The 278,980-nt window shown below is 45.8% G+C and overlaps 5 protein-coding genes and 3 non-coding genes across 19 annotated transcripts; 4 read left to right on the top strand and 4 right to left on the bottom strand.

Moving 5' to 3' along the window:
- Positions 1-1,750: 1,750 nt before the first annotated feature.
- Tuft1 (tuftelin 1) lies at positions 1,751-44,748 on the bottom strand. 2 transcript variants are annotated; one of them, XM_052731487.1, is made up of 13 exons: positions 44,594-44,699; positions 30,166-30,202; positions 25,833-25,934; positions 21,736-21,822; positions 20,977-21,066; positions 19,026-19,091; positions 14,265-14,378; positions 10,011-10,139; positions 9,396-9,490; positions 5,733-5,838; positions 4,940-5,023; positions 3,794-3,894; positions 1,751-3,239 (listed from the first exon to the last, which is right to left on the bottom strand). In XM_052731487.1, exons 3-13 carry the CDS (start codon positions 25,911-25,913, stop codon positions 3,176-3,178), a joined length of 1,017 nt encoding a protein of 338 aa, XP_052587447.1. In that variant the 5' UTR covers positions 25,914-25,934; positions 30,166-30,202; positions 44,594-44,699; the 3' UTR covers positions 1,751-3,175. The 2 variants fall into 2 exon arrangements, with proteins under 2 accessions (XP_052587447.1, XP_052587446.1); XM_052731486.1 differs by lacking the exon at positions 30,166-30,202 and having other exon boundaries at positions 44,594-44,748.
- Positions 44,749-46,383: 1,635 nt separating this feature from the next.
- Positions 46,384-75,179, bottom strand: Cgn (cingulin). 3 transcript variants are annotated; one of them, XM_052731451.1, is made up of 21 exons: positions 75,076-75,179; positions 67,229-68,109; positions 66,469-66,569; positions 66,272-66,341; positions 66,075-66,170; positions 62,272-62,399; positions 60,443-60,575; positions 59,784-59,996; positions 59,236-59,384; positions 58,613-58,745; positions 56,090-56,299; positions 55,564-55,770; positions 54,584-54,841; positions 52,904-53,074; positions 51,668-51,829; positions 50,689-50,778; positions 49,407-49,490; positions 49,203-49,321; positions 48,833-48,941; positions 48,043-48,206; positions 46,384-47,845 (listed from the first exon to the last, which is right to left on the bottom strand). In XM_052731451.1, exons 2-21 carry the CDS (start codon positions 68,078-68,080, stop codon positions 47,704-47,706), a joined length of 3,591 nt encoding a protein of 1,196 aa, XP_052587411.1. In that variant the 5' UTR covers positions 68,081-68,109; positions 75,076-75,179; the 3' UTR covers positions 46,384-47,703. The 3 variants fall into 3 exon arrangements, with proteins under 3 accessions (XP_052587411.1, XP_052587410.1, XP_052587409.1); XM_052731450.1 differs by lacking the exon at positions 75,076-75,179 and adding an exon at positions 74,890-75,008; XM_052731449.1 differs by lacking the exon at positions 75,076-75,179 and adding an exon at positions 73,833-73,950.
- A 31,036-nt stretch (positions 75,180-106,215) lies between these two features.
- LOC128106873 (U6 spliceosomal RNA) lies at positions 106,216-106,322 on the top strand. The gene has a single exon (XR_008216904.1). It is a non-coding gene; the product is annotated as a U6 spliceosomal RNA (small nuclear RNA).
- Positions 106,323-123,107: 16,785 nt separating this feature from the next.
- Positions 123,108-123,214, bottom strand: LOC128106868 (U6 spliceosomal RNA). Its single transcript, XR_008216900.1, has one exon. It is a non-coding gene; the product is annotated as a U6 spliceosomal RNA (small nuclear RNA).
- Positions 123,215-128,710: 5,496 nt separating this feature from the next.
- Trnaa-ggc (transfer RNA alanine (anticodon GGC)) lies at positions 128,711-128,783 on the top strand. The gene has a single exon. It is a non-coding gene; the product is annotated as a tRNA-Ala (tRNA).
- Positions 128,784-132,200: 3,417 nt separating this feature from the next.
- On the top strand, positions 132,201-199,440 carry Pogz (pogo transposable element derived with ZNF domain). 9 transcript variants are annotated; one of them, XM_052729945.1, is made up of 19 exons: positions 132,201-132,310; positions 166,948-167,072; positions 168,996-169,154; positions 175,589-175,764; positions 177,441-177,549; positions 179,280-179,570; positions 179,648-179,857; positions 185,229-185,335; positions 186,077-186,414; positions 187,178-187,332; positions 190,213-190,313; positions 190,753-190,899; positions 193,799-193,933; positions 194,048-194,220; positions 194,381-194,521; positions 194,923-194,979; positions 195,160-195,272; positions 195,549-195,573; positions 195,697-199,440. In XM_052729945.1, the coding sequence occupies exons 2-19, from the start codon at positions 166,949-166,951 to the stop codon at positions 197,366-197,368; spliced, it is 4,233 nt and encodes a 1,410-aa protein (XP_052585905.1). In that variant the 5' UTR covers positions 132,201-132,310; position 166,948; the 3' UTR covers positions 197,369-199,440. The 9 variants fall into 9 exon arrangements, with proteins under 9 accessions (XP_052585905.1, XP_052585908.1, XP_052585910.1 ...); XM_052729946.1 differs by lacking the exon at positions 132,201-132,310 and adding an exon at positions 148,651-148,828 and having other exon boundaries at positions 179,675-179,857; XM_052729943.1 differs by lacking the exon at positions 132,201-132,310 and adding an exon at positions 148,653-148,828.
- Positions 199,441-201,204: 1,764 nt separating this feature from the next.
- Positions 201,205-204,078, bottom strand: Psmb4 (proteasome 20S subunit beta 4). The gene is made up of 7 exons (XM_052729952.1): positions 203,904-204,078; positions 203,575-203,781; positions 203,249-203,395; positions 202,552-202,633; positions 201,864-201,980; positions 201,501-201,589; positions 201,205-201,318 (listed from the first exon to the last, which is right to left on the bottom strand). The coding sequence occupies exons 1-7, from the start codon at positions 204,041-204,043 to the stop codon at positions 201,306-201,308; spliced, it is 795 nt and encodes a 264-aa protein (XP_052585912.1). The 5' UTR covers positions 204,044-204,078; the 3' UTR covers positions 201,205-201,305.
- Positions 204,079-257,567: 53,489 nt separating this feature from the next.
- On the top strand, positions 257,568-267,837 carry Selenbp1 (selenium binding protein 1). Its single transcript, XM_052730970.1, has 12 exons — positions 257,568-257,689; positions 261,149-261,205; positions 261,342-261,454; positions 261,658-261,843; positions 262,462-262,582; positions 263,758-263,940; positions 264,170-264,348; positions 265,865-265,943; positions 266,029-266,150; positions 266,950-267,042; positions 267,186-267,304; positions 267,521-267,837. The coding sequence occupies exons 1-12, from the start codon at positions 257,686-257,688 to the stop codon at positions 267,681-267,683; spliced, it is 1,419 nt and encodes a 472-aa protein (XP_052586930.1). The 5' UTR covers positions 257,568-257,685; the 3' UTR covers positions 267,684-267,837.
- The last annotated feature ends 11,143 nt before the right edge of the window (positions 267,838-278,980 follow it).

Consider the following 278,980-nt stretch of genomic DNA (forward strand, 5'->3'; position numbering starts at 1 on the left):
TGACTTTGAGGCTAGCCTGGGCTACACAATGAGATCCAAAGAGACATACAGACATGCCCAGAACATGAACAAATCACCTTTGAACCTGAGCAACCTGTCTGGCCTTAAACCACAGAAATCAACCTGCCTCTGCCTTCCAAGTGCTGGCGTTAAGGGTGCATACCACTAAGCTCTGGGTTTTCTTTTTTCTTTATTTTGGTAAGCTTTTATTTTGAGACAGGGTCTTACCAAGTTGACTAGGCTGCCCTTTTCAGTCCTCCTGCACCATCACCAAAGTTGCTGAGGTTAACCTGCTCCACCTGGCTGGAACAACTTTCCTGCTCGGCGCAAGGAAAACTGCAGACCCGGAACATGGGCAGCTAGCTGTGAGGGCAGGAAGCAAGCGCTCTTGTGAGCTCCTTTTCCCACACCAGATCTGTAGCCCACGTTTATAGGAGGCTGGCAATGATGGCTGCATGTCTGGACAGCTCTTAACGCCCTCATGGCTAAGATCCCAGAGAGGCAGAACTCAAGCCTCCCTCCGGCAGCACACACACAGGAGTTGGCTTAAAACACCACAGAACACGGGCAATAAAAACGGCCGAAGCCAGGAGCTTGCCATCTCCTCAGACCCACTGACATCTCTAGGTGGAAACTGTCAAGATGAGGAGTGGTTGCCCAGCACTCTCCTGCATCCTCCTTGGCCTTGCCCCTTTCAGCAGCGGCACACAGTGGCATACAAAGCAGACGCCAAAGATGCCCCCCCCACCTTTTTTTTTTTGTCTAAAGAATCTCTTAGAGTCTTGCTTTTGGTCTCCAGAATGTCTCCTGCCCACCTCCTATCTGCACCCCACATCTCTGCCCCTCCCATGTCGCCCAGCAGGCCCTGCAGGAGAGCCTCCCTTTTCCTGCAGGGTAGCACATTCATTCCTGCATCCTCCAGCCAGGCCAGTCTTCTTGGCACCCTTGCCAACCCCACCCTGCTTCCACCCTGTTAATATTCTGAGACAAGCAGTCTGGCTATACCTGTGCCAAGCAAGACTGCCAGGGCAAGAGAAACCCAGGAGTCAGGAGGCAAACCCAGATCTGGCGTGGAACATTTCCAGTGCATTTTGATGCCCGTGTTGTGAGTCAGCCGAGGAAGCAGGGGAAGAGAGTTACATTCTCAACTGAAAGAGAAAGGGGAACCAGAGGGGCCAAGCAACAGGAGGCTGCTGTTTCCCGTTTCCTTGGCCCAGAAGAGTGTGCACATTCAGATATGTCTTGTTTGACCCTGCAGCCAATTAGCTTCCTGGAAGAAAGGGGGGGGGGGGGGGAAATCACTGTACTAACCCAGTGATACCCAGAGATTGCCAGAAACTACTAAAGTAGTTTAAACTACTTGAAGAGTTGCAGTCAGCATTTCCAGGAAGCTGTTCACTTCTGTGAAGGCTGCGAGCTGCCCAAGTACCTCGGCTGTGACTGCCGTCCCTCTGTGCAGTCTCAGGACCTGTAACTCTGGGTAGTGCTGTTCCAAATTAGGCCACAGAATGGCCAAGTTCAGGGACCCCACAAGGTCACTGCCCCAAACAGGGTCAAAGCTAGGGTTAGAGATCCTGGGGCCTGGTGGCTTGTAACTTTTCTAAATACCACAACATCCATACATCATAGTCCGAGGGTTGTAACACACCTTTCGGATGCTGACAGCAGGATGCCACCTTCAAGAGACAGTGTATCATGTCCTTTCATCCTCTCCAAGAAGTAAAAGGAGACCAGGCCCATGGGGCCAAGAGACATAATAGCATAATTTATTAAAGTTACTATACAACAACTGTGTCACAGACAGGAATAGAATGTGAAGGGGCACAGGGATCATGTTCAACGCCCTCATTCTGTAGAGACTGAAGTCTCAGGATACTGTACAGACAAAGCCAGGCCCTGGGCCTAGTCCTGACACACAGAAACACAAAGACTTGAGGCTTCTGGTTGTGAGCTAAGTAGATTTAAGACTAAAGCTGTTCCTGGGGTCCCACATTCAGGTGCTTGAATACTCTTGAGGCTGCTAGAGCACACTGTAGGAGACACTTGGAGCTGCAGGGTCATCCGGGGCTGGTAGAGATTGTTATGGGGTGGAAGGGTTCTCGGAGGTTAGTAAAACCCACCCCTGCCCCAAAACAATCCTGACTGCCCTTTTCCCCAGACAGCACACACTTGGGGACAGACGCTAGCCTCCTGAGTTATAGACTGACTCGGGAGGAAGAGATAAAAAGCAGTAGCTAGAGGGAAGGCCTGGGGAGCCAACCAGAATACTCCCCTACATCCAGGTAAGCCTGAACACCTCAGCAGAAGACTGCAGGACACCGGTACTAAATCACCTATGAGATATAAGCAAAACCAGCAATAACTTAGCAAAATAAATACAGTGATGGTTTTGCTGGGACTGATGAGGAAACAGTTCTTAGCTCTGGGTCAGGAAGACTGAGGTGTGCCTTCCAGGACACCACAGGGGAAAACCCGAAGACAGGGAGCTTCCACAGCGCCAGAGAAGTTCCATGAACTATTCACGGCCCTAGAGAATCTTCCTGCTTAAAAACTGCTTCCTGCTAAAACCTGCTCCCTGAATGTACATTCCTTTGTCTCCAGAAAGGCAAGGCTATCTAGTTTAGGTTCCCTGGTGAAGACCAGGCCTGGCCAGCAAGCCCCCACTGACTGTCTGTGGGAGGCCCTGGACAGCATGGCACAAGGGTGGAGCCAAGCAGAAAAACAAACAGTTTGTTGCTAAGAACTGAGCTGTGTTTGCAGAAGGAACTCCATTCCCTCAGGACGCGCTCCAATCACTGTCCTTCCAGCTTTTGGGGGCCGAGACAAATTTTGTCACTTCTCTGGACTTGATGAGGGCCTGGCTTTGAGGCAGCTAGACTCCAGTGGACACAGCAGGAAAGCTCTTGTTACACAGAAAAACAGTAACTGGGAAGAAGGATATCGTCCTGTTCCTGCTGGCAGGAGAATGTCTTCCCTAGGCCTGTAGTGTCCCGAGGAGACAGACGCTTCTGCTCCATCTGCCAGCAAGCAGAGGATAAGAGCCTGGGGCATGAGCCCAAGACCTGGGGCCACCAGGGTGCGGCGGGAAGTCAGAGTCAGTATCAAGAGCCTACAGGGGTGGTGGGCTTCTCTGCAGGTCTGAACGACAGCAACGGCACCATCCATCTACTGCAGCTCAGGTTTCCACCACTCGGATGAGAGGCATGGGCTTCGGGCTGGGGGGCTTGGATATCCTGACACTGGAGAAAAAGGAGTAAACGCTGAGGGCTGCGCTACTGCATCCACTCCACAGAGCCTCCCTGCCACAGTGCCTCTGGAACACTACACTTCAGGGCTGACTCATCTCCTGAGTTCTATTGAAACAGTGGTTTCCAGGCCCATGGAGGGGAAGCTGCGGCGTGATATAGTTATCTGGTGGCAAGGGTGAAGATGGGGTGGTTAAACAACTGAGAAGTGGATACAGCCGAGATGCCCGATTTTCCTCCCGGATTTGGGGCCTTTTTGTGAATCTCTTAGAAACAAAAAAGCTTCCTCTAGAAATATGCAAATATATGCACAAATTTGCAACATGCAAATACTATAAATACATTTTACATGCAATTTCAGGGGTTCATATACTTCCAGAAGCCATGCATGGTCCTCCTAGGCTAGCAAGTAGCCTATTGAAGGAACTCAGATTGGAGACTGAGGCAGAAAGCTGGGTTTCAGTCTTCCTGGCCTCAGCACTGGAGGCTTTACAAAGTTCCTGCGCTCTCTCCTGTCCTGCCTGGGCCCCCTCTCTGCACGTACTCACCTGCCCAGGTTCTCTGTCTTGGCTCGGGTCTGCGTGCTGAAGTTTCCATGACTGACCTGCTTCTCTATCAGATGCTCCATGCGGTCATGCATCTCCAGGTTCTGAAAGGCCAGCACAGGGTTACAGTGGGTCTCTCTGGCTTGCCACATGCCCCATTCGACTCGCATTGATGCTCCTGTTCACTCCCTCTTCACCAGCACACCACCAGCCAGGGGTGTCCTCTCCCTTCGTCTTCATCGCAACATACCACTCTCTGCCTCTGGTACTTGCTCCTCAGTAACTCGGCAACACTAGTCACTTCTAGCTCCTCCTCTGTTTCCTGTATAGCTTCGGTCTTCAGTTGAAAGAGTCATATGCCTCTATCAACAGGCTGGTTTTTAAAGCATTTGGAGTTTCTCTGTTGTTTCCACTTCTGCTTTTTATTTCTATGTATGTCTGTGTGAGCGTAGGCCACATGCACACAAGTAGGTGCCTTCCAAGTCTAGAAGAAAGTGCCAGATGCCCAGGAGCTGGACATACAGGTGGTTGTGGGCGGCCAGATGTGGGTGCTGGGAACTGAACTCAAGTCCTCTGGAAGAGCAGCAAGCTCTTAACCGCTGAGCCATCTCTCCAGTCCATACAATTTTGTTTTTGTTTTGTTTTTCCCCAACATATTTTATCTTAACTCTAGACCATACTTTCTCTAAATATCCTGTCTCCCATCTGTCTCCCCTATTACAGGGATCTTAACACAGTGGATTGCAAAGTGATCTGAAGGTGGTCAACAGACAGGAAGGGCTCTGCAGCAAAGTAGAAAGTAGACTAGGAAGTCACCTTGATAGCTGATTGAACCCATCAGCAGAGCTGTGAGGAATGCCAACTACAGAATGTGCCCTCTTCCTTCAAAGCCTGGCTCCACTGTCAGCAAAGCCACATGCCCAAGATATACCATGGTAGGTGGCTTGCATCATGATGCTCTGCCCTCTCTGGCAGGGACAGGTCTTACCATTGTCAGCTGCTCCTTGGAAACTCTCAATTCAACTGACCATGGAGCAACACCCCCAGACACCCAGTTCTAAGCAGCTGCTGGACAGGACCAAGCCCCCTCCCTGTGCCCAGGCTTCTCAAGAACCCAGTTCCCTGTTGGGGGCTGTCCCATACACAAACCTCAGCCTCCAGATAGGCAATTTTCTCCTTGAGCTCTTGAATGGTGGCATCCTTGGACTGGATCACAGCTTTTGAATTCTGGAGCTGCGAAGACGTAAGAAACATGGAGTCCATCTTGCAAAGACTCAGTCCACACTCACCAAACCCCTCCCTGACTGCAGGAAAGCCAGCAGAGTCGAAAAGAGAGCTTGCTCTTCTCACATGTTCATTGATGTTTCTATAAAACCTTTCTTTTCATCACTAATGAAGCCAGCAGCAGGGATGGCAGAGTAAGAGGAAGCGCCATCCTTAACTCCAAAGTGCACAGGAGACCATGCAAAACCTAGTCCTTTGGGTTCTGCAAAGTGTAAATTATTTATTCATTCGTCTAGGAAACACTGAGTGCTTACCATACCATAGCTACTGTTCTAGACAATGAGAAATGGCAGTTAACAAAACGCATGCAAAGGGAGCTGGCCCGAAGACAGGAAATGATCCCTCTGGGTTCGGGGAGGACCTTAGGGTCTCAAAACAGTTTTGCAGCTGGGCCTATCCCAAACACACTACCCTGAAGCTCAGGCGGAAGAATTAGGCAGGAGATCTGCGGGAGATAACTGGGTTTATTGTGACTCCATTACTCATTTACCAAAAAGACTTAAGAGTGAAGTGAGACCAGCCTCTTCTCTTTTCCAATGGGAAAACAATGTCAGGGAAGGACAGAGGAAGAGCAACACCTGAACTCCATGTGTGGAATAAGTAACAAAAGCACAGGCTTGGGGTGAACACAGGGCAGGTAAAACAGGACCCCCTTTACCTGCTCTATCATCTGCCGAACTTTCCGCTGCTGGCTCTTCAGCATGTCATCCAAGTGGTGGATCTTCTCCCGAAACCCAGCCACTTCCTTTTCCAGAGCAGCAGCCCTGGGAACAAAGACCAGGAGGCTGAGGGGAAGTCACACTTGCCACCAAGTGTGAGTCCCTCCCCTAGAGAACAAGTGTAGAGATGTAGAGCTGTCTAGTCCAAATGACGAGGGGCAGCGAAAGTCATTCGCATGCCACTAGGGGGCAGGGTGTTTCGTTTCGGCTTCTGTGGGGGAGGACCACAATCACACTAAGCAGCCTAAAACCTACCAGGCTAGCTCTGAACTCACAGGTATTGTCTTGCCTCAGCCTCCCAAGTTGCTAGGATCGCAGGCACGCCCCATCATGCCTTGCCAGGGGCAGGCTGTTTGTTTGTTTGTTTTTTAACTTTATTATTAAACCTTTTCAATATTAAAGCCAGGAGAAAGTTGGCTGCCTTGCATGTTGTAAGTTTCTGATTATGCCAAAGATTTAAGTAGGAACTTGGATTATTCTAAGCAAACAAAGCCAAGATCCTCAATAAGAAATATTTTTTCTGTTTTTAATTCTTTTATTTTAAATTATTTTAATGATTTATTTTTTTATTCTATGTGCATTAGTGTTTTACCTGCATGTATGTCTGTTGGACCCCCTGGAACTGGACTTACAGACAGGTGTGAGTCAGTGGGAATGGAACTCATGTTCTCTGGAAGAGCAGCCAGTGCTCTTAACCCCTGAGCCATCTCTCCAGCTCCTCTGTCATTAATTCTTTTTTTTTTTTTTTTTTTTTTTGGTTTTTCAAGACAAGGAACTCGCTCTGTAGACCAGGCTGGCCTTGAACTCACAGAGATCTACCTGCCTCTGCCTCCTGAGTGCTGGGATTAAAGATGTGCACCACCTCCGCCAGTTCCTCAAACCCTTATAAATGTCCAATCACAGGAGTGATGGGGACATGTTTTCTTATATAGTATTTGGTCTTGTGTTTCCAGCTCCTGACAAGATGTTTAGAATCTCCAAAAATGCTAAAAGTGTCTTAAGTACACTTAGAAAGTGAATATTGGCTGGGTTTGTAGATAGTTGCAGGATGGAGCTAGTTAAAACTTCAGCCCCTCTCCAACCTCTGGGGGGAGAGACCGACCATGCCTGCACACTGGACAAGTGTTTAAAGACCTCTGGGTCCAGAAATGCACAGGCTTGTTAAGAGGACAGCATACACCAACTTCCTGGGGACAGCAGCGCTGCACTCTGGACCTCTCCCCATATGCCACTTCATCTGCTGTTCACCTGAATCCTTTAAGAACCTAATAACATTGTTTCATCAGTCCCCTGAGTCACTACAACAAATTCCTGACCTGAGGAAGCAAGAATCCCACCCCCATGCATGCATTTTGTAGGTAAATGGAAAGGTATATGGGTAGCCTTGAGCATACTAATTTTGACTGTCAGCTAAATGGGGGTGGAACTGAACCCTTGACACATGGGGCCTGCATTAACTCTGGGTACTCTCAGACTTGAATTAATTGTGGGACCCAGAATCAATGTCAAGAGAGAAGTAGAAAGTTGCTTGATGTCACAACGCTGTGAGCAGAGTTTTCCTTGGTCAGTCACTTCTGAGAATGCCCAGAGGATCCTGAAGTGCCAGGATACTGGTTACCCCCAGTTCTGCCTAAAGACAAGTGCATGCTGCTAGAAAGTGGGTAGTACTCAAGGTGAGGTGGCCACAGTGAGCCTGCGCCCCACATCCTTCCTGAACTTCAAACATTCTAAATCCCACTCTCAGTTCTCCACACGAGGGTATGCAGCTGTCAAACACCATTCCAGAGCATTAATTTGGGTTTTTCTCACCCTTTGTTTTTCTTGTTCTTCTCTTAGTCTGCCCGTGTATGTCCCACACAGAGGAAGAAGAGGTTCTGAACACAGCTATCTCTCAACACCCAAGGGGGAATGATTTACAGAAACCCCACCCCATGTGCTTCCGGCCCTCCTCAGTATTTGCGTGTGTCCTCGGCATGTACATCTTCCCTTACACTTCCTAGGTTATTTAGGACACCTAATACACAAATGCCACAAAATAACTGTTCATTGTTTGGGGGGCCAATGGCAACCATGTAGCATATTATGCCATGTTTGGTTGATGTCCTAGGAGGCTTGCTCTTTTCTGACGGGAGATAGAGCAGGAGTTGGATGTGGAGGAAAGGAGAAGTGGGGAGAGAGACAGGGGGTGGGTGGTTGGCAGTCAGGATGTAATATATGTGAGAATAATTTAAAAAAAAAAAGAAAAAAAAGATTTCTGATAGAAAAAAGACTGACGTAGAATATAGCAAAAAAAGAGACTGTAGAGATTCAGTAAAGAGACAATTTCCCTTTTTTTTTTTTTTCTTTGAGACAGGGTCACACTATGTAGCTAGCCCTTGGTGGCCTAGATCTTGCTATGTAGACCAGGTTGGCCTCAAACTCATAGCAATCCACCTGCATCTACCTCCTGGGTACCAGGATGAAAGGCATGAGCCCCTACTGCCAGCTTCAACTGTTCTTCTAAAGTTACTCTGCGCAAAGTCAAACCAGAAACGGCGTCAACAAAAAGATGCCCGCACTTCCCGTGCCAGGAAGGGGCTTCAACAAAAAGATGCCCGCACTTCCCGTGCCAGGAAGGTCAAGCCTGGGTTGTTTGAAGTAGAGAAAACACCCGTTTTCAGCCAGAGGGGCTGTGACTGCTGATCTTGGCCCTTCAGGTACTGTCTACTGAATTTGACTTATACAATGGTGATCAGACTGACTACGGCCTACAGAGATTTAACTGTTTGTTTGTTTGTTATTCATTTATTTTTTGAGCCAAATCTTGTTACATTGCCCAGGCTGGCCTGGATCTCATGGTCCTTCTGTCTGTGGCTCCTGCGTACCTGGGATAATAGGCACAGACTATCACTACTGCACCCAGAGAGCGCTTAGTTATTTAGAGACAGAATTTCATCCTGTAGCACAAGCTGGCCTTGAACTCAAAGCAATCCTCCTGCCTCAGACTTCCAAGTGCTTAGGATTATAGGCATGTGCCACCATGCCCTGCCAACATCTTATTCGGTCCTGAAGACTCAGGAGGCAGTCTTTGCTCTGTGGGTCCCACTGATCTGGGACCTCTGATCCCCTCTCCTCAGAGAAAGTTTTTCACATTTTCTTGGAGGCAGAAGACTCAGTAATCCCCCCACAGGCCTCCGAGGGCAGCAGCAGGTGGTCCTCGGTTTCTATCTGAACTGCTTAGAGCAACAGGAAGTGTTCATGAAGCTATCGTCCTGTCCCGTCACATGACCTTCAGGAACTTGCAGTGTTTCTGCAGTGGCATGCCCACCGAAAGCTCCTGTGGTGAGAGCCGTAACAGCCAGAGCTTCTTCGGCTCTGCCTGACCTTAGCTCCGAAACCGTAAAATCCTTTCCTTTAGGCTACTGCCCCCATGTTAAGTGAGCTCCTGAAGAAGATGGCCTTCCGAAGAGCATCTGCCTGGGTGGGGCTCCACCCTGTGTGAGCACACTGAGTTGGAACTGGAAGATCTGACCTCAGCGCCAGCTTCCTTCCAGTCCTGGCAGCAGGCCTCACCTCCCGCCCTCTTTCTTACACCCAACTTTACAGGGAACAAGGGCCCTTACTTTTCTCTTTGTGCTTGGCAGTCAGCGTTCTTGATCCGAAGCTCCTCTAGGGCCATCTCCCCTTCCCTGACTTTCAACTGTAAGGCTTGATGCTCCTGGGTGAGACAAAAAACAAAAAAAAAGGCATGTAGCAGGAACAGACGTCAACAGAGTCTGTGCTTGGGGTGAAATGGGTACCTGAACAGGGACTTGGCTGCTACTGGGTCTGGGACTGTTGCCAAAGAGGAGCAGGCCAGGCTGGTTTGATGGGCGCCCTCCCCTGTCAGGGACAGCCTTTCCCACTTTCAGCACACAGAAACTTCCCAGCCTCACCCAGCTGCTGGCAGGAGAACCAGGCCCTATGTTGTGCAAACCCACCTGCCAGCCCTGGTCAACCAGGTAGATGACTGGCTGCTAAGAGTCTTCCGAAACCCAAAAGGGGCATCTGCACAAGAACAGGTCTGAGGTGGGAATAGTTCCGCCTGTAGTGGAAGGAGGTGGAGGCCAGATGTCCGACCTCCATTCCTAAAGTGCTGGAAGGTATCAGAAGGGATGTGCATGGCTCCCGGGAGGGAAAGGAGCCTCGGTCCCTTCCTGCCCCAGGGCTGGACACTGAAGCCAGAATAGCACCATTACCGTCTCCATCCCCAGCAAGCGCCTCTGTAGCTCCCCGACTTCTGCCGACTTCTGCTCCACTCTGTCCTCCTCTCTCTGAAGGGCCACATTACTCTGTTCTGCTTCTCGTTGATACTGGTTGAGTGTAACCTATGACGTGTGTTCAACGGTGGAAGGAAAAAAGGCAAACATAGATAAGCCTTAGAAAGAGAACCTGGGATGGCTTCAGAGCCATGATGGGACAAAGGTGGGGACTAACTGGCCCCTCACAGACTAACTCCATCTCCAAGGTTAACTGGCACAACAGTTCATCAAGATCCCCTGGCCAACATCTTCAACACCTCCATGACCCTCCAGTGCTGACCAAGCTTAACCCAGTGTTGTGGCTTTCCTGCTAATCAGAAGTAAATGGCCCAGGAGACGCACTCCCAGCCTGCCATTTCCCCACCAAGGCCAACACAGGCCTGCACCAGGTGCTGCAGCACACAGGTTCTGTCCTTCGGCAGATGAGAAAGCACTTCGGAAGGAACAACAGAATTCTCGAATGTTAGAATGAGAAAATAAAGAACTGGCCTTGTTTCCTCTTCCTACATCTCACCAACTCCTGCTTGATATCCCTCTGAACATCCTTCTAGCCTGAGCAGGTTCTTTTCAGGTTCTGTGTGCCCCTGAGCACAGTGCAAGTTCCTGCCACACAGGCCTGGGGTCCTTCCACACTTCCAAAGAGCCGCAGGCTTCCTCGCGTGCAGTAACTGCTTGACAGGTTGGGGTGGAGCTGCTGTTCATTTAGTCCAATACTCTCCCTGTCACAAATCAAGCTAGTGGCAGGGCCCATGCTACCACCAAGAACCTCACCATCCATTTCTCTGCTTCCCACTCACCCCAGACACCACATCATTTGGTAAAAGAGAATCCAGATAAGCTCTGGAAGGCCTGGGTGAATCAGGGAAGAGAAAGCCCAATGCAGAGAGTATGTGATAGGACCTGTCTACATAACACACCTGCCCTAGCCAAGCAAATTCACTGCAAATCCCTCCTGACAGCAGGCAGCCATTAGAACAGGAATCCATGCTTTTTTTTTTTTCTTTTTAAAGATTTATTTATTTACTATGTATATAGTGTTCTGCCTGCACACCAGGAGAGGGCACCAGATCTCATTATACATGATTGTGAGCCACCATGTGGGTGGTGGGAATTGAACTCAGGACCTATTAAGAACAGCCAGTGCTCTTAACCTCTGAGCCATCTCTCCAGGCCCAGGAGTCAATGCTTAATGACAGGTAATACTTATGATAATTATCAATCTTGCCCTCTATACCTCCAGGTTCAGAAAAGCAGACTAGACAAATCTTAAGGTTAAGAAACACCCTCAATCATGTGTATTAGCCTAAAACAGGCCAGCTTCTTGGGCAGGAGCTTAGAAAAGGGGTTCTTATCTCAGTACATAAACACCATGCTCAGGCTGACGTGTGCCCGAGCACAGAGTTAACAGAGCCATGATCCTAATCTCCAATGTCTATCACAGAATCACAAAGATGCACAAAAACAAACCTACAAAAACCAACAGGCCTAAATAAAAATAAAAAAAAATTAAAAAAAAACCCAGACTCGTTTTCTGAATCTGTCCCAGCAGCTCAGCCCGCCCTGTCACATAGGAAGGAACCAGACCTAAGAGGCACCTGGTGCAGATGGGTAAAGAACAGCCCCACTATCCCAACTGCCTTGTGCCTGCAGCTTAAGTTCAGGTTCCTTAGGAGCAGCAGGCCCCACCACAGGCAGTCAGAAATGACAAGCATGTTTGGAATGCCACAACTTCTCAAGGCCTTCCAAGACCTAAAACTGCTCAGGGCTACGGCTTCAGACCCCTCTCCTTGTATTTCTTCCAGAGAATAGAGGAAATAGATGGTCATCAAACGTATACAAATAACCAGACTGTCTAAACTATGTCACAGGAAAGAGACTGGGAACTCCATTAACCAAATGGCTGCTTTGCTCACAAACTGGTCTAAAAATTGTCCCAAGTCAAACTATGCATAACAGGGAAGTCTGCTAAGAAACCCAGCACTGCAAAAAACAAAGTCTGTATCCTCTTCTAAACCCACCCAAAGCAAGTGCTCACACACAGCCTCACACGGGCATTCGTGAATCCTTCCAACAGAACCTGAAATCAGCTCTAAGAAAGGCTTCATCGTGGCTCAGTTCCCTTAACCCCGAAGCAGTCTGTCATTCTCAGTGTTCTTCCTCTTCATTCTCAATCCTCCTCTCAAAAATCTCCGTGTTTAGGGTCAGTGGATGGCTCACAGGTAAAGGTGCTTGCCAGCAAGCCTGGAGACCGGAGTTTGATGCAGGGAGCCATATAGTGGGAGGAAAGGACCAACTCCAGCAAAGAGAAACCCAACCTCCACACATGCACCGTGACAACCTCCCACCCACAACGGGAAAAACAAAACAAAACTCTTTTCTAGTTCCATGAAAAAGTTCAGGCTGGCCCTCTTCCTTCCACAAGCTCCCAGTGTGCCTGTGACGAATATAATCCTATCATATTTTATTTGTGTGTGAACAATAACAAGTAACAGAAGGCTAACTACACAGTATAGACAGGAAACTGCCCAGTGCACATCATTTTATACCCAAAGAGTTTTTCCACAGTGAACCGAAGACCTTGAACACTCTTAATAGAAAGGAGCTTTTCCTGTTTATAGATTTTGTGTTTTATTCATTTATTTTAAAAGATTTATTTACTTTGTATACAGTGTTCTGTCTGCATGTATGCCTGCAGGCCAGAAGAGGGCGCCAGATCTCATTACAGATGGTTGTGAGCCACCATGTGGTTGCTGGGAATTGAACTCAGGACCTCTGGAAGAGCAGTCAGTGCTCTTAACCTCTGAGCCGTCTCCCCAGCCCCTTGTTTTTTATTTTTTAACCCTCTAAAACAATATAGACTATTGGGGGTGGGAGTGGGCTGGTGAGATGGCTCAGCAGGGTAAATGTAGTTCAATCTCCAGGACCCACAAGGTGGCAAGAGAGAACTGACTCCTGTAAGCTGTTCTCTGACCTCCATGGCAGTCAAGTGTCCTCTACCCACTGCACAAATGACTGACTGACTGACTGAATGAATGAATGAATGAATGGATGGATGAATAAATAAATAAATAGGCATAATTTTTTTCAAAATCAACTAAAGAGCCAGAAATGTAGTTCACTGATAGTGTGCCTGCCTAGTGTGCGTTCAATCTCCAGGACCACAGTAGATGGATGGATGGATGGATGGATGGATGGATGGATGGATGGATGGATAGAGGGAGAGAGAGAGAGAGAGAGAGAGAGAGAGAGAGAGAGAGAGAGAGAGAGAGAGAGAGAGAGAACAATCCAGCATTTGGGAAGGTAGAGAATCAGAAATTTTTCAAAGCCAACTTTGGCTACTTGAGACCTTGTCTCAAAAACAACAGGGGTTGGAGACAGCTCAGTGGATTAGAGGGCTTGTGGCCCTTCCGGAGGACCCAGGCATTTGATTCCCATCACCCACCTGGCAGCTCACAACCATCTAGAACTCCAGTTCTGGGGATCTAATGCTCTCGCTTCTGACCTCCTTAGGCACCAAGCATGCATGTGATACACATACATGTAGACAAAACAGCCATACACATAAAATAAATAAAATCTAAGAAAAAAATCAACCGTAACAATAACAAAGGTGACAAAGCACTGTATGTCCACCAGCATAGTTAGTTGACAACACAGATTTATTCACTCACTCTGTCTACATTTATGAACGACCTACCTTATGCCATGTATTATACCAGGCACTTGGGTTATGTGAACGTGATAGCAACAGTCCCTGCCTACAAGGAGCCTCGGTCTCTGTGATTCTTAATAGGGTACACACAGCAAAGACTTATGAATTATCTGTGGTCCCAGACCAGGACTACTACTCAACTTCAGTAGAGCAGAAAATCAACATCCAACCTTCAGGGGCTAGCCATGTAGCCTAGAGGTAGAGCAATGCCTAACACGCACAAGGGAGACTCAGTCCTCAGCACTGCAGGGAAGGAAAAGACAAGACCTGACCTTGGAACTGCAGCCAGAACTGGACAGCAAACACTTTAACATCAGGGAAAGCGGAGGCAGACAGGAGGTGTGCAAGGCTTCAAAGCATTGCATTTCTTGTTGGCTACCATCCACCCAGACAACACGAAGTCCATGCTGAGAAAGTCACTGGCACTTCACCCAGGAGCCAATCCTTAGGGCCCCTTCTCTCCAGATCCCAGATCTTACCTCAAAAGCCACACGGTCTGACTGGTGTCGCCGCTCAGCCTCCTGTAGCTTGGCAAGCAATTCCTGCACCATCTTCTTCAAGCTCTCAACATCTTCACTCATGTAGCTGTCAGCCTAGAAGAGGAGCAGAGAACGGAAAGGAATATTGCCACATCTGTGACCTGGTAAGAGAAGGCTGCCTCCCTGCCCAACGCTGCGATTTGCACAGCCTGTGCGGACCACCCTCACAAAAGAATTAGCATCACAGCAGGGTACACAAAAACATTCTCCCTTAATCCCTAAGGGACTTGGCCAGTCTCAAATCACTCAACGATTTAGGACACAGTAACTTTGAAACACACCAAGGGAATGGTTTCTTTTAAAAGACTTAAATTTTTTACATTTATTTTGTGTGTTGGGGTGGTGTTGTTGTGCCACTTCACACATATGGAGGTCGGAAGACCACCCGTTGGAGGTGGTTCCCTCCTTCCATTCTGTGGGTCTCAGAGACTTCAGGACAAACCCAAACTTGGCCACAGTTAGTGTTACCTGATCATCTCGCTGGCTCAGTAGAAAGACTTCTGGGGGTGGGGGGCCGCAGTGTGTGCTGTCTTTATGGACATGCTCTGCCTTCCTCCAGATAAGAATGCTTTATTGTTGTTGTTCTGACAAGGTCTCATTCTGTAGCCCAGGTTGATCTGGAACTCACTATATATAGTTCCAGTCTGACCTCAAATTTGTAGCAATCCGGCCTTGGCCTTCCTCGGCTAGGATTAAAGGTATGAACTACCAGTCCCAGGTTCAGAGGAGAGCTCTCCGAGAACAATGACCTTGCTCCCTTTTGGACTAGGCTCCCATCACATGGAGGGCGGGCAGCCCCGAAGCCCAAAGGCACATCTTTCGCTGTTTTCACGACTCACACCAAGATCAGCAACGAAAAGGGCTGTTGGCTGGATAGACAGGTTTAGAGCAAAAGCAGGAGGCACATGGATCTGATGTGAGGAAGAAAAGGGCGTCTCACTAGGTGAATGCTAGCTGTCCCTCCCAGACACACCCAACCGTGGGCTGGTGGTAAGGCTGAGCGGGCGGGCGTGCAGGGTCTCGCTCTCACTTCAGCTGCAAAGGCATGCACACTGCGTAACTCCGAGCGTCTGACGCATGCTCCCAGTCTTGCACAGTGGGAAGCAGCAAACCCTTCACCCAGCACAGAACTCGACATTCCCAGCCTTTGCATTCCTCCTAGCTCCCGTGGGCTCCATTTCTAAATTCGTGAAATGGGGAAGACTCCTCACCACGCCTTGCCTCGCAGGCTGTCTCCAAAGTTGGGAAGGCAATTGTCTGGTGGGGCTCGGAGCTTATAAGAATATAGTCAGACACTGCCAGGTGTTACTATAATTTATTACCAATAACTTATTTGCCAAACACGGTGCTCCGTGGAAAAGGAACAATCCAAGCTGCACCATGTAGATGGAATCACACTTGAAATTTTGACATTAATGGAGTCACTCTGTCAGTTCCTCTCTAGCCTCACTCAAGCACCCAGGCCAAGTGCAAACACTACAGCAGGCTCCTGGAATGTATCCCCGACACACTTATTTCAACTGTCTTCTCATAAGACCCTTCTAATGACATGGAGATTTTTTTTTAATTAATTAAAATGTCAGAGGTTCAGCTCTGTAGCAGACTGCTTGCTTAACATGTGCTTAGAGTTTAATTCCCAGCACTAGAGAGATTTTATCATGTAATGCAATATAAAACAACAATAAAAGGCAGTTATAAAACTACTTGTGAGAGGGACAAATAACAAATGAGGCTTCAAGCTGACATCGATCCTCCTGCCTCAGTCCTGAGATCCTCCTGCCCATGTCCTGAGATTGCAGGCATGTGCCATCATTCATGGCTTAACAGACCAGACTTTCATTCAGTAACACAAATAGACTCTAAAAATGTTATTTTGAGCAAAATGACTTAAAAGATTTAAGTTCATATAAACTGAAATCACTTTACAGTGATTTTATTTAAAGTCATATATTAAGTATTTTATTAAGTTAGTGGGAAAAGAAGAAAAAACAGTACAATCAGTGATAGGCCTTGCTGGACCCATGATATGCTGTGACTCAACTCTATACATGAAGGCCAAAAAACCCAACCCAAAGAACTGTCCTTGGGGCTGGGTGTGCACTTTAGTGGTAGAGGCTGTAACTGTTGAAGAGACCCAGGTCCAGTCCTCAGCACCAAACAGACAGAAGCCCTTAAAAACAAAACAAACAAAAGGCACCCACCAAAGAAACTGGAGGCAAACAAAGAAATGTAGTGTGGGGTGCAATCTCAAAACTGTGACTAAGTATCTGCACGGATGAAAAGGCAGAGGAAACATCACCCAAGTGTAACTCTTGTCCCTCTGGAGATGAGACGGGACAGAGAGACAGGAAAAGTGAGGGGTTATGGGGAAAGAAAGAAACCTGCATTCTGGAACCTGGTTGGGAGACAAAACTAAAGAGCACCCATACAGCCAAGACACACTGCTCAGTTTCCTAAGAGAGAGTTAAACAAGGGAACTAAAAATAACAAATGAGCTAAGCTTATTTTGGACCAAAATGTTGTAAACATTACCATAGTATCACTCCTCTCTCATCCCAAACACCCAGACAATATACCTCATAAATCGCCTTACAGGGTGATGAGATACAGGCTCAGTGGATAAAGGGGAGGCTACCAAGTCTCACGACCGGAGCTTGATTCCTGGAACCCACGTGGTGGAAGGAGAGAACCATCTCCCTCAAGCTGTCTTCTGACCTTCACACACATTTGGGGGCATTCACATGTACATGTACACACACACTCAAGTGCACACACACAATAAATAAATAGATGTGAAAAACTATGTTTTAAACCACCTGACAATTTCATTTACAAAAAGAAATTCTTTTAAGACTAGAAATCAGCTCATTTTTTTACTCAATTTTTAAACTTAAAACTTAAGTTTTGCTTAGTCTTCAAATCGTGTTGTAAATGATGTCCTCTGGGCAACGTAATCTAGAAAGCCACAATATCACAAACCGCCACTGTAAAGACAGCCTCTCTGGCGAAGCCCGGGTGCCGTCATTTTCCTAAGCCTCCAGCTCAACCTCTCTGGTGCCCCACACTGACATCTGGAACATGTACTGTCCCTTATCTTTACTAACAAACTGCCAGCTCTGCTTCACTCTGACTCATCCTGGAATTATCTGCAGTGTAGTCAAGAATCTGACTCTTCCTCCTCAGTTTCAATCCCTAAGGGAAGGTGAAATCCTCAGGATGCTTACAAGCTACTGCTGCCACTGATGCAGAGATTAAAACTGTTTAAATTTTTCTTTTACTTTTGTTTCTGAATTTCTAAGATTTTCTACAGTTAGTATATTTTATGGTGGTAGTTTGAATGTAATTGACCCCCATAAGCTCTTAGGGAGTGGCACTATTAGGAAGTGTGGCTTTGTTGGAGTGGGTGTGGCCTTGTTGGAGGAAGTGTATTATTTGGGGGCGGGCTTTGAGGTCTCATATATGCCCAAGCCACGCCCAGTACCTCAGTCCACTGTCCACTCCCTGCTGCCTTCTGATCAGGATGTAGCCAGCACCATGTCTGCCTGAACGCCATGATGATAATGGGCTGAACCTCTGAAACTGTAAGCAAGTCACCTCAATTAACTGTTTTCCTTGTAACAGTTGCTGTGGTCACGGTGTCTCTTCACAGCAATAGAGACCCTAACTAAGACATTTATTCTTTAATCACACAAGGTAACAAGCATCTTTTTGTTTTTCAAAGCACAGCAACTGAGGAAAATGAAGCCTTATGGACTAACATGGAAAGACTTAAATGAAGCCGGGCAGTGGTGGCGCACGCCTTTAATCCCATCACACTTAGGAGGCAGAGGCAGGAGGATCTCTGTGAGTTCAAGGCCAGCCTGGTCTCCAGAGCGAGTTTCAGGACAGCCAGGGATACACAGAGAAACCCTGTCTCAAAAAACAAAAAACACAAACAACAACAACAACAAAAAAAACTTAACTAAAAATCAGAGGCTGGGAAAGTGCCTCAGGAGTAAGAGCACTTGCACAGCATGCCAGAGGGAAAGCGTGCAAGGAATAATGTGCTTAACATGATCCTGGATTTGAGAAATAGACGGACATATGTTTACTTAACGTATGTACATATTGTGCATGTATTTAAATGAGTGTCTGTGCATAGAAATAATGGTACTCAACTTTAAATAAATATTAGACTCACTTAAGCAGAGCTTTAAAAAACTACGGTGCTGGCAATACAGAGATGGCCCAGGGGTTAAGATATCTTCCTGCTCTTGCAGAGGATCCAAGTTCAGTTCCCAGCACTCACGTGATGGCTCAAAACGGTAACATTAGGTTCAGGGGACCCAACAGCCGCTTCTGCCCTCCGTAGGTAGGGACCAGGCACACACGTGGTACACATACACACGTCCTGGCAAAACACTCATGAACATTTAAGAACAGTTACTCTACATGTCTGAGGATGGGACCCAGGCACCACATCCTTTAAAGCTCGCCAGTAAGGCTCGTCCAAGGGGCAGCCAAGCAGAGACCTCCTTGAGGAGGACCCACCCACTTCAGTCGGCCCACAGGGGCTACTTTGTGAGCTTGGGGAATTTCCACTTTTTCTGTCTCTGTTGTTGGATTTTTATACCAAGTAAGTATGAGATGGGATGGCCAGGGAGCGGGGATGCTGCCTGCCGGTTTAGCTCGGCTGACCATGGTCTCTCCCCTGTCACCTACCTCAGGTGGGCTGCTGTAGAAGGTCATGGGGCCCTGACTAAAGCCATTCGGGTTTTCTAGCACCGCCTGTGTAAAGAAAAATAAAGTCAGGGTTTAAAAACAATTTAACCAACCAAGCAAACAATTCTGATGCAGTGCCAAACCCGACAGAGCAGTGAGATGGTTCGGAGGCACTTGCCACCAAACCCGACAACCTGAGTTCAATCCCCAGAACCCGCTTGGCAGAGGAGAGAACTGACTCCAGCAAGCTGTCCCCTGACAGCCACATGTGTGTCATGGCATGAGTGCATGAATGCACACACTTAACACGGGTGCGTGCTCACATGCAAAATAAATGTAAAACCATTTTTTTAAATCTTTTATGGAAAGAGATAAGGAAAAGGGAGGAAGAAAAGAAGTCGGAAAAGGCAGAGAAGAAAGGAACAAGAGAGGAGAGATTTCCAGAGCTCCATGAGAAAGCAGAAAGCAGAGGGTAGCAAGATGGCCTTGAAAGGGAACTACAACCCGTGGGGTGGAGGAAACAGACCTCAGGCTAACGCCTGCAGCGGACTGGAAAACCTGTGAGGCACATCCCTCCCAGGAATACAAGCCACTGCTCGCCATAAATACTGCGCTTTCCTTTTGGTGGGGATCCTGACAGGTTTTGACAACGCAATGAAGAGAGGAAAAAGCTTTTGCTACAATTCTGTCTGACCCAAAGCCAGACCGTTCATCGTGTGACTGCTCATTTGTGCCAACAAGGGGCCTGGGCTTTGTGGCCTGACTCTGACGACGCACTTGACAAGGTGCCTCCCACCAGCCGGGTGTGACATCAGACCTCGGTAGTGCTTTCAGGCAAAGGGAAGTAAACTTGGAAACATCTAGCACACGAAACCCAGTCAAGACAAGGAGGAACTCTTCTGGTACCAGCTGCTAGGCCATTATTCCCTTCAGAACAGGGAGGGGGCTGCTGGAGAAAGACCATCTGACTCAAACCAAAAGGCAAACCAAGGAGACAGAATTCAGGTCTCAGGAGCCTGAATGAGAAGTCAAGAAGAGCTTGCTCTGCTTCTGAGGACATTCCTGCCCTGGAACTTTGAAAAGGCTGGGCAGCAGAATCCCATACTACCTCCCAAAGAAGATTTATATAGTGTCTGCTCCTACACTGCTGATGCCTCTGCATCCTACATCTAGGTCAGGCTAAGGACACAGGGACAGGATGATGAACCTCTAACCTCATGGAGTTTCCCAGCCCAGGGCTGAGATAACTGCATACACAGATAATGGACTGGACCGACGGCAGCAATTACAGAGGGCTTGGCCGTGATTCCCAGGACCCACATGGCAGCTCAGAACTACCTATAACTTCAGTTCAAAGGATCTGATTCCCTTGGCCTCCTAGGACACTGGGCACATTGCATGGTACATATACGCACAGACAGGCAAACACCCATACACATAAAATAAAATAATAAATCTAAGCTGGGTGTGGCAGCACACATCTTTAATCCCAGCACTTGGGAGGCAGAGGCAGGTAGATCTCTGAGAGTTCCAGGCCATCCAGGTCTACAGAGTGAATTCTAGGATAGCTAGGGCTACATAAAGACCTTGTCTCAAAAAAAAAAAAATAATAATAATAATAAAATAAATAAACACACAAACAATAAATCTTTATTTAAAAAAAAAGACTTCTGGGGTTGGGTATTTAGCTCAGTGGTAGAGCGCTTGCCTAGCAAGCACAAGACCCTGGGTTTGGTCCCCAGCTCCGGGAAAAAAAAAAAAAAAAAGACTTCCATTTCTACTTAGGCTCACCCAAGTTCGGCAAGATCAACTTACGAGAAGTTTGGATGCACAGGTGATCGTCCAAGGCTACGTGTATTGGGAACCCTATTTCTGTGAGTTCTCAGGAAGACAGATCCCCTCTGTGCTCTCCCGTGGCCATGGCTTGAGAGTCAGCACCATTCCAAAGTACCTGTATCTCCTGCCGCTGCAGAGGATCTCCTGGATTCCTGTCGAGCTTGCTACTTATATCCTCCCGGAGCTTCTGCAGGCAGTTCCTGGCCTGGTAAAAAGAGGGCCAAGACACTTCAGACTCAGGGCAGGGAAAGCAGACCTTTGGGTCATCCCCAATGCATACTACTTTCAGTCTGACATTGTGCTACACAGTGGCTGCAGATGGAGGAATCGTACTTGGGTGGGGTGACAGCCCCAGTCTCTCCTGGACAAGCAACAAGATAAATTAATCCCCTCCCTTGGCAGCGCTGACATGCTAGCTGAAAAAGACACGTGGCACAAAAGACAAATAAGATGTGTGGTACGGACTCGGTGGTAGGTGCTAAGGAGAAGCAGAAGCCAGGCAGGGGCTGGGAAACACTGGGGGAGGTGGTGGACCACACAGACCAAACAGCCCATAGAGCTGGCCAGGTGCAGGATACCTGATCATCTGTGGATTAGTGGATTAGATCCAAAAGGTCAAAAATGCTATTTGGAAACAGAGGCAGGAATTGGTCTGCGTAAAGAGTCCCAGGACAACCAGGGCTCCAAAGAGAGATCCTGTTGCAAAAAACAAGTAACAAATAAAAATAAATAAATACTACTTGACACATAGGAGGCCATGGGGTGCTTCAGTGACATAAATGGGGCAGAAGAAAAAACTACCAGAACCCGTAAAAGGAGCCCCAGAAACGTGAGGTTCGGAATCGAGGAGTTCCCTCCAAGGAAGGGTCCACACCTCCTGGATGTACTGGACCTCACTCTTCAGCTGGTTGATGCTCTTCTCATGGATCCTCTTGTCTCCAGACCTCCCTTTCAAGTACACCTGCAATAAGGACGGCACTGTTAAGAAACACACAGCCCCATACCCAGGAGGAAGGAATATACTGTTACCACCAGTTTACTCGGGGACAGTGTGTTGATTCAGCTCAGCAGACTTAAAAATGGATTCCTACCACTCAGTGTAGGCAGTGCTGGGGACCAAATTCAGGTCTTCATGCATGCTAGACACGTACTGTCAACTGAGCTACAGCCCAGCCCCCAAACGCCTATTTAGTCTACTCCTCCTAGAAATGTATCCTAACAACAAATTCAGCTGTGGTGATACTGTGTTCCCAATATACTGTGCACCCTAAACTCATCTGGGGTCAGAGGACAGAACAGCCACTAGACATAGAGGCCCGAAAATGGTGGCACACACGCCTTTAATCCTAGCATTCTGAAGGCAGAGATCCATCTGGATCTCTCTCTGTGAGTTCAAAGCTACATTGGAAACAGCCAGGCATGGTGACTCACGCCTTTAATCCCAGGAAGTAATGGCAGGAAGCAGAAAGGTATATAAGGCGTGAGGACCAGGAACTAGGGCCTGATTAAGCTTTTAGGCTTTTGAGCAGCACAGTTCAGTTGAGATTCATTCTGGATGAGGACACAGAGGCTTCCAGTTTGAGAAAACGAGATCAGCAGAGGAATTGGTGAGGCGAGGTTAGCTGTGGCTGGTTCTGTTTCTCTAATCTCAGCCTTCACCCCAATACCTGGCTCTGGGTTTGTTTTTATTAATAGGACCTTTCAAGATTCGTGCTACATTCAGCTAAACAATACACAGCCATACTGGCACACTCAACCACAGCATGTAAGTTGATGGAAAAGTGGCCGGAAGGATGCACTCTGAGCCAGTCATGGAGTTCCCACGGGAAGAGGTCTGGAGGAGCCTTTTCCAGCCGAGGAACCGGCTCTGACTGGTGGAATACATACACTTCAGGGACGCCTATGTTCAGTCAAGTGTTAGACATGGTTGCAAAAGAATGAAAATAGACCAAAAATCCAACGATGGATAATTAATTCAATAAATTATAGTGTTTAGTGGAATATTATGCAGCTAGTAAAATGCCAGATACTTAGAGACACGGAAGATGTTACAGGAAGATGTTACAATGTGTCATTCAGTGTTGGCGGAGGAGATGAAACAGAGCGTACTAACACAATTCCATTTGCTCTTTTTAAAAAGTACATATGTCTGTATGTCTAGGAGGATATACAGTAAGGTGCTTACAATGGTTACCCTGCTAGATTATGGGGTAGCTTTGCCTCCTTCAAGAGGCATGCAATTATTCTGAGTAAGGAAAATAGAGTAATTAAAGGCATCCAGTTTGGAAAGAAGAAGTAAAACAATGCCTATTTGCAGATGACAAGATGACATATCCTTGCACAGAGAATGGCCTAAGAAACCCCGCAGAACGACAGATGGAGAGTGACAAGGCTGAAGGATGTCACTCCATGTACAAACTGGTTGTCTTCCTACAGCCTAGCAATTAGCAATCCAAAGATGAAACCTCATTGACAGGAGCTGGGGAGACGATGGCTCAATGATTAAAACACTTCTCTGCAATCAGGGCCTAGAGTTTAGATTCTAGCACCAAAGTAACAAGCTGGCTTCCCCACAAGTGCCTGTGACCCCAGCTTCAAGTGTGGCAGAGATGGGAAGATCTCCCGGGATTGGGGGCTTCCAGTCCAGCTGAGAAAGGACAGGCCTTAGGTTTAGGGAGAGATCTCTGCCTCAACAGAAAAGGCAGACAGTGAGAGAAGACACCCAAAGGCATCTTCTGGCCTTTACACATGTGCCCAGTACACAGGCACTCGTACCCGCCCCCGCCCCCCACATGTACACACAAATAAATAAATAAAAGAATAAACAAAATTCCATTTGCAGCTGGCTGTGGTAACACACTTGTAATCCTAGCACTTGAGAAGCTGAGGCAGGAGTTCCAGGCTAGTCTGAACTACAAAGTGAAATCCCATCTTAAAAATAATAACAGAGGTCCTGCAGCCACCAGGCAGCAGGAAGCCACCCAAGCGAGGCACGCTGATGTGAGTGGCATGTGTAACCACCAGAGATCATGTTGAGGCTTGAAGTCCCTGCAGTCGCTGAGGGCCATGAGTGGGTCAGTGGTCCTGAGAAGGCCAAGGGTCGTGTTTACCACTGATACTCATGTGATGCCTGTGGTCTGGGCTGCCTCGGGAAGCCATGTTAATGTCTGTGGGTGAGGGAGGGCCGGCCCCAACCCTTGCTGGCCCACCGACTGCCATGCAGGTGGTCGTGTGGACATGGTCACCACTATGGACACTGTTCTGGGCACTGCTCAGCTCTCCTCAGCTCATGGCTTCTGGCGCAAATGTAGGCGGAGAAAGACTCATCCTCCCTTGGATGCTAGGACTTTGACTATGCTCCAGTGAATATACAGACAACAAAAATGGACTTGTTTTTGTTTTGTTTTATTTTAGGGGGGTCACGGGGGAAGGGGAGGTGGACATGGGAAGACTAGGAGGTGAGCACAATCGGGGAGCATGATATGAGATTCCCAAATAATCAATAAAAAAATAAAATAAATGAAGTGCTGTTACTTTAAGGAAATAATAATAATAATAATAATAATAATAATAATAATAATAATAGATTCCAAGCCAGGCATACTAGTGCACACCTTTAATCCCAGCACTCGGGAAGCAAAGGCAATAAAATAAAGAATTGAGATCAACCTGGGTTACAACCAAGTTCCAAGCTAGCCTGCCCCATAATGTAAGACCTTACTTATCTCAAAAAGTAGCAAAATAAGGGACTGGAGAGATGGATCAATAACTGATAATAGGCTTGATTCCCAGCATGGCAACTCAAAACCATCTGTAGCTCCAGTTCTAGGGGATCCCGGTGCTCTCTTCTGATCTACGTGGGCATCAGGTACCCACATGGTATACAGACATAAATGTGAGCAAAACACTCACGCACATAGAATAAAACAAATAAATTCAAAATAAGTATTTTTAAATAGCAAAATAAATTCAAGTTTTCTATTTTAAAATTTACAAACTAGTTACTGTAAAAAAAAATTAAAGAAAACCTTAAAAAATTAACTTCATGGTTAACCCTGTCTTTCTTTACAGGTAGACTCAGTCTGCAATCCTTCCAACAGATTCAACACATTCATACTGAAACTCTAGCTGGCTTCTTTGCAGAAACTGGTAAACTGAACCTAAAATTCATAAAGAAATGTAAGGAGGGGCTGGAGAGCTGGCTCAGTGGTTAAGAGCACTGGTTGTTCTTCCAGAGGACCAGGGTTCAATTCCCAGCACCCACGTGGCAGCTCACAATGGTCTTTAACTCCATTTCCAGAGAATTTGACACCTTCATACCAATGCACAAAAAAATAAAGTTTAAAAAAAAAAGCCAATAAAGGGGGGGAAAAAAGAGAGAGAGACAGGAAGTAGAAGGGAGTGGCTTAGAAAGATTCACGGGCCCTTTTGGATCAGGGAAGGAGAGAGAGAGAGGAGGTTACTAGTTGCTTCTCCGCTGCTTTGCTACCAATCAGTATTTTATCCTGATATTTAACTCCCAAGTTTTTATTAATAATAGAATATAAGTAAACACGTCAGGAGACTGTGCACATGAGTGCAGTTGACTGGGGAGGCCAGAAGAGGGCATCAGATTCCCTGGTGCTGGAGTTACAGGCAGTTTTGTGCTACTTGACACGGGTGCTGGGAACCCAAGTCAGGTCCTCTAAAGAGCAGTAAGCACTCTTAACCACAGAGTCAACTCCCCAGCTCTTCTAAAGTTATTTTTTAAAAAGAAAGAAAACTGTTCATGCCCATGCCTGGGGCCAGGCTCTGCCAAAGTTGCTCACTGCAGGCTGGACTCCGGGTGTTAGAACCCCTGTAGGAGATGACCAGGAGCTAGCATCTTCCTAATGGCTCCAGTCGGTGTATGAGCTGTCAATCAGCAGCTCCCTTCATGCACCTGCAGGGTGGGGAAAGCAGAAAGAAAAAGGGAGAGTGGACTAAGCTCACCTTAATGATCTCTTCGTGCCCATCATGGGACTCCACCAGTTCTGAAGCCAGAGAATGACCAGAGGAGCGATCAGACACCATGGCATAAGTCTTCCTGCCAGCCTGCCAGAGAGACAGAGAGAAGTGACTCAGAAACCACACCGCAACCAGGACCTCCTGCCCTCGACCCACACAGAGACTGACTCTGATTTCTTTGCCCCCCAAGAGCAGCCAGACAGCAACAAGGACACAGGGCAGGGAATGTTAGTAGAAAACTTGGGTTAGCTTTCATTTTAGTGGGAGTCTCCCACTTCCCAAAGCATGAAGCTGAGCTAGCTGGGTGTGTCGGAAGGGAGATGCTCTCAGGCTTGCAGCAACAGACGTGGCTCCAAGCAACACTAGGGTGAAGGGTCAGTAGCAAGAAAGAACTGGCTGAGAGAAGACCTTGCCCCGGCAGACACCGTTGATACCTTCTGGGCTATGTGCTCAAGCTCATCTCCTGTCAGCTCACTCTGGAGGGTCAGCCTGAGAATGTCCACGCTGCCCTAATAATGACAACAACAGTGACAGTGACCCCTTACCTTTCAAGCCTACAAACACAACCAGCTAAGGTGTACTCTCTGGCAGGCCTTGTTCATCACCAATTCAGGATAGCCTCGAACTGCTGATTTTCCTGTCCCCACTTCCCCTGTGCTGAGATTACAGGTGTACACCAATGCACTCAGCTCTTGAAGCCAGACTCTCTACCTCTGACAACCAGCCAGGAAGGTTTTGAAGCCTAGGATATCCTTCTGGAGCCAAACAATAAGTAAGACCCTGAATCCCAAGTTGGGAATGGACACACACACACACACACACACACACACACACACACACACACACACACCTTAGGCAAGGTCTCACTATGTGTAGCCTTGGCTGTCCTCAAATTCACTATTTAGAGCAGACTGTCCTTGAACTCACAGAGGTCTACCTAATTCCACCTTATTTCATGAGACAAAGTTAACTCACTGAACCTGGAGCTCACCAATATGGCTAGGTTGGAAAGTCAGCAAAACACCCCCAAATCCTCCTGTCTCCATCCTCTAGCTCTGAGATTACAGTCTGGTTGTTTAAAAAGGATTTATTTCTTTTTATTTTATGTGTATAAGATATACACATGTGCCAAAGCTACACAGAGAAACCCTGTCTCGAAAAAAAAAAAAAAAAGATATACACATGTGCATCATGTGGGTGCAATGCCCTTGGAGGCCAGAAGAGGGCATCAGCTCCCCTGGAACCGGAGATACAGACAGTTGTGAGTCACCATGTGGTTGCTGGGAACCAAACCCAGGTCCTATGCAAGAGCAACCAGTGCTCTTAAATTCTGAGCATCTCTCCAGCCTTCCTGCTCGTTCTCACCACAAAAATGATAATTGTGTGAGGCAATGCATTTGCTGATTAGCTAGATTGCATCATTCCACCCTATACACATACTTCAAATATAAATACAATTTTATCTGTCCTTTAAAAAAAAAGGTATGTCAGGTGTAGCCTAGAACTTGTTTTGCAGACCAAGCTGGCCTTGAACTCACAGAGATATGCCTGTCTTTGTGCTGGGCTTAGAGGCATGAACCACCAATCTTAGTCAAGAAAATTAAGCAACTATTAGGTATACATTAATCTTAGCAGTTAGTAAGGAGGAAAGCAGATTGTAAACTGTGATGGCTGGTTGTAATTGTCAACTTGACACAATCTAGAATCACTTGGGAAAGGAGACTCAATGAGAAATTGTCTAGATTAAGCCAGGCGTGGTGGGGCACGCCTTTAGTTCCAGCACTGGGGAGGCAGAGGCAGGCGGATCTCTGAGTTTGAGGCCAGCCTGGTCTACAAAATGAGTTCTAGGACAGTCAGTGCTCTACAGAGAAACCTTGTCTCAAAAAAAGCCCAAAACAACCACAGCAACGTGGTATTTATGTGCTGGAGATGTAGCTCGCTTGGTAGAATGCTTGACTAGGACGGAAGAAGTCCCAGGTCAGTTTTCAACACTGCATAAAACCTGGCAGTGTGTAGCATGCCTGCAATCCCAGCACCTGAGAAGCAGACACAAGAGGATCACAAGTTCAAGCCTGGGTGACACAGTAAAAGCTTGTTTCAAAAGACCCCCTACCAAAAGATAATGAAACATATTTCTAAAATCCCTGTAGCTATCAAAAGACTAAAGTAATACTGTTTGATCCTTTAGAGTTAAATGACCAATTCCTAAAGAAGAGAAAAGGAACATCTATCACTCCAAGTCACTCAGTCCAGAATGAATAATGTGAGTCTACAGCTCATAAGGAAGTCAGGTTTATAATAATAACTAAATAATAATAATAATGTGTATACATACACACACACACACACACACACACACACACACACACACAAAATCAGGTTTATATAATCTGGAACTCTCAAAGCAGAACTCTCCAGGCCTCAGTGGCTCCACTGACTCAGTTCATGGACTGGAGAAGTAGTACCAGGTTCTATACAATCTCACCCAGAGAACAGAAGACAGTTCACTTGATGGCGCTAGTATAAGCCAGTACCAAAGTCAATAGATGTGTGTGCATGCAGTGGGAGGGGGAGACACATAACACGGGACGAACATGAAGGACACAGGAATACTGACCAGTGTCTTTCACAAATAGAATCTATTCCCTAATATTTTGTTATAGCCTAGACAGAAACATGAAGAGGCATTTTACTAATGAAGGGATACAGACGGCAAATAAGCACACATAAATATATTCATTATTAATATTAAGCACATGTAAATTAAAATCACACTGAATACCACTACATATCTATCAGAATCACTGAAATAGTGCTCATTTTGACAGTACATATACTAAAACTGGAACAGGGCCAGTGAGATAGCCCAGGGGCAAAGCTGCTTGCTGAAGGCCTGAGTTCAATCCCCAGGACTCACATGGTAGAGACAAATAAACCACTCTGGCAAGCTGCTCTCTGTACGGACATGCACTGTGGCATGTAAGTGCACAGAATCACACAAAATCTCAAGTTCAAGGCCACCCTGGGCTACAATGAGACTGTCTCAAAATAACAAGGAAAAAAAATCCTTAAGAGTTATGTATGGTTCAGAAGTGAAGAGCTTGTCTGTCATGCACAAGGCCCTGTGTCCAATCTCCAGCATCCCCCCACTTCCCAAAAGCCTCCCTTCAATAGGCAAATCATTTAACTTGGTAGGATTTTTTATTTATTAAAAAAAATTTATGTTATGTGTATGGGTGTTCTGCCTGCCCCTACATCTGCGTACCACGTGCATGCCCGGTGACCAAGGAGGCCAGAAGAGGTTGCTGGATGCCCTAGAACTGGAGTTATAGGTGATTGTGAGCCACCATGTGGGTGTTGGGAATCAAACCCAGGTCCTCTGGAAGAACAGTCTAACTGCTGAGCTGTCTCTCCAGCTCTGGGAACTGTTAAATTTGTAAGTCCATTATTTTAGAACATAACTCAGCAACAAAAGGAGGCAAATACTGATACGTGTACTAGCCATCTCCAGAGAATTATGTGTAGGAACACAAACAATAAAATAGGTAGACGCCAGGGGTCGGGGATTTAGCTCAGTGGTAGTAGCGCTTGCCTAGCAAGCACAAGGCCCTGGGTTCGGTCCTCAGCTCCGACAAATAAATAAATAAATAAATAGATAGATAGATAGATAGATAGATAGATAGATAAAATTAAAAATTAAATAAACTCATTTAATTATAATTTTTAAAAAATAGGTAGATGCTATACAACCCCATTTATGTAATATTCTTGAATGAACAAGTAAAGAAACGGAGACACCCTCTTCCTGTAAGCAGCTGGGGTGACCTATGAAAATGGCTCGCTACTCTTTTGACCTAGAAAACACTACACAATTATGCAGTTCAAGAGATTTACATTTTTGTGCTCACTTCAAGAACACCCATGACACCGCCCAGGCCATCCAGGGTTTGCCTATCCGAAAGCCATGGAATCCATGAAGCACTGAAAGGCGTCACTTTAAAGGAGCAAAGCATGCCATTCCGGCCGTATAAGGGTGGAGTCAGCAGATGTGCCCAGGTCGAACAGTGGGGCTGGACAGGGTTGGCGGCTAAAAACGTGCTTACAAATGGAGACAGTAATGCTCGACTTCAGGGTTTAGCTGTGGACTCTCCAGTCACGGATCACATCCACCCACTACCAGAACTCACGAGGCTACTAATCCATGTGTGAGCCCCTCCTGCCCACAGAGATGACTCTTCACTGAAAAGGAACAAGCTGTTTCTAAGAAGACGAGGCTGCACAAAAGAAAGACTTCCTAGAAGAAACAACAAAAACTTACAGCCTGGGGATAAATCCAGCACCAAACAAATGCAAAACTGAAAAAGAAAGAAAGAGAACAGATTAAGGACTGCTGGAGCTAATGGAAGGGTGGGGTAAAAGGGCAGCTGTGAGACTCTGGAGTAACAGCAACGGTGGTGGTGACCAGGAAAAGTCCAGTCAGCTGCTTTCCATGTCAGCAGCCTGGAATACAGCGTTCTGGAATTTGAAACTGACTAATAGGTATAGGGATTCCCATCATCTCTTTTTTATTTTATGTGCATTGGTGTTTTGCCTGCATGTCTGTCTGTGTGAGGGTATCAGATTCTTGGAGTTACAGACAGTTGCGAGCCACCATGTGGGTGCTGGGACTTGAACCTGGGTCCTCTGGAAGAGCAGCCAGTGCTCTTAATAGCCGAGCCATCTCTCCAGCCCCCCTATTATCTATTTTTTTAAGACAGGATCTCACATGGTGACCCATCTTGTCTTTGAACTTGTGATTCTGTTGCCTCAGCAAAAACTGCTTTTAATGCTCACTAATATTCTATTTAATGGATAAATTAATTTATTCAAACCAACCCCTATGTAAGTTGTCAGTTTATATTCATTCTCTCTCTGCTCTCTCTCTCTCTCTCTCTCTCTCTCACACACACACACACACACACACACACACACACACACACACACTTTAGAAAACATCTTTGGGGGTCACAGTGGGTAAAGGTGTAAGGAGAGAAAAAACAAACAACAAACTACAAAGCTGTCATCTGTCTCACACACACACAAACAAGAAAATAGGTTTTTTAAAATATTGGGGCTGAAGAGATGGCTCAATGGTTAAGAGCACTGGTTTGAGCCGGGCGGTGGTGGCACATGCCTTTAATCCCGGCACTCAGGAGGCAGAGCCAGGTGGATCTCTGTGAGTTCGAGTCCAGCCTGGTCTACAGAGCGAGATCCAGGGCAGGCACCAAAACTACACAGAGAAACCCTGTCTTAAAAAAAAGAACAAGCCGGGCGGTGGTGGTGCACGCCTTTAATCCCAGCACTTGGGAGGCAGAGCCAGGCGGATCTCTGTGAGTTCGAGGCCAGCCTGGTCTCCAAAGCGAGTTCCAGGAAAGGCGCAAAGCTACACAGAGAAACCCTGTCTCGAAAAACCAAAAAAAAAAAAAAAAAAAAAAAGAACAAAAAATAAAATAAAATATAAATTTAAAATAAAATAACCATGAAGAGGCAGCAGAATGTAAGCCCAGAGGACCGGGAGCAGCGCTGTGAGATGCTGTCTTCAGGACACGACAAGGCCTTTGCGCTCATGACCTCACTGCAGCTACGAGACCAGCCAGCGATCTGACCAGGATGTACTAATTAAGGCAGTACTAATTAAGCTCACTCAGTTGCAAGGTGGGGGCATGAAAGTGGGAGAAGAAGGGCTGGAGAGATGGCTCAGTGGTTAAGAGCACCACTGCTCTTCCAGAGGACACAGTTAAATCCCAGCACTCACATGGCAGCTCACAACTGTCTGTAATTCCAGTTTCAGGGGATCTGACACCTTCATACAGACATTCATGCAGATAAAACACCAATGAACATAAAATAAAAATAAAATAAAATAAAAAAAGTGGAGGAAGATCATGTTAGGTCATATACATATATGTATAATTTATATAACTTTTTTTATAACCTTTTATTCACTCCTCTCAAAGATCCTTGAACACAGGACAGTTTATTTAGCAGTGACAGGCATGGAGTAAGCTGCTCTGAAGAACATTGAATGAATTCAGATGATCCAGCCAGGGATCTTCCTGATTCCCTTTCTTTTGAGAAACACACACCTCCTCCCCACCTCACCCCACCCCCAACAGAGTTTCTCTGTGTAGCCCTGCCTGTCTTGAACTCACTCTATAGACCAAACTGGCCTCAAACTCAGAGAGTCACCTGCCTCCGCCTCCTGAGTGCTGGGTTCAAAGGTGTGCACCACCATCACCTGGCCAGACTCTTTAGAGGAAACAGTCAGGAACACTAGCCAAAGCCAACAGAGAATGGCTGAGGACTATCATGAGAAAGGTGAGCAACAGGCAAGAAAGGCAATTCTAAGAAGAAATACAAATGGCCCATAGACACATGAAGGATGCTCAGCTAGGATGGGCACACCTGCAGTCCAGAGCAGCAGGGGTCAGGGCCAGCCTGGCTACACAGTGAGTCTAAAAACAAGGGAGGGGCCTGCTGGAGAGATGGCTCAGAGCACTGGCTGCTCTTGCAGAGGATCTGGTTCAGTTCCCAGCACCCACATGGTGGCTCACCAATGTCTCTAACTCCACTTCTAGAGCATCAAATATCTTCCTCCGGCCTCCACGGGTACTGCAAGCATGTGCTACACAGTCTACATACACAGGCAAAACACCCATATACATAAAATAAAAATTTTAGAAAATGTTAAACCACAGAAAGGCCACAAAGCAGTTCACGTCTGTGATTCTGTGGTGGTCTGAATAAGTATGACCCCATAGACTCATGTGTTTGAATGCTTGGCCCATAGGGAATGGCACTATTAGGAGGTGTGGCCTTGTTGGAGTAGGTGTGGTCTTGGAGGAAGTGTGTTTCTGTAGGGGTGGGCTTTGAAGTCTCATATGCTCAAGCTACACTCAGTGTGGTTCTCCTTCTGCTGCCTGTAGATCAAGATATAGAACTCTCAGCTACCTCTCCAGCATCATGTCTGCCTGCAGGCCACCATGACAACTATGGACGAAACCTCCGAACTGTAAGCCACCCGTTACATGTTTTCCTTTGTAAGAGTTGCTGTGGTCATGATGTCTCTTCACAGCAATAAAACCCCAACTAAGACAGATCCCAACTCTTTAGAGACTAACAAGAATTTGAAGCCAGCCTGGGCTACACAGTGAGTTCATGGGAGCTTCAGCTTAAAAAAAAAAAAAATCAGAGACACTAATTCACAAAACAAGGCTTTTCATTTATTTAAGTACATGAACACACAGTAATTGCCAACTCCTACACACAGCAATTACTATGTGTGGGACCCTATTGGGCTGTATTCCAAGGACTTTGCATGTGCTAACTCATTTAATCCTAACAATATCTTCCAGTAGGCACCAATGTTCCAATTTTAAAAACAGGTTCAGAAGTTAAGAGTCTCATCATGCAACTAATCAGCCACAGAGCCAGGATTCAAACCTAAGACCTGTGGCTCCAGTCTGGGCTTCTAACCAAGATGTCACATGGCATTTGTTCTAAGTAAACACACAGGAAAAGCACTGAACACACACACACACACACACACAAACACACTCTGGCACGCACATGGGGGGGGATCAGAAGTTCAAGGTCATCCCGGCTACACACAAGTTTGAGGTTAGCCTGGACTATGAGACCCTGGAAAGGAAGGAAGAACAGGAAAGTGGAGCTGGGAAAGAAGGGACGTGGGGGAGGGATGGGAAGGGCCTTCTGTTCCGTCTATTTCCGTGATTTTGGGTTACTGTGTGCTCGTGCCCATCTGTGTATGGTCGTGTAGGTGAGCATGCCCATGGGTGTGCATACATAGGGACGCCAAAGGTCAACCTCAGGTGTCATTACTCAGCTGCCATCTATATTGTTCTTTCTAGACGGAGTCTCTCTTTGGCCTGGAGCTCACAGACTAGGCTAGGCTGCTGACCAGCGAAGTGTAAGGGACTCTCCTGTCTCCACCTCCCAGCACTGGGATTTCAAGGACCGTGCCACCATGCCTGGCTTTTATAGACATGTATTGTTGGGATAGAAGCCAGGTCCTCAGCTTGCCCAGCAAGTACTTTCCTGACTGAGCCGTCTCCCCAGCCCCTTCAGTGATATTCTAAACTTTCCTATGGAAATGCTGCCTAACACTACTGCAGTAAAAATGATAGCGAAGAGAAGGGAAGAAAGGTACTGAGGCTAGTCAGAAGCAGAGCATGTGAATCCCATCTGGCGTCCACTCATCCTGCAAGCGCTTGCTCTCTGGACCCTGTTTACAGTCTGGAGAAAATGCGGGTGATCACACCCACCCAGCTCAGTTTGGAGCACAGTAGGAGGTGTGTAAGGACAGTGTGTAAGGAAAGCACTCAGTGACCCATAATATCAAAACTATGGAGGCAGCACTGTACCCAAGCAGCTCAAGGGAGGAGGGCATCTAATAGACTGTCTAAACAGCCCTGGAGAGAAGTCCGGGGCTCTCTCAGGATGCTACAAAGCCACAGACCTCACCCCACAACTCCAAAACCTAGGGCTCCTCTCTGCTTGGTGAGAACAGCTGTCCTCTGGAACCACAGTAAGCTCAGGGCTGTGCTCAGGCAGAAAAGACCTTTAGGAACACCCAAAAGTGTCGGGCAGGATAGGCCCGACTGGGGCCTCTGTAAGGCTACAGGGGAAGTGGAGTCTTCTCTAGGGGAAAAAGAGCAGTACTAATCACAAGGTGAGCAGGCCTCTAACCTCATAAACACTCTCCAGAGAAGCCCAGCTACCTCCAATTACAACAGCCTCTGCGCCTTGTTCAAACAAACCAGGGGCATGACTCACTCCTCAAAGCAGGGAGGGGGTAAACACATAGCTAAGGGCTTAGCAGATCAAGAGGCTTAGAAAGAAGTGATAGGAGATAAACAGGGAGGCCCCAAGGAGATAAAGAGGGGGCCCCAGGGGTTCTCACACCACGGGCTTACGGAGTGGGAAAAGATCCATGGGAACAGCCGGTTTCCCTAGAACCCACTCTCCAGGCTTCTATGGAGCCACTAACACAGTGGGGGGAGGTCCAGGGTAAAATGCCTGGGTCAAAAAGAGAAGGGAAATAAATAGAAAGGGTCTCTGAGCTTAAAACCTCTAAGTCACCTTCACTTTGCACCCAACTCCTGCAACCGTATGTAGTCTCACAATCTTAGTCACTACCAACCCTGTCTGTGGCTTGTCCAGCTTATGCCCACCTGAACACTGAGAATGCCACCTTCTCATAAAACTGGCTCCTGAGAGGCCAACATGAGGGAAGCCCCGGGAAGTCATAGAAGAGGATGGGATGGAATGGGGTGGCTGGGTGCCCACTCTCTCTTAGGGAAGGCTCCCAGTTCATTGGGTGTGTAGGCTTGCTGTGCCTGGTCCTCCAGGAGACAAAGACTCCCTCCCTTTCCTCCTCCTCACAGGTAAACCAACAAAACAGGAGAGGAGTTTACCTTTCATCTGGCAGCCTACCCATAGCATGGGCTGGACAAGCACAACGGCACTCAGCCTGACTGGGGAAATAAAACGAGGAGACTTGGGGGAACACCCTAGATGGAGCACCCATTTCTTACAATCTGGAGCCCTACACGGGTGCCTGGCAGTGAGAGTGTGTACACTGAGGCAGGGGGGCTCCCAAACCCCAGCTCTGAAGGAGAGGTACCTGCTGCTGACCTAGTCTCCCTCCAGGACACCTGCCTCAAGCCCAGCCGGACTCACTGTCATGAAAAGCCATAGTTTGTTAAACATATTAAATGCCATATTGTGTAGTTCTTTGAAGTGTTTGAAGACCATCTATCTATCTACATACATCTGTGTCTAACCTTAAAAACATACCTAACAGCCGGGCAGTGGTGGCACATGCCTTTAATCCCAGCATTCGGGAGGCAGAGCCATGGGTTGAGGCTTCTCTGGTCTTGGATACCTTGCCTTGCAATCTGGTTTTCCTGTTCTCATACTCTTCTTTCATTTACCTTCTCCACCCTACTCTACCCACCCCATATTCTCTTCTCTTCCTGCCTCTGCTGCCCAGGCTTAAATCTGGGCCAACAGTCTTGCTGGCACACATCCATTCCCCCAACTAAGCCTGGCCACCCCTAAGAAACAGGTGTTTCACAAGACTGCACCATGACCCAAAGAGGCACATGCCATAATTACCAACAGGCGGGGAAGCTCGTCCCACCCGATCTGAGCACAGGTCCTGGAACCGAAACCATCCGGTGCACACCTCCCTCCACCCCAGAGAAATATGGACAATGCTAGTGCCACATGCCTAATGATTAGGTAACCTTCCTCTCTCTCACCTTCCTCTCTCACATCGTCCCCTCCCAAACCAGGCAAGAAAGCCAAGCTCTCCCGGAATTCCTATCAGGTTTGGAGACCTCACTGAAAAGTTAAAGCTGGCAATAAAAGGGGTAGGGGGGATGGTGTGAGGAGAAACTCACACTGGATGAGTCTGGGGCCGGGGCAGGGACTGGAAGAAATAGTCCCCAAACTTGAAAGATTCCTCCACCCAGGAGTTTCTTCCCCACCCAAGTGTCACGGAGACAGGACTTTCATCATTTTAGAATCCATCCCATTGGAGTAAGCACCAATGACCACAGAGCACTCTTCTTTTGTGTGTACCTTAGGCTGCCTTCAAATTCACTATGTAGCCAAAGATGAACTTCTAATCTGCCTGCTTCTACCTCCCAGTGCTGGGCCATCATGCCAGGTTTATGTGGTACCGGGAACTGAACCCAGGGACTTCAAGCATGCTTCTTGAGCACTCTAACAACAAAGCTAAGTCCCCTAGTCTCTCAATCCTCTTTGAAAATAAGATACTCAAACAGGTATTTTACTACCAAGTACAAAGGAAGTAAAGTCCACATAAACTTATAAAACTTCATAGCAACAATATTTACAACAGCCAAAGAGGAAAAACAACTCAAAGGTCCACCATTTATTTCTCGGTGAACACATCTATGACATCTTAAATATGGAGTATCAGTCAGTTCTAAAAATGAATGAAGAACTGCCATGTTATATGTGTAGGAGCCTTTAAAGCAGCATGCAACCTAAAAGACAGTCAGGAGGACCACAGACTGCATGGCTTCATTAACAGGAAATGTAAAAATGAATAGGTAAATTCACATGCAAGGTAGACTAGTAGCTGTCTGAGGCTGGAGAGACTTGGGGGAATGGGGGAGTGAGTGACTGCCAGTAGATGAAGATTTCTTTATGAAGTGAGCAGAAGGCTCTAGAACTGGTTCAGTGATGACCATGTAACTCTGAATACACTAAAAAACACAGAATTATATACCTTAAACTGGTGAATCACGTGGCATAATAGTTTTAATAAAGCTTATGAAAATGGTTAAAATTCATGGTAAGCTTATGGTAAATCACATCCCAATTTTTAAAATCTTTGTTTGTTTCATGTACAAGTATTTTACCTACATGTATATCTGGGTACCACATGAGTACCCACAGGAGCCAGAAGAGGGTGTCAGATTCCCTAGAACTAGAGTTATAGCTAGTCATGAGCTGCCATGTGGGTGCTGAGAATTGAACCCCGGTCCTCTGGAGGAACAGCCAGTGCTCTTAACTGCTGAGCCATCCCTTTAACTCCTTACAGCCTTTTTTTTGTTTGTTTGTTTTTTGGTTTTTCGAGATAGGGTTTCTTTGTGTAGTTTTGGTGCCTGTCCTGGATCTCACTCTGCAGACCAGGCTGGCCTCAAACGCACAGAGATCCGCCTGTCTCTGCCTCCTGAGTGCTGAGATTAAAGGCGTGCGCCACCACTGCCCAGCTAAACCCAATTTTTAAGTAAAGAAAAAGTAGGCCTCAGGCATTAAACTATTTCAGCTCCTGAAGTCTTATAGGAAGCATCTAATCCATAGTAAAGACAAAGGTTCATACTACAGCAGATAAAACAAATTCCTAATCTACCCAGTTTTGCCAAGACAAAAAAAAAAAAAAAAAAAAAGCCAGGTGTGGTAGTATATGCCTTTAATCCCAGCACTTAGGAGGTAGAGGCAGAAGATCTCCGTGAGTTCAAGGCTAACCTGGTCTACAAAGCAAATTCTAAGACAGCTAGGGCTACAGAGAAAGAGATCCTATCTCAAAACAAGAAAAAAGAATTAAAACAAGGAAAGAGGGAGGGAGAGAGGGAGAAAGGAAGGATTGGGGGAAAAGTACAATATATAAGAAAGGGTAACACAGAGATAAAAAAGAATAGCCCAGAGAGCCCAGAGTACACCAGCTCCCTTGGCCAGGAGAAACAGAAAGAAGTGGAAAAGGGTCCGTTAATCCTCAATATCGCTGTGAAAGCCCAGCCCTGTTGACTAGCACAAGTCACTCAGCTCTCCATCCTGGGTTTAACCACAGCCCCGTTACTCTTGCCACTCTATGCTGGCAGAGAGTCCTGGACTATCAAGGGAAGAGGAAAAGAACAAGTAAGAACAAGCAAATGTGGTGGCACACACCTTTAATCCCAGCACTCGGGAAGCAGAGGCAGGTGGATCTCTGAGTTCGAGGCCAGCCTGGGCTACAGAGTGAGTTCCAAGACAGCCAGGACTACACAGAAGAAACCCTGTCTCAAAAAACAAAAACAGGGCTGGAGAGAGGGCTCAGAAGTTAAGAGCGCTGACTGCTTTTCCAGAGGTCCTGAGTTCAATTCCCAGTAACCAAATGGTGGCTCACAACCATCTATAATGAGATCTGGTGCTCTCTTCTGGAGTGCAGGCATACCTGCAGGCAGAACACTGTATACATAATAAATAAAACCTTAAAAAAAATAACAAGATAAAAGGAAGAAGAAGAAGAAGCAAACGCAAATATGAAAAGGAGCAAAACTTGACCAAAGTCAGGCCAGGCATAGTGGCACATGCACTTTAGAGCCTGAGGCAGGAGGACCACAGCAAATCTGAGACCATCCTGGGCTACCTTAGTTCTAGGCCAGTCTGGGTACAGTATAAGACCCTGCCTCAAAAGAGGGGTGAGCTGGAGGAAATGGAGATGGTTCAGTGGGTCAAGTGCCTGCTACACAAGCATGATGATAACCAAAGTACAGCTCCCCAGAGACTGAGAAAGAAATCCTGATGTCAACATCTGGCCTCTATATACACGCACTCACATGCACAGAATCCTATTTCCTCCACCCCTAGGCTTGGGTGCCCAGATGCAGTTAAAACAATCCAGTCCACACCAGGAGCAAACAGAAAATATGAGCTAACATCTGAATGCTTACCATGTGCCAAGAGCTGTGTTTAACGTTTCATACATATTCTCTTAATCCTCATAATGATCTTAGGAGAAGGCATGGCCGTTGTCTCTTCTTACATAGGAGAAAACTCAGGATGAAGAAATTAATTACCAAAGTACTCTGGCAAAGCACTTAGTCAGACGCACAAACTTATGCTGCCTTTTTAAAAACTTAATTATTAATTATTTATTTACTTTGAGACAAGTTCTCACATATCCCAGGCTGGCCTTGAACTCCCTAGGTACCAAGGACGACCTTGTACTTCTGATCTTCCTGACTAATCTTCTGGGAGCTGGGATTATACGCAGGTGCCGCTACACTCAGTTTGAACAGTGCTGGTGATCCAATCCAGGGGCTTGGGCACCACAGGCAAGCAGTCTAGCAGCCTCAGAGTCATGCTCTTAACCACAACGCTATTAAGAGAAATCACAGGTTAACTAAAAATTGTGATTACACTGCAATCACAAGAAACAGGTGTCTAAAAAATTAGAATATTAACCTCCTTATAATTCCTATAAGTCAACAGATATTTAAAACTGATTTAAAAAAAAACAAACAAAACAGGAGGCACTGGTAGAGCACTTGCTTAGCATTCATGAGGCCCCATGTTCAATTCTCTGTATCTCCAGCGTTTTCCTGGTGGGTAATGGGGGTGAGCTGGGCTGGGGGTGTAGCTGAACTAGAAGCTTGCCTGGCATGCCCAAAGTCCTGGTCTTGACCCCCAGCACCACATAAATCATGCATGTTGTCGTCAAATGATTGTAACCTTGGCATTCAGGAGACGAAGGCAGGAAGGAAGATCCGGAGTTTAAGGACATCATCACTGGGTTTGAGGACAGACAAGAAACTCTGAGGAAAAGGGGAAGGGGGAAGAAGAGGAAAAGGAGCTGACTAAATGGCTTAGCAAAAAGGTCTGACGCCAAACCTGACATGTGGGTAGGAGAGAACGGACTTCCCTGACATGTTTCCTGACCTCCACACACGTACCATGGCATATTCCCACTCCTGCCACCAAACAAATAAATAAATGTAATTTTTAAGAGAGGAAAAAAAACATTACTAGAAGCATTTTATTTAGAAACAGAGGTTCACATCAGACAAAACAGATAAGAACTGAAAGTGGCCACTTCCATGTAGCAGAACTCAAAGTAGAGAACAATTACATTCTTTCAAAAACCATTGGATATTAGTTTTATTTTTTAAGTCATGCACAAGAGCAGGATGTGGTGGCACATGCTAAAATCCCAGCACTTGGGAGTTGGAGACAGGAGGACCAGGAGTTCAATGTTAGCTTAGGGGACATGAGAACTTGCCTCAAAATGCCGAAAAACAAAAATAAATTATGTACAGGTATTTTATTTACTTATTTATTTTATATGTATGCATGTTTTTCCTACATGTATGTATGTACACTGCACACGCCTGGTGCTCATGAAGGTTAGAAAAAGGCACCTGATCTCCTGGAACTGAAGTTGTGGATGGTTGTTAGCTGCTATATGGGTGTTGAGAATCAAATCAACTAAAGGTCGGAACTACCAGGCCATCTCTATCCCTCTAACACATATTCTTTCCATTTAAAAGGTCAAAGGCGGACTGGAGAGATGGCTCAGCTGTGAAAGGCTAGGCTCACAATTAAAAATATAAAAAGTCAAAGGGAGGGAAGGAATGGAGGGGCGGGGAGTCACCCATGCCAGAGTCTAAGGCACGAACATGTGTTCTTTCACGTACAGTCCCCATGGTCCTCCACTGGTGACAACATCTGGGTTTTGCTCTGGAGCACCCCATCCTTTAGTGGGCAATCTTGTAGACCTGCCAGTCAAGGATCCCTGTTCTATTCTAGTTCAAGAGAATGCCAGAGGACAATGGTACCTCTCCCTAGACTCTCAGAAGAATGTCAAAGGACCTAAGACAGCTGGAACCACCCAGAAGTAGAAAGCATCCATGTTCTTTCCCAGGACTCCCTGTGTTTGGATTTTTCAAGCTTTCCTTTAATTTATGTGCACTGTTCCTTTCCTTCTAATAAGTTCCTCTTAAGTAGCTAGGCCACTTTGTGCTGTTTATTACAAAGGAAGGTAATAGAAATGTCGAATGAGTTTGAGATTCATTTGTACTTTCTATGCCAATATAATTTACCAAAGTCACTTTCTCTTTTTTTTTTTTTTTTTTTTTTTTTTTTTTTAAAGATTTATTTATTATGTATACAGCATGTGTGCCTGCAGGCCAGAAGAGGGCACCAGATCTCGTTACAGATGGTTGTGAGCCACCATGTGGTTGCTGGGAATTGAACTCAGGACCTCTGGAAGAGCAGTCAGTGCTCTTAACCTCTGAGCCATCTCTCCAGCCCCCCAAAGTCACTTTCAAACAAACATTTTTGATATTAAAATACATTTAAACCAGACACGATGGTCTGCACCTTTGATCCCTTCAAACTCACATATAACTGGCACAATGTTTTTGTCCAAAAGACTATCCTTGGCAACACTCCAGGGATGTTAGCTCTTTTTTTTTTTTTTTTTTAAATGCTGGTTCTCCTCCACTATGTTTTTTTTTTCCGTTTTGAGACAAGGTCTTTCAGCTATGTAGTCAAGACTGGCCTGGCATTCACTATGAAGCAGGCTGGCCTCAAATTCCCAGAGCTCTGTCTGCTTCGGTCTTCCAAGTCCTAGGATCAAAGGCCTTCGCCATCATGCCCATCCTTCCCACTATGTTTTTGTTTATTTGTTTGCTTAGTAACAGGAAAGCGTAGTGGCATTTGCTCCACCCACGACCTTGGGCTATATGTCCCAAAGGAGGTGGTGGTTCCTGCCATTGTAAGTGACCTCATAAGGAGAGGGAGAAGGGCCACATGTTCCTTCTCCCTGCTCCTGCCTATGAGATGGATTTGTACCCCCACGCTGGGCACCACTGATTACAATCAAGCCACGTGGGTCTATTAAATGGGTAACAGAATTTATTAAGATACAGATTGAGGAAATACACTCACAATTACAGAATGGAGTAGACAGCAGAAGTCATCCTCTGACCTGACTGGGAGTGAATCTACCTCCCAGGCAGGAGCAGGGAGAAGGGGCATGTGACCCTTCTCCAACTCCTTTTAAGAGGTCACTGCAACTGCAGGAAGCACCTGCCTCCTTTGGGCCGTATAGCCCAAGGTCATGGGTGGAGCAAATACCATTACAGAATAGAGCCGGCTTACTAAGGAAGAGAAAGGCACTCCCCAAAAACAAAGGTAGGGTACAGTGAGGGGGAACTGAAGGAAACTCAAAGCCTCCTGCCCACTATGTTGATTTCAGACCCACTAGTGGCTACAGTCTGCAGTTTTGGAAGACGTCCAACAATAAAAGCACTACAGTGTATAGCTGTACTTCCATGTCACAGTGTGAAGCACTAAAAGACACATGGTCCCAGGAGTCTGACTCCAACTGTCTACACTCTCAAACTCTGGGGGAGGCATGAAGCCCCAGGTTCAATCCTCAGTACTTTCCTGGTGGGGGGGGGGCTGGGTTTTGTTGGAGACATAGCTCAATTTTCTGAATGCTTGCCTGGCATGCCCAAAGTCCTGGGTTCGACCCCCCAGCACCACATAAACCAGGCATCCGTTGATTCATTTATTTACTCACACCTTCTGCATCCTCACTGAGCAACGTTCAATGGTATGAGTACATGACGGGTTCCCAGGGACTGTCCAGAGCCATAAATTCTATCTGCAGATTGGCTCAGCAGAGAGGAATCCAGGACAAAGCCTGTCTCCTGACTGATTGATTGTTTACCATCTGTCCTTCCTCCTCAAGAACCCAGGAATGTCTCCAAGAGCAAACCCAGGCAAAGGTTATTTCATTCTCACCTTTAGAGCAAAGTAAGTCTGTCTCCTCTCTGATAGAAAGCTTTCTATTTAACTATAAACATACTTATACCCGAGAGCAAATTCCTTGCTGTTTCCCATCTCTGCTTTCTGTCCCACTGAAAAACCAATGAAAGTATCAAGGGACAGCAGCAGGTCCTTCTCTGTGCTGCTGGAGCTGTGGTTTTAGACGTCTTTCTCCTATATGACACCGTCTTTTTTCTACATCAAGCAAAAAGAAAGCCACGACCCCTCACTCATTCGTTCGTTCCACATTCTTTCCCTGACTGGACCATTTCAAAACAGCTAGAGCATGGAGAACTTGAAGCTGGTTGGCTATTGGTTTGGTTTTCTTTTTTCCATTTGGTCAGCATCTCTCACCTAAGGCGGGGGGAAAGGCTGGGGTTCGGGCGGTGTCGAGACTTGTAATGTGGCAGAAACATTCACACTTCTAGTCAGAAAAGTCAAGGGGACAGTGAACAGGCTTCAATGATTAGCTGTACTCTAAACTTCAATGAGTACCTATTCTACAACTATTCTTTGAAGAAGAGCCATAATCCAGCTGTGACTGGGTTAGCTTTGCCTCAGGGACATGCTGAGACAGGCAGAAGCAAAGGAATCAGATGTTGGGGGGAGGGGGGAGAAGGTCACAAACCCCCAACACCTCGGCTGGCTCTCATTTCACTCTCCCACAATAGCCTGGAAATAAATTAATTAGCACAGATCTAAGGTGTATTTGGATCCCCCAGCAACGCCTGGAAACATTCAGCATCAAATTACTGGCCTTTCCCTCTGGAGAGAGAAAAATCATGCGGTCAGCTGAGGGTGCTGGAGTGGGGAGGGCATGGGGGAACAGGGAAAACTGGCTTGCACTGGAGAACGCTCTCTCTCCCTAACCCTCTCCAGGTTGGTTCCCGTGTCCGTCCAGGTTCCAAGACATCCCCCTTCATCCCCTCCCGGGGCTTGGCAACTGGACACGGAAGCAAAACCCAGGAAGCTACTGGTTGGCCGAAAGAGGGAGGGGATCAGAAAAGCAAGACGAAAAAAGGAGAAATCCGAGAGAGGTGACCGTCGAGTGGAAAGCTCTATCCATCCTCTCCGACCAGTTCCGGAGTTGTCTAAAATCTACCACCCCTCCCACGCTCTCGCCTCTCGGTTCCCAGCCCTAGGATTCCACCCTCTGCCCCTTTTTCTAGTTAAAGGATCACCCGAAGCACCATAAAAGTCTTTGAAGGGCTTCTGAGGCCATCAGGACACGCGGAAAAGCCTAAAACGCGCCTGGACCGGCACAATGTCCGAAACGGCGCAGGGCTCCGGTCCCTTGAGGGTCTCCCACGACCCAATCTAGCTGCCCACGAGACGCCTGAGTGACGCGCCCTGTCCCCGGGCCGGGGCTGCAGTGTCCTCGCCAAGGACAGGTTACTACTCCCCAGCCCGGGAGCCGCCAGCTTTGGTCCCGCGCCTCCCACGCCACCGTCCGCCGCAAGGCAAAGGAAGAAAGCGCACGGGGCGACTAGGGGGCTGACCGCACCAAGCCGGGCGTCAGGTGATGTCGGTTAGCTCAACGTGAGGCACCGGAGCGGCGGAACTGGAAAGCCACGGGGCCGAGGCGGGAAGGCGGGGTGAGCGCGACGACCTACCGCGGTCTGGCCCTCCGGGTGCACGTCCACCAAGGTACACCAGTTCGGCGTCCCGTTCATCTTTCCGCGGAGGTCGCACGGGCGTCCTCAACTCCGAGGTGCGGCGGCTACTGGGCCGGCGCGCGCCGAACCGCCCCCTGGTATAGGCGCGTCGGGGGCGGGGCTGAAGGTGGGCCACGCCCAACGCGGTATTTGTCAATGGGTTGAGCGGAAGAGGGAGGTGGGCGGTGCCCAAGAGGCTTCAGGACTCGCCTACCAGCGCTATCGCAGATTTACTGTAAAGGTGGGGGCTTGGGAGTGAAGGTTGGGTGGCCCCTGAAGAGTTTTATTTAGGATACCACGTGGTAGTGTCTGTGGTGGTATCTCAGCATTCCTCATTAGTCTTGCCTTTCAGTTCTCCAGGATCGGTGCAGGGAAAGAATCTGTCTGGTCCTCTGTAAAAAGTCAGTTGGGGCCGGCACATGCTTCTATGGTCTCTCCTCTCCCTAAACGTAAACCAACCTGTAGGATTTTTAGAATTGAGTAAATCTTTCCTCTGTGGTAAAAAGGCAGGGACCAAGGGCCAGCTCGCTAAGACTAGTCTAAGCCAGTCTGGCAGGTGCTTTTCCCTGGCAAACCGCCCAGACCAAGTCAAAGCTAGCTAAGCTCTGGGTGGGGCTTGTTTTGCAGAAGCTACCCTTATATGGTGGGGAGAGGCGGGACACATTGCCTTAAAAGGAATTTGCGCCGTAGAGAAAAGATGACGCTCCACTGCACCAATGGCATTTGCTTCTTAAGCCTAGGCTGGGATCTTGGGGGCTGAACTCTGGTAGGTGGCTATCCCACTGACGGGACACCCACTGAACCACAGGCACGACAGGCAGCAGTGTTGTATGGGCTGACCAGCCTGAGTAGGCGGTACTACAGCAAGCAATTCGTTTTGGTGAGCGGCTAACTCCTTCAAGCCAGGGGGAATCGGACTCTGAGTCACTTGCCAGTTTAGAAATAGATGCAAAGCTCTATACCTGGAAGATAAAAGCTGGGGATATCAATAACCCAGGAGAGAAGAAAAGCCTAGTTCTAGCCTCTTCTATCCCTCAAGACGACACTTGTGGTGGTTTGGTGAGAAAGCCCCTCATCGGCTGCCATTTGAACACTTGGCTCCCAGTTGGAAGCAGTTTGGGAGTTTGTGTCTTGCTGGAGGATTTTATCAATGGGGCAGGCTTTGACAGTTTCAAAGATTCCCACCATTCCCAGCTTGCTCTCTGCTTTCATGCTTGTGGTGTGAGATGTGGGCTTTTAACTTTCTGCCTCCCTGCCAGCATGCCTCCCCACCATGATGGTAATAGACTCTTATCCTTCTGGAACTGTAAGTCCAAATAAACACTTCTTTTCTAGGTTGCCTTGGTCGTAGCGTTTCATCACAGCAACAGAAACGTAACTAATGCAGCATTCCTTGCTATTCCCAGAGGCTGTTAGGAAAGGATGGTTCTACTGTAAGTAGTCCGTGTTTCCTAGATCCTGGTCAATTAGGAGACCTCTAAAAATGAGCTAAAGCCTCACTTTATTTCATAATAAGGGCTGCTTAGCAGGTAAAGGTGACTGCTGCCAAGCCTGACAACTTGAGTTCAATCCCCAGGACCCACACTGTGGAAAGCAAGGACTCTCAAATTTGTTCTCTGACCTCCACAAGTGTAGCATTCATACACACACACACACACACACACACACACACACACATAAAATGTTAAAAAAAAAATTTAGAGTAGGCCCTCCAATTAGCTAGGAAAATAAAGACAGAAATTTCAATATAGATATGCCATTTTAATATTTAATTTAAAATAAACCAAAGCTGGATTGGATTAGGAAAAAATAACTGATTTGCAGAATATCTTTATTTTTAATTCATGAAATTACAAGTGATTGATGAGAACAGAACTTACTTTGGAAATAAGAGGTGAACCATCCCTATTACCTTCACCCACCAGAGCTTGGCACGCCCCAAAACTCAAAGGAGGAATACATTCTCCATTGCCCCTTCCCATCTCTACTGAGAGTCAGCTTCTAAACCCAGGCAAAGCTCTGAATCAGGGCCCACTTCCTGAGAAAGCAGGGATCTGTTGGTTCCCATCGAGGCTGGGCATATCGAGAAGCCACAAGGAGGCCACAGGGACTGGATGTTTGCTTTTAGAACCTGAATAAACAGTCCTCATGGTTCCCAGGTATAACCACCTCATGGCAGCATCCAGTCAGAGAGGGCGAGAAGGAAGACGGAAACCCTGAGCGGAACCAGTCCACCACCTTACCAAGGCCTGTTGAAGCCCTTCTTCCGGGGGCTGCTTGGCAGAGTAGCCTGTAGCTCTCCTGCCCAGTCACTGGGGAAGGAGGACAGGCTGAGGGCCCCCATGAGGACAGGCTGGTCTTTGGAGAGGTATGAATGTGCAGGTTTATGAAAGGCAAGAACAGCATCCTCATCTCACTCTGCTAAGGCACTGAGAGTAGAGCAGCAGCCAGGGATGGTCCAGATGGAAAGGCAGGAGGCCCCCTGGACCCCGTGACTGGGAGAAAACAAAAATATTGCAACTGAAGAGATGCTAGGGACTACTCATGGGCCCATGACTGTGCAAAAAGAAGAATCGGAAAAGTGGGTAGTGGGTAGAGCCACGCCTGCATGTCCATACCCATCATGTTCCCTCCCTTGCTCCAGAGTGGGAGGAAAAAAAGGGATCCAGGGAGCAGAACACTGGGTATTTCCCTGAGACATATGGTTAAATATTAAAGAAATAAAGCTTTATATACATGGCAATATCCACCCCTTCCTGTCCTTTGCAGTCCCACTCAGGTATAGGTTGACCATTGGTCCCACTGTAAGGGAGATGATGGAGGGGTCAGCACCGACAGGGAGGGCTCAGCAGGCCTACCCACTCTTCCAGTGACAAGGACAAGCCCACCCACCAGCTCATTGCTAATGCGTTTATCACCATCACTCTGACCCCTCCCAGTCTTCAGTCTGAATCCGGTCACCCATAGGAAAAAAAGACTCTCAGGCAGGCAGGACAGAGCAAAGCAGAGCAGGGCTGGTTGAGACAGGCTTCAAGCCTGTCTGTGGTCCTTAGCAGAGCATGCGCTAACTAACAGGAGCTGGTCTGCAGGTTGCTCTCCGTCAGCAGTGATGCAATGGATGAGGGGTCATAGACACTGTCAAATTCCTCGTCAGAGCTCAGCCCCTCTTGTTTGAGGGCTGCCTCGGCAGCTGAGCGGGAAGCTTTTCGCCTGAGTCGGAGAGAAAAGGAACAGACTGAGACCATCACCCCTCCACACTAAGGAAGTAATTCTTCTAAGACCTAAAGCTATTCACATGGTCCCCTACTAGTCAGGGATCTGGGGAAATAAAGTGAAGGATGGAAGCTAAGATACTAACAGCTAACCATGAGCATGGTACAGAGTGAGGGACAGAAAGGCGGCCATACCAAGCATCCTTTTCCAAGGATTTGATCCGAGCCTGGAGCTGTTCATTGACCTCATGCTGCTCCTCCAGCTCCCGCTGTGCCTTCTTCCTCAGGCTGTCCAGCCGCTCGATTTCCTCTTCTGCTTCATCCACCTGCCGCTTCAAAGCCTTCACCCTCAGGCTTAGCTAAGCAGGATAGGGTGTCCCCACATCAGAAAAGCAGTTACTCCCAAGGGCTGGGACCTCCCCTGCAATGACTCTGACAAGGGGCAATTGTCCCCCATGTCCCCCCATGCCAAAATGTTGTGACCTTGTATAAATCCTCCAGCCTCAGAGAATTGTTGAGAGGAGGTTGGGGAGCCAAGGAGATGATAGCTCAGCCAATAAAGTGCTTGCCATGCAATCTCCCTAGGGCACACTAGCAAGTGCCGGGCCAGTGAGAGACCTTGTCTCAAAAAAAAAAAAAAAAGGCTAGATGGTGCTGGATGAGTAACACCCAAAGCTGTCCTCCGGCCTCCACACACATAAGCACATTTGTGCACATGCATACACATATACAACCTACACACAAGCACAACACAAAGGTTACTGGGGATTCAATGAATTAATGTACATATAACATAGAGAAATTAGCATACTCAATACAGAGGCTATAACTAGTCTAGGCTAGACCTCTCAAGCTAATCTCTGTCCACACAAGCAAATTCTAAGTGTGGAAGACATGGGGGGTGGTGGCCTCCTCTGGCCTTCAAGAGAACACATAACATACACTTGTCCCACGGCTGCCTGTCCACAGGGTGCCATGTCCTCACCTGGTCTTTCTGGTCGTTGACATGCTGCCGCTCATCATCAATCTGGATAGAGAGCTCTTTAACTCTCCGTTCTAGTTTTCGATTGGTGGACTGTAGAACTGTCTTCTCTCTAAGAGCGAGCAGGAAAGGGAGGTCTTTTCTGTCATGACCCTCACCAGTAGATGGGGAGGATCCAGGGAAGTGCCAAAGAACCAGGGGCCCTTCCCATCCCAGAATTTCCACCACTCTGCTCTCTGTCAGAAGCCAGGGGGACTCCCTGAGGACGAGGCCAGGTTGGCCAGACACGAGGTAGAAGACCAAGGGTGACCCAGAGAAGAAAAGCCCAGAGGAAGAGAGGGAGGGGGAGGGGTGAGTGACAGGTTCCCATCACCTCTCTTCAGCTTGCAGCCGCTCTTGTAACAGTTGATTCTGGGACTCAAGCTGAGAGAAGCTGGCACTGGGTTTCTGGAAGCCTTCTGAGCTGGCCAACCGGGTCTTCAAGTCCTTGTTCTGAGAGAGGTGGGAAGAATCCACGGTTAGCACTCTAGGTGGTCCTCTGTCTGGCCCCGAGTCTATCCCCAAAACTCCTTTTCACCTGTCTCTCCAAGGAGATTTTGTCACACTCCAAGTCCTGCCGAGCAGACCTCTCCTGCATAAGCTCTGTCCTCAGCTGATCCATCTATTAGGGATGGGTGAGAAGAATTAGCCCTGTGGAAGACTACACTAAACCAGGAAAGCAAATCAACGGAAGCAGACCCCTGGAAGACATTCTCTGAACCACTAGTCCCCCAAATTCTCAGGCAACTAAGTACTCTCACCGTAGAATGACCAGCCTTCCACTCTCAATGGCCTAGCTAGATGTGAGAAAGCCATCACACGTTCCCACTGCCGTGAAGCTACCTGTCATCATCCCTTCCTCATTATGTTAGATTGGATCCCCGAAAATCAGTTTCCTGCAAGGGGCCCCAGAAGGCTACTACATAATCTGTGAAAGTGGAGCCTAAATTTCACTGGAGAACCTAAGATGTCTACAGTATTGGGAATGTGGGACATTTGCAGTGGGAAGATGCAGGCAGCAAGAGGAGCTGATGAGAGAGGAGAGAGGCTATGTGTGCACCAGGGAGCAAAGCTGAAGGGGAAGGACTGCCCAAGACCAACAGAGCCAGATGATGTCACCATGAGCCCTGGATGCTAGATGTCGGTGCGGAGCTTACAATTAAAAGACTGCTTTGAGTCTCAGAACAGATTTTGAACTTCTGAACAGTATCGGAACTGGAAGACTACAGGGACTTTTGAAATTGGACTGATAGCATTTTGCATTATGATACTGATAGGAGTTTTATGGGAGAGGAAACAGTGGAATACTACAGATTAAAGTGATGTTTGGAGGTGGGCATGCCTCCCAGCACTTGGGAGGCAGAGACAAGCAGATCTCTGTGAGTTTGAGGCCAGCCTGGTCTACACAGCATGTTCTAAGACCAGCCAGAACTACATAGAGAGACCCTGTCTCAAAAAACAAACAAAGAAACAAAAAAGTGATATGATTGGTTGTCAGGTTAAAAGAAGAAATTATAGCTATTCAAATGGGAGGAGCCATTTGAAAGAACACTCCCAAAATCTCACAACCAGCCCTTCTGAATTGAAAGAGTAAAGTCAGCACAGCTTGGGCTGCCAGGACTTTCTCCAGACTCCAATTCTTGGCTTCCTCCTTCCACCTAAGGAAATCTGTCTACCCTTTCCAAAGCAGGTGAGAACCTGAAGCAGACTGCCTTGCCAGAACCGTCCAGGTTTTGAAAGACAGGGGCGCAAAGCTGTCTTTGAGAGAGCTGGGGTGTTACAGTGGGGAGTAGGCCCAGTGAAGGCTCAGGGGGAGTCACCTGGTCCCGGCCACGGTTCACACGATCTGTTAACAGTTCCACCGTGTTCTTTTCTTCATCTAACTCTGCTTCCAGCCGTGAGACTTTCTCCTGAGGCAGAAGGACAAAACAAGGTCAATTCTGTCTCAAATTCTGGGCCCTCAAATGCCAAACTCCGATCAGGACCCCATCAAAACTTCAGCTCCACAGACTTTTTTCCCTGCATATTCCAGAAACCTTCTTGCTCCGGCATGCTCAAAGCCACCATGGAGTCAGCGCCCTCTGCTGACCAGGAAGGCAAACACTAGAATCCATTCCTTCTTGAAGTACGATTTCCCTAGTGGAAAAACTAAAAGTGAAACTCAAGTTCCCCAACAGAGGCCAGGATAGAAAAGCTCAGAAACAGCATTTCCAGAGTGTGGGGCAAATTTAAGCCACGCAGTACCATGCAGAAGTAAGAGCATGGATTCGGGCCAACCACCTAGGCCTGCACATCAGACCTACCATGTTCTCTGTACCTCAGTTCTCCTTATCTGTAAAATGGAGATGAGACCATCTACCTCACAGGGAGAATCCCAGGATAAGATGAGTCTTACATGTCACACCACAGTGCATTATATACTTGTTACTATTATTCTTACTTTTCAAGTACAGCAAATTGGAGACTACCATTCACTCTAAGGGAGGAAAGCCATGCTCAGCTCCAGCCAACTAGTGACATGCAGAACTCAGGTCTAAGAAGTTCAGTGCTAACAAAATGCAAAAGAAATCCAAATTTTTACATGACATTTATAAATTTCTCAACATCTGCCTTTAGTTCATAGCTTAAAAAAAACACAGTAACCCAGCAAAACCATCAGTTGTGGCTTCTCAAAATTTATTTTCTAGTACAGAAAAAGGCTTGGGATATATTGGGAGATCTATTTCCCTGCTCAAATCTCCCCTGCGCCAGCCGGCCCAAAACCCCGTCTCTCCCCAGCCTGCTTGTCCGTGCCTTTACCTCGAGGCTCTTCAGCAGTCGCGCCTTGTCATCCTGGGTGCGCTTCTTGTTCTCGGCCTCCTGTTCCAGCCCCTGCAGTCGCTGGGCCAGCAGCTCTTTGTCCAGTCGGGCTGTGTCCCGCTCAGCCTGGGATGCCTGCAGGGCCTGCCGCAGCCTTTGCAGCTGGGCCCAAAGACAACATACAACAGCTCATCCTAGCTGAAATGCAGGGGTGGAGGGCAGGAGCAGTCCACCCAAGGGAAGAACTGTTCCACCACTGACATTCTTCAGCGCCAGGCTGGGACCACAGCTTGGTGGCCGAGCACTTGCCTAGAAGTGCCAGCTCGTGGTGACAGGAGAACAGCTTTTAGTTCATTTTCTTTATCATCTTAAAAGTTTCTACACAAATAGGAATCACTTGAGAGTTTTACTGGGGAGCAGGCACCACTGTGCCTATTTAAAGAGGTTTTCAAACTACCAAACCTGTCAGACATGGTAGTGCATGCCTTAAATCCTTTAGCACTTAGGAGGAAGAGATAAACAGATCTCTGAAGTTAAGGCTAGCCATAGTGACACCCTATCTCAAAATAAAAGACAAAAACAAGCCGGGCGGTGGTGGCGCACGCCTTTAATCCCAGCACTCGGGAGGCAGAGCCAGGCGGATCTCTGTGAGTTCGAGGCCAGCCTGGGCTACCAAGTGAGTTCCAGGAAAAGGCGCAAAGCTACACAGAGAAACCCTGTCTCGAAAAACCAAAAAAAAAAAAAAAAAAAAAAAAAAAAAAAAAAAAAAAAAAAAAAAAGACAAAAACAAACAAAAAATATCTACCAATCCTAGGTCCCAAATTATGATCTACGTAATATGAAATGATGTTGAAGCATTAGGATTTTTAAAAATCTTGGCCAGGTAGTGGTGACGCACACCTTTAATCCCAGCACTCAGAAGACAGAGGCAATCAGATCTCTGTGAGTTCGAGGCCAGCCTGATCTACAGAGAGAGATCCAGGACAGGTACCAAAACTACATAAAGAAACCCTGTCTCAAAAAAAACACCAAACAACTCTTTCCAGGTGACTCTAATGTGCAGCAGAGTTTGAAAGCCCCTGCTGGACAGACGATACATCCCCTCTTTCCTGTCCCAGTGTGAACAGCACCCTCTTTTATACCTAAGTCTGGGCCCTAGCACTCCAGCGCACAGGTTCAGTAAGGAGGCAATGGCCTTCAAACCAAAGAACACTATCCTGTCATTTAGGCTCCTACCTCATCCTGAAGCCGGCTCAGGCCCCCTGAATTCTTTTCAGCCTCACTGGCCCAGTCCTTGGCCTGGCGCTGGGCATCCGCTACTTCCCTTCGGGCCTTTTCCTTGTAATCTTCCATCTGGGACTGCAGCTGCTGCAGAGCTAGCTTGGAGTCATCCCCAATCTGCTCCAGCTAAAATGCAGAGAAACACGTTTTTCCAGCACTGCACCTCCAAACCATGTTCTGTCCCTTCTCTAGCCCCAGCTCCCAGAAGTCTCCCAAGAGCCTCCTTTCTGGAAAGCAGCCCTCTCCGGCTTTCCCATCTAGATCCCTAGTATGGCTAGTAGTTATATTCAAATGTCTGCATGGACCATAGCTCTATCGCTTACTTATTACCACCTCTGGTCTCATTTTCCCATCTATAAGATGGGATAATAAAGCCGGGCGGTGGTGGTGCACACCTTTAATCCCAGCACTCGGGCGGCAGAGGCAGAGGGATCTCTGTGAGTTCAGGGCCAGCCTGGTCTACAAAGCGAGTTCCAGGAAAGGCACAAAGCTACACAGAGAAACCCTGTCTCGAAAAACCAAAAAAAAAAGATGGGATAATAATAGTACCTACATTGGTGAGTTGATATTGATTATGTTAATTATTTAAAGTACTTATAACAGTGGCTGGCACTAAGTAAACCTTCAATGACCGTACTTCTGCAAACTCGAGGTGACATGGTTATAAGATATAAAGAAAAATCTGCCAACTGAACTATGACAAACCCTCGATTACCATTTCAGAGAAAATAAAATATTTTATTTTCTAAGCTGACATTGCTAGTAGTTGGCCTTGTTTTGTAAAATAAGATCAGAGGAAGAACCTTACCAGCAGATGTAATTTAATTTCCTTATCTCCCATGTTTCTTCCTTTTCCCACAATTTAAACCTTTACTAATGATGATTCTTATGTCTAGGTCTTCTAGACTTCTAAAGCAAACTCCAAGAATGAAGACCCCAGGACAAAACTACCGCCATAAGCAGGATTTCACATTCGAGCTGGGCACGGTAGCATACACCTACAGAGGTCAATGCTAGTTTTAGCTACATGAGATTTGTCTCCCGAAAAAAAAAAAAAAAACCAGAAAGGAAGGGCTGGAGAAATGGCTCAGTGGTTAAAGTACATACTGCTCTTACAGAGGACCTGAGTTCAGTTTCTAGCACCCATACTGGGCAACCCAAAACTGCCTGTAACCCTAGCGCCAGGAGACCTGATGCCCTCTTCTGACCTCCTTGGGTACTGCACTCATATGCACACATATAACCCCCCCCAGACACAGATGTATGGACCTGATTTAAAAATAATAATAAGGGCCAAGCATGATGGCAAACACCCTTAATCCCTGCACTTGAGAGACAGAAGCAGATGGATCTCTGTGGGTTCAAGGCCAGCCTGGTCTACATAGTGACCTCTAGGACAACCAGGGTTACATAGAAAGACCCTGTCTCAACAACACAAAACAAGATAATGATAATAATAATAAGAAGAAGGAGGAGGAGGAAGCAGCAGAAGCAGCAGCCTTTTTTCAAAAAGGAAGATTTGGCCCAATCCTCTCTTGAGGAAAACGAATGTCGCACATCCTGACCCACTTCAGGGTTAGTTTCTGCAGGTCTCTCAGCTCTTCCTTAGGAAGAGTCTATACAACCTAGGTCTACCTCTTTGTTGAGCCGGTCCACAGTCTTGTTCAGCAACCGCTTCTGCTCCTCCAGCTCCGCCTTGCTCCTCCGCAGAGCCTCCCGCTGCCTGCCCTCCTCCTCTAGAGCCCGGTTCAGTGCCTGCTGTTCCTGCCCGAGGCGGGCCAGCCCCCGCTGGGCCTCATCCAGCCGGACCTCCAGAGCCCGCTTGGCTGCTGCCAGGCTCCCCTCCTCCTCCTGGGCGGCGTTCAGAGCTTCCTCTAGCTGCTGTTTCTCTACCTGGGAAGAGGCAGAGGGGGAAGGTCGGGATGAGAAAAGGCAAAACTTGCGCTGAAGGCATTGGCGGTAGGTAGATGCTGGAAAAGTGGGGGGCGTTATTAAAAGAGAAAAAAGGTAGTGCTGGGTGTGATGGCACACGCCTCCAACCCCAGAACTTGTGAGGAAAAAGCAGGCAGACCTCTGTGAGTTAGAGGCCAGCCTGGTCTACATAGGGAGTTCCAGGCCCAGTGGGGTTATATAGTGAGAGACCCTGCCTCAAAAAAACAACAAAGAGCCGGGCGGTGGTGGTGCACGCCTTTAATCCCAGCACTCGGGAGGCAGAGCCAGGCAGATCTCTGTGAGTTCGAGGCCAGCCTGGGCTACCAAGTGAGTTCCAGGAAAGGCGCAAAGCTACACAGAGAAACCCTGTCTCGAAAAAAACCAAAAAAAAAAAAACAACAAAGAGTAAGTAGGCAGCGCAAACAGGCTCAGAGGAACTAGCCAAAAATCAAAGCACAGAACAAGCAAAGGGTGGGAGGTAGGAGACAAAAATACCAAAGCAAACTTTGAAACAGATATGGTGAGGGCAAAGGAGCAGCGCACGCACGGAAGGCCGATTTGGGGGGGAGGGGGGACCGTGCATGCAGGCACACTAAAACAATGGCTGAGCACTGCGAGGGAGTGTCGCCAGGGTTGGAGGGCAGAAGGGCAGGGAGGCCCACCAGGCGGACAGGAGCACTTACCTCCAGCCGATGCACTTTGTCCCGAAGCCGAGCCTCCACCGCTTCCCCACCCTCCGCCAGGCCGCGGGCCTCCTTCAACTGCTGCTCCAGACCCAGGATGCGCCTTCGGAATTCGTCGTTTTCCTCCTGGGTTTCCCGAAGTGTGGTTTCCACTGTTGCCCGACGCTGCCCCAGCACCATGGCCTCTGCCTCTGATGCCAGCTTAGCCTGCGGACAGTTGGGAGAATCGGCTCAGACCATGAGGTTCAGATGGGTAAACATGGCATATCCAGGAAAATGGGCCACCCAAGTGCCCACCTGGCTCACAGGAGCCAGGCGTGGCCCCAGCCAAGGGGCTTCCGCCATAACCCTACCCCTGCATAGATGCAGCCGCCCCCTCCGCCAAAACCTGCTGTTCCACACACACATGAGCCTCCAGAACTGCTCAGTACATACCCATCATAGGTAACTTTGCAGGCTCTCTGGCTCCTCAGCCCTCCTGACCCCTCAGCCTCCACCTCCTGAACCCTGGGCCCACTCCCCTTGCCTTGGAAGCCTCTTCACAGTCCTGCCGCAGCTGCTGCAGGGTCTTTTGTAGCTGGAGGTTCTGCTGTTCCAGGTCTCGGCCTCGATCAGCCTCAGCCCTCAGCACCGCCAGCTGCTTCTCTAACTCCTGGTCCCTCTGTCGCCCAGCCACCTCCCGGCTCTGCCGCTCTGCCTGAAGCTCTCTCAGCTCCCCCTGGGTGCGTCGCAGCTCCTGGGAAGGGAAAAGGAGACAGTGGGGACGGCTATAACAAGGTTCCAGCATGCGGAGGAAGTTAAGACTCTCGCGCATCGTGGAAAGGAACCTAAATGATAAGGCCGCTTTAGAGAGCAATCGGGCAGATTCCCAAAAAGCTGAACGCAGACTAACCGCAGGACAGAGCAATCCTATTCTTAGTGACAGGCCCGTGAAAACCGACAGTTCTCACAAAAACTTGTTCATAAACGTGGATCTTGAAAACATTATACCAGATGAAAAAAGCCAGAAATCAAAAGGCACGTATTATAGAATTCCAATGATATGAAATGTTCGGCTTATGAAAATCTGGAGAGAAATCGTTGTCAGGGCATGGAGAGAATGGTCACTAAGGAGCATGGGATGCTTTTTTGGGGAGATTAAAATATTCTGTAACTAGATAATGGTGATGGCTTCGTAATACAATAAATATACTAAAAACCACTGAACTGTCTGTTCCAAAAGGAGAAATTTTGGGCCAAGTGTGGTGGTCCATTAATCCCAGCACGAAGAAAGGCAGATCTCTATGAGTTCAAGACCAGCCTGGTCTACATAGTGAGACCTGGTCTCAAAAAACTAAAAATAAATTAACAGAGGAATTTTATAGTCCATAAACTATAACACTATTAGAAACCATGTGGAGGACGAAGGGATGAACGCATGACTAAAACAAGGCTGACAGTCTAAAAAATAAAAAACTGCAAAACAATAAATACTAATGCATCTTAAATTTCTTTTTAAAGGGCAGATAAAATATTAAGTATGACTCTCCCTAGTTATTAGGCACCTTTGAAATTTAGAAATAGCTAATAAGGTTGAACATGCAGTGACTCTGTAATGTAGACACCAACAAAACTCGTTACAGAGAAAATGAAACAGAGGCACTGTCTGGTCTGTGTTGGACTTGGTTAGTCTGCTTCCCTAATCTTCTCTCATCTATATTTTGTTTAAATACTTGGTAAAATACACCTCCTATCTGAGGCATAGTAATAAACGATATTGTCTGGAGAATGCTCAAGTTGGCCAGGTCAGCTATACATCAATAGGTTTCAGACTCTCCTTGGTATTTGTAACTTCATAATACAACATAGTTTATGTCATCCAAAAATAAACAGCTGTTTTCTTTTTGTTTGTTTGTTTCTGTTTTGTTTTGGAGAGGGGGATTCTCTTTTGGGGGGAGATTTGAGGCAGTCATAGCCCTGGCTGTCCTGAAACTCATTACATAGACCAGGCCTACCTCTGCCTCCCAAGGGCTAAGATTAAAGGCATGCACCACCATACCCAGCCTATTAGCTACATTTTTTTTTGGGGGGGGGGTGTTCAAGACAGAATTTCTCTGTGTAGCCCTGGATGTGCTAAAATTCCCTTTGTGGACCAGGCTGGCCTCAAACTCAGAGATCCACCTGTCTTTGCCTCCCGAATGCTGGTATTAAAGGTGTGCGCCACCACCTGGCCTATTAGCCGCACTCTTTCTTATCCTTCATAAACTACAACGCCAAGAGTATGAAACTGTGTTTATTTCAATTTTTATGACTTTCTCATGACTCATTTATAAACTATCATCCATGCATAATGAGAAAAGGATTGACTTTTTTAAAAAAACGATCAAAGCGGGAATCTTGGAGTGTTATGTCGGCACCCTGCCAGCAAGATTGTGGCCTGGGATACTGGGGAGACGCACATCAAACACTGGGCCCCTTAAGCACCATGTCCAGACAAGACTGTGGCCTGGGATACTGGGGAGATGCACATCAAACACTGGGCCCCTTAAGCACCATGTCCAGACTCTGTGCTTTCCAAATAGCCTTCAGATTACAATTTGTTTTTGAAAGTAGGTCAGCCAGCCAAGCTGATACCAGCATTCCAGTGCAGGGATTATGTTTCTCAATGTAAATGAATAAACAGGCATTCTAACAAAACATTTGTTTCACCATGTAGTTAATGGACTTCTCCCTGAAAGAGCAGTTTTTCAGAACCAAATTAAGGTTCTGAGCCTGCAAAAATGACCCTGGGGTTTTACAAATCCATGTGTATTTAGCTGCCTATGATGTCGTCCAGGAGGCAGCCAGCAGCTTCTGCCTGTATCCCAACCTGGCTGCTGACAGCTTTTCATTAGGAAACTCAAGAACCAACAAGGAGACCTGTCCTGTAGAGCTGGAAAACCAAAACTGAGCTGCTAGGATGAAGCCTGAAAACCACACTCCTGGAGACAGCCCAACTAGCCCGGGCAGAGGTGCATCAGTGAGGCAGAAGTCATCCTGACCTGCAGTCCGCACCCCAGGTGCCAAGTACCTTTTTGAGCTCCTCAACCTGGTGAGTATCTCTTGCACCGGCTCGGGCCTGCTCTAAGTCCCTCTGTAAGACCTCCATCTTCTCCCCAAGTTCCTCTTCCATCTCCTCCTTCTCCATCCGCAGCTGCAGAAGTCTGAGCCCAGCAAAATTATAAACAAAGGATAAAAGATCAAGGTCAGATTTCCCACACAGGGGAGAGTCACAGGACAATGGGAACAGCCAGCCCTCTGCAGGCCACTGCCACAGACACTCACTCTCAAGGAGTGGATCTGGAGAACAGCAGCTTCGGAAAGAGCATGTGAGAGCACCGCACGAGAGCACCGCACGAGAGCACCACATGAGACATGAGAGCACCACATGAGACATGAGAGCACCACATGAGACATGAGAGCACCACATGAGAGCACCGCATGAGACATGAGAGCACCGCATGAGACATGAGAGCACCACATGAGACATGAGAGCACCACATGAGAGCACCACATGAGACATGAGAGCACCGCATGAGACATGAGAGCACCGCATGAGACATGAGAGCACCGCCTGAGAGCACTGCTCGAGGGAAAGGCAGTGGGGTACAAGAGTCAGGTTAAACACCCCTGCAAAAGGCAGGAGGGTCTTACTCCTGCTTGGTGGCTCTCAGCTCCTCCTTGTTTTTCTGGAACATGTTCTGCCAATGCCCTGTCTCCTCTGAGGTCTCCTCTAGCTCCCTTTGCAGCTCCCGGACCAGGGAAGACATCTTCTGCCTCTCAGCTTCCACTGCAGCATGGTCCTAAGGAAGGAGAAATTGAGCACCAGGAGGCCCAGAGGGCAAAGCTCACTTTAAGGCAGAAGAGGAAGGTGAAGCCCAGAGAGTACCATATCAGTGACACACTGACAGCCTGGTAGTATGATGCTAGGAAGCTACAGTCCTTCTCTCTGTAATCTGCAGGAAGCCCCCTCCGTGATTTCCCCCATGGACTTTGCCCACACATCCTTATGGTACTTCTAGCCTGTAACTCCTCCCTCTGCTCTGGTAGGTTTCCTAACCAAGGTTCTTTCTCACTACATCTCACATGTGACCTTTAGGGAAGGTTCCTGTTGCCACCATGAAAATTCCCAAAACACACTAATAAGGCAGCCCCGTTCCCTGGCAGGTCCTCTTCTCCCAGCCCCAGTTCTTGTCACGTGCCTGGGTCACATCCTGCATGCTCCGGCGAAGCTGCTCCGTGTCTCTCTGGTATTGCAGCCGGACATGCTCCACTTCCTGGTCATGGGAGGCCACCTCCTCTTTCAGGGCCCCCTTCAGGGCTGTCAGCTCCCGTTCCCTCAGCCTCAGCTGCTCCTCTACTCGCTGTTTTCCCTCTAAGACCTCTTCCAGAAGCTCCCGGGTCTCTAACAAGTCCTGGAGAAAGGGAAGGTGGAAGCTTGGGGGTGACCATATTAGGACTCATTCCGTCTATTAAAAAACTCATCCATTTAGCCAAAAATACTAATTGAGAGCTTGGCAGGGCGGCATATGCCTCTAACCCCGGTAATGAGAAGGCTAAGGCAGAAGAATCACACACTGGAGGCCAGAATGGACAACGCAGTGAAGTCCCACCTCCAAAAGAAAAATGTGTTGATGCTTTGTATTAGTATAGTATTAGGTGCTTTTTGCCCTCTAAACTGCCTATAAAGAGCTGTCATCCCAGTCTCTAGCCTCACACTACCTTTGAGTCTGCCTGAAAGCACACTGAAGAACACGGTGAACACCTACCTGCTTTCCATACTTCCCGAAAACAGTGGATGAGCAGACCTGAGGATGCTGCAGGGCCCTGAGGCTAGACTATAATACAGCCCTTTTCCTACCTTTAGGAGAATCTCCTTTGCAGGCTCAGGACTCTGGCCCTGTTTCAGCTTGATCTGTAGCTCCTTCACCTGGGTCTCCAGTCCATGCCGTAATCCTTCTTCCTGGCCCAGGAGGAGCTTCATGTTCTGAAGCCTAACAACAGATAGCATTACTGGATACTATGGTAGGCAGTTACAGGCTTGCCATACACAGATTCATTTAACCTTCCTTTAATTCTCTATTTTTTGCACATTGGTTTTTGCTGTGCTAGGGATAGAGGGGCCTTGCCAAATTGGGCATTTCACCAATAAACTACACCATGCTCCTACTTTCTTTTTCCTTTATCACACACACACACACACACACACACACACACACACACACACACACACACACACACGAAGGAGACATCTGTGTGGCAGTCAGAGGACAACTTGCAGGAGTTGAACTGGCCATCCCCTCTTGTAACAGGACTGACCATAACAGGGCCAGTTGTTTTTTTGTTTGTTTGTTTCCAGGGGCCAGTTTGCTAAGACCTCTGCCCCATATTACCAGACCATCCTATGTTGACTCATGTCTGGCTTCAATCAGACCCTCAGGAAGTACATCCAGTCTGGTAGCCAATCAGGGTCCTACCCAACCACAAGCAGGAATTGCTCTTGCTATTTTCAAACAGACCCCTGACACTACAACTACAGTTGCCGACCAGACACATGAGCCGATCATAAAATGACCCCTGTATCAATAAGGGTCTACACCCAATCACTTCAAAGTAAACTTAACCACAGCTGGAATTCCCCTGGCTGTGCTTAAAAGGAGCCTGCGAGCTTCTCTCAGAGTTGCCATTAGGCCACTTTGTCAGATGCTTTGACCCCTGTATGCTGGAATTTTTGCTCTTGAGAATTAAATGCTCTTCTTTATGGAACTTCTCATGAACCCTAATAGGAGTCATTTCTCTCTTTCTTTCCCACTTGTGTGTCCCAGGGATGAAATTCAGGTCCTCAGGTTCTGTGGTAAGCACACATTTACCAGGTGAGCCATCTCCAGACCCCTGTTCAAATCTCTCTCTCTCTCTCTTTTTTTTTTTTTTTTTGGTTTCTTTGTTGTTTTTCGAGACAGGAATTCTCTGCGTATCCCTGGCTGTCCTGGGACTCACTCTATAGACCAGGCTGGCCTTGAACTCAGAGATCTGACTGCCTCTGTCTCCCATGTGTTGGGATTAAAGGTGAGTGCCACAACTGCCCGGCTCCCCCATTCAAATCTTAAATGGACATTTATACCCAACTGCTTCAATTAAAACTGTGACCTGTTCCTCAATGAGCTAGCCCTCCCAGTCTGTTTCAGTCCGTGGTACTCACCACCTTCTCAAGTGAATTAACTCACATACTCTACTTGTTTACTCTCTGTTCCCTGTCTCTGGGAGCTAAGATTCTGGAGAGGAAGACCCCACCTGTATGGCTCACTGATGTACCTCAAGAGCCCACATCCAAGCCTGTCGCATAAACAACATCATTCACAAACAGAAGATATCTGCTAAATCAGTGAGCAAATCCTCACAATAATCCTATAAGGTAGCTGATATTTTTAGGGCCATTTTGCAAACTAAGAACCTCAGACAGGCACGCCCTGGTAGTCCATCTCCAGATCACGCACCATCACCATTACCACAGAAAGGGAAAGAGAAAACGGTCCCAACCCCTTTAGCATCTCCAGATTCCCCTCTGCCTCCTTCAAACCTGGGAAGATCGACCTCTATGTCCAGCCCAGGTCCCTGACGCCGACCCACATGCTCCACGTGCTCCCAGGTCCCTGACCCATGTGTCCCACGTGCTCCATCAGCAGCACTCACTCCTTGGCGCTCTGCTGGGCATCCCCCTTTCTCCTCTCCAGCAGCTCCTGCAGTCGGCTGCACTCTTCGGCCTTCTCCTCCAGCTGCCTCTCTAGCCCAACCCTGGATGGCTCTAGCTTCTGCCGCTTCTGGGAAAGACATAAAGAACAAGAAAATCTTGTAGAAAGATCCACTATAGTCCACATGGTAGCACACGCCTGCAATCCTAACACTTGGGAGGCAGAAGCAGGAGGATCACCACAAGTTCAAGGCTAGCCTGAACTACACAGTGAGTTCTAGGCAGTTTGGGCTACAGAGTGAAATCTTGTCTCAAAAAAAAAAAAAAATAAAAAATAGAAAAAATAAAATTTATATGTATAATTCAGCTATCATTTGGCTTAAAAGGGCTTATTGGGAAATGTTATCATTTTTACTATTTTTTTTAAGATTTATTTGTTTATTATGTATACAATGTTCTGTCTACATATATTCCTACACCCCAGAAGAATTTGACTCCAATTTGCAATAAGGCTCCTTAAGGAAGGGAATGGCTCAGTTGCCTTTAGCCTACTGGCTATGGGTGGGTTAGGACTTCTGTTGGTCTTTTCTGTGTCGAACACACAGATTGCAAGCCTAGCGCCACTTTGAGATCTTTGGCAGCAGTTAACTCTGCAGCTCACACACGATTGAGCCTGTATGATAATGAGTATTCAGAGACGGGTAATACCTGGGGGGCGCTCACCAACCTAAGACAGAGCACCTGTGTGGCCTGGGCAGGCGTCTCCATGATGGGTAAGGTGACCTGCTGACGTCCCACGCAACCTAAGTCAGAAGCTCATTTTTTAGTAAAAGGGGGAACCTGTAGGGCCCTGACCCCTGTTTTGGGTAACTGTTGCCTTGCTTGCTGACCTTGACCTTGATATCCTCCCTATGCTAATTCCCTGCCGGGTTCCACCCTCCTGAATGCTTAAGGGAAATTCCTTGTCTGTGTATCCTGCATAATGGGCGTTAACAGCTTAGATGCAAGATTGTAAAACATCTGTAGTGAACTTCTGCCCTCCAGGGTTCTCCCATTGTGCTGTAAGCCTGTATTTAAGACCTCCTCCCTCCTTCAATAAACGACATTTGGCAAAAAATAATAAAATAAATTTTTTTAAAGAATAAAAAAAGATTTATTTATTATGTATACAATGTTCTGTCTGCATATATTCCTACACCCCAGAAGAAGGCACCCAGATCTCATTATAGATGGTTGTGAGCCACCATGTGGGTGCTGGGAATTGAACTCAGGACCTCTGGAAGAGCTGCCAGTGCTCTTAACCTCTGAGCCATTTCTCCAACCTCATTTTTACTATTTTCTACAGAGAAAATATTTTACTGTTTAAAATAACCCTGGACTTTTGAATTATAACCTGTTTTTATATTCAAGCTATCTGTGTATTATTTCTCCTGCAGTTGTACATAAAATGTTTTTACATTAAAAAAGGACAAATACTATAGAATTGTATTACATGAAATATATAGAATATACAAATTCATAGACAGAAAGATTAGATGTTATCTCAAGATGGAGAAGAAAGGAATATAGAGCAATGATTTCCTAAGTACAGAATCTCTGTTTTGTGTGATGGAAAAGTCCCACAAATGGACAGTAGTATCAGGACATAATATCATGAATGTAATAAATCAATACAATTAATGTAATTAATGAATATCATAAATATAATTATCAAATGAATACTGCAAATGTAATCAATAAATACCACAAATGTAATTAATATCATGAGTGTAATTAATGAATATCATGAGTGTAATTTTAAAAATTAAAAAAGAAAATCTACCAAACCTACTTGAGACTCCTAAGTGTTCTAGTAATAACAGCCATGAGTCAGAATTACTCAACGATGCTGATCCCTGATTCTCAGTCCTCAGACACTAAGAAATGCTTGTTTTAGGCTGTTAAGTTTTAGAGTAATCTGTTTTGCAACAAATAAATAAAGAGTCTATTATTATCTTCACTTAGTGTTAAGGAAACAGGATTTGGATACTTGAAGAACTTAACTAAGATTAGTTTCACAGCCAGCAATTACCAGAAACAAGGTTGGAACCCATTAAGTTTGATTCCACACAACCATTAACCTGCACTGACATCTCCTTAACAAGGGTATTGCAAACCAACCCGAGCTACTCCAATGACATACAGGGCAATACTGTAAAGGAGGAAGGCGCATTTACAAAGGGCTGGGGCTGGGGGTGTGGTCAGAGGACCTGCCTAGCATATACAAAGCCCCGGGTTCCATCCCCAGCAAGGCATAAACTGGGCATGGTGATTGACATTTGTAACCCCAAATCTGGGAGATGGAGGCAAGAGGATTAGAAGTTCAGGGTTAACACAGTGAGTTCAGGGCCAGTCCTTCTGAGACCGTGTCCTTCCAACCCCAAAAAGAAAAGTAAAAAAGTATAAGTTTTAGAGGAAGAGCAGCTGCGTCCTTTCATCCCTTCTCTGCGACCTACTGCCACAAGCAATTCCCTTAACCTCTCCAGTCTTCAGACCTCTCCTCAGAAAAGAGCCTTCGGCACACTTTGCACAGCCACAGTCATGATCATGTATTGCCCAGGATCGTATCTGCCATAAAAATTACACTCAACAAAAAGACATTATTATCATTACCATCATAATTATGATGAAAAAAAGACTTGAGACACATAGAATGTAAGTAATTTTCTTTTCTTTTTTGGGGGACATGGTTTTGTGTGGCCCAGTCCATCTTCAAACCTGATAAATAATAGCCAGAGAGGACCCTGAATTCCTGATCCTCCTGCCTCTACTTCCTTAGTGCTGTACTGGCAAGCACCACCACAATTGGTTGTGTTCAGTACGAGGGATTGAACCCAGGACACTTCGTGCATGCAAAATGAGTACTCTATCAACTGGCTACACCCCTGGGCAGAAAACAAAAGTTCTCAAGCTTTCTATAAGCAGTCAACAGCAGGACACAGTGTAGCTGGAGAGTTTCTCTCCAGGTCCCACCAAGCCCCCGCAGTCCCACAACCCACGTATAAAATAATCACTCAGAGCTGTGGGATGTTCTGTATGGCAAATGTGTTGCTCTGATTGGTTAATAAATAAAACACTGATTGGCCAGTAGCCAGGCAGGAAGTATAGGCGGGACTAACAGAGAGGAGAATTGAGGGAACAGGAAGGCAGAGGGAGAGACCTGCCAGCTGCCGCCATGACAAGCAAGATGTAAGGTACCGGTAAGCCACGAGCCACGTGGCAACTTATAGATTAATAGAAATGGGTTAATTTAAGATAGAAGTAGATAACAAAAAGCCTGCCACAGCCATACAGTTTATAAGTAATATAAGCATCTGAGTGATTATTTTATACGTGGGTTGTGGGACTGTGGGGGCTTGGTGGGACCTGGAGAGAAGCTCTCCAGCTACAACATGGACTCCTAGGGAAAACGAAAAGGAAGGAGATCTGTACTGTGCTCCACCCTTTAAGTCCCAGAGAAATTCAAAGGCCTGGCTGGGACTAGGACATTCACTTCTTGTCTCACTCAATACAGACAGTACTGACTCAGAAGAGCCAGCCCAGCTGGGCAGGGTGGCACACACCTTTGAACCCAGTAGAGGGAGGAAGATCTCTGTGAGTTCAAGACTGGCCAAGGATACTCATACTCAGTAAGACACCACCACACACACACACACACACACACACACACACACACACACACACACACGAGCCAGCCTAACTCATCTCCAGGGCATTCATCCTCCCTGCGGTCCTTCATCCCTCCCACACCCCGAACCTGCCTTACCTTCACCTCTTCATCCAGCTTCTTCTGGAGCTCCTCTACTTTTCGGGTCAGCTCACCCTGCCCTGCCAGGGCCTTAGTAGAAGCAGGAGAAACCATCTGCCACAGTACGGGGGCATCAGTGGGGTGGGAGGTGAGTCCACACCCAGATCCCTGGAGGCCCTCAAGGCCTCGGTCCTGACCCCAAGAAGCTCACTCACCCCCAGAGGCTGCATCTGCTCCAACACCAAACTAACTTTCCTCTTCACAGAGGCTTCACTTTCTGGGCTTCTGGAGGATAGAAGGACGGAAGCAAGGGTCAGCGGAGGGGAGGAGAGACCAGGAAAGAGATGGGAAGTGAAGCCAGAGGGACAAGAAAGGAAGTGCATGCTTCCACTACTGGGTGGACCCCACTCACCCCTCCCTTAGGATGCCATAGATGGTAGCCTTCATATGGTCCACACTGCCTGGTGGAGCTGCCTCCCGCTGGTCTCGGAGAAGGTCTGGAGTTGATTTGAACTGGAGGAAACATGAAGAAACAAAAAGAAAGGAAGAAGAGAGGAAGGGAGGGAAGATCAGGCCAGAGTGTATATGTGCTTCAAATGGAACACGGGCAGCAGTTGAGAGATGAAGTCTCTCAGCACAACGAACAACACAATTCAGGCCTGAGGCACAGCCCCAAAAATATCCAAGCAGGAGGGACATCTGCACTACTGCTGCCAATCAGACTTTCCTCAATCACCAGCCGTGAGCTATGCCACAAGTAATTTGTCATTAACACCAACAGATGTACTAGAATTTATGAACGCACAGAGAGTTCCAGAATGCTCGTAAGTTAGTCTCCCCACTTAAGTCACATCCCTGAGTGAAAAAGGAGAAAGCATGGACCTCAAGCAAGACTATCAGGGGAGCTTTCCCTACCCTCCAAGGATGCATTACCAAAGGTGCTAGACCTAGCACACTAGTATTGGCTAATGACCGAAGGATGGCTAACTCTCCATGCTCACGTCCATTTTCCTGAGACTTTTACCCATGAAAGTATGTTGTGTACGTGGGTACTTAGTGGATAAGACGGAGAACAAAAGGCAGACTTTCTGCCCCGTGTTATCTGAATTAGCAAAGGATTCCGTGGGCTGATGCAAAGCTGGGGTTGGCAGTGGGGAGGGATGACATCTGACCTGCACCATGGTGGGATCGTGTGCTTTCTCCCGTGGTTCCTCAAAACTCTGAAGGACCCAGTCTTGAGTCTGCCGGGAACGGCTAAAGCTGCTGAGAGAGCTCTGGCTCTGAGACGGCTGCTTTGAACTGTCCACGTGGTCGTCATACTTTGTACCAGGGGTCCAGTGGTTGGGGGGCTGGCGTTCCCGATCCTCGCGGTTCTCCCGTGAGACCCGGCTGTCCAGACTCTGGCTCCGCTTGCGCTGCTCATGGGGAAGTGCCCGCGTGCGGCGGCCAGTCCGGCCTCGGACCTGGCCCCCGGTTTGGCTATCAAACTTGTTGATGAGTGAGTCCACGGAAGACAATGGAGCAGTGTCGACGGTGTTAACCGGGGGAGTCTTTTGAGGGGCTAGCTCCAACAAGCTGGTGCTCCGGTTGCTGGGACCCACAGAAGCAAGCCCTGTCAGAGAGGCTTGGGACTGGGAACGGAGCAGTCTTCCATTCCAGTGGTCCCTGGGCTCCTCATCAGATGTGCTGCCCTGAGAAGGGGCAGGAAACCCCTGGACTTGAGAGTAGGGGTTCTCAGGGGGCTCTGAGTCAGAGCTCAGTGCTCCTGGGGATCCCCGGTTGTTGGTCCCCTTGATTTGGACCCCAAAGGAGTCACTGCCTTTCTCTCCACTGTTAAGCACCACAAAGGGTTGTCCAGCAATGCCCTGCACACGCACAGCAACCCCATAGGTACTGGCTCGTGCATCCTTAGCGGGGCGTCTCCCACCGCGACGAAGGGTGCCCATCTCGGTAGCACCCTCTGGCTCTGTGATAAAGCGAATTTGGACTCCATGGTCTACAGGGCCCCGAGGATCAGCCATCATGTGTGCCTGCTCCACATGTAGGAGGGGTCCTAGAAGATAAAACAGTTTTAGCTGAGGAGCGGGAAGTAGAAACCCAGCTTTAGGGAAGCTGGCTGCCTTGCCAGGTCCTTCTATAGAAAACGGTTCTCATATTTTTATCTGAGCAACAGAAATGTAGTATATGGGCGTCCACCCCCCAGTTTCTGACTTATTAGTCCTGGAGCTAGACTGAGGATTTGAATTCCTCAGCAACTTCTCCCACATGAGGCTAATCCTGGTCCAGATAGCACACTTTGAAAAGGCTAGGGAGGTAGTTCGTGAGTAGATAGCTTGCTAGTATGTACAAGGTCCTTCCAACATAGGAAGAAAAAAAAATCAAAATAAAATAGTGAATATACTTTGAGGTCCACAGACTCAAAATAATTCATTTCCTTTGATACAATCCTGGGGAGTGTGGCTTATTAAGACTTTGAAGATGTCTACCGATCTTCACATACAACACAGATAGCCTCTCCCATGTAAAGGTAGATCCCCAAACCTGCCAATCTGATTCCTCCACTCCTTTGAAAAAAGAAGCCTCCTCCTGCAGAGTTTGTTAAAATACATAGATCACAAAATGTGGCGTCCCATTTCTGGGAAGTCACCTAAACTGGTACGGAGACAGCAGCGATGTCTCTGGGGTAAAGGTACTAAAGGGGAGACAGACAGAAACTCTGGGCTTTCCACCGGGTAGCTTTCTGTCCCTTCTGACCCTGATACCATGTAGGCGTACTGCCTATTTGAGAAAGGACTTCGAGCTGGGTTGTGACTCAGTGGTATAGCATTTGTCTAACTTGTGCAAGATCTGGATTCAATCCCCAGCACCGAGAGAGAAAAGGAAGAGGGGGAGGGAGGACTGAATCTTTTTTTTTTTTTTTTGAGACAATGTCTTCTATAGCCCAAAGCTGGCCTCACACCCATTATGCAGCTGAAGATGACCTTCAGTTCTGATCCTTCTCTTTGCACTTCTTGAGTGCTGGGATTACAAAGGTGAGCCCCTGGGCTTGGTTTTATGCAGTGCTGGGATGGGACTCAGAGTTGCTAGGCAAGCACTCTACCAACAGAGCTTCAGCTCCCGCCCTTTAAATATGAGTTTTAGTGTGTTAGTCCAAGGACCCACAATAGGCAGGCTGTGGGAGAAAGCCAGGGCCATCCACAGGCCAACTTCCTGGTCCACATTGCCCAAGCTTAGAGTCAGTAAATGGAATGTGTTCCAGGTGTGCTCTGGCTCCTGGAACTTGGGAGGGAGGTTTTGTTCCAAGCAAATTAAACAACAAATGCCTTCTTCACTCCTTCTGCTGGCCTCTACTGGAGCCCAGCACCGAGCTGGAGGGAGGAACCTCAGGTGTGCCAGACAGAAAAACAATCATACCCAATTCAACCTCCCTGTGGGGCTCTGGGCCAAGGAAACTTGGCAAGGGCCCTCTCAGAGATAGTAGAAGGTCTAGAAAGCCAGAAAACCAGGGCAGCTGAAGGGAGGGGATGGGCAGAAGGGGATGGGCAGGAGGGGATGGGCAGGAGGAGGGGATGGGCAGGAGGGGATGGGCAGGAGGAAGGGCAGAATCCAGGTGGGAAAAGGTTTGGAGGAGAAATGGACACTGAGGGCATTCTTAGCATTCCCAGACCTTCCCAACTAGAGAAGGAAGTGCTTTATTGGGAATGATTCACTTTGGGGGTCCTGGGACTGTGTACCTCCTCCATGACACACCCCACACAAACTTCTAACAGAATTTTTAAGTTTGTGAGGGCAGTGGAGAGAAGCTCTCCAAATTACTCAAGAAATAGAAAAGGCACCAGAGCAGTGGTGGGTGGCCATCTCTTTGGAGTCAAAAGGATCCTTTCACAGACCATCAGAAAACACTGGTACTTACATTATGTTTCATAACAGTAGCAAAATTAGTTATAAAGTAGCAATGAAAATGCTTTTATTGTTGGGGTCATCACAACACGAGGAACTGTATTAAAGGGTCGCAGCATTAAGAGGGTTGAGAACCACTGCTCTAGAGTCAGCACTTGTGGGGCTGAGGCAGGAGGATTGCCATAGTTCAAGATCAGCTGCAGTTGCATAGTGAGACTTTGTCTCAATAAAAATGCTTAATAAACAAACTGTTTCCCTTCTTTCTCCACATGCAATAATTTTATAATGTATAATTTTTTTTTTTTTTGAGACAGGGTCTATGTAGCCCAGGCTGGCCGTGACTGAACTTACTAAGTAGCTAAGGATTGTTGCTGAGGACATTGAGGTTCCTTCTTTGGGGTCTTAAGTTTCATTAGTACAAGAATTTATAAATGGACCCAGCAGAAAGCTTAAAAACAATTTTATTAGAGTTTGAGAGACAAGCAATAGGGCAGACAAACTGTCAATCTCAGCAGTTATCAGGAGGAGGGAAATGGAAAGAAGTTGCCAGAAGTGGGAAAAGAGAAAGCCACGCCTTTAAGAAAGCAGGCAGTTTTAGTAATGGAAGACAGCACCCAACCACATGGCAGACATGCAGCTGCATGGCAGAGGGGCTTCAGAGGAAAAGAGAAAGCCCCGTGTGTATGGGGAAGCATGCCCAAGCTTTGGTAGGCATCTAAAAGAAGAAGAAACAGAAGAGGCAAAGTCGTGCTTCTCTCACTGGGAAAAGCACATAGTTTCTTGCATTGCTTCCATCATTTACATAGACTCCCAGCAGGTTTACCTCAGTTTACCTCCATACATTTACTGAAGAGATTAGTTCCTGTCTCTTCCACTAGACAATGAGCTCCTCCAGGGCAAAGACCAAGACTCTCAGCTACCCTCTGCCTGGAACATGGAGACTGGAAATGAATATTCTTTGAACCACAGCAGGCTCTCCCAGCAGCAGAAAGATATGCCCATGGATCTCATAGCATTCTTTCTGCCTTAGTAACAAGACAGCTTCCTGGTCTGGACTCTCTGCCCCATACAGTCCTGATCTTACTTACAATCAGGTGTATCTAAACTGCCAGCTCTCAGAAGTCACATGATTTATTTATGATGCAGTTCTGCCCTGTCAGTCTATCTGCAGATCACCCAGATCAGGTCAAGGAGCTCCCCTGTAGGCACAGCAAAGTGCCCAGCCCCTGGGCCCAGAGTGCCAGACAATGCAGGGGTGCTATCCAGTGTTCCCCTGGGTTCCAAAGACACACACCCCTCCTCAATCACGATCAGCTCCAGGACATGCGGGTCAGGGGCCAGGGCTGGAGATCTTTAGGGTGGGTCAGAAAACAGAGCTCTAAATGATTCAACACGGAAAACCCGAAACCTACCCGCCTTCAGTTACAGAGGACAGTGGGGTGGGGCCCAGGGAGCAGGGCAGCTCCAAGGCCTTGCATAAGCCCTAGGCAGGTAAACAATGACCATGACATGAAGTCCAGGGCCGTGCTCTCACCAGATGCCTGACCCTCTTTTCCCTCCCCTGGCACATGCCCAGGGCATTTCTCACCAACTGTACTCTGGGAAAAGACCAGGACAGAAGTTAATTCAGCGCCATCTGTCTGCCTCTGCCATTCCTGCCTGAACCCTGGGAGAAGGCACGGTACACCTGCACCAGACAGCCACTTCTCCCTGAGTTACTCATTAGCCTGCCCTGCCCCAATTCCATCACCTCTGGCCCAGCCATTCGCATCTGGCTTCCAACTAGGAGTGACAGGGTCCCTGGACTTCTGGCAGGAAGTGGGGGTGGGGTGGTTTCGGGTGTGTGGAGGAAGGGCTGATGTACACAGGGCCAGGCAATATGCTGGATGCTGAATAACTGGAGCATTCAGAAAGAGGAAGAACTAGAAACCGTCAATTAGAACCACCTCAGTGGTGACACAAGAGCAGCTAAATGGTCCAAATAGAAAAGGAAGCTCCGTGGCCTTATCATTTGATAAGAAGGCTCCTTGTAGGCCCACACAGAACCAACCCCCCAAGTGGACTCCAGACTAGGTCCACTCAAAAGCAGAAACCTGAGAGCCAAGCTAGAGTTGCTTGGCCAGTGGGGGTAAAAAAAAAAAAAAAAACAATGAAGAACTGGGCCCTTGCAAACAGGCTGGACTGGTTTGAGAGGCAGAGGGAAGGGAGGCCTAGGAGGTTACTCTGGAAGCTTGCAAAGCCGATCAGAGAGGTTCCCCACCAAAGGCACAGGGACAAGACCAAGAGTGGAAGCTCTGTCCAGCCTACATGCCGAGGCTGGGGCGCGCTGGAGGAGGCGGCAGAAGGTGGGAAGGGAGGCGGCAGGAGTTACAGATCACAACGGACTTGGTGACAGGCCAATGTGATGGCACAAGGAGAAGCAGTCCTACCCCCTCTCCTCCCACAAGGGTAATGGCAGGCAGGCTGCCTGGGAACCACAGGAAGCCAGAATCCTCTTAGAATCAGGCAAATCTCTGAATCTGTGGTCTCCCAGAGCCAGACCCAAACTCCCAAATACCCAAGATGAAAGGAAAGGTGCCCTGGAACATGTAGGCAGCCTGTCTACACACATAGCGGTTGCTAATTATTCCCCAATTACAGCAAGTGTCCTCAGACAGAGCATCAAAGGGGCCAAGCTAAGGTTGACTCTGCTTCCACTGCTGCCTAAGGCAAGGAAATTCACCTCAGAAGTTGTCTGGGGCTCAGCGTATCCCTCTCATGTGGCCTGGGAATCTGGAGATGTCATTCCCCTAGTCTTTTGGTCTCCTGGGGAGTTCTGCCTATGTGTCTGCACCACTAGTACCCGACAGTGAGTTATCACAGGTCATGAGTTAGGGATGCCTACCAGGGCTTCAGGGAACCAAGAGGATTCTGTGGCCTCAAGGAAATGAGCTGCACCCCCAAATCACACCAGTGTCCCCCAACCTAGAACTAAAGAAAAAAAAATATATTTGTTGGAAGGAAAGGTTTGACAACAGCCCCAGGAAAGAAGACAGTTTCTAGGTGGGCGTGGTGACACATGCCTGTAACCCCAGCATTGAGAGCTGGAGGCAGGCAGACAATCAGTTCAAGGTCAGCCTCTGCTGAACAACAAGTTCAAGGCCAGCATGGACTACATGAAACCCAGTATCAATCCACGGTCCAACACTCCCGAAAAAGCAAACATTTTTAGCCATTTTGGGGGGGGGGGGGTCCAGAGATTTAATGTTCTTGGTGCCCCTCTCTTAGAGAACACACACGGTTCTTTCTAGAGGAAGAAGGAAAAATTCTCCCTGGCATGAAAAGAAAGACGAAACAGCCTTAAATAATCTCACACCTAGCAAAGAGATGGGGGTGCTCTCATAGTCTTAGTGTCTGACTGGCAACCGCTTTCACCTGTGGGCAAACCGTCAGAGAACGACCCCACGTTTCAGAGCACTTCCAAAGCCAGCAGGAGGGTGTCAGAGGCCAGCAAGGGCTGACCAGCACCTGCTGATATCGCCACTTCAGTCTCTGAACCTATGGCGGCACTTCCATTGGCTCCGAGACGACGAACCCTCCCCCGCCCCCACGCTGGTCTCCAAGAGAAATTCTGCCCCAAGGGCTGGCGCCTGACCTCCAGAGATCGCCGCGCCGAAACACAGGCATGCCCTGGGAATAACCTTACCCTCAGGTGCCCCGCACCTGGCACCTTACCAGCCACTTGCTTCTGACCGTGGAGTACGGTAGGGGCCAGCTCTCAGTTCGGCCACCGCACTCTGACCGCCCCTCCTCCTTAAACTCAGCACCTGTGCCCAGGAGGAGGGCATCTGATGCCTCCACCCCGCCCCTCAGGCATACTCCGGAGGGCCCACCCACCTCGCAGGTGTCCTCGCTCCCCGCAGGCTCACTCCCCGGGGTCGGGCTCGGTGCTCTCGGGCTCGCACACCCCGCAGGGGCTCGCGCTCCGCCGGCCCGCGCTGCACGCGCGGCCGCAGCCCAGCCCCTCCGAGCTCGGAGCTCCCTCCCCCCTCCCCCCGCCCACCAACCTGTTACTCCCCAGGAGCTCCGCCCCCATTGGCCGTCACCTCCCGCCCCGCCTCACCCTTCCTCCTATTGGTCTGCTTCCCGCAAGGGGCGGGGCAGCCGCCGCGGGAACCTGGAGCCGGGGTCCCCAGCCCGGTGGGCGGGAGGGGCGGCGGGGGTCACGTGGGATGGCGGGGCGCCAAGGGGCCTGAGAGGCCATTTTGGGGGCGTCGGGGCTCTGCGGACCCGGGTATCTTAGCGCCGGAGCATCCCCTGGGCTCTGTCGGAAGCGCCTCCCGAGTGCTCTTCTCTACGCACATCTCGGTCCACAGCCCTTTCTGCCCTTCATCCCCCTCCGCGTGAGCCGGAATATCGTTCTGTCACTTTCTGCAGAAAATTTCTTCCTAGTCTCCCGACGTCAGCGCGTCCTGCATCTCTGCTCGCCTGCCTTATCGGCAACCCGAACCAGAACCCCAATCGTGGATTCTCATCCCCGGGCTCCGGGCCTCCATAATCATTTTGCAGCGTTTGTAATATTTAGCATCTGATTTACATCATTCGAAAAATCTCCACCAGAGCCGAGATCTTTTTTCTTTTGTTTTGTTCGCTTCATCTCCAACGCCTGTAACAGAGGCTGCCACATATTTGGCTCTTAATATGTGTAGAATGAATGAATGACTTGGGAACCGAGTGTTGTAAATTTACATGTATCAGAATGACCTTCGTTATAAGCAGAAAGGGATTCAACCACAGATTGTAAATCTACCTTTTTGAAAGCCTGTCAATAAATAGGGCTTTTGGTCCCACTACACCGAAAAGAGTCTGGGGTGCAAACTGAGACAATTAACCTTAAAACCAGCTCTTCGTGTTAACCGCCGAGGTACGTTAAAAGAAGATTGGCTTAGCTTACCTTGCTGGGCTCTGAATAGTTCTCTCCTTTATTTGTTCAGTAAATATTTATTGTAATATATTTAGGTTTGAAGAGGAATCTTCGATATAGACAGCATTCCCGAGACGTTCGCTGGAGCTTATTTCCTCCCCCTCCCCCCAGCCCTCAGAAGCTGGGCGTGGACCCTGGAGGGTAAAGTCCACCTACCTGTTCTGTAGCTGGGTTGCTAGGTCTCCGCATTCCAAAGGAAGCTTTCTATGAGGGATAGAGCCCTAAGGAGGGACGGCGAGAGAGAAGTTGCGGTTTGGGCGACCTTCTGCAGAGATGGTGTCCCTCCTGGATCAGGTTACTTCCAGACCAAAAGGTGGTTTGGAAAAGAGATCTTAAAAATAAATAAATAAATAAATGAATGAATGAATAAATAAATAAATAAATAAATAGATAGATAGATAGATACATAAGTAAATAGATACATAAATAAATAGATACATAAATAAATAGATACATAAATAAATTAATGGAACTGGTGAACTGGCCCAGTTACTGGACAAATGAAGGTAAATTAACTCTCTAGGTAACCCCTTAAACCACAGTAAGTGTATTTGTAGTAAACAGAAGTATGGTAGTTACCCAGCACTAAGACACAGGAATGGGAGGGAGAGCCTCTGAGTCACCCACCATCAACCTTTCCTCTTTGGGGAAGCACTCAGGGGGACATTGCCATCAGCCTCATGTCAAAAAAAAAAAAAAAAAAAGCTTTTCCCCCAGAATTCAAAAGAGAAGTTAGCTTGGTGCACACCTTTAATCCTAGGCAGAGACAGGTGGCGCTCTGAGTTTGAGGCTAGCCTGATCTACATAGATCCAAGCTAGCTAGAGATCTATACTGAGACCCTATGGGGGAGGGAGAGGAGAGGGTAGCGTCAGGAAAGACGCTAAAAAGGCCCAAACTCCCCAGACTTAAATAAGGTGAAGCCTCTTTTCTGGAAGAACAGGTGTAAAAGAACAGAAAGGTGAAGAAACTGAGTCAGATAACTTTAGACACCAGATGGCTGGACCTGCCACAGAGAAGAGTGAGTCTCTCTCTTTGAGGCTGAAATTTTGGAGCTGTTGAAATTATCGGCAAGCCTATAAAAAGAGTATGATAGAGGCCAGTCAAAAGGCACAAATGATTTGCTTATGGGAAAGTCTCCTTTCAACCCAAATTAGGTGAAACCTAATCTGAACCTTTAGAAAACAGGTAAAATTATACTTCCAGGGGTCATTTCGACAGCTCATTTCTAGAGACATTTCTCTAAATGTGTAGAAAAGGAGAAGAAAACAGGTATGTTAGTGGGGTAGTGGTTCAGAAGAGGGCTTGCCTAGCATGTCCTGGGGATTTGGCTCAGTAGAAATTTGCCTGTCATGTCCAAGACTCTAGGTTCGACCAGTTGGAGGACGAGTGTCATGGGGGAGCACTTGCCTAGAGAACAAACAGGCGAAGGAGAAAGATGGGTGGATGGGAATAAGAAAACGTACAAAGGCCAGGAGCAAAACCTGCTGACTGCGAGAACTGGCAGGAGAGAAAGCCTATGGAGTGAGCAAAGGAACAGGGAAAGAGTGAGAAGATAAAAGGAGTTACATATCGAGATTAGCCTGGTGGGTGGTGGCGCACACCTTTAATCCCAGCCTTGGGAGGCAGAGGCAGGCAGATCTGTGAGTTTGAGACCAGCCTGGTCTATAGAGTGAGTTCCAGGACAGCCAGGGCTACACATGGAGAAACTCTGTCTTGAAAAAAACAAACAAAAACACAAGATAAATTGTACAGTTCATATGTAGCCCAGGCTGGCCCTCTCAGTCCTCCAACCTCAGCCTCAGAGTGTGAGATTGCAAGAGTACACCAAGACACCCCACTTACAAAGGCTTTTGAGCAAGACTGTGGCCTGGCAGAAGACTAATGTGGGTCTGTATTACAGATACAATGACGGAGCTTAATGGAGGTGGCCAGCCTTGTGTGGTCGAGCAGTGCAAACACAAGGGGACTGTTAATCCGCAAGATGGGAGGAGAAAAACCACTGAACCAAATCATCATGGTCAAATTAATTAAAGCAATTAACTAAAGCAAGCCTTTTTATTCACGGACATGGGCTGCACCCCACTAAGGTGGGGTTCAAGGGGTCAGCATTGTAAATGAGAAGACAGGGCTTTTATAGATCAGGGGTAGGGGCTTCCAAATGAGGGATTTTGGGGGGTCAAAATAGGTGGAGTTACAGGATCGTAACATAAACCTAACAAATTAGTCCCTCCGGAAACAAAGACAAGGTTGCAAGGTGGGCATAACAACAGGTGGTCATAATAAGGTAGTCATAGGTGGTCACACAGGCTGTTGAAACAAGGGTAGGGTTGCAAGGTGGTTATAAACAACTTTTGAAACAAAGACATGATTTCCATTACTGGAACAGGCAGTTCAGAACCATTTATAATTAAGGTGATACGTGGGGCATAGCCCAATCCTTGAAAAACAGAGGCTTAATCATGAACAGGAGTGAACCTTGTGTCTTTACTGTAAGATGGTCTTTAGGACTAAGATGGAGGCAGGCTGGTTCTATAGGACAGGAGACCACTACCTTGAAGCATTTTCAGCAGGTTTCTTGTTTAGCTCTGGAGTTTTACTTACATAATTTCTTATGGCTATTATTTATTTAATTTGTGGAGACAGAGTCTCAGTATATAGCCAAGGAAAAACTCAGACTCACTATGTAGCTCAGGCAGGCCTTGAATTCATGACAATCTTCCTGCCTTTCCCTCGTGGGTACTTAGATTATAGATGTGACTCATCATGCCCAGCTAAATACTTTGTCTTTAACAATAATAACTTATACTAACATGTGGGCTTTTCCCAGTTGAGTTGAATTTCTATTCTGGGTGTGGCTAGGAAAGATAATTTTTTAAAAAATGGTCGCTGATGAGCCAGGCATGGTGGTTTATGCCTATAACCTTACCACACAGGAGACTGAGGCAAGAGGATTGCCACAAGTCCAAGGCCGGTCTGGTTTACATAGTGAGTTCTCAGCTAACCTAGACTACAGAGTAAGACCATGGTAGTTTGAATGAGAATGGCCTCTATAAGCTCATATGTTTGAATACTTGGTCCCCAGTTGGTAGAACAGTTTGGGAAGGATTAGGAGGTGTGGCCTTGGTAGAGGAAGTGTGTCATTGGGGGCAGGATTTGAAGTTTCAGAAAGACTACGGCCACTCCCAGTATCTCTCTCTCTCTCTGCCTCATGCATATGTATTGTGGAATATTATTTTAACTAGGCAAAGATGCGTTACAATTGTTTATGCTGCAGAATATTACTTTAACTGTGTAAAGGTAGTGTTACTTCTGTTTATGCTGCATTTGTTTGATTATGTAAAGATGTGTTGCATTTGCTTTACCTTGCCTGCCTAAAGCATCTGATTGGTCTAATAAAAAGCTGAATGGCCAATAGCTAGGCAGGAGAAAGGATAGGTGGGGCTGGAAGGCAGAGAATAAAGGAGGAGGAATGGAGGAACAAGGGAAGAAGGAAGAGGACAGAACAGAGGAGAAAGAGAGGAACATACCTGGAGCAAAAAGCCAGGCAGACACCAGCCAGCAGACATGAGAAGCAGTGAAAGTAAGATATACAGAAAGAAAGTAAAAATCTCCAAGATAAAGAGAAATAGGTTAATTTAAGTTAAAAGATTTAGCCAGAAATGAGCTAAGCTAAGGCCAAGCATTCAAAACCAATAAGTCTCTGTGTCATGATTTGGGAGCTGGTTGGTGGCCCAAAAGAAAAAGCCTGGTACACTTAAGCATCAAGATGCCACTGCTCCAGCATGGTGCCTGCCTTGCTTGCTGCCATGCTCCTCACCATAATGGTCATAGACTCTAACCCTTTGAAACTGTAAGGCCCAAATAAATTCTTTCTTCTATAAGTTGCCTTGGTCATGGGTCTTATAGCAATGGAAAGGTAACGAAGACAGACCCTGTCTGGTAAAATCAGAAAAGGAGGGAGGGAGGAAGAGATGGGAAAGAAAGAGTGGTCATAGCAGCACTCCATATACTCTTCCAGTTGTGGGGTCTAGAAAGTCCAAGAGTCCCCACAGGTATTTCCTTCTGACCCACTTCTCAACTCTCCTCAGCATAGCCCGGGAAGCAGAGCTGCGGCAGTTTCCACAGCATTAAGCAGAGCACTGCGTCTGGGGTCAGGAGACCTGTGTTCTAACTTACCTCCGGGAGAGCTATAGTCCAAACCATTGCAGTTCTTTGAATCCCGCCATCTCCAGCTTCTTCTGAGAAGGAAGATGAGCCCCAAGCTAGATGGGGTGACACATTCCCTCAGTCACAGCACTCAGGAGGAAGAGGCACGTGGGTCTCTGTGAGTTCCAGGTGAACCAGGGCTATACAGTGAGACCCTGTCTCAAAAAAAAAAAAAAGATTTCATATCCATTTTTTTGTTGTTGTTTTTTTTTCAAGACAGGGTTTCTCACGTTGTAGCCCTTGCTGTCCTGGAACTCATTTCCATATTTTCATTCATTCATTTATTTATTTTTGGTGTCATGGGCCATCCCCCTGCCTTCCTTTCCCAAGTACTAGTATGACAGTTGGTGCAAGCACACCAAGCTCATAGTCATATTGTTCTTATTAACTCCTAGGGGTCTAGGTGCCATGCTCTTTCCTAACTCCTCTTTCAGCTAGCAGCATGAGTAAATACAGCCGTAACAGGGTAACTCTTTGGAACAAAGAACTCCAAGTCACTTTTTCCACCCTAATCCCTGTCAAGGGAGAGACCCATCTGGAAGATCCTTGCATTGCCTCACAACTTCTGACCTCTTTGTCCTCCAGCACCTACCCAGGCACCTCTAAGACACTGGGCAACCACAGCCAGTATCTTCAAAGTTTCCAGTACAAATTGAAAATAAGGGTGTCCTTTGGAAGGAAAAGGAATTGTAAGAAAACCATATATCTCCAGTTCTGATGGAATTAAAAGAAGCCAGCTCTTTCCACATCATTTTTTTTTCAGAGTTGTTAAAACAACATTCTGAGTAGAGAGCCAGCTTTTCCACACACACCCAAACAACAGCTGATTCCACCTCCCGTCTCTTCCCATCTCCTGTCAGTGAAGGAGAAAAACTTGGCACCTTAAACCTATACACACATTCCCAAAGCCTCAGGATTCCTCCAGCCTTCCCTGGCCACTGTGTCAAAGAGTTTTAGCAGAAGCATACTGCTTGTTTGATTTGCTTGTATCTGGTTCCTTTTCAAAGTTTACGTTTTATAGTACAGAGACAAGATGACATGCAGAAATAACACTGCTCTGGGCTGAGGAGATGATAACTCAGTTGGTAAAGCACTCACTTTGCAAGTGGGAGGCCCTAAATTCAATCCCCAGAACCTAGATAAACAGCAGGGTACAGTGGTGTATATACTTGTAATATCAGAGATGGCAATATGGGAGACAGAACTAGGCAGACCGCTGGAGCTCACTGGCCAGCTAGCCTGGTCTACTTGGTGTTCCAAGTGTTCCTGGACAATGAGAGACTTTGTCTCAAAAGAAGGAGGAGGAGGAAGAGGAGGAGGAGGAGGAGGAGGAGGAGGAGGAGGAGGAGGAGGAGGAGAGGAGGAGGAGGAGGAGGAGGAGGAGGAGGAGGAGGAGGAGGAGGAGGGAAAGTGAGGGTCTGGAGAGATGGCTCAGTGGTTAAGAGTACTGGCTGTTCTTCCAGAGGACCAGAGTTCAATTCCCGGCACCTACATGGCAGCTTACAACTATCTGTAACTCCAGTTCCTGGGGACCTGACATCCTCACACCAATGCACATAAGATAAAGTTAAATAAGTTATTTTTTTTTAAAGTGAGGCTTCCTGAAGAACCACACACACCCAGAGAGGTCCTCTAAGCCCCACATCCATGGGCACACGTGTGCTCGTACACAATACACATGAAAAAGGAGTGGGAGGACACTAGATTCAGAGAGGAAACGCCTGACAGAGCTGCTCCTTTAAGAGAGAATCTGCCCTTCCGCTCCAGCTTCACTGGCTTCGGGATCTACTGCAAAGGTCAGAGCTAAGGTAGACAGCGTGATTGCCAGGGATCTGATGGTTTCTGCTCACTGCTGGACTCCCCTAAGGGGTTCTCTTTGCTCTAGAGCTTTCCATTGGTAGGATCTGCACTGTGGCTGGAGGTCCGCCTTGCCTGATTTTGTTTGCTTCCCACGTCCATTTCTGTGACAGGTATCAGGTCTGCACCACTACCCAAAGGCTCTGTCTGTCTCTGCTTCCTCTCTGACCCACACAGACAGTATTGCCCAAACAGCCTTTTCATTCCCAGTTCTGTCTCAGCACCTGCTTCCAAAGACCACCTGAATGGATTCAGTTGTTTCTGGAGTGGTCTGAAAAAGCATTACTCATCTGGTCTACCTGATGAGTTCCAGGACAGCTCCTGGTATACACTTATTGTCTCAGCTACTCAAGGAGGCTGAGGCAGGAGGGTGCCTTAAGACCAAGAGTTCAGGGTCAGGCTAGACAACATAGTGAGATTCTAGAAATCAAAAAACAAAATGCTTCTTAGATAGTATGAGGGACAGATAGTCTCTGGGAGGAGGTTGGTGGGAGAGCCCTATCCGGCAACAATTCAGGAATATGAGCTAGGCGGAGAGATAGCAGTGAACACAGAGACCTTGGAATTGGCTGTTATTAAGTTGCTTTGAGCCTTGCCAGGAGATAATGAAATGCTGAGAGTAGTTAACAAACACTGAAAATTAACTGTGAGGGCCAGAGGGCCTCTTTGATGGCTTACAAAGAGGCCCTTATCTCCGGCAGTGGGAGAGTGAAAAACATCTAAGACCAAATTCCCGACTCCAGGGTTCCCAGAGGCCATCAGGAATCAAGCTCAGGGCCCTGGCTGGTAAAACCAGGAAGTCTGATGCATGGGATGAAGATCTAAAAAGACACCAAGAAGATCCTGGTTCCCTACGTGCCTCTGAATCCTTGTAGTCTTGAGAGGGTGTCTACCCCTGTCTGTTAAGACCTAGCTCTCCCTCCATGGGGAGAGGACATTGCAGAGGCCTCTTCTGCTCAGAATCTCCTCTGGCCCACCAGAATCCTAATTCGGGCTAAGCTGCAGCATAGTCCAGTGAGGCTATAATGGGCCCTGCAAGGGAAGAAAGGGACTAGACCTCAGAATACCCGAGTGATTAGAATTGAGAAGAAGTAGCTAGGGATCTGACCGGAGCAGTGCTGGACCTCCTGGATGCTACAAAAACAAGCTAACACCAGCCAAGGGTTAGGTCTCAAACTCAGGACAAATGGTTGAGGCGCCTAGTTTAACATATCAAAGTAGACACCAGCTGGCAGGTTCTCCAGGCATCCCTGGCTGACACCCTAATGTAAACTCTCCAGCCCTGGGACTGGGCTGCATTCCCCTTCCCTCAGATTCTGATTCCTATATAGTCTTTTTGGTTACGAAGTGACTTGGCCACTTGGTCCACAGGGCTCCTTTTCACTCTCTCTTTACTTCCTCTCTCGATGACCCACCCCAACCTCCTCTTATGGCCTGGTTCCGTCCAGATGCCTCTGACTGTTTTCTCCCTCATATCTACAATAAATCTACTCCTCCTCCACCATAGCTACGAGCATTCTGTTCTTTGTTTGCTTATTCACTAAGGCCCTGAGGTTGGATTTTATATATGTGTGTGTGTGTGTGTGTGTGTGTGTGTGTGTGTGTGTAATTTATTTTATTTTAATGTGTATGTGTGTGTGCCTGAATGTATGTTGTATGTCTGTGCACCAGAAGAGACATCAGATGCCCTAGAACTGGGGTTACAGATGGTTGTGAGCTGCCAAGCCATCTCTCCAGCATCCCAGGGACTGGATTTTGATGAGCTTAATTTAGAGGATGAAATATGAGTGCCTAGGGGAGAACTGACATTGGTGTAGATGTCACTTTCTTTTGTTGTTGGGGCGTTTGTTTGTTTGTTTGTTCATTTGTTTTGTTTGTTTGTTTTTGAGACAGCGTTTCATGTAGCCCAGACTGGCCTCAAGAGGAAGTAACAGCCCAAACACCTGAACTGCCTAGTAACTGGGGAAAGAAAAGACTAAATACCCCATTGAAGTCTGCAAACCAGAATTGATCTTAAGAGGCCAGGAGCCTTACCAAAGAATGTTCCACAGACAGCGCAGTGGAACCCTGATGACTAGTGCCCCAGGAATGTGCTGGTAAGAGAAGTACCAAGGCACCAAGAAGCTTGCAGTAGCCTCCATCTACAAGCCAGAGCAGAGAGGAGGAGGCAGTGTCAGAGCCGGTCCTTTGTACCAGCAGAGAGAGTAAGATGGTATGGTGTGGTAGAAGCTGGTTACAGCATTTAATTACCAGAAGCCTGGGGATGTGGGTGACAGTTACTATAGTGATTAGTAAGACCAGAGTGACGGCCAAAGGGCTTTGACACTAGGAGTGGGAATAGATGGGTAACAGAACATGGCGTCCCTCCCAGCAAAACAGATAGTACTGGATATTGCTGAATATGTAAAGTGCTTGCTGCAAAACCTGAGGACCTCAGTTTGGATCCCTAGCACCCAGGAAAACAAAACAAAACCCGGTACAGTGGCAGACTGGCGTTATACCGATGAGCACAGCAGCCTCCCCAAAACCCAGGCACAGCAGCAGACACCTATTATCCCGTCACTAGGGAAGCTGAGACAGGGAGCAGCCCTGAGGCTTGCTGGTCAGTCAGCCTAGCTTCAGTGACAGATGGTGTCTCAAAATACAGGGTGATGAACCAGGGAGATACCTGACGTCAACCTCAGGCCTCCACACGTGTGCGAGTGCACCTTCAAACACACGAAAAGAAAAGCAAACAAGGATGGATGGGCAGAAAGACAAGGAGAGATCCTGAGTTTCTGTTTCTTTTTTATTTATTTTTTTTTTTTTTTTGGTTTTTCGAGACAGGGTTTCTCTGTATAGTTTTGCGCCTTTCCTGGAACTCACTTGGTAGCCCAGGCTGGCCTCGAACTCACAGAGATCCGCCTGGTTCTGCCTCCCGAGTGCTGGGATTAAAGGCGTGCGCCACCACCGCCCGGCTCTGTTTCTTTTTTAAATCATACCCCTTTGACTAGTTTCCTGACCTGAGTCACTTTTCAGACCCCAAACTCATTGACTGTTCATGAAGACTGGCAACACCAACAACGTATGAGCAATGCTTTACTGATTTGATCACCGTCCTTCCGGAATGGGGCTTGTGATATTTCCTCTTGATTATGCACAGAGGACAGGACCCACAGGCATTTTAGGGTTGTTGAACACAGAATCCAAACTGTCCCTGATAACCTAGAGCCCTACTGGTCAAGGTAAACAGTGCCCTAGCTAAAGGCCAGCTGCCTGTGAGGCCACCCTACTTAGAACAATCTTGTTAGGACATCCTGTGGATGGCATCATACTAATGAGTCAGGCTGAGCAAAAGTGGTTGGCATTGTAAAATATATGACCCCTGAGCAGAGAAGTAACTGGGACCTTCAATATCAGTCAAGTTTTTAAGAATCCAGTGCTTATGGGACATCTGCTCTAAAGTAAAAGACAATTGCTGATAGGTATTGTTGTACACACCTGTTATCCCAAAACTTGGGAGGCAGAGGCAGGAGGATCTCTGCAATTTCCAGGTCATTCACAGTTCCATAGTGAGACCCTGTCTCAAACAAAGACAAACTGCTGCACCTTTGGTCCCCTGCCCACAAAGAATTCACAGTACCTGGCAGGACCCTTTAGGTTCTGAAGGCAACCCTTTCCTCACCAGAAACACTGCTCTGACCCATATACTTGGTCACCCAAAAGACTGTCACTCACATACAGGTAACTGGAGAGAACTGTGGTGGTATTGTGTTCCCCAAAATATTGTACACCCTAATAAACTTATCTGGGGTCAAAGAACAGAACAGCCACTAGATAGAAAGGCTAGAAAATGGTGGCACTCACACCTTTAATCCTAGCACTCCAGAGGTAGAAATCCCTCTGGATCTCTGTGAGTTCAAGGCCACATTGGAAATGGCCAGGCATGGTGACACACGCGTTTAATCCCAGGGAGGGGTGGTAGAAAGTAGGAAGGTATATAACTAGAAGCATTTGGCCTGGTTAAGCATTTGGCCTGGTTAAGCATTCAGGCTTTTGAGCAGCAATTCAGCTGAGACCCATTCTGGATGAGGACTCAGAGGCCTCCAGTCTGAGGAAACAAGACCAGCTGAGGATCCGGCGAGGTGAGGTAGCTGTGGCTTGTTCTGGTTCTCTGATCTTCCAGTTCACCCCAATACCTGGCTCAGGTTTGATTTTATTAATAAGAACTTTTAAGATTCCTGCTACAGAGAACCCCTCATAAAGTTGTCCTCTGGCTTCCACATGTATGTCATAGCATGCATACCTACACATGAACATTATGTGTAGGTACACACTAATAATAATTAATAGATGCTAAAGAAATAGGTGTCAAGGAAAAAGTCTACCACTCTAAAGGGGCCTGGTGCAGGAAGGAAGTCCATGTTCATCACTCCTGATGACCTCCTGCAGGACTTTGTGCTTCTGGTTCTGCGGGGTTAGAAGTTCTAATCCTGCTGGACAGTGGTGGCACATGCTTTTTTTTTTTGGTTTTTCGAGACAGGGTTTCTCTGTGTAGCTTTGCGCCTTTCCTGGAACTCACTTGGTAGTCCAGGCTGGCCTCGAACTCACAGAGATCCGCCTGGCTCTGCCTCCCGAGTGCTGGGATTAAAGGCGTGCGCCACCACCGCCCGGCTTTTTTTTTTTTTTTTTTTTTTTTTAATTTAAATCCCAGCACTCGGGAGGCAGAGGCAGGCAGATCTGTGTTTGAGGCCAGCCTGGTCTACAGAGTTAGTTCCAGGACAGCCATGGCTACACAGAGAAGAAACTGTGTCCCAAAATACAACAACCAAGAAAGAGGTGTGTTATGGGGTTGGATGTGGTGGTACACACTTGTAGTTCTAGCACTGGTACACACTTGTAGTTCTAGCACTTCAGTGTTTGAGGCAGGAGGACTGTGGTACAGCCACACACACACACACACACACACACAAGACAGTACTCTGTTCAGCTATGAGGAATGTCCTTATCTCACTTCTCCCAGAGCATCTCTGTCAGCTCTGTCCCGTTCAAGTCAAGACTGCATTCTTCCCACTCACACCCAGGAAACAAGTAGACCCGGTGTGCACACCTAGGCCTGGCCATTTCTAAAGACCATGGGACTGCTCTGGAATCTTTGTACCACTTGCCCTGGGGTTGACTGAGACCTTGTTAGATCCACAGGATGAGTCTCTGCCTCGTCTAGCTGCTTCTGCTTTTAGCTGTCATTCCATGACCCCTAATAAACCTCTTATTGTGTTCCAATGTCCCAGTGAAAAAGTAATGTAATTCAAAAGATGGAGAGAAAAAAGAAAATCACATATATGGTTTTGGTTTTATTTTTATTTATTTTTGAGACAGGGTTTCTCTGTGTAGCCCTGGCTGTCCTGGAACTTGCTCTGTAGACCAGGCTAACCTCAACTCAGAGATCCGCCTGCCTCTGCCTCCCAAGTGCTGGGATTAAAGGTGTGCACCACCACACCAGGCTAAAACTACATATATGTATCTGTGTATACATACAATGCAATTATGTATCTGCATGTATACACATAGTTTTAGGGGTCAGGTATAGTCCAGTGGTAGGGCTCTTGTCTACATGTGTAAGGTCCTGAATCAAGTCCCTAGCACCAGGGAAGAAGATACATGTGTAGATGAGGGCTAAAAGAAGACAGGCACAACCCGGACTGTGGTGGCGCACACATTTAATCCCAGCACTCAGGAAGCAGAGGTAGGTGGAGCTCTGTGAGTTCGAAATGAGTCTGATCTACAGAGGGAGTTCCAGGACAGCCAGAGCTGTTATACAGAGAAACTCTGTATCGAACCCCCCACCCCACACCCCCAAAAAGACAGGCACAATAACAAAAAGTCTGGTAGAGCAAAAGGACCATAAATGAGTTTTTTACATGTCTTTATTGTTGGAATTAGATAAAAATAGAAACAAAGAGGGCTGAAGAGATAGTTCAGTGATTGAGAGCACTGTCTGTTCTTCCAGAGGACCTGTGTCTGGATCCCAGCACCTACATGATGACCTACAACCCGCTGTAACTCCATTTCCTGGGGATTTTATGCCCTCTTCTGGCCTCTGTAGACACTACATGCAGTGCCCAGACATAGACCTATACATATATAATAAAATAAAATTAAAGAGCCAGGCAGTAGTGGCGCATGCCTTTAATCCCAGCAATCAAGAAGCAGAGGCAGGTGAATCTCTGTGAGTTCGAGGTTAGCCTGGTCTACAGAGCGAGATCCAAGACAGGCACCAAAGCTACACAGAGAAACCCTGTCTCAAAAAACCAAAATAAATAAATTAATTAATTAAATTAAAGAAACTTGGAAAGGCGTGTACCTAGGAACTTTAAAAAACATATTAAAGAATAAGAACGGGGACAAGGAGCTGGAGAGATGGCTCAGTAGTTAAGGGCACTGGTTGCTCATCCAGAGGTCCTGAGTTCAATTTCCAGCAACCACATGATGGCTCACAACCATCCGTAATGAGATCTGGTGCCCTCTTCTGACCTGTAGGCAAACATACAGAAGACTGTATACATAATAAATAAATAAATATTAAAAAAAAAAAAAAGAACGGGGACAAACGGGGACACTACTCGATGTACTATCTTCTGCCCGTTTTGTTTGTTTGTTTGTTTCCTTTGTATAGCTGGCCTTGAACTCACAGAGATCCACCTGCCCCTGCCTCCCAAGTGCTGGGACTAAAGGTGTGAGCCACCATTGCCCTCCAGCTTTTTGTTTATTTCATTGTTGTTGTTTTGAGTCTGGCCTTTGTCTGGTCTGAATTTGTGATTCTCCTACAGTGTCTCCCTAAAGTGCTGATGTCCTAGACATCACACACACACACACACACACACACACACACACACACACAAGCTCTTTTCTACCTCCCAGCAAGTATGCTCATTTAAGTCCCTCGGCCAATCCTCTCTGCATGTACACACACACACTTAAAAATAATAATAAAAATTGCCAGTGGTGGTAGAACATGTCTTTAATCCCAAAATTTGGGAGTCAGAAGCAAGAGGATCTCTGAGTTCAAGGCTGGTCTACATAGTGAGTCACAGAATATTCAGGATTACATAGAGAAATCCTATCTCAGATAGATAGATAGATAGAAAGATAGATAGATAGATAGATAGATAGATAGATAGATAGATGGATGGATGGATGGATGGATGGATGGATGGATGGGTGGGTGGGTGGGTGGATGGATGGATGAATGAATGAATTGTGAAGGCACACACCCTTAGTCTCAGTACTCAGGAGGTAGAGGCAGGCAGATCTCTGTGAGCTGAGGTCTGCCTGGTCTATGTAGGGAGTTCCAAATCAGCCACAGCTACACATGAGCCCCTGTCTGGGTGGGGAGCAGGGTGGGTAGGATGAAAAATAATCTTTAAAATGTTGGCTGAGATCCTAGATATAATAAAGTTAGTCAAGAAACACCAACACCTGTTTATGAAGCACCGTCCATTTGTCAGGGACCATTTGCTTTAGTTTTCTTTAGTTGCTACTACAACAAATCATCCCAAATTTAGTGGCTTTAAAAAAAACCCCACAAATTTATTATCATACGTTTCTCGCCAAAAATCCTAAACCCCCACCTTTAGCAGGGCTTGGTGCAGTCTGGACACACTCAGGGAGACTGGTTTCCTGCATTCCTTGACTCCTGGTCCTTTAAACATCTTTAAAGCCAGCAAGGTAGCATTGTTAAATTAAATGGGAGGTCATTAGCCTCGGGCTGACTCCATATTCTGAGTACCTACATAGTGACAAACTGCAACCTAACTTGGCATGTAAGCAAACTGAATCTTAAAACAGGAGTATACAGTCCGATCTCAGCTAATCACAGGCTACCAACTTGTCACACCATACCCAAATAAGGCAGACACCTGCCTCTGGCCAATCAGGCGATTCTTCTAGCTTGCCTCTGTGAGCAGCCTATAAAAGCTTGAATGTCTTCTAGTCCTGAGTACTTCCTTATTAACAAATTGGTCTTTGGTCAAATAAACTCTGCTAAATTTAATTTGTCTGAGAGCTTCAGAAGCATCTAAAGTCTTCTCTGAGTGTGGAGCTCCTTGCTCCTGGGATAACCTCCTCATCTCAAGATCCTTTTATTTTTCTAGATAAGGTTTCAAAAGTAGCCTAGGGTTACCTTGAACCCACCATGTTTCCTCAGACTAGCATTGAATTTGTGGCAATCCTCCTGCCTCAGCTGCTCAAAAGCTGGGACTATAGGCATGGGCTACCACACCTAGCTTCAAAATCCTTAACTTAATCACATCTGGACAATACCTTTGTTCATAACAGATGAAGAACCCCCTGAGTTTAAGGGTAGTGACATCTTTGGGAGGACAATATTGTGCATTATTGTTGGGATACAGGAGGTAAGATCTCAGCTCCTGGCCTAGTGCAGGGGTGCAGCCTGTAATCACAACACTTGGGTGGCTGAGGCAGGACAATTTCGGCAAGTTCAATGTTAGTGTCTCTCTTTTCTTGCTTCTTTCTTAAGAACTTCTTTTTCTTTTTCTTCTTCCTCTTTTTCTTTGGTTATTGGTTTTTTGTTGTTTGTTTGTTTATTTGGTTGGTTTTGTTTGTTTGTTTGTTTGTTTTGAGTCAGGTCTCACTATATAGCCCTGGCTGGCCTTAAACTTCAGAGGCCACATGGAGATTGTAGGTTTTTTTTAAAGATTTATTTTATTTATTATACATACAGTGTTCTGTCTACATGTGTCCTTGTAGGCCAGAAGAGGTCACCAGATCTCATTACAGATGGTTGTGAGCCACCATGTGGTTGCTGGGAATTGAACTCAGGACCTCTGGAAGAGCAGCCAGTGCTCTTAACCACTGAGCCATCTCTCCAGCCCTGGAGATTGTATTATAAAAGGCAAGACAGAAACACAGGTAGATAATTAATACTTTCAGAGGCTGGTAAGTGCAATGAAGACATCTTAAATCAGGAGGACTAGGTATAGAGCAGGTGGGGGGTGGAATGGGGGGCTGTCACTGTGTGGAGGTGGCTTTTGAGCCAAAGCCTGAAACATTTGAAGATAATGACGGGCACCTTTGGCCCTGTGCCTCCTGGAATTCTTTGTACATTTTGCTAAGTTTAGGCCTGTTGATTCAAGAAGTTAGTTTTACCTAGGGCTCCGTTTTACCCTCCACAGTGGTGAATGAGCTGTATGAGGCAGACAAGCTCCAACGTACAAAGTAAACATTGACTTATTACCCCATCTCCTCAGGAAGCTGAGTTTCTTGAGCCTTTTTGAATTTCAAGTCAAAAACAAGAAGCAGCAGGGCATGCCACCTAATCCCAGAACTCAAGAGACTGAGGCAGGAGGATTGCTACAAGTATGAGGCTAGGCTGGTCCACTGATTGAGACCCTGCCTCAAAAAACAAAGCAAACAGCAGTGAAAAAGATGAGGTACTCTGCTGCCTAGCCTGGTGACCCGAGTTTGTCCCCCCTAGACCCACATGGTGGAAGGAGAGAACCACTTCGTACAAGCTGTCCTCTGAGAATCCCACGTGCACCATGGCACACCTCCTTCCACAAATAAATACATAAATGCAGCCGGGCAGTGGTGGCGCACGCCTTTAGTCCCAGCACTCGGGAGGCAGAGCCAGGTGGATCTCTGTGAGTTCGAGGCCAGCCTGGGCTACCAAGTGAGTTCCAGGAAAAGGCGCAAAGCTACACAGAGAAACCCTGTCTGGAAAGAACCAAAAAAACAAAAACAAAAACACAAAAACGAAAACCTTTTTTTTTAAGCTGGGCGGTGGTGGTGTACACCTTTGATCCCAGCACTTGGGAGGCAGAGGCAGGCAGAGCTTTGTGAGTTCCAGGCCAGCCTGGTTTAAAGAATGAGTTCCAGGACAGGGCTACACAGAGAAATCTTGTCTCTTTTGAAAAACAAAAACAAAAACAAATTTTTTTTTTTAATTAGAACTTTTTGTTTTGAGGTGTGCAAGAGCAGCCAGGCTGGAAAGATGGTTCAGTGGTTAAGAACACTGGCTGCTGGGCGTGGTGGCGCACGCCTTTGATCCCAGCACTCGGGAGGCAGAGCCAGGCGGATCTCTGTGGGTTCCAGGCCAGCCTGGTCTACAAAACGAGTTTCAGGACAGCCAGAGCTACACAGAGAAACCTTGTCTCAGAAAACCAAAATAAGGGGTTGGGGATTTAGCTCAGTGGTAGAGGGCTTGCCTAGCAAGTACAAGGTCCTGGAGTCGGTCCTCAGCTCTGGGGAAAAATAAATAAATAAATAAATAAATAAATAAATAAATAAATAATAAAAACATAACCCAGAAGTGTTTGTGTTTGTGGTCTGACATAAAACCCTGAAGACCACAATGATGGAGCCATTTAAATCCTTGGCCACTGGAGTTTAAATTTGGGAGGAATAATTTACAAAAACTCTTGAGAGTCTAAAGTACGCTTCCCTCAGGCAAACTCTGATTGCTCACTACAGCCTGGGCACAGGGGAAGTGGGAACTTGACCTTCTAGAAGTGGGTGGGCAACACTGCTCCTTCACATCCTTCAGCACATCAGGACTAAGCAACGGAACCCTGCGGAGGCAGCAGGGCAGAGTCTGGCTTCCCCAGGAGAAAGCCGTCCTTCCCCCAAGGCTGTGAGAGGGAGGGCTTCCTGTAGATTAAAGACTGGTATCAAGGAGGAGGCTAGCCAGCTAAATGAAAAATTACAGAAAGTTTACAAAAAGAACAACACATTCTCACCCCAAGAACAAAATTCCCTTCTTCTTTGATTCTCTTCTCAGGGGAGGAAGGGGTCCTTATCCTGGTATGTGGCTAGAAATTCCACAATGACATGCTTTGTGTCTTGTCTTTCTGGGCTATCCTTTGTTTTCCCCAAAATAATTATTTACTTTTAGGACTTTGGTGTAGCTCAGTGGCAGAGCCCTCATCTACCACGGGAGAAGCCCTCACTCACTTTCTTCCTTTGCACCAGAAGAAAAAAAAACAACTTATTTCAAAACAAATTTCTGTTTGAGCAAAACATGAATGAGATGCATTCTTTTTTTTTAAATATTTATTTATTTATTATGTATACAGCATGTATGACCAGAAGAGAGCACCAGACCTTACTACAGATGGTTGTGAGCCACCATGTGGTTGCTGGGAACTGAACTCAGGACCTCTGGAAGAGCAGTCAGTGCTCTTAACCTCTAAGCCATTTCTCCAGCCCAAATTAGATGCATTCTTATATGCAAATAAGCATATATAAATTAAATATCCAAACTGTGTGATTTAAAATTTTTACATAGTTTTTTTTTTTTCTCTTTTGGAAAATAATATATTAAGGATGATTGACATATGGAAATCTTCAAGTGTAAAGTGTGCTGTGGGAACGCTCCCATGTATATACATCTATGGAATCCCTCCTACACGCCAGATAACAAGTGTAGAATTTGGAGGTGCGGGGTGGATCTGTTTTCCCTGGGTTCTGACCTCTTATCAGCTCACAAGTTTGTGCTCTGAGTAATGCAACAAGATGAGTCACTTACAAAAAATTTTTCTGCCCAAGTAGTCAGGGGAGAAAAGCGGCTCCCTCCCCACCCACTTGGCAGGTGCTCAGTCGCTCATTAACGCAATCTCTCACTACACTGTCCTTTTTCTTTCTCTCACTGAACACAGGGCTCAGCAGGAATGCAGAGGGCTGACAAAGTGCTCAGTGGGAATCCCCGGCCAGCTCTTGGCTGCTTGGTGTGGAAGCAGGAGGGATTTCTGTCCTTGGTTCCCCCGATAGCTCTGGCTCTTGCTCCAGGCTGTCAGCATGAGGTCTTCCTGTCTCTAACTCAGTATTCCCTGTGGACTGGGAAAAAAGGACCAACATCATGCTAGCAGCCTGCCCTTCTAGCATCTAGATTTAAGTCCTGTTCTTCTCCTTGTTCAGCAGTATTTACTGAATTCTTACCAGGTGCCACACTGTTTCAGGCTCCAGGTATAGAGCAGAAGTCAAAACAGATAGTGCTGTCTGCCTGCCTGAACTGAGCTTTTGGGCTCCTGTTTGTGGGGAAAATCTAGACTCTTGATTCCACCTGTCAACAGTAACTTGTGGGTTATTCCCAGGTGTGTGTCCTGTTTCCTCCTTGGCTTTGCAACTGCTGCTGTGTCTGTGATCTTCTCCATCTCCATGCCCTCCCTGAACCACCTGTGGGTGTTTCTCCCCTGCTCCCTAACCATGCATGGGAGACATCTTTCCTTTGTCTGTCCCTGGCTCAAAGTTTCCCTCAGGGGCTCATTCACTTTCATACTTTGCACTTTTGCTTCTAAATCAAGACAACTCTCAACTCTCTCAACCCCGACCTCTCACCAAGTCTGCTTCCCACTTTCTCCAGGCCTCTGCACCTCTGCATCTCACCTCTCATTAGGGCACAAACTAGGTGCAGGAACTTCCCCAGTCCATCAGCTCTCTGTCCCAAAGTTCCTGTCTCCACTTCTCACCCAAATATGAGAAGGGGTGACTCTTTGGTTAGAATTATACTAGAGACTAGCAATTAGGAAAACCAGGTGGGCACTGTGGATCACCTGTAACATCAGAGGACTGCTGTGAGTTATAGCAGTCTGGGCTATGGAGTGGAGCCCTGTCTCAAAATACCAAACCAGAGGACCTGGAGAGATGGCTTGTTGCTCTTCGAGAGGACTTTCCAGGTTCACTTCTCAGCACGCATATGGTGGCTCACAACCATCTGGGACTCTGGTTCCAGGGGATCTGATGCCTTCTTCTGACTTCTTTGGGCACCAAGCATGCGTGTGGTACACATACATACATACATACATGCAGGCAAAACATGCATATACATAAAATAAATAAAATCCAACAACAAAATCAACTATAAGAATAATTAAGATAACAAAGTCCTATGAGCTCTTTCTTTGACAACACAAATTTATCCACTCCTTCAGTTCATCTTAACGAAGTACCTACCCACAGTTCCAGAATATCTAATGCCCTCTTCTGGCCTCTGAAGGCACCAGGCAGGCATGTGGTGCACAGACATACAAGAAAACAAAACACCATACACATAAAACAAGATAACGATGAGAAGAGGAGCAGGAGGAGGAGGAGGAGCAGGAGGAGGAGGAGCAGGAGGAGGAGCAGGAGGAGGAGGAGGAGGAGCAGGAGGAGGAGCAGGAGGAGGAGGAGGAGGAGGAAGAGGAGGAGGAGGAGGAGGAGGAAGAGGAGGAGGAGGAGCAGGAGGAGGAGGAGGAGGAGGAGGAGGAGGAGGAGGCAGCTTGAAGGGATGGCTCAGTAATTAAAAGAGCTCACTGTTCAATCATGAAGACAGGAATTTGGATCCCAGTACCTACATCTAGCTGCTCACAGACTGCCTGTAACTATAGCTCCAAGGGATCCAACACCCTCATCTGGCCTCTGAGGGTACCTACACACATATGAACATATAACCCCAGCATGCGCACGCATGTGTGCTCGAGGACACACACACACACACACACACACACAAATGAAATAAAAATAAATTAAAAAATCAAAGAACAAAACCAAACCTTAGCTACTCTGAATATGGAACATTTAAAACAAATACTTGCATGCAAAGCAACTTTATGGACCATGTGGAGTAGTCCCAGCCTTGGGCAAAGTAGGTTGGCAAGTAACATGGAACTGTGTGCCCACCTGGTTTTCCTAATTGCTAGTCTCTAGTATAATTCTAGCCAAAGAGTCACTCCTTCTCATATTTGGGTGAGAAGTGGAGGCAGGAACTTTGGGACAGAGAGCTGATGGACTGGGGAAGTTCCTGCACCTAGTTTGTGCCCTAATGAGAGGCGAGATGCAGAGGTGCAGAGGCCTGGAGAAAGTGGGAAGCAGATTTGGTTTATGGATGAGAGGTCAGGGTTGAGGAGTTGAGAGTTGTCTGGAACTGTGGGTAGGTACTTCATTAAGATGAACTGAAGGAGTGGATAAATCTGTGTTGTCAAAGAAAGAATTCATAGGACTTTGTTATCTTAATTATTGTTATAGTTGATTTTGTTGTTGGATTTTATTTATTTTATGTATATGCATGTTTTGCCTGCATGTATGTATGTATGTATGTGTACTACATGCATACTTGGTGCCCAAAGAAGTCAGAAAACACAAGGGATGCGTAAACATACATGCAGGCAAAACACCCAAACACATAAAATTTTAATAAGAAACTGAAATAAGGTATGGCCTTTAGCTAATAGTAGTAATTGTTTACAATGTGCCATACTCTCAAGATTAAGATATAAATAATTAGAAAACTGAGCTGGGTATGGTGGTGCATGCTGTAATACCAGCACTTGGGAGTCCAAAAAAGGAGAATTTTCATGAATTTGGGGCAAGATTGGGCTAAATAATGAGGCCCTATCTAAAGAACACACACCATAAAATGATAATAACCTTGGGGTGGTGGCACCTACCAATAATCCCAGGACTTGGGAGGTAGAGGTGGGACAACCAGAAGTTCAAGGTCACCCTCGGCTATGGGGACTGCTAGACCAGCCTGAGCTATCTGCTCCATCCACTTCCTAATGAAATATTTTTTGGGGGAGGCGGGGGTTTTGAGACACAGTTTCTCTGTGTAGCTTTGGCTGTCCTGGAACTCACACTGTAGACCAGGCTGTCCTGGAACTCACAAAGATCCACCTGCCTCTGCCTCCCGAGTACCAGGATTAAAGGCATGCGCCACCACCGCCTGGCTCCTAATGAATTATTGATTGTAAGACTTTGTCACCCTAAACTCAAAGGGAGGGAAGGAAGGACCTGTCACTATTCAAATTCTTACTGGGGGAGCCTGATCAAGGCACGGTTGTTGCCAAATGCATTGTAGCACGGTGGTAGAGTACCTGCCTATCATGTACAAGGCCTTGGGTACAGTCCCTGGTGCCGCCACCCGCCACCACCAGCAACAACAACAACCAAAGACAAGCACTCTAACAGAAAAATGAACAGAGGAAAGAAACAAGATGGGATTTGTTCCTACTCGTAGTTTAACAAAAAGAACACAGCCAGTACAGAAGAACATGGCGAACCATTCCCATTCACACACAATCAAACAGATACAAATCACAACGACAAGAAGATGTCATTTTTTTTTTTTCGGTCTATCAGGCTTTTGACAAGTTTTCATATATTTATTTATTTATTTTAGGTTTGGAAATTTCTGGAGTTAGCACACTGTGAGAAAATAGGCATTCTCAAATATTCTTGGTAGGAGTGAAAATCACAATCTTTTTGGTGAGCAACAATCCAATAACTATCATTTGAAACACAATTATGTTTTGACTCAGTGACAAATTCCACTGCTAGAGCAGTAGATGAATATAATTTTGAGGCATGACAAAGTGCATACTGTGGGTGAAGATACATGGTCCCTTCAGCGTAATTTCTTTTTTTCCCCCCTTTTTAAAGAAAAGATTTATTTATTTTTGCTTTATGTGTATGGGTGTTTTACCTGCATATATAGCTATGTACCATGCGCATACCAGTTGCCTGTGGGAGTCCAAAGACGGTATCAGATGCCTTGGAACTAGAGTTACAGATAGTAGTGAGCTGCCATGTGGGTGCTGGGACCCAAACCTGAGTCCTCTGCAAGAGCAACAAGTGCTCTTAACTGCTGAGCCACCTCGCCAGCTTCCCTTCTTTTTTTTTTTTTGACTGTGTGTCGCCAGGCGGTGGCGCACGCCTTTAATCCCAGCACTCAGGAGGCAGAGGCAGGTGGATCTCTGTGAGTTCGAGGCCAGCCTGGTCTACAGAGCGAGATCCGGGACAGGCATCAAAGCTACACAGAGAAACCCTGTCTCAAAAAACCAAAAAAAAAAAAAAAGACTGTGTGTCTTTATACGGTGCTGGCTACACATACCAGACTTTCTTGAGCCTGTACTGATCTAACTGTCCGCCTCTAAAGTGCTCGGATCACAAGGTGTATGCTACCATGCCCAGCTCAATAATTTCCAAAATCAAAAGAAAATCTCTGAGCAAAGTAAGGGTCATAATAGGAGAGTCAATAATACATTGTAAGGCCCCTGTACTATGGGTGTTGGGCTGTTAGAAGGAAGCAGATTTTTATGTGTCAATAAGAGTCCTTTAAAGAAGGAAAAGACAGAAGAACAGACAAGAGAAGTTCAAGTGATGTGTGTATGATCTCATTCATGAAATTTTTTTTTATTTTTTTAAGGATTTATTTATTTATTATGTATACAATGTTCTACCTGCATATATGCCTGCAGGCCAGAAGAGGACACCAGATCTCATTACAGATGGTTGTGAGCCACCATGTGGTTGCTGGGAATTGAACTCAGGACCTCTGGAAGAACAGCCAGTGCTTTTAACCGCTGAGCCATCTCTCCAGCCCTTCATTCATGAAATTAAAGATAGACCAGAATAGTTTCATAGTTTATAGCTCAGTGCAAAATTAAATGACAGGAGCCCCTTGTTTATAAGAGTTCCCATACCATAACACTGGTAAAAACACTGAGACAAGCCTGGGACCCTTTGGAGTGGGGCATCCATGCAATGGCACAGGTCATGTGCCCATGAAGTCAGGCCCCTCTCCATATAGAGTTGATTCTTGTTATTTGAGTGTGTATTTGCCAGTTCATCTGACTTGCTAAGATTAATTTGTAAACCCCCGAAACAAGACTCAGAATGCTTGATTGGTCATTGATAGACATGCACAGAGCAGGGAAGAAATGTCGCTGGCTATTATATTACCAGCTGAGGTCAGATGAGGTGACTCTGCCTTTCACTCTGGCCCCTGGCTTACTTCATAAATAAGCATCTCTTTCTCTGGTGTATGATATTTAGTGACACATGCTTGGCAGGGTTGTTATTTAAAATGATCCTCATGATCCTGTGGAAGTGCTGTCTAGAGTTCCTGAGCCTGAGAAGGCTTCAATTTGTTGGATAAGCTTCCTTCAGGCATGAGTTACCTGTGAGGTCAGTGTTAGGGAACCAACAAAATGCATTCCAGGAGGTGAGTCTAAGTGGAAACATACATAGGACAGCTTACATACTGATCAATTGAAAATACTTGTGCCCTTGTGATTCCAGCACTCAGGAGGCAAAGGCACAAACTGTTATGAATTATATTGTGGGGGACAGGGACCCTGAGGGTATCCCACGCGTGCAGGAAAACACACTGGGCAGATGCACGCCATGAGGCATGGCGGTGGCGGCCAGTAATTCACAACCGAGGCTGCATCCACGTGGAGAGTTTATTATTATAATAGCGAGATGAAGGAAAGAGATGATAGGAAAGAGAGAGACAGAGAGAAAGATAGAGAGGGAGAGAGAAGTTGAGGGTGCACACCCCATGGGAGGAAAAGCAGAAGAGAGAAAGGAAGGGGAGGAGTTTTCCTTAGAATGAGGCTTTTATGTCCGGACGCAGGGCGGAGCCAAGGGGTGGGATTTCAAGGGGTGGATCAGAATATTAACATTCCTCCATTTTGATTATTATAAAAAGAGGTGAGTTGTGGGAGCAAGTGGGGGAACAAGGGCCCTGAATTCTCGAGGCTACCTCAAGCTGACAAGGAGCAAAGGGGGGAGAGGAATGCTGGGAGTCATGCACGGAGGGAGATCTCAGGAACGTTCCTTGAGGGAGCTGAGGAGGCAGGTTGCAGCAGTGGTATTCCAGGAGCTTGGGGGGAAATGGCACACCAAATCAGGAGCATAGAAGCCATGGCATCTGTTTCTCTGGAGGTCAGGAGGGAAAAGTGAATCCGCAAAATATGCTCAAAAAATAGGTGGGGTCAGAAGTGGGCTCTGGAGATTGTTAGTTTTCATCAGACCAGATTTCTTGATGCAGTAGCAAAACTTTTCCCAGGAGCCTATAGGTGTCTATAAGACAGCTGGAATGGATTTACATCATGGCAAAAGGGTTAAAAATCCATTTAAGGATTCTTTTTTTTTTTAAAGATTTATTTATTTATATATTTTATGCATATGAGTGTTCTATTTGCATGTATGTTTGCATTACAGAAGAGGGCACCAGACAGAAGAGGGCATCAGATCCCATTATAGATGGCTGTGAGCGCCGGGCGGTGGTGGCGCACGCCTTTAATCCCAGCACTTGGGAGGCAGAGCCAGGCGGATCTCTGTGAGTTCGAGGCCAGCCTGGGCTACCAAGTGAGTCCCAGGAAAGGCGCAAAGCTGCACAGAGAAACCCTGTCTTGAAAAACCAAAAAAAAAAAAAAAAAAAAAAAAAAAAAAGATGGCTGTGAGCAACCATGTGGGTGCTGGGAATTGAACTCAGGACCTCTGGAAGAGCAGCCAATGCTCTTAACCTCTGAGCCATCTCTCCAGCCCCCCATGTAAGGATTCTTAAGAACTCTGTAGTCAATGTTCTATCAGTTTATCAAAGCTGCATTCATCAGTATTAAAACTTTGAACCTCTGGAGTTGTATCTGAAACCAGTCTATCTTGTACCATGAAGTCTGTGAATGAGGCATACCTGTCTATAATTGGAGAGCATATACATATAATCTTGAGATTGGGGCTGTTAAACTGATACCCTAGTCATCAAACATCATCAGGTCTGAGAAAGATAAATGTAAGAAATGAGACAGATTTCCAGCTACCTAGGCAGCAATCCCAAGTCTCTCCATGGTTACTGGGGGACAGAAGCCCCAAAGGCAGCACTTGTTCAGCTGATAAGCCCAGAAGATCTGACAGATTTTGATTTTTTTCTGTGGAGTAGAAATTTGGGGAGACTGACCCACCTTGACTTTGCAGTATGGGGCAATCAGTCCTCCATTGTTCCACTTATTTACAGTCTGGACAGGCTCTCAGCTTTTTGCTGTGTGACCAGCCTTGCCATAAGCTTCCAGGTGGAAGTTCTTCTGTGGCCATCTATCTTCTTGGAGGAGATACAGGATGCTGCCAGGAGCTGACATGTCTCTTTATCATAAAAAGGCTTTTATATTAAATGCCATATTCTCAGATCTCTACAGGTGTTTGAGGACTGGGGAAACAAGATCTGTTAGATATATTTATAACTTTGAGAGCATATATATCCCTTAAATCTGAATATACAGGTTTCCCAGTTAGTTACAGCTTAACGAAGTTAGCAAGGACAAGGAGGGTCACATTCTTAAGCTGAATAGTCCTTGAGTAAGGAGAGACATTCTTCAAGCTGTTGGCAGTGATATCTGAATATCTACTACCATTTTTAAGGCCCTGTAGCTGTAGTTCTGATCTTTGAGTACAGCCAGATTATAATCCTGAATGACTTATATAGAAATAATTATTTTGTAAGCTGTCTCCTGAGAAGGCAAAGAGGAGTGACAGGGGAACGATCCCAAAGCCGAATGAGAACAGGAGAAAAGGGGCTTGTGAGTCAGGGTGCGGCCCAATTTTGAGAAAAGGACCCTCTGAGAAAAGGAAAAGGACCCTTTTGGTGGACTCTATGCAAGGGTTTCCATCCCTAACCTAGCCCTCCAGCCTGTCCTGGAACAGGGAGCATAACATGGCATATTCTCCATAGCTGCTTCAAGCTGAAACCGGGCACAGGTGGCCAGGAGGCCTCCGGCTAGTTAAAGGTAAGGAGGGAACCCAGGCATGTGGTCATCCGACCTGGCTGTAGAAGCAGGGAACAATCACATTTGGCTGGGCTGGGGTCCACATCACATAGATAAGAGTCTCTGCTGACATCCGTAGCAGGGAAAGCGCTGCAGGTTGTGGTCCATAACTGCTGCTTCGATGTTTCTGCCAGTCTGCTCAAATACATAGACTAGAGATGAGAGTTAAAATTTTATGAATTTATCTGGAACCTCTTGGCCCATGGTCTTAGTAATTGGGAAAGGAAGACCAGGAAGGAGAGAAATGCCATTTTCAGGAATAGACAGGTGAGGAAAAAAAGTTTTAGATAAATTAGTATTATCAATCAGTACTGAAATTCAAATCGTAGAAAAACAAATAATGAGTAACCAAGGAAAATTTAAAATCCTGAGCTTGTGACCCAAAGTGTATCAGAATTGTATTAATGTTAAAATCTGAAATTTAAATTTTTTTTTTTTTTTTTTTTGGTTTTTCAAGAAAGGGTTTCTCTGTGTAACAGCCCTGGCTGTCCTGAAACTCAAAATCACAGACATCCGCCTGCCTCTGCCTCCCGGGTTCTGGGATTAAAGACGTGCACCACCACTCCTCGGCTTGAAATTTAAAATCTTTATATAATGATACTGCCTGCATGTGGTTCCACTGATGCCTCAAAGGGGAGTGCATACCTCTCCAGCCCCGTCTGTCCACACAAGCGGCTGCAGAGGAACTAATGGCAGGCCAAGATTGGACCTCCACCCTGCCCAGCCGGCTGGAGCCTGAGAGAGGCAGCTGGAGAATGCCAGGCCAAGGCAGGAAGACTTTTCCTCGGCCCATAAAACAATGTTGAAACAATGCACGGCGGGAGGAGATTCTCTAACCTTCCTCCATACAGACAGCCTGAGCACTGGATGCCCTGCCCATGCTGCCCTTAGTAAAGATGTCAGTGAGGTCATATGATCTGCCTGTTTTTATTTTTTTTTTTTTAGGTTTTTGGAGACAGGGTTTCTCTGTGCAGCTTTGCGCCTTTCCTGGATCTCGCTCTGTAGACCAGGCTGGCCTCGAACTCACAAAGATCCGCCTGCCTCTGCCTCCCAAGTGCTGGGATTAAAGGCGTGCGCCACCACCGCCCGGCGATCTGCCTATTTTGACCTTAGCCACGATGGTGGGCTAGACCACTTGGTTGCCCTTATTTAAGATGGCAGCTTGACCATGTGGTTGCCCTTATTTAAGATGGTGCTTTGTTCACGTGATTGCCCTTAAGATGGCACCACCTGATTACGAGATCATGTGGGGGGTGTTTGTTTGTTTTCCCCAAAAAAATAAACTGAGCAGATAAGGGACAGATAAATTGAAGCATTTAAAAGTCAGTCAGAAAGAAATATAGATGGCCATATCAATCATACATTTCCATTCGCACATAGGAAATAGACTTTGTGAAAGAAAGATGGAGAAGTAGCAGTGCAGCTGGGCAGGAGAAAGGAACCCTCCTGGGCTTTGGCATGCTGCTAGCAGCCACAGGGGAACGACCCCAGGCCATGGGTCGGTAGCAGTGGTGGGGGCAGGGGGTCACAGGCGGATTTTTCCACAATAAGGTATAAGGCCCAGAGCACTGACCTACAGCATCCCAGAGGGTCAGCGAGGGTCAACAATAACGGTGCAAGATAGACAATGGATCATCATCACAAAGGCTATGCGCCGTGGAATTGAGAAGGCACAAGCCGTCTCCATATGCTGTCCCGTAGGGACAGGGGTCGAGGGGCTTAGAGCCCGAAAGACACAAGGTACCAGTGAGTGAAACCAGACGAATCCGCACTTGTGGGGAAATGGCCAGAAGGGAAGGGAGGAATCTTACCAGTCCAGTAGGGTGAAGAGTCCTGGCAGTCTTCCAGAGGAAAAATGGCGGGTCAGCAGTCCTCAGACTGCTGGCAGGCAGGAGAAAGCAGTGGGATTGCCTGGCAATGTTGGGCACCAATGTTATGAATTACTGCACAGGGGACCCGGGAGAATATGCCACACACGTGCAGGGAAACATGCTGGGGCTGGGCAGATGCAGCAGCGGGCTGGGTAGATGCACACCATGCATCATGGCGGCAGTGGCAGTGTTCAGTAATTCACAACCCAAATGCTGCATCCACGTGGAGAGTTTATTATAATAGAGAGATGAGCCAGGCAGTGGTGGCACACACGTTTAATCCTAGCGCTCTAGAGGCAGAAGCAGGCGGATCTCTGTGAGTTCGAGGCCAGCCTGGTCTACAGAGTGAGTTCTAGACCAGCAAGGCTACATAATGAGATACTGTTTCAAAACCAACAAACAAAATACCAAAAAAAAAAAAAAAAAAAAGCCCCAAAACAAAACAAAATAAAGAATCCAATCCCAAATTTTCTCCAAGAGAAAAATGTGCTAATTTAGTATTGGAGGCAGATTTATAGAGCAGAAATGCTGCTTGTAGAACTGACTCCAAGGTTCTGGGGAGACAGCTCAGTTAGTAAAGTTCTTGCTGAGCAAACATGAGAAGCTGAATTGTGATTTCCAGCCACCCACCTAAAACTCAGATCTGATGGTGTGCTTCTGTAATCCTAGCACTGGCGGTCAGATGTGGGGACAGGTGGGAGGATCCTTGGAGTTTGCTGGTCTGCCAGTCTAGCCAAATTGGTGAGCTCTAAGTTCAGTGAGAGACCTTGTTTTTTTTTTAAAAAAAAAGGTGTTAAGGGCTGGAGATGGCTCACTGATTAAAGGGGCTTGCTGTAAAAACTTGAGGTCTTGGGTTTAGATGCTCAGCAACTACTTTAAAAGGTGGACATGGACTGGGTGGTGGTGGTGCATGTCTTTAATCTCAGCACTCAGGAGGCAGAGGCAGGCAGATCTCTGTGAGTTCAAGTCCAGCCTGGTCTACAGAGAGAGATCCAGGAAAGGCGCCAAAGCTACACAGAGAAACCCTGTCTCGAAAACAAAACAAACAAACAAACAAAAAAAGGTGGACATGGGCATGCATGCTTGTGACCTCAGTGCTGGGGACACTGAGACACGAGAGACTCTGAGGCTTGCTGGGCAGCTAGCCTACCCCAAACCAAACTCACACACACACACACACACACACACACACACACACACTGAGGAAGACATTGACTGTCAACCTCTGGTCTCTACACACATATGCAGCATATCTCATATGCACACATAATTACACACACACTTGATGTCAGCTCTGAGTGTGTATGTGCTTGTGAGTATATGTATTTTCAGAAAACGGACAGGGAGTAAGAAAGAAAAATTGGTTTTTCATCATAAACATTTAATAACAATAATTTTAAAATATTATTATTATAGGGTTTTTTGAGACAAAGTTTCTCTGTGTAGCCCTGGCTGTCCTATAGACACTCACTCTATAGACCAGGCTGGCCTCAAACTTAAAGATCCACATGCCTCTGCCTCCCGAGTGGGGTGCTGGGATTAAATGCATGGGTCACCATGCCCAGTTTATTTATTTATTTTTTTACTTTCATGTATTTGTGTGTGTGTGATGGAGAGGGTGTAAGTCATGTGTGTGAGTGTGCCCACAGAAGCCAGAGAGACTGTCTGATTCTCCTATATCTGAAGTTACAGGGTCCTCTGTAAATCAGCCAGTTCTCTCAACTGCTAAGCCATCTCTCCAACCCTGTTTTTCATTTTACATGTGCTATTTGGTGTTTTTACTCTAAGTAAAACTTAGTTTTTGAAAATAAGTGTAAAAGCATGTATTTATCAAATTCTTTCCCTCTCCTCTGTCTAGTGCAACATTAAACAAGGTCCCAGCTACTTCAGACCAGAATTAAAAGCAACCTCCTAACAGCCCTCCTTCCCAGCTTTTTTTTTGGTTTTTCGAGACAGGGTTTCTCTGTGTAGCTTTGCGCCTTTCCTGGATCTCGCTCTGTAGACCAGGCTGGCCTCGAACTCACAGAGATCCGCCTGCCTCTGCCTCCCGAGTGCTGGGATTAAAGGCGTGCGCCACCGCCGCCCGGCTCCTTCCCATCTTTTCTCTGTTCTTTCCAGAAGAACCACTACCAGATGGATCTCCCTAAAACACCACTTGAATCATGTCATTCACTCTGGGAAGTCTCAACATGTCCCCATCACCAACTTAGCAGATCCAGCCTGCAAAGTGTCATGTAATCAGGTCTCAGCATTGGAACTTCCTGCTGCTCCCTGCCAACCCCACTGCGATTATCTCCTCACCTATCTATGCCCAGGCCATGCTCATTTCTGCATCTGAATGTTCGCCTGCTGAACTCCAGGATGGGTCCTCACCTCTACCTCTGGCCTAACCCTGTCCATCATTCAGTTTCACTACATCAGTTACTCTTTTCTCTATCATCTCCTACACCTGAATATTGAACCCAGGGTTTAGTACAGGCCTATACCCACAGCCCCCATTTTCTCATTTCTGAATTCTTTGTGAGCTAAGTCACCTGATGAGTGTCATTTTAAAATCTCGGTTGCTCTGTGTTTACGTCTTTAAAAGTAAAGCACTTGCTATTTGAATTACAATCCTAATTACTTTGTAAGTTCTACTTTTTTATCTTTTTTTTTAAAGATTTATTTATTTATTATGTATACAGTGTTCTGCCTTCATGTATGCCTGCATGCCAGAAGAGGGTACCAGATCTCATTACAGATGGTTGTGAGCCACCATGTGGTTGCTGGGAATTGAACTCAGGACCTCTGGAAGAGCAGCCAGTGCTCTTAACCTCTGAGCCATCTCTCTAGCCCCCTTTTTGATTTTCTTAATGACTTTGTAAGGTAGTTAATAACCCTGTTTTAAAATAAATTTATGTATTTATTATTATTATCATCATCATTATTATTATTATTGGTTTTTCAAAACAAGGTTTCTCTGGGTAGCCCTGTCTGTCCTAGAACTCCCTCTATAGACCAGGCTGGCCTCAAACTCAGAGATCTGCCTGCCTCTGCCTCCTGACTGCTAGGACCAAAGGTGTGCGCCACCACCACCTGACTTTAATTATGTTTTTTATATGTATAGGTGTTTTCCATGCATATCTGTGTACCTGGTGCCCACAGAGGTCAGAAGTTGGTATTGGATTCCCTAGAACAGGAGTTATAGATGGTTGTGAGCCGCCAAGTGGGTGCTGGAAATTGAACCCAGGTCCTCTACAAGAGTAGCCAGTGCTCTTAACTGCTGGGCCATCTCACCAGCCCCAACCTCCTCCCTTTTTTAAGACAGGGTCTCACTATGTAGTCCTGGTTGTCTTGTGTGGTGATATTGTGTTCCCCAATATATTGTGCACCCTAATAAACTTATCTGGGGTCAGAGAACAGAACAGCCACTAGATATAGAGGCCAGAAACTGGTGGCACAGACAGATCTCTGTGAGTTCAATGTCACACTGGAAATAGGCAGGCATGGTGCCACACGCCTTTAATCCCAGGAAGTGATGGCAGAAAGCAGAAAGGCATATAAGGCGTGAGGAACAGGAACTAGAGCCTGGTTAAGCCTTTAGGTTTTCAGCAGCAGTTCAGCTGAGATCCATTTGGATGAGGACACAGAGCCTTCCAGTTTGAGGAAACAGGGTCAGCTGAGGAACTGGCAAGGTGAGGAAGCTGTAGCTGGTTCTGTCTCTCTGATCTTTCAGCATTCACCCCGATACCTGGCTCCGGGTTTGTTTTTATTAATAAGACCTTCTAAGATTGATGCTATAGTGCTCGCTCCGGCAGCACATAGGCTAAAATGGGAATGATACAGAGAAGATTAGCATGGCCCCTGTGTGAGGATGACATGCAAATTCGTGAAGAGTTCCATATTTTTTTAAATCTCTAAGGAAAGAAATTGAAGAAGATATCAGAAAATGGAAGGCTCTCCCATGCTCATGGATAGGTAGGATTAACATAGTAAAAATGGCAATCTTACCAAAAGCAATCTACAGATTCAATGCAATCCCCTTCAAAATCCCAACACAATTCTTCACAGACATGGAAAGAAAAATACTCAACTTCATATGGAAAAACAAAAGACCCAGGATAACTAAAAGAATCCTGTATAATAAAGCAACCTTTGGAGGCATCACCATCCCTGACCTCAAGCTCTACAATAGAGCTATAGTAACAAAAACAGCTTGGTACTCGTATAAAAACCGACATACGGACCAATGGAATCTAATTGAAGAACCTGACATTAATCCATGCACTTATGAACACCTGATTTTTGACAAAGAAGCCAAAACTATACAATGGAAAAAAGAAAGTATCTTCAACAAATGGTGCTGGCATAACGATGTCAAAATGTAAAAGATTACAAATAGATCCATATCTGTCACCATGCACAAAACTCAAGTCCGCCGGGCGGTGGTGGCGCACGTCTTTAATCCCAGCAATTGGGAGGCAGAGGCAGGCAGACCTTTGTGAGTTTGAGGCCAGCTTGGTCTACAGAGCGAGATCCAGGAAAGGCGCAAAGCTACACAGAGAAACCCTGTCTTGAAAAACCAAACCAAAACAAAACCTCAAGTTCAAGTGGATCAAAAACCTCAACATAAATCCAGTTACACTAAACTTAATAGAAGAGAAAGTAGGAAGTACTCTTGAATGCATTGGCACCGGAGACCACTTCCTAAATATAACACCAACAGCACAGACACTGAGCACAACAATTAATAAATGGGACCTCTTGAAACTGAGAAGCTTTTGCAGGGCAAAAGACACGGTCAATAAGACAAAAAGACAGCCTACAGAATGGGAAAAGATCTTCACCAACCCCACATCTGACAGAGGACTGATCTCCACAGTATATAAAGAACTCAAGAAACTAGACATCAAAATACTGAATAACCCAATTAAAAAATGGGCTAAAGAGCTAAACAGAGAATTCACAAAACAAGAATCACAAATGGCTGAAAGACATTTAAAGAAATGCTCAACATCCTTAATCATCAAAGAAATGCAAATCAAAACGACTCTGAGACACCACCTTACACCTGTCAGAATGGCTATGATCAAAAACACTAATGACAGTCAATGTTGGAGAGGATGTGGAGCAAAGGGAACACTCCTCCACTGTTGGTGGGAATGCAAACTTGTACAACCACTATGGAAATCAGTATGGTGGTTTCTCAGAAAATTAGGAAACGAACTACCTCAAGACCCATCCATACCACTCTTGGGTATATACCCAAGGAATGCTGATTCATACCACAAAGATACATGCTCAACTATGTTCATAAAAGCATTATTTGTTATAGCCAGAACCTGGAAACAACCTAGATGCCCGTCAACTGAAGAATGGATTAAGAAAATGTGGTACGTATAAACAATGGAGTATTACTCAGCAGAGAAAAACAATGACAGCATGAAATTTGCAGGCAAATGGATGGAACTAGAAAAAATCATCCTGAGTGAGGTAACCCAAACCCAGAAGGACAAACATGGTATGTACTCACTCATAAGTAGATTCTAGATATAAAGTAAAGAACAATCAGACTGCAACCCACAGAACCATGGAGGCTATATATATAGCATGGGGGACCCTAGGATGATTGTGGCTTATAATAAGTTTTGGTTTTACTCAATTACTGAGCAAGCCTCAATGAAACATTTCACTATTAAGATAAGAATTTATACTGTATCAAGCTGATAATAGAAAAATAATTAATTAATTTAAATAAGTAAAAAAGAAAAAATAAAAGAAAAAAACCTTTCCTATATAAAGCCCTTAAAGTGAGTGCTCGGGACCTTCCCTCTTTTCACCTACTGTAATGTGGTGTTGGGGAGGTCCCTGCCTAGGCCGGAATAAATGAAACCTTTTGTTCTTACATGGGGTGGCGGGGACGGATGGACACGGGATGACGACACATCGGTAGCAAACTTCTGCCCTCCGGGGTTCTCCCACTGTGCTGTAAGCCTGTATTTAACAGGTCTCGCTGTATTAACCCCATTTTAAGTGAAGAAACACATATGAATATATGTATGTATGATGCGAGGATTGAACCCAGAGCCTTGTACATGGTGGGCAGGTGCTCTGCCATTTGACCTCAATGAGCAGGACATTCTTCAGTGACAGGTCCTGAGAGAGAGGAGCAGGGAATCAGAAGATAAGGGAATAGACAAATTTGGAACGGGAAGTCTTGCACAAGCTATGCTTTATGCCAAGCAAGCTTATTAAGAAGTCCAGCAGCTGAGAAATGGGACACAGTCAGCAGGAAATATCATATAATGGGACCAAGTCGGAGGGAAGTTACTCAAACAATGTTGCACAGAGAGAACCTAGGATATCTCAAGAACATTACAGATGGAGCACACAGAAGCCTTGGGACTGATAACCAAAGCTTCATACAGTGGGAAGTCTTGTGTTCTCAGGATCTGAAGCCATAGCTACCCCCAAGGCCCTGGCCCCAGGCCATTACTGGCCTTGCCCAGCAGATTCCTGTATTTAGAGAAGGAACTGTGTTCTTTCTTCATAAGTCAGGGCCTCGGGGGAAGCCTGGGTCAGCCCAGCCCTCAACAGCCATTGAGCTATGTCCCCGGCCCCTAGGTGAAGAAACAAGTGTCCTGCCTGAGGCCACACAGAGAACAGGATTTACGAAGAGTCTAGCTCAAGAATCTGTTTTTAGCCACAGGTCATTCTGTCCCTTGATTGCTCAAGTAGATTCATTATGTGGTGAGTTCTGGGAGGGAGGGGACTAATTTCTTCTCTTGAGAACCCTGTATCATCCTTAAGAAAATCTTATCAAGTGTCTAGCATTTTCTGGGCACCCCCCACCCCCCTACCCCCCCGCCCACCAGAGCTGAGGACCAAACCAGGGCCTTGCGCTTGCTAGGCAAGCGCTCTACCACTGAGCTAAATCCCCAACCCTGGGCCTCATTTTTATGGCAGGCTGGCTTGACACTCCTAGCCCTGTAAATGAACTTGGGACTCAGAAGTTGGGCACCGAGGGCAAGCGGTGGTGGAGTGTATGCCTAGCACGTGTGATACCCTGGGCTGAGTCACCAGTATAAAAGGAAGAAAGAGGGAGGGAGAGAAAAGAAGTAGGCATCGGGCATGGCCCCCTTGAACTTGCTAACTGCTTCCCTTCTGGTAGGCCCCCACTCTCCCAAGGAGGAGCAGAGAGATTGGCTCTCCCTTCCAGCTTTTCTCTAGAAAACTAGCGTCTACAGCGAGCCCTTCGGCCACAAGGGGGCGAGAGGGACGACGCTCCTCCGCTCTGAACACTGGTGCGCAAGAACGAGAGGCGCTGGGCGTTTTTGTTCATTCATCCTGCACTGTCTCTCTACTTTTGCCTCAGGTTCTTCCGGGATGCCGTGCGGAAATGCTCACTTTCAAACATCACACAGGGTTTGAATCTTGCCCTGCTTAGCATGCGGAGGTCAGGGGATAAGTTAGTTCCCGCCTTCCGCCCTATGGGTCCTGGGGATTGAACTCAGGCTACAGACTTGGTGGCAAGCGCCTTTACCCACCGAGCCATCTCGCCGGCCTCCTACTATGTGACTTTAAACAAGTCGCTGAAGCTTTCTGAGCCACACCAGGCCTCTGACCACGACTGTGTGGTTGACAATACAGAGCAGTGGCTAACACTGAGCACTCCGTGTATGCCAAGCACAGTTCTAGCGAGCTGTGTATACGCACACATGCAATTTTCACGGCTGTGTGCACAGGAGCTACTATTGTCTTCATTTTACAGGGATATGAAGGGGAAGTAACTCAGCTGCTAGTGACATCTAGCTTGTAAGGAACAATCTGTCCCACTTTTGTGCACTGTCACAAAGATAAAAAGAAGAAATATGTGTACAATGCCTGACGGGAAGGCATTCTTATGCCAAACACCCCAGGCATAAGAAGGCTCTCTGTACAAACTCTACTAAGATTAGGTTTGGACAAGTGAAACTGAAAAATCTAATCAAGAATAGCTTAAGGACGCAGGGCAGTGGTGGCACACGCCTTTAATCCCAGCACTCGGGAGACAGAGGCAGGCAGATCTCTGTGAGCTCGAGGCCACCCTGGTCTACAGAGCAAGATCCAGGACAGGCTCCAAAACTACATGGAGAAACCCTGCCTTGAAAAAACAAAACAAAACAAAAGAATAGTTTAAGGGTGGAGAAATGACTCAGGGGTTAGGAGCACTGACTGCTCTCCCAGAGGACCTGGGTTCAAATCCCAGCACCCACATGGTGGCTCACAACCATCTGTAACTCCAGTTCCAGGAGATCTGACCCCTCTTCTCCTTAGCACCAGGCACACACATGGTGCACAGACTTCTATGCAGACAAAACACTATGCCCCTAAAAATAAAAAGAAACTACTACCACTGCTGAATTTTTTTTAAAGTTTTTTTTTTTAAAGATTTACTTATTTATTATGTATACAGCATGTATGACCAGAAGAGGGCACCAGACCTTATTACAGATGGTTGTGAGCCACCATGTGGTTGCTGGGAACTGAACTCAGGACCTCTGGAAGAGCAGTCAGTGCTCTTAACCTCTGAGCCATTTCTCCAGCCCCTGAATTTTTTTAAAACAAAATTAAAGAATGGTTTTAAAGGAACTAAAAATGAGTCCTTTCTCATGTGCAGAGGTTTGAAACAGGCAAGCCGAGTTGGCAGAGTGCTTCCCTCTCAGCCGGGCTCAGGCTCCTTCCAGCTCTGTAAGCACACCTGCGCCTGAAAGAGCCGTGACTTTGACCCCACCCTCTCTCTCTCTCTGTTCTGTTCTCTCTTCCCCCAACCATCTTTCTCTCTCTCTGTACGTGCTCCTTCCCCAGGCCTGGTTCAATTGTTTCCCTCCTCCTCTTCCTCCTAATAAAGCTCTGATACTGATACTGGGTTTTGACATGACCTTTCCGCTCAGTAACCAGCACCAGTAACCAGCGCCGCTTATCATTCTTACAACTTATATATATAGATATATAGATAGATAGATATATAATGTGTGTGTTATATATTTATAATAACATTTCACTATAATTTTCATATATTTGACAGGGTCTTATGATGTATCCTGACCTGGCTCCCAACTCTTTATGGAACTTCTGGTCCTCCTGTCTCCACCTTCCTTAGTGCTAAAAATTACAGATATATACCTCCTTGCATTGTTTATGTGATGCTGGGGATCCAATCCAAGGCCCTGTTCATGCTATGCAAGCATTAGACCAACATGGTATACAGATATCCATGCAGTCAAAACACCTGTACACATAAAATAAAAGCAAAAGGGGAGGAAAGGAAAAATGAAATGACACAAGTCTCTAAACTCTAAGCCCATTCCAGTGACGGATTTCCCCGGCAAGGCCACACCTCTAAATGTTCCCCAAACAGCACCACCAACTGGGGACCAAGTATTCAAATGCCTGAGACTATGGGAGACAGTCCTCATTTAAACCACCACATTCCATGTCCTGGACTCCATAGTCTTGTGGCCATATCATATTACAAAATTAGTCTAATTTCAAAATTACCATAGTCTTTTATAGTTTCAACACAGTTTAAAAGTCCAAAGTCTCTTTTGAGACTCAGGGCAATCTCTTAATTGTAACTACCTGTAAAATAAAAAAGTGAATTGTATGCTTCCAACAACAATGGAACAGAATATACGTTATCATGCCCAAAGGAGGAATGATGGAATAGTAAGAAAATACAAGACCAAAGCAAGCCTAAAACCCATGTCCAGTGTCAGGTGGCTTAGAGAGCACTGCTTGTTAGTACCAGCCCGTCCTTTCCCACCCTTGAACAGCTTCAGGCCACTAAAATGGCAGCAGGCTGTTTCTCCTTCCCAGAATGCACCTGGGTTGCGCCTTCCTGCCTTTCCCACAATGTACCTGGGTATATGTTCCCATTCCCCGTTCCACAATTCTCCTGGCCAAGGAAATCTTGCCATCTAGACTACACTAGGGCTTCTACTCCTCCCCTTTCCTGCCTCCCCTCTCTGGACCATAAAACAGTCGCACCTAGGCCAGCTGCTGCTGTCTGTGTCCAGTCCACTTGTCCCTCTGGAACAATAAATCTCCTTTGTGCTGAGTGTCTGGTGTCTGGGCGTATTTTGTGCCGACTCCGAGGTCTTCGCTGCCCCTCCAGCTTTGCTGCCTGCAACATACTTCTCTCTCTTGGGCTGGTTCCACCCATGGCATGCAGATGTCTCACAGCTCTGGCACCTCCAACACCTTGAGGTCTCCAACACAATCCAGACTTCACTTCCACAGTTTCACACAATGACCTCGAAGGGACTCTTGTCCTCTCAGGTCCTTCACCCTGGAACTCCTCTGCCATACATTACCTGGCCTCAGTAGCCATCTGAAACCTCAGACAAAGATTCTACTGTAGAGGGGCCCCAAAAGAGCTTGACCACACAGCTTCTGTGACAGGCTTACTGGCAGGCAACACCCAGACCCAGGAAAAGCCATAAGCTGACCCCACCCAGGGAGGGCCTGCGTTTAAGGGGAAATACCTGACATCCCAAACATTCCAACCATTAGAAGGTGGCCAGATGTCCCGGAATCTAGCACTCACCTATTTTTGTTTTACTGATACCTCTAGACAAGTGTCAGCCAATCAGGGTCCTGAACCCTGGAAATCCTCTCACCCCAACCACTGCTATGATAAAAACTCTACCCAACCTGGGCTCAGGGCTCTCTGCTCTCACCACTGTGTCGGACAGACAGAGGGACCAAGCCCTGGAGCTTGAAGATAAAAAGGCTCTTTGCTTTTACGTATGGGATTTGGTCTTCATGGTGGTCTTTTGGAGGTCCCCACAATCTGGGCAGAATACTACAACTGCCTGATGTGGTGGCACACACCTGTTATCCCAGTCCTTGGGAGGCAGAGGCGGGTGGACTTCTGAGTTTAAGGCCAGCCTGGTCTACAGAGCCAGTTCCAGGACAGTTAGGACTGTTACACAGAGAGACCCTATCTTGAAAAAAAAAAAAAAAAAAAAAGATTCCACACCCCCTTTCCTCAGGAACCCTTCATAACTTTAAAGTAACACTATGTGGACAACACTGACAGACTTGACTGCCTGCTTGGATGGAGCCCGGCCTCCCTGAACTACATTAACAGCAGCTTTTGAATGCAGTTGCTTTCCAGGGGCAGAAAATGCCTTGTGTGCCTGTGGGGATGGCGCACGCCTTTAATCCCAGCACTTGCGAGGCAGAGACAGGCAGATCTCTGTGAGATTTGAGGCCAGGTTGGTCTACAGAGCAACTTCCAGGACAGCCGAGGCTATACAGTGAAACCCTGACTTGAAACACTGCCCGCCCCCAAAAAAGGGGAAAAAAGGTGCTAATCTCCTTAACAATGACAACCTCTCTCCAAGCACAAGCCTTGGTTGTAACACTAAGCTCGCAAGTGTCCTTTTTCTTTCCAAATTACATTTTGTATTTTTTCTTCCCCATTTGCTCTTTTTCACTGTAGACCTGCATAAGAGTGATCATTAATAACCATTCAAGCCCACCCTGCACCAATTGGGAACAACTGCTCCCTGAGACAGAACCCACTAACACTGATTGAACTAAACTGCTCCTGGAAACACAGAGCCCAACAGCACTGATTCGACCAAGAACTCCTAGTGGACCAAGACTATCAATTAGAACAAGAGAGATATCTTCAGACACAGACACTGCCTGCACTGAGCGGAGGAAGAGATGAGTAGACACCAGTGCAAAAATACAGGCAACAACATAAAGACCTATATGACAATATCAGAACCTAGTGATCCTACACCTGCAAAACCTGAACATACCAAGGCAGAAGAAAGCAATCCTAAAAATGACTTTAAGAAGATGATAGAGATCCTTAAAGAGGAAATGAAAAACTCCCTTAGAGAAGAAATAAAGATTTACATAAAGCCAAAAAAAAAAAAAAAAACCATTCAATAGAATCAGTGTTAGACTGCCTTGAAATCTCTTCTGTCAAATAAAGTAATCCCTTACTTTAAAATTTTGCCTCAGGGGCTGGAGAGATGGCTCAGAGGTTTAAAACACTGACTGCTCTTCCAGAGGTCCTGAGTTCAATTCCCAGCAACCACATGGTGGCTCACAACCATCTGTAATGAGATCTGGTGCTTTCTTCTGGACTGCTGTCATACATGCTGTATACCTAATAAATAAATAAATCTTTAAAAAAAAAATTTGCCTCAGGCAAGTTCCTAACCCAAGGACAGAAAGCAACTACATTCTTTGCCAAAATATCACTAGAACGGTCTCTAGCCTAGTCGTTAATACTGTTCTCTTCTGAAACTTCTTGAGCTGGGTCTCCAGTCTGCATGGCTCTCTGCATTACCGTCTTTCAGGATCCTACTGGAGGAGGGGGGGATGGGGTGGCCAAGCAGCTTGACCACACAGCTGCCATGACAGGCTGAGAGGCCCAGACACAGCTTCTGGCAGGCAACACCCGGACCCAGGAAAAGCCATAAGCTGACCCCACTGAGTGGGGCCTGCATCTAAGAGGAAACATTCCCTAACCCCCAGACAAATGTCAGCCAATCAGGATCCTGAACCCTAGAAATCCCCTCACCACACCCTCTGCTATGATTAAAAACCCCACCCTGCCTGAGTTCTGGGCTCTCTGCTCTCACGGCTGCATGGGACAGAGTCCGAGCTCTGAGCTTGAAAACAAAGGCTCTTTGCTTTTACATATGGGCTTTAGTCTCCATCGTGGTCTTTTGGGAGTCCCCAAGATCTGGGCATAACATTACCAGGATGGCCTATTATGTTCTGCTTAGTGTTTAACTTTTCTAGTCCAAAGTTCTAAAGTCTCCCACACACCTCCAAAACACAGAATGGTCAGTTTCTTTACAGCAGTAGCCCAATCCTGGCACCAACTTCCATATTAGTCCCTGTTCTCTAGCTGTGCTAAAACACCATGATGAAGGCAACTTGTAGGAGGAACTTACAGAACCAGAGGGATGAGAGTTCATCATGATGGAGAGGCGTGATAGGAAGTGGCAGGTATGGCAGCTGGAGCATCTGGACAAGAGAGTGACACCTTGGATAGTAAGCACAAAGCAGAGAAATGCACTAGAAATGACATGAGTCTTTAAACTGTAAGTCCATCCACAAAGATACGTCAGCAAAGCCACACCTGTTAGGATTCTGCCACAGCAGCCAAGTTCAGTAGCTAAGCAAGGGGCCTTACGTCTTATGTCATATGTGATTGTGCAAATGCACGCAGCATGGACACGCAATCAGTGCATGTGTGGCATAGCTCCATGAGCCTACCTTGGCACGTGCAGGAGAATCCTTAAAAGCTGGACACAGATCCTCCCCTCTCTCTTCTGCTCTCCCCCCCTCTCCTGCACGCGTCTCTGCCCCAAGCCTGGTCACGCTCTCTTCTGTCCCTCCACCTGCTTCCTCCCAATAAAGCTCTGATACTGGGTTTTGGCGTGCCTCTCACCTTTCCTCGCACTGTAAAAGTGCCGCATTGAAAACCAATGACACCTCCCCAAATAGCACTACCAACTGGGGACCAAGTATTCAAATGCCTGAGACTATGGGAAACGTTTTCTAAACCACTACAGTCAGTTTACCTTAAATAACAACAACACCCGGTGGTGGTGGTGGTGGTGGTGGTGGCGGCGGCGGCGGCGGCGGCGGCGGCGGCAAAGGAGACAGCAGCAGCAGCGATGGTGGCCCATTCCTTTAATCCCAGGACTCGGGAGGCAGGTGGATCTCTGTGAGTTGGAGGCCAGCCTGGGCTACAGAGTGAGTTCTAGGACAGCCAGGGCTACACAGAGAAACCCTGTCTTGAAAAAAAAAAAAAAAAAAAGCAGCAACATCTGCATCACACCCAAGGCTGAGAACCCTGTAGTTGCCAAGCCCCTGAGGCTAAACCTCAGCCTTTTGACTAGTCCCACGGTGGCTGATTCTTCACTGGGAAGTCCCACAACTGGGTAGTTGATCATTTCACAAGGCTGGATGCATTGGCAGTCTGGTAGCTTAACACTGAGAGGTTCCTGAAAAGCTGCTGGTCCCTAGTCCACAACGAAAGCTTGGAAATGCTGGTTCTGATATCAGCAAAGGAATCTATAGCAGTGACTAAAGGAATCCATAATCAACATGACGAGATTGAAGCCAAGAGAGCAAAAGCCAAGTAACCAGGACTGGAGAGATGGCTCAGGGGTTAAAAGCACTTGTTCTTCCAGTGGACCCAAGTTTGAATCCCAGCACTGTTGTTGGTGTTTTTCACTCTTTTTTTGGGGCCCACCACCCAGCTCCCAAATAAATCACACACGGAGGCTTATTCTTACTTATAAATGCCCAGTCTTAGCTTGGCTTGTTTCTTGCCAGCTTTCCTTAACTCAAATGATCCTGTCTACATTTTGCCTCTGGGCTTTTCCTGTTCTCTTACTTCTGTAAATCTTACTCCTGCTCTGTGGCTGGCTGTGTAGCTGGGTGGCTGGCCCCTAGGTCCTCCTCCTTCTCTGGCTCTTTCTTTTTCATCCCAGATTTCTCCTTCTATATATTCTCTCTGCCTGCCAGTCTTGACTGTTTCTCTCTCCTGCCTCACTTATTGGCCGTTTAGCTCTTTATTAGACCATCAGGGGTTTTTTTGTTTGTTTGTTTGTTTTTGGTTTTTCGAGACAGGGTTTCTCTGTAGCTTTGGAGCCTGTCCTGGACTAGCTCTGTAGACCAGGCTGGCCTCGAACTCACAGAGATCTGCCTGGCTCTGCCTCCTGAGTGTTGGGATTAAAGGCGTGCGCCGCCGCCGCCGCCGCCGCCGCCGCCGCCGCCGCCGCCGCCACCACCACCACCACCACCACCACCACCACCCAGCGTCCATCAGGTGTTTTAGACAGGCACAGTAACACAGTTTCACAGAGTTAAACAAATGCAACACAAAAGTAACACACCTTAAAATAATATTCTACAACACAGCACCCTCATGACAGCCCAAGATCTGATGCCCTCTTCTGGCCTTTACCAGCACCACACACACCTATGGTGGTGCATGGACATACTGGTGGGCAAAACACCTATACATATAAAAAAATAAATAAATTTTTTCCTGTCAAACTCTTTTTGTCTGAACTGCTACCAGAAAGTGCCACCAACAATTGGAGTGGACCTCCCCCTATCAGGACAGTTCTGAGTAGAGAACCACACCTGAAGAATTAATTTTTGGGGGCTGGAGAGATGGCTCAGCGGTTAAGGACACTGACTGCTCTTCCAGAGGTCCTGAGTTCAATTCCCAGCAACCACATGGTGGCTCACAACCATCTGTAATGAGATCTGGTGCCCTCTTCTGGCCTGCAAGCATGCACGTAGGCAGAATACTGCATACATAACAAAAAATAAAAAAGAATTAATTTTTCAAATTAATTTTAATTTCAGTTTAATTATTTCAAAATTTCAAATTAATTATTAATTATTTAAAAATGATAAAATTTAAAAGTTTGGATTCAATAGACATTAAAGGTACTCTTCTAAAATTGCTATAAATTTCTCTTTTTTAAAAAAAGTTATTTGTGTGTGTGCTTGTGTGTGTTTATGGTGTGTTTATGTGATGTCTGTTCATGTGAATGCAGCAGACCGATCTCTGTGAGTTCAAGGCCAGCCTGCTCTACAAAGTGAGTTCCAGGACAGCCAGGGCTACACAGAGAAATCCTGTCTCGAAAAACAAAAAGAAAAAGGAAATAGACTTTCTTTCGTACAACATAGTCTGATTACAGTTTCCCCTCCCCCAACTCCTCTCAGATCCTCCCCACCTTCCCAATCCCTGCAAATCTACACCCTTTCTTCCTCTCGCTCATTAGAAAACAAATAATGACAATAACAACCATAATAATAATAGAAATAAAAACAGAGAAACCAGAATAGGACAAAACAAACAACAGAAAAAAAAAGATTCAAAGAAAAAACACAAGAAACACATGCAGACAGAGACACACGCATTCACACACACAGAAAACCTATAAAAACAAAATCAGAAACCATAATAAATAAGCAAAAGATCTGCAAGATTATTTTTTCGTTATCCAGACATAGCATTTTGAAACAACAATAACAAAATCCTCCAAAAATACCATCAAGTTCATTTTATGTTGGCCAACCACTGCTGGGCGTGGGACCTGCCCTTAAGTTTGGTTTATGCACCCAGTGAGAGCTCATTGCAGAAAACTAGTTTTTTCTTTGCAAGCAGTTCCCAGTTGGAGATAGCTTCCAGCTTAGGGATGGGGCTTGTGTCCACTCTCCCTCTCAGCACTGGGACCTATCTGGCTTAGACCCGTGCAGGCCCTGGGCATGCTGTCATAGCCTGTGAATTCATATGTGCACCAGTCCTGTTGTGTCTAGAAGGTCTTATTTCCTTGGTGTCTTCCATCCCCACTGGCTCTTAGAATCTGCTCCTCTTCCACAGATTTCCCTGAGTCATTTTTTTTTTTTTTGGTTTTTTTGAGACAGGGTTTCTCTGTGTAGCTTTGTGCCTTTCCTGGGACTCACTTGGTAGCCCAGGCTGGCCTCAAACTCACAGAGATCTGCCTGGCTCTGCCTCCCGAGTGCTGGGATTAAAGGCGTGCGCCACCACCGCCCGGCTTCCCTGAGTCTTTTTAGTTTAATTTTTTTTTTTTTTTGAGACAGGGTTTCACTATGTAGCCTTGGCTAGCCTAGAACTCTCTAAGTAGACCAGGATGACTTTCAACTCAGCTCACAGAGATCCACCTGCATCTGCCTCCTGGGATCAAAGGTGTGCACCATCAAACCTGGCTTAGGTTCAAAATTATTGAAATAATATAGTAGGTGTGGAGAAGCTGCTTCGTATGTGGCGTGTACTTAACAAATCTGGTTGTTGTTTTTGGTTGGTTAGCTGGGTTTTTGGAAGTTTTTTTTTTTTTTTTTTTTTTTTTGGTTTGGTTTTTCGAGACAGGGTTTCTCCGTGTAGTTTTGGTGCCTGTCCTGGACCAGGCTGGCCTTGAACTCAGAGATCAGCCTGGCTATGCCTCCCAAGTGCTGGGGTTAAAGGCATGCACCACCACCGACCAGCTGGAGCCTTAAACTCAAGATCTTCTTAAGCACCAGTAGCCACTCTTCACTCCCAGCTGGCTTGTGGATTCTGAAGCTGAACTTTCCAGCCTACCAGAACAGACACTTCCCCAGGTCAGCCTTGAGCCAAGGAATTTCTTACTTCTTTCTGTCTCCCCCAACCCCTTTCTCTCAGAAAAAGATAACAAATTTCAATATATTTCATATATGCACTTCCAGGGTTTGCTATCATTAAAACAAATTAAAATACGATTTTGTGATATAAAGAAAATTCTCACTATGAAGAGCCATATTATTAGCTTAAACGATGGTGTCGGCTTCATTTCCTGTGGCTGTGATAAACGCCCGGGTAAAAGCAGCTTAGGAGAGCGAGGGTTCATTTTGGCCCACAGTCTCAGGTCACAGTCTGTCATAACGAAGAAGTCACAGAGGCGTGAGCGTGAGGCAGCCGGTCACCTTTCACCTCACCGGGAGCAGGAGCAATCATGAACACATGCTAACACTCAGCTCACTTTCTCCATCCTATACAGCCCACAACCTGTCCAGGGAATGGCACATCCACATTTAAGATGGGGTTTCCCAGGTAAATTAAGGTAATCAAGAAAATCCCACAGGTTTGCCTAAAGGCCCCACTCCCAGGTGATCCTAGAGACTCTCAAATTGGCAATACTAATCATCACGATGACCTTTAATATGCCGCTTGAGATATAGTTACTAAGGATTTTTGATAAATAGATATGCTTACTAATATTTGATAAATAAATAGATATACTTACTAATGATTTCTGATGAATTTTGATAAATAATGATTTGTCTCTAGTGAATTACTTTGAAATTAATTTTTATCATAAATACCATCTACAAATCACATAGTTTTAATTCTAGAAGGAATCTTTCAGTTAAGCTATAACCTGTTAAATAATAATGTATATTATTGAAATATATATAAAATATATAAAATATCTAACCTGAAGAGTTAAAATAATCAGTTTACCAGAATCCCAATAGGATACTACACTTCAAGCATCATGATATTATTTTAGAAGCAATGTATGCTGCTTTTAAGTATGCTACTTCTTTTTGTTTGTTTGTTTTGTTTTTTGAGACAAGGTTTCCCTGTGTAGCTTTGCCCCTTTCCTGGAACTCACTCTATAGCCCAGGCTGGCCTCGAACTCACAGAGAGCCACCTGCCTCTGCCTCCCTAGTGCTGGGATTAAAGGTGTGTGGCAGCTATCACCACCCAGCTATAATTCCCATTTCAATTAAGCACATACTTAAAAAAGAAATAGTGTCGGGCAGTGGTGGCACAGGCTTTTAATCCCAGCACTAGGGAGGCAGAGGCGGCGGATCTCTGTGAGTTTGAGGCCAACCTGGGCTACAGAGTGAGTTCCAGGAAAGGCACAAAGATACACAGAGAAACCCTGTCTCAAAAAAAAAAAAAAAACAAAAAAAAAAGGAGAGAGAGAGAGAGAAATGGGAATTATATAATTTTCTCCCCCCCTTTCTTTCTTCCAGCCCCTCCAAGCTACCCTCCCTTATGCCCCTCCCATGTTCCCATCACTTTCAAGTTGATAGCCTCTTTTTCTCTTATTATTATTACGTGTATATATACACACACACATACACACATATATCTATGTATATATGTATGTGTGTCCACGAATATATATAACTACAACCTGCTAAATCTATGTTTGGTTTTGGTGTGTGTACAGTTTCAAGGCTGACCACTCTGCATTGGACAACCAATAAGGGGGCTCATCTCTGGGAGAGGCTAGTTCTCATCTCCCAGTAGTCACTAGTTGGCTATAGTTTTTTGTCTAGGGGAGGGAGGCCATGAAAACTTCCCCTTCCACATGTCCAGGATCACTGTTCCAGCCTCGTTTATGCAGCCATTTCTAGGAGACTGCCTCACAGCAGGCTTCCTGGGCCTTTGGATCTTACAGTCTTTCTGCCTCTCTTCCATGATGTTCCCTGAGCCTTAGATGCAGTGATTTGATGCATCCATTGGGGTTTCTTCTTTATACAGAGACATCATTTCTGGGCTAAGATCCTTCCCCTTTTATTGTTGTTTGTTTGTTTGGACAATCTTACACTAGCTCAGACTGGCCTGGAACTCACATGACAGACGGTCCTCCAGCCTCGGTCCTCTGGAGTACTAGGATAGTAGGCATGCATCACCACGCCTGAGCCTCTTTCCCACCTACCACCCACCCCTTTAACTAAATGTTAACTGTGCCTTGACAAAAAAGTCCCTTCTTTGCTATTTTTCTTTTTGTTTTTTTGAGACAAAAATCTCATGGAACTTAGAATAGCCTCCAACTTGGTATGTACCTGAGACTGGTCTTAAATTTCTAATCCCCCTGCCTCCACTTCCTAAGTGCTGAGATCATAAATGTGCACTCCTATGCCAGACCAGGAAGTCGTTCTTAGTTATAACTTCCATTCTTTCTTCTATAGTCTTAGGATCTCTTGTTACCCTCGGTGTAGGCAGAAAGCATTTGGGTCACTGGCAGGATTGTCCTGTGTCAGAGCCATACACAGAAAGATACATACACAGTAATTTGAGAAATCCACAAGAGTGTGTTTAAAGGTATCAGGTATTTATTAAGATATGAAATAGGGAAGTACACTCACAAGCACAGAAACAAGTAAACAGCTGAAGTCATCCTCTGTTCTGTCTGTGAGGAAATGCACCTGGCTGTCCGGTGTCCGACTATACCAAGAAGAAAACACTGTATGTGCCTTGCTGGAGAGACTCTTTGTTTGTTTGTTTGTTTTTGTTTTTCGGACAGTGTTTCTCTGTGTAGCTTTGGAGCCTGTCCTGGAACTCACTCTGTAGAGCAGGGTGACCTTAACTCACAGAGATCCGCCTGGCTCTGCCTCCCAAGTGCTGGGATCAAAGGCGTGCGCCGCCACCGCCTGGCGGCTGGAAAGACTCTTAATCTACAAGAAAATCCAACTGAGAGCTAGGAGTGGTGGCTCATATCTATAATCCCAGCACTTGCAAGGCAAAGACAGGAAGATGAGCTCTAGGTTCGTGTAGGCTACGTAGTAAGCTCCAGGCCAGCTTGTGCTACATTGTGAGACTCAGTTTAAAAAAAAAAAAAAAAAAAAAAGAGGAGTTGGGGGAAGTGTTGGGAAGATAGCTCAGTTGGTAAAGTGTTTACTGTAGAAGAATGAGTATGAGTTTGATTCCTAAAGCCATGTTTTAGGATTTTATTGCTGTGAAGAGACACCATGACCAAGGCAACTCTTGTTTTTGTTTTTTGTTTTGTTTGTTTGTTTGTTTGTTTGTTTTCGAGACAGGGTTTCTCTGTAACAGCTCTGGCTGTCCTGGAACTCATAGAGATTCACCTGCCTCTGCTTCCCAAGTATTGGGATTAAAGGAGTGCGCCACCACTGCCTGGCTAAGCAACTTTTTAAAAAATGATTTATTTTATTGGTGTTCTGCTTGCATGTATGTCTGTGTGAGAGGGTCGGATTCTCTGGAACTGGAGTTACAGACAGGTGTGAGCTGTCTGTGTGGGTGCTGGGAATTGAACCTGGGTCCTCTGGAAGAGCAGCCAGTGCTCTTGACTGGAGATCTGCTTCTCTGGCTCCCACAGCGACTCTTTTTTTTTTTCTTTCTTATTTTACTTTAAAAATATGGAACGCTTCATGAATCTGTGTGTCATCCTTGTGGAGGGGCCATGCTAATCTTCTCTGTGTCGTTTCGATTTTAGAACATGTGCTGCTGAAGTGAGCACCCTTATAAAGGAAACATTTCATTGGGGCTGGCTTACAGATTCAGAGGTTTAGTCTATTATCGCCATGGTGGGAAGCATGGCAGCATGCAGGCAGACATGGTGCTGGAGAAGTAGCCGGCAGTTCTACATCTTGAGATGCAGGCAGCAGGAAGAGACAGTGAGACACTGGGCCTGGCTTGAGCTTCTGAAATTCAGAGTCTACCCCTCAGTGACACACTTCCTCCAACAAGGCCACACCCACTCCAACAAGGCTGCCCCTCCCAGTAGTGCCACTTCCTATTTTGGTTTTGTTTGTTTGTTTTTTGTCTGTTTGGTTGGGTTTCTCTGCGTAGTTTTGGAGCCTGTCCTGGATCTCGCTCTGTAGAACAGGCTGGCTTCAAACTCACAGAGATCCACCTGGCTCTGCCTCCCGAGCTGTGATTAAAGGCATGTGCCATCACCATCAGGCTTGTTTTGTTTTTTAAGACAGAGTTTCTTTATTTTTTTGGAGCTGAGGACTGAACCCATGGCCTTGTGCTTGCTAGGCAAGTGTGTAGCTAGAGTTTTTCTGCCTGGCCCACAGTCAGGACAAATCTCTGTTACCCGCCAGTCCCACAGCTGTCAGACCCAGCCAAGTAAACACAGAGACTTATATTGCTTACAAACTGTATGGCTGTGGCAGGCTTCTTGCTAACTGTTCTTACAGCTTAAATTAATCCATTTCTATTAATCTATACCTTGCCACATGGCTTGTGGCTTACCGGCATCTTCACATGCTGTTTGTCATCATGGCGGCTGGCAGTGTCTCTCTTACTCAGCCTTCCACTTCCCAGCTTTATTCTCCTCCTTGTCCCGCCTACACTTCCTGCCTAGCCAATGGCCAATCAGTGTTTTATTTATTAACTAATCAGCAACACATTTGCCATACAGAACATCCCACAGCACAAGTGCTCTACCATTGAGCTAAATGTCCAACCCAAGACAGAGTTTCTTTATGCAACAGTCCTGGCTGTCTGTCCTGGAACTCATTCTGTAGACCAGGATGGCCTCAAACTCAGAGATCCGCCTGCCTCTGACTCTTGAGTGCTGGGATTAAAGGGATGCACCACCATCACCTGGCTATAGGGACCACTTTTATTCAAATCACCACAAACCACATTAAGAGAAAAAAAAAAAAAAGGCTGGGCATGGAGAGTATGATTGCAATCCCACGGTTGAGGACACAGGGATAGGCAGATCCCTGGTCTCCTTGGCAAGCCAGACAAGCTAACTGATGAGCTTCAGGTCAATGAAAGACCTTGTCTCAAAAAGCAAGGTGGAGAGCACTAGTGGTGGTTTAGATAAGAATGCCCTCCCTTCCCTGTAGACTCATATATTTGAATGCTTAGTCACCAAGGAGTGGCACTATATGAAAGGAATAAAAGGTATGGCCTTGTTGGAGGAAATGTGCCACTGGGGATGGGCCTTGAGGTTACAAAAGCCCATGCCAACCCCAGTGTCTCCCACTCTGACTCACATCAGGATGCAGAACTCTCAACTACCTCTCCAGCACCATGTCTGCCTGCATGCCACCATGCTTCCTGCCATGATGAGAATGGACTAAATCTCTGAACCTGTAAGCCAGCCCCAATTAAATGTTTTCTTTAAAGAGTTGCCATGCAGTAGAATATTATTTTAAGGTGTGTTACTTTTGTTTATGTTGCATTTGTTTAAATCTGTGAAGCTGTGTTACTGTGCCTGTCTAAAACACCTGATGGTCTAATAAAGAGCTGAACAGACAATAGTGAGGTAGGAGAGAGACATAGGCAGGGCTGGCAGGTAGAGAGAATATTGGAAGAAGAAAAGAGATGGCGGAGTGAGAGAAGAACTAGTCGGAGAAGGAAGAGGACCTAGGGGCCAGCCACTCAGCTATACAGACAACTGTAGCTGAAGTTTTCCTGCGGCCCGCCTGGTCCTCAGCTGCTCAGACCCAAGTAAACACACAGAAGCTTATGTTAATTAAAACTGCTCAGCCATTAGCTCAGGCCTACCACTGACTAGCTCTTACACTTAAACTCAGCCCATTTCTGTTGATCTATATGTTGCCATGTGTTCCATGGCTTTCCCTGTATGCCATTACATGTTGCTTCCTGGACAGCAGGCTGGCACTGGCATCTCCTCTCTCAGCCTTCCTCTTCTCAGAATTCTCCTTGTCTGTTTATCCTGCCTATACTTCTTGCCTGGCTACTGGCCAATCAGCTTTTCATTTATCAACCAATCAGAGCAACACATTCACAGCATACAGAACATCCCACAGCACCCAGCCATGGAGTAAGAGTAAGATTTACCGAAGTAAGAGAATGGGAAAAGCCCAGAGGCAAAATGTAGATGGGATAATTTAAAGTTAAGAAAAGCTGGCAAGAAACTAAGCCAAGCTAAAGCTGGGCATTCATAATTAAGAATAAGCCTCTGTGGGTGATTTATTTGGGAGCTGGGTGACAGGCCCACCCAAAAGAGTAAAAAACAACAATATTGCCATTGTTGTAGAATATAATTTTAAGATGTGTTATTTTTGTTTATGTTGCATTTGTTTAACTCTGTGAAGCTGTATTACTTTGCCTGTCTAAAACACCTGATGGTCTAATAACTGAATGGCCAATAGCAAAGCAGGAGAAAGGATAGGCAGGGCTGGCAGGCAGAGAGAATAAATAGAAGGAGAAATGTGGAGGGAGAAAATAATCAGAGAAGAAGGAGGACTCAAGGGGCCAGCCACCCAGGCACACAACCAGCAATGGAGAAAGAAAGATATACAGAAATAGAAAAAGATAAAATCCCAGAGACAAAAGGTAGATGGACTAATTTAAGTTAAAAAAAAAAAGCTGACTAGAAACAAGTCAAGCTAAGGCTGGTCATTTATAATTAAATATAAGCCTCTGTGTATGATTTATTTGGGAGCTGGGTGGCTGGCCCCCCAAAAGGTACAAAACAAGCAACAACATGCCATGGTCTGCAGTTGAAAGTTTTCCTGTGTCCCACCCAGTCTGCAGCCACTCAGACCCAAGTAAACACACAGAGGCTTGTATTAATTAAAACTGCTTGGCCATTAGCTCAGGCTAACTACTGACTAACTCTTAACTTAAACTCAGCCCATTTCTGTTCACCTGTATGTTGCCATGTGCTCTGTGGCTTTCCCTGTGTGCCATTACATGCTGTTCCCTGGACAGCAGGCTGGCATCTCCTGACTCAGTCCTTCCTCTTCCCAGAATTCTCCTTGTTGTTTATCCTGCCTATACTTTCTACCTGGCTACTGGCCAATCAGCTTTTTATTTATCAACCAATCAGAGCAACACATTCACAGCATACAGAACATTCCACAGCACCTCCCCTTTTCTGTCTAATCAAAAAGGAAGGGTTTAACTTTAACATAGTAAAATTACATATAATAGAAGTTATCAAGCAAGAATCAAAGTTACAATATCCAGTCCATTTATATTTGGCAAATTTAAAGAACATATTTTATTTAGCCTATATTTGTGAGTCCAAGGTTTCATATCTAACTTATCTCTTATCATAACCAGGGAAAATCATAATTATAACTGTCTAGTCTTCAACTACATCAAAGGCCTCAGAAGGATACAATATTACCTAAGTAAACAGGAAATGCTTTGTAAGCAACTTCCAAACTTTTGGAAATGACAGAGACAGCTGCCTGCCTGGACAGTCATCCAAAGTTCCTCTGCAATGTTGGGGCATCTTCAGCTCATAGGCCTAGTCTCTCAGTCACTTTTTCCTGTGTCCTGTAGAATGTCTGGCAGTCTCCTCTGCGAAGCAGGAACCTGAAGGAACATCTTGTCTTGTAAAGTTCAGTGGTCACCTTCCTACAGGTCCTGCATGTCTAGTTTATACAACATATCATCAAGCAGTCAATGCAAGGACACTTTTTTGAAGTGGCTAACTTTTGCCACAAAGAAAGCAAACTCCATGAGTTTTTTCAATGCCCGTTATCTTCTCTGAAGCAGATTGGTACTGCCAGGAGCAGACCTGTCTCAATGTCCAGAAAGTTACAGTTCTTAAAACATTTTAAATGCCATAATCTGTAGGTCTTTGAAGTGTTTGAAGATTACTTACCTAATTGAATTATATCTAGTATACCTAGAAAACTTAACATGACTGTAAATTTGACTATCATAGAAGACTAATTATTAATCTGTAGCAATGGCCATGGTGTCTCTTCACAATAACAGAATGTTGACTAAGAAGCACCTGAGAAAGGACACTGGAAGATTACTCTTGACTTCCAAATACTCATGGTGCATATACACCCAAACACATGCATATGCTGCATGCATATACACCCAAAGACATGCACATGCTGCATGCACATACACCCAAACACATGCACATGCTGCATGCATATACACCCAAACACATGCACATGCTGCATGCACATACACCCAAACACATGCACATGCTGCATGCACATACACCCAAACACATGCACATGCTGCAAGCATATACACCCAAACACATACACATGCTGCATGCATATACACCCAAACACATGCATATGCTGCATGCACATACACCCAAACACATGCATATGCTGCATGCATATACACCCAAACACATGCATATGCTGCATGCATATACACCCAAACACATGCATATGCTGCATGCATATACACTCAAATACATACACACACCACAAAATCGCCAAAGTGAAGATTATGCTGGAATAAAAAACAAAACAAAACAAATCTTAATTCTGATAAAAGGTCAGGGTTTCCTTTTTATTTTGTGAATGTTTTAACTTTATTTATTCATTTGTTAATGTATTTAGTGTGTGTAATGGGTTCCTGGAATTAAACTCAAGTCAGTAGGCTTCACATCAAGTACTTTTACTTCTGAGCTACCTCATCAGTTCCTCCTGCTTTTTATTTTTTATTTATTTTTATTTATTTATTTATTTTATTTTTTCATTTTTCGAGACAGAGTTTCTCTGTGTAGCCTTGGCTGTCCTGGAATTTGCTTTGTAGAGTAGGTTGGCCTTGAACTCACAGAGATCTGTGGTAATATTTTATTGTATGTATGTTAATAAATAAAGTTTTTCTGGAGATCAGAGGAAATAGTAAGCCATTTTAAGTAAACACAAAAGTCAGGCAAGGGTAGTACACACCCTTAATCTGATCACTTAGCAGGCAGGGTCTCTGTGTGTTCAAGGCCATACTAGGGAACAGAGCCAAGCGTGGTGACACACGCCTTTAATCCCAGTACCAACCATAGAGATCTGAAGGTCTGTACAGATAGGCAGTGACAAGGAAGTGAGGTAGCTGGGCTAAGAACCAATGAGAGGGCAGAACAGCAAGGCAATAAAGGCGCAGGTTAGACAGGAAGTCGTGGCACTTTGGAAGCTGCAGCATGGTGAGGTAAAGTTATCTGGTGGCTATTCCTATTTCCCTGATCTCTAAGGCTTTCACCCCTATATTTGCTCCGTGTTTTTTATTTAATAAGACCGCTTAGAAATTTGTCTACATGGGGTTGGGGATTTAGCTCAGTGGTAGAGCGCTTGCCTGGCAAGCACAAGGCCCTGGGTTCGATCCTCAGCTCCAAAAAAAAAAAAGAATTTCGTCTACAGAGATCTGCCAAGTGACGGGATTAAAGAGTTATGCCACCACCACTCAGTTTGTTATTTTTATTCTTTTTAAGTATGGTTACTAGAAAATTTTATATTATATATGTGGAACTCATTATATTCCTATTGAATGGCACTGTTCTACACATTAAGAAGTGAGGTATTAGCCATGCCTCGTGGCACAGCCCTGAAATCCTAGCTCCTTGGAAGGCTAAGGCTGGAGATAAATAGTTCAAGGTCAGCCTGGGCAATTTAGTGAGACCTTGTCACAAAACAAATAAAAGCCTACAGGTTCTGGGGAGATGGCTCAATGCTTGCAGCCATGAGGACTTGAGTTCAGATCCCTAGCAGCCATGTAAAAATCCAGATGACACACACATCTGTAATCCCAGTGCTGAGGAGAGGGACGCAAGCAGATCCCTGGAGCTTTTTATCAGCCAACCTAGCTGAATTGGTGAGACTCTGTCTCAAAAATAAGGTAGAGAGTGACTGAGGGAGACGTCCTACATTGGCCTCTAGCCTAGATGCATATGCACACATGCACACATATACATCTGCACAAACGTGTACACATACACAAGCACATGCAACAATAAAAACACACAAATCAAATCAAAAGGGGGCTAGAGAGATGACTCAGTGTCAAAGAGCACTTGATATTCTTCTTGAACTCACAGAGATCCGCCTGCCTCTGCCTCCCTAGTGCTGGGATTAAAGGCGTGTGCCACCACCGCCTGGCGAATTGATGTATCTTTAAGCATCTCCAAGGGCCAGCACGCAACACATCAACATATACTTGCTGATCAATATATCAGTGATAGGCTGGGCTTGGTGGTGTACACCTTTAATCCCAGCACTTGGGAGCTAGGGGCAGGTGGATCTTTATTCATTCAAGGCCAGCCTGGTCTACATAACAAGCTCCAATGCAGCCAATGCTATATATAGTGAGACCCTGTCTCAAAAAAATCTTTATCAACAATGATGGCTTTCAGCTTCAGTGTTGGCATTTTCACGAAAAGAAATGTGATTTCAAAACTAGCGGGACCTGCACACTGCCCACCATTTGATGAGAGGATTAAGAGCATTTCTACAGCTCTGTTTCTTTTCTAGAGTTCATTTTCATCCCAGTTAACTGCTCTGGCAACTGAGCAGCTCAGTAACCGAGGGTTGTCTCAGGTACAGTCTAAACCCAACTATTCAGACACGCTAGCGATAACACACCAAAGTCTGCAATGCTGGACTGTCAAGATAACTCGGTGATGAAGAGCTTGTTGCTCTCTGTGAGAGGACGGGATTCCGGTTCCCAGCGCTCACATCCAGTGGCTCACAACCACCTGTGAGAGTGAGGGAGGAGAACTGGGAGTTCGAGGAGGGACTGGGCTCCCAGAGCAAGACTTTGTCTTGAAAAAACAAAACAAGGGATCAGGGATACAGCTCTGATAGAGCACTCGCCTAGACACAAGGCCTTGAGTTCAATGCTCAATTGAAAAAAGCACTGAAGAGCTTCAGAAGTTGTGATTTCATCGTTGGCGAATGGCACAGCGTTTTGTCAGTCTGAGCACCTGGCCTGCTGAGCTTAGGGCACTTGAGCAGGAGGAAGTGAGTCCTGCGCCCCTGGACTTGGATGTCAAGGCCAGTTTGAGTCTGAACACCTGCATGCCTTTGAACGTCTCAGCACTGCTCTTGAATTACTCCCCTGCAGCTCCCACGCGCTGAGCTCAGCTGTCACATCATATCAGTAAGAAAGTACGGTCTTAGGAGCCAGTAGGGGTCTGACACATTCTATCTCTCAGAACCTTTTTTAATTAATTCTCTAAAGTCTTAATCTCAGCAAACAAACAGCTCAGTAAATCTCTTCAACAAGTTTCCACGGTTTAGCTGACAGCAGAAAATAAACAGCTCTCCAAGTAGCGCTTCAGTCTTTCCCACACACCCTAGAAACCCTATACAACTCAAGGCAGAGACAGGAAGGAAATCCAGACTTAATGCCTCCAGCAAATCACGTGACCCGAAAGCCTCCTGGCACATACTTTCCATTACCCGATGGAATGGAAGCTGAGGCCCTAATCGCTTTTGACATCAATAGCTTGAATAACATGTAGAAATTCTTTTCCGCTTGATCTTCATCAAGTGAGCTTAGCCTTTCTGTATTTAGACAAACTTCTCAGCATCCATTCTGACAAGAGGGGAGGTCCTACTTGCAGATTAGACACACTCCTCCCTCCTAAAACGGTTAAGTGAGCCACATTCCAAGGTCAAGAGGGCCCACGTTTGGTAAAGGACTGCAGGGTGGTTGTCACCACACTAGGCCTCGTCAGTGAGATGGCCACTGTGCTAGCGAGACCCCATCCTGAAGTCTCCCCTACGTGGAGAGACTCCCATGTGGCATCTTCACTCATCCAAACCAACATTTATTATTTTCCATACGAAAAGCAGTTGGGAAGACATCAACATAAATGATTCTAGCTGCGTCATTAAATTAATATGTACCATTTCCTGGGCTTTTAAAAATGCATAGCACTGCAATGAGATGAACTCCATGTCACTAAAGGATAAACAAGAACTTTATAATTTACAGAGGTCTGGCGTATAGCACGGCACAGACTGTAAGTATATGAACCCTTCATGCTGTTTCTAATGCAGTGAACAAGTATGGCAGGTTGTTTAATCCAAACTACCCTACAGCATCCTGAACTAAGCACACAAATGTCTGCTGACAGTGTCAACCAGCAGAACGAGGCTGTTTTCTGCTACACTAAGACAAGAACCACACTATCTTTTTTTTTTTTTTTTTTTTTTTTTTTTTTGCAGGAAAGCAAAATATCCTAAATCTGATTAGAAACTATGTAAATTATTTATCAGTAAAATTTTAAAAATTGATCTGTGCTACACCGGGCCAAGCTAGGTATAGAACCTTATAGCTCAAAGCAAGAGCCTGTATTAGAAAGAAGTGAAGCAAAACCCAAAGCCATCCATCACCCACGCTCATTTCTTCCCAGGTGATGTTTTGGGGAGTGCGGCTCCATTTGGGAAAATTACCACCACCCAAAATCTTATTCTGGTGTGGGAGGCTTGCAGACCATAGGGCCTGCTACCCGGGTCTGAGGGCCTGTCACGACATAATTTGCATGTAAATTAGTTTGAGCGAGAAAGAGGGGGAAAAAAAATCTATATTTTAAACACCATTTTTCTCCAAGTCACCTTATTTTCTGCACTCCTTCTGTGGCTCTGTCCACACAGTCTAAGTAAGGCCTATAGAACATGAAGTAGAAATGATCAGTAAAAAAAAAAAAAAAAGACTGTCCTGGCAAAGCCCAGCGGACTCCAGGCTGGAGGAGATGCCCGCCGCCCTCCCTGCCCCCGAGGCGGGGGCTTCCTGGGTGCGGGCTCCGCGGAGCAGCGCTGGGCAGACGCCAGCGATACCGCCCGGTACCGCCAGCCTCGGGCAGCGCCCCGCACCGCCAGCACGTCAGACGCCCTCTTTTTCCCAGAAAACTTTCTAGACGGTAGGGACTATTTTCTTCCAATGTAACCTTCCACCAAACTGGAGGGAAAAGTTACCCGAGGCTGGAGCGGGTCTGGGGTACGAGGGGCGGGGGAGGGGACCCGCGAGAGCCGGGGTTTGGAAAAACAGTGCTCTCTGTATTCTGTGAAGAGCCAGAGTTAGGATTATTGTGTTAATCGTTAAATGCTCACGGTGATGCTGAGCACTTAAGATATGTTAAAGAAAATTGATGGAGGGTTGATTCCGTTAGACAAATGGTTGTCTTCAGACTTGCAGGTCTTAGGTTGTCAAGCCCTGCCTCCAAGTCCTTAGTTTTCACCGATAGGGAAAGCCAGGTCTCCAAAGAATGGATTCTTGAATCCTTAAGACAAATGTCACATCTACACGCTGCCCTTTCAGGCATTGCTAAATTGTCTCCATATTGTGGGTGGGTACACCTGCAGAAATATTTAATGATTAAGAAACTCTATTGGATCTGCGTTTGTCAAAATGGGTGAAAAATCTGTTTAAGGGGGGTTAGGAAGAGAGGGAGGAGAGAGATAAAAAAAAGATTACATATTTAGATCAGTGCTTTTCATGAAACCTGGATCGAGAAATCATGAAAATATGGAGTGAGTGCTGTGTGTTTGGAATCAAGATGGAGAATACAATAATAACAATAATTTTTTTTTGCAATGCTGACCTTGAACCAAGGTCCTTACACATTCCAGGCAAGTGTCCCACGACTGAACTATATCCCTAGCCCTAGGACGTATGTCTGACTATACATTGCTGCTTGGAAAAAAAAAAAAGAAGAAGAAGAAGCCTGAAAACAACCGCACCACACTGTGTACTTAACATTTTTAGGAGGCTTAGATTTGAAAGGTTTGAAAAGGCATCTAATTTATTTCTCTGCTTAGACAGTGTTTCATTTTAGGAATAGTACAGACTTAATTATCTTTCTTATCATCTTCCCATATCAACATTTGCTCTGAATATTTTGTGAATAATTTCTTTCTCTAAAGCTATTATTTCAGTTAGGAATCTATAAATTGAAATAGGAAGGCATTTCTTCCAAGCTCTCCACTTTTCTATAGCTCTTCCTCTGTTACTTGGACAATGGACTCATTCCCAGTGTGTCCAGATCATATGATCCCGCTCCACCCAAGCAGTCTCAGAGAAGCGAAGCCTGGGCTGCTGGGTTATCATGGGATCAAATACCCTGTGAATCTATTATTATTGTTGTTATTATTTTATTTTGTTTCATTTTGGCGTGGTTTTTTTGTTTGTTTGTTTGTTTTTTGAGACAAGGTCTCAAGCTTGCTTTGTAGCCAAGGATGATCTTGAACTCCTGATTTTTTTGCTTCTACCTCCTGAGTACTGGGATTATAGGTGTGTACCACACCATGCCTTATTTATGGATGCTGGCAATCAATATAACCCAGGGTTTTCTGTGAGCTAAGTAAGTACTCTATTAACTAAGCTATATCTCTATCCCTATTTTTCAGGTGTATTTTATTTTATGCATGTGTTTTGTTTTGTTTTGTTTTTCGAGACAGGGTTTCTCTGTGTAGCTTTGCGCCTTTCCTGGGACTCACTTGGTAGCCCAGGCTGGCCTCGAACTCACAGAGATCCGCCTGGCTCTGCCTCCCGAGTGCTGGGATTAAAGGCGTGCGCCACCACCTCCCGGCCTTATGCATGTGTTTTGCCTGCATACACACGCACGCGCGTGCACATACACACACACACACACACACACACACACACACACACACACACACACGCGCCTGGTGCCCACAAAAGTCAGAAGAAGTAGTTGAATCCCTGGAACTCGAGTTACAGACAGTTGTTAGCTATCATGTGGGTGCTAGAAATTGAACCTGAGTCCTCTGGAAAAACAATCAGTGCTTTTAACCACTAAGCCATCTCTCTAGCCCTCTACTATTTTTTTAAATTTAATTTTATTTAATTATTTATTTAAATTTTAATGCCGAATGCCATTTATTGAAGGAGGGAGGAGGTCTTAAATACAGGCTTATAGCACAATGGGAGAACCCCGGAGGGCAGAAGTTCACTAGGATGCTTTACAATCTTGCATCTAAGCTGTTAACGCCCATTATGCAAGGAACTTTCCTTAAGCATTCAGGGGGGTGGAACCCGGCAGGGAATTAGCATAGGGAGGATATCAAGGTCAAGGTCAGCAAGCAAGGCAACAGTTACCCAAAACGGGGGCCAGGGACCTACAGGTCCCCCTTTTACTAATAAATGAGCTTCTGACTTAGGTTGTGTGGGATGTCAGCAGGTCACCTTACCCATCATGCAGACACCTGCCCAGGCCACACAGGCGCTCTGTCTTAGGTTGGTGAGCGCCCCCCAGACATTACCTGTCTTTGAATACTCATTATCTACTCCTATTTTTATTTTACTTATTGTTTTTTTTTTGGTTGTTTTGAGACAGGTTTTTTCCATGTTGCCCTGGCTGTCCTGGATCTCGCTCTGTAGACCAGGCTGGACTCAAATTCACAGAGATCTGCCTGGGTCTGCCTCCTGCCTCTACCTCCCAAGTGCTGGGACTAAATGTTGGTTAAATGGCACTGCTCCTCATGGCTGGCCGCTGCCCACAGCGGCCATGCTGGCAGAGGAGAGTGCTGGTTGGAAGAATCACAAGCCATAGTTACCTTTTTAGAGCTTTATTGGGGGGGGGAGAGAGGGAGAGGGAGGGAGGGAGAGAGAGAGAGAGAGAGAGAGAGAGAGAGAGAGAGAGAGAACAGAAAGAGAAGAAGGAGGTCCAGACGGAAGGAAGGAGCGGAAAGGAAAGAGAGGGAGGCACAGAAGGCCCACCCGCTTTTTAGGCTGGGACGCCATTGCAGGCTGATGACGTAATTAAGAACAGAATCCTTACACTAAAGGCATGTGCCACTGCTGCCCGGCCTTCTACTCCTATTTTTAAATTTTAATCTTCCTCCATTTCATCCCCCCTTTGAGGCAGGATAGAAAAACAGGGGAATTAAGGGACGGGGAAAGGGCAAGGAACCCTCACCCTGGAGCCTACTTGAAGTCTCTGGCCAACTGAGAATCAAGAACTCCAGCACAATGAACAAAATTTGCTATGAAAGTTGCCTACATAGAAACAACACTTCTTTTATACAGAGAGACCTCAAATAGAATGAAATAAAATAAGGGCTGGAGAGATGGCTCAGCCGTGGAGAGCACTTCCGCTTTTCTGGAGGACTAGAGTCCAGTTCCCAGCACCGGATCACACAGCACACAACCTCCTGTAACTCCAGCTCTGAGGGAACTGGTGCTGTCTTCTGGCCTCAACGGGCACCTGCACATACGAGGCATACACTCACATAGAGCCTCATACAAACAAATACACATAAGTAAAAAATAATAATATAAATCTTCAGAAAGATGTCTAAATAGTAACAAACTGCTTAAGCACCAAACATCTGTGACCAGATGTGTTGTGGGCTTTCTCATCTCCTAGCTGCAATTTGCAAACCTGCAGTTTTCTAGGACTCTCATAAGAAACTCCAGTGACAGTAAAATTAAAATCGTAACCTCTTTGTGCAACCTTTATGACCTATGAGGTTCTTTAAAAGATTTATTTAAAAATTATTTTAAATTATATATATATATATATATATATATATATTATAAAATTAAATGTGTGTGCACATGAGTACCATCAGTGGATTTTAGAGGCCAGAAACATTGGATCCCCTGGAACTGGAGTCACAGGTGGTTGTGAGGCATCCTATCTGGGTTCTGGGAACTGAACTCTGGTCCTCTGCAAGAGCAGTATGTGCTCTTAACTGCTGAGCCACCTTTCCAGCCCATGACCTATGGTTTTAACTTACCAGACTGCAACCCTATTCAACTCACCTCAGGACCACACTATAGACCTCATTGTAAAAAAATAAATCAATAATAAAATCATGTGTAAGGCTTCTGCTGAGATACTTAAGCATCACTCTTTCTTATGAAGCCCATGGTTGGGTGTGTACTAGCCTTTCTCTGAGCGCTTTTCTATCAACCCCTCTACTCAAATCTACGTTAAGATCTCTTCTTAATAAATCCTACCTCTGGAGTGGTAACCAGTGTCCTAGTGACCTGAATTGGATCCCTGGAGCCCACTCCACAGTATTACCCTCTGATCTCCATGATGCACAATGGCATGTGCACACACACTCAGGATAAGAATTTTAAAAAGAAGCCGGGCGGTGGTGGCGCACGCCTTTAATCCCAGCACTTGGGAGGCAGAGCCAGGCAGATCTCTGTGAGTTCGAGGCCAGCCTGGGCTACCAAGTGAGTTCCAGGAAAGGCGCAAAGCTACACAGGAAAACCCTGTCTCGAAAAAACCAAAAAAAAAAAAAAAAAAAAAAGAAAAAAAAAGAATTTTAAAAAGAAATTAAACCTCTTAAACTCGGCTTCCTACTGCCTTACCCTTCATTCTTTTCTGTGGTGCAACCCTGGCTCCACCAGGTAGAGAGGTCCTGGAAATGAACTTCTCAGTTTTCTGCAGCTAGCGTCATGGAGATGTGTCTCTGGCTCCTCCTGCGCTGTTGCTGACCCCTTCTAGAATGTCACGCCCCTGAATGAGGCCTAGGGAGGTCTAAGGTGCTGGAATTTGACTCAGTGTTGTGCTAAGTGGAGCTGTGGTTGGGACCGAACTCCCTGTCTTTACAACCATCCCTCCCCGCACTCGGACACACCCGCTTGGCTCCTGCTGCTCTTCCTGGTTTGCCGTTTGGATCAGAAGGCCCGTGTACACATGTGGGTGGGTTGGCAGCCACCTGTCGCCTTTGCCAGTAGTGGGCCAATGGCCTGCTAATAATATTAAATGGTAATGACAACACATAATATTCTTAGTTATCTGAGAGCTACAATTTACTCAACACTTCTCTCTACTCACATTGTACGTGCTTTAAGTCAATGAATTTGCCCGTTAACTGTCTCCTGGGGGAAATCGGCCTGGATAAGTTGAAGTGATAAACAGTGAGTGGTTCAGTCAGGGTTTCACTTCAGACCTCTGACTTTGCTGCCTTGGGTTAGACAGACAGATGGGGGTAGGAACCTTCATCTGGTACCTGGCTCCCACTTTACTTTCCTCTCACCCCCTCATTGAATACTAAGCCCGAGCTTTGCTCCCAAATACCCACTCCCTGAAATACAGTTTGGCATCTGTGAGAGTATCCGGGGACCTCAAAGTCTTACCTTGTTAACTGGCTTTTGAAGCGTTTCAGGTGGACCCCACAGATCTCCTTGCCCACCGAGGGGAAGGGGATAGATAATTGCATGCAAACATGGACAGAGGGAGGGAAACTGCTCTCAGAACACCCTGGGGAAAATGTTCAGAGTGCTGTACAGATAGGTGCCTTAGCGGGGGGTAGGGTAACACCAACACATTAGGAGGCCAGAACTGGAGGGTCTCAAGTTCAAGGTCAGCGCATGCTATGTAGCAAGATCCTATCTCAAAAAAAAAAAAAAGTGCCTTGGGAGAGAGAAAAGGCAGACTAGTGAACTGACGTAACTGATTTTACTTCTGCTTGTCCAGTACTCTGTTTTGTCATAGGCCAAGGCTGCTATTCAGTTAGTTGGGAATCAATCTGAACAATAGATCTCGGAGCTTGAAATATGGGGTCATGGGGCAGTCACTGGTGTCTAAAGGGAAAAATAAGAGGAGAATTTGAGAACAATTAGAAATGTAATTTGAACATTTCTGCTTCGTTGTTTCCTTTCTGAATGAATGACTTTATCCTTAGTTGGCTCATGGCATCCATCTGCCTGGGGAAATGACAGTATGTGACAGAGAGAAAGCACGACATTTGTGACACTCAAAATAGGGGTTCAGAGCAAGACTCACTTTGTCAGTGAGGTTAGTGGTTTGAAAGACTGCCTACACACTCTCTCTCTCTCTTTCTTCCTTCTTTCCTTTTTTTTTTAAACTAAAAACTCTCCAGTTGTGGTAAGTTAAACTCTGAGGACTTAACTCAGGGAGTCATCCCACAGAGTGGAGAAGTTATGGATTCTTTGAATGCTTGCCAGGCCATAAAATCCACTGCCTGCTACCGAAAGAGCGTGAATGGAGAAGAGGAGGGAGGAAGCCCGTGTTTTCTGGCCTGGGGATTGTAAGCAGGAGAAAGTACGAGAAAAAGAGGAACAGAGAGGACTACTTTTAAAACATCATATCAGCGCCGGGCGGTGGTGGCGCACGCCTTTAATCCCAGCACTCGGGAGGCAGAGCCAGGTGGATCTCTGTGAGTTCGAGGCCAGCCTGGTCTCCAAAGCGAGTTCCAGGAAAGGCGCAAAGCTACACAGAGAAACCCTGTCTCAAAAAACCAAAAAAAAAAAAAAAACCAAAAAACATCATATCAGTGTGTGTGTGTGTGTGTGTGTGTGTGTGTGTGTGTGTGTGTGTGTGTATGTAGGCCAAAGTTGTTTTCCACAATTACGTGTGGAGACACAGGATCCTCAGGGCAAGCGGGCTAGGCAGACTTAGCAAGCTCTGAGTTTCAGTGGGAGTCCCTGCCCTCTTTCCTTGAGGATCAGACGCAGGTCACCACCATGTTTTTACCTGTCAAGCCATCTCACAGGCCCACAACCATTTTCACAAAAGATTTTCAGAGCTGGGGAGATATCTAGAGAGTGAAGCGCTTGCCTTGGATCCCTAGCATCTGCGTAAATGCTGGGTGGGTGTGGCAGCCTGCTCGTAATTCCAGCATGTTTAGGATGAGCAGGCTGGCTAGCCGGACTCAATGAGCTCTGGGTTTGAGTGAGAGAATCTGCTTCAATATACAAGTTGGACACTGATGGAGGAAGCACCAGACATCAAACCTCCATATAGCATGCACAACATGCACATGAGAACTCCCGTTCATACATCCACACACATACAAACATGCATACACACACACCCACACACATCACATACACACACGAGAAAGACTTTTGAACTCAAGATCTGAACTATTTATAAGAGTTACCCCTGAAGTGGAATCTAGAAAGAATTAGAATGGAAAGCCTGTCATCCATAAGTAAGATCAAATTTTGTCATATCCTGTCAAATACTTATTATGATGTACACTACTTTAAGTACTACTAATAAAAGCTACCACTATGGAGTAATTACTGTAACCTAGGTACTGGTCTGGGCACCTTATATATCTATTCAAACTTTTTAAACATATATGTGTTTACTGAGTATATGCATATGTATATATGTGTGTGTGTGTGTGTGTGTGTGTGTGTGTGTGTGTGTGTGTGTGTGTGTGGTCAGTTCTCTCCTTCCACTATGTTGAGTCCTCAGTATTGACCTCAGGTTGTGAGGTTTGAGGGCATGTGCCCTTATGTAGTATCAAATCCAGGACCTCATACATTTGAGCTAAGAACTAGGCTGAGCTACTTTCCCGGACCTAAAATTCATCCTTTATGTCAATGTGTTAGTCAGTATAAGGAGGATATGCTGCATTAACAAGTTAATCTTGGAATCTCCATGGCATAGGACAATAAAGGGTTTGTTGTTATTCCAGGAAAGCCCAGTATGTTCTGGGTAAATTATTAGTGTAGCTGTACTCCATGGGTTGACTCTGGGATCTAGACTGCTTCCACACTGGAGGCTATGGTGGTTTGAATGGGAATGGCCCCCATAGGCCCATATGTTTAATGTTTGGTCCCTGGTTAGTGGAACTGTTTGAGAAGGATTGGGAGGTGTGGCCTTTTTGGAGGAGGTGTGTCAATGGGGATGGGCTTTGTGGTTTCAAAAGCCCATGCCAGGCCCGGTCTCCCCCTCCCCCCTCCCCGTGTGTGTGTGTGTGTGTGTGTGTGTGTGTGTGTGTGTGTGTGTGTGTGTGTATGTGTGTGTGTGTGTGTGTCTGCCTCATGTCTATGGATCAGAATGTAAAGCTCTCAGCTACTGTTCCAACACCATGCCTGTCTGCTTCCTACCGGATGATCATGGACTAACTCTCTAAAACTGTAAGCAAGCCTCCAATTAAATGCTTCCTTTTATAAGAGTTGCCTTGGTCATGGTGTCTCTTCACTGCAACAGAACAGTGACTAAGACAGTACCTTCTCACTGATGGGAGGCAAGTCAAATTTGTTTGTTTAGTGAGACAGGATCTTGCTATAGCCCAGATTGGCCTAGAACTCTCTATGTAGCTCAGGCTGGCCTTGAACCTGTGATCCTACTGCCTCAGCTTCCTGAACATTAAGATTACAGGTGTGCACCACCAGGCCAGTGGTTTTTGTATTAACCTTTTATTTTATTTACTTATTTGTTTATTTTGTTTTTTGAGACAGGGTTTCTCTGTTAGCCCTGGCTGTCTTGGAACTTGCTCTGTAGACCAGGCTGGTTTTGAACTCATAGAGATTGACTTACTCTGCCTCCTGAGTGCTGGGATTAAAGACATGCACCACTACTGCTTGGCTTTGATTAACTTTTAAATGCTCTGAGTAAATTCATTCTTGAAGTTTAATTTCAGCTGCAAGAGAAGTGCTCAAATTTGCTTTCTGTTGCTGTGATAAACATCATGACCAAAAGTGACTTGGGAGGAAAGGGTTTTGTAGCACGAGTCTTAAAAGTTCTTACTAATAAAAACAAACCCAGAGCCAGGTATTGGGGTGAACGCTGGAAGATCTGAGAAGCAGAACAAGCCACAGCTACCTCACCTTGCCAATTCCTCAGCTGATCCTGTTTCCTCAGACTGGAAGCTTTTGAGTCCTCATCCAAATGAATTTCAGCTGAACTGCTTCTCGAAAGCCTGAAGCTTAACCAGGCTAGTTCCTCGTCCTCACACCTTATATACCTTTCTGCTTTCTGCCATCACTTCCTGGGATTAAAGGCGTGAGTCACCATGCCTGGCTGTTTCCAGTGTAGCTTTGAACTACAGAGATCCAGATGGATCTCTGCCTCCCAAGTGATAGGATTAAAGGCGTGTGTGCCACCATTTTCTGGCCTCTATATCTAGTGGCTGTTCTGTTCTCTGGCCCCAGATAAGTTTATTAGGGTACACAATATTTTGGGGAGCACAATACCACCACAGGGTTTATTTCATATTACACTTCCAGATATCAGTCAATCATTGAGGGAAGTCAGGGCAGGAACTCAAGGCAGGAACCTGGAGGCAGGAACTGAAGCAGAGACCCCAGAGGAATACTGCTTACTGGCTTGCTCCCTTGTTATTCTATGCTCAGCTTTCTTTCTTTCTTTCTTTCTTTCTTTCTTCCTTTCTTTCTTTCTTTCTTTCTTTCTTTCTTTTTTGGTTTTTTGAGACAGGGTTTCTCCGTGTAGTTTTGATGCCTGTCCTGGATCTCTCTCTGTAGACCAGGCTGGCCTCGAACTCACAGAGATCCGCCTGCCTCTGCCTCCGGAGTGCTGCAATTAAAGGCGTGCGCCACTGCCACCCGACTTGCTTGGCTTTCTTATACATCCCAGAACCATCTGCCCAGGGGTAGCATTGCCTACAGTAGGCTGAGCCCTCCCCTATCAATCAACAGTCCTGACAGTTTCCCACAGACATGGCCACAAGCCAGTCTGATCTGAGCAGTCCCTAGGTTGACACTCCTCTTCTCAGGTGACTCTTGGTTGCATCAGGTTGTCCATAGAAACGAGTCAGAGCAGGTTCCTGAAAATGCAGAGTGGACTGCATGAGTATTTGTTAACTCAGAATCAAGGCACTGGTCATTGTAGTAGGGTCAGGCTTTCCAAAAGAGCCACCATATTTGTAGGAGTATAGACTCTGAGAGATCTTCATCAATGCCAAAGACAATCAGCCAATTCCACTCACTGAAGCAGCTGGGCTACCTGGTCATCCTTTGGGTCCTGGAAGCTCCTCAACATTCCAGATACTAAATAACTATGTGAGCAATAGTAATAACAGTGAGAAACCATCACATTAGCAGAACGGTCTTCAGTACTCTGGCTACACGTGCCATATGATTATCAAAAAAAGTAACGTTTCTCTGGGAGGTCAAGAATGAAGTATCCTATCCAAACAACCTGGGGGGATCTTTCCTCAGGGTCAGCAGACCCACAAATGGGGCTGGAGTCTGAAAGTTCTGCAAATGCCTGTTCAAGTGTGCATTTTTCTGGGAAAGATAGTTTATCCCCTTCATCAAGATGTTTGAGAGGTTCACAATGCAGAAAAGGTTTTAATAAATCACTTTTCTTGACCCTTAATAGGGTCTCCGCATGCTGGAAGAGGAGGTCCAAGCCTGCCAGGTGGTTGGGTAGGAAAAAACTTGGTGTTTATGCCACAGTACAACTGCATTCACACAAACTCAGCAACAAGAGCAACTTCCCGGATAGAAGAAGGTGAAATTGTTTTCCTTCTATAAAATTATTTCAAGCCATGTGTGCTGGTGGACTCCAAGCACTCAGGACACTGAGGCAGGAGGATCACCATGAGTACTGAGATTCTGTTTTCTTTCTTCCTTTCTTTCTTTCTTTCTTTCTTTCTTTCTTTCTTTCTTTCTTTCTTTCTTTCTTCCTTTCTTTCTTTCTTTTTTCTTTCTTTCTTTTCCTTCCTTCCTTCCTTCCTTCCTTCCTTCCTCTCTTTCTTTTTTTTTTTGGTTTTTCGAGACAGGGTTTCTCTGTGTAGCTTTGCGCCTTTCCTGGGACTCGCTTGGTAGCCCAGGCTGGCCTCAAACTCACAGAGATCCGCCTAGCTCTGCCTCCGAGTGCTGGGATTAAAGGCGTGCGCCACCACCGCCCGGCTCTTTCTTTTTTTTAATATTTAAAAGTCTTGGCTGGCAGATGTTTTCATATTTTATTACCTTTTGTTTCAGGGGACAAAAAGGCATTCACAATGGATTCTTTCACTGCCGTGGGCAATGGCTTCCTTTCCTTCTCTACTTTTGCGGTATATCCTCCAAACAAGAGACCAGTGGGGCATTAGATCCCAGAACTCCCAGGGCTGAGCAGAAGGATCACTCTGAATTCTAGACCACTTTTGTCTTCATAGTTTGTTTGAAGGGAGTCAGCACTACATAGTGTGACCTTAATTCAAAGAGAGAGAGAGAGATAGACAGACAGAGACAGAGAGACAGACAGACACACAGACACACACACACATACAAACGGACAGAAACAGAAAGATATCCAAAAGAAGATTGACCTCTGTGTATACTACAAACCTCTGAACCTTGATCTGAAGGATTTCATCTCATCTACAGTGATTAATCTTCAAATCCTTCAAAAGAATGAGTTGGTAAATTATTTACTTTTCTTGGTTGCTTTCTGGAAATTATTCATGACTATAATAAAATGCAAATATTGCTAAATTGAAAAAGAATGTAATGTAGAAAAAGAGGAAAATTATTAAGCTTTTCTCAGCAGTCTATTACAATATGAGCCAGCCAGACATCAAGTATCAAGTATAATACAATTTATATTTCCATGAAGCTTTATAACATTAATTAAATTACTAGATAATCACACCTGGTCAACTCCATAGCAACAGCATAGTTTTGCTTGTGGGTGTCTCTTAAATAATATTAAGATGAAGCTACACTAAGTCATTATCGCCTATGAAATCAGGCAGTAATTCACAGTGAAATCTTGATGGCTGATGAAGTTGCTCCGGTGAATTTTTTTTGCAAAATCCATTTCGAAGCTACAGACCTTTAATTGCTTCTTGCTAAAATCTAATGAGTAATTTCCTTTTCTTTCAAAACCCAATCTTTAAGTTTCTCGGGCTTTTCCTCCGTTTCTGAGCCCCTTGAATGTACCGTGGTAGCGAATACCATCTGCAAATGAAAGCCAGCCACAGCCTCTAAGCTCCTTATTCAGTGACTGCTCAACCCATCCCTAGTTGCCTTTTACTTCCTGGTGATTTCCCTGTGGAGTTCAGCATCCCTCATCCTCTCTTCTGCTTATTGTGCTGACTTCCCTCCCAGACTCGGCACAGTAAGCTGTCAATCTTTTCAATTTAGGAGCCTCTCAGAGGATGAAAATTTTCATTGGTTTTGTTTTTCCTACTACATTTCCCAAAACGAAGTCTCTTGACTTTTCAGCTTCTACTACCCTGAGGGTATTAGGGAGGGTAGGGGGTCCTCTCCACTCCCAACCACATCGCCCAACTCCTCCCGATCAACCTCACATTGAACCTCACTCAGATACAAATGATTGGGTCTCTGTGTTAGCAGAAGGACACCACAGAGGTCACCTCTGCCTTTGTGCCTTTGAAGACTTGTTGGGAGCATTTTGACACTTTCCAAGTGACAGGTGGCCTCAATGTTTAACCTGTGGCAGAAACCATAATTTAAAGAAGCAAATAAGTGGACAAGAAAATCCCACTTGCTATCTAATTGTGAAACGCTCCACTGAGGACTGCCATTAGCCTTTAACTTCCATTCCTAGGAACCCAGATGGAAAGGATTCAGTGCCTCTGACTTGGCTACTGAAGACTGGGGTAGATTTTTTATTATAGGGCTGTTATTACTAGGGTCTGATTTCTTCAGTAAATCAAATTACATTGTTGTCCATACCCCTTTCCAGTGTGCTTCATAGGCACACGTGACTTGATTTCTAAGATTTGCTTAATGTTGTTTGATCTCTCGCTTTCATTTTCCATCATTATCAAGATGGTTCAAAAGAAAGACAGACCACAGTTATCAGTCTTCTTCATCCCAGAGACCCACGTGTTAAGTGATGACACCCAAGTTTTCTTTTTTTCTTACCCAGCAACTCACTGTATGCTGAGGATAACCTTGAACTCTTGATCCCCCTGCCTTCACCTCCCAAGTACTGGGACTGCAAGTCTGCGCCGCCATGGCCAGCTTATCCAGTCCCTTTTGAAATGCTGCTCTAGTGCCCTGAAGTGGTACTTCGCAGCTTCCCTTGGCCACAAAATGCTTTTGCCTATCAGCTATCCATCACTGAACCGCTCATTAATTCTGAGCACTGTGGTGTCCTACTCCATTCCATAATTGCTTGCTGATCTTTACCCTGTTTGCTCATCCATTCCTCCAAAGGTGCCTCCAGACTTAGGAAGGCTCCATTTTTACATTCAGCATGTTGTTCTTCCATTTTTTTTTTCTCTTAAGGAAGTCATAGCACCATCCTTCCCACAATTTTGTTAGCTATCATGAGTCACAAGTGTCTCCCAGGGCACACACTAAATGACAGAAAAACAGGTTATGGAAAAATAAAACACGAAACAAGAAAAAAACTAAGCCGGATGGCCGTGGCACATGCCTTTAATCCCAGTACTCAGAGGCAGGTGGATCTCTGTGAGTTCAAGGCCAGCCTGGTCTACAGAGTGAGATCCAGGACAGGCACCAAAACTACACAGAGAAACCCTGTCTCAAAAACAAAACAAAACAAAAACAAACAAACAAAAAAGCCCCAAAACTACAGAACTCACTCAGCCAAAGAGGCTGTTTCCCGACTGCCATCCTGGTCCAGGCTACCATCATCTCTCACCAGGATGAATATAGTAATATCCTCATTGCTCTCCCTGTGGCTGTCTTTGCTCTGACCAGTTCCCCAGCCCCTCCCACAGACAGCCAGAGTGATCTTTAAAAGCAACAGATCCCTTCACTTGTGGGGTTGAAATCCTCCAGCTGTTCTGCTTTCATCAGGACTATCCTGAACTTTGCTTCGCTCTTTTCAGATTTTTGCCCACATGTTACTTTAACAAGGCTTTTTCCAACAGCTGCACAGAGAACAGTCACTTTCAGAAACAGTGGAGGAGGAGTGGATGGGATTGGGGGGCAGTGAGGGGGGAGAGGGGAGGGAGTGGGGGAGGAACTGGGAAGAGAGGAGGGAAAACTTTGATTGGAAAGTAAAAACAACAAAAAATTAATTAACAAAACACACAAAACCAGTCACTTCTCTACCATTCCCTGCACCAGACTTTCAGCCCAGAATCCTACCCATTGCCATAATACTTACCAAATCACATACTATTTACTTAGGTAGCACTTGGCAGTTTGCATTTCTAAGAAGCAGATAAACATCCTGGTCACAAAAAACATCAATCTCTACCCAGTCATCTTTCTTTCTTTCTTTCTTTCTTTTTTTTTTTTTTTTTGGTTTTTCAAGACAGGGTTTCTCTGTGTAGTTTTTGGTGCCTGTCCTGGATCTCACTCTGTAGAGCAGGCTGGCCTCGAACTCACAGAGAGCCGCCTGGCTCTGCCTCCCTAGTGCTGGGATTAAAGGCGTGCGCCACCACTGCCCGGCATCTACCCAGTCATCTTGAGGCACTCAGTCTCAGAATTTAGTCATTCTGATACGGGGAAGCAAAGGTCACATGGAGAGGCTATTTGTAAATATTCTGCCCAGCTGTACTCCAGTGCAATACTATCAACTTCCAGACATGTAAGGAAACTTTTGAGATGACCTCAGCACCAGTCACTATAGAAGACAAATGAGAACCATTCCTTTAGCCAATCACCTTCCTGAATTATTCAAGACAAGAAAGTCATTTTACACCAGTAAATTTTGGGACTATTTGATATTTAATAATAACTGGTAGAAGAGTTTATTATGTATATGTTTCCTATTTCTACCCTGGTGGAGTTTAAGTTTCACATATACAGGGATTTTTGTGGATCCCTACTTAGCTCTGGCTGTCCTGGAATTTGCTCTGTACACCAGGCTGGCCTTGAACTCATGGAGATCCACCTGCCTCTGCTTCCCGACTATTGTGTTTAAAGGGGTACACCACCACCATCTGGTTTTCCTGTATTTTTATGTTTTAATTTAAAAAATAATTTATAATTAGTTTTATGGTTTTAATGATATGTATGTGGGGGGGGTGAGATGGGGGTATGCACATTAGTGTAGATGCCAATCAGGCCACAAGAGGGCACTAGAGCCATTGGAGCTGGAGGAATAGGCAGTTGTGAGCAGGATGGGGTGCTGGGAATTGAACTCTGATCCTCTTGAAGGTTAGCAGCAGCTCTTACCCACTGAGGCATCTCTCCAGCCCCAGGGACTTTATTACTGTATTTCTAGCACCAAGAACAGTGCCTGGAACACGAAAAACAGGCAATGAATACTGAATGAATGAATGGTACATACACGGCACATCTTCAGAGTGATGTGATAATGGCTTTGTGCTCAACAAAACATGGTACCACTGGCTGAGCTATCTTTCACTGGCTGCAAGTGACTGCAGTTTGGGAAATATATACAAAGGAGGAAATATGGCTCTGGATCTACCCATCCCCTAACCAAGTACTTTGTTTAGAATTTGATTTGGAGCAAGTGTCAGTGTATGGCTTAAAGATCATTCTCAAATATCCAAGGAAAATAATAAAAATTTATCAACTCAGGACACAATAAAGGACAAAATTTCTTAGCTACCAGAAGTTAGTTTTTTGCTTGTGTGAAAAAGTGACAGTTAATCTTGAATGGACTAATTAATTTGTTGGAACCAATCCAACAGGGTCATGGAATCTATGATTCCTGAGATTGGGGATCTCTGTTGAGCCTATTCACAACTGTTTCGAAGCAGTTCCTATCAGAAGAATAACCTTGATCATCAATCACATGGGTTTTCTTTCCAGAATACAGAAGAGCTTGAGTGTAAATTGGTTTTAAAAGTATTTCACTTAGCTAGCTGTGATGGCACATGCCTTAGCTCCAGCACTTGGGAAGCAGAGGCAGGGGTATCTCTGTGAGTTCGAGGCCAGCCTGGTCTACACAGCATGTTTCAGGACAGCCAGGGCTCTGTAGAAAGACCTTGTCCCAAAAAATCAAAAACAACAACAAAACCCAAAACCAAGAAAGTATTTCATTTAGACAAGGCCACTGTCACAGAAGGCTGCTGGTACGTGTGTGTCTTCCAGAAGAGCGTAATCCTGCTCTTGGTTGCATCGACAGTTGTTGGTGCCATTGGGGCTCACCATCTTGCTTGTGATATGAAGTTCTCTTGGATTGGGAATAAACCTTGAGTGGAAAGTAAGGAGAGTCCAAATTCCTCTGGAAAGTCTAAGAAAGAAAACTGGGAAATATTTTCTTTGGGAGCCCCATTTTTCTCAGCAAAATGTGGACACTGCTTGTGAAGCTAATTTATTCTTTTCTCCATGAAATCTCTTTATTTTATTTATTTATTTGCAGGACCAGACAAACTTGACTCGAAAAGAAGCCCGGACAAGGGTTAGGCTGAGCGATGACGTAGCACACTCGCTAGCCAATTGAAAGGGCACGAAAAGGGGAGGGCGGAAGTGACGCGAGATATCCCTCCGCGGGGCGAGAGGGTCGGTGGGGGGAGTCGGCGTCTCTCTCCCCCGCGCCAGCTCCCGTACACGGAGCCGCATTCCTTGGCCCCCCCACCCCCCTCCCTCGGGGCCCCCCCCCGCCCCCCTCGGGAAAAAAAAAATCCACCCCAATCACTCGAACCCGAGGGAGGCTTCCTTTCACCCTCGGGGAGAGGAGCTTTCAACGGTTCCCTCTCCTCCGTCTCCCCCCTGAACCCCCCGTCCCCTCCCCTGCTCCCACCCCCTACTCCCGGCGCCGGGTGCAAGGTCCCTTTAAGGCGACGGCGCCTTCCTCGGGTCAGACTACCGGCGGCGACGACCACGGGAGGTGAGTGAGCGAGCGAGCCCCGGCGCTCCCCACCCCCTTCTCCCGGGGGTTCCGTTATCTTTTCGCTGGGCGAGGCGTTCCGGAGCCAGACAATGGGGGGGGGGGATGGGCCGCGGGCGCGCGCGCCGGGGGTGGGGGAGGGGGGCCGGGCGCGCGCGCCCGCGGGCCCTCCACCCCCCCACCCCACCCCACCCCCCGAGTGGCGGCGCGGCCCACGGCGGCGGCGGCGGCCGTGGGGCGCGGCGCGGCGCGCGCGCGTGTCTGTCGGTGTGTGTATATGTGTGTGTGTGTGTGTGTGTGTGCGCGTGTGTGCGTGCGCGCCGCGCGCCCCCGGCCACGGAGCCGCGCGCCCCGGGCCGACGGTGGCCCCGAGGCCCGGGGACGATGCCGCCCCGCCGCCCCCTTCCCCCCCCCCCCCTGGCGGGGCCGCGCGCGCTCGCGCCCCACGGCCGCCGCACCGCCGACGGCCACCAGCACGCCGGGCGCGAGCGTCTCGGAGGAGTGGGCGGCGCGGGCGGCGGTCGCTGGGGATGGGCGTCGGGACCGGGGCGCGGGGGGTGGGGGGTGGGGGGGGAGGGCGCGCGAGGCCGCCGCGGCGGAGCCCGGGGTTCCCGCCGCTCCCCCCCCCCCCCACGCGCGGAGGCGTGAGCGCTGGTTTTGAGCGGGAGGAGGCAAGCGAGAGTGACTGCTCTGCCGGTCCCCTGTGGGTTATGTAATCCCGCTCCGTCTGCGAGGACATCCCAAGCCTCGGCAGCTCGTTGACGAAGTCTCCTCCCTCGGCCCCCAAATTTATGCATGGATGGCGCCGTGATTTACAAAATGGTATGGGGCAGAGTCTATTTTCTGGTGATTATGCCCTGCCGCTGGGCGCCATGTTTAGCCCAAGGACTATTTTCTTTAGATTCCCAACACCTACTGAAAAGGAGTAATGTCATCGAGCCACCTGCTTTCCCTCGTTTCTGCCCGTGGTTCTGGTTTCCTCTCCTGGGTTGTGGAATTCTTTCAAACTGTCAGTAACATTGCACGTTTCTAGTCTCACTTATTTTAAGCCTTCAGAAAAAGAGCTGAGAGTCTTTTGGCCTCTTCGTTCTTGAGGAGGAAATGGAGATCGAATTGTAGTATCTTACAGAACAGTGCAGAGGATACCCCTTTTCTCCACACTCTGTTCACCCTTTGTACCACAAAACACTGCGAAAAATGGGGTTTTAAAGGAATTTCCCCAGATGAACGGGGAAGGGAGGAGAGGGCTGCTGCTGCTTGAACAGTAATTTCCCGGACCCCTTCCTTTCTTGTTCTGGAAGTAGGAGCTTGGACGATGACTTATTGATCGTAGTCCTTCGTAACTTTAGAGTGCATAGAACAGTATTCGGAGATTATTAGATGTGGAGTTTAAGGGCTATGTGCCTGAAAATGTTCTTTTTCTTTGGGGGGGGGCGTTAGGGTGGAGGGCCAATATCTTTACAACCGGCAACCCTTAACTAAGATAATCGGTACACTGAGAATTATTGGTTCTGTGGAAAGGCGATCAAAATATGTTAAAACAATTAGATTCTATCCCCTTTCCTATATTGTAGGGTATGTCAAATGAAGTAACAAAATAGAATGGACTTAGAGAGTGAACAGGGACTTTAGAGTTGCCACTCCCATTTTCAAAATATAATTGAGGAAAGCAATTTCCACATTGTGGTTAGCTGATCCCAGGAGATACCTCTTAGACCCTTTCAGGGGAGTTTTGAGGCCCTAACTTTTCGGAATTATAAGTAAGGCTTTTTTGTTTTTCTCCCGTGGCTTTTGCACTGGTGATTTAAAAGAGATGTTAGGTAAAATCGAGGCATTAGCACCAGACAGTGGTGTGCTGACTTTAGAATGCCCTTGGTGGAGAACAGGCTGCTTATTATGAAACTGCTAATATTAATCAAATTTCAGCTTTGGAGTATATCTTTAACTTTAAAGAGTTATTAAAAATGAAAAGCATGTATAAAGCATGTATATTGTCTATGGAAGTATTTTTAAAGTATTTCATTAGCATGTATGTTTCATTATGACATTTTCATGCATGTATATAATGTATTTTGATCGTATTCACACCCCATTACCCTGTTGTCCCCTTCCCACTCCTACTGATTCCCTACCTCAAGCCCCTCCTACCTCCATAACTTTTTGTCCATGGGGGTGGGTGACCTAGTGAATTTAATTAATGTTGCTTACATGAACATGGGCAACTTACCATGAAGAAAATGTCTCTTCCTACCCCAGCAACCATTGACTGACTAGAGCAGGATGGGGCTTCTTGAGCCCTTTCGCTTTCATGATGGCATGTTGACATAGTCCTGTGCAGGTTTATGCAGGCAGTCACAGTTGCTGAGGTCAAGAGTGCATGTCAGCGTTCCACAACACTCTTCACCTTTCTTCAGCTCTGAACATTCTTTCTGCTTCCTCTCTGTGATGCTCCCTGATCCTTGGAGTGGGCCATAGAGATGTTCCATGTAGAATTGAGCATTCTTCTATAGCCTCTTATTAGCACTTTGGCCAGTGATGAGAGTCTGCATAATGAAATGCATGATGAAACGCTGCAGAGAGGTGCTTCTCTGAGCAGAGCTGACAGAAGCGCCTTGAGCACAAACATGCATGTTCAGAAGGCCGTTTGATGGGGATGCAGTGGCCGTTGAACAAAACAGCAGCCGCAGCTTCCCCACTAGGACCTCTGACCTTCTCAGCTACCGGCTTTCATGAAGCTTAAAGTACTACATGTAAATTCCCGGGGGGGGGGGGGGGGGCGCTCAAATTCAATCAGAAAATGGTTGATTGGCTCGTACATTCACAGCATTACTGTGTGAAGGTAATGCCACCACTGTTTGGAGGAGGGACTGTTGTCATGAGGAAAAGCTTTTGTGGGATTGAGTTGCTGCTGTAAGCTACTTGTTTGATGGAATTGCATTCTCACCTGGAAGGATGACTGACAGACTAGACTTGACACTTCCGTGTTCCTTTTGGAAGACAATGGAGTGAATTTTGTCAGTACTAGGAAAGCAACTGACATTTGTTTCCAGTGATAAAGGAAAATTAGAGTTCTAAAAAACTTAACAGTCTGAGTTTTAACATCTTCCCAGGACTTGACACACTTTAAAAAATAATAGCCATAGTTAATAACTGTCACTTTAAAAATGTAGTTGAGGGGGTTGGAAGATGGCTCAGAGGTTAAGAGCACTGACTGCTCTTCCAGAAGACCCAGGTTCAATTCCCAGCACCCACATGGCAGCTCATACCTGTGTGTAACTCCAAGATCTGACACTCTCACACAGACACACATGCAGAAAAAACACCAATGCACATGGAATGAAAATAATAATTTAGGGCTGGAGAGATGGCTCAGAGGTTAAGAGCACTGGCTGCTCTTCCAGAGGTCCTGAGTTCAATTCCCAGCAACCACATGGTGGCTCACAACCATCTGTAGTGAGATCTGGTGCCCTCTTCTGGCCTGCAGTCATATATGCTGTATACATAATAAATAAATAAATCTAAAAAAAATGTTTAAAAAAAAACAAAAACAAAAAAAATAATAATTTATTAAAAAATATGTAGTTGGGTGTGATAGTGCATCTTGGTAATCCCAGTGAAAGGCTGAGGGAGAAGGATTGACTTGAGTTCAAGGCTGTCCTGGAGAGAGTCTCAAAACTAGAGGAGGAGTGATAGAGGGACGGGGGAGAAATTGGGAGATTACATGGTACATGAAATCTTAAAAAAATACTGCATGATGAAAATGCCATTCGGAAGGTGGGCATAACTCAGTAAGTCAGTGTTTTCCATATAATCAATGCACAGTGTGAAATAGTACAAGGGTGGGGGGCTGGAGAGATGGCTCATCAGTTGAGTGTTTGTCCTGAAATCTTGAGGACCACAGTTGAAATCCTGGCATTCAACATAGTAAGCTGGGCAACCTGTACATACCTGTAACCCCAGCTTTGCTGGCAATGGAAACAGAAGTATCTGTGGGACTTGGTGGCTTTCCAGCCTAGCCAAGAAGATGCTAGCTCCAGGTTTGGGGAGAGTGATAGGAGAGGACACCCAGAACTTTGTTCTGGCCTTTGCACACATACAGAAGCACATGTCTCTGCTCTCACAGATGTACAATAAAAAAAAATTTTTTTAGTGCAGAAATAAAAAAAGCCTACCAAAATACAAGTTATAACATGCTGAGCATTGAAATGAGGACCCAGCACATGCTAGGCAAATGCTCTATCGTGGATAGAAGGATATATGCCAAAGATAAGACTGGATATTACTGATAGGACTATGTGAGTTACACTGTTACAATGGAGTGCATAAAAAAATGGAGTGCATCATGTTGCCATTATAATTACTGCAAAATACAGAAACCAGCTAGTTTGCCAAGATGTTAATAATGGATTAATGGAAGACTGTTTATCTCACAGTATATCTCTTTTGGCCTATAGAATCTACCTAGGATTCATTTCTTAAACAACCTTTCCATTTCTTATTTCTTGATTATTTTTTAGTGTCTGAGAAATGTGTGTATATATAAGCCTCATAATTGCATCTAGCCTTAGGGAAACTTTAAAAATTCAGCCAAAATTGTTACTAGCCAAAAAGATAATGGTAGTTGAAGGGACACTATCCCGCTCGAGCATGTGGCTCTGGCAGGCTTTGCCCTTCTCCCCCATTCCCTCTGCCTTGCTAAAAACTATTAGATTATATTTCTAAAGCTAGCCACCACGGTCTAGTCCCTTATTTGGCCACTTCCTCCTCGTGAGACTACCAAAGTCCAGCAGTCAGAAGCCCCCTTTGGCTCACCTAATTAACATGCCCAATTAAAATTAAACTCTTCATCCTAACAAGGGGTTTCCCCTTTACCTTTATAAACTACCATTTGCCCATGTGCCACCTCTGTCGCCTCTCTATCCAGAGTCAGTCCTTTGTCCCTCTGGGACAAACACCCCTGCCCCCTTTCCCTTGTCCCCTTTCCCTTCTCCCTCATTCCCTATCTCCTTTACCATCACATCCTAGCCCATTCTAACATAGACCTCCCCTCCCCCTCTTAAAAATTACACCTGCAAGGTCGTTTGCTGCTGTTTTTCTGTGTGAGTGAGAAAGCAGCCACTTGAACTTATCTTCCCAGATTAATAAAGGGTCTCTCTGTGAAAACAAGTGTACCTAATCCTGGTCCAGGAGGAAGGCCCAATGTGCCAGAGTCCCTTTCAGTAGTCTCCTACCACCACCACCCCCTTTTCTCCTTTCTTTTTTGAGACAGTATCGCCCTGGGTGTCTGGAACTTGATTTGTAGACCAGGCTGGCCTTGAACTCATAGAGATCCATTTGCCTGTGTTGTGTGTCTCTGGAGTTCTGGGATTAAAGGCATGCTTTGTTATACCAAGCCTCACTCCAGTGTTTAAAGAAAAGTCTGTAACCAGAGACAGAGCCTTTTTGTCCCAACCACCCAGTCTCAAATACCTGGCAGCTGCTCCCCAAATTATCACACAGAGGCTTATATTAATTACAAATGCTTGGTCGATGGCTCAGACTTATTATTAACTAGCTCTTAATTTAAATTAACCCATTTCTATTAATCTGTGTATTGCCACGTGGCCGTGGCTTTACCAGTCCTCTGGCATCTTGTTTTTTGGGTGGCTGGCTCACATCTTTCTTGACTCTGCCCCTCTTCATCTGAGTCCTCAGTTTGATTGTGCCATTTAACCTTACCTTGCCTTGCCAAAACAGCTTTATTATCGACCAGTGAGAGCAGTACATATTCACAGTATACAGAAGGATCATCCCACAGCATTTTTTCCTTTCTGGCTAATCAAAAAGGAAGGTTTTAACTTTAACTTTAGCATAGTAAAATTACATACAACAAAACAGTTATTAAGAATTATAGTTACAATATCTAGTCTATTTGTATTTGACAAAATCAGAGAAAACACTCAATTATCTAGGTAAGTCTGAAATTTCATATCTAATTTATCTTTTGTCATAACTAAGGAAAAAGTTAATTATAACTGTCTAGTCTTTAACTCCATCAAAGACCTGAGAAGGAAATAATGTTACCTGGGTAAGAAGGAAGTGTAGGAAAGCGACTTCCAAAAAATGTGAGAAATGACAGTAACATCTGGCTGCTTGGATAGTTACCAAAAGTTTCTCTGTAATGTTGGGGCTTCCAACTCTGGCCTACAGGCCTAGAGTATCTGACAGACTTTGCTGTGGAACAGGAATTCTGGACTGTCCTACCTTGTCTTGGCAAAGTTTTGCAGTCACTTTTCTTGTGTCCTGCTGGTCCAGTTTGCACAGTAACTGTCAGCAATTGAGACAAGGGCAATTTCTTTGCCCACATGGCTAGCTTTTGCCATAAAGAAAACAAACTTCATATAAAGTTTCTTCGATGCTATCTTATATTGGTGCTGTCAGGAGCAGACATGTTTCACTGTCATGAAAAGTCTTAAGTTATTAAAACATTTTAAATGTCATATTCTATAGGTCTTTGAAGTGTTTGAAGATTACCTATCTGAAATATATCTTTGTATACTTAGAAAACCTAACTAATAGGCTGGAGAGATGGCTCAGAAGTTAAGAGCACTGACTGCTCTTCCATTTACCTGGGTTCAATTGCCAGCACCCACATGGTGGCTCACAACCATCTGTAATGAGATCTGGCGCCCTCTTCTGCATACATAATAAATAAATAAATCTTAGGAAAAAAAAAGAAAACCTAACTAACATGACTATAGGTTTTATTACAGATGACTATTAATCCATATTTCTTAATTATACATTACATTTTTAATTGAGCTGCATAAACATAATACAACATAACAGGAATAATTTTAAATTTGTGTCAATAAACTAAAATCCATACCTATTAAAATATATAAGATTAACAGTTTTTTGATTAAAGTAGATTGAATAATCTACCCTTCTCCCCATCATTTCTGTATTGTATCCTCTTCCTTCTTTTAGAAAGAGATTGATTATAACCAGTAATGCATGTAGAAAAGGTTGAAAGAAAGTAACACTAAGACCTATGACCTAGACAACAATGATTTGTAATATTTTGGTTTGTGCCAAATATGAAAAGTTGATAATTTGCTATAAAAGGCCAAAATATCTACTAAACCACATTAAAGTCATATTTGTGACATTTTCACTTATTAGTTCCAATTACTATTTATGTATTTGCTAAGAGTAAGTACTTTATCCTCTATAACAGGTATGCCATTACCCAATAAAATTAAAAAATCCTGAATGTCAAAATTCTGAATGTCTTCTAATGTGTAGTCTATATTAAAATATTTCAATTACCCCCAAAATGCCCTTTTTTTTTTTTAATATGTGCATTGGTGTTTTGCATACATGTATGTCTCTGTGAGGGTGCCAGCTCCCTTGGAGTTGGATTTATAGACAGTTGTGAGCTGCCATGTGGGTGCCTGGAATTGAACCCAGTTCCTGTGGAAGAGCAGCCAGTGCTCTCAACCTCTGAGCCATCTCTCCAGCGCCACCCCCCCCCCCATGTCTTTTTAAAAGTATGTGCCTACTAAGGCCTGAAGAGAGGGATAGAGTTGGAGGTGGTTGTGAGTTGGAACTGAATTCCAGTCCTCTGGAAGAGCAGCTAGAATGCTTAACTTCCGATTCCTTCTCTACCTCCTGTTTGTTTGTTTTTTTGAGGGTTAGGGAGAGCAGAGTCTCATGGAGTGTGGACTTGACTTAACTCTCTGTGTATTTGGCTTTGAACTTGTAATTCCCCTGCCTTCACCTTCCAGTTGCTAGGATTAGAGAGACCTTTGCCATCATATGGTTCCAAAATTCCTTCCATAGCCGTTTGATGAACCAAGACCCAGCAAAGGTTCATGTGTTTCACTTGCTTCTGTATTTTCAGTTTCTTCTAATGGGGTATTGTCTTCACCAAACTTTCAAATCTTAGTTTTTATAGAATGTCCCGTACTCTGCATTTCTGATTATTTTCCTGTAGAATGTCCTACTTCTGGGTTTATCTCATTGCCTCATAGTAGGGGAGGGATGGAGGGAAAGAAAAAGACAAAGCCAGGGTGTATATAGGCTTTTTTTAAAAAGACTTTATGTATTATTTTGAATTCTGTGTATATGTGTGTGGTGTGTGGTTTGTGGTTTTATGCATTTGAGTGCAGATGCCCACGGAGGCCAAAGACATGGGATTGCTTTCGAGCTGGAGTTAGAGCAAATTAAACTTCCTGATGAGGGGGTTGGGAGCTGGACGTGGGTCCTGCAAGACCAATGTTTGCTCTTAATGCTGAGCTCTCTCCCCACCTATTTTTGTTAGGAGTAGTTTTAAGACTTTTTATTACATTTTATTTTGTGCGTGTGCAGTATGCCAGAGGACACCTTGAGGAAGTCGATTCTCATCTTCCATCATGTGGGTGGGTCCTGAGGCTCACACTCAGGTCTTCAGAGTTGGTGACAGGCACCGTCACTCACTGGGCCACCTCACTGGCTCAGCAGGAGTTTTATTTGATATCTTTGTGGTAATCTGTCAATATCCTGTTGGTCAAAAAAAAGTTTCCACAAAGTTGTTCTCTGATCTCTACATGTGTAGCGTGCTTCACAGTACCCACACAAAGTAATAAGTAAAAATAAAAAACAGAAAAATACTGGGCTGGAGACGGCTCAGCAGTTTAGAGCGCTGGTTCTTCCTCCCAAGGATGTGTGTTTGATTCTAGCCCCCACATTGTGGCTCACAACCATCTATAACTTTAGTTCCAGGGGATCTGACACCCTCTACTGGCCTCCATGGGTACCAGGCAAAACACTAAACACATAAAATTTAAATTTTTTTTTCTTTTTCTTTCTTTTTTTAAGACGGTTTCTTGGTGTGGCCTTAGCTGACCTGGAACTAGCTCTGTAGACCAGGCTGGCCTCAAACTCATAGAGTTCCATCTGCCTCTCCAGAGTGCTGGTATCAAAGGCACATGCTACCATCACCCAGCTAGAAAGAACCCCCCCCCCCCCCCCCCCCCCCCCCCCCAGAGCTGAGGACTGAACCCAGGGCCTTGCACTTGCTAGGCAAGCGCTCTACCACTGAGCTAAATCCCCAACCCCTAAAAAAATTTTTTAAGAAAGGAAAAAAAACTAACAAAAACAACAAATTTTTTTATAATTTATTTATTTTTCTTTTGTGTGCATTGGTGTTTTGACTGCATGTATGTCTGTGTGAGGGTGTCCTGTCCCTGGAACCAGAGTTAGAGACAGGTGGGAGTGGCCATATAGATGCTGGGAATTGAACCTGGGTTTTGGAAGACCAAGCAGCTCTTTGTTTTGTTTTGTTTGTTTGTTTTGTTTTTTGGTTTTTCAAGGCAGGGTTTCTCTGTGTAAGAACCCTGGCTGTCCTGGATCTCGCTCTGTAGACCAAGCTGGCCTCTTACTCATAGAGGTCCGCCTGCCTCTGTCTCCCAAGTGCTGGGTTTAAAGGCATGCACCAACCACCCCCTGGTGTTCACCACAAAATATTTTTAAAATAATTTTAAATGGCCTTATATACTTGTATTGAGTGTTGGTTTCATTATTTTGTGCTTAACCCCCACCCCCTTTCTTTTGGTTGTTTGAAACAGGGTTTCTCTGAGTATCCCTGGCTGTCTTTCGACTCACTTTGTAGACAAGGCTGGTCCCAAGTGTTGGGATTAAAAGTGTGTGCTACCACCACCTAACTGCTTTAATTTTCCTAACAATGTATAAATTATGACAATATGGAAAGTGGTGTAGGTCTCTCATTGAGGGAAGGAAAGGGAATACATATAATTGTGATGGTCTTTTTCTTTGTTGTTGTTTTTTGTTTGTTTGTTTGTTTTTTGTTTTCGAGACAGGGTTTCTCTGTGTAGTTTTGGTGCCTGTCCTGGATCTCACTCTGTAGACCAGGCTAGACTCGAACTCATAGAGATCTGCCTGGCTCTGCCTCCCTGAGTGCTGGGATTAAAGGCGTGTGCCCAGCTTGTGATGGTCTAAGAACAAAAGAAGGTGGGGCCGTAGATCCCCAGAAGCTGGGTGTGGTGGTGAGGGAGCATCCCTAGCCCACAGCTAGCCAGTCTATCTTAATTATTGGTCTCCAGGCCAGTGAGGAACTCGTTCTGGAAAGGAGGTAGATGACATTCCTAAGGATGACACCCATATATACTGAACAGAAACAGACACATATACATAGATACATCATACATGCATGTATATATATATATAATATTACAAGATGTTTACATAATACATATATATAACTACATATTAGTGAGTAGTGTAAGTTACTCATCAGAAGGGCATTTCCAGTAAGATTTTCAGAAGTTTTTTTTTTTTTTTAAGGTTCTAGAATACATATTGTGGACATAGAAACTTTCTTTGAGATAACATAGAAGCAAAATTGAGGATAGCTAAACTAATACTAGTAAGATAGTTTATTTTCAAAATGAATAGAGAGGCATCTAGCATCTAGATTATGGTCTTGCATTTTGCCTCTCACCAATATTATTCCTTGGAGAAATGTCTGGTTCTAGGTCGGGGGCAGGAAATGTGTGAGATGAAAGCCTGGACCATCTTGTCAGCTAGCAAGGATTTGTATCCTACAAACACTGAGTTCTCTGAAGGACTCAGGAGTCAGGAAGACATTCTCATTGACCAAAGTAGGCCATAGAGTATTGTAGGATAAGCTGCACGGATCAGAACATTAAATATGATTGATTTGTGGCATCATAATGATAGCTTATTGAGCAAGAACAAGCTTATTGGTCAGTGTGAGGAAAATAATAAAACAACCCATTTTGAAAGAAAGAAAATAAGCAGCTGTATCTCATGGCTCAAGCCTGTTTCACTTATAGGGAGGCTGATGCAGGAGGATCCCAGGACTTCCTGAGTTGCAGCCTGATCAACTTAGACCCTGTCCCCATCTATATTCTTCTATGCTGATCCCCACTAAAATGTTAGTTTGAAAGGTTGTAAGTGGAATGATGTTGAAACATATTTGTACTTTTTTTTTTTTTTTGAGATAGGGTTTCTGTGTGTAGCCCTGGATGTCCTGGAACTCCCTCTGTAGATGAGAGAACAGTCTTGAACTCAGAGACCCATCTGCCTCTGCCTAGACTGTCCCCATTGCCTGGTAGTAGTTGTATATTTTTAATGCTCTCTATTTGATAACACTTCCTTTTTAAATAAAAGATAGTGCCAGGTGTAATGGTACACACTTTTAATCCCGGCACTTTGATGTAGAGTTAGGTGGAGCTCTGAGTTCAAGGCTAGCTTGGTTGGTCTAATACAGTGAGTTGCAGGACAGCAGTGGGACTGCATAATGAGGCCCTCTCTAAAGAACAAACAAAAACAGTGCAAAAGTATATACCATGGATCATTGAAAGGAATGCTTATTTTTTCTTGAGTATCCTTATTAATTACAACATTTTATTGAAGTAGATCACCGAATCTACTCTGAGAAAAAAGATAAAGAAATAATAGGATAAATTGGTAGATCACTGAATCTACACTAAAGCGAAAAAGGGGGGAGATACCAAAATGACAAAAGGTAGATAGATTATTGAATCTATTATGAAAAGAACAAAGAGAGAATATGGATATAAGATAAAAAGGGAGATTATGGAACCTACTTTTAAAAAGGAACTAGTTTTAATAGGATAAGTAATGAAATTTTTTTGAGTTTATCAGATGTTACTGGACTGGACATTGTTATATATTAATGGAGTTTTTTGTCTGAATCTGTCAAATGTTAATGGACTAGACATCATTAATGTAATCTTGACTGTGTATATATTGTATATACTTATTGGATATAATTTTTCTTGTATTAGTTATAAGCTTTTTTTAATTTTAGACAAAAAAGGGGAAATGTGGTGGTATTGTGTTCCCCAAAATATTGTGCACCCTAATAAACTTATCTGGGGTCAGAGACAGAACAGCCACAATATTAAACATAGAAGTTAGGCAGTGGTAGCACACGCCTTTAATCCTAGCATTCCAGAGGCAGAAATCCATGTGTTCAAGGATACAGCCAAGCATGGTGACTCACGCCTTTAATCCCAGAAAGCAAGCCTTTAATCCCAGGGAGTGATGGTAGAAAGCAGAAAGGTATGTAAGGCGTGAGGACCAGAAACTAGAAGCATTTAGCTGGTTAAGATTTTAGGTTTTGAGCAGCACGTCAGCTGAGATTCATTCTGGATGAGGACTCAGAGGCTTCCAGTCTGAGGAAACAGGACCAGCTGAGGAACTGGTGAGGTGAGGTAGCTGTGGCTTGTTCTGTCTCTCTGATCTTCCAGCTTCACCTCAATAACTGGCCTCAGGTTTGATCTTATTAATAAGAACTTTTAAGATTCGTGCTACATTTTATCATATTGCTGAAGTTTTTTGGTGCAGATGTATGGGCTTGTTTGTATATGTGCATGTGTGTGGAGGACAACCTTAGCTGTCTTTCCAAAGGGACTTTTTTTTTTTTTTTTAAGAATTAACTATGTGTATGTGTGTGTATCTGTGTGTAGGTGTGTGCACATGAATGCAGGTGCCCACAGAAGGCAGAAGCATTGGATCTCCTGGAGTTACTGTTGGTCGTGCGCCACCTGACATGGGTACTGAAAACTGAACTTGAGTGCTCTGGGAGCATTCTGCATTCTTAACCCTGACCTGACTTGCCAGCCCCATCCACCATGCTTTTTTTTTTTAAGACAAGGCCTCTCGTTGGCTTAGGATTCACACCTGAGAGGCTAGGCTTACCAGCCCCAGAGCCCTGGGGGATCCTCTTGTTTCCCCTCCCCACTGCTGACCTCATCTTAGTTATCACCCAGTCCTGAAGATAAACGGATTGCTACAGGAAGGATGCTAATTTTAAAGGTCAGCAAGGATTTGATTTAGTTTGGTATCTCCTACAGTCTCTTTTTTCTCCCTAAACGATAATAGAGATGCCAGTCTAGGTCAGAATCAAGGTCTACGTGTTTTGAAAGTCTTGGGCTCACTGTCTTTCAGACATATTTTGGGGATACGTATAAAATGTGCTGTCAGTCAGCAGTTACTGCTAACTGGGTTGCACAGCCTCACTGATCAATGCTGTGTTCCTTCTGCATAAGAAAGGAAGGAAGGAAACTGTTTCTGATAACTGGAATTTTCTTTACATTTTGAACATTTTAATTGTGTTGGCTACTTGGCAGTACTTACAAGTGAGGGAAGAAGTTACTTTTCTTGTTCCTAAGGAGTTAGAACATAAACATCTTGCTTTCCCATTCATTTTTCAGTTTTAGAATTAGCCTTTTTCATGGAAGGAACAACATAATTTAATCAGCTAGAAAAATTGTGTCATTTAGATTCATTATTTCACAAAACCAAAAATCATTTATCCCAGTTATTTAGAGTATCTTAAGAGATGGTACAGTCTGTAATCCTAGGGTGTGGAGGCTGAGGCAGGAGGATTGCAGATTTCAGGCCATCCCTGAACTACAGGTAAGACCATGTTTGAACTAGAGGAAGAGACAGGAAGAGAGGAGGACGATTATAAATACTTGATATAAAAGATCAGCCTTTTGGAATATGCTGTTAAAATATTCACAGGCATAGTATGAAGATCACAATTTTCAGATACCTCTGCTCTGTTAAAAGAAAATTGAATCTTGTGTGGTATATGTATGGAGAGGTTGTTTTTAGTTGGTCACCACTGCAGTAGTGTCCTTTTAACATCTGCAGAGGCTTCCGTCCAGGTTGTACTTGTCATTCTGGGTTCTTGATTGCAAGAAGGTTGTACAATATAAAGTTACATAGCAAAGAACAGCAACATAAAATGTCCCTCCCAAACCGGAACTAATTGGTAAATAAAAAGGCATGTGTTTTGTAATCTTTGGCTCAAATGTGTATATTTCTTGTTTTTTTTTTAACCTTTATTTACTCTGTGAGAGAGTGAGTGAGTGAGTGAGTGAGTGAGTGAAAGAGAGAATGTGAATGTGAAATGTGTGTGTTGGGGAGTTGTGCCCGTGTATCAGCATGTTTGTGGCAGTCAGGACAGCTTGTGGGAGTTTGCTCTCCTTCCACCATGTGGATGCTGGGACTGAAGTTGAGTGGTCAGGCTTGGTTGTGGAGTGTCTTTACCCATCCAGCTGTCTCGCCAGCTCTGTGGTTGTTTTCTCATTTCTGGAATTCAGTTTCTGGCTAGCATTGTTTAATATCTATATATGTTAAGCAGAATGAGAGAATTTAAGTAATTCTTCAGATATTTTGCTCTTTTCCTTTCCCTTTGTGGTTTTGGTTTGAAAAGGCATGCATAATTAAAATAGATAATTAGAGGTCCCCTAGAATCAAGTTAAGCAATTTACAAGTTAAAACAGGTTCCCAAACGGGTTCCTGGTTGTCCCTGACTCTTTGAGACATTGTGGGATATTGTACATTTTCAAAGGAGATAGTGCCATCTATTGGACATTGCTCAAAGTACAGCCGTCAAGTTTATACATTAATACACAGAATGATGTGGTTGGCTGTTCTGATTGGTTGTTACAGGCTTGTAGATTTGGTACAGAAAGTACGAAGATGCTAAGGATAACCTTTGCAACAAAGGCTTTGTGTGAACATTGAGGATAGTATTAGTTTCATTTCAAGACAAAGAAACTGACCCCTTCTCAGCTCATACTGGAGGGCACAACAGCAGCAGCCCTAGTTGAAAAGCTTTGTTTCTGAAAGAGGCATGTAATGTAGGCAGTTTGCAAATTGAAAGTAGACTCTAGGATCCTGGAAACAGTTTGCAGAATTCCTAGCCGGGCAGTACTAGACTAGAGTATGGCAAATAGGGTTCTTTCCTTAGGTGTAAATGTTAAAAGAAGAATCAGTACCCACAGTCATAGTTTCCTTTCTGCTGTTAAGATAAAAATGCCTGGAGATAAAGCACCTGGGGCTGGAGAGATGCTCGGTAGTTAGAGCACTTGCTGCTCTTGCAGCAGACTTGGGTTTGGTTCCCAGTGTTCAGGTAGTGGTTCAGTCACCCATAACTCCAGTTCCAGAGAAATCTTCTGACCTCTGTGGGCACCAGACAAACATGGGTGCTCATGTAGACAAAAACACGCCTACATACAAAGTAAATCTTTTGTGTTTGTTTATTTTGTTTTTCGACACAGGGTTTCTCTGTGTTGCCCTGGCTGTCCTGGAACTATGTAGACCAGGCTGACCTTGAACTCATAGAGATCCTCCTGCCTTGGCCTCCCAAGTGCTAGGATTAAAGGCATGTGCTACCACCGATCAGCCAAAGTAAATCTTTTTAAAAAGCAGTTTAGGTAGGAAAGGTTTATTTCAGCCTACAGTTCATTCCAGGTTATAGCATATCGTCATTGTAGGGAAGTCAAGGCAGGAACTTAAAAACAGCTAGTCCCATCATGCCCACAGTCAAGAACAGAAAAGAAATGGATGAACACATGCTCACCTGCTTACTTGTGCTCTGGTCAGTTTTTCTTTCTTTCTTTTCTTTTTTTAAAGATTTATTTATTTTGTGTGCATTGGTGCTTTGCCTGCTTATATTTGAGGGTGCCAGATCCCCTGGATCTGGAGTTGTAGACATTTGTGAGCTGCCATAAGGGTGCTGGGAATTGAATCTGGGTCCTCTGGAAGAGCAGCCAGTGCTCTTAACCACTGTTAGCTCAGTTTTTCTATAGTTATGCAGTTCAGCACACCCTGTCTAGGAAATGATGCCCACAGTGAGCTGGGTCTTCCCATGTCAGTTAATTTAAAGGGGATAGGGAGATGGCTTAGTGGTTGAGAGCACTGGCTATTCTTCCAGAGGTCTGAGGTTCAGTTCCCAGCACCCACATGGAGGCTCACAACCATCTGTAACTCTAGTTCTAGGGGATCTGACACCTTCTTCCGCCTCCAAGGGCCAAAGGCACACAAATGGTGCATAGACATACATAGAGGCAAAATACTCTTATACATAAAATGAAATAATTAAAACAAAAGTTTCCCAGGACATGCACACAAGCCAACCCAATATAGGCAGTCCCTCACTGAGACTTTCTTCTCATGATTCTAGATTGTATTAATGACAAAACTATCAATTCAAAGTTGGGCATAGAGGTGCACGCCTTTAATCCCAACACTTGGGAGGCAGAGGCAGATGGAGGAGCTCTTGAGTTCAGGCCAGCCTGGTCTACATAGTGAGTTCTAGGACATCCAGAGCTACATGGAGAGACCCTGTCTCAACAAAACCAAAACAAACAAAGAAAAAGAAACTAACTCGAGTCAGACACAAACTTGGGAGGCAGAAATAGTCATCTTTCTCTGAGTTTAAGGTTAGCCTTAAACTAACAATTTCCAGCGCTACATAGTGAGGCTCTATCTCAAAACAAAACAAAACAACAAAAAACCCTAAGCATTACAGTCCTGTGTGCCACCACCACCCGGCTACATTAAAATATATTTAGATTAACAATCACAGCATTAGGCTTCATTGTGGCATTTTCTAAGAATTTGTGTATATATGTATCTATTCATGAGAGGGGGCAGCAGATAGATAGATAGATAGATAGATAGATAGATAGATAGATAGATAAATAGATAGATAGGGGGCAGCAGATAGATAGACAGACAGACAGACAGACAGATGGTGTGTGTATGTGTGTTTAGGCCAGAAGTTGAAGTTAAGTATTTCCCTCAGTTGCTTTCTACCTTACTTTTGTTTGTTTGTTTGTTTTGTTTTGTTTTTTTCGAGACAGGGTTTCTCTGTGGAGCTTTGCGCCTCTCCTGGAACTCACTTGGTAGCCCAGGCTGGCCTCGAACTCAGAGATCCGCCTGGCTCTGCCTCCCGAGTGCTGGGATTAAAGGCGTGCGCCACCACCGCCCGGCTCCCACCTTACGTTCTGAGTCAGGGTCTTCACTGAACCTGGAGCTGCTGTTTTGGCTAGTCTAGGCTGGCCGGCCGGTGAGGCCTCAGGATCTGCCATCTCCTTTCTTCTCCGGTGCTTTAATTAAAAGTATCTCACCACCATACTTGGTGTTTTGGGGACTGAACTCAGGTCCTTCTCCATCTTCCTAGCTCCTCCTTGCTTGTCCCCTTCAGTGCCCCCCTCCCCCATAGCCTAGCCTCCTTTTAGCTTTCTGTCACTTATAGCATGCTATTTTTAGCATATGCCTTTAATTCCCTACTTGGGAGGCTGAAGCAGGTAACTTTCTGTGAGTTCAGGCCATAGCAAGTTCAAGGCCAATTGAGACTAATTAATGAGATCCTAGCTCCAAAAAAAAAAAAAGTATTGGGTTTTCAGATGGCTCAGTGCCTGCTGCCAAGCTTGACAACTTGAGTTTGATTCCTGGGACCCACATGGTGGGGAAGAATCAATTCCTGAAAATTGGCCTCTAACCTCCACATATATGCTATGGCACACATATCTGTATATACATACATATACATACATACATACATACATACATACATACATAGTGTGAAAATAAAAAGATCAGTAGTAATGGAAAACAGCTTATAATGGACAAAATAGTTCCATCCCTACCCTTGCATGCCACTGCACTTCACCCCACCCTTGCATGCCACTGCACTTCACCTCACCCTTGCATGCCACTGTACTTACCTCATCCTGACCTCTGTGGTATTATGTCTTTAACTTTTTTTGTAAGCCCAATTACTGAAGAATTTGCTGTAGAAAGGATTCTAATTTTCAAGGATAAAAATTGTCAATTGTCAAGCTGGGCAGTGGTGGCGCACGCCTTTAATCCCAGCACTCGGGAGGCAGAGCCAGGCGGATCTCTGTGAGTTTGAGGCCAACCTGGTCTACAGAGTGAGATCCAGGAAAAGCTCCAAAGCTACACAGAGAAACCCTGTCTCGGAAAACGAAAAAAAAAAAAAAATTGTCAACTGTCACTCTGACCCAGTGGTAGCATAGAGAAGGTAGGTTACTAATCAAGTCACAAATATGATTGCAGCTGTAGATGGTGGTTCACACTATGCCAGCAATTGGCAAGCAGGGGCAGGGTGATTGCCCTGAGTTGAGGACCAGTGTGGGCAGCCTAGTAAGTGCCAGGCTAGCCTGTTTTACAGTATACCCTTTTTCAAACAAATATTCTACACTTGGTATATAACTGTTTCTCCAATTCTAGATCAATATCTTACTAACTTTTTTTTCTTGTAGCATGGCGGACACCGACCTGTTTATGGAATGCGAGGAGGAGGAACTGGAGCCATGGCAGAAAATCAGTGACGTCATTGAGGACTCTGTAGTTGAAGATTACAATTCAGTGGATAAAACTACTCCAGGTAACTGAAGTTCTTTTGTTCTTAGGTTGTTGTTCACATTAATTATTTTGAAGTGTTAAGGATGTGTGATATAGAAAAAGAATTTAAGAATCCAGAGAGAGGGCTGGGGGTGTCGCTCCGTTATGTAGTGTTTGCCTAGGCCCTGTCTCCAGCGACACATAAGTCAGGGATGGTGGTACATACCTGTAATCTTAGCAGTGGAGGTGGAGGCAGGAGAATTACACACAAGGTCATTTTCAGCTGTACAACAGGTTTGAAACCAGCCTGAGATGCATGGGACCTTGTCTCAAAAAGAAACCAGAGAAAGCCATGGTGGCTCACAGCTGTAATTCTAACTCTTAGGAGGCTGGAGACAGAGGACCTCAAGCCAGAGGTCCATAGTAAGTTCCAGGCTAACTAGAGACTGTAGAGTGAGGCCCTGCTGAGAGAGAGACAGAGACGGAGAATAGGAGTATCTAAGACTGCTTTTTTATGCATCAGCATTATCTTCTTTTCCATGCTTTAACTTATGAGTATCTGCTTCTTTATAAAATGTGTAAAATGTTTAATTCATTTCAGAAACTGAGATTGGATTAACTTTGTCAAATGTCCTCTTACCAAACCTCCATGAACAAGGATGTAAAGTGGCATGTGTCAGAGCTGATTTGTGTCCCTAGTCACAGTGCACTTGTTGTCTTCTTGAACTTTGTTTGCTTTGTGAGTTGAGAAAAGATTCTTTGTGTCGGTCTTAGTGGCCAGTTTATCAATTAAGATTTGTTACCTTCTATTTTATCAGTGATATGGGGGTAAAATTCTAGATTGCCCTCAATTCACAAAGTAGGCATTTTCTCCTGACTTATACCAGTTTGGGGTTTTGTTTTGTTTTGTTTTGTTTGTCTTTCCTTTCCTTGAGACCTGAAGATAGCATTGATTTAGGCTGAAAAAGGACACAGTACAAGTTTTACAGGTGGCTTGTTCTGAAGGACTATAAATTCTAGTAGTGGTGATGGTAAATTAGGAGTCCTAAAGATACAGTCGTGTTGTAGAGAGCAAAACGGTGAAGTCCTGCTTCAGAGGTCTGTGACCTAACTTCGCTGAGATTTTTTTTTTAACGAGTATGGGTGTTTTGCCTGCATGTATGCCTGTACCACATGCATACGTGGTGTACACAGAGGTCAGAAGAATCCCCTGGCCTTGAATCCCCTGGAATGAAGTTAACAGACAGTTGTGAACTGCCATGTGGAGTCTGGGGATTGAACCTGGGTCCTCTGGAAGAGCAGCCAGTGCTCTTAACTGCTGAGTGATCTCTCCAGCCCTGTAGTGACCTAACTTAATTAACCAGGAAATGTAAGACAAAGAATGTATGATGGTTAGTTTTACTTGGCAAATTGACACAATCTAGAATTGACAGAGACTAGATCAGGTTGGCCTGCGGACATATCTGTTGAGGATTATCTTGGTTACATTAATTGAGGTCAGAAGGCCCAGCCACCCATTGTGGGTGGCATCATTCCCTAGAAAGAGGATTCTGAATTGTTGAGGAGTGGAGTAAATGAGCAGAGCACCAGCATGCCTGCATTCATTTTTTGTTCTCTGCTCTTGACTCAGTATAATGATGAGCAGCTTCAGTTCTTGCCACCTTCAGTTTCCTTCAGTGATGGACTGTAATCTGAAATTGTGAGTCATATAAACCCATTCTCCCTTCCGTTGCTTTTGTCAGGATATTTTTATCACAGTAGTAGTAGAAGACATGAAGACCAAAGAGATTGTGTCTAAATGGTAGGCTGAGAGGCATTTAGGATGAAAAATCCTATCAGTTGGAATTTTGAATGAAGTAGGAAACTTTCTGACTGTTGAAACAAGGTAAAGAGAGAAGAGTAGAAGCAGAATCCTTTAGTGTCTTCTGTCCCTGTCTCCAAGTGACTATGCCTTCCCTTCCCACAGTTTCTGTGAGCCAGCAGCCAGTCTCAGCTCCAGTGCCCATTGCTGCCCATGCGTCTGCTGCTGGGCACCTCTCTACATCCACTACTGTTAGTAGCAGTGGGGCACAGAACAGCGACAGTACAAAGAAGACTCTTGTCACACTAATTGCCAACAACAATGGTAAGTGGGATTATTGGGAAAGTGTTCTGGGATAGAGACATGAGAGAATTAAAAAGACCTCCCTCGCTGTCCCTGGTGGTCCCGTGGCTGTGCTAGCTGGAGAAGTCTTTAGGAACTGTTCTTTGGTGTGGAAGGAACGCTGTAGGTGCTGTGTTCCTTCAGTCAGTGCTGGGTTGATGCTATGGCTTGAGTCAGGTCAGCGGATTCTTGCTTGATAATTTTCGGAGTAGAACAGATGAACTTGACATTGTAGGGATGAACTCAACTGTTGTTGGTGGTTTTGTTTACCCACTCATACACCCACTTTAGATCGGAGAGTCCTGTTCATTTGGTTAGGAGTTTTCCCAGGGCAGCTTCATGTTCTCTCTTTTCTCTGGGAGGTTTCTTTGATTGTTGGCTCCTTGGTATTAAAGAGAAGAGTTGCTTTCTGATAGGATGAAATGGTGAAGGAATACCATTTTCAGGGCGTTTTATTGATCTGAACTAACTAAGTTTAGTTAGTTCGTTTTTTGTTTTTTTTTTTTTTTGAAACAGGGTCTCATTTAGCCCGGGCTGGCCAGTAACTCACTTTTTAAAAAGAAAATATACATTATGTGTATGGGTGTTTTGCATGCATGTATGTCTGTGTGCCACTTGCATGACTGATGCCGTCTGAGGGTGTTGGGGCCCCTGGAACTGGAATTATAGATGGTTGTGAACTGCCATGTGGTTGCTAGGAATTGAACCTGGTTTCTCTATAAGAACAAAACGTGCTCTTTTAACTACTGAGACATCTCTCCATCCCTAACCTTGAACTCTTGATTCTCCTGCCTCTACCTGTGCCAATACCCAACTTGTATTTCATTATTGGTGACTTTCTACACACTGAATATGGTGATATATTGTGTTCTCCAATATATTGTGCATCCTAATAAACTTATCTGGGGTCAGAGGACAGAACAGCCACTAGATAGACATAGAGGCCAGAAAATGGTGGCACACACGCCTTTAATCCTATTACTTGGGAGGCAGAGATCCATTTGGATCTCTGTAGTTCAAAGCTACACTGGAAACAGCCAGGCATGGTGACTCACGCCTTTAATCCCAGGAAGTGATGGCAGAAAGCAGAAAGGTATATAAGGTGTGAAAACCAGGAACTAGAGCCTGGTTAAGCTTTTAGGCTTTTGAGCAGCAATTCGGCTGAGATCCATTTGGATGAGGACTCAAAAAGGCTTCCAGTCTGAGGAAACAGTATCAACTGAGGAATTGGCAAGGTGAGGTGGCTGTGGCTTGTTCTGCTTCTCTGATCTTCCAGCGTTGACCCCAGTACCTGGCTCCAGGTTTGTTTTTATTAATAAGACTCTTCTAATAATTTGTGCTACAACTGAAGATGATTCCCGACAGTTTCCATTTTAGGATTCATAGTGATATATGCTTTCATGGGCTCATTGTACTGCTAAATAAGATCTCTATCTATCTATCTATCTGTCTGTCTATCTATCTATCTATCTATCTATCTATCTATCTATCTATCTATGTATCTATCTATTTATTTGTTCATTTATTTATTTTGAGGAAGGGTCTCTATATAGGATTCATAGCAATATATGCTTTCATGGACTCATTGTACTGCTAAAAGAATGTTATTTATAAGGCAGGGTCTTTGTAGCTCTAGATGGCCTGGAACTTGGTATGTGTAGACCAGATTGATCTCAAACCTGCAGAGATGCACCTGCCTTTGCCTCCTGAGTGCTGGGAATAAAAGGCTGTGCTTCGTGTTCTTTGATTTTTTTTTTCCCCCAGTGTGTATGTGTGTGTGTTTTATTAGGAACTGAACATGGTCACATACAACATGCGCGCGCGCGCGCGCGCGCGCGTGCACACACATGCACAGGGAATTGAATAAAAGCCTCATACTAAGGTAAACACTCTACCACTGAGCTATATTCCCATCTCCCAACCCCCTTTTAAGTGTTTATTTTGGGCTAGAGTTTAGCTAAACTACCCAGGCTGGTCATAAACTTGGTTCTTTCTGCTTTGTCTGCCTATGTAGTCATTTTATTTCCTTTAGAAATAAATTGTATTGCTGTAAAAATAATATGTGGGGCTGGAGATGTAGCTCAGCTAGAATGAGTTTGTAGTATGACAAAGTCCTGAGTTAGGTCCCCAGCACCACATAAACTGGATGTGATAGCACACCTCTGTAGTCACAGCACTCCACAGGTTGGCAGGAACGCCCAAAGTTAAAGGTCATCATTGGTTACATCATTGAATTTGAAGCTAGCCTAGGTTTCATGGGACCCTGTCATAGGAAAGAAAGAGGCAGGGGCTTGGGAAATGGCTCATTCATTACAGTGCTTGCCACAGAAGCACAAAGACTTGAGTTAGGTTCCCAGGAACCATGTAAAGTCCTGGGTATCAAGAAGATGAAAAGAGGTAGATCCTTGGCTCACTGTCCAGCCTAGCCTCTCATCCAGCTCCAGGCCAGTGAAAGACCTTGTCTTTAAACAAAGCCAGGGGACTAGAGAGATGGCTCAGAGGTTAAGAGCACTGACTGCTCTTCCAGAAGCCCTGAGTTCAATTCTCAGCAACCATCTGTAATGAGATCTGGTGTCCTCTTCTGTCATTCACCAAACATGCAGGCAGAACACTGTACACAATAAACAAACAAACAAACAAATAAATAACTCTTTTTTAAAAAAAGCCAAAACCCAAACAAGGCAAGCAGCACCTGAGGCTAGCCACTGTCCCCCACATGCACATGCACACACAAAATAAAAATAAGTGATTGTAGAAAATGTTAGAACAGGGCAAGATGTGGCAGTACATGCCGGTGATCATAGTACTCAGGATTGTGAGTTCAAGGCCAGTCTGTTAAATAACAAGATCTTGTCTTAAAGAAAAATAGAGTAGGAAAGAAGAAAAATAGAGAAAATCTAGGTAACAAAGTCAGAAGGGAGAAACAAAATTAACTGTCCTATCAGTTGGAAATGATTATTTGTAATTCTTCATTTATGCAAGTAGTTACGTCTTTTTTGTTTGTTTGTTTGTTTTTAGACAGGGTTTCTCCGTGTAGTTTTGGTGCCTGTCGTGGATCTCGCTCTGTAGAACAGGCTGGCCTCGAACTCACAGATCAGCTTGGCTCTGCCTCCCGAGTGCATTGCACCATCGCTGCCCAGCACAAGTAGTTACTTCTATACACTTTTGTATACTATGTGTAATGATGTGGTTTTTTTTTACAAAAATAGAATCATACAGACTACATTTTCCCTACTTTTTTCTTGTAGTATGTAGTGGCTATCTTACATTTTAATACTTATAACTTCGTTGTATTGTTGTGTTTTTTTTGTTTTTTTTTTTTTGGTTTTTCAAGACAGGGTTTCTCTGTGTAGCTTTGCGCCTTTCCTGGAACTCGCTTTGGAGACCAGGCTGGCCTCGAACTCACAGAGATCCGCCTGCCTCTGCCTCCCGAGTGCTGGGATTAAAGGCGTGCGCCACCACCGCCCGGCTGTATTGTTGTTTTTGATAGGGTCTTACCATGTAACTCTGGCTAGGAACTCACTCTGTAGACTAGACTGGTCTGGAACTCACAGATCTCTCTGCCTCTCTGCCTCTCTGCCTCTCTGCCTCTCTGCCTCTCTGCCTCTGCCTCTGCCTCTCAGGTACTGGAATTAAAAATGTGTGCACCGATGCCTGGTTGTTTTGTTTTTTTAATTAATTAGCTTTTTTAGTTTATGTGCATTAGTATTTTGGCTGCACAAATGTCTGTACACCATGTGTATTGCCTGGAGCCATTGTAGGTCAGAAGGCATTGGATCCCCTCCAACAGGAGTTACAGATGGTTGCAGTGGGAATCAAACCCACATCCTCTACAAGAGCAACGAATGCTCTTAACTGTTGAGCCAACTTTCTCTTTAGCTCTCTGTTTTGATTTTGAGGGAGGGTTTCATATAGCCCAGGCTAGCCTTGAATTCCTGATCTTTGTGCCTCTGTCTCTCAAGTGCTAGATTTACAAGTGTGTACACATGCACACATTTTTGTTTTGTTTTTGCACCCTCAAGTGCTAGATTTACAAGTGTGTACACATGCACACATTTTTGTTTTGTTTTTGCACCTGGTCTTGTTTTCCAGGTTGGCTTCAAACTTGCTGTAGCAACAGGGTGACCTTGAACTCCTTACTCCTGATGCTGGGATTGCAGGCATGTAACACAAGCCTGACTTGAGTATCGCTGGCATTTGAACCAAAGGCCTCATGCATGCTGGGCAGGCACTCTGCCAACTGAGCTACATCTCCAGCCCTTTCTAACATTCTGGGGTTTTGTTTTGTTTTTGGTTTGTTTTGTTTTGTTTTTTTGTTTTTCGAGACAGGGTTTCTCTGTGTAGCTTTGCACCTTTCCTGGATCTCACTCTGTAGACTAGGTTGGCCTCAAACTCACAGAGATCCGCCTGGCTCTGCCTCCCGAGTGCTGGGATTAAAGGTGTGCACCACCACCACCACCACCACCACCACCACCACCACCACCACTGCCCGGCCTAACATTCTGTTTTGGTTTTGTTTTTTTTTTGAGACAGGGTTTCTCTGTATAGCGCTGGCTGTCCTGGAACTCACTATATAGACCAGGCTGGTCTTGAATTCAGTTATCCACCTGCCTCTGCCTTCCAAGCGTTGGGGTTAAAGGCGTGTGCCACCACCACCCAGCTTATTCAATCCCTTTCTAAAATTTTTGATGACTATATTTTCCATTATTTGACTAATGTGTTAACAATAGAGTATAAAAGGTACACTGAGTCAGGCGGTGGTGGCACATGCCTTTAATCCCAGCACTCGGGAGGCAGAGCCAGGTGGATCTCTGTGAGTTTGAGGCTAGCCTGGTCTACAGATCGAGATCCAGGACAGGCACCAAAAAAACAGAGAAACCCTATCTCGAAAAACGAAACAAAACAACAACAAAACAAAAAAGGCACATTGACATTTCACCTCTAAAGAGCTGCAGTGAGCCCTGAATAAAATTTGTGCAGATGTTACCTGTAATCCCAGCACTTAGGAGGCTGAAGCAGGAGTGTTGGCTGGGTTTGAGGCCAGCCTGGGCCCTAACAAGGCTATCTCGGACCTCCTCTAACAAGGCCACATGTCCCAATCCTTCTCCAACTGGCCCAAGCAGTCAAATGTGAACTTATAGGGGCCATTCTCACCCAAACCACCACAGTTGGTATTTCCTATAGAAGAAGGTTATTTTGTTTTTTAAACATTCTCATCATTCTTTATTGTTGCAGTTATCAACTTTATAAACCATCACCTGAAATTTTAAGAAGTGAGTTTACTAGACACATATCAGTAAACACTCAAATACTCAGTAACACAGCAATATTTTACTATCATACCAACTTACTTTACAGTTATTTAATAGGCATTATTACCTAACATCATTAAGGATATAAAAATACTGATTTAGGTCTTGTGAATAAAAATACATATCTGTATTCTTTAGGCCCATATTATACCTTCCAGAGTACTGTACATAACAGAACAAGGCATGTATTTCTCTTTTGATCTGCCTGCTATTTATATGACTACACACACACACACACACACACACACACACACATACACACACACACACACACACACACACACACACACACACACACACACACACACGAACAGACTCTTTAGAATCTCAGGTTGCCTTAGCAGTGGTTCTCAACCTGTGGGTCATGACCCCACAGTGATCCATATCAGATATCAGATATTTACATTACAATTCAAAACATTGGAAAAATTATAGTTATGAAGTAGCAATGAAATTACTCTGTAGTTGGGGGTGACCACAACCTGATGTTATTTTGCATCAAACTACCTAGACCCTTACTCAAACAACAGTAAAGAAATTTAGGGCCTGCCAGATGACTTGGTGAGTAACGGGCACTTGCTGCCAAGCCTGAGGACCTGAGACCTGCCTCCCACAAGCTGTCCTCTGATCTCTATACATGGGACATGGAACACATACTCACACATATATTTACAATAAATAAATGTAAAAAAAATGTAAGGGGATTAGTTAATAACAAATTACCTTCTTACAAATAGATTTTACCTAAAATATGGAGAGTCTTCTCTTTTTTTGCTCTGCTGGTTGGGGAGAATTGTGTGGTCACTTCAGTCGTTAGTGTGAAGATAGGAACTGGTGTCTTTCAACCTCAGTTAAGACTGTGAGGGTGAGGTTGGTGAACTGCCCCAACCCACCTGTTTCCTGTTACCTAGGGAGTTGGGTGAAGCTTACATTTGGTGAGTTTGGTGACATTAAGCCTGAGGTGAGTAGTGACAGCTGAGTAATTTTGGCATCTGAGACACCATTTCTTAACTGAGACAGTAATTACTGTTTGTTATAGAATACAAGTTTAGCAGTGCTCTTTAACATGGCTTTCTTCTTGTTTTCCCTGCTTTTACCCATTAGCTGGTAATACTTTAGTCCAGCAAGGTGGACAGCCACTCATTCTGACCCAGAATCCAGCACCAGGCCTGGGAACAATGGTTACTCAACCAGTATTGAGACCTGTCCAGGTCATGCAGAATGCCAACCATGTGACTAGCTCCCCTGTGGCCTCACAACCTATATTCATCACTACCCAGGTGAGTAGGACTTTGAACTCTGGGACTTGTAAAGGAAATAAAGACTGTGGCCTCCAGAGAGAGACTCTGTCATCACATTAGAAATGGCTCTGAGTCTTGTCTGTGGGACTGAGGTTCTCTTTACTTCTCCTTGTGGAATGCCCAGTGTAGCACCTTGCCTGCATATTTCCTGTCCATACACCTTAGAAGTCTGTTGAGTTGATTAAAGTCTGGACAGAAATCACTGGGAAAGTTAGAATTAGAAAGCCCTGACATGCTGCCAGTCAGTGGTGGTGCATTCCTTTAATCCCGGCACTCTGGAGGCAGAGGCAGGCAGTTTTATGAGTTCAAGGCCAGCCTGGTCTACAAAGCGAGTTCCAGGACAGCCAAAGCTGTTACACAGAGAAACCCTGTCTTGAAAAATAAAAAGAAAAGAAAAAAGGGGGCGGGGGGGGGGGGGGCCCCGCCCTTCACAAAGGACTGGAGAGATGGCTTACCAGTCAAGAGCATTTGTTGCTCTTGCAGAGGACCCAGGTTCAGTTCCCAGCACCCACATGTCAGCTCATAACTGTTATAGAACTTCACTTCCAGAGGGCCTGCTGCCTTCTTCTGACCTCAGTAGATACCAAGCACCCCGTGGTGGACACACATCCATGCTGGCAAAGCAACTCCTACACATCACATAATCTTAATTTTTTAAGCTCTCACACTTGCTTCGAAAGTGTTCCTTTTGCCTGAGCTGCTTCTACCCCTAGGGGAAATTCGCTGACTTTGAAGATACATGTATAAAGTAAGTGGTCTTTGAAGAAGGAAGGCTTACCATACACGGTACTGATTGCAAGTTTTTTTGTTTTTTGTTTTTTTGTTTTTTTTGTTAAAGATTTATTTATTTAGTACACAGAAGAGGGTGCCAGATCTCATTACAGATGGTTGTGAGCCGCCATGTGGGTGCTGGGAATTGAACTCAGGACCTCTGGGAGAACAGTTGGTGCTCTTAACCTCTGAGCCATCTCTCCAGCCCTGATTGCAAGTTTTGAAAGCCCAAATCTGAGTGGAATTTAAAGGCACGTGCTTCTCTCTGCTTAAGGCTTCCTAATTTCTGTAACCTCTTACTAATTTACCAGAGGTTTGTGACCTTGAAAGTGGGCTTTGGGAGCAGCATACAAAACAAGAATTGTTTATATGTTGGAACACTAGATTAAGTACTATTAGTGATTTTGGTTTTTCTCTTCAAAGTACCAGTCTGTGGATACATAGTTTTGTTTTTTTGTTACTAATAGTTTGCTAAACAGACTGGGTGTATTGGTACATACCTGTAAACCTACCTCTTAGGAGAATGAAGCAGAATTGTCATAAATTCAAGGCTAGCCTGAGCTACATAGCAAGTTTGAGGCTAACCTGGGCTACTTAAACCCTGTCTCAAAATAAAACAAAGATGTTTGCAAACACAATTAGGAGTTTGAAGGCAGCCTAAGCTACCTAGCAAGACCCATCTCAAAAAGCAAAAATAAAAACAAAAAAACACTTCACAGAGATCTAGCATGGGAGAATTTCCTAAATTTTCCATTTCAGTCATTTGAAAGCTGTAACTCTAGAGCAAGAACTATTAGGTAAGAATAGGGGGCTATCGTTTATACTGCAGTAATTGTCGGGGTAGCTGCTCTCCGTGTTAAAGGTCATTTTGCTTTTTAATACAGGGATTTCCTGTAAGGAATGTTCGGCCTGTACAAAATGCAATGAATCAGGTTGGGATTGTGCTGAACGTACAGCAAGGACAAACAGTTAGACCAATTACATTGGTCCCAGGTAAGGAAATGTTTATCCATTTGGAATAACCTGGCATCCAGGTATTTGGGGGTTCTTTTTGTTGTTGTCTCAGAATATTCTAGATCATTTGAAAGAATATTTAAAGAAAAATTTAAAATATGATCTCAACAATTTAAGCCCGCTGGGTGGTGGTGGTGCACACTTTAATCCCAGCAGAGACAGGCAGATCTCTATGAGTTTGAGGCCAGCCTGGTTTACAAAGCGAGTTCCAGGACAGCCAGGGCTGTTACACAGAGAAACCCTGTCTCAAAAAACCAAAAAAAAAAAAAAAAGTTTCTAGCCTTTGGCCAGGGTAGTAAATTTATTTTTTATTTTTTGTAAATTTATTTTTATATTTAGCTTTTCACTACCCTTTATGACTTAAGATAAGGCTTATCTAGTATTATCAATATCTGCTGATTAAGTTTGTTATCCTGAAAGAATATTGTTAATGCAAAGTCACAAATTTCATACTCCATATACATGTACTCATTTATGTGGTAGGATTATAAATTGAATTTTACTTTTAATTTTAAAGCATAGGTTTGGATATGCAGCCAAGCATGATGGCACACTCCTAGAATCCAATATTCAGGAGGTTGAAGCAGGAGGATTACTGTGAATTCAAGGCCAGTCTTGTCTCAAGAAACAAACAAACCAAGGCAGGGGGTTGGGGGATTTTAGATGTAAATTAAGTAAATGATATATCTTTTGAGGATAATACTATCAATGACCATATAATGGAATGTTAAAGAATCCTGGGGCTGGGGGTATAACCAAGGGTAGTGCATTCTTAGCATTGCTTGAGACTTTGGGTTCAACTTCTAGTACCAAAAAGAATCTTGTAATTTTCCCCCAAGTCATATTTCTTATGTATCAGGTTTTCTACAGTTCAGGTCAAAAAGAGAATAACTTATGTCATCATATAGACAGAAACCTCAGGACCAGTAGGTGGTGGCTCAGGGCTAAAAGGACTGCCTCCAAACCTGACAACCTGTTCACGCCCTAGAAGCCACATGGTGGAAGGAAAGAGCTAGTTCCCACAAGGTGTACTCTGACCCCACATGCACAACATGGTATGCACGCCACCCACACATTTGTATACATACACAAAGTATAAAAATAATAAGGGGCCTCTGTAATTTGCCTTTCTAAAGAATTTTTGGTCTTTTGATCTCAGAGCCCACAGGGCTTTTTAGACCATAAATCTTTACAGATTTCTCTATAACACTCAAGGTGTTCCATAAATATTTCTCAGTGGAATTGTCTACAATTGTTCTAGAAAAACATTCCCCTTTGGGACATTCTGGAAGAGAAGTTGCCTGTCCTATTTGAGTGTATAGAAGAAGATGGAAAATTCTTTTAGATCTGAAAAGGACTAAGTTTGGCCTTTATCTATCCGTTCTTTCTCCTGCTCCTAATACAGAGGTCAAGCTAGTATTCTTGAGGTAAAAAAGGTTAGTGTGGAAGATGTCTGCAGAGGAGTTGATGGGAACTATCTTCTAATTACTGCTTTAAGCTCCTTAGGATAAATTCTTTTGTCCTGTGGACAGCTTCTGCTTTCTTAGCTGTTAAGATCAATACTATTCTTGGTAACCTCTGATGGTCACTCAGTCAGTTTAGGGAAATAACTTCTTCCTGTTCTTGTATTTCTAGGAAAGGCAAGAAAATATGTTATAGGTGAGCTCACTGATGAAGGTTTGGGACTTTGTCTGTCTCTCTTTTAAAAGCCCCAGGTACACAGTTTGTTAAGCCGACAGTTGGTGTCCCACAAGTGTTCTCTCAGATGGCCCCTGTGAGGCCAGGCTCCACAGTGCCTGTGAGGCCCACCACCAACACCTTCACCACCGTCATCCCAGCTACTCTGACCATTCGAAGCACTGTCCCACAGTCCCAGTCCCAGCAGACCAAGTCCACTCCCAGCACCTCCACTACTCCCACTGCCACCCAGCCAGCCTCCCTGGGGCAGCTAGCTGTACAGCCTCTGGGCCAGTCCAGCCAGACCTCGAATCCTAAACTAGGTGAGACTGGGATGAGACGATGGCAGGACAGCTTGGGGCAGGGGGGGAGGCAGACGGTTCTCACTTGGTCAACGTAGCTCCCTCCTTCCCCTCTCCACCCGCAGTGAGCATTGCCAGCTTTGTCACTGTGAAGCGGCCTGGGGTTACAGGTGAAAATAGCAACGAAGTGGCCAAATTGGTGAACACTCTTAACACTGTCCCCTCCCTGGGCCAGAGTCCTGGGCCATTGGTGGTGTCCAACAACAGTTCTGCTCAAAGAGCCAGTGGACCCGAATCTTCAATGAAAGGTAATGTGAGAAACTGAACCTCCAGCCAGTCATTTGAAAACACTGATAAAGTGTTTATTGCATTGAAACTATTCTGAAGTGGAGAAATAAATAGGATGTAGGTGCTTTGATATGGTCTTACAGAAATGCTAATGTAAGAAGGTACCAATTGTGAAAATTTAACTTGCAGCCACTTTGGGGATTGATAAATGAAGTGGATGGGTTGATCAAAGATGTCTTTGTGGAAGAGGTAGATTTTGGGGGGGGGTGTCTTTTTTTAAGATTTATTTATTTTATCTATGTGGGGGGTTTTGTCTTCATGTACATCTACACCCTAGAAGAGGACATTGGATCTCACAGGACTACAGTTATAGACAGTTGTGAGTCACCATGTGTGTGCTGGGAATTGAACTGAGAATCTCTGGAGGAGCAGCTAGTGCTCTTAACCACTGAGCTATCTCTCCAACTCCTCTGGGGTGAATTTTTAAAGTTGAGGTGGTTGTAGAGAGGTTTTCAGAAAGATAGAGATTATGAATGTGAGGATTTTCCGTGATCCAGGGCAGGGACTGGTAACTTTCTGTGAGTATTCCTAGGCTTTATGTACAGCATGTGCTCTCCCGTGCTTACATACACTGGTGCCATTGTATAGAAGCAGCTACCAATACTAGACAAATGAATGAGAGCTGGACTGTGTTCCGCTAAAGTTATTAGTGGGATCTGAGTTTGGAATTTTATATGCTTTTCATGTGCCCCAAATTTTTCTTTTGCTTTTATTTCAACTATTTAAAAAAGTTGAAGCCTTTTAAATGCATTGGAAAAAAAAACTAGATAGTTAAAAAAAATTGAAATTCTTACTTTCTATGCAATGTAAAAATGAACTCAAAACCAGGTATGGTGGCACACACCTTTAATCCCAATGCTTGGGAGGCAGAGGCAGGTGGATCTCTGTGAGTTTGAGGCCAGCCTGGGCTATAGAGTGAGTTCTAAGTCAGCCAGGGCTATGTAATGAGAAGCTGTCTCAACAGCAACAAAATAAAAACCTCAAGGTAAATCAAAGACCTAAGCAAACACAGATGCTGTGAAACTCTGAAGAGAGCTGGACATGAAGTTGTACATGTCTGTACTCAGCACTCAGGAGATTGAGGAAGAAGGCTTTCTCTGAGTTTGAGGCCAGCTTGGGTTACACAGTGAGACTGTATCTCAAGAATCAAAAACAAACATGAAAACTGGGGACAGGGTCAAGGAGACAACTCAGTTAATAACGTGCTGGCTGTATGAGCATGAGGACCAGAGCTTGGATTCCCAGTGCCCAAGTAAAATCCAGCATGGTGGCACATACTTGTGCCAGTCGGTCTAACTGAAAGGGTGTGGTGACGGCCTGGTTCAATTGAAGACGTTGTCTTTAAAATAGTTTGGAGAGGTAGTGGGAGAGGTCTGAAGTCAACTTCTGACCTCTACAAGTGAGCACATCCACACATACATAATACATACATGTATAAACCATACAGAAAAAGAAAAAAGTTGACACAGTTATACATGCCTATAAATAGACCCAGCTACTTATGAGACCAAAAAAAAAAAAAAAAAAAGGATTGCTTTGTACCCAGTATAATCAAAACACTAGGCAATGTTCAGATCCTGTCTAAAAATAAATAACCAAATACAGTGGCTCAGGCCTGTAATCTAGCACTCAGGAGGTTGATACATGAAGATTGTTGTAGCACATGGGAGGTTCTGCCATAAAACAACTGACCAAAACGAAAAACTCCTAGGAAAAAAGCATGGGGGTGCGGAGCTTGACAGTATTAGATTTAACAACCGTATCTTGGATGCCAAAAGCACAGGCAAGAATAAAAATTGCTAAATTTGAAATTTTAAACTTAGATGCATTAGAGAACATTAGCAGCACAGTGAAAAAGGAACCTATAGAATGGGGAAAATACGTTGTGCTGAGAGATTACTAATAGGTAAATAATTCCTGCACTCTGCAATAATAACAAACCCAACCAATTGAAGAGGTGAAGCAGGCTTGTGTGATGGCTCAGCAGGTAAAGATGCCGCCACCAAGCCTGATGGCGTCCTGAGCTCTGACCCTGGGATCTTCGTGATGGAAGAGTGAGCCATCAGGTAGTCCTTGGGCCTCTACATACCTGCTGTGGTGTGTGTGCAAATATACAAAATACATGTACTAAAAAAATGTGTTTTTGTTGTTGTGCCTGTTATGGTGGCCCATGCTTTTAGTCCCAGCACTTGGGAGGCAGAGGCAGGCAGATCTCTGAGTTTGAGGCTAGCTTGGTCTACATAAACAGTAAGTTCCAGAACAGCCAGGGTTTCATAGAGAGACCTTGTCTGAAAAAGCAAAAAATAATATATATTTTTTAACTATTATTTTTTCTTTTTAATGAGGCAAAGAGGGCTTGTGGAGAAGTAGCAGTGATAGGATGCGTCCCCAGTGTGTGTGAGGCCCCGGATTCCATCCCCTGCAGGAGTTGGGGAAAGAGACATAGCTCCACAATCGTGAAACGTCTGATAAACAGAAGATGGCCAGCAGTATCCATTTAGGGAAACATAAAAATCATGGTGAGGCTGGGGGCGGTGGCACACACCTTTAATCCCAGCACTCGGGAGGCAGAGGCAAGTGGATCTCTGTGAGTTGGAGGCCAGCCTGGTCTACAGAGCAAGATCCAGGACAGGCTCCAAAGCTACACAGAGAAACCCTGTCTCGAAAAAACAAAACAAATCATGGTGAAATGTCATCTGTACCCATTAGGATAGTAACTCAAAAAGCAAACAAACAACACAACTAAACCAACCAAACTAGAAAGTTAACCCCAGCTCGGAAAGACAGATACTGTATGTTCTCTTGTGGATCCTAGTTTCTGTTTTTTCTCTGTGTGTACGTACGTAGGAGTAAGTGCATAGAGGCCAGGAAACTAGAAACTAGGAAGGGGCTAATGGTCGGGAGAGCTCAGTAGGGATTGAGGAGGGGAGTAGAGATGAGTAGAGCACATGTGATAGGAAGTGGCAGAGGGAACACTAGGGTTGGAAGGGAACAAGCAGGGACAGGTAGGTAACAGAGGAGCAGGTAGGGGTGGAGAATCAGCCAAGACAAAATGTACATGAAAATGCCATAAGGAGCTCACTTTGTATGCTAATTGAAAAAGAAGATGTGTGTGACTGAGAAGAAGATCCCTTCAGAGAGGGTTTAAGATTATGAGAAAACATCACTTTGATCTAGCCAAGTGATTTTGCTTTTTCCTTCTGCCTGTGGACTGAAGTTGAGTAATTCATTGTCGGACTCTAATCAAAGTTATAGTCCTTTCTTGGCTTTTTTGTGGTTGCTGTTTTGTTTCTCTGATTTTACTTATTTTTTGTGTATGGACGTTTGCCTTCTTGTATGTATGTGCACTGCATACACGCCTGGTGCCCAGAGAAACCAGAAGAGGCTGTCAGATGGTTGTGAGCCACTGTGTGAGTGCTACAGATACCAGGGTTCCCTGGAAGAGCAGCCAGCTCTGAATAACAGCTATCTCTCCAGCCCTGTAATTGTTTTCAAAAGAAACAAAATGGTGCGGACATGCTAAGCTGGCGGCTCAGCATGCCAGGATTCTTCCCCTGAGCCTGGCAGCCTGAGTTTGACCTCTGGGACCCACACTGAAGGACAGAACGGACTTCTGTAGGTTCTCTGACCACACATGTTCACACATACAGAATAAATTTAACATTTAGGTGAGGGTATAGAGAAAGTGGAATCCTCATGCACTGTTGGCAGGGATATAGCACTGAACAGATACTGTGAAAAAATATAGTATGATGTTTCTCAAAAAAAAAAAATTTAATTACCATATGCTTTAGGAGTTCTGCTTTTGAGCATGTATTGAAAAGAATTGAAAGCAGGGACTAGAACAGGAAGTTGTACGCCTGTGCTCATAGCAGCATCATTCACAATAGACGAAAGGTGAGAACAGCCTAAATTACCATCAAAGCATAAACAGATAAACAAAACGGTTCCTGTTTGCACAATGCTGTGCTATTTAGGTTTAAAAAGGAAGTCTTTTTTTTTCTTTCCAAAAGTGCTTTTTGTTTTATTTTTAAGATTCTATTTTAATTACATTTCTTCCTTCCCTTTCCTCCCTCCAAACCCTCCCATATATCCCTTCCCACTCTTCTACACATTTATGGCCTCTTCTTCATCAGTTGTTATTGCATGCATATATATTTGTATATACATACATATTCCTAAATATAACCTTTGAGTCCATATGACGTTACTTGTATGTATAGGCAGTCATTTTGACATGGTCCAGCATGGAGAACTTTAAGGGCATTGTTAGGCTATGTGAAGTACTGTCAAAGTTTGAGCCAGCAGGGTTACATAAGCAGACCCTGGTACAGAAAGGCCAGGAGGAGGAGTGCATCCGTTATCCTAGACCCTGGGATATGGAGGCAGGAGGATCAGGAACTCAGAGACACCCTCCACAGCATCATGCTTTTAAGGCTGCTATGGGCTACAAGAGGCACTGTTCCAGGCAAAACTGTCCCCCAAAATAGTTTCAGTTCTGTAAGTTAAGAAGAGTTCTGGAGTCTGGAGAGATGGCTCAGTGGTTAAGAGCACTGGTGCTCTTTCAGAGGACCTGGGTTTAATTCTCAGCCCCATGTGGCAGCTCACAACTGTCTATAACACCAGTTCCAGGGGGTGCAACGCCTTCATATAGACATGAATGCAGACAAAACACCAGTGCACATAAATAAATTTACTTTAAAGTTTTGGAAGTTATACAACTTAAAGCTAGTTACAGTGCTGAGTATGTATGAATGTATATCATAGTGTCACAACTCATTACTCTTGTTTCTTTTAAAACAGTCTCCCTATGTAGGCCAAATGGAACTAGATATATAGACCAAGCTGGCCTGGAACTTGGGGTCCTCCTGCCTCCACCTCCCAAGTACTGGGATCATAGGTGTGCATCACCATGCGCAGCTCCATCCCAGTTTTAAAAAAGGAAAATGTCTGTCAGGCATATGGCACATCCTGTTATTCCAGCACATGGGGGTGGAGGCAGGTTAATCATGAGTTCAAGGTTAACCTGAATGACACAAAGATGCTGTCTGTAAACAAGCCAAAAAAACCATAAGTGGGAGAGAAAAAGAGAATTTTACCTAATTAGAAGTGGTGGTAGAAGGCATTCCTAGCTCATGAGTCACAGTAGAAACTGACTGCTGGCTGAAACGGTCTCTGGGTTTCAGTTTGCCAGCCCTGGCCCAGAGTTTGAGCAGTTAAAAAATGTGTCTCTCATGCTTGCTCCTTACTCTTGGCTTTCTTCTCAGGGACTGTGTAGTCTTGCCCCAGTATGCTGTATTAATCTTTATCAATTCTTCTCCATTCTTCCAGTGACCTCTTCCATCCCAGTGTTTGACCTCCAGGACGGTGGACGGAAAATATGTCCACGGTGTAATGCTCAGTTCCGTGTTACTGAAGCTTTGAGAGGTCACATGTGTGTAAGTGACACCACCCATGATAAGGATCCAGCTTAAGTGGCCACTTCTACCTCCTCTGATACTGGGATCATGAAAAGCAGATGCTTAAATTGGCTTGGAAACTTTTAAAAGCTGTTTTTTCTTTGGTATAGTGTAGAAAATGGTTATGTAAACCAAAAATATGATAGACTACATGTAAAGACTGCCAATAGGTGATGGAACACTTACTGTCTTAGCATGGTTGATTTGATCTCACAGGACAGCAAGTTTGTCACGTAAGACCCCAGACAATGGTCATATCCTCAGCTCAGTTTTAACTCTATCACTGGGAGAATGAAAACCTGTTACCTGGTCCCTGCTTTATTTGGAGTCTTGTTACTTTCTGGTATCAGTTCAAATGAAGGTTGGAACTTCTTTCTCTAGAGAGTTCAGAGTCAGATGATGCTAGCACAGGCTCTAGCCAGGCAGGAGGGGAGCAGTGAAAGGTGCAGTGCTCAAGGCTGTGTGGACAGACACAAAAGGTGAACTCTGGGACTACTGAAGAGGGCTGGAGGAAGACCACTGGAACCCCACTCAGCTGTGCTGACGAATGCCTGCAGGCCCAGCTGTGCAGTGGGCTATCCTGAGCAGAGATCCCAGTGTCCACAAACGTGTCCCTTATCGCCTACGTGAACAAACCATTCCCAGGACTATTGGTGACATTATGTATTTAGCTCATCCTAGTCTCAGGTAAGTGGGATGATGATGTCCTCTCTTTTACAGTACTGCTGCCCTGAAATGGTTGAGTACCAGAAGAAAGGCAAGTCCCACGATGCAGAGCCCAATGTTCCATTGGCGGCAAAGCCCTCATCCCCTGAGAAGACAGCTCCTGTTGCTTCCACACCCTCCTCCACACCTATTCCTGCTCTCTCACCATCTACCAAAGTACCAGAGCCAAATGAGAATGCTGGAGATGGTGTCCAGACCAAACTTATTATGCTAGTTGATGACTTTTACTATGGACGGGATGGGGGCAAGGTAGCCCAACTCACAAGCTTTCCTAAGGTTGCCACGTCTTTCCGATGCCCTCATTGTACCAAAAGGCTGAAAAACAACATTCGGTAAGCATGAAACAGCCTTGGAGGTTACCCTGCATAAAAAAGACAAGTCGTCTTGTATTGTTCAGTTTTTCTTTTTGGAAACATTAACTATGATGCTGTCTTGTTAGAATTTATAGTGTGCAATACTGTTGAATTAATTTTATTATAGTAATAAAGGATACCTTTGAGTTTGAGTAAGGAGGACCAGTTTCTCTGCACAGAACCTACTTTTAGTTTTAAGAACCTGTTTGTTATCTGGGACTGGAGAGATGACTCAGCAGTTAGGAGCACTAGCTGCTCTTCCGGAGGACCTGGGTTCAATTCCCAGTAATCACATGTCTGTAACTCCAAGATCTGACATACATGCACGTAAAACACCAATCACATAAAATAAAAATAATTATTAAAATAAAAACAAAAAACACGTTATCTGGAGCTGGAGAAAGGACTCAGAAGTTAAAAATGTGTTCTGCTCTTGCAGAGGACCTGTGTTCAAGTCCCAGCACTCACCTCAGGTGGCTCATGATTATCTGTAACTCCAGCTCCAGGGGATCTCATGCCTCTGGCCTCCTTAATCACTTGTACCAATGAGTACATGCCCACATACATAGACATACATACATGCACAGAATTTGAAAAGAACCATCTTTCTAGGCTCAGAAAATGACTATCCTAAATAGAGGAAGTTGGAGGAGGGGAGCAAATAATTTTGGCTTATAATTCTATCATTCTGTCTCAAAGACTACTGATTGTTTCTGTACTTTCTCTTTGTGCTGTGCTACAGATTCATGAACCATATGAAACACCACGTGGAACTTGATCAGCAGAATGGGGAGGTGGACGGGCATACTATCTGCCAGCACTGTTACCGCCAGTTCTCCACCCCCTTCCAGCTTCAGTGCCACTTGGAAAACGTTCATAGTCCCTACGAGTCTACTAGTAAGTGTGGAAACTCACACTCCAGCGGAGGGGTGGGAGCTGCCTTTCCTTCACCTACTGAATGGCACTAGCGAAGAGCTCATTACATGCAGATGATGATAATGTTAGAGGAAGTACTTTCCCCTCTTCTTTATTGAATGAGTGCTTCCGGTGACATAGGTGGCGAGCTAGAATGTTGCAGTCCCCTGTTTTACAAAACGGGGAGATCAAACAAGCATTAACTTAGAGTAATGAAGTCATTTGCTTAAAACATGCATTTCTAGCTAGAGGTGGTGGTGCACACCTTTAATCCCAGCAGATCTCTGTGAGTTGGAGACCAGCCTGGTCTGCAGAGTTCCAGGACAGCCAAGGCTACACAGAGAAACCCTGTCTCGAAAAAAAGCATATATTTCTATTGAGTTGACACTTTAAGATGTGAGCCCAGCATTCAAGACTTGTTGTTGTTGTTTTTTGTTTTGTTTTTGTTTTTGTTTTTGTTTTTTTTTTGGTTTTTCGAGACAGGGTTTCTCTGTGTAGCTTTGCGCCTTTCCTGGAACTCACTTGGTAGTCCAGGCTGGCCTCGAACTCACAGAGATCCGCCTGGCTCTGCCTCCCAAGTGCTGGGATTAAAGGCGTGCGCCACCACCGCCCGGCCAGTTGTTGTTGTTTTTAAAGACAGAGTTTCTCTGTATAGCCCTGGCTGTCTTGGAACTTACTCAGTAGACCAGGCTGACTTTGAACTCAGACATGCCTGCCTCTGCCTCCCAAGTGCTGGGATTGAAAGTGTGTACTGCCACCACCCAGCTTCAGGATTTTAATTGTAAGAGTGTGTGCATGCATGCGTGCGTGTATGTGTGTATACACATGCTCCTAGGCAGGGCCTTACAGAGGCTAAAGGCATCAGATTTCCCTGGAGCTAGAGTTAGAGATGATTGTGAGCTGCCCATTGTGGATGCTGGGAACCAAGCTCCAATTCTCTGCTAAAGCAGTGCACACTTAAACCACTGAGCATTTCTCACTTCCTGTTCAGATTATTTCTGGTATCTTTTAAAGAACTGACAATTTTGTTGAAAATGCAAAAATTATGTTAAGTATAGGAGCTTATATAATTATAGTATGTGAGAATAAGAGTATTACATGTTAGGTTTACAGGCTCATGCTGTAGTACCAGCACTTAGAAGGAGAGGTAGGAAGATCACTGAGTTCAGAGCAAACCTGGGCTACATAAGACCCTATCTCTAAAGAACAAGATCATGTTACAAACCTGCCTGACATGATAGCAGTGATGGGTACGATAATTCCGAGAGGGAAGACGATCTTGTGGTCAGGTTTCACAAAAAGTGGTGGTTAAACTTTTAGAGTTGGAAATATAGAAAGGACTTAGGAAAAAAGATTCAAGGGGTGGACCATTGTTTGATACTTAAAATTCTATAAAATACTTACAACTCTTAAAAGTCTATAATTTCCATATTTGCAGAAAGCTGAAAGGCCAGTGAACAAAGAAAAACACAAATATGTCCCCTTTTCTAGCCATACTTTGTTTTTTTGTGGGTTTTTTTGTTGTTGTTGTTGTTTTTGTTTTTTTGTTTTTTTCCGAGACAGGGTTTCTCTGTGTAGCTTTGCGCCTTTCCTGGATCTCACTCTGTAGCCTAGGCTGGACTCAAACTCACAAAGATCCGTCTGGCTCTGCCTCCCGAGTGCTGGGATTAAAGGCGTGTACCACCACCACTCGGCTTTTTTTGTTTTTTTCAGGACAGGGCCTCTCTATGTTGTTTTGGTGCCTGTCCTGGATCTGGCTATGCCTCCTGAGTGCTGGGATTAAAGGTGGGCACCACCAGCTGGGCAGTGGTGGCGCATGCCTTTAATCCCAGCACTCGGGAGGCAGAGGCAGGCAGATCTCTGTGAGTTCGAGGCCAGCCTGGTCTACAGAGTGAGTTCCAGGAAAGGCACAAAGCTACACAGGGAAACCCTGTCTCAAAAACCCCCCCCCAAAAAAAAATTAAAAAAAAAAAAAAAAAAAAGGTGGGCACCACCACCGCCTGGCTAGCCATACTTTGTAATTCAAAATATGAAGTAATTAAAAATTTTATAAAAAATTTATAATTATATTCTTAGAATCAAGCTTGACAAATTGGCTAATTTCAGAATATAATTATCTTGAATCTGTTAATATGGAAAGAGAAATGACATTTATGACAAGGTAAGCGCGTCTGTCCAGCCAAGTGTGGTGACACACACCATTAATACCTGACATGGGAGGCAGAGGCAGAATGGTCTATGAGTTCCAGGCCGTGCAGGACTGTGTAATGAGACCCTGTCATGAAAACAAAAAGAAAGCAAAGATCTCTTAGTGTTTGTCAGCCTTTTCAGAACAAATTCTTCCTGGAACTTCCTGGACAGTCAGTAGATATTATGAATGATTTATAAATGAGGATCTTGTCCTTAGGCATAGGCATATGTAGTATTTTCAAAGAACTCATTCAGCAGTGTAGGATGCACACTGTAGATGTGTGGGAGCTCATGAACAGTAGTAAGTCATAGGCTTTCTACTAGGTTCCTGTCTATCATAAGAGGTGACAGGTCCTAGGTCACAACAGTGGGTATCGAGTTAGAAAGAGAAGTAGGAGATAGGAAATGGTAAACAGAGAACGTGACTTCAAGTTAGAAGTCAAGAGAAAATGTCCAATTTAAAATGCAGATAGTTCACAGTCTAGAGTAGAGCTTTGTTTATTAGAAAGACTGAGTTAGAGACATAGGGACATGAGTTGTCATTAGCAACACAAGTGTCAGAGCAGAACCATTTTACAGATGTGCTGGTGACTGCAGTGCACGTGCCGTCAGAATTTTAAGGGCTATGATCTTCCATCCAGGTGCATGTCTAGATTCTTTTTCTTCTTACAGCCAAGTGCAAGATCTGTGAGTGGGCGTTTGAAAGCGAGCCGCTGTTTCTCCAGCATATGAAGGACACTCATAAGCCTGGAGAGATGCCTTATGTTTGTCAGGTACTGCCTCTTCCTCCAGAGCAGTTTAGGCATCTTGTTTCTAAACTGATGGTGAAGAAGTCCACTAAAAGTACCCACTGTACACATTCCGTGTAGGTACTCTGAAGACACACGGAAAGAGACTAACACAGTTCCCATAGTTAGGACTTCCCGGAAGATAACAGCTGGAGAAGGGCCTCCTGTGCAGACTGAGAGAGTGTCTCCCAAGCTTCCGCTCTCAAGATAGAGAGTGCTTTTATTCCTTAGGAAATATGGGTTGTTGGCAGACTCTGCTGTCCATTACTGTTCTTATGGATCTCCCCCACGTAGATCTCTATCACAAAACCAGAACAGTAATACCCCATGCATTTAGCTCCCCCCCCCCCCCCATATGGTTGTTGTTACCTCTTTATGGCTCCAGTTACTCACTCTTACCTTATTTTCCTTCTTGCATGATCAGGTGTGTCAGTATCGCTCCTCCCTCTACTCTGAGGTAGATGTCCATTTTCGGATGATCCATGAAGATACTCGGCACTTGCTCTGCCCGTATTGCCTGAAAGTCTTCAAAAATGGCAATGCCTTCCAGCAGCACTACATGAGGCACCAGGTATCAGGCACCAAGCAATCCTGTGTTCTCATTTGAATTTTGGGACTCAGGGTCAGGGCTGAGATAGATTAATTAATAATTAATGTTGATAGAGAAGATAGTACTGTGAGCAAACATCATTCAGTTCCTATTACTTGCCACACACTAGGTTAGATGTTAAGAGATTAAGTACTAAAGGAACAATACACGAAACCATTATGAGGGCTGTGTTAACAGGGCAAGAATAAGCATCTACCTATTCTGGGAGCTGAGGGGATATCCAGGAAGAAGTGGTATTTAAGGTCTGAAGGATGAATAATGATGTAGAATAAAATAGAGCAGAGAAGTAATGGACCTGAGGCACAAGGTAAGCCTGTGGCAGTGTAAGGAAGTGAGAGGCGTTCAGAGTAGATTGTAGGATACAAGGCAGGCAGGTGTTGGAAGCTAGGTGGGGACTAGTTATGGGTGCTCTCCTCGGCTGGGAAAGGGAGTTGAAGCCCTGGGTGATAGGTTCCTACTTCTTTTATTCAAGATTTTACCCGGGTGCATTAAGTAAACTGAGGAAGTTCAGAGTGGAGGAAAGACCAGCCGAGGCTTTGGAGTCCTTTAGGAGGAGGTGACTGGTGCTGGCTGGTGAGGTGAAGAAAGGAGTAGTGTTTGGAGGTATTGCTCAGACACCATGGATTTAGGATTTAGAGATGGGTGAGTGAGGTAGCAAGAGAGTGAAAATGGTCCCTAAACAAGTACTGCCTTCGTCTTTGGCGTTTTAGCCACGCTGCTGTCAGGCTGAGGCCCGTGGCCTGGGCTACATAGAACAAGCCTGTGTCAAAATATGCTAAATGGTTCCTAGTCTTCGTTGACAGGTGGATGAACAGCAGGACTGTTTACTGAGAAATTCTGGAGAAAGCAAATGTTGAGAGAATATTGAGACTTAGGTATTTTGGCTAAGCACCGTCTGTTGACATTCCAGTACAGCCGGTAGATAATAGATCTGATGTCTGGGTTGTCACAAGAGTCATTTGAGAATTGTTATATACATTCCTTAGGTTTTAAACTTTTTTTCTTTCTTTTTTGAGACTTTGTCTCACTGTGTGGCCTTAGCTGGCCTCAGACTCATAGAGATTCACCTGCCTCTGCCTCCTGGCTGCTTAGATTAAAGGTGTGCACCATAATACCAAGCTGATTTTATTTTATTTTATATGTGTGTTGTTTTGCCTACGTGTGTCTATGCCTGAGTTACAGATGGAAGCCCCTGTGTGGGTGCTGGGAATTGAACCAGTGTCCCAGAAGAGCAGCCAGTAGTACTTTTAACCACTGAACCGTCCTAGCACCCCAGCTGATTTTAAACTTTTTAAGTTTCAGAAGTCCTCCAGATGTGTCGAGGATAAGGCTGAGAGCCCTTGAAGTTTCTATCCATAGAACAACCACTGTAGTCCTAGTAGGCCTTTTGTTGCCAAGGAGACTGAAGTGTTCTGAAGAAAAGGTTGTGATCAAAGTGCTCAGGCCACAGGAATGTTAAGCTAGAAAGAAACCCGAGACAGACCCTCTATTAATCAACATTTAAGAGACTATTGGGTTGATTGGTTCCAGCAGGAGAAACAAAGGACTTGAGAAAGTAAATGGAGACAACCTAAGGATGTTCATTTACACAGAGGAGGACAGAGGGTGGGTGATCCAGGCAAGGAGTGGCTGAGGGGAAAACCGGTTGTGTGGCTGGTTCTGTTGTATTTTATTTACAATATGGAATAGTTATAACCTTGTTTCAAAATGCTATAGAAAGCCTAGTATGGTGGCTCACACTGTAATCTCAGCACTCAGGAGGCTGAGGTCGTAGATTGGCCATTAATTTGAGGCCTGCCTAGACTGCTGAGTAAGTTCCAGGCTAGCCTAAGATACACAATGAGACTCTGTCCTAAAAAAAAAAAAAAAAGTAAACAATGCTACAAAAAAGAACCTACTAGAGGAGAGTGAAGGTTTGTGAGAGACATAAAAATGGAAAACCAGGTGTGGGTACTGTGTGCTCCATGTTGCATGTGCACATACACATGCAGCTCTCACAAAGCGCCTCCTTCACTCAGCTCCTCTTCATAGTATAGGCCTGTGGAAACCAGTAGTTTTATCTTAGCCCAATGTTACACTTATTTGCTATCCAAGCAAAGAAAGTCACAGGATAGGAGTCCTGTTTTCGAAGACCAAGTCCTCAAAATAGTCTCTGAAACATACATACATACATACACACATATATATATATAAAGAGCCTCTCCCTACTCTAACCCCTCCCCCCCATTCTACACCCACTCCCCCACCCCCCAGAAAAAGGAATGCAAAGCGACAATACGGAGGGAGTACTACCTTTTGTACGCAGCTGGAGAGTGCCTTGGTGATGGGGTGCGTGCTTGGCATAAGGAAGGCTTCAGCTTCTTGCTTGTACCCCTGGCACCACCAGAGGAAGATAAACAAAAGAAGGCTTTGCTTTGGGGTTGCTTCTGTGCAGTTGATGAAAAAGTGCTGGGAACCTGGTGTTACCTGTCTGTGAAAATGAACCAAGGATCTGGGTTAAAGGAACCTGGACTGTGAAGGAAGGGAACAGAACGAGAAGTCTGAGTTGTTTTGTTGTTTGCTTGACAGCTTTACCATGTATATTTTTGTGTGTTTCTAAAAATCAATAAGAATGTCCAGATGATAGGCGTGAGCAAGCGTGTTGCTGGCCCAAATGCTCCCAGTCAGGAGTGGCTGAGGACCTGTGCATCCTGGCCTTCACTTTCTGGGGATGTGAGGTGGTGGTTCTCAGAGATAGGTTTCCTGGTCTTGAGTAGTTCTCATTGAATTCTCAGCAGAGAGAAGGAAAGACTAATGTTGACATTGATTCACTGGGAACGTTTAAGGGATTCTTGTCTGTTTTGTTTTTTCTCCACTTCAGAAGAGAAATGTTTATCACTGCAACAAATGCCGGCTACAGTTTCTCTTTGCCAAGGACAAAATTGAACACAAGCTCCAGCACCATAAAACCTTCCGTAAACCTAAGCAACTGGAAGGCTTAAAACCAGGCACCAAGGTAAAGGGTTTGCCTGAAGTTTCTTTTACAGACCCGGGGAGGGTAAGCACAGAGATGGACAGTACCCTGAGAGTTGCTGTGAGTGTCATTTAATTGTCTTCCCTTGATTCTCAGGTGACAATCCGGGCTTCTCGGGGGCAGCCACGAACTATCGCTGTGTCTTCAAATGATACATCTTCTAGCGCCTTACAGGAGGCAGCACCACTGACCTCCTCCACCGACCCCTGTCCTGTCTTCCTTTACCCCCCTGTCCAACGCAACATCCAGAAGAGAGCTGTGAGGAAAATGTCAGTGCCTCCTTCTGAATGCTAGGCGGGTGGGAACTGTGGGCAGAGCATTTCCTAATAGCCAAGGAAATCAGATGCCATCTGCAGCAGGGTCAGTGGTCAAAAAATTCTTAGGCTTTGATGGTTTCTGAAGCAGTAATGAAATTTTTGTTTTTAACAGGAGTGTCATGGGCCGACAGACATGTCTGGAGTGCAGCTTTGAGATCCCAGATTTCCCCAATCATTTCCCTACCTATGTGCACTGTTCTCTCTGTCGCTACAGCACCTGCTGCTCTCGAGCTTACGCCAATCACATGATCAAGTAAGTCGAGAGCAAACCAGGACTTGTGGAGTCCAAAACTCTCTTCATCCCTCCCATTTCTATTTGGTTTCTTTCTTCAACTCTTAAAGCTGTTTGTCCATCTCTTCTAGGGGGATAAAAGAGCAAACCCATATTGGCCTTGTTAGTCTATGCTCCAAATGACCTAGGGTCTGGCTACTGAAAGTGCAGTCCAGGCATTGGATGGGAGCTTGTTAGAAATGCTGATTCTTAGCCCCATCCTAGACCTGAATTAAAACGTGAATTGTAATTGAGCCTCAGGTCATTTTGTATTTATATTGAAGTTTGAGAAGCCTGATGGTCAAACTGGTCTGGATTGAGAAGGCATCTTTTTGGTTGGACATTGTCATTGGCTGGTAACTCTGCTTCTTTGTCTTTTTCAGCAATCATGTGCCACGGAAGAGCCCCAAGTATTTGGCTTTGTTTAAAAATTCTGTAAGGTAATAAACATTTCTCGGTGCTCTAGTTGTTGAAGTTAATGTCATGTCCTTGTTTTGTGGAGTGGTTATGTGCATCACTCCCTTACTTAAGCCTCAGAGTTGAAGTGTGTAGTGTCTCTGCCGTATGTGTCTAATATACTCTTGGTCCTCTCGCTCTTTCTTTCTCTTTTTCTCTCTTAGTGGAATCAAGCTGGCCTGCACTTCCTGTACCTTTGCTACCTCTGTGGGAGATGCCATGGCCAAGCATTTAGTGTTCAACCCCTCCCACAGATCCAGCAGCATCTTACCACGGGGTAAGTGAGAGAAACTGGGATAAACTGGGATTGGGAGAAGGGATGTCATACTATATGAGCCAGGAGCATCTTTCTCTGGCCTCACCCTTTCACCGTTTAGACACACACAACTGTAAACATTCTCACCTGAAGTTAGAGAAGACTGGGAAGGTTGCCCCATGAAGAGTCTATTAGTGGGTAGCATGTTGAAATCTCAAAGTATTATCTATGGAATGTTGGGTTGTTGTTTTTTTTTCCCCAGTGAGCTAACTTTTTTTTTTAATTTCATTTTCCCAGGGCTCAGTTGGATGTCTCACTCCAGGTAACATCTGTTTCATGATTTAATGTGTGCTTTGTGTAATGTTTGCCCTTATTAACACTGTTGTTTAAATTCCTAAGTTTAACTGATGTTTCCGCTCTCTGCTTCCCTTCTCCACTCATTTAGGCCTGGCCAGACTCCTGAGCGAGTGTACGACCGGAACTTGAAGAATATGTATCTTCCACCTCCCTTCCTCCCTAACAAAGCTGCCACTGTGAAACCCGGAGGAGCCACCCCAGCAGAGCCTCAAGAGCTTGCAGTTCCTGTGGCCCCGGCCCTTCCATCACCCGTCTCAACTGCAACCCCCCCAGCAACCCCTACTCACCCACAGCCCTCATCCCTGCTGCCCTTGGCCACAGAGGGGGCTGAACGTCTGAACGTTGAACAGGAAGAGGGAAGAAGCCCCATCACCCAGGAACCTGAACCAGCAGGTGGTGGTGGAGGCGGCAGTGGGGTTGGCAAGAAAGAGCAGCTGTCTGTGAAGAAGCTTCGGGTGGTACTGTTTGCCCTGTGCTGCAACACAGAACTGGCAGCTGAGCACTTCCGAAACCCCCAGCGTCGGATTCGCCGTTGGCTTCGACGCTTCCAGGCCTCTCAGGGAGAGAATTTAGAGGGCAAATATCTCAGCTTTGAGGCGGAAGAGAAACTGGCTGAGTGGGTGCTGATCCAGAGAGAGCAACAGCTCCCTGTAAATGAGGAGACCTTGTTTCAGAAGGCCACCAAAATAGGACGCTCTTTGGAGGGGGGTTTTAAGATATCCTATGAGTGGGCTGTGCGCTTCATGCTGCGGCACCACCTCACTCCCCATGCCCGGCGAGCTGTAGCCCACGCATTACCGAAGGATGTAGCAGAAAATGCAGGACTCTTCATTGAGTTTGTACAGCGGCAGATTCACAATCAGGACTTGCCTTTGTCTATGATTGTGGCTATTGATGAGGTCTCCTTGTTCCTGGACACAGAAGTACTGAGCAGTGATGACCGAAAGGAGAATGCTCTCCAGACAGTGGGTACAGGGGAGCCTTGGTGTGATGTAGTGCTGGCTATCCTGGCAGATGGCACTGTCCTCCCTACCCTGGTTTTCTACCGTGGACAAATGAATCAACCTGCTAATGTGCCGGACTCTATATTGCTAGAGGCCAAAGAGAGTGGCTACAGTGACGATGAGATCATGGAGCTTTGGTCAACCCGTGTGTGGAAGAAGCACACAGCTTGTCAGCACAGCAAAGGCATGCTGGTGATGGACTGCCATCGCACTCACTTGTCAGAAGAGGTACTGGCCCTGCTCAGTGCTTCTAGCACTTTGCCTGCAGTGGTCCCTGCAGGCTGTAGCTCTAAAATCCAGCCATTAGACGTGTGCATCAAACGAACTGTTAAGAACTTCCTGCACAAAAAATGGAAGGAGCAGGCTCGGGAAATGGCAGATGCTGCATGTGATTCAGATGTCCTGCTTCAGCTGGTGCTGGGCTGGCTGAGTGAGGTGCTGGGTGTCATTGGGGACTCCCCAGAGCTAGTTCAGCGGTCCTTCCTCGTGGCTAGTGTTCTGCCAGGTCCTGATGGCAACATTAACTCACCTACACGCAACGCTGACATGCAGGAGGAGCTCATTGCCTCCCTAGAGGAGCAGCTGAAGCTGAGTGGAGAGCGGTCTGAGGAGCCCTCGGCTTCCACCCCCAGGCCCAGGTCATCTCCTGAAGAGACAGTTGAGCCTGAAAGCCTTCACCAGCTCTTTGAGGGGGAAAGTGAGACGGAGTCCTTCTATGGCTTTGAGGAAGCTGACCTAGATCTGATGGAGATTTAGGTGCTGGGTCGTGAGAGCAGAGTTGGGTAGGAAAGCGGAGGGGGAGGGTAGAGGGACTTAGAGAAAGGGGTACCAGTGGGGTACTCGGTTTATATTTTTAATTTTATGCCACCACTCCCCTGACATTGATACTTTCTGTGAATTTGTGGGTTATTAGGACAGCCAGTAGTGATATCACTTCTGAGCTGAGGAGCTGGCCCATTGGTTACTCACTTCTGCTAAAAACAGGTTCTTGTGACTTTTTTTCCTTCTTTAATTTAAATCACTGTGTTTGCTATTTTTCTGACAAAATCTAGGAAAACAATCCTTTGTGGACAGATATTAAATTGTTTTGTTTCCCCTTTTACCTCAATTGTATCATAGTATTTCTGGGTTTTGTTTGTTTTATTCTATGGCCAATGTCTTTGGGCATGATACTATCTAATCATTGTTAATGTGAGAACTCTTCTGCAGATGGGAAAGAAACAAATATGTAGCTCACAAGCTGGTTTATTACATGTGTGGATAAATTTTTTCATTGTGGTCTTAACACTTTTATATAAAAATGGAAATGAAAAAAGAATCCCACTGAACTCTTTCCTTCTCCCTTCCCTTCCTTCTCCAGAGGTGTTGGTTTCTACAGCAGCTCTTGATATAAAATCGTGGCTTTAAAAATGCATGAAACCTCCTTGAATCATCCAGAATGAATAGATTTTTCTTTCCTCACCACCCTCCACCAAAACACAACAGAAAATCTCTTTTGCACTTGTGACCCTGACCCCTTTCCTGATTTCCACACCGTCCTTTACTCTGCACAAAGGAGCACATGTATCCCTAGCAAGTAAGAGGTCCTGGTGAGGTGATCAGTCAGTGTTCAGGTGGAAGCCATCCCTAGTCTCTCTGTCTTCCATCAGCCAGCCCCCAGCGGTGGCGGCGGCAGAACCCCTGCTTTGTTGAACTTTGTCCTGTTAATCACGCCTTGACAGCACACCTGCTCAAGACATCACAGGTACTAACTGGCGTATGTTAAGTGTTGAACTCGAACAAGACACAGACCGCTTGAACTCCCGCTAACCCGTGGTTTTCACATTTCTCAATGTTTCAGAAGAAACTGATGTGGAAAAAAAAAAAAAGCATAGAGGTGTGCACAGAGAAAGACATGAATCTTTATTTTTCACTGCCAACTTCAAGGAAAATTTTTCTACAATTTGCATGAGGGATTTTTTTTTTTTTTTAAAGAAAAAGATGTATTCACGGTGATAAACCAAAATGTACTGTACCATAGAAGAAAAAAAAGAACAAAAAACCAAGTCTACCTTTCCCACAGCCACACCATTCTTGTCCATCCTGAGGCTTTCGGCAATGTTTCCTCCTGTGAGCCAAGGAGGCAACCTGCACAAGCTTGTAAGTGGTTCATCTTTAAAATGTACATAAGTGGAGCCTTTAATAAAATGAGAGGAAATGGATTTATATACCTTTTTCTATGTGTCCCTGTTTAATAGGCTTTCATAGACTGGGAGATGTTCGAGATGACAGCCTGGTGGTCCAGGTGTAGGTGTGTGGTCTTTGTTACCACCTGTTCCTCTCCCTGCAGTTTGGTTTTTTAACTCCCAGCACACTAGAACCTAGTGAACAGGACCGATCCCACAAGTTTGGCCAGCTCTGTCTGAACCCATGGCGTTGGAGATCTGAACGGAGGATCCACCTAGGCTTCTCTTCCCCAGCTTTTTGCTCAATGCCATTTTATTGATGGACTATATATACTTCAAAGCCAACCTTCTGCCTTTGAGAAAGCTGGAGAACTGTAAGTGGCCACTTCAATCCACAACCAAACGAATTCTCTTTGTTCATCTCTGCAGCAGCCACACCCTTAGCAGAGCTGGGTTCGTGGCCTCTGCACATTGACTTTGAATGGGTGATTATTTTTTATTTTTAATTTTTTTTTTAAGATCATGGTAACAGTGGGTCGGCTGGGTTTTGGCAAGCAAATTGTCTTTGTGGACTCTGCCTGCATGGCTTAGTGGTAGAAGGAATTTTTTTTGTTTTTGTTTTTTATAATTCAGTTTAATCAATAAACATGTATTTATTGACAACTTTCTGTGTTGAGATCAAGTATGTCCAAGTTCCAGATTGAAGGCTCAGGATTTCCTTTGTGTGAACCTATCTGCTGCTGTCTATACCACTCTCAAAGGGTCTGGAGAGCGTCGTGCAGAAGACCTACAATTTTCATTTTTAAACATCAAGGGATAGAACATGGCTAATTCCCAACTACTTAAAATGTATTTTTATGTGTTGAATGTAGGCACCACATGCTATCACAACATGCACACGAAGGTCAAGACAACTCTTGGCTCTGCTGCCATCTTGTGGGATCTGGGGATTAAACTCAGGTCTTCAGACCTATGTCCTAGGACTTTGTGTGTGTGCATTCATGTGTGGATGCAGGCACAAGTGTGGAGTATGACGACAACTCTGGGTGTCCTCACTCACCACCTAATTGAGACAGCTTTTCTGCTTCCTGGGCCAGGCTCTGGCTCTCAAGCTTACAGGCCCTTCCTGCCTCTGCCCCCCATCTCCCTGTAGGACCTGGGAGTACAGACTTGAGCTGCTCCACCCAGCTTCCCATGGGTTCAGGAGACTTACATTAGGTCTTCACACAAGCACAAGAACTGCTTCAGCAACCAAGCCGTCTGCCCAGCTCCACTGAGGAGTTTTTTAAATGCTTGTGTTTACTTGTATGTATGTGGGTATGTGCACAGGAGTGCAGGTGCTCACGGGATGCAGTCAGTGGCTGTCCCTTGGAGCTGGAGTTAGAGGCAGGTGTGAGCCACATCCATGGGTGCTGGGACTCAAACTCAGGTCAGGTCTTCTGCGAAAGTAGTACTATCTGCTCTTACGCTGAGTCACCTCTCCAGCCCCCCACTTAGGATTTTTTAATAAACACAAATGCTTCTTCAAAGTACCAAGTGCTAGAATTATAGACAAACATGAGTTAAATGTGCTTAGCATCTCCTGGCTGGCTACCTGTGGTTGGCTTAAGGCCTGAGCACCACCATACACAATTGCTCTGCCACATACCACGTACCTGTCAGTGAAATTGCATTTTAACCAGTCACATTTGCAGCCATCATTAACCACCACCATGCTCCCCACCCCCACCACCATGCTCCCCACCCCCAAAATCTACATTTTAGAATATAGTGCATGGGAGAAAATGAAGAGAATACTGTATATGTGTAAGCTAACTGTGTTACCAAAGATCCAGTTGACCCTGTAAGAAGCTAGCTTTAGGACAATCCCAAGTGAATACTGTCTGGGGTCTTCTTTATTGTCACACAGAGACTCCTTACTTGCTAAAAGAGCTTAAATGCCCCCATCACCACGAGTGCTTATAATCATCCCTCACTTGGGAGGCTGAGGTCAACCTCAGATAGAGTGAAGGGCTAAGGAAATGGCTGCCAAGTGCTTGCCAGCCAAGCACGAGGGGTTCAGCCCTGAGCACCCATGTGCTGTGGCGTGCACATTGAAAATCCCAGTGCCAGGGAGGTGGAGACAGGATCCCGGGGCCTGCTGGCCAGTCAGCCTAGCTGAATTGATAAGCTACTAAGGTGGAGGATGACTGAGGAAGACTTCGGACATCAACCTCTGAGCATGCACACAGGAGCTAAACGAATCTCTGACCAGGAAAGGGAACAGAGCAGCAGTTGAGCTCTTGGTGTGACCTTCTTAGAATAAAAACCGCCACCAGGTATTGTAGCACAAGCTTTTAACTCCAGCATTTGGGAGGCAGTCAGACAGATTTCTGAGTTCTAGGCCAGCCTGGGCTACATAGTGAGATCCCATTAAACAACTCAGCAAACACTTCAAAGACTCATTTATTTTACAAAAGTCTACCTTTCAGCCAACTAATTCAAATATAGAAGGGTACAGCTTCAGCTCCAGACAGTTCATCTGTATTTCATTCAAAGCCACTAAAAAGAAAGAAAATATTTTAGGGGAAAAAATGAAGCACAAAAGCATCAGCCTCTGAAGGAGCTCTCCCCCGAAGAACCACCACCTGGGGAATTAGCACTCCAGAAGGGCCCAGCTTTGTGTAAGTCAAAGGCTTTCCAACTCTCCCACACATTGTTTTCCTACTGTAACTTTAAATTACCTGATCATGTGGGCAATATCCCAGTTGGTCTCTGCTGAGAGTGGTCCTTCTATTTCAACACCTTTTTCAGTTACAGTGGCAATTTGAAACTGAAAGAAAACAAAACTTGCAATGAAAATACCCAGTCTGGACAAAGGTCAATCAAGAGGGTCACCCCTTATTTGAAAATAGAAGCAACAGAATTTGTGGTTTTTAAGACAGGGCCTCACTATGTAGCTCTGTCTGTCCTGGAACCCACTCTGTAGACCAAGATGGTCTCAAACTCACAGAGTTCGGCCTGCCTCTGCCTCCTGAATGCTGGGATTAAAGGTGTGAGATAGTATGCCTGGCCCCAGAATTTGTACTTTTCTGCCCACTTCTCACCCGGTTATATGAACGTGCATCTCGGTAGTAGAGCACTCGCATACAGCGTTCTACAAGCTCTCGGGCCTCAGTCTGACTCAGCACTGGTTGTTTCTCGAGAACTTCTCGAAGTAGAGGCTAAAAAGGTGGGCAAAACGTGGGAGAAATTAGACACTGGCCTAACAGTAGGCAACCTGCTCCAACCCATGTAAACAATCACCAAAGTGAATGACAGACGTCTACCCACTGTCTCAACAGAATTAAGTGCTGGCTTTGTTTCATTTGTCATTTACTTATTTTGTATATACATATGCATGTGGAAGTCAGAAAATAGTTTGCAGGAGTTGTTTCCATGATGGGGGTCCTGGGCTGACGGTCAGCAAGTGCCTTTTCCCATGAGCCATTTTTCCTTGTTTTTCAGATGGAGTCTTGCTATGTAGGCCAAAGCTGGTCTGAAATTCATAGGCCTCCTGGCCTCGGCCTTCTGTGCACTAGGATTACAGATGTGTACCACCATGCCCAGCTAAGATCCTCTTAGCGGGGAAGTCCTAGGGCTTCTACCCTGCAACAAGGCTGTCATTCCCATTCACCACATCTTGTCACTGGATGGTCATGTAAACACATTCTTCTCAGACAGAGAAAACCAGATGCCCAACATTAGGATCCCAGCCTGTCTCATCTTTTCCCTGTTGCCAGGCCCACTACTTACCTGAGCCAAGTACGCGCCATAACCAGTGGCTAGCGAAGGGGCTTCGTAAGCTACACCCAGCATGTCCACATAACCAAGGAAGCTAGGGACAAAAGTCAAAGAACTCATTTAATCTTACATTTCTCGGCCAAAGAATGGGACCATGAGGTCTGAATTAAAAGATGGGAATTCCCTGGGAATAAAGAGTCTGGGGTGGGGGAATGAGCATGGCTCAGTGGGTAAAGACACATTGCCACCATGCCTAATAACCCAAGTTCGATTCCCTAGAACACACATGGTAGAAGAGACTCCTTTTACACACACACACACACACACACACACACACACACACACTGTAGCACAAAAGCACCCATACAAAAATAAGTGTAAAAAACATTCTTTTAAAAGACTGAAGAAAGCCGGTGTGTGTGTGTGTGTGTGTGTGTGTGTGTGTGTGTGTGTGTCTCTCTCTCTCTCTCTCTCTCTCTCTCTCTCTCTCTCTCTCTCTCTCTCTCTCTCTCTCTCGCACGCCTTTAATTCCAGTGCTCTGAAGTTAGAGGCAAGCAGATCTCTGTGAGTTTGAGGCCAGCCTGATCTACAGAACAAGTTCCAGGACAGCCAGAGCTGTTACATGGAGCAACCTGTCTCGAAAAAAAAAAAAAAAAAAAAAGTCACTCAGTAGGTGCTAGGTCAGGTAGTCAAGGAAATTATCAAATACCTTTCTCCATCAGCATAGCCTCCAATGACCATGGTGTTCCACAGAGGATTCATTTTGGAGCGGCGGCTGTACATGGCCCTTGTCAACCATGAATGAATAGCTCTAGGGCTATAGCTGTGTCCATCTCCCAACAGCTCTTCATCAATCCTTAAAATCAATTGGTTGAGAAAGTAATGGTAACGGAGGTGAAGTTACCCACCCACCCTTGATCTACATCCAGTTTTACATGCCCCCAGTGGCAAAAGGCATTCAAAACACATTTATATGTTTGACTCTCAACAATTCCCCGAAGCCTCAAGTCTCTGCTCCGCTTGGAGGCGACTTACACCATCTGGCCGAGAACTTGCTTCAGATACTGGAAATCAGCGTAGTCTCCCGAAGCACCCAGCATAGTGCTGTCGTTGACTCGCATAATGCGAGAGATATTGCGGAAACGAGCCAGGGAGCCGTAGGAGCCCAGCATGTCTGCAGCAATAACCACTCCGCCGTCGAACTTCACGCCGAGTACCGACGTCCCAGTCACCATGGGGTTTCTGAAGAATGAAAAAGGTCCCTGAGCGCAGCGGCCGGGGCTCCGGGTGCTGCCGCCCGCGCGCCGCGGATCCCCAAGTCCCGGCCTGCCGCCCATTCCTGGCGCGGATAAAGCGCAACTCACTGGGTCCGGGTGATCGGACCCTCGCAGAGCGCGGACGCCGGATCCATGAGGGCGCAGGGAGTGGACGGGACCCGGTAAAACTGCCCCGGAGCAGGACCCCCGGCCCAGTGGCCAGCCCGTGACTCCCAAAACGCTTCCATCTTAGTCACCGCAGCCGAAGAAATGAAAGCGCTTGCGTCACCGGAAACGGAAGTAGTCCTTTGTTGTTACACTTCTCTTCTTCCTGCCAGCCGCTTGCAGGTACAATGACTGCCAGGTTCCGTGTTGATGAGGTCGTCTAAAGAGTTCTGGTCCAGAGTAACTACTGAGACTGACAGAAATGCACAACGTCTCATCCCTGTGTCCCACTGTAGTAGGGGTGACTAGATCTGAGCATTCTGACAATTTAGGAGGAGCAGGCTGTGTGGGACAAGCACCGGGAGCGGTTGTCATGTCCTCTTCGGACCAGTATCCAAAACTTGGCTTGTAGAATCCTTGAACCCAAGCTCTCTTACAGCTTTACTTCTCAAAGCAGGCCCATGTAGCAGGCGTTATTCAAACCATTTTATAAATAAAATACAATGCTTGAGATACAGTGATTTACCCCATTACAGTCGGTAAAAGTAGAAAAAAAATACAATCTCAGCACCCACGTGATGGCACAAAACCATCTGTAACTCCAGATCCAAATGATCCAATATTCTCTTCTGAGCTCGAAGGCACCAGGCACTTATGTCGTGCACGAGATGAGAGAGAGAGAGAGAGAGAGAGAGAGAGAGGGAGGGAGGGAGGGAGGGAGGGAGGGAGGGAGGGAGAGAGAGAGAGAGAGAGAGAGAGAGAGAGAGAGAGAGAGAGAGAGAGAGAGAGAGAGAGAGAGAGAGAGATTGTCTGGAACAGAGGATTGCCTCCAGTACGGGACCATTCTGGACTACATTCTGAATCGAGGCTAACCTGAGCAACTGAGAGACCCTGTACTAAAAAGGGGGTGGGGGTAAAAGTACACTACTGCATCCATTTTTTTTTCTTTAAATTTTTTTTAGTCGGGAGGTGTTAGGATCAAATGTAAGCTCTCAGCTACTGCTCCAGTGCCATGCCTGTTGGCCTGCTGCCATGCTCCCCAACATGATGGTCATAGACTCTAAAAATCTGCCAGGGGGTAGTGTCACATGCCTTTAATCCCAGCACTGGGGAGCCAGAGGCAGGTAGATCTTTATGAGTTTGAGGCCAACCTGGTTTACAAAGCGAGTCCCAGGACAGCCAGGCTACACAGAGAAACCCTGTCTCATAAAACAAAAACAAAACAAACAAACAAACAACAACAGCAACAAAAATCTGGAACTGTGAGCCCCAGTGAACATTTTCTCTTATAAGTTGCCTTGACCATGTGTCTCTTCACAGCAAAAGAAAAGTAACTTGGCAGGAGGATCTCTGTGAGTTTGATGCCAGTCTGGTAGAAGGTAGAAGTAGAACTGAAGTTACAGATGGTTGTGAGCCACCACATGGGTGCTGGAGATTCAACCTGGGGCTTCATGAATGCTAGACAAGCACGCTACCAACTGAACTATATTCCCAGCCCCTCAAACTCCTTTTTATTTTATTTTTAGTACCTTAGCTTTCCTTATGACTTTTTCATACAATCTCTAGTTTTGACTGACCCTCCCCTAATTGTCTCCCCATCTCCCTGCACACCTTAAACCTTTACACCCCAGAATTTCCTTTTCCACTTTCATATATGCTTCCCTCAATGCTTACCTATTTTATATTCGTTTCAAATTTTTTATTTACTTAATGTACACTCATGCTGTGTGTGTACCATCGGGATAGAAGGGGGAACTCCTGGCACAGCAAATGTGGAGGTCAAAGGACAACTCTGTGGTATCCATTCTCTCTTTCTACCATGTGTGTTCTAGAAACTGAACTCAGGTCATCAAGCTTGTGTGGCAAGTCCTTTACCTTCTGAGCCATCTCACTGGCCCTGTATTCTTATGTGCTACCTCCAGTACAAAGGAGCCATGCCTAAGATGATTTGACTTGCAATATTTCAACTTCATAATGGGGCAAAATTAACTTTGAACTTTGAATTTTTATATTATTCCAGAATAGGATACTCTTGTGATGCTGGACAGTGGTGGTGAGCCACTCTCCTAGTCAGCCTCCCTGCCAATACCCTGCAGCAAACACCCCCAAACTGTGAGGCTCAGTAGGTTGTGTATTAAATGCACTTCCGACCTCTAATGGTTTCTCTTATGCTGTGTATGTTTGGATGTGTCCATTATAAATCAAGGAGCATCCAGGGCTGTGTCGGACATGGCTTGGCATTTCTTGTTTGTTTTAATTTTTCATTTTGATCCTGTTTCTCTTTTACTTTGCAAGTCTTGTGGCTTGCTATTGTTTGCCATAAATTATGAATGGCGTAGAAGGGTCCGGGTTATGTTCTTCCACTAGAGATAGGGATTCGAGCTGTGAGGACTGCTCTGAGTGACCAGTGTTGCATGAATCTTAAAGAGTCTTATTAATAAAAACAAACCCAGAGCCAGTTATTGGGGTGAATGCTGGAAGGTCAGAGAAGCAGAACAAGCCACAGCTACCTCACCTTGTCAATTCCTCAGCTGATCCTGTTTCCTCAGACTGGATGGCTCTCAGCTGAACTGTGCTGCTCAAAAGCCTAAAAGCTTAACCAGCTCTAGTTCCTCATCCTCACGCCTTATATAACTTTCTGCTTCCTGCCATCACTTTCTGGGATTAAAGGCTCTTGTTACCACACCTGGCTGTTTCCAGTGTGACCTTGAACTCACAGAGATCCAGACCGATCTGTGCCTCTGGAATGCTAGGATTAAAGGCGTGTGGTGTCACCATTTTCTGACCTCTATATCTAGTGGCTGTTCTGTTCTCTGACCCCAGATAAGTTTATTAAGGTGCACAATATTTTGAGGAACACAATACCACCACAGACCAGTTCACTCTTCTTTATCCCTATTCTTCAGGCATGTTTCTCACAACTTTTGACTGAAAACCAAACAGGCCCCCATCTTCCTGAACTGAGGAGGTGGTGCTGGTTCTTCAGGCACCTGCTCCTCCACCCAGCCTTGAGATCCGGCTGAGGAGGAACCACTGGAATTGCTGATAGCCTGCCTCAATGGGTCTCCGTTTCCTAACCAACAGCTCCAACCTGCTGGAGCTTCCAAATGCCTGCTGGAAGCTGTGAGTGCCACTCTGCAGCCTCCTGCACATTCCCAGTGTTCACCAACATTCTGGGCAAAACTAGCCCTTTAGTCTAATCCTTGTACAACCAGGAAAACCTTTGGTGATTTTTTTTCTCCAACCAGAGACATTCTGCCTCAGTTAAGTCTGATCTGCAGCCTATCCTTAGCACATCCCAGAATAGATGGACTCTTCTGGAATTTTAGCTCCTCTATCTAGCCCTCATTTCTTCCACAGCCTTTTGTGTGCTAGGATTACAGACAAGTTGCCACATTGTTTCAGGATATTTGATCACACTGTGAACCCTGAGATTTTGTTAATTAAGTAAAATCAACCTGGGGTAAAGAGGTGAGCCAGCAACTAGTTGACAGGAAGTAGCCATAGGGAGTAAGAGGGAGTCGGGGAAACAGACAGAGAGATATAAGAATGTAGTAGGGAGGGAATTTCAGTTTGGCAGGCCTTCTTTGTTTGGGGATGGCGGAAGAGAAGCTCTCTTTTCTAGGATGTCGGCTGAGGAGGAACATCAGCTGGTTGCTCCTGAGCCTCTCTGAGCTAGCAGGTTTTCACCCCAGCATCTGTCCTGAGTCTTTATTGGTAAAATCATAAGATTGAGATTGAGTTTAAAAACAATACCACATGGCATTTACATGTGTTCTGGGAATCCAAACTGGTTCTCAGATTTTCACAAGTGCTTTGACCTACTCAGCCATCTCCCCTGTCCTCAAAAACGTGAGCTTTGTACTTTATCCATCTGCTTTTTTAAAAAAATAACAGGTGGGTTGACAGACGATGATTTCCTATAGCATATCTAGTGTGCCAATTTCCTGTGAAATGTATTCTTTGAGTTACACTCTTGCAAGGCCAGTTTCCTTTTCAAGATCTGGAGAATTCATTCCTTTAAGAAGAACATTCTAGACAGGGTCTCCAGTAGCTCAGGCTGGCCATGATTGAACTAGAATGAGCTATGTAGCAAGCGTGACCTTGAACTCCTGATCCTCATGCCTCTACAGAATTGTATGCATGTGGTACAACACAGGCTATACCTTGCTTATTGAAGCTTTTAGTGGGTGCTAGCTTTATCTAGTGCAGCTAGTAGCTACCATGTTCAACTTTCTTCTCCTCTGTGACAGGCCCCCATGCCTTTCTCTCATAAGGACACTTCTGATTGCAGTTAAAGCCACCCAAATAATCAGAACAATAGCCTCATGTAAAATACTGCATTCAGTCACATCTACAAAATCCTCTCCCAGTTGGGTATAGTGGTTCATGCCTGTCATCCCAGCACTGGGGAGGCTGGTGGGGTGCCAGAGCTTCAGGCCAACCTAGGTTACACACTGAGTTCCAGGCCAGTTTAGGTTGCAAAGTAAAACCTTATCTAAAAAAAGGAAAAAAAAAAAAGTAAATGCATAGGTTTCAGGCTTGAAAAGCTGTTAGCAACTGCCCCATCTGGAGTCAGGCATCCAGGATTGTGGATTAAAAACAAAAACAAAAAAGTCAACCTTTGACATGGAAAATAAAACACACGCAGAAAATTGCCCCAAACGAATCATTGACTGAATCGTTTTAAGGCAATTGATCTTCAGTGTGTGTGCGTGTGTGTGTGTGTGTGTGTGTGTGCGCGCGCGCGTGTGTGTTCATGCATGTGTGGATGTCTACGCAAATAAAAGCTAGAGGAGTCTTCAATGTGATTCCTCAAGCACTGTCCACTTGGTTTTTGGTTTTTTTTTGAGACAGGGTTTCCCTAGGTAGACCCGGCTGGCCTCGACCTCACAGACATCTGCCTGCTTCTGCCTCCCAGCTGCTGGGATTAAAGGAGTGCATGACCACACTAGCTTTGTTTTTTGTTTTAATATTTTATTTATTTTTGTGTTATATGTTGAGTGTTTGTCTGAATGTATGTCTGTGCACCACGTGTGTGCACTGCCCAAGGAGGCCAGAGCAAGTGTCAGATCTCCAGGAAACTGGTGCCACAGGTGGTTGTGAGCCGCCATGTGTGTGGCACCATTCTGGTTCTTCTGAAGGCCAGTGATCTTGTTTGTTTGTTTGTTTTTCAAGACAGGGTTTCTCTGTGTAGTTTTGGTGCGTGTCCTGGATCTCGCTCTGCAGACCAGGCTGGCCTCAGACTCACAGAGATCCACCTGGCTCTGCCTCACGAGTGCTGGGATTAAAGGCGTGCGCCACCACTGCATGGCAAAGCAGGTGCTCTTAACCACTGAGCCATACTCCAGCCCTGTCTCTCTTTGACACAGGGTCTCCTACAGTTCTAGCAGGCCTGCAACTGATCTTCCTGCTTCACTTCCCAAGTGCTGTGATTGCTAGTGTGCACCACACCTGGTTCATACAGCACGCGAGGTTCATAGCCCAGGCCAGGGACCTGTCCAATGAGCTACTTCCCCAACCCTCAATAACGCTGTGTGGGAGTTCCTCTTCATCGCCTCTGTTGTGAGATATTTGTACACTGTGTGAAGATGTGTTGCTGTGATTGGTGTAATACAGAGCTGAATGGTCGATAGCTAGGCAGGAGAGGCTAGGCGGGATTTCTGGGGAGAGAGAGGAAGAGGAGGAGGAGTCTAGGCACACGGGGTTTGCCATGAAAGGAAGGGAGAACAGGATGTGCAGTACGGAGATGAGGTAACAAGCCACATGGCAAAACGTAGATTAAAAATATGGGTTAATTAAGTTATAAGAGCTGGCTGAAAACAAGCCAAACTTTCATAATTAATAATCAATATCCATGCCATTATTTGTCGACTGGCTGTCTAACGAGAAAGTGCTATGACAGTCTTCAGTTGCTTATTTCTTTTGAAAGAAAGCTGCTTTCCCAAGCTTTTAGAAAGCGATGGCTCAAGATAGGTTTCTAGCGTTTCAGTGACCACTGCCCTTGTCTCTCTGTAATATTTCAAAACTCATAACCAGTTCCTCACCAGTTCATCTCTGTCGGGTTCCCTCCTACTCAGATACCTTCACTTGGCTCTGCTATCCTTGTTCTGGGGTTTCTTCTTGCTTGGGGGCTCTGCCTCAGACAGGAACACCAGTCAGCCTAAGAGTTCCTGGACCGAGGGCTGGAGAGGGCTCAGTAAGCAAAGGTGCCTGTCCAGCAAACCTGCCAGTGTGTGATGGATCCCCAGCTTAGGTACAAGGCCGGATGCAGTGGTGTGCGTCCGGATTCCAGTGTGTGATGGATCCCCAGCCTAGGTAAAAGGCCGGATGCAGTGGTGTGCGTCCGGATTCCAGTGTGTGATGGATCCCCAGCTTAGGTACAAGGCCAGATGCAGTGGTGTGCACCCGGATTCCAGTGTGTGATGGATCCCCAACTTAGGTACAAGGCCGGATGCAGTGGTGTGTGCCCGGATTCCAGTGTGTGATGGATCCCCAGCTTAGGTACAAGGCCGGATGTTGTGGTGTGCGCCAGGATTCCAGTGTGTGATGGATCCTCAGCTTAGGTACAAGGCCAGATGCAGTGGTGTGCGCCAGGATTCCAGTGTGCCTGTGTTGGGGTGGGAGGGGAAGGCAGGAGGGGCAAAGGTAACTGACAACAGGTAACAACACAGGTCTCGGGATTAACTGGCCACGACGGCTCATGACTATAATCCCAGATCTTGAGGGGCTGAGGCAGCAGGATTGCTGTGAGTTGGGGCCACAGTGAGTTACATAGTGAGTCTGAGGCTAGCCTGGGGTCAAGATAAAAAGAATGCATGGGACCTAGACAAGATGATATCTTGTCACGTTAATTTTGAAGTTTATTTTTAATGTGTGTGTGTGTGTGTGTGTGTGTGTGTGTGTGTGTGTGTGTGTGTGTGTGTGTGCCCACAGAGGTGGTCTTGGAGCTGAGTTACACCTGTCTGTGAGCTGCCTGATGTGCTGCTGGGATCCAAACTTTGGGCCTCTGACACAGCTCTTAGTGAGTGTGCCATCTCTCCAGCCTTTTTTAGAAAATGCTGTTTATGAGATTTGATTCTGCTACCCTAGCTCTGTTTTCATGATGAAGTCTGACGCAATGTTTAGAAATCTGTGCCGGGAGCTGGAGAGAGAGTGCGCAGCTCTTGCAGAGGACCCAGGTTCAGTTCCCAGCTCCCAGATGGCGGCTGCTGTTCCTGTACCTCCACCTCCAGAGGATTTCACACCCTCCTCTGGCCTCCAAAGGCACCTGCACTCATGTGCATACCCACACACAAGCACACACACAGACACAGAAATGAATATAAAATAAATCTCCTTAAAAATCTCTGTCCAGCAGGCAGGGAGTCTCAGCAGGTCAGAGTACTGATGACCTGAGTTTGGTTCCTGGACCCCACAAGGTGGCAGAAGAGTCCTAAGACTTGTCCTCAGACCTCCACAGGCGCGCACGCGCGTGTGTGTACACACACACACACACACACGAACACACGTGTGATAAATAAGTAAATAACCCAGGCAGTCATCATTATCCCAGAAACCTGTAATTTATCTTTACAGTTTACAAATACATAATTACGTATGCCAAAGAAAATAAATTCACCCATTTGTGAACATTATTGTGGGTAAATTTCATATGAACAAAATTAATTTAAATTTTTATTTTTTCTATCTATCTATCTATCTATCTATCTATCTATCTATCTATCTATCTGTCTATCTATCTATTTTTCAAGACAGGGTTTCTCTGTGTAGCCCTGGCTGTCCTGGAACTTGCTCTGTAGACCAGGCTGGCCTCAAAGTCAAGTGTTGGGATTAAAGGCGTGTGCCACCAGCACCCGGCTTAATTTAAATTTTAAACTTTTTATTACTTGATCTATTTTGTGTGGTGTTCTGGGGGAAGGATTGCGCACGTGACACCCTGTGGAGGCCTGCAGACAAACTTCAGGAGTCCGTTCTCTCCTTCTACCATGTGGGTCCCAGGAACCAAACTCAGGCAGCCAGGCTCAGTAGCAGACATCTTTTTTCGCTGAGCCATTTCACTGACTCCAAAATTAATTAAAATGTTTAAAAGCAAAACATAACCTCTAGCCCAATATCCAGCGACAACTTGTCTTTTGTTTTTTTTTTTTGTTTGTTTGTTTGCTTTTGACACATCCTCACTAAGAGCCCCGACTAAGCCTGGAACTCACTGCGTGGCCTGGGTTGGCCTTAACCTTGCAGCAATCCTCCTGCAGGGGCTGCGAGGACGGGTGTGTGTGTAGCACACCACCCGCTTCGTTCAAGGTGTTTAAAACCATCTTTTCCCTTTATTAGTGCTGTTTATGTCTCCATATTTCCTTATTCTAGTGAAGTGTTTTTACTTCGAAGATACAAGCCAGGCCCTACAAATGAGTTTTCAGAACGAAAGCCATTAGTGCCACAGCGAGGTGAACAGTAGCAGTCACAACTCGGCGTGAGACCTTCCACCCTCCCACTCAGTGCCAGACACAGGAAAGGTACTCTTTTTACAAAAATAGCGCTTTATACATATTCCTCAGTAGACACATTTCAGGGAATGTCTCCATATCAATTATTTTTAATCGTTCCATCATACTCCGTAGAATGAATACGTGTTGAGTGACTTTCCTTTTAAAAGTTGTCTCACCTAGCCAGAGCATTTAGGCAAGAAGAAGAAGAAGAAGAAGCAAGGACACCCAAAGCAGAAATGTTTTCTATAGCCAACTATGTCAGTGCACCCCCGTAATCCCAGCATTTGAGAGGTGGGGGCAGGAGGACCAGCCATTGGAGGCTAGCCTCAGCCACATAGTAAGTTTTAGGCCAGCCTGGGCTACACAAGATAGTGTCAGAAAACAAAGATGTTTTCAAATAACTTAATGGACCGGAGAGATGGCTCAGTGGTTAAGAGCACTGTGCTGCTCTTCCAGAGGACCTGAGTTCAGTTCCCAGCACCCACATGGTGGCTCACAACCATCTGTAATAAAATAACTTAATACCTAAGATAGAAAATCAGTCTAGCTGCCTATTGATGCAAAAAATAATGAAAGATAAATATATTGTTATTATTATATTGTAAACCATTACTCAATCATTTTAAAATAAAGTTCTGTCATTTGCTACAACATGGATGAGCCTAGAGAAGTCACAGAGAAAGAAAACTATGTTGTTAAGTGAACTAAGCCAGACACAAAAGACAGATATCCCATGTCCTCACTCCTGTATAGAAGCTAAAACGTTGATGTCATAGAAATAGAGAAGTTACCGGAAGCTGGGACGTGGGTGACAGGGAAGTGTTGGTTAATGGATACAGAATTCAAGCTGCTTGGTGGTCCTGCACTATAGAGATAAATTCCATAGCATTCATGGTTCTGTAGTGATGCTTCCCCAGTCCTCGGAGGCTAGGTTCCAGAACATACAGTTTGCTGTCTTTCTCTTTGTAGTGCTGCTGTGATTTGCCTTTTGTGGCTGTTTCTGTCCCATTGACAGCCAAAGCTAACTGTAATGCCAACCAAACACCAGGGATTCCTAGAACTCCCTCATCCAAGCAGACCACCCTGGATTCCCGAGTCACATTCATTCCTTCTTGTGACTGGCCCCTGAGAGCCTCTCCCTTCTTTGAATTTGCCCATTTAGGTGTCTCATTTATTTATTTATTTTTAAAGATTTATTTTTTTATTATGTATACAGCATTCTGTCTGCATGTACACCTGCACGCCAGAAGAGGGCACCAGATCTCATTGTAGATGGTTGTGAGCCACCATGTGGTTGCTGGGAATTGAACTCAGGACCTCTGACAGAACACTCAGTGCTCTTAACCGCTGAGCCATCTCTCCAGCCCCTAGGTGTCTCATTTAAATGGAACCATGTCATATTTGTCCTTTTTTACACTTTTTAATTGTTTGTGTGTGTGTGTGTGTGTGTGTGTGTGCGTGTGTGTGTGTGTGTGTGTGTGTGTGTGTGTGTGTGTGCATGTTGGGGGCAGAGAAGAAAGGAAAGGGAGGAATGGGAAGGAAAACAATGTAAAAGAGGCTAGCAAGTATAAATATCAAATAAAAATATTAAGAAGGAGCGACAGCGGGGGGGGGGGGGGGGGGGGGGGGGGGGGGGGGGGGGGGGGGGGGGGCCTGGTGAGATAGCTCTGCAGGTGAGGACGCTGCTGCCAGGGCTTAATGGCTTGAGTTCAAGCCCCGGAACCCACCTGGTGAAGGAGAGCACCAACTTTCATATGGTTGTAATCTCCACACGTGCACCATGACACAAGTGTACACACATAGATGTGTGCACAAACACAGTAAATGAATAAATGTAACAATATTAAAAAGAGTGACAATGAGTCACATGAGTGAAGGGTCCCAATTATTGCTTGGAGCTTCCTTTTGTGGCATTCAAGAAAATGAAGAATTTGGTTGCTAGGGAGCATAGCACAGGTGATTACTTGATTATTTATTTTCTTAGATTCATTTATTTCATGAGTATTTTGCCTGCATGTATGTATGTGCACCACATGCATGCCTGGAGCCCTTGGAGGTCAGAAGATATCAGACCCCCTGGAACTGGAGTTATATAGAGGGTCATGAGTTACCACAAAGGTGCTGGGAACTGAACCTGGGTCCTCTTTCAAGCCCCAGACACAGATGTTTTGATTGGCAGGCATGCATACTATGCATGATGCATTTGAATTTTAATAATATGCACACCCAATTATGCATAAGGATAAGCTAGTAAACAAAGATTTTTTTCCCTAGGAGTTCATTCAGAGGACAGTTGGCTTTACTGTCCATGTACTCTGTGGTGGTTTGAATGAGAAATGTCCCCCTCGTGTATTTGAACACTTGGTTCCAAGTTCCTGGCACTGTTTGGGGAGGTACTGGAACCTTCAGGAGGTGCAGCCTTGCTGGAAGAAGTACATCATTTGGGGAAGGCATTGAGAGTTTTGGCTCCATTCCACTTCCAGCTCCCCCTTCCTCCGCTTTCTGCAGGTGGTTGAAGATGTGATCTCTCCGCTTCTTGATCCCAAGTCTGCTGCTGCGCCGCTTGTGCCGTTATGGACTCTCTCTAGAACCACAATGGAAAATAAACTTCCTTCCATAAGTCGCTTTAGGGCATGGTGTTTTATCAGCAACAAAAGGGAGCTAACATATACCCTAAACCAGTCTGGGCCCAATTCCCACCCTTATACTCACACATAACTACAGTACAGTTAAATAGACTCTGGGAAGGAGAACTTGGCCCCTTGTTCAGATGTGTGTGTGTGTGTGTGTGTGTGTGTGTGTGTGTGTGTGTGCGCGCGCGCGTGCATGCAGCTCAATGTAGGAGAGGGCCCCAGGTTGCTAACAGGTTGGTTGTTCGTTGCATTGTTTCGAGAGGGTGTGTGTGCACAGTACATACAGGTAAGGTTCCTAGGTTTCCCGTGTATTGTTGGCCCAAGCCACAAGGAGCCTCAGGCTGCCACGTTATTCCTATACTTACCTGCTCCACCAGGTGGCGCTCGCCTGTGATCTCAGCACTCAGGAGGTAGAAGCATGATAATCAGAAACTCAAAGCCAGCTCCCGTTACTAGTGAACTTGCTCAGCCGTAGCTACATGAAACCCTATCTTAAAAATCAAACAAACGGAGGAGGAGGAGGAGGAGTGGGAGGGGGAAGGGGAGGGGGAGGAGGAGGAGGAAAAGAAGACTATGACCACAAAACACAAGGGTGGATATGGTGGCACTTGCCTTCAATCCCAGAATTTCGAGAGAGAAAGGAAGGCAGATCTCTGGTCTGCTTAGAGTTTTCCAGGTCACTCAGAGATACACTGTTGCATGAATCCTAATTGGTCTTATAATAAAAACCCAGAGCCAGGTATTGCGGTAAATGCTGGAAGATCAGAGGAAACAAGCCACAGCCACTTCTCACCTCGCCAACTCCTCAGCAATCCTGTCTCCACGAATCCTCAGACTGAATGCTCCTGAGTCCTCAGCCGAAAGGACCCGAGTTCTTGTCTCCTCACGCCTTATATGCCTTTCTCCGCCCAGCCATTTCACTTCCTATTTCAACCTTCCTAGCGCTGGGATTAATGGCATGTGTGCTTCCCAAATACTGGAAGCAAAGGCATGAGATCGCAAATGCTGGGATTAAAGATGTGTGTCACCACTGCCTGGGTCTGTTTCTTTTAGACTGGATTAATCTCTTACGGCAGGAACTGGAAAAGACTGGGGTCATTTCTATTGAGATTGGTTAATTCTCCAAGCATCTTACAACTAAGCCATTGGCCAGCCCACATGTGCTGTGCCTGTCCCCTGGCCCAACCAGGGGGATCGATCATGCACTGTTCACATGCTCCTTGCTTAACTAAGGGACTGGGTGGGTGGTTGAAGCCTCACTCTGTCCATCTCTGACTTCTGCTTTTGTTAGCATCCTGGCCATTAGCTGACGGGTGTGGCTACTGACCTCATGCGTGCTGCTGACCTTGCTAGCTAGTTTCTCTATCATTTTGACACAGGTGGAGTCACTGAGACAAAGAAACCTCAACGGAGAAAATGCCCCCCACCCCAGATTGGCCTGTGGGCACGGCTATGGTGCATCTTCTGGACAGATGGTTGACGAGGGAGGGCCCAGCTCACTGTGGGTGGTACTGCTCCTGAGCTGGTGGTCCTGGGTGCTATAAGAAAGCAGGCTGAGCAAGTTTGAGGAGCAAGCCAGTAAGCAGCACTCCTCCATGGCCTCCGCATCAGTTCCTGCCTCTAGGTTCCTGCCCTGTTTACATTCCTGCTCATACTTTGCTTAGCAGTGAAGTGTGGCCTGGACGTGTAAACTCAACTAAATCCTTTCATCCCTAAGCTCCTTTTGGTCATGGTCTTTTATCACGGCAATAGAAACCCTAAGGCACTAGTCTCAGGCCTTGGCAGGGGCTGGGCTATTAATTAGACCTCATTCTCTTTGTTCACACATTTACATGCCACTAAAGAGGCAGCTGCAGTTTTCTGTGGGTCCCCATATCTAGCTTCCTGTCTAGCAGGCCCTGTAATGGTTAGTTTCGATTGTCAACTTGACATATTCTTGGGAAGGGTCTCAGTGTGGGTCTGTCTGGAACTGTTGGCCTGTGGATATGACTAGGAGAGATTCTCCTTAGTTAACAGAGGTGGGAAAACCCACTCTGAACGTGGGTGGTACTATGGAGAGTTGATAAAGTCCTGAGTGGGTGTGTATTGTTGACTCAAACATGGACATGTCAAGGAGCCCAATCCTGCAAACACAGAGGAACGGCAAGGCTTTATTCACCCAGGTCAAGCTCAGGGAAATGGCAAAGCCCTTCTCTGCTCCGAGTGTGGACGTTGTCACTCAGTGCAGAAAGTGTCAGCCACAGCTTCCTCCTCTTGGATGCCATCTCATTAAGCTGTATATGACAAATCCACCTCACTCAACTGTACTAATCCTGGGACCCTGACTAGGTGCAGAGAGGGAGTGAAGAAAGGAAAGACACACACAGAAAAGCTGAGATCAGGGTGTGTGTGTGTGTGTGTGTGTGTGTGTGTGTGTGTGTGTGTGTGTACTCCAATGCAACAATCTGGAACTGCAACCATGTTTATTAAAAACAGCATGGGGGGCAGGGGTTGGCTAGCTCCGGCAGGAGGTCTCTGTAGGTGAGCAGTCCCAGGCTGAGACCATCCAGAAAGGCCACTACAGTGCAGTTTTTGCACACACTGTTCAGTCCTGGAACTTGGACCCCCCACAAACACACACCACCACCACCACATAGACGGCATTGCCGTCTGTCTGAGGCTCACCAGGGGAAGGCTTTGCCACTCCCATGGGGCTGAAGCTTTGGAGTCTTTGGCACGGTCACACCTGTGTCAGCAATACATGTTCACTCAGGACTCCATTTACCCAGAGATCCCTACACAGCTGTGCTGACAAGTTTTATGTCAACTTGGCCCAAGCTATCATTACTTGAAAGGAGGGAACCTCACCTGAGAAAATGCTTCCATAAGCTGTAGGGCATTTTCTTAATTAGTGATGGATGTGGAAGGGCCTAGCCCATTGTGGGTGGTGCTATCCCTGGGCTGGTGGTCCAGGGTTCTCTAAGAAAGCAGGCTGAACAAGCCATGGGGATCAAGGTAGTACTCCAGGGCCTCTGTATCAGCTCCCACCTCAGGTTCCCGCCCTCCTGAGTTCCTGTCCTGACTTCCTTCAGTGGTGGACTACAGTGTGGAAGTGTAAGTCAGATAAACCCTTTCCTCCCCAGCTTGCTCTTGGTTTCATCACAGCACTAGAAGCCCTAATGTGGACAACAGCTCTCTGAGGTAAACGTACTGAGGTTCCAGACTGCTGCTGTGTCTCCATCAGAGCTCAGGGCCCACCCTGTCCCAGCTTTTCTGCATTCATGTGAAGGCAGGCACTATTTCTTTGGCTTGGGTCTTGGGACTGTGTAAGAGTGGAGCAGGGGAGCCGAACACTCCACACACACACACACACACACACACACACACACACACACACACACTCCCGTCTGCTCCTGATGGTGTGATGTGACCAGCTGTCTCAACTCTCGGCCGCCTTGACTTCCTCGCGGACTGGAGCTAAAGTAGACCCTTCACACCTAAGTCGCTTTTTGTCCATGTCTTTTATCACGGCAGCAGAAAGGAGGCCAGGGCAGGCTGTCTGGAGGGGGCTGACCCTGGGACAGGGGGAAGCCTGCTGGAAGCTGTCCTTACCACAGTCCAGACGCTTAGACAGCAGCGTTAGGGGCAAGTCCCGGTGACAGGACAGCAGCACTTTGTGTAAGTTCAAGGAAGGACTCACGGGAACCCTTATCCAGCCTTGTATATCAGCTTGGTTATCACACACTCCGCTGCGGCCCTTTCAATTTTCACCCCCGGTGTTCATGATTTTACCACTTTCCCCTTACCAATTTTTATAATGTCTGCTCTCAATACACGAATATCCTTAGGAGCCCATAAAGCCCCTGGTGTTTGGGGAGGGGGTCTGATTTTTGAGGCAGATTCTCACTAGGTCTCATTGTGTAGCCCAAGCTGGCCTTGAACTCATGGTGATCCTCCTGCCTCAGTGCTGGGAATAACAAAAGTGAAACACCACACCTAGCTTCAAAATCATGCGTTATTTTTAAATTAATTTATGTATGTGTGTGTCTGGGTGTTTGCACACGTGCATTTAGATAACCCCAGGATGGAAGAGGGGAACAGAGAGCTAGAGTTACAGGTGACTGTGAGCTGACCAATGCGAGTTCTGGGGTTCGAATTCTGGGCCTCTGGGAAAGCCACAATCATGTTTAACTGCCCCCAAAGCCATGTCAGAATCGAGTTTTAATAGGTGCAGGCTTTAGAAGCCTTCGGTCTGCCTGAAACATTTTTTTCTGGGGCACTGCCTCGGAATTTCAAGCCCCATCCTGCAAACTGTCTTTGTTCTGAACTGAGTCTTAATTCTGTCACCCTTTGCCATCTGCGGAGAGGGACGATGGCTTTGACGGAGACAGTCAGAGGATGTGTGCCCCTGAGACCTCAGGGAAGACGCTAACTTCACTTGAAGAAGGTCCAAAGGCGACAGCTGCTGCTAGCCACTGCTGTGAGGGAGGGAGAGCCGCAAAGACGGGGTCTCCCGGCTGGGGACATGCAGAGTGGAGCAAGACAGAGCTGATTACAGCAGCAGATTCTGAAGAGAAGCCCATGGGTGGAGCAACCGCTTGCCAGGTGTTCAGGAAGGAACCGCTCAGGGGAATGTCGTCTGCCAGGGCCGGGAAGACAGGGCAGCCTCGTCTCTAGCCTGGGAGGAGGAAGGACAGTGCTTCCAGAGCTGATGGGTTTTTGTTTGTTTGTTTGTTTTGTTTTTTTGGTTTTTCGAGACAGGGTTTCTCTGTGTAGTTTTGCGCCTTTCCTGGAACTCACTCTGTAGACCAGGCTGGCCTCGAACTCACAGAGATCCGCCTGCCTCTGCCTCCCAAGTGCTGGGATTAAAGGCGTGCGCCACCACTGCCCGGCAGAACTGATGTTTTTGTGTTGCGATTTTCTGTGCATGGGGTTGGAGAGATGATCAGTGGTTAAGAGCACTGGCTGCTCTTCCAGAGGACCTGGGTTTGATTCTCAGCTTCTGCATGGCAGCTCACAACTGTCTGTAACTCCAGTTCCAGGGGCTCCAACACCCTTTTCTGGCCCCATGTGGTACACAGGCATACATGCAGGCAAGACACCCATATCCATAAAATTAAATAAATCTTTAAAAAATTTCTACCCAGGAATATAAGTAATTTCTGTTTTGTTTGATTGATTGATTGATGATTGATTGATTTTGGTTTTTGAGACAGGGTCTCACTATGTAGCCCTGGCTGTCATGGAACTCACTATGTAGACCAGGCTGGCCTCTGCTTCTCAAGTGCTGGGATTGAAGGTGTGCACCAGCACCATACCCACCTCATTTCTGTTTATTTGCTTATTTATTTGTTACAGTGCTGAGGATTGATGCAGGGCCTAAGACATGCTAGGCAAGCACCCTATTATTCAACTATATACCCCAGTCCACATAAGTAACTTTTTTTTTTTTTGTTTTTTCGAGACAGAGTTTCTCTGTAGCTTTGGAGCCTGTCCTGGACTAGCTCTGTAGACCAGGCTGGCCTCAAACTCACAGAGATCAGCCTGCCTCTACCTCCCAAGTGCTGGGATTACAGGCGTGCGCCACCACCGCCCAGCAAGTAACTTATTTTTAAAAAACATTTAATTCATTATCATTAGTGTGTGTGTATTTGTTTGTGCGTGCATGTGTGTGTGCATGCATACGAGCACGCACACACGCACATATGAATGCACACATGCCATGAGAGGTCAGAGGACAATTTTGTGGAGTTGGTTTTCTGATTCCGTCTTCATGTGGTGTGCTAGCTAGCTAGTTTTATGTCAATTTGACATAAGCTAGAGTCATCAGAGATACCTCTTGCCTCAATAGGCTGTCCGCAAGTCTGTGGGGCATTTTCTTAATTAGTGATTGATGGGGAGGGCCCAGCCCACTGTGGGTGGCTCCATCCCTGGGCTGGTGGTCCTGGGTTCTATAAGAAAGCACGCTGAGCAAGCCATGAGGAGCAAGCCAGTAAGCAGCACCCCTCCATGGCCTCTGCATCAGCTCCTGCCTCCAGGTTCCTGTCCCGTTTGAGTTCCTGCCCTGACTTCCTTGAGTGACAGATTATGATGTGGAAGTGTAAGCCAAATAAACCCTTTCCTCCTCAACATGCTTTTGGTCATGGTGTTTTGTCACAGCAATAGAAACCTGACTAAGACACATGAGTTTTGGGGACTGAACTTGGTCTTCAGGCTTGTGATGGAAATCGAAGTACTTTTAACCACAGAACCATCTCACCAGTCCCCATGTGTGAGTCATGTCATTTCTTTTTTCTTTTTTTTGGTTCATGACAGGGTTTCTCTGTGTAGCCCTGGCTGTCCTGGAACTCTCTTTGTAAAGCAGACTGGTCTCGACTTCTCAGAGACCTGCCTGCCTCTGCCTCCTGAGTGCTGGGATTAAAGGTATGTGCCACCATGCCCAGCTCTCTCTCTCTCTCTCTCTCTCTCTCTCTCTCTCTCTCTCTCTCTCTCTCTCTCTCTCTCTCTTTCTCTCTCTCTTAAACTTGAAAAACTACTTGAATTTATTTATAATGCTTTTTAAAACACTATTTTACTAATTCCCTGAGAATTTCTTACAATGTACTTTGAACACATTCACACACACACCCCCCCCCAAACTCCTTCCTGTCCTCCATGCTTTTCCTTCCTGTCCCTTCCCACCCAAGTTTCAGACTTCTTTTCCTTTCCTTTTCCCATCAATCCCAGTTTGTGTTGTTCACCTAGTCCTTGGAGAGGGGCCTGCTCTGGCACGTGGTCAACTTACTAGGGGTCATATCATCAAAGAGACTGACTCTCCCTCCAACAGCAGCATCAAACGCCAATAGCTCCGCAGCTAGAGGTGATGTTTCATGTCTGCCTTTCCCTCTGTGCTGGGATTTTGTCTGGCTGGAGCTTGTGTGGGTCTTATGAATGCTGTCACAATCTCTGTGAGTTCATACATACAATCGCCCTGCGATGTCTGGAAAATGCTGTTTCTATGATGTGATTGATCACCTCTGGCTCTTACAATCTTTCATCCTTCTCTTCCTCCAAAGTCCCTGAGCCTTGGGGAGGAAGGGTGTGATATGCATGTCCCATTTAGAGCTGATCACTCCAGTCTCTTATTCTCTACCAGTTAATGGAGGGTGGGGAATCTCTGTGTTTATTAAACATAGTACCTACTTGTCAGGAGCAATTGTCATGAGCTATTGTGGACCATGATGAAATTACAGTTTATAGCAATTGGTAATTCAGATGCCAACCCACCAGATGAATGGTTCTCTGATGGAGGAACCCCATCGGGCCAGGTCTGCAGGGCCATGGGCTCTCAAAAACTGGTTGTTTACATCTGTGATTTCACTTGTACAAGAACAGCTATGATATCCCCCTATTACCATGCATTTTCATGTAATGTGTACATTATAATCTCGTGATTACCTCTTAATCTTATGGGTACACATATTTGTGGATGGTAACTGTAAAATTTTAATGAATAGAAACATACTAAAATATGCTTCATGACAAGATCTATTATTTCATGTGACTGTTAGACACTTAGAGGTCTGTTTTTCATCCTTGGCTTACTGACAGGGCAAACTGGCCAAACAAAGTGTCCTTGGGATAGATTACGGGCAGAACTTTCACAGATTTTATTCATGAGTGAAGTTACAGATGTTTGGACTTATTGGATCAAAGCCCTTCAGAAGATTTATGGTGAGCTAGAGCAGGTGTTTGTCCGTGTTATAGCTCAGTCCTTCAAGAGAGCAATAGCACCTATGTTGCCCTAAGCTTCCTCCACCTGCACCTCCCCACTCTGATTCAAAAAGCAATTAACACTTTTCATATACTTCTACACCCATTTTTAATGCAAGATTTTAGGCTCAGTAGACCAACTGTTTATATTATTAATCACATAAAATAGCACACGAATTCTTTGCCTCTTCCTTAGATCTCTCATTGGTTTAGTTTCTTGCCTTGTACCCTTGTAGCTATCCCTTTAAGAGACGAGCCAAAACTTTTACAACCTGCAGCTGTGGTCAGTCACCAATTAAGCTGACCAAGTCTTTGCCAAGTGTGACTCTTATCGTATCTACAAAGAATGCTTGTCCCTGAGAGTTTGCCTTGTAGTTTTTTGTTTTGTTTTGTTTTGTCTTTTTATTGCTAACAAGTTGTTAATGAATGGATTTATAGATGCTTGGGAATTTGTAACAGGGAGAAGAAACTAAGAGAAACAAAGAGCAGAAAAATAAAGACACAGAATGAAGAGCATTTGCCCATGTGTGTGAAATTATTATAGGAATCTTTTCCATCTTCACTCCTGGGAAGCATTCTCTGAAGTTACCTTGGGGAGTGGCTCTGAGGATTGGACCCCCAGGATGCTAAACATACTTTACTCACAGAACATGGAGAAATCAAGTGGTTACTGACCTGGAAGCTTCACCTGGAAAGCTTTTATGGTGTTGGAAGGTGCTATACATGTTGCCAGAGAACAGTAATCATTACATTGTCCAGATGTGAACCTTGCACATTATAACTGGCCTGACAATATACGCCCACTGGTGCTATAGTGGCACAGATGTTATGGGAGTAATCCATCACTTTCCAATCGTCTCTAAGCTCTGATCCATAAGATAGAACCCATACCTGGCCCTGTTAAAGGAGCCAAGAACTCGAGGCTAGATCAGTCATAGGCTCTAGGAGAAATAACTGCAGGATGAGTTCAGGGACCCACTGGACCTACTGATAGTTGGAATTCAGCCAAAGCTCCATGAGTCACCTGACCTCTGTAAGCCCCTCCTGTTGTTTCTATTTAAGTTGTTCTATTTACCAATAAAGACGTGGGAGTCAGATGTTGGGGTGATAACCTGCTAGATCAGCCAAGAAGCAACCAGTTGACCTTCCTTTTTGTACAGAGACCCAGCAAGAGTGTGTCTCTCCACCTTCCCCCCACCAAAAAAAATGACCACAAATCTCTAAGCCCCTCCCTATTCCTTCCTGTGCATCTCTGTCCATAGTCCCAGATCATCCATCTTCTCTATGGCTAATTCTTGTCAACTGGTTGCTGGTTCTGTTCCCTGATCCAAGGTTAATTTTACTAACACAGTCTTGGAGTTTCACAGTGTGATCAAATATCCCACAACACCCCCCTTTAACTAGAGGGTCACAATATTTCTTGTAGACTCTCAGCATCAACCCAGAACCAATATCCAATAGATCCCCGAAAATTCTGATTGTCTCCTTTCCCCCAGTGTACAGTTACCTTTGTAAAAGGTCATAAGTTCCTCTGAGGGAAGAACTGGAAAAACGCTAACAGTAAAACTATTAGGTATTTTATCAAGGTCCTTCCTCAGGGAAACCTGGCCATTTCTTCATTCAAGGGGTTGGTTCTGGGTCTGCAATTTGCTCAAATCTGGCAACTGATCCACAGCCAAGATTCCCCTTTACCACCATCCAATGCAACCTTTCTGTCATTTGTTTGAAAATCTTCCACTTATACAGATCAAATAAAAATGCAGTAAGCGCCAGGCAGTGGTGGCACACACCTTTAATCCCAGCACTAGGGAGGCAGAGCCAGGTGGATGGATCTCTGTGAGTTCGAGGTCAGCCTGGTCTACAGAGCAAGATCCAGGACAGGCACCAAAACTACACAGAGAAACCCTGTCTCAAAAACAAAAAAACAAAAACAAAAAAAACCCACCACAACAAAAAATGCAGTAAGGCTTCTTATCTATTTCATACCTGGAAAGACAATGATTGATCATCCAGTACCAAAGATCCATACAAGTCACGCCACCATAAAAATCAGGTTGTCTGGGCTGACCATTACAGGTTAGGCCATTATGATCATTGCTTCATCTATGCAATAGACAAACATCACGATAACCACCATCACTCTGCCTTTGGTGATCCAGTGATGCCACCTGGCCCCTGCCTCTTTGGGACCCAGTTAAACCCATTGAATTTAATTCACCCAGCTGGGCTCAGCATCTCCAGCCCTAAGCTCTGACACAAGGAAAAGGGTGACAACAAAGCTCTTCACTGTGCTGGTGCCTCTCACAGTTTGGTATCTTACAGGACTAATGAAGGGCATGTCTTCTGGGCCTTCCCACTGTGGAGGATTAGATTTTACACAACATACTCACTCTAGCATTGCGTTTTCCCTGAGCCTTAAAATTCCTTCAACACCAAATCACAGGATGTCGGGCAACTCCAACTCCTTTCAGTAGGCCATCTTTTGACAAATGCCTCAAACAAACTTTTGACACCTTTTAACTCTGCAAACTTCCATAGTAAACCCAAAATCTCCATTCAGCGGGCCCATATCAATAAATTCAGTCTGATCCAGCTCAATGTTCCTTCTTCCACCATTATCCCGCTCTTAAAATCCATTCCCACACATATTCCCCAGACTTCTTGAATGAATTAGCAAACTCATTAAGCCCTTTAGTAGTACAGCTTTACCTCCTCACGGACTGCTCTTTCTATCTGCCCTCTAGGAACCTGCTTAGCCTTAAGTCTAATTATATGTCTAGAAGCAACTCTTGGTGGGTCCTGAGACATCAGCATTGTCTTGCCTAGCATCTCCTTCCCAGAAAATCACTGCTTGTTTAGCAGACAATGAAGGATTAATTTCCTCCATCAAAGATGAAAAGGGCAACATTTCAGGGGGTGAGGGGTGAGTATATCTTCTACTGAGGGTGGGGAAACTACTTCCTCAGGTGAGATAAACCCTTGGGAATCTGAGGGTCCAAGGTTCTCAGCTTCAATAGGACCTTCCCACATATCTCCATCCCAAGTTACAGGATCCCATTCTTTACCAATTAATGCCCTTATTTCAACCACCAACACCCTCTGAGACTGGGACTTGAATTTTTGCTGTGATTCAGTCAACCTTATGAGGACTTCAGTTTGATTTTCTGTGGCTGCTGGAGAGAAGATGCTCTCCTAGGGCACACTTAGAAACCTTTTGTGGCCGGGCCTTTAATCCCCGCACTTGGGAGGCAGAGCCAGGTGGATCTTTGTGAGTTCGAGGCCAGCCTGGTCTACAGAGCGAGATCCAGGAAAGGTGCAAAGCTACACAGAGAAATCCTGTCTTGAAAAACCAAAACAAAAAACAAACAAACAAACAAAAAACCCTTTTGTGGTGGTTTGAATGAAAATGGCCCCCATTGACTCGTAGGGAGTGGCATTATTGGAGGTGTGGCCTTGTTGGAGGAAGTCTGTCACACTGGGGGCGGGGGGGGGGGGGTGTCTTTGAGGTTTTAGGTGCTCAAGCCAGGCCCAGTAACCCTATCTCTTTGCTGATCCAGATGTAGAACTCTCAGCTACTTCTCTAGTACCATGTCTGCCTGCATGCTGCCATGCTTCCCATACAAACAGACAGAAGTTGGTACCAGGGACTGGGGTATTGCTTCAATAGGCCTGACCAGGCTTTTGTTTGGAGGAATGTGGACTTTGGGCCTTTGGGTTAGGAAAGCAGCTGAACGCTTTAATTGGGGCTTAATGGGCCCTCCTATTAGAAGCATGGAGGACAGTGGTGCTGTGTGATTTGATGAATTGTGGGGGCCTAGCTAAAGAGGGTTCAGAGGAGAAAAATATTAATACGCAGCCTAGAGACTGTTTTTGTAATATTTCAGTGAAGAATGTGACTGTTTTCTGCTCTTTTCCAAAAAAATCTGGCTGAGGCTAAATTGAGGAGTTATGGATTAACAGCTTTGGCAGAGGAAATTTCAGACAGCCTAGTATTGATTGTATTGCTTGGGTATTAGTGGCCACACTTATGCAGATTTTATAATGAAAAGGAGCAAGCTGACCAAGGTAAAATACAAATGTACAGTTTGAGGAGAAAAGGGGCACCAGGAAGTATAAACAGATTAAAGAAAAGCCTGATGCTAAGTGGAATAAAGGGACAGCCAAGCTTAGGCAGTGAAGGAAACCACTGAAAACAGAAATCTGGTGAAGCTGTAATTGAGCGAGGGGGCCGTGTTCTAGCCCCAGCAAGCAGCAGGACTTGGCAGCCTTGGCCATGTGGTTGTGGCTTTAGGGTCAAGGATAGAAGAAAGGGGCTATGGAACCTCCCTCTGAGACTGAGGAAAGCTGCTGAGGCCAGGCCTGTATCAGGGGTGTCTCTGAATGGAGGCCTAGAGAGGCCATTGTGTGAAGCTGTGAAGGTGAAGCCTGGATTGCCTCAGAGGCCCCAAGATGTTAGAGATGCCAGAGCTGTGGGATACCTGCCGAGAAAAGCTGCTAACAGGGAGTGGAACCGCCCAAGAGAGAGAAGTGTGCTGTAGTCAACAAAGCTGAAAGGAACTGGAGAGCTGAAGAGCACCTTGTCATCAAACATGGAGATGCGGTTTGGACTTTGCCCAGCTGGTTTTCAGTCTTGCTTTGGTCCAGTGGTTTCTCACTATGCTTCCTTTTGGATCAGTAATGTATATACCATGCCTTGTATATTAGAAATAAGCGGGTTTTTTTTTTTATTTTGAATTTACAGGGGTTACAGTTAGGAGATTTTCATGAGTCTTAGAGGAAACTGGACTTTTTTTTTTGAGACAGGGTTTCGCTGTGCAGCCCTGGTTGTCCTGGAACTCACTCTGTAGACTAGGCTGGCTTTGAACTCAGACAGGCCTCCCAAGTGTCTGAATTAAAGGCTTGCACCACCACTGCCTGGCTCTTTCTTTTTCAATTTATTCAGAGATGTTAGGAACAACCAAACAGCAGCATCACTTTCCTTATTTTTCCACAAATTGTCAAAAGTTTTATTTACAGTGTTACCCAATTCGTTGCCTCTCACAGTTGGTGAATCAGGATAATCAAAAGCATTTGTCTCTTTAACTTTGTAAAATAGTTCACACCATAGGCATTTGGTGTTCACACCATAGGCATTCAGTTCACACCGTAAGCATTCAGTTCACACCGTAGGCATTCAGGACTCTCCAAGCTTCTAGGAAAGACTTTAATAACTGGAGTGGCTTCAGAAACAGAAGTTGAAAATTGGACATCCTATTCCAGACACTTAAAAAATTCATCCTTATATTTCTGTTGTTCTAGAACCACTTCTGGTACCAAAATTTGTATTCGTCAGTCAGGGTTCTCTAGAGGAACAGAACTTATAGAATGAACACACACACACACACACACACACACACACACACACACACACGCGTGTATGCGTGCATGTGTGTATATAAAGGGGATTTATTAGATTATTTTTCAGGCTGTGGTCCAGCTAGTCCAACAATGGCTATCTACCAATGGAAGGCCCAAGAATCCAGTAGTTATTCAGTTCATGAGGCTAGATGTCTCAGCTTGGGTCAGTTAGTTCCAAATATAGTAAAACTGACAACCAAGAATTGCCCTACAGTCAGATTCTATTCAGCTCTGCCCATAGACACTTAGGCATTTAATGAATGTTCTTCTGGACTGTAGTACAAAACAGATTTGCCTTGGGTTTATGTAATCTCTCCCCCTACTTTGAGGCTAAAGACATGTAAAAGTAAGATAGTCTCAGAAAATACAATGCATCATGCAGCTGCTGGGTTTACAATGCCCATTCTGAACCCCCTCAGTCTCCAGCTATCAACCCTTTCCCATCTTTCTACCTTACCTAAGGTTAAAAGGAGCTTGAAACCTCAACTGAGTTAAGATGATCTTTATAAACAATGGGATGCTGTGTTCTTAGCTTGCTGGCTTTCCAAATTCTTTTCTTTAAAAAAAAAAAAAAAGATTTACTTTTATACTGTGTGTGTGTATATGTGTGTGTGTGTGTGTGTGTGTGTGTATGTGTGTGTGTGTGTGTGTGTGTGTGTGTGTGTGTGTGTGTGTGTGTGTGTGTGTGTGTGAATGTGGTAGTTTGAATGTAGTTGGCCCCATAAGCTCATAGGAAGTGCTACTATTAGGAGGTGTGGCTTTGTTGGAATAGGTATGGCCTTGTTGGAGGAAGTGTGTCACTGTGGGAGTGGGCTTTGAGGTCTCATGTAGGCCTGAGCCACATGCACTACTTCAGTCCACTTCCTGTTGCCTGGTGCCAAGATGTAGGACACTTGGCTACTTCTCCATCACCATGTCTGCCTGCAAACAGCCATGTTCCACCATGATGATAACGGACTGAACCTCTGAACTGCAAGTGAGTCCCAATTAAATGTTTTCCTTGGGGGCTGGAGAGATGGCTCAGAGGTTAAGAGCACCGACTACTCTTCCAGAGGTCCTGAGTTCAATTCCCAGAACCCACAAGGTGGCTCACAACCATCTGTAATGAGATCTGGTGTCCTCTTCTGTATACATAATAAATAAATAAATCTTTAAAAAAAATGTTTTCCAGCCGGGCGGTAGTGGCGCACGCCTTTAATCCCAGCACTCGGGAGGCAGAGCCAGGCGGATCTCTGTGAGTTCGAGGCCAGCCTGGTCTCCAAAGCGAGTTCCAGGAAAGGCGCAAAGCTATACAGAGAAACCCTGTCTCGAAAAACCAAAAAAAAAAAAAAAAAAAAAAGTTTTCCTTTATAAGATTTGCCGTGGTTATGGTGTTTCTTCACAGCAACAGAGACCCTAACTAAGACAGTGTGTGTCTTTGTATGCATATGCATGTGTGTGGATGCCCAGAGAGGCCAGAATAGGGTGTGTGGTCCCCCGAAGCTGCAGTTATAGGCAACTGTGAGCTGTCTGATCGGGGTGTAGACACCCAAACTCTGGTTCAATGGAAGAGCAGGGAGTGCTCTTAACCTCTGGGCCATCTCTGCAGCCCACTCCCCCTCCCAAGCTTGCTTTGTTTTAAACATTTTTTAATTCTATGTGTATTTTGCATATAGTATGTCTGTCACCATGTGTGACCAGTACACAGAAAAGCCAGAAGAGTGTGTTGGATCCCCTGAAATTAGAGTTACAGACAGTTGTTAGTTGCCATGTGTGTGTTGAGAATCAAACCCTTGTCTTCTGGAAGAGCAGCCAGGGCTCTTGAGCACGGAGCCATTGCTCCAGCCCTGCCCCAGCTTTCTCAATAGGAGCAATGGCCTTCCTGAAACAGGCATAGTTAAAATATTCCATTTATCCCAGGGCTTTTGCTGCCACTCACAGAACCACTTTAGTGCTCTGAAGAGTGGGCCCAGGAGGACACAAGTTCTCCCGTGACCATGGGGCCCACCTAGCCCCGTCTGAGTACCTCACCTGCTAGGAAGCCAGTGCCTGGAGAAAAATAAGCTGTTTACACATTGATTCTGACCCCTGTGTTCTGCCAACACCACACCTTCAAGTGTTCTTGAAATTCAGAAATAGGCTTTGGAAGGGTTGGAGAAACTCCATGCCAACCACGACACAGGAACCTACCTGGGTTTGATATCAGATTTCCCCCTAATGCCTCCTGAATCAAACAAATACAAGCTGAGATTGGAGATGAGAGGGCTTCCTGCCAAGGGTGTGTGTGCTTGTGGCTAGAGAGACGGCTTGGCGCTTAAGAGCACTTGTTGCTCTTGCAGAGGATGGGAATTCAATTCCCAGCACCCACATGGTAACTCACAACCATGTGTGGCCCCAGTTCCAGGGGATCCAACCTGCATGCAGGCAAAATGTTCATACACAGGAAGTAAAATAATAAATCTCAAAAAATCATATGTATGCCCTAAAGTCAGATTAGATTACAGTTTGGTTTTATTCCTCTAGGGAGTTACTGATGCTTGGGCAAGTTTAGGTTCATAACCATATTTGTGAGAATCGAACTGAACAGCAAACTAAATAATTCATCATGTAATTCACCAGATCGAGGGGGAACCTATGCTTGACACTGCCTGGAGAGCCAGGAACCAGAGGCTGGACAGCCCAGAGACCTAGGATAGAACCAAACATGACCAGCAAAAAAAAAAAAAAAAAATCAATGAAATGATTCCTAATGATATTCTGCAATACTCATAGACTTGGGCCTAATATAATCATCACCAGAGGCTTCACGAAGCAACAGATATAGAGACCCACAGACAAACATTAGGCGGAGCTCGGAGAATCCTGCTGAAGGCAGGGAGGAAGGATTGAGGGGCCAGAGGGGTCAAGGATACCATGAGAACAGGACCCACTGAATCAACTAAGCAGGGCTCACAGGGGCTCACAGAGACTGAAGGGACCATCAGGGGCCCTGTATGGGTCTGAGCTAGGTCCTCTGAACATATGTTATGGTTGTGTAGCTTGGTGTTCTTGTGGGACTCTTAAGAGTGGGAGTGGGTGGTGTCTCTGACTCTTACCTGCTGTTGGGACCCTTCTCTTCCTATTGGGTGGCCTCATCCAGCCTTGATATGAGGGGATGTGCCTAGTCTTATTGGAACTTGTTATGCCATGTTGGGTTGATATCCCTCGGAGAGCTGCTCTTTTCTGAAGGGAAACTGAGGAGGAGTGGGTCTGGGGGAGAGGGGAGGTTGGGGGAAGGAACTGGGAGGAGTGGGGGAACTGCAGTCGGGATGTAATATATGAGGGAAGAATAACTAACTAACTAACTAACTAACTAACTAACTAACTAAATAAATAAATAAATAATAAACAAATTTAGAGAGAGAGAGATTGCTGCCAGTGGTGGCCCATGCCTTTAATCCTAGCTGGGGAATCAGAAGCAGATCTCTGTAAGTTCGAGGTCAGCCTAGTCTACAGAGTGAGTTCAGGACAGCCAGGGCTATACAGAGAAACCCTACCTCAAAACAACAGAGAGAGAGAGAGAGAGAGAGAGAGAGAGAGAGAGAGAGAGAGAGAGAGAGAAGAACAGATTATGTAATTATTTCAATGGAAGCAGAAATAGAGTGTGATAACATTTACCAACCATTTATGAGCAGATTATTTTAAAAATTAATGCATTAGGAGGCCGGAGAGGTGGCTCATTGGCCTAGAGCACACGTTGCTCTTGCAGAGGACATGGGTTTGGTTCCCAGCACTCATGTGATCACAACCCTCTGTGACTCCAGTTCAGGAGCTGTGATCTGACGCCCCCTGCTGTGGGACATTTGTACACTGTGTGAAAATGTCTCGATGTGATTGGTGTAATAAAAAGGTGACCGGTCACTAGCTAGGCAGAGGTATAGTCAGGAAGAGGTATAGTCAGGACTTCTAGGCAGAAAGGAAGGAGAAGATGAATCTAGGTGTACAAATGAGGCCACGGGGACCCAGAGAGGAAACAGGAGGTGCAAGATGGGAAAAGAGGTAACGCCACGTGATAGAACGTAGATTAATAAAAATGGGTTGATTTAAGTTGTAAGAGCTAGTTAGGAACAAGCCTAAGCTACAGGCCAAGCTTTCCTAATTAATAAGAAGTCTCCATGTCATTATTCGGGAGCTGGCTGGTGGGACAGAAAAAGACTTGCTACAGCTCCCTTCTGGCCTTCCTGAACACCAAGGACACAAGTGGTACGCAAACATTCATGCAGGCAAAACACTCATATACATAAAATAAAAATAAGCCTTAAAAACTGTTTTAATTAGTAGAACACATGCTTAGCATGGGCAAAGCCTGGGGTTCAAGCTGAGAACCCCCCCAAAAATATGCTTAGGTAATATGACTGCATACATACATTAAGACTAATGAAATAGTCAGGCATGGTGGCGCATGCCTTTAATCCCAGCACTAGGGAGGCAAAGGAAGGTGGATCTCTGTGAGTTCAAGGCCAGCCTGGTCTAGGGCAACCAGACTTACATAATAGAGAGACCCTATGTCAAAAAAAAAAAAAAGACTAATGAAATATAGACTTCTATTCAGAAAAACATAAAATACCAAGGAATAAAATTACTATGAGAAGTAAGTGCTTAAGCCTGTGTTAAAATAAAAGGAACCACAAATCTAGACTAGAAAACATCTTAAAACGATTGTCAGAAATTAAAACATTTGGCAAAACCAACTTTAGAAGAAGTGGACAGGAAGATGGCTCAGAATATAAAAGTGCTAGCCACCAAGGCTGGTGACTTGAGTGATTCCAGAATCCACCTAGGGAAAGAAGAGAACCACTCCCCACAAGCTGTGTTCCGTCTGACACACGTAACGCACACACCGGAGCAGCATGGACATATGCATTCTTGTGCACACACTAGGAGGTGTGTTACAGGTAGGCAGATGTTACTCTAGGAGGTGCTACAGGGAAATACAGTTTTTAAATTATTCATATATATATATATATATATATATATATATATATATATATATATATATATATATATGAGACCTTCATGGCCAGTTCTTTTTTTTTTTTTTTTTTTCAAATAACCCATTGAGTCCAATTAGCGCAGCCTCCATGCACATGGGCAACCTATCAGTTTCCCACTGCGGAAGGAAAATACTCCCCTTCTCCCAGCAGCCATTAAGGGCCAATACCTCCTCCACCAGAGGTAGGCCTCGTGAGCCCCGCCTACATCCATGCTGGAATGTTGAGTGACTTGATCCTGTGCAGGTAACCCTAGCTGCTGCGGTCAGTGAAACAGCCATAACAGGTGTGCGGCATCTCACGGCACTCTTCCCGATCCTCTAGCTCATCTGTTTCTTCTTTCCCTTTTGTGATGGTCCCTGCTGTGTTGAAGGCTGACCCAGATGCTCCATTTAGAGCTGAGCATGCAACAGTCACTTATTCTAAGAACTTTGATCAGTTATGAGTTTCTGTGTGGAATATTGCCCACTACAAAACCTTTTTTTCTGACCAAAGCTGAGAGCAGCACCAATATTTAGAAGACATTTGACATGTCCACTTAGCAAAACAACAGTAGTATGTTGTGTGTGTGTGTGTGTGTGTGTGTGTGTGTGTGTGTGTGTGTGTGTGTCCCCGTACCTATGACCTCTCCAACCATGGGTTTTTAACCAGGTTTAAAGTACCAGGCATGAACTCCCTCCTGTGGAGCAGTCCTCACACCCAATCATCAAGCAGTTGGTTAACCCCTTAACAGTCACACCACTATTGTGCTTATGGGCACGTGTTGCCTAGCAACTTAGTACTGCGGCATATGACATCCACCACTGGGTAAGTCTGTTGATGAATTTTCTCCCCCATGTAGTGACTTGCATGGTACCTTTTGGCTATGAAAGTTAGCCATTAGGAAAGAAATTTCCAGGCCAGTTCCAACTTGATTTTTCTATGTCCTGAAATCAAAGTATGCCACACGCTACAGATCCTCCTACCTCTACCTCCAGAATTCTGAGGTCACAAGAATGCACCACCACACTGTTTGGGTAGTGCTGGGGACCCTGTACCTGCCAGCCAAGGATTCTACCAACTGAGCTATACCCTCAACTTGTACCCCACCCCATTCTGAAGGGGTCAGAGTATTGAGTATTGAAGACAAATACTGATATATAATTAACTTTACCACTCAGCTATACTCCCCCAACCCCGTGAGACAGGGTCTTATTATGTAGCCCTGACTGGCCTGGAACTCACTGTGTAGAGCAGGCCAGCCTCAAACTCCCAGAGACCTGCTTGCCTCTGCCTGCCAGGTGCCAGGATTATGAGCATATGCCACCACAATTTGCCCCCATGTTTTTTTTTTTTTTAAAAAAAGATTTATTTATTTATTTATTTATTTATTGTGTATACAGCAAGTATGACTGCAGGCCAGAAGAGGGCACCAGATCTCATTACAGATGGTTGTGAGCCACCATGTGGTTGCTGGGAATTGAACTCAGGACCTCTGGAAGAGCAGCCAGTGCTCTTCACCACTGAGCCATCTCTCCAGCCCCTGTTCCCATGTTTTAATTAAGCTTTGTTGTTGTAACTAGAATTGTGAGAAACAAGACAGGCAGGCCCCTCTGCACAGTTCCCCAGTAGCCATACTTGCTGAGTTCTAGCACCTACTACAACCGGGATTTTGACATTAATAGAGCCAATAGGAAGAAGATTTTTTTTTCTTTTTGTCATTCCCTGCCCCATGCTGGCTTCAAACTCGCCATCCTCCTGCCTCAAGCTCCAAAGTGCTGGGATAGCCGTCACGGGCCACTATGTAAACATACAGAACATTTCTGTCCCTACCAAGGTCCCTTCAATGGCAGCCAGGCTCACTTCCTTCCCTTCACCACATCCTCTTAACTCTTGGCATCAACTAGTTCGTGTATTACTGCACTTTTGTCGTTTAAGAATGCTCTATACATGGGATCGCGCACTGTGTAACCTTTTACAGTTGGCTCTTGTCCCTGGGCAGGGCTTTCTACAGACTCACTCGGGTGGTTGTGCTTATCAATAGTTATGCCTTTTTACTGCTGCGTAATGAGTACCTCGTGATATGGATTGCTACGGCTTGTTTAATCATTCCCAGGTTTCAAGGGCATCTGGGTTATTTTCTGTCCAGCTTTGCCTATTCCAAATAAAACCGACATAAGCATTTCTGCACGGGTTTTTGTGTGCGCTGGTCTCACTTTTACAACTGGTTCTGAGGCTAAGATGGTATTTATGGCTTGCCTTTTTGTTCCTCATTCCTTTACTTGGTTAATAGCTCACATTTATAGTGTGTTTGTTACATGCCGGGCCCTGTTCTAAGAACTTTACAGGCATCAGTTAATTCTTACAATTACCATTTCAGGTAGGAGTTATTGCCTTCCCCACTGAACAGATGTGGGAGCTCATGATGAGAGAGGCACACAGCCAGCATGCACGAGCATTCAGCTTTGAGCCGGAGTAATCTGGGTTACCTCCTCACCAGTACGCTACACAGCCAGACTCCACTTGGTCCAGGTTCTTTCCTTATGGAGTAACCCAAGCCCTTCATTCCTGGAGGATCTAAACTTGCAGCTGTTTGCAGCTGCTTTGGGCTTGTGTTAACTTTAACTATTAGCCACAGTGGTACAAGGCACCCATGAGTGTTGCCCTGCATTGCATCCACCCTCCTCTCTGACCCCATTACATTATGTAAATGGCAACACTATTTCCTCTAAGTCATAAATCCCCCCATCTAGCATCTGTTCCTCTTTCCAACCTGATAACCCAATGGCTTAAAGAGCTAAAAAAAAAGGCCAGGTAGCTGCTCAATTGAGTTACTGCTTACCGAAGCAAATCTTTTTGGGAGTACTATTCTAGTTAGCTTTCTATTGCTGTGATAAACACCATGACCAAAAGCAACTTGGAGAGGATCAAGTCACAATCACAGTCCATCACTGAGGGAAGCCAAGGCAAGAACTCAAGCAGGGCAGGAACATGGAGGCAGGAACTCATGCAGAGACCATGGAGGAATGCTGCTTACTGACTTGCTCTCCAGGCTCACATTTGGCTAACTCACACCTCCCAGGATCACTTGCCCGAGGGTGGAACTGCCCACAGTGATCTGGGCCTTCCCACATCTATCATTATCAAGAAAATGCCCACAGGCCTGTATGATGAAGGCATTTTCTCAATTGAGGTTCCCTCTTCCCAGATGACCCTACCCATCGCAGGTACCAAACCTATAAACCAGTAGACTCCTGAGTCATGGATTACAAGCTAAACTGTCATAAATGTATTAATAAGAGGCTCCACTCTGGCCTCCACCTCTTCCATCTGAGGTCCTGGACTCATCAGAGAGAAAGGATACCATAGAAGGATCGTTGGTTCAAACTACGTGTTCTGTTGCAGGCGCTCCAGCCTAGGAAGGCTTGCCTAATGGGGTTTCTACAAGGTCAGCTGCTTTTAAGTCTTGAATACAGCCTATGGGGTTTCATGGGATAGTTAAAAAGCATGTCCTCCAGAGCCAAATGGCTGAGTTTGAAAAGGGGGTATCACTATTGATTTACCTGCCACTGCCTTTGGACAATTTACAAAAGCCTATCTGTGACTTGGTTTCCGCATCTGAAATGCAGCCTATAGCTCTGACTGGTCGCTGTGAGGAATAGAAGAACCCATACTTGCAGAGCACACTATGTATGTGCTGGACGTCTGTCCTGATTGGTTTGTTCTGTTTATCAACTTGATATAAGCTAGAGTTATCTGGGAAGAGGAACCCCAACAGAGAAAATGCTTCTACAGCAATCGGACGGGCATCTTTTGATTGATATATTGATGTGGGAGGGTGTAGCCCACTGTGGGCAGTGTCACACCCCCCACCCCCGCCCAGTAGGTAGGCCTGGGTGGCATAAGAAAGCACACTGAGCAAGCCAGTAGTCCGCCCTCCTCCACGGCCTCTGCTGTAGTTCCTGCCTTCTATTTCCCCTGAAGATGGACTGAACCTGTAAGCCAAATAAACCCTTCCCTCCCCAAGCTGCTTTTGGTAATACAGTTTTACCAGAGCAATGGAAAGCGAATTAAGACAGCATCTGAACTGAGAACATTGGTCAGAAACCAGAGTGTGGGACACCATAACCGCATCTGAACGCCCCAGATGCCCACAGATGGCAGAAATGGCAGGTACATGGAGCAAGGCAAGCAAGTCAACTAAATCCATGACATTTCCTTTTAGAGAAAAACACATTTCTATACCCTCCCTGCCGGAAGAGAACCAATGTAAGCAGCGCTCCACAGGTGGCAAGCTGGTTTGATGCCTTCTGTGTGCCAAGCGGACCCTCAGCACCAGCTGGGTCTGACTTGGTAAGCGGTGGTCCATTCTGTAAAGGGGTATCAGCAACATGAAAGTCTGGGAAGGAAATGAATGGCGTCCCTGAAGCAGGCGTGCCTTGCCTGCTCATCAGGAGTCGCTTGTGGGAGAAGGGCTGATGGGAAGTGGCTCTCTAGCCTGGGTTTTTCCCCCGGAGGTCCATTTAGAGGCCTTCTTCCCAGACCCTCTTCCTTAGCCTTCTGATCTGACCGTACCCAGTCTTTGTATGTCACCTCTAAGGGAGCCCAGCCCCGGTGAAGACACACTCAGACTTTTCCTTCTCCGCTCACTTCCAAGACCATCTCTCAAGGAATTGATCTATTTATTTTACTTGTATTTATGTGTCTCTGTATGTATGTGTGCATGTGCCAGAAGAGGGCATCACATTCTTTGGAGCAGGGGTTACAGGCAAGTTATAAGCCACTCCATAAGGATTCTGGGAACTGAACCCAGGTCCTCTACAGAAGCAGCAAGTACTCTTAACCTCTGAGCCATCTCTACAGTCCCCTATATATTTTTTTTAGTAAAGGGGTACTTATTCATTATTTGCAATTTGATGCAAAGACCACTGCTTTTCTAGATTTGAAAATACTTTAAATTACATTTTAATTTGTTTATTGTGTGCCTGTGTGTGTATATGTATGAACATGTGCAAATCACAGTGTGTGTGTGTGTCTGTGTGTCTGTGTGTGTCTGTGTGTGTCTGTGTGTATGCCAAAGGTACTAGCTCTTGAAAGTGAATATCTGGATTATAAAATTCTATGTTTGTGGCTGGCAGAATGTCTCTGCAGGTAAAGGTACTTGCCACCAAGCTCAGTCCCCAGAACCCACACGGCAGGAGAGAACCACTCCCAAAAGCTGTCTTGTGACTTCCTCTTTCACACCATGGAACACACACGGCCCCCACATGCACACAAAAATAAGTAGATAAATGTAAATTTTCACAAAATTAAATCTGTTTAAAGTCATATGTTGTATAACATTTTTGTTATGGTTAAATTGCTAAATGTGCATTATCAGCATTCTTTCTCTTTTTAACATGTTATAGTCTTGCGTGTGTGTATGTCTGTGTGCGTGTGGGACATTGAGCCACATAGACCTAAGAAAGTTTAAAGATTCTGAATGTACAGAAATGGAGCCACACTGGACTTCCTAGTCTCACAGTCTCATGCCAGCAGCTGTGCAAACTCATCTCCTGACAGCTGCCTGTGAGGTGGAGCTGGCCGCCAGCCGCCATGAGCTAAGCAGCATGGCTGTGGATTCCTGCCGCAGTACACAGAGGCATCTCCAAGCCACACAGTACGCTGCATGATGGATTTAGCTTTTGCTAGTACAGGAAAAAAAAGTTTTGGGGCTACATGTTGCTGGATGGAAGCATGGACTCACTGTTTTACAGAGTCAGCAGTGAGCATGGTTCCCCCAGAGCTGGCAGTAAACATAGTTCTGCCATGTTGGGAAGCTGAGGTGGGCAGAGCCAGCAGTCAAAGCTGCCATTTCAATCCTAGTAATACCGCAGTTTAAAGCAATAGATTCACAATAAGACAGATTCAGATGTAATAAGTCTTTAAATGGTTTACAGTGTGTGTAAAAATGTACGTAGGCTTGGAAGAGAGAAGAAAATGAATATACACAGTTATATAAAGAGATAGTTTTAAAAAATAAAGTCTTTAAAGAGACAGTAAAGGTAATATAAAAAATAAGCCACATAAAGATGGATATTACACAGACAGTCTGGATTATATTGTCTTTGGAATTTTTAACTGCAGAGAGACATTTGATTGTAAAAGCTGCTGAGTTAAATCAATATGTATATTTTAAAGATATCTTGATTTCAAAATTTATGTCTTAAGGATACGTTGCTTTGGAAAAGAGGTTCTGCATTTGTTTCCATAGAAGATGAGAGCCTATGGCTTTGTTCCAGGTTAAGATGGATCAGATTTGATCAAGCCAGACCTCCTGAACCTTAACAGATGGTACCTATCAACAAAGGTTATAGCTGGTCTTCCCAGGACTTGACCATTACCGAGTATTTTCTCAGGATCCCCATAAAACTACCAGCGCCCCCTATCAGCAGGAAGTAGCCTAGAACACTATGCCCACATTCCCAAAAAATGGATTATAGATATTTGTCTTTGTTAGAGATTGGTTACAAATTGTTATTGGTCATAGTCAATATCTTTCTAAAAGAAAAAAGAGGGATATAATATAGATATGATAGGATAAAAGGGTAGATTATTGAATCTACTTTTAAAGAGCAACTTGTTTTAAATTGTTATAGATTTTAGTTTACTAATACAAATTTAGAGTTAATTTTGTTATACTGTATGTATATTTCTACTCTTGTTTAAAGTATTTTGTTTGTTCAACTCATTTGAAATTATAGTGTATAGTTGAGAAATACAGATTAATAATTAGTCATCTATGATAATCAAACTTATAGTCATGTTAGTAAGTTTTCTAGGTATACATAGATATATTTCAGTTAGGTAGGTAATCTTCAAATACTTCAAAGACCTATAGAATATAGCATTTAAAATGTTTTAAGAACTTAGACTTTCTGGACAGTGAGACACGTCTGCTCCTGGCAGCACCGATTTACTTCAGAGAGGAAGATGGGCATCAAGGACACTCCACATGGAATTTGTCTTCTTCTTGGCAAAAATAGCCATTTGGGCAAGAAACTGTTCTTGCCTGGATTGCTTGACAAAATGTTGTATCGACTGGACATGCAGGACCCATAGGAAGATGACCACTGAACTTTGCAAGGCAAGATGGTCCTTCAGGTTCCTGCTTCACAGAAGAAACTGCCAGACATTCTACAGGACACAGAGAAAAAAAATGACTGAAAGACTAGGTCTATGGACTGAAGATGGATGCCCCAACGTTACAGAGGAACTTTGAGAACTGTCCAGGAAGGCAGCTGTCTCTGTCTTTTCCAGAGTTTTGAAAGTTGCTTACAATACATTTCCTGCTTACTTAGGTAATATTATATTCTTCTGGGATCTTTGATGTAGTTGAAGACTAGATAATTATAATTTTCCTTGGTTATGATAGATAAATTAGATATGAAACTTTAGACTCACAAATATAGGATAGATGGAATATTTTCTTTAATTTTGCCAAATACAAATAGACTAGATATTATAACTGTAATTCTTGCTTGATAACTGTTTTATTATATGTAATTTTACTATGTTGAAGTTAAAAACCTTCCTTTTAAATAGAAAGAAAAGGAAAAATGATGGGTGATGTTGCTCTGTATGCTATGAATGTGTTTCTCTGATTGGTTGATAAATAAAATGCTGATTGGCCAGTAGCCAGGCAGGAAATATAGGCAGGATAAGCAGACAAGGAGAATTCTGGGAAGAGGAAGGCTGAGTCAGGAGTTGCCAGCCAGACACAGAGGAAGCAAGATGACAAGGCAGAACTGAGAAAAGGTACCAAGCCACATGGCTAAACATAGATAAGAATTATGGGTTAATTTAAGCGTAAGAGCTAGTTAGTAATAAGCCTGAACTAATGGTTGAGCAGTTATAAATAATATTAAGCCTCTGTGTGATTATTTTATAAGCAGCTACGATACCACAGGGCCGGGCGGGACACAGAAAAACTTCTGCTACACAGTACCACTTGGATCCCTGAGACTGGCGTTACAGATGGCGTGAGCCACCCTGTGGAACCTGGACCCTCTGGAAAAGCAGCCAGTGCTCTTAACTGCTGAGCCCTCTCATTGGCCCCGTCATTGACATCTTCACTGTAGCTCAGTGAAGCTAAGCACAGAAGCACTGTTGTGACCACACACAGGTCTCCAGTAAACAGTCTCCAAAGGGCCCAAACCTTCAACCCTAGCACTCAGGTGGATGTGGATCTCTGTGAGTTCAAGACCAGTCTGGTCTACACACCCAGTTCTAGGCTAGCCCAGATCTGCACAAGGAGACTGTCTCAAAAAAAAAAAAGGGGGTGGGTGGCTTTACTACAGTCATATTTAACACACAATGGGTTCTGGGTGCTTTTTGTATGTTTTCTCACTGAATTTTCCAAACAAGTTATTCTGTCTCTCTTGCAGAGATAAACACGTTAAATCATGTGCCCCAATTTGTATCTAGTAACTGGTGAAACAAGAATTCAAACACAGGTAGTGAAGTTCTAAAAGCTTTGTGGTTATAATGGGGCTCCGAGCTGGTGGTTTGTGGTGAGGAGCCAGACCCCCCCACCCCCCCACCCCCCACCCCACCCACCCCCCCCCCCACCCCCCGCCAAGACAGACCTGGAATGTTGCTCTCAGTATCTGTCACGCGTGAGTACTCCCGAATCCCCTGCTGTAGGCAGAGGAAGGAGAAGTTATTCACAAGCTGGGGCAAACCAGGCATCTGCAGCCTTCCTGGGCCCTCACAGTATTCTCAGGCTCAGCCTGGCTCTCTGGGTAAATCAGTTAATCCCTGGTTCGGGAAGAGGAATGAGTCATAAGGTCACCTGGTATACTGTGACCCTGTTTGGTTTTTGTTGAGACCCAGAAGCCCCCAAGTGGTTAGTTTTTTTCTCGGGGGAAGAGCTAGTACTTGCTAAAGAGGGCTAGGACTCCACACCCTGCAGGTCACCAGGCCACTGCCCTGGACTCAGCCGGGTTTGCTAAACACCACTGGATCTGCTGAGTCACAGGCCCAGGTGGTAGATGTGACTGAACTTCATCTGGAAGCAGCCAGAGAGCCTTTCCTGCCCCACTCAGAGGTCACTGCCTCTGCCCCTCAAGTTCCTAGTGAAACCCTGGCAGCTCTGGGCCTCGGGGGCTTCTGCGGCACTGTCTGCCCCCACCCTGCCCTCATCGGCCTTCCCTGCTCAGCTAAAGCCCACAGTGCCTGCGACTTCTCCGCCCAGAGCAGTCACATGTTTGTTCCTGCTGTAAGGACACTTGAGAAGCTGACCTTTGCTTCTTACCAAATACTACTTAAAAAAAAAAAAAAAAAGAATGCACTGACCAGCCCTCCAAATGATATGACTCAACAAACCCCAGTGTCAAAGGTTACAATAAGGCTGGTGACTTAATGCCAGCCAGTCATGTAGAGGCTCCAGGTACAAGAATCTGAAGCCAGAACCAGGACTCAAACCCTGGGCTCTGCTGTGTGTGACTGAGCAAGCCACCCGCCCTGTTCCAGCTGCCACTTCCTTATTTGTAAATTGGACCTAATGGAATGGGAGTACCCACTTTATGTAGTGTTGGCGATTAAGGTGGACCACCTTAAATAAAGAGCTTAGAGTAGTGTCAATCAGCCTTTATAGGAGCAGGTGTGGTTCATCCTTCTATCCCCAGGGCTTAGAGGAGGCGTTAAACGTTTAACAAATGGTAACTGTTATTACTGCCTATGTTTTGCCTGCTTGTCCAGAAACATCCATGAGGCTGGAATTCCCACGTTGCTCAGCACGGCACTTTTACTTTTGATGGGCATTGGCAAAAGGGCCTCCATGGGGTTCCCACTGACCCCTCACCAGTCCTGAAGAGTGTGCCCTTCCCTCATATTCTTACCAAGGCTGGAGTTTGCTTTGTTCTGAAGATTTATGTCATTTTTAATTATGTGTACTTGTGTCTGTCCCTTTGTGGGTATGTGTAGGTACCCACAGAGGCCAGAGGCATCTGATCCCCTGGAGCTAGAATTACAGGTAGCTGTGAGCTGCCTGGGAACCAAACCTGGGTCCTCTGGAAGAGCAATTATGCACTCATAACTGCAGAGCCATCTCTCCAGCCCTACTGGGTTTTAATCTTCAAAATTTTTTGCTCATCTAATAGGCAACATCATTATTATATTCTTTCACTATTTCAGTACTTAAATTATGCATATATTTTAAGCTCAATATAAAACTTAGAAGCATATAATTATCAATCCTCAACACCAAAAAGAAAAGATTTTTTAAAAAAGTGTTAAATTGATAAACAATATGAAAAGTAAAAATCTCTAAAATCCAAGTTTTCAAAATTAACCACTGGTAGCCAGACGGGGTGGGGGTGGGGCTATAATACCAGCACTGGAGAGATGGAGGCAGGGGAATTGCCTCAAGTTCCAGACCATCCAGGGCTACCCAGGCGAGATTCTGTCTCAAAAACAAAAACAAAAGTGTGTCTGGGAGTGGCTCAGTTGGTAGAGTCTGCTTGGCATGCTCTAGGTCCTGGGTTCAATCCCCCAGCACACACAGGCCAGTCAATCCCTGCACTCAGCAGGGCCAAACAGCAGAATCAGAAGTTCAAGGTTATCTTCACTACATAGTAAGCTTGAGGCCAGCTTGGGGTACATGAAATGCCACCTCAACACAGACACTCAAAACAAAACAAAGGTGACTATTGTTAGCTATAATTATATGAAAAAAAGGTTTATCTCTACAAATTATTTCCTATTTACCTATAAGTACATAAATGCATATGCTATTTAATTAGTCTATCTTATTTAAATACTTTTATACATAGTTTTTTGTTTTTGTTTTGTTTTGGGTTTTTGTTGTGGACAGTGTTTCTCTGTGTAACAGCCCTAATTGTTCTAGAACTCACTCTGTAGCCCAGGCTGGCCTCAAACTCACAGAGATCCACCTGCCTCTGCCTCCCGAGTGATGGGATTCAAGGCGTGAGCCACTGCGCCTAGCTATATATAGTTTTAATTGAACTATAGTTCTTTCCTTCTCTACCCCAACTGCATTTCTTTTCCTTTTTTCTAACACTTCACAAATGTGTGTGTCATCCTTGCATAGGCAATGCTAACCCCTTTATCGTTCCAATTTTCGTATACATGCTGCCGAGGTGAGCACCCTGCTGCATTCTCTGGCCATCCCTCCATGTTAATTAACATCCACACACAGACTGCTTTGTGCTGGCTTGATGCTGCACATTTACCAAGGCACCGCAGTAACGGTGCAATGTCGCTGTTCTGCATTGGCTGCTCTGGCTCTTTCATTGTCACGCACTACTGCAGGGATCGCCCTGTTCCTGCTTGCCTGTTTCCATAGAGATCTTCAGAAACAGACTCCCATTTGTAATTTGCTAGATGTGCGCATTCTAAAACCACCCCACCATTTTAGACTCTCCACAATAAAATGGAAATGCCTATCCCCACCCACTCCTAACCTTGAATTTTATCAACTTAAAAAAATGTACTATTTATTTGCTTATTGGAGAGTGGATGTGTGGTGTCATAACCTCTAAGTGGAGATTAAGGGACAACTTCTGGGAGGGTGTTCTCTCCTTCTACCCTGTGGGGCCCAGGGATGGAACTCAGGTCACCAGACTTGCCAGTGAGTGTCTTTGCCCACTGGCTCCTCAGCTTTTTATTATTATTGCTGCTATTATTAATAAGTCATTGGGACAGGTCTCCCTATGTAGCTCAGGCTGGCCTCAAACTCTGAATTCTCCTGCTTCAGCCTCCTAAGTGCTGGGGCCACAGGGGTGTACCACCTACCCAGATAACTTTTTTTTTTTTTTTTTGACGTTCATGCTTGATGGCGCTTTAACAAGTGTTTCTCTGATCACTAATGAGACCAGGTTCATGTTTTGTGCTCATCAGCCATTTGACTTTCATTTTCTTGCCCTAGGACTACCCTCGATCCTTCCCTCCCTTCCTTCTTTCCAACAGAAACCGTCCATCGCTTCCAGCTGTGAAGACAAGATGGACTCCCAACCAGATGTCTGCAGGCCTTGCTCGCTCTGACGTTTCTGGGGAAGAGTCCCTCTTTGCAGCTTCTTAGGCTTGGCAGCTCTGGTTGCTCTCTGGCCTTCCTTGGCTCAGTGTTGAATCACTCCAGCCCCGCCCGCCCGCCCGCCCGTTCGGCAGCCACACAGCTGCCTGCCTTGTCGGTTGTTTTCCCGGCAGGTTTGTTGGCAACTCTATTCAGAACAGTCGTTTTAAGTCTTTTGAAACCCGGATTAATGTATTCTTTGAGGTTGTGGCTACTGATGGGATTCCCATGCCCCTGTGGATGGCCCACACCCATGCACATATGCAGGAACTGGACTCAGTCGGTATCTAGAAGAAGGACAAGGAGGAAGAAGAGAAAATGATGACATCAAGTTGAAAGGGTAGATGTATAGGATGGTAAGGGGGTGGGGTGGGGTGGAGGGAAATGTGGGTGTGGATATAATCATTTTGCATTGTATTCATCTATAATAAAAAGTAAATTAAAAAGCCCTAACAAGTTTGGTTTCTGGGCAGCCTTTGGTCAGTTGGGCAGGAAGTCTGGGGCTCGCACGTCTCACACTTTCATCCTCAGAGAATGTCTTCAGCATTTCAGGATTGCTGCAACATGCAGCTGGAACCCTGGAGAGCTTAGTGGAAATGAGCAGCTCCCCACAGTGTAGCAAGATAGATGGGACAAACCCGCCAGGTGACAAGGCGTGAGTCCTGAGTTCCTTCTGATTCCAGCAGAGAACTGAGGTCAAATCCCAAGTCTGTAGAGTCCCGTCTTCCTGGGACACTGGGAGAGGGATCCCTGCCGTTTTCCCAGGCAGCACCTGGGTACCAAGCTGAGAAAGGGTGCCCTGGGATCCTCAGAGAGCAGGGGATTTGTTCCTGCCCGTCCGGAGGCTTAGCAGAAAAACCATGACTCAGGGTATCTATGACTCCAGGGACTAAAGGTCTTTCCCAGCCCCAAAGAGAAGAGCTTTTATTTTCCTTTGGATATTTTAAGTTTTGAAACACGTTCAAGATGGAAGCTTTATTAGGGAGTTTGATAGCTTAATTTAACCATTAACTGCGACGGACTTCTTCACTCCCAGCACTCTGGACTGCGAGGGTGCTAGCCAAGGGCGCCTCTGTGATGCCAGAGACTGTTGTATAAAAGCTGTTTTATGACTTTTGTCTCAACTCTTCTGGAGCCAGGCTTGGCACAGGAGGAGAGTCAGAGGGAGGGTACCCCTGAGGTCTGAAGCACCCCTTCCTCTCCTGGACTGCGCAGCTGCACGCCCCCTCGCTCCTCCCCTAGCCCTACAGTGGCAGAACTGACTTCTGGGCTAGTCATACCCCTCTTTACCTAAACAGCAAGGCAGGTCTTAGGAGATTTATCAAGTGATACAGTGAAGTAAATATCTCACAGTAGGGAAAACGTATTAGTTAGATGAGATTAATTTTATTTTATTTATTACTTATTTTTAACAGTTAAAGAAAGGCATTTATATTGGACTTGAGGGAACATACATGCAACAGGCACACAGAGAAAAAGACCCTCTGCAGAGCAGTGGGAGGACTTGGAAAGCTGGAGATCCCAGTACTGTGATTTTAAAAGAATGGGTATTTTTTTTTTTTTTTTGTCGTTGTATTTTTGAGATAGGTTCTCACTATGTAGCCAAGGCTGGCCTTGAACTCATGGCAAGCCTCCTGGGCATTGGGATTACAGGCACAGGGTTTCATGTAGCCGAGGCTGGCCTCAAATTCACTAGGAAGCAGAGGATGAACTTGAACTCCTGACCCTTCTTGAACTCCCAAGTACTGGGATTCAGGCAAGCACCCACTATACCAGGGGTTTTGTGTTACTGAGGACTTATACAGACACTCTTCTAACTGAGCTACACCCCCAGAGAAGAGTTTTATCTTTTTTTTTCTTTTTTTTTTTTTTTGTTTGTTTGTTTGTTTTGTTTTTTGAGACAGGGTTTCTCTGTGTAGCTTTGAAGCCTGTCCTGGAACTTACTTTGTAGACCAGGCTGGCCTCGAACTCACAGAGATCCACCTGCCTCTGCCTCCCCGAGTGCTGGGATTAAAGGCGTGCGCCACCACTGCCCTTCGAAGAGTTTTATCTTGAAGAGACATAATTCAAAATATTTACATAAGAAATAATGCTTAGTGTTTGTTTTTAATTTTTCTAGCTAGGCACAGTAGTACATGCCTTTAAAACCAGCGCTCAAGAGGCTGAGGCAGGTGGACCTCCATGAGTTAGAGCCTAGCCTAGTCTACACAGCAAGTTCCAGGGTAACATAGTGAGACCCTGTATCACATAAATGAATAAATAAAGCTCTTGCTGGAAGTTGTATACAATGGTATATACCTGGAATCCCAGCATTTGGGAGATAGAGGCAGGAATATCAGTAGTTCAAGGCTAGCCTAAGCTATATTTGGAGTTTGAGGCCAGCCTGGGTTACAGAATACCCTGTCTCAACAAGAAATAAATTCAGGACAGGAAAGATGACTCAGTGGTTAAGAGCACTTGCTGCTGCACCATGAGGGCTGGAACTCAGATCCCAGAATCCACACAGGATTGGGGGCGACTCACAACCTGTAACTCCAGGTCCAGGAGATCTGACGTCCTCTTCTGGCCTACTGAAGCACCTGCACACACATATGCATAAAATAAATAATAAAATAAATTAAAAAAGAAAAACAGAGGGAAAAAACTGTTTGCATTTAAGAACACACTTAAGAACATGTACGATAATCTTTTTTCCCCCCAGCATGTTATCAATTTACAAGAAGAAAAAGATGTGAACAACTTGGCTTTCCCTTCCTGGTACTGTTTTGACCTCTAAGACTAAGAATGGGTGACTAGCGTTAGAATTCTTATTGTTAACCTTATCTGTTTATTTATTATTGTGTGTGTACATAACGTGTGTGTGGGCACAGATGTGAAAATCAGAGGGGACTTTGTAGCCTTGGTCTCCCTCCATCTTTGAGTAGGTTTCTGGGATTAAACTCAAGTCTTAGGTAGCAAGTACCTTTACTTGAGGAGACATCTTGGCAGCTCTCCTCCTCCTCCTCCTCCTCCTCCTCCTCCTCCTCCTCCTCCTCCTCCTTCTCCTCCTTCTAGAGGTACTGGGGAGGCTAGAGTCTTATAAATGCCACTGAGCTATATCCCTGGTCCTCTTTTTCACTTTTATTTCAAGACATAGTTTCACCAAGTTGCCCAGGCTAGCCTTGAACTCATCCTGTAGCCCAGGCTGGTCTTGAACTTACAATCCTTTGCCTCAGCCTCTTAAATAACTGAGATTATTACAGCCTTGTGCCACCAGACCCAACTCTTTTATGTTTTTTTTTTCTTTTTTAAGATGAAGTCTTCTATAGCTCAGACTGTCCTCAAACTTATTATATACTTGAGAATGATCTTGAACTAAACCTCCTGCCTCTGCCTCCCAAGTGCTTAGGTTTCAATCACTCACCACCATGCCCAGATAATTATTAACCTTCTTTTTTTTTTTTTTTTTTTTTTTTTTTTGGTTTTTCGAGACAGGGTTTCTCTGTGAAGCTTTGCACCTTTCCTGGAACTCACTTGGTAGCCCAGGCTGGCCTCGAACTCACAGAGATCCGCCTGGCTCTGCCTCCCGAGTGCTGGGATTAAAGGCGTGTGCCACCGCCCAGCAATTATTAACCTTCTTATAAAAGGTTCTGAAATCAAAAAGTCTACTGCTTGGTAAGATTATATGGATAACTGACTTCCCAAGCTACTGAATGGTAAGAAAAGCAAGAGGAAGATTGCCCAATATCAAAGGTGGGGTTACACGGTACTAAACCCATTTCACGTGGTATCTATTTGTTCTCAGGCACGGTCTAAGACATTTAAGACATTCATCGCCTTGTCGGTGCGCATCAGACCCCAGCACAACCTTTACTCATTTCTCCGATTTTCTTCGATGGTTTACTGCCACTGAAACAAGAGCGGCAGGGCTGGGGGTGGAGCTCAGCTGGTAAATGCTTGCCTAGTATGCAGAAAGCCCTGCTTGTCATCCCAGCAAAGAGTAAATCTGGCTTGGTCATGCATAATTGTAATCCCAGCACTCAGGAAGTGGAGGCAGAGGGATTAAAAGTTTAAGGTCATCTTCAGCTACATAGGAACTCTGAGATCAGCCTGGGGTAGAGATTCAGTCAACAAAAGGAAAGGAAGGAAGGGAGGGAGGAAGGAAGGAAAGAAGGACTATAATTAAAGAGACAGTAAACATTTTCCCACTTACTATATCAAAATATCTATATTAAAATACATTTTTGATTAATCTTTGTTGTTTTTTTGTTTGAGGAGTTTTGTATCTTTAAGACATGTAGCTTGGGCTAGTCTTAAAATCCCTGTGTAAACTGGGCACTGGTATCACATGCCTTTAACCCCAGCACTCAGGAAGCAGAGGCAGCAGGATCTCTGAGTTGGAGGCCAGCCTGGTCTACAGAGTGAGCTCTAGGACAGCCAGAGATACACAGAGAAACCCTATCTTGAAAAACAAAACAAAACAAAAAAATCCTTGTGTGAATGAGGATAACCCAGAACTCCTGATCTTCTCCAACTCCTGGCTTTAGACAGGCCTGAGTCAACATGCCTGGCTCTTGGTTAATCTTCATGTGGTCGTCTGAATATAAGCAGGGTGGCAGCTTTATGACAATTTTTATTAGTGTTAAATTATGACTGACACATGGAAAATAAATTCATTTGTGAAAGTTTATTTATGGATACAGGTAAAATGGTCAATAATAAAGCAAATGTTTTTTTCACCCACCTTTGGTGTTGTGCTGGACACTGAACTCAGAGCCCCAGGCATGATATGCCCCTCCGCAGGGCCACACTTCTGGCCAATAATTGTTTCTACTTACTTTTTTGTGTATGATGTGTGTGTGTGAGCGTGCACATTCATGTGTGTGAACTTGGGTGTTTGTGTGTCATGGACATTTTTTGGAAATGGGAGAACTACCTTGGGACAAACTCCCCTCCCACCTCCTTTGACAGGGTCTCCTGTTTCTGGGTGCTGCCTGAGAACAGCCTAGGAGCCCTGTGTCCACCTTTCAACTCTCCTCAGAAGTGTTGGAACCGCAGATGCACACCACTGCTCCTAGCTTCACGTGTGTGCTGGGGATTCACTCCCGGTCCTCAAGCTTGTATGGCAAGGGTTTCACCAACTGACCGGTCTCCCCAGCCCAACAATCGCTTCTTAAAACACATCCTTAGTCGTTAGGCCACAGCCCCTGCTCACTGCTGCCCACTTTGAGGCATACTTCTGATAAAACCGAGCCACCGTGCGCTGCTGGGAATCTGAAGAGTCGCTACCCCAGAGATAAGCCTGCAGCCCAGAGGTCAGAGGAGGCTGCCCTATACGCAAAGAAAGAAACTGGAGATGGTGAGGGTTAAGCACCAGCAATGGCTAGGTGGGATGGTATTTCTGGGTATTTGGAGACTGGAAAAGATTGTCTGGTGCTTCCTGCTCTTCACAGGAGCCTGGCAGAGGGCATCATCTTGAAAATTTCTTCTGCTTCTCTGAGCCTGTGTGTTATTCCGAGCACTAGGGTATGAACTCACTGTTGTTCAGAAAAAAACAAAAACAAAAACAAAAACAAAAAACCACAGGTGAATGTGAGCAGCTGAGTAAATTGGTAAAACAAGTTCGATGTAAGGCAAAAATAAATGCATTAATCAATCAATCAATCGATCTTACACTGAGTTTGCCTAGGCTGTGCCTGAGCTAACTGTCAGGAGCCAGGCCTTGCCAGGTCTGGTGTCAGCCACATCAGGGAACAGGTTTAGTCCCCAAAGCTCCCTTCCTCTGAGGGTGTGGACTTGGTCCGCCAATATGAGGAAAAATACACAGGACAGAGCCCCAAACTCTGCTTAGCTGGGAAAGATCTCAACCTGTCTAGCCAGGCCTACCTCAAGCCTCAACAAGCTGCATCTTCCCTCGATCAGGACCTTTACATGCACTTGTGTGCACACCTCTGCACACTTTCCGTATTAGACAGCCCTATAGAATATGGTGCTCGGACAGTGTCTTAGTTACCGTTACTACTGGAAACACCGTGACCAAAAGCAAGCTGGGGAAGAAAGGGTTGATTGGCTTACTATCCTGAATTACAGTTCATCGAGGGAAGCCGGAGAGGAACTCACACAGGACAGGAACCTGGGGGCAGGAGCTGCTGCACTGGCCTCGGAAGACTCCTGCTTAATGACTTGCTCCTCATGGCTTGCTCAGCCTGCTTCCTTATAGAACCCAGGACCACCAGCCCAGGATGGCACCACCCACAATGAGCTGGGTTCTTCCCCATCAATCACTAATTAAGAAAATGCCCTACAGGCTTCCCTACAGCCCAATCTTACGGAGGCAAGTCCCTCCTCTCCAATGACTCTGGCTTGTGTCAAGCTGACATGAAACTGGCCAGCACAGACACCCTTACCCTGCCTTTCTTTGTATGTTTCCCGTAAAGCTTTTACCTGTGCTTTTTCTTACAAAAGGACCACGTGCTTATTTTTTTTTTAAGCACAAAAAGTATATAAAGTAACAATGGGAAATCATCCCCTCCTTCACCAGCACCCCTGTAGGTGACAGCAGCTAGCGCTTGGGCTGTAAAGGGAGACAAAGGTCTCCCCAGGTCTCACTGCTCCACCCTAAGGAGGATCTGCTTTCTCAGTCCTGCACACAACTGCCTTTTCACTTCCGTTCCTCAGAGAATCAGGCTGTCTGTCCTGGGACGTCCAAGAAACAAACCCCCATAGTTTGGGTATTCTTTCAGGATCTCCCTACACTCTTCCTCCCCCCGCCCCCCAAACCAAACAAAGTAAAGGAAACACAGACAGCATGTCAGGTTGCAAGAACTGTGTGTCCTGGAGTCAGAGAAGCTGGTAGGCATCCTCCTCTGCTATCTCCAGGGGCCTTGACCCTGTCAAGGGTCTTAGCTTCCTCCCAGAACATGAAGATGGTCCTACCTACATGCTATATAGCAAAGACTAAATGGGCTATGCAAGCCAATTACTCCTCCTTCTCCCTGTATCCTGTTGTGTGTGTGAGTGTTCATGGGTATGTGTGGTCATATGTGTGCACCTTTGTATGCAGGTGCAGCACACACGTGGGCGGAAGTTGACGCTGGTTTGTTGGTTTGTTTGTTTGTTTGTTGCCAGTGCTGGGGAACAAGCTCGGATCCTCACTCTTACAAGATGCCTTATGTGTTCTCCTGCTGTGACAAACACTGGCAAAGCAGCTTTAGAACTGCAAGGGTTGGTCTGGAACGATGACTCCGTGATTAAGAGCACTGACTGCTCCTCCAGAGGACCGGATTCAATTCCCAGCACCCACATGGCAGCTCACAACTGTCTGTGACTCCAGTTCCAGGGGATCAACACCCTCACACAGACATACACGCAGGCAAAACGCCAATGCACATGAAACAGAACTAAATAAATCAAGCTGGGTGGTGGTGGCACTGGTCTTTAATCCCAGTACTTGGCAGGCCTTGGCAAGCAGATCTCTGAGTTCAAGGCCAGCCTGGTCTATATGGTGAGTTCTGAGACAGCCAGGGATACACAGAGAAACTCTGTCTCAGAAATTAATTAACTGGTTAATTTTTTAAAAGGGAAAGAGAGGGCCAAGTGGTAATGGTGCACGCCTTTAATTCCTGCACTTGGGAGCCAGAGATAGGTGGATCTGTGAATTTGAGGCCAGCCTGGTCTACAAATCGAGTTCCAGGACAGTTAGAACTACACAGAGGAACCCTGTCTCAAGAAAACAAAAGAACAAACAAACAAGCAAGAAAAAAGCAAAAAGGGGGCGGGGGCGGGGGCTGGGACTGGAGAGATGACTCAGCAGTTAGAAGCACTTGCTGCTTTTACAGAGGACCTGGGTCCAGTTTCAGCACCCACATGGTGGCTCACAGCCATCTGTAACTCCAGTTCTAGGGGATCCAGTGCCCTCTTCTGCTTCCTTGGGCACTAGGCACACACATGATGCACAGAAATATATCGTCTTAGTTAGGGTTTCTATTGCTATGAAGAGACACCATGACCATGGCAACTCTTACAAAGGAAAACATTTAACTAGGTCTGGCTTTCATTCTCAGAGGTTTAGTCCATTGTCATCACGGTGCAACATGATAGTGTGCAGACAGACATGGTGCTGGAAAAGGAGCTGAGAGTCCTACATCTTGATTCACAGGCAACAGGAAGTGGACTGTCTCACTGGGTGTAACTTGAGCAAAGGAGACCTCAAAGCCCACCCCCACAATGACATACTTCCTCCAACAAGGCTACACCCACTCCAATAAGGTTATACCTCCTAAATGTGCCACTCCCTTTGGAGGCCATTTTTTTTCAAACTACCACATATATAGAGAGATATGTATATATGCATATATATATATGCTGACAAATATTCATATAAATAAAATAAATAAATCTTTAGAAAAGATAAGGAAATATGGCAGGGAAGTCAAGGAGCCAACTTGTCACATTGCACCTGTGTTCAGAAGTGAGGATGCAGGCTTGCCTTCTAGCCTTCTCCATTTTATCCAGTTCAGGACCCAAGAGAGAGTGAACAGACAAAACCAAAGCTTCCTTCTTCCATGTCTTTATATAGGTTTCCAACAGAGAGCCTGGCCCAGATCAGTGGTGGGCTTCCCACCTCAAAAGATCCAGATTAAAAGTATGTCTTCCCGGCCAGGCAGTGGTGGCGCATGCCTTTAATCCCAGCACTCAGGAGGCAGAGCCAGGTGGATCTCTGTGAGTCTGAGGCCAGCCTGGGCTACAGAGTGAGTTCCAGGAAAGGCACCAAAGCTGCACAGAAAAACCTTCTCTTGAAAAACCAAAAAAAAAAAAAAAAAAAGGTAGGTCTTTCTACCTCAAAGATCCAGATTAGAAGTGGATCTGCCTGCTTCAAATTAATCAAAAGTCCCTCTCAGGTATGCCCCTCCATTTTTGGGTTTCAGTTAATCCCAAAAGTAGTCAAGTTGACAACCAAGAACAGCCATCACACTCTTTAAACCTTGAACTCATGATCCTCAGACCTCAGCCTCCTACAGGGTGGTACCACCAGGCACAATTTCTTTTGTCTTGTCATTTTAAGTTATTCTTGGGGATCAGCCTCATCATCTCCCTCCCTTCTCTTCACTGGGTTCAATTTGTGTTTTGTTTTTCATCATTTTCCCATCTTACCCACCAGAGGTCTTAAAACCTGTTTAATGGGCGCAAAGAATCTGGCTGAAGTGGGTGGAAAGGGGTGTACCAAGAGCAGTCTGACCTCCTGTGGGGTGCCCCCAAGTCAGGGCTTCCCCCTCCTGTTCTCAGAGCCCAGGGCCAAAGAACATGAGCAATATTAGCTAGACCCTCTGCCTCCCCCAAAGGTGTCATGGCCTGGGGTTGGAAACAACAGACACAAATACAGACCCATCCCCTGGCCTTGCGTGCACATTCCTGGGGGGTGGGTACAGGCATGGTGGCAGCACACAGGGCCAGCTTTGGCACTCCCTAGCCACCACCATCCACTGTGAGGCGGCATGCTCAATTAGTCTGGTTGGTTTCTGGCTACAGAAGGGCAAACCAGACTGGGGAGGGAGCCCTTCAGCTCTTGGGAAGCAAAATTAGCAGAACCTGCAGCCCCTCTGCTGGCAGTGGGAAAGGGCATTCCATCCCAACTCCAGAAGCCCAAGGCCCCCCGGGTAGTTCTGTTAGCAGCTGGCTTCTCTCCCTGGACTGCCTCTCCCTTGTCTGGACTGGGACAACTTCCCCCTAAAACAGCTCCTTAGCTCTCAAGAGGTCAGTGAGAGAACAGGCAGAAGTGAGTGGTGCTATGGAGACCCTGGCAAGACCAGCCGGGTCAGAGTGCAGGGCCTTGAATGAACTGGTTGTCAAAACAGACTCAAGGACAAACAAAATACCCTAGCGCCTCTTTTGGAATTATTGACTGGAGAGGACCAGGGGGGATTGCTCTGTCTTGCAGATTTGGGTGATCTCTAGACACCACCTCTCGAGGTGACTAACTACCACGTGCTCAAGCATTCTGGTTGGCTTCGGGTTAGAGAAGGGTGAACCGGATTAGGGAGGGAGCCCTTCAGCTCCAAGTTGGGAGAATCTGCAGCCCCTGCTGCTGGCCGTGGGGAAAGCTGTTTACTCTCCAGCCACAGCTCAAGCCTGGGGAGGAAAGAGGAAGTAAAAAGGCTGGGGATCTCAGGAGGAGGAGGAGGAGGAGGAGGAGGAGGAGGAGGAGGAAGAGGAGGAGGAAGAGGAGGAGGAGGAGGAGGCGGCAGCGGCAGGCGGCAGTGTGGAGGGCAGACAGAGATGGGGAACACAAGGAAGCCGCCCCGGGGCCGCTGCACATGGCAGGTCAACTTTGCTGTCTGTCTGTCTGTCTGCTGCTGGCTGGTGAAGATGCCAGGGCAGAGAGCCAAGAGGGGCTGAGTAACATTCTTGTTGAACATCCCCAGCCCCTTAAATCACTTTTAAAATATTTATTTATTTAGTGTATATGTGTGTACCTGAACAGAGGGGCGTGTACCATGTGCCTGTGGAGGCCAGAAGAGAATATCAGATTTCCTGGAATTTGAGTGACAGGTGGTTGTGAGCCATCCATTGCTGGGAACTGAACCTATGTCCTCTGCAAGAGCAGCAATCGCTCTTGAATATTGAGCTTTATCTCCAGCACTCACTTGAATCTTTTCAAATTAACTTTTGGAAAATCCAGGTTTGGAAGCTTATGCCTTGAAGCCACAGAATGTCTAGCCTGGCATTTACTATGTAGACCAGGCTGGCCTCTTGACTCTTTGTTGGGATTACTTCGCAGCTAGCCAAGGAACTTTCTTGATGGGGACATAAACTTTCTGAAAGGAATCTGAAGGACAGATGACCAGTGCACCAAGCCCTATTTTGCCCCACTCCCGACCCCACCCCACTTCCTTCCTTCTGCCTGTCTTTCCTTCCACGCAGTGGATTTGCATCTCATACCTACACACCGTGAGTTAGTCCAGAGAAACTCCTCTTAGGCCTTTCAGGTGGACTCTATCTTCTTCCTTCAGAAGTAAAAATGGCTTACAGTTCATCACTTCAGCTCCAGCCCTCTCCCCAGAGGCCGTCTTCCCTTGTCCCTCTAGCTATTTCTACTGATGATCTCAAGTCCAAGTGTCACCCTTTTCCCTATCCAACAGAAGCCTCACCTCACACCTCATCTAAGAGGAGGAAGGGGGCCTCTGCTGACAGTCGGATTCCCTGAAGTGTGTGGACAGGGGTTTCCCTGGGCAAGCAGCTCTTGTTGAGGACAGAGGCGTCCCTGGCTCCGTGGGGGAGACCACTTTGAGAGGGTTCCAGAGTCCTCTCTGCTGTAGCCCTTCAAACACCGACTTTGCCCCAGAAGGGGTGACAGGATCAGGCCTCGGTGTTGCTTTGAGAAGCCATTAAGAGTTCCTCAGCAAGCTCTGGTGGTCTGCCTGTCCCTTGCATGTTACAGCCACAGGCTTAACAACCTGAGCAGACACTTCCTCTTCAAGCTGGAGGACCCACCCCAAGACAGGCAGTGTTCCTGAGAGTTTTCTGTCACAGGCCAGCTGGGGACAGGAGCATCTGTTGGCCTCCTTTCTGACCCTTCGTCCAGTCCCCAGAGGTACCAGACTCTGAGACTAGGGGGAGGAAGTCCACTTTCACCTCCTGAGATTTACGAGGGTAATTGGCAGTAATGGCAGTCACAGGCTTTCTCCCACTTCAAAGCTCGAGGCTCATGAGTAGTTCTGGGAAACGTGGAGTCTAGGCTCACCTTTTCGCCTTGGCTTGGTTGGGCAGCTAGCTGCTGCCGAAAGACACGGGTAAGGGGTCTGGGAGAGCAGGACTGTGCCTTTTGGAGCATGGATGTCTGGAAAAAGAGGGCCAGCTCTGTTTAAGGAACAAATAGGTCCACAGCCCTGGGTACCCCAAAATACCTAGGGCCAGGGCCAAACACATAGATGAGCATTTGAAAGCACAGGAACATGTGACTGCATACATATAAACACTTCCCTCACATGGTACCTGCTCACATGGACATACACAAGCATGTACACATCCAGACACAGGCACACACAAACAAATCCACACACACACAAACATAAAGGTACATGCATGGGAACCCACAGGCACACAAACTTAATACATACATAGGTACCCACTAATGGCACAGACATATTTACACACACACACACACACACACACACACACACACACACACACACACACTACACTGTAACTTGAACGGCCAGGCCACTTGATGGCGTCCTGGCCAGCAGCCCTGTATAGTTTACCCTGGATGGCAGCCATGGCCCTCCCCTTGCCCCACCTCTCCCCCAATTGGTTGCATAAATTCCCTCCCTTTGCCCCTTCCCTGTGCAGTCTGCTCCAACACCAACACTGGTCTCTGCCGAGCCTCTCTGCCCATTCCTGGCAGCTCCTGCAGGGGCCAGAGTGTCAGCCAGCAACATGGGTAAGAAAAGGGGGTTCCCAAAATCACGGGTAGCTCACCCCTAGTTTAGAGGGTCTTCTTCCCTCCAGGAAAGGACTCAAAACCGTGGAGAGGGCAGGGAAGAAAGAACTGGACTCTTGTCTCTACCCGACAGGCATGCGCATAGGCAGCTCAAACTCAGGCATTCATGCATGATATTTCTCAACCTAGCTTAAGTTCTGAGGAAGGAGCAGAGAGGGACAGCCAGAAACGGTAGTCTGGGAATCCTCCCCAGCCTTGGCAGGAGCAGGGGCAGTACACAGGGGTAGGGGTAGGGGCAGGGGCAGGAGACAGGGGTGGGGGCAGAGGACAGGAGTAGGGGGCAGGGACAGGAGACAGGAACAGGAGTAGAGGGTAGGGACCAGGGGAGGGAGGGCAGCATCTTTCTGAAATGAGAAAATCCAATGGGAGTGGGGATTCTTGGGAAGAACTCCAGTATCTCTGGCTGTCACCCTAGCAAACAGACACTGGGTCAACCTCTTGCTTGGGAGGCACAGAACAGCTTTCACAGCCCAGATCTCCCAAGCTGCGCCATACCACCAGTCAGTTGGGGAGGTCAGGAACGGCCGCACTAGCCCACTGAGGACCTGTTTCGGCGCCCCTCCCAAGTCCCACAGCTCTCATCCTTTTGCCTGTGAGCTCCGGGTGTCAGGCTGAGGGCTCAGGTTTGGGAGGGATGCTGAGGTCCTGCTAGCCTTGCAGCTGGCTCTTTCCTGGGTTAGTAGAGTCCAGTGACCAGCCTGGTGTAGAAAACCCACTTGAACTTCCTCTGGGTTCCCCAAACTCAGAATGTCAGAGACCTTGCTTGAGATACTGAAGACTGGAGGATGCCCCACAGAGAGAGACGGTTGTCCAGGCAACCTAGCCGCCTGGACCACGCCCTGGGAGAGCAGGACAAGCCCCTTCCACTTCTTTCCTGTTTTTCAAGATGCCTTTATTTTATATTGTTTATATGTACAGCACATGCGTGTCTGGTGCCTGTGGAAGCCAGGGTAAGACAGTTGTGCCATGTGGGTGCTCAGAATCATACCCAGGTCCTGCGCAAGAGCAGGAGATGCTCTTAACCCGAGTCATCTCTCCATCCCCAAAATGAGCCCCCCCTCTTTTCTTTCTTTCTTTCTTTTTTTTGTGTGTGTTAACTCTGTTGGGGTTTTTGTTCGTTGGTTTGGCTTTTTTGAGACAGGGTCTCACTATGTTGCTCTGTTAGGTCTGGAACTCATGTAGATCAGGCTGACCTTGAACTCAGAGAGATCCTCCAGCCTCTGCCCCATGAGTGCTGGGTTCAAATATACGTTTTTATTGATTTATCTTCACCTCCCCCTAAATCATGGGTCGTGGCTCACGCCCATCATCCCAGTACTAAGGAGGCTAAGGCAGAAGGATCTTGGTGAGTTGAAGGCTAGCCTGAGCTACTTGGTAAGTTCCCGGTGGTCGCGGTTCTGGACCCTCCAGTGCTATCGCTCCTCCCTCCTCCTTCCTGTGCTTTCTAGCGGTGGGGCTCCCAGGCAGCAGGAGGCTTTGCTCTGGCCTTAACTGCTTTCTTAGTGTTTTATTTGACTTTGTCTGTATGGATGTAATGCTTGCATCTATGTGCACCAGGTGTGTGCTATATGCCCGAGGAGGCCGGAAGAGGGTACCGGATACCCTGGGGCTGGAGTTACAGACAATTCTTAGCCACCATAGGGTGCTGGGAATCAAATCTGAGTTCACTGTAAGAGCAGCCATTGCTCTTAACCACTGAGCCACCTCTCCAACCCCTCTCCCGGGTGGAGGCAGTGCCCAGTCCTTGTGAACTCCACTCCAGGATTTCTTTCCATCTGCATCAGCCCCTTCCCTGTTCAACTCTTCCAAGGTCTGGCCCACACTCTCAAGCTGGAATCCTGGTGTTTTGTGACTGTGGTGACTTTACTTGTCAGACTGTAGGGTCAGGAAGGGCCTCTCCCTACAGCTGTGGTGGGTAGAAAAGTACAAAGTGGCCCAGGGACACATATCTGGTTATCAGTCTGACCAAACACAAACACTTCTCCCCTCATCTGGTTGCATAGTCCAGGGTGTGGCCAGCAGCAGCTTGGCTCAGGACCCAGGCCTGCATGCAGGAAGTCCCCAGCCTCTGCCTTGGATAAATTTGGCGGGATCTGCAGCCTGGCCCATTCCCTGAGATCCCCTCTTCAAGGACAGACATCAGGAAGACTGCCCACCTGGTTTAGGTCTCACAAAGGCCCCCAGGGTGTGTCTGTTGTTCTTTTGATTTGTCATTTTGAGGACTGAACCCAAGGCCTTCCGATGTTAGGTGAGTGTTCTACCACTGAGCCACCTCCGACAGTTGTTTGTTTTTGGATTTTTTTTCTCTAAGATTTATTTTAGTTTTGATTATTGTGTATGTCTGGGTGTGGGTATGTGCTGTTCAATAAAGTTGCCCTAGAGGTCTGATCTCTGAAAAGTTTTTGTACTCCAATAAGCCTCTCGGATGACACGGCAATCCAAATCAGACCAAACCAGACTGAATTAGAAAAAGCCCTGGTTTAATGGGTAAAGCATTCCCGGGTGATTCTCGACCCCCCAGAGAGGAGACAGGGAGAGGAGAGACTGAAAAACCATGGGTCTGTTTTCTGGGGTGCAGTTTAAATACCCTGTGGGAGTGGTCTTGAGCATCTCTGGGGAAGGAGCTGAGTTTGACAGGACTTTCTGGGGGGCAGGATCTGGGCAGAGAGGTGGGGCTTCCACCAGAACATTCCAGACTCTTTGAGTATATGGATGCCAGGGGCTGAGGTGGAGCTTCCCCCAAAACAATGTCCCTAGGGCTTGCAGGCAGCTGTGAGTGGCCTGGTGGGAACTGAACTGTTGGTCCATTTCTCCAGCTTCCCTAACTCAATTTTGCTTATTTGTTGTTGTTTTGAGACAAGGTTTCTCTATGTATCCCAGGCTGTCCCAAAACTATGTTGACCAGGCTGGCCTTGAACTCACAGACATCTGCCTGCCTCTGCCTCCCAACTAAGTTTTTGCTATGTAGCAAGGCTAGTCTTTATCCCTATAGATGTGGTTGCAATGCCCAGCCCACTGTGGTACGCTCATTACCATTTTTCACAGATGAAGTGGAAACTGAGTTAGATAATTTGTCTAAGTTCCTATGACCAGCCAGGTTGACTGAGGCTGGAATCAAGTCAATTTCATAACTAGTGAGAACATAGTCTCTGCCCCACCTCCTCCAAGCCCTGACAGAGTGTCTGTCTACTTCTGGGTAATGTGGCTCCACCCTCGCACCACACCCTCCCACCCATCAGAGTTGGGGGGCTAGGGGAGATAGGTCAAAGTGATGGGGCTGGAGTAGAGACCTAGGAGTCTGCCCTTGTCTGACAGGTGTGTGTTACAGGCTGTAGGTAGAGAGGAAGAACTCATGCTCCAGAGCAGGATCCAGCTAACACGCTCCCATTGTTTCCACAGCTACAAAATGTGGAAAATGTGGACCAGGCTACTCTACCCCTCTTGAGGCCATGAAAGGTAATTGCACATCTGAGAGCCAGCATCCCTCTGCTGACCCCACGGTAGGGTTGGAGGACTTCAGGCCTAGCCTTAGCCCTCTTGCTCACCCTGGGCTGCCTCTGTCCATCACCATAACCTGCTCTTTACTTCCCAGGACCCCGAGAGGAGATTGTCTACCTGCCCTGTATTTACCGAAACACAGGCATTGAGGCTCCAGATTATTTGGCCACTGTGGATGTTAACCCTAAGTCTCCCCAGTATAGCCAGGTGAGGTGAGATATGGTCACCGGCACCCCTGAGACTCCCACCACAGCCCTGGCTCCCTAACTCCACCCTTCTTTGTCCTCCTTGGTATAGCAATGAAAGCTCTTCACTGCACAGGGTGCTGAGCTGACCCTGCCTGAGCCGGGATGCCAAGTCTATAGAGGCATGGCCTGGGCAAGCAGCACTTCCTGCCCTCTCCACTCTAGGTCATCCACAGGCTGCCCATGCCCTACCTGAAGGATGAGCTGCACCACTCGGGATGGAACACTTGCAGCAGCTGCTTTGGGGACAGCACTAAGACGCGCAACAAGCTCATGCTACCTAGTCTCATCTCCTCCCGCGTCTACGTGGTGGACGTAGGCTCTGACCCTCGCGCCCCGAAGTTGCACAAGGCAAGTCTTCTGTCCTTATGGCTAGAGACCCTTGCACCTGCTGGCCCCACAGCCCTAGATCAGCTGCCTCTAGCTCTTACACAGGGTCTGGCTCAGCAGCAGGGAGGAAGGGTAGACTTCAGAAGTTACCTCAGCTTGCTGAGCCGGCACAGTCCAGCAGCATGGGCTGGGTGCTTCTGAAGAAGATGAGGCTGCTTCTTGAGGGACAGGAGAGAGCCATCTTTCCCCCTCGCCACACACACCAGCTAGGAGCTCATGGCTTCCCTCAGGCAGGGGCTCCAGGCCATCCTCTCAACTCTCCATCAGACATGCTCCCTCTGCACCAGATGCTCACAGCTGGCTGCTGAGGGTGCAGAGCTAACACTGGCATGGGAGGGGCCCCCGGAGCTGGGAGTGCCATCAAGAGAGATGGGGGAGAGCTGATGCTGTCTGGCTGAGGACTCACTGGTGGCTTCTCTGCCTTCCTCTTGCTGCTCTCCGAGTTACCAGATTGGATCTATGCTGTCTTCCCTCGGGGAGAAAGAGAAGACAGGGTCCACAGATAAAGCAGGCAGAATGGGAGGAGGGAGTCGAGACTCCTGCTCTGTAAAGTCTGACCCCATTCCTCACCTTCCCCAGGTCATTGAACCCAATGAGATCCATACCAAGTGCAACCTGGGCTATCTGCACACCAGCCACTGCCTGGCCAGCGGAGAGGTGATGATCAGCTCCTTGGGGGATCCCCAGGGTAACGGCAAAGGTACCTGCTGGCACTGTGGACTCGCAAAACCTCAGCAGAATAAGTATGGGGAACATCCGTCTGTGTAGGGAGCAGAAGCCTGGGGAGCAGTGGAGTGCGGAACCAGAGAGAACCGGCTGGCTGAGTCCAACCCAGTATCTAAAACGTCAGCAAGCAACATCAGTTGTTTCAACTATTCCTACAGTGACGAGGCTCAGCTGGGCCTGGTGGTGTAGGCTATAATTCCAGGTACTCTCTAGGCGGTGGCAGAAAGATCACAAGTTCAAAGCCTGCCTGGGAAACTCAACAAGACCTTGTCTCAAAATACAAACGGAAGGCTGGAGATGCACCCCACGAGAGGGCACTTGCCTACTTAGTGAAGTCCCAGGTTGACAATAACACATGTGCACACTTACATGTACTCACAACACAGACACACTCACACAAGATGACCTGTGACTGCTGAGTCTGCTCGAAGGCACAGTCACGAGTCAGCCGTAAGGACACAAACACAGGCACGACGCACCTAGGAAGTACATCGTGTAATACCAGCCTTTGTGAATTCATGAGCAAACCTCACAGCCGTTGGGGCGTGTGTGTGTGTTTACGTTTTTGAGAAAAATTTAGCTGAACACAGTGATGCACACCTTTAATCACAGCACTTGGAAGGCAGAGGCAGGAGGATCTCTGTGAGTCTGAGGACAGCCTGGACTACATAGTGAATTCTAGGACAGCCAGGGCTACACAGATAAACCCTGTCTCAAGAAACAAAGAGGAGAGAGGGAGGTAGGGAGAGAGAGGTGGGGAGGGGGAGGGAGGGAGGGAGGGAGGGAGGAAAAAGTATTGAGTAGACAAAGGACAGCGGGCTTACATGCCCAGAACTCTGCCTGGAGCTGCCTGGGATTCTTACCTGACCAGCAAAGCTGAGACTGTGGGAAGAATCCCACTGTGGTACGGCAGGCTGGGCAAAAAGATGCTTACAGGGCTGAGTCCTAGAACTCTGTTCACAGGGAGGACATTCTCCCCAGAGCTCTAAGAGAAGGATGAAGTTAGTATTAGGAAGAGCACAGAGCGAGGGGCCCTACCTCACACCTGAAACGGATGTTTGGGCACCTAAATTTAAGGATCTGGCCAGCTGGGTGGTAAAGGCAGCATGGCTCACCCCCTCAACCTAAGCCCCTTTCTTCCCTCCTCAGGGGGTTTTGTGCTGCTGGATGGGGAGACCTTCGAGGTGAAAGGGACGTGGGAGAAGCCTGGGGGTGCTGCTCCTATGGGCTATGACTTCTGGTACCAACCACGACACAATGTCATGATCAGCACTGAGTGGGCAGCTCCCAATGTCCTCAAAGATGGCTTCAACCCCGCTGACGTGGAGGCCGGTGAGAATCACCTTTGGGCTGGCAGGAGCCTTGGTCCGCACCCCCTGCTTTCTGCTCTCTAACCTACTCATGAGGCTAACACATGCCAGGTGCTCAGAATGCCCAAGCCTGTTCAAGAGTCCTCTGTGCCCATTTTCAGCTCTCCATCCTAGTCAGCACCCAGCCTCTTCCCATGCCCTCCCATCCTGACCTGATTCTAGCCTCTGGTTCCTATCCCCTCCCACCTCAGGGTTGTATGGAAGCCACATAAATGTGTGGGACTGGAAGCGTCATGAGATTATCCAGACCCTACAAATGAAGGATGGGCTCATCCCTCTGGAGGTCCGCTTCCTGCATGACCCAGATGCCACTCAGGGCTTTGTAGGTTGCGCCCTCAGCTCCACCATCCAGCACTTCTACAAGAATGAGGTAACCGAGACTGCCCGCCATGCCCCCCCACGCCCCCCCACTGTCCCTACAAGAGTCTCATCAGGACCTCCTCCCAGGCTTCAGTGTCCACACTTGGTCCCGGCAGCCTAAGCTTCCCCAGGAAGAAATGCTGCTACATGACCCACCTCTCTTCTCTCTGTGCCAGGCTGATTCCCATCTTGCCTAAGGCTGTTTTCTGTTGCTATAACTGAGCAACTGAGTGTCACAGGCAGGACAGTTCTAAGGAACGTAAGTTATTTAGCTCATAGGTCTGCAGTTAGGCAATCCAAGGTTGAGGAATGGCATCTGGTGAAGGCTTTCTTGGGTTTGGGAATTCTTTGCCTCCAGGGACATCACAGAGTGAGAGAGGCATGTGCAAGAGACAACTGGCTTTATTAATGGACTCACTTTCAAGATAGTCATGAATACTCTCATAGGTGAATCCATCCTCTGGGAGCTCTGACTTAATTACTTAAAGGTTCCACCTAGTCCCCAGGTGGTGCACACCTTTATTCCCTGCACTTGGGAGGCAGAGGCAGGTGGATCTCTGTGAAGTGGAGGCCAGCCTGGTCTATGTAGCAAGTTCCAGACCAGTCATGGCCACATAGTGAAACCCTGTCTCATGAAACAAACAGGGGCTGCAGAGATGGCTCAGCAGTTAAGGAAGGGCACTTGCCACTCTTCCAGAGGACCTGGGTTCAATTCCCATCCCGGCTGGGCGGTGGTGGCGCACGCCTTTAATCCCAGCACTCAGGAGACAGAGCCAGGCGGATCTCTGTGAGTCTGAGGCCAGCCTGGTCTACAGAGTGAGATCCAGGACAGGCACCAAAACTACACAGAGAAACCCTGTCTCGAAAAACAAACAAAACAAAACAAAACAAAACACCAAAAAACCCCTAAGATGTATCTGTGTCCCACCCAGTCTGCAGCTGCTCAGACCCAAGTAAACACACAGAGGCTTCTATTAATTAAAACTGCTCAGCCATTAGCTCAGGCTTACTACTGACTAGTTCTTACACTTAAACTCAGTCCATTTCTGTTAATCTATATGTCACCACGTGTTCCGTGGATTTACCTGTATGCCATTACATGCTGCTCCCTAGATGGCAGGCTGGCGTCTCCTGCTCAGCCTCCCTCTTTCTAGAATTCTCGTTTCTCATCCCGTCCATACTTCCTGCCTGGCTACTGGCCAAGCAGCATTTTATTTATCAACCAATCAGAGCAACACATATTCACAGCATACAGAACATCCCACAGCACCTAAGGTTACAGTGGTGGTGCACACCTACGATCCCAGCACTTGGAAAGTGGAGGCCATAGGGACAGGAGATTGAGGCCAGCTTGAACTTTAGTGAGCATCTGTGTCATGACAAGTACTGGCAGGGCCATGATGAAGCAGTCATGCTCCTTGCCTTAGAGCCTTGCAGGGAAGGAGACCCTAGCCACAAAGCCCAGTGTCTGCTCCCTTCCTGTCCCCAGTTCTAAGCATACTCTCTACCTCCCTTACCCATTGTAGGGAGGCACCTGGTCAGTGGAGAAGGTGATCCAGGTGCCCTCCAAGAAAGTGAAGGGCTGGATGCTGCCTGAAATGCCAGGTGAGTGCCAGGAGAGGTGGGAGTCAGCAGGTGGATTTCTGGCCTGGAAGAAAGACTCCTTAAAGTCCCTCAACCCACTCCTTAGGCTTGATCACTGACATCCTGCTGTCCCTGGATGACCGCTTCCTCTACTTCAGCAACTGGCTGCATGGGGACATTCGGCAGTATGACATCTCTAACCCACAGAAGCCCCGCCTTGCTGGGCAGGTAGAGGCACTAGTGAAGGAGAGTCTGGGCATGGCATAGAGGCTGGAAAGCTTCGGGCGGTGGGGGCGGGTAATAAGGGAGGAGCGGGAAAAAGCAAAAATGTGAGCAAAGGCACAGGCTTGGGACTGGAGAGTCCTGGCTGAACACAGGGAAGGAGTCTGGAACGAGAGGGAGGCTAGCCGGGTGTGGAGGAGCACAGCTTTAAGGCCAGCAGTAGAGAGACAGAGGGAAGTGGATTTGAGTTCAAGGCCAGCCTGGTTTACAGAGTGAGTTTCAGGCCAGTCAGTTCCATGGTGAGATGCTATCTCACACACACACACACACACACACACACACACACACACACACACACACACACACGAAGGAATTCTAATAAAGGGAAACAGCTCTTCTGTAATGTCCACTCTTCTGTGACTAATTATCCAACAAGAACAAGGGAAGGAGAGGTCTAGTCCAGCTCCTGGTGGAGAAGGGAGGAGTCCATCATAGAAGATGTGTAGACAGGAGCGCGAGGCAGCTGGTCACAATACACATGCAGGCACAGGATGCAGAGAGCTGAATGCTGGTGCTCATCCTGTCTTCCTTCCTCTTTTGTTCAGTCTGGAATTCCAGCCCAGGGGATGGTGCCACTCAGGTTCAGGGTGGATCTTCCCTCCTAATTAAAGCTCTCTGAAACGCCCCACAGATACTTTGGCCAGGGGTAGGAGGTATCCTCACTGATTCTACAGCCTAGTGAGGCTGATAATGAAAATTAATCATCACTGTTGTCCCCCTTTGTCCTCTGCACCCCTGAACCCAGATCTTCCTTGGGGGCAGCATTGTTAAAGGAGGCCCTGTGCAGGTGCTGGAGGACCAAGAGTTAAAGTGTCAGCCGGAGCCCCTAGTGGTCAAGGTGAGAACATCTCTCTGGCCTCACCGGCCCCTCAGATCCATTCTCAAGGAGTATCTGGAGGAACGCTCTTGGGATCCAGGTGGTGTGCCAACACCTTAGTCAATCTGTATGTTACTTGGAGTCTGATCTCTTGTTTCCCCAAGGGAAAACGAATTCCTGGAGGCCCTCAGATGATCCAGCTCAGCTTAGATGGGAAGCGTCTTTACGTCACCTCCTCACTGTACAGTGCCTGGGACAAGCAGTTTTACCCTGATCTTACCAGGTGAGCAGCCCTGCCCAGGATCACCTCTCTAACTGTCCTACCCAGAAGGATCATTTGGCCTTCTGAGGACTCCCCAGGAACTCCACCTGTACCCACCACACAGATGGCCCATTTGGACCCTGACCCATCCCCAGGAACCCGTTTATCCTCACCAAATCTTAGGGTGGGGAGCTGGTCAATTTATGATCTCTCACTTACCCTTCTCTTCTCTTCCAGGGAAGGCTCCGTGATGCTGCAAATTGATGTAGACACTGTAAATGGAGGGCTCAAGCTGAACCCCAACTTTCTGGTGGACTTTGGGAAGGAGCCCCTTGGTCCAGCACTGGCTCACGAGCTTCGTTACCCAGGGGGTGACTGCAGTTCTGACATCTGGATCTGAGAGGAGGAGCCTGGCTCCACTCTGCTCTCGTGGTCCCCACTACGTAAGGCCTCACGGGGACTAGTGAGATCTGCTGAGCAGCATCCACGGCTGTTGCTTGTGCTTCTCCAAAATGAGCTCATGGAAGCACCAAGAAATAAAATGCTGAACCTGTCCCACCTTGTCATGGAGCGGGAGGGGTTGAGTCCTCTGCCACTGCCACTTTCTTGCATAGAGAAGGCCTGAAGTAGATTCCAGAAGGTTGTCGTGACTGGTCTGTGCCAGTGATTCCAACGCGATGCCAATGACGTCAGCCATCTCCCCTTCTATGGCTATCAGAACCTAAAGATTTAAGGGTGCAATTGCAACAGGAAACCTGAGGGATGGGCATGTCAGTCAATGTTTTAGACTTTTTTGGGCATGTGTGTGTGGTGTGTGTGTATGTATGTGTGTATGTTCAAGCAGGTGTGTGTGTGGTGTGCATTTGTATGTACATGGGCACGTGTGTGTGGTGTTTGTGTGTGTTCAAAGATGTATATGTGTGGTGTGTGCATGTGTGTGTGTGTGCATTCACGTGTGTGTGTTCAAGCCTCAGACTGACACCGGGTTTTTTCCCTGATCACTCTTCGCCTTGTATATATATGGAGAAAGGCTCTCTTGCTGGACCTGGAGCTTGCTGTTGCAGGGAGGATGACTAGCCAGCTTGCTCCAGGGATTCTGGCTCTTTTTCCCATGTGTTGTGCTCACAGGCAGGCCACCCAGTTTTCACATGGGTTCTGGAGATCAGTACACTGGTCCTCACACACGGCCCCAGTCACATGGGTTCTGGAGATGAGAACACTGGTCCTCACACACGGCCCCAGTCACATGGGTTCTGGAGATCAGAACACTGGTCCTCACACACAGCAAGCACTTCATCCTCCGAGCATCTCCCCAGTCCTATGGTTTTTTTTTTGTTTGTTTGTTTTTGTTTTTGTATTTTTCCTAACACGTGATTTTTTTTTCATGAAACTAAAAATCTCACACAGCACACTTTCTTTCCCTTTACAGTCTTTAAACATTTCCTTTGAACAATCCACCCCGGGGGGAGCTCTGACTCCCTTCTGCCTCTCCTGCCCATCACACCCTCTGGTGTGAACTTAACCTGCCTGAAGCTCATCATGAACTTGTCATTTTGTTCTCATTTTAACAGATTTGCTACAAAAACTCAAGAACTCCTGAGGGTGGGAGGGATCCTAAGGGAGGCATGCCCACATGGGTTATTGAAACGCCTTAATTTCCAACACATAGTTGAATACCAGCATAAGCATGTTTTAAGAAACAAGATGAAGCCATGGTGATAGAAACCCTAACTAAGACACCCATTGAGCCCCACCTAAAGCGTTCAACTGCTTTCCTTATCCAAAGTCCCAAAGTCCACATTCTGCCAACAAGCTGCGAAGTCAGGCCTGTCAAGCAACACCCTGCTCCCCGGTACCACTTCTGTCTCAGCCAGTGTTCCGTTACTGTGAAGAGACACCACGACCACAGCAACTCTTGAAAAATAAAGCATTTAATTGGGGCTGGCTTACAGTTCAGAGGTTTAGTACATTATCCTCATGGTGGGGAGCATGGCAGCACATAAGTAGACATGAAAGCTGAGAGTTCTACAACCAGATCCAAAGGCAGCAGGAAGAGAGAGACACTGGGCCTGGCTTGAGCATTTGAAACCCCAAAGCCCACCCTCAGTGACATATTTCCTCCAACAAGGCCACGCCTACTCCAACAAGACCACACCTACTCCAACAAGACCACACCTACTCCAACAAGACCACACCTATTCCAACAAGACCACACCTACTCCAACAAGACCACACCTACTCCAACAAGGCCACACCTACTCCAACAAGACCACACCTACTCCAACAAGACCACACCTACTCCAACAAGACCACACCTACTCCAACAAGGCCACATCTAATCCCTGTCAAGTAGCCCTACTCCCTAATGACCGAGCCTTCAAATCTATGAGCCTACGGGGGCTGTTCCTATTCAAACCACCACAGGTCTCCATTACAGCTTAGGCCTCACTTTCACAGCTTCAACAAGATGACTGTCATTTTGTTTGGTTGGTTTTGTTTTTTTCTAGACAGGGTTTCTCTATGTAGCCATAGCTGTCCTGGAACTCACTCTGTAGACCAGGCTGGCCTCGAACTCACAGAGATCCACCTGCTTCTACCTCCCAAGTTCTGGGATTAAAGGCGTGCACCACCACCACCCAGCTTTATTTTAATTTTGTATTTATTATTGTTTGTACCTATGATATGTGCATATGAGGGTAGACATATGTGTATGTGTGTTGTGTGAGTGTGTGTGTGTATGTCAGAGGACAGCTTTTTTTTGTTGTTGTTGTTTTTTGTTTTTTGTTTGTTTTTTCGAGACAGGGTTTCTCTGTGTAGCTTTGCGCCTTTCCTGGAACTCACTTGGTAGTCCAGGCTGGCCTCGAACTCACAGAGATCCGCCTGGCTCTGCCTCCCGAGTGCTGGGATTAAAGGCGTGCGCCACCACCGCCCGGCAAGAGGACAGCTTTTAAGAGTTGGTTCTCTCCTTCTATTGTGGGTTCTGGGGACTGAACTCAAGTTGTCAGGACTGCATGCTGTGTTTACCCCATGAGCTAACTTCACTGGCCAGCTTTCACAACCTCATGAAATGGCCTCTCAGAGCCTTCTTGCAGGGAATCTACCCCTGTCATGCATTCCTGGGCCTGAGCAGCTTTCTGCAAGCTTGGTGCAAGCCACAATAACCCTTGAGTCTTGTATTTTACATGTCTGAAAGAACAGTACCACATGGATAATGGTGTCAAGTTCGACTGGCAATACTGGCAGCTCAGGACGTGGTCTGGCTATTTTTACCACAGCTTTAGTAGGCTCTGAGTGCCTAGGTGGGAGAACCTGGGAAGATGTTTCACTATGAAGTTGGTTTAGAGTAGGGAACCTCAGCTGTGGTACAGTCAGTTAAGGAACTTTCTTCTAAAGTGATTTTGCATGTTCAAACTCTGGAACCTTCATGGTGGGGCCTTGCCTTCAAGGCTCCACTCCAATTATCCCATTGCAGAATGCAAGGTTTCTTTTTAGTTACACTAATCTCTTTACCAACTGCCCATTCTGTCCACAGCCCTTCTCTGCAGCTTTAAACTGGCCCAGACTTCTTTCCCCACCAAACCACAAGTGGACATTTTTCACATCTTTCTTCTCTACTCTCCCTACAAATATGGCTAAGAACACTGAGTAGTAACCATGCTACAGTAGTAACGTGCTACAGACCAAATAGCATGTTGTTTTGAGATTTCCCTCATCAAACGTTTCAGTCCATTACTTTTGAATCCAGCCTCAGATTTTTAGAATACGGGCTGGAACACAGCCAGATCCTGTGCCAGAGAAAATATGAATAGCCTCTAGCCTACTTCCTACAGACACTCTTTGTTCCCTCCAAAATCTCAATCTTCACTGCCTGCATTTCTATTGGCATTCCATACTTTTGAACTCCCACTGGAATGGCCTATTAACTCCTGCTTACAACATTCCAGGGCTTCCCTAGCTCACAGCTCCAAACTCTTGGTATGGTCCTCCACAAAACATTTTTAAATATAGCACACATACCTACCTACTACTGTGAGAGTGAAAGTTACATTTTAAGTTTTAATTACTATGCCTTAGAGATCCATGAAACAAAACTGCCTCTGATCTGCAAGCCCTTTGATTGCCCAAGGACAGATAGTTCCTGAAATGCTGGAGGATATTATATATGGGAGATAACAAGCCCCATGTTTTCACTCCCCTAACTAAGTTTGTTTGACCCATCTGCACCTATGTGCTTGATCACACATGGGCAGGAAATATGTCAGGATGTACCCTTGCCCCTGATTGGATATAGGCAGGAGGTATGCAGGTAGGAAGTACATCAGGACGTATGCTTGCCCCTCATTGAACCTCGCAGGAAATGTGGTGAATTATGGGTTTTGCCTTCTTAAACCCATGCAAAATGTGACTCAGGGCCATTTCCTGGGAACCTGGGTATGAACCTCGCCATTCACCTGGCCAGCGTTTAATCAAATCTTGCTTCAAATTTAGCTTTAAACTGTGGTAGTGGTCTTATTAACAATACCCCAAGGTCAGGAAGCCACAGTAGAGACCCCACTCCCAGTACTAATTTTCTGCATTAGTTACTTTTCTTGTTGCTGTAATGAAATACCTGACAAGAAGCAATTTGAGACTGGTTTGCTTTGCCTTGTGGCTCAGGGCATGCAGCCCAGAGTGGTGGGGAAGGGAGGGGACCAGAAGGCTGTTGGCTCCTATCCCAGCAGATCAGAAAGCAGAGAAAGGGCAATGGTGGCACTCAGCTGGCTTCTTTTCCCTTTTTATTCGACCCAGGATCCCACCCCCACTGGATGAGATGATGCTGTATACATCCCTCAGTTAGTTCTGTCTGGAAGCCCCCCCACAGACACACCCAAAGGAGTGTGTCACTAATGTCCTAAGGGTTTCTTTTTTTTTTTTTTTTTTTTTTTTTTTGGTTTTTCGAGACAGGGTTTCTCTGTGTAGCTTTGCGCCTTTCCTGGGACTCACTTGGTAGCCCAGGCTGGCCTCGAACTCACAGAGATCCGCCTGGCTCTGCCTCCCGAGTGCTGGGATTAAAGGCGTGCACCACCACCGCCCGGCAGGGTTTCTTAATCTAGTTAAGCTGATAATCAAAGCAACTCATCTTACGTGTTTTCTCCTATTCAAAGGACAAACCTTGAGCACCTACAGCAGAGAGGAAGGAAACTACCTAGACACCAGGGTTATAGCTCAAGTACCTAGGACACATCTGAGAACAGACATGCAGATAAAGTGCAGGGCAAACTGGACAACTCACCACTCAGCAGTAGAAAACCAAGCCTTCCAAGCCAGGACACGACACACACTTGTATTCCCAGGGCTTGAGAAGCTGAGACAGGAGGACTGTGAGTTCTAGGCTAGCCTGAACTACATACCAAAAAACAAAACCAATAACGATAATAAATGAATTAATATACCTCACAATGTGCTAGCACTACACACTTGTTAAAATGGTTCAACTGAAAAACAAAAACAACGAAGCTATAGGTATACTGTGATGGCCAAGGACACCTCCACTTTGTGCTGGGCACCCATTCTAAATTCCGAAAGGGTAAGTTCCCTGACTCCTTCTCCCTCCCCAGAATTGTGTGACTGTTGTAAAATGACTGACTGCTTGCTTTGGCTTCTGGAAACTCACTTATTGTCCAGGGGGAGTGAGGCAGTTTCTCACGGAGCTGTCAGTTCTACAGAAAGGAAGTAATTGTGGTTTTCTCCTTTAAAAGCCCTTCCTTCACTCACTTCTGGGCGGTACATCTCGGAACTGGATTAGAGACTGTGTCCCTGCTGGCAGTTTTAATAAATCTGGCTAACTATAATCTGAATTGAGTGTGGGGGTCTTTTCCCAGTGGTCTCAGATTCCATAACAATATCTCAGTGGTGGAGTGCACGTAAGACCCTGGCTTCCATTCCCAGCACCAGAATGGTGATGAAGAGGAGGAGGAGGGGGGAGGAGAAGGAGGAGAAGAAGTGGGGGAGAAACGAGCTGGTGAGACAACCGTCCATTGCTGGTTGGGATGTAAAAGGGGACATTCTTTTCCTCCATTTTCGAGCTGCTCATGTAGTAGCCTATGGTAGAATATCTGGTAGAGTGTACATGAGGGCTCTAGATTCAAAATCCAGTATACATTTTTCTCATCCCGTGCAATGGTGCGAGCCTTTAATCCCAGCCCTAGGAAAACAGAGGCAGACAGGCCTCAGTGAGTTTGAGACCAGCCTGGTGTACACATCTAGTTCCAGGATGGCCAGGACTAAACAAAGAGACCCTGTAGCAAAAAAAAATTTTTTCCCCCACAAGCAAGTGTGTGTGTGTGTGTGTGTGTGTGTGTGTGTGTGTGTGTGTGTGTGTGTGTGAGAGAGAGAGAGAGAGAGAGAGAGAGAGAGAGAGAGAGAGAGAGAAAGAGAGAGAGAGAGAGATGAATGTCTGCATATGTGGAGGTGTGTTTATGCATTGTGTGGACATTCATATGGAGGTCTAAGGTTGATGCCCCAAATCCTCTATCACTCATTACTCACTGAGGCAGGACCTCCCAATCAAACACAGAGCTTACTGATACAGCCAGTCTTTCTAGCCAACTCACTCTGGGAATCCCATCTCAACCTTCCACTGCTAGAATTGCAGGTGGGTTGCCATGCTCTCCTGGTATTTGATGAGTGCTGGGATCTGAACTCAGATCCCCAGGCTGTGCAACAAGCACTTTAACCACTGAGTCATCTCCACAGCCCCAGGAACAATCATTCTTTTTTCTTTTTTTTTTTTTTTAATGAAGAGAAGGGTTTATTCTGCCTCATAGTTTGAATGTATGGTCTATCACAAGCAGGAAGTCATGGAACAACCACTCTTAAAAATAGTTTGGAAGGGGCTGGAGAGATTGCTCAGCAGTTAAGAGCATTGGCAGCTCTTCCAAAGGACCCGGGTTCAATTCCTAACATCCACATGGCAGTAACTCACAACTGTCTGTAACTCCAGTTCTAGGAATCATACACCCTCACACAAACATGCAGGCAAAACACCAATGCACATTAAAAAAAGTCTGGCAGGTCTTTTTAAAATTAAATGTGGCTCTGTATGAGCAACTGCCCTTCAGGCATTTATTTTTGGATAGCTACTGAAAATGTATGTTCATATAAAAACTAGTTCACGCCGGGAAAGGCACAAAGCTACACAGAGAAACCCTGTCTCGAAAAACCAAAAAAAAAAAAAAACTAGTTCACAACAGTTCATCGTAGCTTTTTTGGCAATAACCCCAAACTAGAAACAACCCAAATGTCCTTCATCAGATTTACCAAAAGCAAGGGAATGGTTAAACAAATTGTATTATATCCCTGCCATGGAATACTACTCATAATAAAAAAAGGAACTATTGACAACCACAACAATTTGGATGGCTCTCAAAGACTTCTAAAATAACTTATAGCTTTATTACTTCCCCCACCCACGTGAAAGTGTGGGAGAAAGAGTGTGCATGTGTGTGCATCCTAGTTTGCTTTCTATTACTGTGTAGATACTGTGGAGGTTTGAAAGAAAATGGCCCCCAAAGGAGTGGCACTATTAAGAGGTGTGGCCCTCTTAGAGTAGGTGTGGTCTTGTTGGAGAAGTGTGTCACTATGGAGGCAGGCTTTGAGGTCTCATATACGCTCAAGATACCACCCAATGAGACAGTCCACTTCCTGTTGCCTACATGATGTAGGACACTCAGCTACCTCTCCAGCACCATGTCTGCCTGCACACCACCATGTCCCACCATGATGATAATGGATTGAGCCTCTGAACGGTAAGAGAGCCACCACAATTAAATGTTTTCCTTTATAAGAGCTGCCATGGTCATGTGTCCCTTCACAGTAATAGAAACTATTAATATTCTGATCCACCCCTTGAAATCCCACCTCTTGGCTCCGCCCTGCTTCCTGACGGTAAAAGCCTCATTCTAAGGAAAAACTCCTCCCCTTCCTCTCTCTCTCTTCTGCTTTTCCTCCCATGAGGTGTGGACCCTCAACCTCTCTCTCTCTTTCTCTCTCTCTCTCTTTCCTATCTTTCTCTTCATCTCTATTATAATAAACTCTCCATGTGGATGCAGCATCTGGGTTGTGAATTTCCCTGTACACAACAATTCATAACAGAAATCCTAACTAAGACAGATACCATTACCAAAGGCATCGTGTGTGTGTGTGTGTGTGTGTGTGTGTGTGTGTGTGTGTGTGTGTATACATGAACATATGCCATGGTTCAGGTACCACCTCCATCTACCATATGGTCCTGGGATTTGAACTCAGGTCATCAGTCTTAACAGAAGTTTTTTACCCACTAAGCCATCTCACCAAACTAAGGGAACCACTTTGAATAAAAACACAGACACATGCCAAAAACTTACTTTTACATATGTATGTGTGTGTATAAAATAATTCTGATTATAAAACATTCTCAAAAGTCAAAATCATATAACCAGAGAACAGGTTAATGGTTGCCAGGGGTTAAGCGTAACATTGGGTATCCTGTGGTGATGACTCTTGAGTGTCAGAACCAAGTGGTGGTTACACAAATCTACAATGTGATAAAATCACAGAGCTCTAAATACATATACACAAATGAGCATGTGTAAAACTGGAGAAATCTAGATAAGCTTGGCCGATTGTATCAATGCCAATTTCCTGGTTATTATATTGTACTGTGGTTATGTAAAATGTGCCATTTAGTAAAATGGGGTGAAGGGCACATGAAATCTTTCTGAATTATTTCTTGTAACTATATAGGAACCTTTGATTCTCACAAAATAAAGAATAATGCAAGTGACAACTTGAAAGAGTATCCACTGGAACACTGAGAATCAAGTGAGAGGCTCAGTGGGAAAAGGCCACCAAGCATCATGACCTGAGTAGATTCCAGGACCCATATGGTGAAAGGAGAGAACTGACATCAGCAAGGTGTCCTCTGACCTTCACCTAAGTACTGTGACTTGTGTGCATGTGCATTCACACACCGTTTAAAAAAGAGAAAGACTTGGGAGGCAGAGCCAGGCGGATCTCTGTGAGTTCGAGGCCAGCCTGGGCTACCAAGTGAGATCCAGGAAAGGCGCAAAGCTACACAAAGAAACCCTGTCTCGAAAAACCAAAAAAAAAAAAAAAGAAAAAAAGAGAAAGACTAATAATTATGCCTCTCCTGCACTTGGGTGATATACGCAGATCAGGAGAATGCATAGAGCTTGGGTTAATCTGGGCTATGTAAGACTCTATTTCAAAATAAAATAATGTTTTTAAACTACAAAAGGAGGGTAACCAGAGCTTATATATGTTCCAATAAAGAGGCAATAGAAAGCACGTAATACTACCTAAAATATTCTTGCTAGAAAAATTAAGCTTGATAGCATTCTAGATTTCAACTAGTCCAGGGAAATACAGGAATCGGAGAACAAGTTTAAAAATACTTTGAATTTTCTATTTTGTAGTGTCTATCTGGTTTTGGTAACAAGACCACACTGGCTTCACAGAATGAATTTAGTGGTGTTCCTTCACTTTGTATTTTTGTTTGTTTTTTGAGACAAGGCCTCTCTGTGTAGGCCTGGATGTCCTGGAACTCATTATGTAGACCAGGCTGGACCTCAAACCCAGAGTTCTGCTTGCTTCTGCCTCCTGAGTGCTGGCACTAAAAGCATGTGCCACAGCCCAGCTTTCACTTTCTACTTTATGGAACAAAAAGAATTGGTCTGGGGTCCTCCTTGAAGTTTGATAAAATTCAGCAGTCAATCTGTCTGGTCCTGGGCTTTTCTTGGCAGAAAGGCTTTTATAAACAGCTTAATCTCAAGTTTGTAGGGTCTGTCTAAGTTATCTGTATCTTCAGAGCTTAATCTTGGTAGATGCTATGAATTGAGAAAATTTCCTGGGAGTTATCCAGCTGGTCAGAGTACAGTCTTTCACAGTCATTTCTATGATGTTCTGAACTTCATTGGAGATCACTGTAACAACACCCTTGACCTCTAATTTTGTTAACTTGTCTTCTTGTCAGATTAGCTAAAAGTTGTCTTATCTTACTAACTTCTTCAAAGAACCAACTCTTCGATTTTTGTGTATTGTCTTTTCAACCTCGATTTCATTACTTTCTTCCCTAATCTATATTATTTTTTGCTGTCTACTATGTTTAGGGTTAGCTGCTTGCTTTCTGAGAGTCTTGAGGGTGCATCATTATATTATTTCATATCTCTTGGGGTTTTTTTTTGTTGTTGTTTTAGTTTTTCAAGACAGGGTTTCTCTGTGTAGCCCTGGCTGTTCTGGAACTTGCTCTGTAGACCAGGCTGGCCTTGAACTAATAGAGATCCACCTGCCTCAGCCTCCCAAGTGTTGGGATTTGCTGGGCTTAAAGGTGTGTGCCACTGGCTATCTATAAGATTTTTTGAAATTTGTTTTTATTTTAGGTGCACTGGTGTTTTGCCTGCATATGTCTGTGTGAGGGTGTTAAGTCTCCTGGAACTGGAGTTCTAGACAGTAGGGAGCTGCCGTGTGCTGGGAATTGAATCTGGGTCCTCTGGAAGAGCAGTCAGTGCTCTTAACCACTGAGCCATCTCTCCAGCCCCTATCTCTCAGATTTTTTAATTTGAGGATTTATCACTATTAACTGTCCTCTTAGGACTGCCTTGGCTGCATCCCAGAGGTTCTGATAAGATGTTTTTTTATTTTCATTTGTCTCTAGAGTAGCGTTCATTTGTACTAACAGTCTACTCTTAAAGAAAGAAATTAGAAAAAAAAATTCATTCAAAATAACTCTGCCCCAAATTTAAGTATTTAAGAATATATCTAAGGGCTGGGGATTTAGCTCAGTGGTAGAGTGCCTGCCTAGCAAGCACAAGGCCCTGGGTTCGATCCTCAGCTCCAAAAAAAAAAAAAAAAAAAAAAAAGAATATATCTAAAGAGTGAAAGACTTCTACAATTAAAACTTCAAGATACTTAAAAAGGAAATCACAGAAGATATTAAATAATGAGGAAATATTCCATATTCCTGAATAGGAAGAATTAATATTGTCAAGATGTCTATGCTGAAAAATTCATATACAAAATGAATGTAATACCTATCAAAATCCCATGTCATATTTCATGGGTTAGAAAAACAATACAAGAAATCCTATGGAATCACAGAAGACCACCGATAGCTGGAGTACTCCTAGGGAGTAACAGTACTCCCAGTATTACAACATCTGACCTCAAATTACACCAAAGAGCTGTAGTGATAAAGACAGCTTGGTCCTGGGATGAAATAGGCAGACCTATGAAATGGAATAGAGAACCCAGAACCGAAATGGCAAAACTACATTCACTTAATGTTTGACAAACACGACAAAAACATAATTTGGAAAGCCTACTCAACAAATGGTGTGGGCAAAACTGGCCACGCCTCTAATCCCAGCACCAGGGAGGCAGAGGCAGGCAGCTCTCTGTGAGTTCGAGGCCAGCCTGGGCTACACAGCAAGTTCCAGGACAGTTAGAGCTGTATGGTCAGAGCTTTTTTTAAATGACCAGCAGCAATACAGGAACTAACCCCAAGTATCAACGGACAGAATGACAGGAAAATAAAGTTTCTGTACAGCAGAGGAAACAATGATCAGAATTAACAGACAACCTCCAGAATGGAAGAAAATCTTTACAGGCTAAAATTTAGACAAGGGGCTATATCCAGAATTTACAAAGAATTGCAGAAAC

The sequence above is a fragment of the Peromyscus californicus genome, unplaced genomic scaffold (assembly GCF_007827085.1).
Source record: "Peromyscus californicus insignis strain IS unplaced genomic scaffold, ASM782708v3 Scaffold_9__1_contigs__length_137607984, whole genome shotgun sequence".
Lineage (NCBI taxonomy): Eukaryota > Metazoa > Chordata > Mammalia > Rodentia > Cricetidae > Peromyscus > Peromyscus californicus.

Excerpts from the sequence above, each read along its gene's own strand:
- Tuft1 (XM_052731486.1), bottom strand. The coding sequence starts at position 44,653 with ATGAACGGGACGCCGAACTGGTGTACCTTGGTGGACGTGCACCCGGAG. Across the intron at positions 10,140-14,264 it reads CAGACCGTGTGGCTTTTGAG|GTTACACTCAACCAGTATCA; the intron begins GTAAGATCTGGG and ends CACACGTCATAG. Across the intron at positions 3,240-3,793 it reads AAGACAGAGAACCTGGGCAG|TGTCAGGATATCCAAGCCCC; the intron begins GTGAGTACGTGC and ends CTTTTTCTCCAG.
- Cgn (XM_052731451.1), bottom strand. The coding sequence starts at position 68,080 with ATGATGGCTGATCCTCGGGGCCCTGTAGACCATGGAGTCCAAATTCGC. Across the intron at positions 48,942-49,202 it reads CGGCTGCAAGCTGAAGAGAG|AGAGAAGACAGTTCTACAGT; the intron begins GTGATGGGAACC and ends GCTCGCTCTTAG. Across the intron at positions 48,207-48,832 it reads TCAACGACCAGAAAGACCAG|CTAAGCCTGAGGGTGAAGGC; the intron begins GTGAGGACATGG and ends TATCCTGCTTAG.
- Pogz (XM_052729945.1), top strand. The coding sequence starts at position 166,949 with ATGGCGGACACCGACCTGTTTATGGAATGCGAGGAGGAGGAACTGGAG. Across the intron at positions 193,934-194,047 it reads GCTTAAAACCAGGCACCAAG|GTGACAATCCGGGCTTCTCG; the intron begins GTAAAGGGTTTG and ends CTTGATTCTCAG. Across the intron at positions 194,522-194,922 it reads TACGCCAATCACATGATCAA|CAATCATGTGCCACGGAAGA; the intron begins GTAAGTCGAGAG and ends TGTCTTTTTCAG.
- Psmb4 (XM_052729952.1), bottom strand. The coding sequence starts at position 204,043 with ATGGAAGCGTTTTGGGAGTCACGGGCTGGCCACTGGGCCGGGGGTCCT. Across the intron at positions 202,634-203,248 it reads GGCTATGCTGATGGAGAAAG|CTTCCTTGGTTATGTGGACA; the intron begins GTATTTGATAAT and ends TTTTGTCCCTAG. Across the intron at positions 201,981-202,551 it reads ATGGCGCGTACTTGGCTCAG|CCTCTACTTCGAGAAGTTCT; the intron begins GTAAGTAGTGGG and ends CCACCTTTTTAG.
- Selenbp1 (XM_052730970.1), top strand. Across the intron at positions 265,944-266,028 it reads GATGCTGCCTGAAATGCCAG|GCTTGATCACTGACATCCTG; the intron begins GTGAGTGCCAGG and ends CCCACTCCTTAG. Across the intron at positions 267,043-267,185 it reads CGGAGCCCCTAGTGGTCAAG|GGAAAACGAATTCCTGGAGG; the intron begins GTGAGAACATCT and ends TGTTTCCCCAAG.